The sequence below is a fragment of the Phyllobates terribilis genome, unplaced genomic scaffold, assembly GCF_046119375.1.
Source record: "Phyllobates terribilis strain yellow unplaced genomic scaffold, ASM4611937v1 Scaffold_2__4_contigs__length_985480577, whole genome shotgun sequence".
NCBI lineage: Eukaryota > Metazoa > Chordata > Amphibia > Anura > Dendrobatidae > Phyllobates > Phyllobates terribilis.
This window is the reverse complement of record NW_027362762.1, coordinates 975,062,660-975,351,017: the sequence shown is the minus strand read 5'-3', so window position 1 is coordinate 975,351,017 and position 288,358 is coordinate 975,062,660. Positions and strand designations below refer to the sequence as shown.

Sequence of the window (288,358 nt, the reverse complement as noted above, 5' to 3'; positions counted from 1 at the left end):
GGAGTAGGTGGTTGGGAAGGTGATATCCATGATGGCTTGTTTTCTTTCTTCAGTCAGATGTCTAGCACCTTGTGATATACAATGTCCGAGGAAAATGACCTTGGACATGATCCAGCTACACAGGCCGGCCATGATCTCCCAGCCGCCCCGCAACAAACATCCCCGAAACATCCAACCAACCAAAGACACCCGCGGCTGCAGCGCTCCCCACCGTCGCCCCCCAACACAACATCCACCAGATGTCTGACCACCAATCCTGGATGAACTGCTGGACTACGGACACAGACAATGCGTATTGAGTCCAATCCATGAGGGAGGGTCTCTATGCCTTCCTTGAGGGCCAGTACGTGTTCCTCCATGCACGGCCCGAGTGGGTAGCCGAAAATTCCAGAAGATATGAGTGGTATCGCTAAAGTGCGTCTGGGCATATCCTGATGACTCAATTTTCCTGCATGAAGGAGTACTGAACGGATGGTAGATGCAAGAGTGGAACGTGACTCTTCAGGGTTCCGGGAGTCATAAACAGGACCCACTGCATGTATGATGACATCAGCGGGCAGTTTACCCGCACGGGTGACTAAGGTCTGGCCTTGTGAAAGCTCTCCGTTTTCGGCTAAGTGAGCCTGGCATTCTGCAGCCAGAGTAGAACCAGCAGCAAGGGAAATTTTGCGAGCCAATCCTCCAGCATGGCTCATACGGGTGTTTGCATGGTTGACTATGGCCCCCACCCGATGTGTAAGGATGTCACCATAGCCTATTGACAGAGTGACAGGGCGTCCTGATGGGTCTACTAGATTACGGGAGCGGCAGGGGTCCCAAACTTCTGAGAGGCTGGGGGGTGGTGTTCTTTCAGCAGTTGCTTGGAGCAAGGGCCGGAGTACGGGTAATGGATGTGGGGTGGAGGATGCCATAGGAGACGTATGGGGTAAAGGAGGGGGGGCTGGAGTATCTTGAGCCCATCCCTCATCTGGCTCCGTATCGTCTTGAGTAACAGTATGTTGGCGGAGGGAGAGCAGTCTGGCCTGAAATTCTGGGGAGTTGAGGAGGATATCCCCAGGGTTGTGGGTGACTCCCATAGGAAACAGGGGAAGCGTCTCAGCATCGTGGACTGGAGCAGAGGGTGTCACATTAGCTTCAGATGGGTGCTCTGGGACTGCGGGCTTTTCCACCTGTGCTGGTGGCTGGTAATATGCACCGGATGGATCTAGTAGTGGATATAGGCCGGATTGGGGCTTTCCGGGCCTCCCACAACAAGTAAGAGGTGTAGCAAGATGGCCGTGGGAGGGAGGAGTTAGAGTGGAAGTGGGATTGTTTTTGGAGGCAGGAAAACGTTGGGCGCCATTTGTGGGGGTCGTGATGACATTCCACTCGTCCTCCAGTCACTCCAAATTAAGGCTATGAGCATGGGTCAACCATTCAAAGAATGAGTCAGACAACAAGCTGGTTCAAACTCAGAGCACGCTCAAAAGACTACTACAGACAACGTTCTCAGCAATGTTCTGTGTTTATTCCTACATACACAAACCTAAATACACTACATAATGGGGAGGGGAAAGGGGTTGTCCGGGGCGGGGTAAGCCATGAAAGTCCAGTGTCTAGCCACTCCTGATTGGTCCACATCTCCTTATCTCAGTCTCTGGGCAGATATTGCAGCCGTCAGCTTATAATCTTGTTTCGTTTCTCTGAAATAAGTCTTGGCAACACTGGAACTGTCTTAGTTTAAGTTTCGATTTGAGTAATACGTAGCAAGGAAAGCTTATTGTTATAAGACACAAAATGGTGGTTAGTACATTAGCAAAAAAGGGTATAAAAGTTACAAAAGTATAAAAGTTACAAAAATATATATATTCTCTTTTACCCCGACATTATGAACAGAGAGCAGAGAGTTCACGGGGCCTAGAGTGAAAAGAGACAGAGACGTGATGAACAGAGAGCAGAGAGTTCACGGGGCCGAGAGTGAAAAGAGACAGAGACGTGATGAACAGAGAGCAGAGAGTTCACGGGGCCGAGAGTGAAAAGAGACAGAGACGTGATGAACAGAGAGCAGAGAGTTCACGGGGCCGAGAGTGAAAAGAGACAGAGACGTGATGAACAGAGAGCAGAGAGTTCATGGGGCCGAGAGTGAAAAGAGACAGAGACGTGATGAACAGAGAGCAGAGAGTTCACGGGGCCGAGCGTGAAAAGAGACAGAGACGTGATGAACAGAGAGCAGAGAGTTCACGGGGCCTAGAGTGAAAAGAGACAGAGACGTGATGAACAGAGAGCAGAGAGTTCACGGGGCCGAGAGTGAAAAGAGACAGAGACGTGATGAACAGAGAGCAGAGAGTTCACGGGGCCGAGAGTGAAAAGAGACAGAGACGTGATGAACAGAGAGCAGAGAGTTCACGGGGCCGAGCGTGAAAAGAGACAGAGACGTGATGAACAGAGAGCAGAGAGTTCACGGGGCCTAGAGTGAAAAGAGACAGAGACGTGATGAACAGAGAGCAGAGAGTTCACGGGGCCGAGAGTGAAAAGAGACAGAGACGTGATGAACAGAGAGCAGAGAGTTCATGGGGCCGAGAGTGAAAAGAGACAGAGACGTGATGAACAGAGAGCAGAGAGTTCACGGGGCCGAGAGTGAAAAGAGACAGAGACGTGATGAACAGAGAGCAGAGAGTTCACGGGGCCGAGAGTGAAAAGAGACAGAGACGTGATGAACAGAGAGCAGAGAGTTCACGGGGCCTAGAGTGAAAAGAGACAGAGACGTGATGAACAGAGAACAGAGAGTTCACGGGGCCTAGAGTGAAAAGAGACAGAGACGTGATGAACAGAGAGCAGAGAGTTCACGGGGCCTAGAGTGAAAAGAGACAGACGTGATGAACACAGAGTAGAGAGTTCACGGGGCCGAGAGTGAAAAGAGACAGAGGCGTGATGAACAGAGAGCAGAGAGTTCATGGGGCCCAGAGAGAAAAGAGACACAAACGTGATGAACAGAGAGCAGAGAGTTCACGGGGCCTAGAGTGAAAAGAGACAGAGACGTGATGAACAGAGAGCAGAGAGTTCACGGGGCCGAGAGTGAAAAGAGACAGACGTGATGAACACAGAGCAGAGAGTTCACGGGGCCGAGAGTGAAAAGAGACAGAGGCGTGATGAACAGAGAGCAGAGAGTTCACGGGGCCGAGAGTGAAAAGAGACAGAGATGTGATGAACAGAGAGCAGAGAGTTCACGGGGCCTAGAGTGAAAAGAGACAGAGACGTGATGAACAGAGAGCAGAGAGTTCATGGGGCCGAGTGTGTAAAGAGACAGAGACGTGATGAACAGAGAGCAGAGAGTTCACGGGGCCTAGAGTGAAAAGAGACAGAGATGTGATGAACAGAGAACAGAGAGTTCACGGGGCCGAGAGTGAAAAGAGACAGAGATGTGATGAACAGAGAACAGAGAGTTCACGGGGCCGAGAGTGAAAAGAGACAGAGACGTGATGAACAGAAAGCAGAGAGTTCACGGGGCCGAGAGTGAAAAGAGACAGAGACGTGATGAACAGAGAGCAGAGAGTCCACGGGGCCGAGAGTGAAAAGAGACAGACGTGATGAACACAGAGCAGAGAGTTCACGGGGCCGAGAGTGAAAAGAGTCAGAGACGTGATGAACAGAGAGCAGAGAGTTCACGGGGCCGAGAGTGAAAAGAGACAGAGACGTGATGAACAGAGAGCAGAGAGTTCACTGGGCCGAGAGTGAAAAGAGACAGAGACGTGATGAACAGAGAGCAGAGAGTTCACGGGGCCTAGAGTGAAAAGAGACAGGGACGTGAATGACTAGCCCAGGGAGAGATGGGGATGACTCGGTACCCGGGCTTTTAGCCTGGCCTTTAGGGATGTCGCGGTGGTCGGCTCCCGGGCCCGTACCCTGGGCATCTCCTTTAAAAAGGGGTTGGTGATTTGTTGAGTTTATAAAAGAGTTTGTGACGCCACCTGTGGTATCTGGTGAGATTCACCAGCGCTGCGCAGTCCACTGAGGCCGGTGTTACGGCAGCTGGATGGTATGGCTCCCCACAGGTGGAGCTGGGCCTCAGGACAGGGTATGAATGGGGAAAGCAAGACGAAGAGACCCAGCCAGGTAAGAGCAAGAACAGGGACAGACGCAATAGTCACTTCAGTACCTTTTACTGGTGGGATTTCAGGCACTCCCCGGAGCACTGTAGGGTGAAGGGTGCATGTCCGGATCCTCCCCAATGAGCGGGTTTTGGGCCTCCTGCTTCTTGACTCTGCGTAGTAAGTTTCTGACCTGCCTGGAGCTAGGCCTAACTTTGTCTCTGTCCTGCGCTGGCTGACCTTGTGGTAGGGTCTTCTGTTGGATTACACGCTCCCGACTTACGGGGCCTATGTGTCTCCTGGCTCTGGTACGTATCAGCACTTTAGCGATCCTGGGACTTGTAGTTCTCCAGGGATTCCGGTTTATCTTACTGGGTCATGGAGATCCCGGTAAGCTTCGGACCCGGTGTCCGGTAACTGCTTCTTCGGGGTGAGCTAGTTAAGCTCCTCTGCCCTCTATGAACTAACTCTCTCTACTCGCCTTCAGCCTATTCGGACCCTCAGTAGGTGACTCACATTAACGGCAGCTTGCCGTGCTTCACCGATCTTATGGCGCCGGCACACCTGAAGCTCACCTCTCTGAGCTACAACTGAGTCTAGAACACGCTCCACTGCAGACTAACCTCTCTCTGTGTCTCCAGTCTAGACTTACTGAGCTCGACTCTGCATTCAGGTTTGTACTTGCTGAACTCTTCAGAGGAACTGAGCTGCCTGGCTCCACCTTCCCTATTTATCTATACCTAACGGGCTCCCTCTGGTGGTCTGAGGTGGAAGGTGGAGATGTGTGAATGGTTATGGGGGCCTCTTGTGGAGGAATCCTTCAATACACCCTCCTAGGATTTGTGATACCAAGCACAGCTGGGCTTCACATGATGAACAGAGAGTTGAGAGTTCACGGGGCCCAGAGAGAAAAGAGACAGAGACGTGATGAACAGAGAGCAGAGAGTTCACGGGGCCCAGAGAGAAAAGAGACAGAGACGTGATGAACAGAGAGTTCACGGGGCCTAGAGTGAAAAGAGACAGAGACGTGATGAACAGAGAGCAGAGAGTTCACAGAGCCCAGAGTGAAAAGAGACAGAGACGTGATGAACAGAGAGCAGAGAGTTCACGGGGCCTAGAGTGAAAAGAGACACGTGATGAACAGAGAGCAGAGAGTTCACGGGGCCTAGAGTGAAAAGAGACAGACGTGATGAACAGAGAGCAGAGAGTTCACAGGGCCCAGAGAGAAAAGAGACAGAGACGTGATGAACAGAGAGCAGAGAGTTCACGGGGCCCAGAGAGAAAAGAGACAGAGACGTGATGAACAGAGAGTTCACGGGGCCTAGAGTGAAAAGAGACAGAGACGTGATGAAAAGAGAGCAGAGAGTTCACAGGGCCCAGAGAGAAAAGAGACAGAGACGTGATGAACAGAGAGCAGAGAGTTCAAGAGGCCTAGAGTGAAAAGAGACAGAGATGTGATGAACAGAGAGCAGAGAGTTCACGGGGCCCAGAGAGAAAAGAGACAGAGACGTGATGAATAGAGAGTTCACGGGGCCTAGAGTGAAAAGAGACAGAGACGTGATGAACAGAGAGCAGAGAGTTCACGGGGCCTAGAGTGAAAAGAGACACGTGATGAACAGAGAGCAGAGAGTTCACGGGGCCTAGAGTGAAAAGAGACAGACGTGATGAACAGAGAGCAGAGAGTTCACAGGGCCCAGAGAGAAAAGAGACAGAGACGTGATGAACAGAGAGCAGAGAGTTCACGGGGCCCAGAGAGAAAAGAGACAGAGACGTGATGAACAGAGAGTTCACGGGGCCTAGAGTGAAAAGAGACAGAGACGTGATGAAAAGAGAGCAGAGAGTTCACAGGGCCCAGAGAGAAAAGAGACAGAGACGTGATGAACAGAGAGCAGAGAGTTCAAGAGGCCTAGAGTGAAAAGAGACAGAGACGTGATGAACAGAGAGCAGAGAGTTCATGGGGCCTAGAGTGAAAAGAGACACGTGATGAACAGAGAGCAGAGAGTTCACGGGGCCTAGAGTGAAAAGAGACAGACGTGATGAACACAGAGCAGAGAGTTCAAGGGGCCTAGAGAGAAAAGAGACAGAGACGTGATGAACAGAGAGCAGAGAGTTCACGGGGCGTAGAGTGAAAAGAGACAGAGACGTGATGAACAGAGAGCAGAGCGTTCACAGGGCCCAGAGAGAAAAGAGACAGAGACGTGATGAACAGAGAGCAGAGCGTTCATGGGGCCGAGAGTGAAAAGAGACAGACGTGATGAACAGAGAGCAGAGAGTTCATGGGGCCGAGAGTGAAAAGAGACAGACGTGATGAACAGAGAGCAGAGAGTTCACGGGGCCTAGAGTGAAAAGAGACAGAGACGTGATGAACAGAGAGCAGAGAGTTCACGGGGCCGAGCGTGAAAAGAGACAGAGACGTGATGAATAGAGAGCTGAGAGTTCACGGGCCGAGAGTGAAAAGATATAGACGTGATGAACAGAGCAGAAAGTTCACAGGGCCTAGAGTGAAAAGAGACAGAGACGTGACGAACAGAGAGCAGAGAGTTCACGGGGCCGACAGTGAAAAGAGACAGAGACGTGATGAACAGAGAGCAGAGAGTTCACGGGCCGAGAGTGAAAAGAGACAGAGACGTGATGAATAGAGAGCTGAGAGTTCACGGGGCCGAGAGTGAAAAGAGACAGAGACGAGATGAACAGAGAGCAGAGAGTTCACGGGGCCTAGAGTGAAAAGAGACAGAGACGTGATGAACAGACAGCTGAGAGTTCACGGGGCCGAGAGTGAAAAGAGACAGAGACGTGATGAACAGAGAGCAGAGCGTTCATGGGGCCGAGAGTGAAAAGAGACAGACGTGATGAACAGAGAGCAGAGAGTTCATGGGGCCGAGAGTGAAAAGAGACAGACGTGATGAACAGAGAGCAGAGAGTTCACAGGGCCCAGAGAGAAAAGAGACAGAGACGTGATGAACAGAGAGCAGAGAGTTCACGGGGCCCAGAGAGAAAAGAGACAGAGACGTGATGAACAGAGAGCAGAGAGTTCACGGGGCCCAGAGAGAAAAGAGACAGAGACGTGATGAACAGAGAGCAGAGAGTTCACGGGGCCTAGAGTGAAAAGAGACAGAGACGAGATGAACAGAGAGCAGAGAGTTCACGGGGCCTAGAGTGAAAAGAGACAGAGACGAGATGAACAGAGAGCAGAGAGTTCACGGGGCCTAGAGTGAAAAGAGACAGAGACGTGATGAACAGACAGCTGAGAGTTCACGGGGCCCAGAGAGAAAAGAGACAGAGACGTGATGAACAGAGAGCAGAGAGTTCACGGGGCCTAGAGTGAAAAGAGACAGAGACGAGATGAACAGAGAGCAGAGAGTTCACGGGGCCGAGAGTGAAAAGAGATAGAGACGAGATGAACAGAGAGCAGAGAGTTCACGGGGCCTAGAGTGAAAAGAGACAGAGACGTGATGAACAGAGAGCAGAGAGTTCACGGGGCCGAGAGAGAAAAGAGACAGAGACGTGATGAACAGAGAGCAGAGAGTTCACGGGGCCGAGCGTGAAAAGAGACAGAGACGTGATGAACAGACAGCAGAGAGTTCACGGGGCCTAGAGTAAAAAGAGACAGAGACGTGATAAACAGAGAGCAGAGAGTTCACGGGGCCGAGAGTGAAAAGAGACAGACGTGATGAACAGAGAGCAGAGAGTTCACGGGGCCGAGAGTGAAAAGAGACAGAGACGTGATGAACAGAGAGCAGAGAGTTCACGGGGCCTAGAGTGAAAAGAGACAGAGACGTGATGAACAGAGAGCAGAGAGTTCACGGGGCCTAGAGTGAAAAGAGACAGAGACGTGATAAACAGAGAGCAGAGAGTTCACGGGGCCGAGAGTGAAAAGAGACAGAGACGAGATGAACAGAGAGCAGAGAGTTCACGGGGCCTAGAGTGAAAAGAGACAGAGACGTGAATGACTAGCCCAGGGAGAGATGGGGATGACTCGGTACCCGGGCTTTTAGCCTGGCCTTTAGGGATGTCGCGGTGGTCGGCTCCCGGGCCCGTACCCTGGGCATCTCCTTTAAAAAGGGGTTGGTGATTTGTTGAGTTTATAAAAGAGTTTGTGACGCCACCTGTGGTATCTGGTGAGATTCACCAGCGCTGCGCAGTCCACTGAGGCCGGTGTTACGGCAGCTGGATGGTATGGCTCTCCACAGGTGGAGCTGGGCCTCAGGACAGGGTATGAATGGGGAAAGCAAGACGAAGAGACCCCGCCAGGTAAGAGCAAGAACAGGGACAGACGCGATAGTCACTTCAGTACCTTTTACTGGTGGGATTTCAGGCACTCCCCGGAGCACTGTAGGGTGAAGGGTGTATGTCCGGATCCTCCCCAATGAGCGGGTTTTGGGCCTCCTGCTTCTTGACTCTGCGTAGTAAGTTTCTGACCTGCCTAGAGCTAGGCCTAACTTTGTCTCTGTCCTGCGCTGGCTGACCTTGTGGTAGGGTCTTCTGTTGGATTACACGCTCCCGACTTACGGGGCCTATGTGTCTCCTGGCTCTGGTACGTATCAGCACTTTAGCGATCCTGGGACTTGTAGTTCTCCAGGGATTCCGGTTTATCTTACTGGGTCATGGAGATCCCGGTAAGCTTCGGACCCGGTGTCCGGTAACTGCTTCTTCGGGGTGAGCTAGTTAAGCTCCTCTGCCCTCTATGAACTAACTCTCTCTACTCGCCTTCAGCCTATTCGGACCCTCAGTAGGTGACTCACATTAACGGCAGCTTGCCGTGCTTCACCGATCTTATGGCGCCGGCACACCTGAAGCTCACCTCTCTGAGCTACAACTGAGTCTAGAACACGCTCCACTGCAGACTAACCTCTCTCTGTGTCTCCAGTCTAGACTTACTGAGCTCGACTCTGCATTCAGGTTTGTACTTGCTGAACTCTTCAGAGGAACTGAGCTGCCTGGCTCCACCTTCCCTATTTATCTATACCTAACGGGCTCCCTCTGGTGGTCTGAGGTGGAAGGTGGAGATGTGTGAATGGTTATGGGGGCCTCTTGTGGAGGAATCCTTCAATACACCCTCCTAGGATTTGTGATACCAAGCACAGCTGGGCTTCACATGATGAACAGAGAGTTGAGAGTTCACGGGGCCCAGAGAGAAAAGAGACAGAGACGTGATGAACAGAGAGCAGAGAGTTCACGGGGCCGAGAGTGAAAAGAGACAGAGACGTGATGAACAGAGAGCAGAGAGTTCACTGGGCCGAGAGTGAAAAGAGACAGAGACGTGATGAACAGAGAGCAGAGAGTCCACGGGGCCGAGAGTGAAAAGAGACAGACGTGATGAACACAGAGCAGAGAGTTCACGGGGCCGAGAGTGAAAAGAGTCAGAGACGTGATGAACAGAGAGCAGAGAGTTCACGGGGCCGAGAGTGAAAAGAGACAGAGACGTGATGAACAGAGAGCAGAGAGTTCACTGGGCCGAGAGTGAAAAGAGACAGAGACGTGATGAACAGAGAGCAGAGAGTTCACGGGGCCTAGAGTGAAAAGAGACAGGGACGTGAATGACTAGCCCAGGGAGAGATGGGGATGACTCGGTACCCGGGCTTTTAGCCTGGCCTTTAGGGATGTCGCGGTGGTCGGCTCCCGGGCCCGTACCCTGGGCATCTCCTTTAAAAAGGGGTTGGTGATTTGTTGAGTTTATAAAAGAGTTTGTGACGCCACCTGTGGTATCTGGTGAGATTCACCAGCGCTGTGCAGTCCACTGAGGCCGGTGTTACGGCAGCTGGATGGTATGGCTCCCCACAGGTGGAGCTGGGCCTCAGGACAGGGTATGAATGGGGAAAGCAAGACGAAGAGACCCAGCCAGGTAAGAGCAAGAACAGGGACAGACGCAATAGTCACTTCAGTACCTTTTACTGGTGGGATTTCAGGCACTCCCCGGAGCACTGTAGGGTGAAGGGTGCATGTCCGGATCCTCCCCAATGAGCGGGTTTTGGGCCTCCTGCTTCTTGACTCTGCGTAGTAAGTTTCTGACCTGCCTGGAGCTAGGCCTAACTTTGTCTCTGTCCTGCGCTGGCTGACCTTGTGGTAGGGTCTTCTGTTGGATTACACGCTCCCGACTTACGGGGCCTATGTGTCTCCTGGCTCTGGTACGTATCAGCACTTTAGCGATCCTGGGACTTGTAGTTCTCCAGGGATTCCGGTTTATCTTACTGGGTCATGGAGATCCCGGTAAGCTTCGGACCCGGTGTCCGGTAACTGCTTCTTCGGGGTGAGCTAGTTAAGCTCCTCTGCCCTCTATGAACTAACTCTCTCTACTCGCCTTCAGCCTATTCGGACCCTCAGTAGGTGACTCACATTAACGGCAGCTTGCCGTGCTTCACCGATCTTATGGCGCCGGCACACCTGAAGCTCACCTCTCTGAGCTACAACTGAGTCTAGAACACGCTCCACTGCAGACTAACCTCTCTCTGTGTCTCCAGTCTAGACTTACTGAGCTCGACTCTGCATTCAGGTTTGTACTTGCTGAACTCTTCAGAGGAACTGAGCTGCCTGGCTCCACCTTCCCTATTTATCTATACCTAACGGGCTCCCTCTGGTGGTCTGAGGTGGAAGGTGGAGATGTGTGAATGGTTATGGGGGCCTCTTGTGGAGGAATCCTTCAATACACCCTCCTAGGATTTGTGATACCAAGCACAGCTGGGCTTCACATGATGAACAGAGAGTTGAGAGTTCACGGGGCCCAGAGAGAAAAGAGACAGAGACGTGATGAACAGAGAGCAGAGAGTTCACGGGGCCCAGAGAGAAAAGAGACAGAGACGTGATGAACAGAGAGTTCACGGGGCCTAGAGTGAAAAGAGACAGAGACGTGATGAACAGAGAGCAGAGAGTTCACAGAGCCCAGAGTGAAAAGAGACAGAGACGTGATGAACAGAGAGCAGAGAGTTCACGGGGCCTAGAGTGAAAAGAGACACGTGATGAACAGAGAGCAGAGAGTTCACGGGGCCTAGAGTGAAAAGAGACAGACGTGATGAACAGAGAGCAGAGAGTTCACAGGGCCCAGAGAGAAAAGAGACAGAGACGTGATGAACAGAGAGCAGAGAGTTCACGGGGCCCAGAGAGAAAAGAGACAGAGACGTGATGAACAGAGAGTTCACGGGGCCTAGAGTGAAAAGAGACAGAGACGTGATGAAAAGAGAGCAGAGAGTTCACAGGGCCCAGAGAGAAAAGAGACAGAGACGTGATGAACAGAGAGCAGAGAGTTCAAGAGGCCTAGAGTGAAAAGAGACAGAGATGTGATGAACAGAGAGCAGAGAGTTCACGGGGCCCAGAGAGAAAAGAGACAGAGACGTGATGAATAGAGAGTTCACGGGGCCTAGAGTGAAAAGAGACAGAGACGTGATGAACAGAGAGCAGAGAGTTCACGGGGCCTAGAGTGAAAAGAGACACGTGATGAACAGAGAGCAGAGAGTTCACGGGGCCTAGAGTGAAAAGAGACAGACGTGATGAACAGAGAGCAGAGAGTTCACAGGGCCCAGAGAGAAAAGAGACAGAGACGTGATGAACAGAGAGCAGAGAGTTCACGGGGCCCAGAGAGAAAAGAGACAGAGACGTGATGAACAGAGAGTTCACGGGGCCTAGAGTGAAAAGAGACAGAGACGTGATGAAAAGAGAGCAGAGAGTTCACAGGGCCCAGAGAGAAAAGAGACAGAGACGTGATGAACAGAGAGCAGAGAGTTCAAGAGGCCTAGAGTGAAAAGAGACAGAGACGTGATGAACAGAGAGCAGAGAGTTCATGGGGCCTAGAGTGAAAAGAGACACGTGATGAACAGAGAGCAGAGAGTTCACGGGGCCTAGAGTGAAAAGAGACAGACGTGATGAACACAGAGCAGAGAGTTCAAGGGGCCTAGAGAGAAAAGAGACAGAGACGTGATGAACAGAGAGCAGAGAGTTCACGGGGCGTAGAGTGAAAAGAGACAGAGACGTGATGAACAGAGAGCAGAGCGTTCACAGGGCCCAGAGAGAAAAGAGACAGAGACGTGATGAACAGAGAGCAGAGCGTTCATGGGGCCGAGAGTGAAAAGAGACAGACGTGATGAACAGAGAGCAGAGAGTTCATGGGGCCGAGAGTGAAAAGAGACAGACGTGATGAACAGAGAGCAGAGAGTTCACGGGGCCTAGAGTGAAAAGAGACAGAGACGTGATGAACAGAGAGCAGAGAGTTCACGGGGCCGAGCGTGAAAAGAGACAGAGACGTGATGAATAGAGAGCTGAGAGTTCACGGGCCGAGAGTGAAAAGATATAGACGTGATGAACAGAGCAGAAAGTTCACAGGGCCTAGAGTGAAAAGAGACAGAGACGTGACGAACAGAGAGCAGAGAGTTCACGGGGCCGACAGTGAAAAGAGACAGAGACGTGATGAACAGAGAGCAGAGAGTTCACGGGCCGAGAGTGAAAAGAGACAGAGACGTGATGAATAGAGAGCTGAGAGTTCACGGGGCCGAGAGTGAAAAGAGACAGAGACGAGATGAACAGAGAGCAGAGAGTTCACGGGGCCTAGAGTGAAAAGAGACAGAGACGTGATGAACAGACAGCTGAGAGTTCACGGGGCCGAGAGTGAAAAGAGACAGAGACGTGATGAACAGAGAGCAGAGCGTTCATGGGGCCGAGAGTGAAAAGAGACAGACGTGATGAACAGAGAGCAGAGAGTTCATGGGGCCGAGAGTGAAAAGAGACAGACGTGATGAACAGAGAGCAGAGAGTTCACAGGGCCCAGAGAGAAAAGAGACAGAGACGTGATGAACAGAGAGCAGAGAGTTCACGGGGCCCAGAGAGAAAAGAGACAGAGACGTGATGAACAGAGAGCAGAGAGTTCACGGGGCCCAGAGAGAAAAGAGACAGAGACGTGATGAACAGAGAGCAGAGAGTTCACGGGGCCTAGAGTGAAAAGAGACAGAGACGAGATGAACAGAGAGCAGAGAGTTCACGGGGCCTAGAGTGAAAAGAGACAGAGACGAGATGAACAGAGAGCAGAGAGTTCACGGGGCCTAGAGTGAAAAGAGACAGAGACGTGATGAACAGACAGCTGAGAGTTCACGGGGCCCAGAGAGAAAAGAGACAGAGACGTGATGAACAGAGAGCAGAGAGTTCACGGGGCCTAGAGTGAAAAGAGACAGAGACGAGATGAACAGAGAGCAGAGAGTTCACGGGGCCGAGAGTGAAAAGAGATAGAGACGAGATGAACAGAGAGCAGAGAGTTCACGGGGCCTAGAGTGAAAAGAGACAGAGACGTGATGAACAGAGAGCAGAGAGTTCACGGGGCCGAGAGAGAAAAGAGACAGAGACGTGATGAACAGAGAGCAGAGAGTTCACGGGGCCGAGCGTGAAAAGAGACAGAGACGTGATGAACAGACAGCAGAGAGTTCACGGGGCCTAGAGTAAAAAGAGACAGAGACGTGATAAACAGAGAGCAGAGAGTTCACGGGGCCGAGAGTGAAAAGAGACAGACGTGATGAACAGAGAGCAGAGAGTTCACGGGGCCGAGAGTGAAAAGAGACAGAGATGTGATGAACAGAGAACAGAGAGTTCACGGGGCCGAGAGTGAAAAGAGACAGAGACGTGATGAACAGAAAGCAGAGAGTTCACGGGGCCGAGAGTGAAAAGAGACAGAGACGTGATGAACAGAGAGCAGAGAGTCCACGGGGCCGAGAGTGAAAAGAGACAGACGTGATGAACACAGAGCAGAGAGTTCACGGGGCCGAGAGTGAAAAGAGTCAGAGACGTGATGAACAGAGAGCAGAGAGTTCACGGGGCCGAGAGTGAAAAGAGACAGAGACGTGATGAACAGAGAGCAGAGAGTTCACTGGGCCGAGAGTGAAAAGAGACAGAGACGTGATGAACAGAGAGCAGAGAGTTCACGGGGCCTAGAGTGAAAAGAGACAGGGACGTGAATGACTAGCCCAGGGAGAGATGGGGATGACTCGGTACCCGGGCTTTTAGCCTGGCCTTTAGGGATGTCGCGGTGGTCGGCTCCCGGGCCCGTACCCTGGGCATCTCCTTTAAAAAGGGGTTGGTGATTTGTTGAGTTTATAAAAGAGTTTGTGACGCCACCTGTGGTATCTGGTGAGATTCACCAGCGCTGCGCAGTCCACTGAGGCCGGTGTTACGGCAGCTGGATGGTATGGCTCCCCACAGGTGGAGCTGGGCCTCAGGACAGGGTATGAATGGGGAAAGCAAGACGAAGAGACCCCGCCAGGTAAGAGCAAGAACAGGGACAGACGCGATAGTCACTTCAGTACCTTTTACTGGTGGGATTTCAGGCACTCCCCGGAGCACTGTAGGGTGAAGGGTGCATGTCCGGATCCTCCCCAATGAGCGGGTTTTGGGCCTCCTGCTTCTTGACTCTGCGTAGTAAGTTTCTGACCTGCCTGGAGCTAGGCCTAACTTTGTCTCTGTCCTGCGCTGGCTGACCTTGTGGTAGGGTCTTCTGTTGGATTACACGCTCCCGACTTACGGGGCCTATGTGTCTCCTGGCTCTGGTACGTATCAGCACTTTAGCGATCCTGGGACTTGTAGTTCTCCAGGGATTCCGGTTTATCTTACTGGGTCATGGAGATCCCGGTAAGCTTCGGACCCGGTGTCCGGTAACTGCTTCTTCGGGGTGAGCTAGTTAAGCTCCTCTGCCCTCTATGAACTAACTCTCTCTACTCGCCTTCAGCCTATTCGGACCCTCAGTAGGTGACTCACATTAACGGCAGCTTGCCGTGCTTCACCGATCTTATGGCGCCGGCACACCTGAAGCTCACCTCTCTGAGCTACAACTGAGTCTAGAACACGCTCCACTGCAGACTAACCTCTCTCTGTGTCTCCAGTCTAGACTTACTGAGCTCGACTCTGCATTCAGGTTTGTACTTGCTGAACTCTTCAGAGGAACTGAGCTGCCTGGCTCCACCTTCCCTATTTATCTATACCTAACGGGCTCCCTCTGGTGGTCTGAGGTGGAAGGTGGAGATGTGTGAATGGTTATGGGGGCCTCTTGTGGAGGAATCCTTCAATACACCCTCCTAGGATTTGTGATACCAAGCACAGCTGGGCTTCACATGATGAACAGAGAGTTGAGAGTTCACGGGGCCCAGAGAGAAAAGAGACAGAGACGTGATGAACAGAGAGCAGAGAGTTCACGGGGCCCAGAGAGAAAAGAGACAGAGACGTGATGAACAGAGAGTTCACGGGGCCTAGAGTGAAAAGAGACAGAGACGTGATGAACAGAGAGCAGAGAGTTCACAGAGCCCAGAGTGAAAAGAGACAGAGACGTGATGAACAGAGAGCAGAGAGTTCACGGGGCCTAGAGTGAAAAGAGACACGTGATGAACAGAGAGCAGAGAGTTCACGGGGCCTAGAGTGAAAAGAGACAGACGTGATGAACAGAGAGCAGAGAGTTCACAGGGCCCAGAGAGAAAAGAGACAGAGACGTGATGAACAGAGAGCAGAGAGTTCACGGGGCCCAGAGAGAAAAGAGACAGAGACGTGATGAACAGAGAGTTCACGGGGCCTAGAGTGAAAAGAGACAGAGACGTGATGAAAAGAGAGCAGAGAGTTCACAGGGCCCAGAGAGAAAAGAGACAGAGACGTGATGAACAGAGAGCAGAGAGTTCACGGGGCCTAGAGTGAAAAGAGACACGTGATGAACAGAGAGCAGAGAGTTCACGGGGCCTAGAGTGAAAAGAGACAGACGTGATGAACAGAGAGCAGAGAGTTCACAGGGCCCAGAGAGAAAAGAGACAGAGACGTGATGAACAGAGAGCAGAGAGTTCACGGGGCCCAGAGAGAAAAGAGACAGAGACGTGATGAACAGAGAGTTCACGGGGCCTAGAGTGAAAAGAGACAGAGACGTGATGAAAAGAGAGCAGAGAGTTCACAGGGCCCAGAGAGAAAAGAGACAGAGACGTGATGAACAGAGAGCAGAGAGTTCAAGAGGCCTAGAGTGAAAAGAGACAGAGACGTGATGAACAGAGAGCAGAGAGTTCATGGGGCCTAGAGTGAAAAGAGACACGTGATGAACAGAGAGCAGAGAGTTCACGGGGCCTAGAGTGAAAAGAGACAGACGTGATGAACACAGAGCAGAGAGTTCAAGGGGCCTAGAGAGAAAAGAGACAGAGACGTGATGAACAGAGAGCAGAGAGTTCACGGGGCGTAGAGTGAAAAGAGACAGAGACGTGATGAACAGAGAGCAGAGCGTTCACAGGGCCCAGAGAGAAAAGAGACAGAGACGTGATGAACAGAGAGCAGAGCGTTCATGGGGCCGAGAGTGAAAAGAGACAGACGTGATGAACAGAGAGCAGAGAGTTCATGGGGCCGAGAGTGAAAAGAGACAGACGTGATGAACAGAGAGCAGAGAGTTCACGGGGCCTAGAGTGAAAAGAGACAGAGACGTGATGAACAGAGAGCAGAGAGTTCACGGGGCCGAGCGTGAAAAGAGACAGAGACGTGATGAATAGAGAGCTGAGAGTTCACGGGCCGAGAGTGAAAAGATATAGACGTGATGAACAGAGCAGAAAGTTCACAGGGCCTAGAGTGAAAAGAGACAGAGACGTGACGAACAGAGAGCAGAGAGTTCACGGGGCCGACAGTGAAAAGAGACAGAGACGTGATGAACAGAGAGCAGAGAGTTCACGGGCCGAGAGTGAAAAGAGACAGAGACGTGATGAATAGAGAGCTGAGAGTTCACGGGGCCGAGAGTGAAAAGAGACAGAGACGAGATGAACAGAGAGCAGAGAGTTCACGGGGCCTAGAGTGAAAAGAGACAGAGACGTGATGAACAGACAGCTGAGAGTTCACGGGGCCGAGAGTGAAAAGAGACAGAGACGTGATGAACAGAGAGCAGAGCGTTCATGGGGCCGAGAGTGAAAAGAGACAGACGTGATGAACAGAGAGCAGAGAGTTCATGGGGCCGAGAGTGAAAAGAGACAGACGTGATGAACAGAGAGCAGAGAGTTCACAGGGCCCAGAGAGAAAAGAGACAGAGACGTGATGAACAGAGAGCAGAGAGTTCACGGGGCCCAGAGAGAAAAGAGACAGAGACGTGATGAACAGAGAGCAGAGAGTTCACGGGGCCCAGAGAGAAAAGAGACAGAGACGTGATGAACAGAGAGCAGAGAGTTCACGGGGCCTAGAGTGAAAAGAGACAGAGACGAGATGAACAGAGAGCAGAGAGTTCACGGGGCCTAGAGTGAAAAGAGACAGAGACGAGATGAACAGAGAGCAGAGAGTTCACGGGGCCTAGAGTGAAAAGAGACAGAGACGTGATGAACAGACAGCTGAGAGTTCACGGGGCCCAGAGAGAAAAGAGACAGAGACGTGATGAACAGAGAGCAGAGAGTTCACGGGGCCTAGAGTGAAAAGAGACAGAGACGAGATGAACAGAGAGCAGAGAGTTCACGGGGCCGAGAGTGAAAAGAGATAGAGACGAGATGAACAGAGAGCAGAGAGTTCACGGGGCCTAGAGTGAAAAGAGACAGAGACGTGATGAACAGAGAGCAGAGAGTTCACGGGGCCGAGAGAGAAAAGAGACAGAGACGTGATGAACAGAGAGCAGAGAGTTCACGGGGCCGAGCGTGAAAAGAGACAGAGACGTGATGAACAGACAGCAGAGAGTTCACGGGGCCTAGAGTAAAAAGAGACAGAGACGTGATAAACAGAGAGCAGAGAGTTCACGGGGCCGAGAGTGAAAAGAGACAGACGTGATGAACAGAGAGCAGAGAGTTCACGGGGCCGAGAGTGAAAAGAGACAGAGACGTGATGAACAGAGAGCAGAGAGTTCACGGGGCCTAGAGTGAAAAGAGACAGAGACGTGATAAACAGAGAGCAGAGAGTTCACGGGGCCGAGAGTGAAAAGAGACAGAGACGAGATGAACAGAGAGCAGAGAGTTCACGGGGCCTAGAGTGAAAAGAGACAGAGACGTGAATGACTAGCCCAGGGAGAGATGGGGATGACTCGGTACCCGGGCTTTTAGCCTGGCCTTTAGGGATGTCGCGGTGGTCGGCTCCCGGGCCCGTACCCTGGGCATCTCCTTTAAAAAGGGGTTGGTGATTTGTTGAGTTTATAAAAGAGTTTGTGACGCCACCTGTGGTATCTGGTGAGATTCACCAGCGCTGCGCAGTCCACTGAGGCCGGTGTTACGGCAGCTGGATGGTATGGCTCCCCACAGGTGGAGCTGGGCCTCAGGACAGGGTATGAATGGGGAAAGCAAGACGAAGAGACCCCGCCAGGTCAGAGCAAGAACAGGGACAGACGCGATAGTCACTTCAGTACCTTTTACTGGTGGGATTTCAGGCACTCCCCGGAGCACTGTAGGGTGAAGGGTGTATGTCCGGATCCTCCCCAATGAGCGGGTTTTGGGCCTCCTGCTTCTTGACTCTGCGTAGTAAGTTTCTGACCTGCCTAGAGCTAGTATAAGAAAAAAGCTGGCCAAATATATACTATAATACAAAACGTGGTGCTATGACATATTGTCCGGCACCAGGTTCAAATTGCCTACTCACATGCAATATTGAAAAACCGGAGAAAACAAGAGTAGTATAGCAAAAGGATAGAATCTTTATTTATAATTCATCATCACAGAGATAAAAGGTAATACAAAAAGTAATAGTAACGAGGCAAGGGGATCAGGAAAAGCAGTGCCAGAAACAAGGCAACTCCTGGCAATAAGACTGCTGGGCAATCCAAGATAAGAGGGTATAATCCGATATACAAACAGAGGGACACTCTATGAATGTATAACCACAACTGGTAGCAGTACATTAGTATAAAGATTCACCCATTATAAGACGCCAGTCATTTAAATAGACATAATAGACAATATCATGTGCAAAAATCGCAAAATGTTAAATAGTAACAAAGGGGGAAATGCAGAGCCGAAATAAGAGGTACTAACTACCCTGTGCCCATGATGTTAAATGGATAAATGTATAAAGAGTACCCAAGAAGTGGATAAAAGCACTCACCCAGTTACTGAAAACCCGGGTGACAGGAAGCCCACAGGATGCCAGGGGAGCCACAGAAGGTGCTACAAGTGAAAGCGCGCCCCGACGCGCGTCTCGCTCTTCTTTTTCAAGAGGCGCTGTAAAGTGTACCCGACAGGACCTGAATATATACGCCCACCGCTAGTCACATGGTGGGTAGGGACAAAGCCCATTGGTGTGAGGCGGCGCGTGTACTCGGAGCCGCGCCCACCGCCGCACGCGTCACAGCCGCCAAGTCCCGAGCGCGCGCCCGGGGGCGCGCCTAGGAAACGCCCCCACGAGCGCGCCAGGGACAGAAGGCAGCCGGACACGGGCGCGGGACGGCCAGGGACCAGAGGACTCGCGCACCACCAATATATGAAAGAAGGTAAATGATGGAGATACAAACAGAGGACAGAGAGCATATAACTAAATAATGTAATAAACATCCAATAAGGCAGAATGCTCTCAGTCACAAAAAAATAAATAAATAGGACAACTTAAAGGAGCATCAATATAGCAGGGATCCATATACAATCACATAAATAATTGAAAAAAATTCCCAAAAAAATAAATATATATAAATCAAACTATATATATGGATACAAGTCAACATAGGACCATTTCCCACAAAAACAGGAAAGGTGATAATCATCAAAGGGCTCTTGAGGGATGCTCCAAGTTATCAGCTGTAGGATATCTTGAACAGTAGGTTAAGAAAGGTCCATAAGGTGCACATAGATAATAAGTTAGTAGTCACGAATCTAGAAAAGTAAAGAACAAACGAGTTAAGAACAAAACTTTTAAAAAAGAGCTAGGCCTAACTTTGTCTCTGTCCTGCGCTGGCTGACCTTGTGGTAGGGCCTTCTGTTGGATTACACGCTCCCGACTTACGGGGCCTATGTGTCTCCTGGCTCTGGTACGTATCAGCACTTTAGCGATCCTGGGACTTGTAGTTCTCCAGGGATTCCGGTTTATCTTACTGGGTCATGGAGATCCCGGTAAGCTTCGGACCCGGTGTCCGGTAACTGCTTCTTCGGGGTGAGCTAGTTAAGCTCCTCTGCCCCCTATGAACTAACTCTCTCTACTCGCCTTCAGCCTATTCGGACCCTCAATAGGCAACTCACACTAACGGCAGCTTGCCGTGCTTCACCGATCTTATGGCGCCGGCACACCTAAAGCTCACCTCTCTGAGCTACAACTGAGTCTAGAACACGCTCCACTGCAGACTAACCTCTCTCTGTGTCTCCAGTCTAGACTTACTGAGCTCGACTCTGCATTCAGGTTTGTACTTGCTGAACTCTTCAGAGGAACTGAGCTGCCTGGCTCCACCTTCCCTATTTATCTATACCTAACGGGCTCCCTCTGGTGGTCTGAGGTGGAAGGTGGAGATGTGTGAATGGTTATGGGGGCCTCTTGTGGAGGAATCCTTCAATACACCCTCCTAGGATTTGTGATACCAAGCACAGCTGGGCTTCACATGATGAACAGAGAGCTGAGAGTTCACGGGGCCCAGAGAGAAAAGAGACAGAGACGTGATGAACAGAGAGCAGAGAGTTCACGGAGCCCAGAGAGAAAAGAGACAGAGACGTGATGAACAGAGAGTTCACGGGGCCTAGAGTGAAAAGAGACAGAGACGTGATGAACAGAGAGCAGAGAGTTCACAGGGCCCAGAGAGAAAAGAGACAGAGACGTGATGAACAGACAGCAGAGAGTTCACGGGGCCCAGAGAGAAAAGAGACAGAGACGTGATGAACAGAGAGCAGAGAGTTCACGGGGCCCAGAGAGAAAAGAGACAGAGACGTGATGAACAGAGAGCAGAGAGTTCACGGGGCCCAGAGAGAAAAGAGACAGAGACGTGATGAACAGAGAGTTCACGGGGCCTAGAGTGAAAAGAGACAGAGACGTGATGAACAGAGAGCAGAGAGTTCACAGGGCCCAGAGTGAAAAGAGACAGAGACGTGATGAACAGAGAGCAGAGAGTTCACGGGGCCTAGAGTGAAAAGAGACACGTGATGAACAGAGAGCAGAGAGTTCACGGGGCCTAGAGTGAAAAGAGACAGACGTGATGAACAGAGAGCAGAGAGTTCACAGGGCCCAGAGAGAAAAGAGACAGAGACGTGATGAACAGAGAGCAGAGAGTTCACGGGGCCCAGAGAGAAAAGAGACAGAGACGTTATGAACAGAGAGTTCACGGGGCCTAGAGTGAAAAGAGACAGAGACGTGATGAAAAGAGAGCAGAGAGTTCACAGGGCCCAGAGAGAAAAGAGACAGAGACGTGATGAACAGAGAGCAGAGAGTTCAAGGGGCCTAGAGTGAAAAGAGACAGAGATGTGATGAACAGAGAGCAGAGAGTTCATGGGGCCTAGAGTGAAAAGAGACACGTGATGAACAGAGAGCAGAGAGTTCACGGGGCCTAGAGTGAAAAGAGACAGACGTGATGAACAGGGAGCAGAGAGTTCACGGGGCCTAGAGTAAAAAGAGACAGAGACGTGATGAACAGAGAGCAGAGCGTTCACAGGGCCCAGAGAGAAAAGAGACAGAGACGTGATGAACAGAGAGCAGAGAGTTCACGGGGCCTAGAGTGAAAAGAGACAGACGTGATGAACACAGAGCAGAGAGTTCAAGGGGCCTAGAGAGAAAAGAGACAGAGACGTGATGAACAGAGAGCAGAGAGTTCACGGGGCCTAGAGTGAAAAGAGACAGAGACGTGATGAACAGAGAGCAGAGAGTTCACGGAACCTAGAGTGAAAAGAGACAGAGGCGTGATGAACAGAGAGCAGAGAGTTCACGGGGCCGAGAGTGAAAAGAGACAGACGTGATGAACAGAGAGCAGAGCGTTCACAGGGCCCAGAGAGAAAAGAGACAGAGACGTGATGAACAGAGAGCAGAGAGTTCACGGGCCTAGAGTGAAAAGAGACAGAGACGTGATGAACAGAGAGCTGAGAGTTCACGGGGCCGAGAGTGAAAAGAGACAGACGTGATGAACAGAGAGCAGAGAGTTCACGGGGCCTAGAGTGAAAAGAGACAGACGTGACGAACAGAGAGCAGAGAGTTCACGGGGCCGACAGTGAAAAGAGACAGAGACGTGATGAACAGAGAGCAGAGAGTTCACGGGCCGAGAGTGAAAAGAGACAGAGACGTGATGAATAGAGAGCTGAGAGTTCACGGGGCCGAGAGTGAAAAGAGACAGAGACGAGATGAACAGAGAGCAGAGAGTTCACGGGGCCTAGAGTGAAAAGAGACAGAGACGTGATGAACAGACAGCTGAGAGTTCACGGGGCCGAGAGTGAAAAGAGACAGAGACGTGATGAACAGAGAGCAGAGCGTTCATGGGGCCGAGAGTGAAAAGAGACAGACGTGATGAACAGAGAGCAGAGAGTTCATGGGGCCGAGAGTGAAAAGAGACAGACGTGATGAACAGAGAGCAGAGAGTTCACAGGGCCCAGAGAGAAAAGAGACAGAGACGTGATGAACAGAGAGCAGAGAGTTCACGGGGCCCAGAGAGAAAAGAGACAGAGACGTGATGAACAGAGAGCAGAGAGTTCACGGGGCCCAGAGAGAAAAGAGACAGAGACGTGATGAACAGAGAGCAGAGAGTTCACGGGGCCTAGAGTGAAAAGAGACAGAGACGAGATGAACAGAGAGCAGAGAGTTCACGGGGCCTAGAGTGAAAAGAGACAGAGACGAGATGAACAGAGAGCAGAGAGTTCACGGGGCCTAGAGTGAAAAGAGACAGAGACGTGATGAACAGAGAGCAGAGAGTTCACGGGGCCTAGAGTGAAAAGAGACAGAGACGTGATGAACAGACAGCTGAGAGTTCACGGGGCCGAGAGAGAAAAGAGACAGAGACGTGATGAACAGAGAGCAGAGAGTTCACGGGGCCTAGAGTGAAAAGAGACAGAGACGAGATGAACAGAGAGCAGAGAGTTCACGGGGCCGAGAGTGAAAAGAGACAGACGTGATGAACAGAGAGCAGAGAGTTCACGGGGCCGAGCGTGAAAAGAGACAGAGACGTGATGAACAGAGAGCAGAGAGTTCACGGGGCCTAGAGTGAAAAGAGACAGGGACGTGAATGACTAGCCCAGGGAGAGATGGGGATGACTCGGTACCCGGGCTTTTAGCCTGGCCTTTAGGGATGTCGCGGTGGTCGGCTCCCGGGCCCGTACCCTGGGCATCTCCTTTAAAAAGGGGTTGGTGATTTGTTGAGTTTATAAAAGAGTTTGTGACGCCACCTGTGGTATCTGGTGAGATTCACCAGCGCTGCGCAGTCCACTGAGGCCGGTGTTACGGCAGCTGGATGGTATGGCTCCCCACAGGTGGAGCTGGGCCTCAGGGCAGGGTATGAATGGGGAAAGCAAGACGAAGAGACCCCGCCAGGTAAGAGCAAGAACAGGGACAGACGCGATAGTCACTTCAGTACCTTTTACTGGTGGGATTTCAGGCACTCCCCGGAGCACTGTAGGGTGAAGGGTGTATGTCCGGATCCTCCCCAATGAGCGGGTTTTGGGCCTCCTGCTTCTTGACTCTGCGTAGTAAGTTTCTGACCTGCCTGGAGCTAGGCCTAACTTTGTCTCTGTCCTGCGCTGGCTGACCTTGTGGTAGGGTCTTCTGTTGGATTACACGCTCCCGACTTACGGGGCCTATGTGTCTCCTGGCTCTGGTACGTATCAGCACTTTAGCGATCCTGGGACTTGTAGTTCTCCAGGGATTCCGGTTTATCTTACTGGGTCATGGAGATCCCGGTAAGCTTCGGACCCGGTGTCCGGTAACTGCTTCTTCGGGGTGAGCTAGTTAAGCTCCTCTGCCCCCTATGAACTAACTCTCTCTACTCGCCTTCAGCCTATTCGGACCCTCAATAGGCAACTCACACTAACGGCAGCTTGCCGTGCTTCACCGATCTTATGGCGCCGGCACACCTAAAGCTCACCTCTCTGAGCTACAACTGAGTCTAGAACACGCTCCACTGCAGACTAACCTCTCTCTGTGTCTCCAGTCTAGACTTACTGAGCTCGACTCTGCATTCAGGTTTGTACTTGCTGAACTCTTCAGAGGAACTGAGCTGCCTGGCTCCACCTTCCCTATTTATCTATACCTAACGGGCTCCCTCTGGTGGTCTGAGGTGGAAGGTGGAGATGTGTGAATGGTTATGGGGGCCTCTTGTGGAGGAATCCTTCAATACACCCTTCTAGGATTTGTGATACCAAGCACAGCTGGGCTTCACATGATGAACAGAGAGCTGAGAGTTCACGGGGCCCAGAGAGAAAAGAGACAGAGACGTGATGAACAGAGAGCAGAGAGTTCACGGGGCCCAGAGAGAAAAGAGACAGAGACGTGATGAACAGAGAGTTCACGGGGCCTAGAGTGAAAAGAGACAGAGACGTGATGAACAGAGAGCAGAGAGTTCACGGGGCCCAGAGAGAAAAGAGACAGAGACGTGATGAACAGAGAGTTCACGGGGCCTAGAGTGAAAAGAGACAGAGACGTGATGATCACAGAGCAGAGAGTTCACGGGGCCCAGAGAGAAAAGAGACAGAGACGTGATGAACAGAGAGCAGAGAGTTCAAGGGGCCTAGAGTGAAAAGAGACAGAGACGTGATGAACAGAGAGCAGAGAGTTCATGGGGCCTAGAGTGAAAAGAGACACGTGATGAACAGAGAGCAGAGAGTTCACGGGGCCTAGAGAGAAAAGAGACAGAGACGTGATGAACAGAGAGTTCACGGGGCCTAGAGTGAAAAGAGACAGAGACGTGATGAACACAGAGCAGAGAGTTCACGGGGCCCAGAGAGAAAAGAGACAGAGACGTGATGAACAGAGAGCAGAGAGTTCATGGGGCCTAGAGTGAAAAGAGACAGAGACGTGATGAACAGAGAGCAGAGAGTTCATGGGGCCTAGAGTGAAAAGAGACACGTGATGAACAGAGAGCAGAGAGTTCACGGGGCCTAGAGTGAAAAGAGACAGACGTGATGAACAGAAAGCAGAGAGTTCAAGGGGCCTAGAGTGAAAAGAGACAGAGACGTGATGAACAGAGAGCAGAGAGTGCACGGGGCCTAGAGTGAAAAGAGACAGACGTGATGAACACAGAGCAGAGAGTTCAAGGGGTCTAGAGAGAAAAGAGACAGAGACGTGATGAACAGAGAGCAGAGAGTTCACGGGGCCTAGAGAGAAAAGAGACAGAGACGTGATGAACAGAGAGCAGAGAGTTCACGGGGCCGAGAGTGAAAAGAGACAGACGTGATGAACACAGAGCAGAGAGTTCAAGGGGCCTAGAGAGAAAAGAGACAGAGACGTGATGAACAGAGAGCAGAGAGTTCACGGGGCCTAGAGTGAAAAGAGACAGAGACGTGATGAACAGAGAGCAGAGAGTTCACGGGCCTAGAGTGAAAAGAGACAGAGACATGATGAACAGAGAGTTGAGAGTTCACGGGGCCGAGAGTGAAAAGAGACAGACGTGATGAACAGAGAGCAGAGAGTTCACGGGGCCTAGAGTGAAAAGAGACAGACGTGACGAACAGAGAGCAGAGAGTTCACGGGGCCGACAGTGAAAAGAGACAGAGACGTGATGAACAGAGAGCAGAGAGTTCACGGGGCCCAGAGAGAAAAGAGACAGAGACGTGATGAACAGAGAGTTCACGGGGCCTAGAGTGAAAAGAGACAGAGACATGATGAACAGAGAGCAGAGAGTTCACGGGGCCCAGAGAGAAAAGAGACAGAGACGTGATGAACAGAGAGTTCACGGGGCCTAGAGTGAAAAGAGACAGAGACGTGATGATCACAGAGCAGAGAGTTCACGGGGCCCAGAGAGAAAAGAGACAGAGACGTGATGAACAGAGAGCAGAGAGTTCAAGGGGCCTAGAGTGAAAAGAGACAGAGACGTGATGAACAGAGAGCAGAGAGTTCATGGGGCCTAGAGTGAAAAGAGACACGTGATGAACAGAGAGCAGAGAGTTCACGGGGCCTAGAGAGAAAAGAGACAGAGACGTGATGAACAGAGAGTTCACGGGGCCTAGAGTGAAAAGAGACAGAGACGTGATGAACACAGAGCAGAGAGTTCACGGGGCCCAGAGAGAAAAGAGACAGAGACGTGATGAACAGAGAGCAGAGAGTTCATGGGGCCTAGAGTGAAAAGAGACAGAGACGTGATGAACAGAGAGCAGAGAGTTCATGGGGCCTAGAGTGAAAAGAGACACGTGATGAACAGAGAGCAGAGAGTTCACGGGGCCTAGAGTGAAAAGAGACAGAGACGTGATGAACAGAGAGCAGAGAGTTCACGGGGCCTAGAGTGAAAAGAGACAGAGACGTGATGAACAGAGAGCAGAGAGTTCACGGGACCGAGAGTGAAAAGAGACAGACGTGATGAACAGAGAGCAGAGAGTTCACGGGGCCGAGAGTGAAAAGAGACAGAGACGTGATGAACAGAGAGTGACGCGCCCCCTGGGACATATTCCTTTTTGAGGGGAATACCCGGCACCGGATCAGATGGGGGGTTGTAGTCTCCGAGCGGCTGTGACCCGGCCCGTGCCCAGGGCGTCAAGCTCAGTGTTATGTGGCAGTCCTACAGATGTTATTAAGAGTTCTTTTGTGTCGACTACGCCACCCGTTGTGATGCGGTCACTGTGGCCGCCGCTGCAGCAGGGTCCGCTGAGGCTGATGGTGGGTGCGCAGCTTGGTGGGATAACCCCCAACGGGAGGGGTATAGCCTCAGGGAGGACAGGTGCAGAGGATGGGGGTTGTGGTGGTGCAGTGCAGACGGCAATGAAGACAGAGTCGGGTTGTGCAGTTAAGGGTGTTTACTTACTGCAGATGTTGTACTGGTCACTCCAGCTCCGAGTGACCACCCGAGCCGTGCTGCGTCCACCAGGTCCTGGATCCAGCCAACCCCCAAACAAGTCCGGAGCGTGGCCCTGAGCTCTCCTTCTGTCCCGTTCTCTGGCCGTCCCCACCAGTGATCCACCTAGGTCCAGCTCCCTCGGGCCTTCTGTTGGGACACCCTTGGCCTTGGGTTCCCTGACCCTTCATGTGGTGTGCCTTCGGGGTGGATGTGATGGGTGGCCGTGGCAGATGCTGCCCACGGCCTCCGGTCTCTGGCTAGGGTGTGTTTTCTGCCCCCACCAGCTTGGGTTCCGGTACCCTGTGCCGACTCCTCACCCGGTGCTTTAATTTGGGTTCTTGGGTCCTCTCTGTTCTCCCCTCTGGGTACTCCTTCTCTGCTCCTCTCTCACTCAGGGTCTCTCTCTTGCTGCAGGCTGACTTCCTCTCTGCTTGCTGTCTGCTCCTCTGCAGCTGTCTTGTTCTCTGCATCTGACCCTGTTCTTAGTTGGTGCCCACCTTATATACACCCTCTATGTGTGAGCTCAGGTGACCAGCACCCAATGAGCTCCTATCTTTACCCAGGCTGCTCCCCCTATCTGCCCCTACACTACTTGGGATGTACCACCCCCCTCCCACTCCAGCCAGGAACAGACTCGGTCGTACCTGCACATTTCTAAGTGGGAGTACCGTCGGCCTGTTCCTCGGAAATGGGATGTATGTAGTGCATGCAGCCTACCGAGCTCAGTTCCACACTCCTTCCTTATCCGGGAGTGGAATATCACACCTCTGGGTTGAGGTGCAATACCCCTGTAGCAGCCGAATCCTCAGGGTGCTACATTCCCCCCTGGTAAATCACAGCACGTCCTCGGGCTGTAAAGACAAAAACACCAAAACATACAAAATTTTCATATAAACATAATAAAACATATAAAACATTATATATATAAAACTTTTCATATAAACATTCTCGTCGTCTCTTGTTTCAGGTTCCTCCTCCTCCGGACACTGTGCAACGTGTGTCCGGGAAAAGTGCGACAGTCTCTTAGAAAAACTGGTTTTCTATAAAACCGGTAGGGGGCGCTTTAGGACGCGCAACTATATACAGGGGATATGGCCGCTCTCAGTCCTCGGCCAGGTAAGGAGGGAAAGGGAATGGCTGCTCACAGTCCTCAGCCTGTGGGATTAAGGGGTTAACGGGTAAACAGTTCACTCAGCTGGTCCCAACGGGGACTATATATATGTAGCAACAGTTTCAGTTTCTTTATACCCCGATTGGGTAACTTATTTACAGCACCTGCTCTGCCGCACTCAACGGCGTCTTCCTCCTGCTCTTTGCTTATAGCTGGTGGTAACTTCAGACCCGTCCGGCCATGTGAGCTGGCTGAAGAGGTCCTTTCCCAAACTCGGCACCCTTGGTTTTGCGGGTGCGGGCGCAGTGGTGGTGGCGCCCAGGTCGCCCAGGCCTTGCGGCCAGGCCTGGGGCACTTGGAACGTAAAGGGCACCGTTAATACGGCGGCGCCCTGTGCTACCTGGCCTCGCGACCAGGCCGGAGGTTCCGCGGAGGTAGGGGGCGCTGTTGGTGATGCGGGGCCCGGGAGTACCGGGCCTTGCGACCAGGCCGGAGGCTCTTCCTGCTTGGTCACGCTCCGGGTCGGTGCGTGTGACGTCACAGGGGTCGCGGCGGCGGCTTCTGGTCGGGGCCTAGTCATTAGCGGTGACATGGCGGTTACGGGCACGGACGGGGGACTTTCGGGCTCTGCGACGGGGAACCGGGGCAGGTGGGCGGTCTCTCGGTATGGGGTATAAGCGTCCCCTTTACCTGCCTTCATACGTTCGGCTCCCTTCTCAGCGCCGTCTCCGACCTTGGGTCCTCCCGCGTCATCCGTAGAGGCAGTTGGTGTCCTCTCCCAGGGGAGCATGCTCCGTGGACGGGTTCCAGCTTGCTGGGCCATCTCCCGGCTCCACTCCGCCAGTATCTCACGCTGTACCCGGGCCATCCTCCTTGCGAGGCCCTCCAAGGCAGTTTGTGCACACTCCCGGTCTCGGGGGAGCTGCGCTAAGATCTCCGCTAGACCTAGCGGGGTTGTGGACTCTAGCAGGCTCCTGACCATCGGGTCGGTGCTGCTCTGCTCTTCTTCCGGCAGGCTCCTGGCCAGCGGGCCGGTGCTGCTCTGCCCTCCTTCCTCAGTCTCTAGCAGACTCCTGGCCAGCGGGCCGGTGCTGTTCTGCTTTCTCTCCATCTCCGGGTGAGCTCCTCCGCTACTCCTCGTTAGACCTCTTGCCTCCGGGTGCGCTCGCTCCAGACTGCTCCAGGCGGCACCCATCTTTTCTCTTCTCTCTCGTCTCCTCCCACTTCGAGGGCGGTCCCCGGGCAACTCGGTGACTGTCAGCTCCAGGGGTAGTTCTTTCACGCTGACAGACACCTCCAGCATCACAGTCTCTGTTGGTGGGGGCGGTTTCCACTTTTGGCGCCATTTTCTGTCCTGGCCCACGATGGGAGGTGGCCTCTTGCCCTCCTTTGGCACGCCCATAATGGCGTCCGCTGCTCTTCCAAGGCGGGAAATCTGCGGTTTTGGCGGGAAGCGTCGCCCAGTGGCGGGAAACTCTGCAGATGGCGGGAACAAGCTGGAAATGGCGGACAATCGGCGGGAAACGACTGGTGATGGAGTCCGATGGCGTGGACCCTCCGGAACCGGCGGGAGACTTCTTTCTGAGGTAAACTTGCACTTTTCTTCAGGCACGCAGTACCCGGTTGTTGTGGGCACGTAATCCTGCCGACTACGCCAAAGTTGACGCGCCCCCTGGGACATATTCCTTTTTGAGGGGAATACCCGGCACCGGATCAGATGGGGGGTTGTAGTCTCCGAGCGGCTGTGACCCGGCCCCGTGCCCAGGGCGTCAAGCTCAGTGTTATGTGGCAGTCCTACAGATGTTATTAAGAGTTCTTTTGTGTCGACTACGCCACCCGTTGTGATGCGGTCACTGTGGCCGCCGCTGCAGCAGGGTCCGCTGAGGCTGATGGTGCAGGTGCAGCTTGAGATGGTATAACCCCCAACGGGTGGGGTATAGCCCCAGGGGGAACAGGTGCAGAGGATGGGGGTTGTGGTGGTGCAGTGCAGACGGCAGTGAAGACAGAGTCGGGTTGTGCAGTTAAGGGTGTTTACTTACTGCAGATGTTGTACTGGTCACTCCAGCTCCGAGTGACCACCCGAGCCGTGCTGCGTCCACCAGGTCCTGGATCCAGCCAACCCCCAAACAAGTCCGGAGCGTGGCCCTGAGCTCTCCTTCTGTCCCGTTCTCTGGCCGTCCCCACCAGTGATCCACCTAGGTCCAGCTCCCTCGGGCCTTCTGTTGGGACACCCTTGGCCTTGGGTTCCCTGACCCTTCATGTGGTGTGCCTTCGGGGTGGATGTGATGGGTGGCCGTGGCAGATGCTGCCCACGGCCTCCGGTCTCTGGCTAGGGTGTGTTTTCTGCCCCCACCAGCTTGGGTTCCGGTACCCTGTGCCGACTCCTCACCCGGTGCTTTAATTTGGGTTCTTGGGTCCTCTCTGTTCTCCCCTCTGGGTACTCCTTCTCTGCTCCTCTCTCACTCAGGGTCTCTCTCTTGCTGCAGGCTGACTTCCTCTCTGCTTGCTGTCTGCTCCTCTGCAGCTGTCTTGTTCTCTGCATCTGACCCTGTTCTTAGTTGGTGCCCACCTTATATACACCCTCTATGTGTGAGCTCAGGTGACCAGCACCCAATGAGCTCCTATCTTTACCCAGGCTGCTCCCTCTATCTGCCCCTACACTACTTGGGATGTACCACCCCCCCTCCCACTCCAGCCAGGAACAGACTCGGTCGTACCTGCACATTTCTAAGTGGGAGTACCGTTGGTCTGCTCCTCGGAAATGGGATGTGTGTAGTGCATGCAGCCTACCGAGCTCAGTTCCACACTCCTTCCTTACCCGGGAGTGGAATATCACACCTCTGGGTTGAGGTGCAATACCCCTGTAGCAGCCGAACCCTCAGGGTGCTACAAGAGCAGAGAGTGCACGGGGCCTAGAGTGAAAAGAGACAGACGTGATGAACACAGAGCAGAGAGTTCAAGGGGTCTAGAGAGAAAAGAGACAGAGACGTGATGAACAGAGAGCAGAGAGTTCACGGGGCCTAGAGAGAAAAGAGACAGAGACGTGATGAACAGAGAGCAGAGAGTTCACGGGGCCGAGAGTGAAAAGAGACAGACGTGATGAACACAGAGCAGAGAGTTCAAGGGGCCTAGAGAGAAAAGAGACAGAGACGTGATGAACAGAGAGCAGAGAGTTCACGGGGCCTAGAGTGAAAAGAGACAGAGACGTGATGAACAGAGAGCAGAGAGTTCACGGGCCTAGAGTGAAAAGAGACAGAGACATGATGAACAGAGAGTTGAGAGTTCACGGGGCCGAGAGTGAAAAGAGACAGACGTGATGAACAGAGAGCAGAGAGTTCACGGGGCCTAGAGTGAAAAGAGACAGACGTGACGAACAGAGAGCAGAGAGTTCACGGGGCCGACAGTGAAAAGAGACAGAGACGTGATGAACAGAGAGCAGAGAGTTCACGGGGCCTAGAGTGAAAAGAGACACAGACGTGATGAACAGAGAGCAGAGAGTTCACGGGGCCGAGAGTGAAAAGAGACAGACGTGATGAACAGAGAGCAGAGAGTTCACGGGGCCTAGAGTGAAAAGAGACAGAGACGTGATGAACAGAGAGCTGAGAGTTCACGGGGCCGAGAGTGAAAAGAGACAGAGACGAGATGAACAGAGAGCAGAGAGTTCACGGGGCCTAGAGTGAAAAGAGACAGAGACGTGATGAACAGAGAGCTGAGAGTTCACGGGGCCGAGAGTGAAAAGAGACAGACGTGATGAACAGAGAGCAGAGAGTTCACGGGGCCGAGAGTGAAAAGAGACAGAGACGAGATGAACAGAGAGCAGAGCGTTCATGGGGCCGAGAGTGAAAAGAGACAGACGTGATGAACAGAGATCAGAGAGTTCACAGGGCCCAGAGAGAAAAGAGACAGAGACGTGATGAACAGAGAGCAGAGAGTTTAGGGGCCGAGAGTGAAAAGAGACAGAGACGTGATGAACAGAGAGCAGAGCGTTCACGGGGCCGAGAGTGAAAAGAGACAGAGACGTGATGAACAGAGAGCAGAGAGTTCACAGGGCCCAGAGAGAAAAGAGACAGAGACGTGATGAACAGAGAGCAGAGAGTTCACTGAACCTAGAGTGAAAAGAGACAGAGGCGTGATGAACAGAGAGCTGAGAGTTCACGGGGCCGAGAGTGAAAAGAGACAGAGACGTGATGAACAGAGAGCAGAGAGTTCACGGGGCCGACAGTGAAAAGAGACTGAGACGTGATGAACAGAGAGCAGAGAGTTCACAGGGCCCAGAGAGAAAAGAGACAGACACATGATGAACAGAGAGCAGAGAGTTCACGGGGCCTAGAGTGAAAAGAGACAGAGACATGATGAACAGAGCGTTCACAGGCCTCAGAGAGAAAAGAGACAGAGACATGATGAACAGAGCGTTCACAGGCCTCAGAGATAAAAAGAGACAGAGACGTGATGAACAGAGCGTTCACAGGACTCAGAGAGAAAAGAAAAAGAGACAGAGACGTGATGAACAGAGCGTTCACGGGGCGCAGAGTGAAAAGAGACAGAGACGTGATGAACAGAGCATTCACGGGGCCTAGAGAGAAAAGAGACAGAGACATGATGAACAGAGCTTTCACGGGACCCACAGAGAAAAGAGACAGAGACGTAATGAACAGAGCGTTCAAGGGGCGCAGAGAGAAAAGAGACTGAGACGTGATGAACAGAGTGTTGCATATGCCAACACCCTTTCTCAACAGTAAGGACTTATTCAATCAAACCCAACTTTACGAAGATGCACTCTGCGACACAGAGTATCCAGAGTGAAAAGAGACAGAGACGTGATGAACAGAGCGTTCACGGGGCCCAGAGAGTAAAGAGACAGAGACGTGATGAACAGAGCGTTCACGGGGCCCAGAGAGAAAAGAGACAGAGACGTGATGAACAGAGCGTTCACGGGGCCCAGAGAGAAAAGAGACAGAGACATGATGAACAGAGTTTGACGCGCCCCCTGGGTCCGTGGGGTACTCGGTATCCGGGCCGGTCGGTTCTATTGGGGTAGTCACGGCGGCAGTGACCCGGTCCGTGGCCCCGGGTGGTCAATAAATGAAAAGTCAATTGGGAAAATAAAGTTTTGGGTATAAAGTTTGTCACGCCACCAATGGGATGCAGCCAACTCTCAGACAACTTGGGTGCACTTGAACGGGACCCCTTTCTGTGTACCTCCCCAGGTCGTCTCCCTGCGCTGGCTCTCGCCCTCCTGCCCTGCGCCTCACACACAGTGTCCCGAGCCAGTGACCCTGGGCCTTGTTGGGCGACTTCCGGTCTGTCCCCTTTGTCCTATATGGCCACCTTTTCAGCGGTTGTGTGTGGATTTTGGCTATGGCACATGAAGATACCGCAACCTCCGGTTTGCTAGCCGAGTCTTGTAGTCCTTCACTAGGCTGGGGCCGGTCCCCCTCTGCGGCCTGATCTCTTCACGGTCAGCGTGAACTCAGGCGCATGGTTGGCATCCCGCACTCGCTGTGCCCCTAGGATCCCTTCTCTCTCTGGAGCCCCTCTCACTGCTCTGGTCCTCTCTCCTCACTTTCCCCCTGGGCCTCTCTGACTGGGCGCTACTCCTCTCTCAACTCCTCTGGAACTCCTAATAACTCCTGCTCCAAGGACTGGAACCAGGAAAATGGCCCCTTCTAGATGTTTCTACCCTTCTTTTATATTCCTCTGTCAGTCCTCCCCTAAACTACTTCCTCCACCCACCTCCTTTAATTAGTTCCACCCTCCTGACAGGGACCAGGCTTGTGCTCTCCCTTAGGAGCTATCTGGACCTTCCCTTGCGAAGTGGTGTAGTGTCGGATGTGAGTGTGTGGGTCCCGTGTAGTGTCCCAGTGCAGCGTTCAGTTGTCCCTACCCCATTCCTTGGAATGCAAGCGCAAGTATGCAGCCAGCCACCCACCCACAGGCTGCAATACCATACTGCCAGCTGCTTGCACTTGAAATGTGGCCTTTTAGGCTCATGGAGACGGAAGCTATCCACAATCTTATAGCGGCAGTGGCCGGGTGTCCATACTCGGTCCCCAGCCCCACTATTTTTCCCGGTATCGTCTCTGCCTTCTACAAACTCGGGTCCCACAACATTACCCGTGCCCTCCCCAGTGCACTTACTGGGAAGGACAGCCTAACCACAAACACGTGGACAGGTGTAAGTGGCCAGGGACAGTACGGAGCCAGTCCACAACTTTTTTTGCTGAGAGATGTATTTAGCTCAGTTAAAGGACTGGCATAGAGGGAAACCGTATCTACTCTGGGTGTCATTTATCCCAGGAAGTCCTCTAATGCAGCTTATTGCATAAGCAATGGCAGCCCGTCCAACATCAACTCGCACTTGTCGGTGGTGCTTCGACACACAAACATCTTTCTTTGCGCATTTAATTTCATGACTACAGAGTTGGGCAATGGCCTGATCTGTAATGCGGTTTGAGAAATAACATGCATAAGCATGGCCGATCCACATTAAAAAAGCAGCCATAGAGTGTCCGGGAACCTTTCCACACACTTTTCTTAGCCAGGGCTGCTTCTCGGCAGGGTTGGACGGACCCACCAGAGAATCCTCTGGTGTGCCCTGGCTTCTACATCAGGAGAGTTCATGATAGCGCTAACTTTGCAGCTGCTGTGGGGCTCTTGAGCGGGTGAGAAAGGTGAGCCCTCAGAAACAAATCCTCTGGTGGGCACAATGTTTTTCAGTCTGAAACAGCTTCTCAGTGGGAGTTGTATTTCACCATAGCCATATTCTTTAGCTTGTTGAAAGGACTGGCATAAAGGGAAACCGTATCTACCCCGGGTGTCATTTCTCCGTCACCAGGTTCCGCCCATTGTCACACACGACCATGCCTGGCTGTATGTTCAGCGGTGAGAGCCACAGATCAGGCTGCTGTGTTACAGCTTTCAACAACTCTGCAGCGCTGGGTGGTTTGTCACCTAAGCATTAAGCATGTTACCTTCAGCACAGCCTGTTGCCACTTGGCCAAGGCAGTGCTGCAGTGCTGTCAGCTTGTGACTGATGTGGTCATTTCGGAGATGGAGGCCAAAGAGGAAGAGGAGCAGGAGCTGAACAATGTGATTACATTGAGGTTAAATTGCTGTTTTTTATACTAAAGAAAGATCCCATTGTTTTGTTTTTTTTACGTTATTTTTTAAGACAAATGCACTCACCGGGAAATGTCATTTTAACATTTTACAACCTTATCTGGCAATGTGGTGTGTGACACATCATCAGACACATCCTGTTTCATTTATGATGGAGGGACTCTGAAAGTCATAAAGCCTATTTTTATAGGGACATCAGACGGCCCTTACTATTCTTAAAAGGTCAGCAGTCGGCCCTAGCTATTGTTAGAGAGCCATCAGCCGGCTATGCTTTGTTGTTCCCATTATTAACAAGTGGGTCTCCTATACTGTTATTGCGTATGCAGTGACTGCAAGGGTTGCCAAAAATTTGGACGCAACCCAATACCCCTTTGAAGAGACATAGAGGAGGGTCTCAGTAAAAAAAATGTTCCCATTATAAAGGAGCGGGTCTCCTATAGTGGTAATGCCCATGCTGTGACTACAAGGGCTGCCAAAATTTGGGAAAAACCCCACTAAGAATTTAAAGACACACAGAGCAGGGCCACAGTAATGACAAATTCCCATTAGAAAGGAGAGGGTCTCCCATAGTGTTGGCCTATGAATTGAATGCAAGGGCTGCCAAATTGGGAGGCACTTCAATGCCCCTTGGAAGAGACTTAGAGGGCCTCATAAAAAAATGTTCCCAATAGAAAGGAGCGGGTCTCCTATACTTGGAATGCCTATGCACTAAGTGTATGGGCTGACAAACATTTACCCCTGGGGGGTATACATGAACATACTGTATAATTATTTTCTTTTACGGGCATCATAAACACCGTTTAAAAAAATTATGTGGGTGTTGCATCACGGACAACAGTCACCCTGGTGATATGGTGGTGGAGGATGAGGATGAGGAGAAGGAGGAGGACAAGAGCAAATAGCCAAAATCTGGAAGCGTATACCCATGTGTGGGTGTGAAGAGGTGCATGGGAATACACCTCCCAAAAAAAGACACTGGATTGGAGTTTATGTTACGCTGCTATCATTCGGTGGTGTTGAGAAGTCTGGCCCAATACAGCCCATGTTCATTTTTATAAGAGTCAGCCTGTCAGCATTTTCAGTTGACAGATGGATGCGCTTATCAGTTATAATTCCACCAGCGGCACTTAAAACCCTGTCTGATAAAACGTTGGCGGCAGGGCAGCCCAGAACCTCCAAGGCATAGAGAGCCAGTTCATTCCACGTTTCCAGCTTGGATACCCAATAATTATAAGGCACAGAGGAATTACGGAGGACGTTTTTTAATAGTTCCGCAACAAGGGCCTTCTGGTACTGCCCCATTTTTGTAGACCTGTCCGCCTCAGGAATAAGAGATATAAAATTCTCCTTGTAGCGTGAGTCTAGAAGTGTCACCAACCAGTAATGACTGTCACCCAAAATTTTGAGAACTCGAGGGTCATGGGAAAGGCAGAGTAACATAAACTTAGCCATGCGTGCCAGACTACTAACAGGCAAGACTTCCGTGTCCTCACCAAGAGGACGACTGACCATGCTCTCCTCCTCCTCCTCTCTCTCCTCAGGCCATCCACGCTGAACAGACGGTATGACAGTTATGCAGGTAGTACCGTCTATAGCGCATGAAACTAGCTCCTGTTCTTCCTTCTCCTCTTCCTCATTGTCAACCAATCCACGTTGGGATGAGATGAGGCTGGGCTGTGTGTAATCACCCTGTATGGTTCCTTGCTCCATCTCATCGTGCTCCGCCTGCCATGTATCTGCTTTGATTGTGAGCAGAGAGTGTTTCAGAAGACAGAGAAGCGGGATCATGACGCTAATTATGGCGTCATCGCCGCTCACCATCTTGGTGGAGTCCTCAAAGTTTTGGAGGATGGTACATATGTCTGACATCCATGTCCACTCCTGAGGTCTTATGTGTGGAGTCTGAACTGAATACCGCGCCTCAGGGCCTGTGCGATGGGAGGGTCTGAGAAAACTGTCCCAGAACTTTGACAGTGTTCCCCTGCCTCTGCTGGATTGAAGTTGTGTCTCTCTCGGCTGTACTCCTTGGTTGTCCAACGAACTGTGAACTCTGCCGCCAGCGTTTTCAGATGGGAATTTTTTTAATAGTTCCGCAACAAGGGCCTTCTGGTACAGCCCCATTATTGTTGATCTGTCTGCCTCAGGAATAAGAGATATAAAGTTCTCCTTGTAGCGGGGGTCTAGAAGTGTCACCAACCAGTAATGACTCTCACCCAAAATTTTGAGGGTCATGGGGAAAGGCAGCATAACATAAACTCAGTCATGCGTGCCAGACTGCTAACAGGCAAGACTTCCGTGTCCTCACCAAGAGGATGACTGACCATGTTCTCCTCCTCCTTCTCTTCTCTGTCCTCTGGCCATCCACGCTGAACAGACAGTATGACAGTTGTGCACGTAGTACCGTCTATAGCGCATGAAACTAGCTCTTGTTCTTCCTCCTCCTCCTCTTCCTCATTGTCACCCAATCCACGTTGGGATGAGATGAGGCTGGGCTGTGTGTAATCACCCTGTATGGTTCTTTGCTCCATCTCATCGTGCTCCGCCTGCAATGCATCTTTGATTGTGGGCAGAGAGCGTTTCAGAAACCATAGAAACGGGATGGTGACTCTAATTATGGCGTCATCGCCGCTCACCATCTTGGTGGAGTCCTCAAAGTTTTGGAGGATGGCACAGTTGTCTGACTTCCATGTCCACTCCTGAGGTCTTGTGTGGAGTCTTAACTCAATACCGACGGCCTTGTTGATGCTGGTACTCAACAACTGCCCTCTTCTGCTCACAAATCCTTCCCAACATGTGTAGTGTAGAGTTCCAACACGTGGGGAAATCACACACCAGTCTGTGAGCCAGAAGCTGCAAATGCTGCTGAAACACGGCAAGGGCGGCGGAAGCTGTAGGTAACTTTCTAAAATGGGCACACAGGCGGCATACTTTAACAAGCAGATCCGGCAGCTCCGGGTTGGATTTGAGAAACTGCTGAACCACGAGGTTAAGCACATGGGCCAGGCATGGTACGTATGTGAGCTCGCCTTTCCTCAGAGCCGCCATCAGGTTCCGGCCATTGTCACACACGACTATGCCTGGCTGTAGGTTCAGCGGTGTGAGCCACAGATCTGCCTGCTCTTTCAGAGCTTTCCACAACTCTTCAGAATTGTGCGGTGTTTCACCTAAGCATATTAGCTTCAGCACAGCCTGTTGCAGCGTGGCCAAGGCAGTGCTGCAGTGCTTCCAGCTTGTGACTGATGTGGTCATTTCGGAGATGGAGGCTGAAGAGGAGGAGAAGGCTGAGGAGGATGAGGTGCAGGAGCTGTAGACTGTGGGGGCAACCCTGATTGACCTAGGGCCCTCAATCCTTTGCGTCGGGAGGACGTGTTCCATCCCAAGGTCCGACTGGGTCCTGGCTTCCACTATGTTAACCTAGTGTGCCGTCAGCAAGATGTACCGTCCCTGCCCACAAGCACTTGTCCACATGTCCGTGGTTAGGTGGACTTTCCCGGTAACGGCGTTGTTGAGGGCACAGCTAATGTTTTGGGACACGTGCTTGTGTAATGCGGGGATGGCACACCGGGAGAAATAGTGGTGGCTGGGGACCGAGTACCAAGGGACGGCCGTTGCCATCAGGTTGCGGAATGCTTCCGTCTCCACGAGCCTAAAAGGCAACATTTTGAGCGCAAGCAGTCGTGAAATGTGAGAATTTAGTAGTGTGGCCTGTGGGGTGTTGGCTGCATATTTGCGTTTGCGTTCCAAGGACTGGGTATGGACAACTGAGACGTGGACGCTGGGACAAGAACATGGACGTGCTTCCTGATGCTGCTACTTGAGAGTGTGCAAAGACAGGTGCAGGACAGGAGGCATCTTCACATGCACCATGGACAGGGGATTGGCAACAGCGGAAGAAGCAATGGTGCCACCCACAGACACTGTTCCTGGACCCTGGGGTTCGGCCCACAAAGTCGGGTGCTTTGCTGCCATGTGCCTGATCATGCTGGTGGTGGTCAGGCTGCTAGTTTTGCCACCCCTGCTGATGCTGGCTTGGCAGGTGGTGCAAATGGCATTTTTGGGGTTATCGGCAGAGTCTTTAAAAACAACCAGACTCGGGAAGACCTAACAGTTGTACTGGCAACTTCCTTCATGTTGGTTTTACGGGGAACGGTTGCCTGCCTTCTGTCTGCGGCCACCACACTGCTTATTCCTGCCTGTTGGGGTGCTCTGCCTCCCTCCCCCTGTGTGCTGCTGTCCTCGCTCTGCATGTCCTCTTGCCAGGTTGGGTCAGTTACTATATCGTCCACCACCTCGTCTTCCAGTTCTGCACTCTGGTCCTCCTCCTGACTTTCTGGCAATTGTGTCTCATCATCGTTCACCTCTTGGGACACTTTCCCACTCTCGCCTTCGTGTGACCGTGGCTGCTCAAATATTTGGGCATTGCTACATGCGATCTCCTCTTGCCCCGCTTCAAGCGGACCGGGCGAGAGGCCCGAATCTATAAATGGAAAAGTGAACAGCTCTTCGGAGTGTCCAAGTGTGGGATCAGTTGTCTCCGGGCACTCGGCATGGTGGGATGGAAGGAGGATCAGGGTGAGGAATATGCGGTCCAGACTCACGGCTACTGAGACTTGACCGTGTAGAAGACAGGGTGGTGGTGGTGGTGGCAAAGTGACTGGAAGCATTATCCGCTATCCAACCAATAACCTTTTCACACTGCTCTGGGTTCAATAGTGGTGTTCTGTGGTCCCCTATTAATTGGGACAGGAAGGTCGAGCGAGAAGATGTGGGTGTTTGTTGTGGCACAATTTCAGCTTGCCCATGGCCTCGGCCTCTGCATGCACCATCATCACCATCACGTCCAGTTCCCCGTCCCTTGCCACGTGCCTTGCCCATTTTAAATGGAGGACAATATCTTCCACGCTCACGACAAATGGCTGAATTTGGAGCGAAGTTATATGTAATCCGTGTGATGGAGAAACCACAGTTTTAAATACCTGGCCTGTAGGTAACTATTTTGAACAGCAAACCGGTGTCAATTGCTTCACTGACACACTGAAAAAAAATTTCAATGGAGGCCAGAAATGGCAGTATTTTCTGACAATGTATATGTGATCCGTGTGACGGAGAAAACACAGTTTTAAATAGCTGGATTTCTATCGCTGTAATATGGAAAGGACCCGGCTGTATTCTGCACTGCCAACAAGCAAATGGCGCAGAAAAACGGTGTTCTCTGGATTGCTTTTTAATAATAATGAGGATTAAGATCCAAAAAAAATTATTCCTGGCCCCTGAGACCTGGGGCTATGTCTAGAAATATGTAACAGCAGCAGAAGGCAGAACTGGAATGGAGCCTCTTGTGCTTTGTGCACTGCAGTCTGCTACATACCCTGCCTGCCTGCCTATATACACTGCCTGCCTGCCTATATACCCTGCTTGCCTGATATCTCTGCAGATGGATTAGTCCTCAGAAGGACTGTTTGTTGAGATGGATATGTGTCTCTAATATAGTTTGGTACAGATACACTAACTAGAAACAAGCAAATCTCTCCCTAGCTCAGCAGCAACTCTCCCTACACTGTCTGATTCCGGAGTGACTGTGACGAGCATGGCGGCGCCAGGTCTGATATAGACCTGATGACGCTGTGCAGCCAGCCAATCACTGTAATGCCACAACCAACATGGCTGCGGCATTACAGTGAGTGGCAGGCAATCCCTGCATGTTCATTGGCTCTCTAAAGAGCACCAAACATGCAGGGAGGTGACCCGAGCTCCCGCCGAGCAACCCCGGAAATACTCGGCGAGCGCAGAGCATCTCGAGCAGTGAGATGCTCGGGCGAGCACCGAGCAGTAGCGAATATGCTCGCTCATCACTAGTTACATATAACTACCAGTATGTAAAACAATATAAGATCACTTTAAATAACATTCTTTCAGATATAAAACATTTTATCACTTTTTCAAGTAAGTTCAGCAGACTGTAGTGAGATCCTTCTCAGGGTGTCCATCTCACTGGTGTAAGTGTAAGATGCCCCAGCGAGGTAGTTGTGGGCGAGCTGTAGCCCATGCTCGCTCTGACACCCTACAGACAATACGTGTCCTCCCTCTGATGTGTGGCCGTGTATGTGGTGCTCTCCACTTACTTCAGACCATCCAATCGTGGCTGTCTCCAGGCATTTCTCTTCTGGGACCAGGGCAGCAATAAATTCAGAGGACACGAGGTTCTTAACCATAACTTGGACTTTACTTGGGGAAGAGGAATATGTACTATATTTACTGGCAGATACAATGGATAAGGCCCGACAGGTTATCATCTCCCTCACAGGCGCTGGCAACATCTTCAGCCCTGGTTCCCTCTTTAAGTGAAGCATCTCTGTGACTCTAATCTCTGTCTCAAGAGACTCTTCCTCTGCTCCGACAGTATATCCGGATCCTATATCTCCCCCACGTCTTAGCCTGGAGTCCTATCTTCCTCTGCTACCGGCAGACTAGAAGTGCCCCGGGTCCTCAATACCTCCGTTGAGTTTCTCCGGCCGGCTAACAGGACTCTTGAGTAGGGAGATCTCCACACTGGTGATCCCACTGTCTGAGGGTACGGAGCTCCCGTCTACCCTAGCAGCCACCATATAATCAGGCTGCCCGTACGGTTCACTGTCCCAACTCTTACTGACTTGTTCTGGGAAACTCACGACAGATTTCCTAGAGCACCCACCCTCTGTGGGCTGTCATCACAACCATTAACCCCATCACTGTCTGCAATACTGCTGGCAGACCCAACCTGACATCTGCACATGGGACAGTGGCATCTTGTGGGTGGTTACCAGTACTGCAGTTCACAAGGAATTATGTCAGGAACAAGCTCTATAAACACTCAAGGCTTGATCATGGCACTAAGCTCCCCCTCGACTTTACTGACTGGGCCACTGCAGCTAACCCCTTAGCTTGGCCTTCCGACAGTCCAGAGAGGTCTAACTCCGGGAACATTCTCTTTTAACTACATCAGTGCCAAAGGAAGGCTATGTCCTTCCCCACTATTACATAAGTGCAATATGAGGGACCAGTCCTAAAACCCCCAATGTAGGCCCTGGGCGTGGCTGCAGGGCATAGCTGATCCACTCGTTGGACCACGTGTTCGGCCACGCCAAACGGGTTTTTGTTCAGTGGTCTTATAAAACCAACAGGAAGCACCTTAAGAAGTGCTAACTTTGTAAATTATAAGTTTTTGGGTTAATCACTGTCTTTAACTACTAAGTCCTTTTTCTTTAACCGGGTACACATAAAACAAACAAAAACTTTTTCTTTAAACACCCAAGATCATTCCAGTAGCCTTCCAGGTAACTATATACAGTTTTATGATTTTTAATTAGTTCAGTTCAGTGGTGGTGCTCCCTCCGGGGGAACATTTGTCCACCACTGGATGGCCCTGCCGGGTCATCAGCCTCCGATGGCAGGGGTGCGTTCTCCTCCTCCACCACCCTGCGCACATGTAGGGCGTACCACCCCCGTTCTCCATGGTGATGGGTGTAGGTGACCCTGTCTCCAGGGTACAGATCCCATCCCAGGTGTCCCTGCTGTAGGTGGGACTCCACATCGCGCTGGTTTACGAAGAGGTCCATGGCCACTTGAGGCTCCCGAATGAAGCCCCAATACCCTTCAAGATCAAACTTGACTACGGTTCCCTCAGCGCGGGGACTGGGTTTGGTAGCCTTGGCTTTGCGGGCCCGGGTCTTAGCCTGCATGTTGCGGGCCTCCATCGCCTCCTACTGCTCTTGTCGTTCCCGCCGCTCCGCTGCCAGTTTTTGGAGTTCCTGCCGGCAATACTCCTCTCTCCGTAGGGCCTCCGTTTGGGTCTCCTGCAGGAATCCCATGAGGTCACCCTCCGGGTTGTCCCACCTGAACTCTTCTCCTCCTTTGCAGGCAACTAGGGGCACGGGCGTGGGTATTAAAGGGGCCCCCTGCTGGTCCTCGATTCTTGCGGACCAGTCCCAATTGGTGCTCCCGTACACCCAGCCGAGTGTAGGGGAAGATGGTTCCTCAAGGGGGCCTAGGAGGGTGTCGGGGTCGTCGGCGCCTAGGGCAGGAGTGCTGTGGTTACCTGCGCTCCCCGTCGCTCCGGTACTGCACGTCGCCTCCGGGATCAGGACAAGCCCCGCCGGGGCTGGAGTGCTGGTGGTAGGACTTAGCGCAGTCCGCTGCCGGGTTAACTTCTCCAGCAGCTTGTCCTTCCACTGCACAACGGCGGCCTTCTGAGCTTCCTCCATCCGCCGACCCAGCTCCTGTACCTCGGCACGCAAGAACCCCATATCCTCCAGGGGTAGCTTGCCCAGGATCCCCTCCAGGTTAAGGGAGGAATCTTTTGGCTGCAGGCCACGACGGGAGTCTGGCCTTCACCTCCTTCTTTGGCGCCTGCCGGGTGTATTCTGCCTCCACTGCCGGTGGCCCCGCCATGTCTCCAAGATTTTCCTTCTCCTCTCCCCTTTTGGGGGCGGTTCCACTGCAGCTTGCTGTTGGCCACACCAGGGAGCGGCTCACCCAGACTGATGGACAAGTCTATGTATATGGCCGCAGATGCTGCATGGGGCGAGCTCCGTTCCGTTTTTGGCGCCATTCTGGAACTCGGCACACGATGGGAGGCTTCTTTTCGTCCTTTATCACATACATAATGGCACCCGTTCTTCTGGGGCAGGCGCCACATTCAGTATTAAGCACAGTCTATAGGCGCACGAGACTCGGTGTAATGGGTTGGTTCATCCTGTTTGTGATGCCAAGTTGACACGCCCCCTGGGGTCGTGGGGTACTCGGTAGGCGGGCGGGCCGGTTCTATTGGGGTAGTCACGGCGGCAGTGATCCGGTCCGTGGCCCCGAGGCGGTCAATAAATAAAAAGCCAATTGGGGAAATAAAGTTTTGGGGATAAAGTTTGTGACGCCACCCGTGGTATGCGTCTATAGGAGGCCGCTGCTGCTGTTCAGATCCACTGGGGCTGTTGGTGACGCAGCAGAGATGATTCAGCTCTCCACGGGCAGAGCTAAGCCCCAAGGCAGTATATAGGGCTTGATGAGGTAGATGTTGTTGACAGGGACAGTGTAGTGCAGGGTCGGTGACGCAGCAATAAATCAAGGACACAGTGGGGTGCAGTCTTTGGGTTTTACTCACAGTTCTTAAGCAGTTCCAGGTTACCGCTGCAGCAGGTTATAACCGCCTACGTCGTCCTGTGTTCTCCAGGGAAGTGATCCAACCAACTCTCAGACAACTTGGGTGCACTTGAACGGGGCCCCTTTCTGTGTACTTCTCCAGGTCCTCTCCCTGCGCTGGCTCTCTCCCTCCTGCCCTGCGCCTCACACACAGTGTCCCGAGCCAGTGGCCACGGGCCTTGTTGGGCGACGTCCGGTCTGTCCCCTTGGTCCTATATGGCCACCTTTACAGCGATTGTGTGTGGATTTTGGCTAAGGCACTTGAAGATACTGCAACCTCCGGTTTGCTAGCCGAGTCTTGTAGTCCTCCACTAGTCTGGGGCCGGTCCCTGTCTGCGGCCTGATCCCTCCATGATCAGCGTGAACTCGGGCGCAGGGGTGGCATCCCACACTCGCCGTGCTCCTAGGATCCCTTCTCTCTCTGGAGCCCCTCTTACTGCTCCGGTCCTCTCTCCTTATTCTCCCCTTGGGCCTCTCTGACTGGGCACTACTCCTCTCTTAACTCCTCTGGAACTCCTAACAACTCCTGCTCCAAGGACTGGAACCAGGAAAATGGACTCTTCTAGATGTTTCTACCCTTCTTTTATACTGTTCTGTCTGTGCTTCCCTAAACTACTTCCTCCACCCACATCCTCTACGTAGTTCCACCTTCCTAACAGGGACCATGCCTGTGTTCTCCCTTAGGAGCTATCTGGACCTTCCCTTATGGAGTGGTGTAGTGTTGGATTTGAGTGTGTGGATCCCGGGTATTGCTCCGTCCTTACCTGAGAGTGGGGTACCACACCTCTGGATGAGTTGCAGTACCTCTGTGGCAACTGGACCCACAGGGGCGCCACAAGTGTTCACGGGGCCCAGAGAGAAAAGAGACAGAGATGTGATGAACAGTGTGTTCACAGGACTCGGAGAGAAAAGAGACAGAGACGTGATGAACAGAGCGTTCATGGGGCCCATAGAGAAAAGACACAGAGATGTGATGAACAGAGTGTTCATGGGGCCCAGAGAGAAAAGAGACAGGGACATGATGAACAGAACATTCACACGGGGGCCCAGAGAGAAAAGAGACAAAGACATGATGAACAGAACGTTCACAGGACTCAGAGAGAAAAGAGACAGAGACGTGATGAACAGAGTGTTCACAGGGCCCAGAGAGAAAAGAGACAGAGACGTGATGTGACGCGCCCCCTGGGGCCAAGGGGTACTCGGTAGCCGGGCCGGTCATTTTTGGGGTAGTCACGGTGGCAGTGACCCGGTCCATGGCCGCGGGCGGTCAATAAGAAAAGTCAATTGGGGAAATAAAGTTTTTGGGGATAAGGTTTCGTGGCCCCACCCGTGGTATGGGGCTATAGGTGGCCGCCGCTGGTGTTCAGATCCATTGGGGCCGTTGGTGACGCAGCAGAGATGGTTCAGCTCTCCACGGGCAGAGCTAAGCCCCAGGGCAGTATATAAGGCTTGATGAGGTAGATGTTGTTGGTGTTGTAGTGCAGGGCTGGTGGCACAGCAATTAAGTAAAGGACACAGCGGGATGCAGTCTTCAGGTTTTTACTCACAGTTCTTATGATGTTCCAGATTACAACTGCCAGCAAGTTATAACCCCCCACGTCGTCCTGTGTCCTCCGGGGTAGTTATCTAGTCAACTCTCAGACAACTTGGGTGCACTTGAACGGGACCCCTTTCTGTGTACCTCTCCAGGTCGTCTCACTGCGCTGGCTCTCGCCCTCCTGCCCTGCGCCTTACACACAGTGTCCCGAGCCAGTGTCCGCGGGCCTTGTCGGGCGACGTCCTTTCTGTCCCCTTTGTCCTATATGGCCACCTTTTCAGCGAATGTGTGTGGTTTTTGACACTTGAAGATACCGCAACCTCCGGTTTGCTAGCTGAGTCTTGTAGTCCTCCACGAGTCTGGGGCCGGTCCCCTACTGCGAAATGATTGCTTCACGGTCGGCGTGAACTCGGGCGCACGGGTGGACTCCGCACTTCCTGTGCCCCTAAGATCCTCTCTCCCTCTGGAGCCCTCCTCACTGCTCCGGTCTTCTCTCACTGGGTCTGGACCCAGGACTAGATCTTTCTACCCTTCCTTTTATACTCTTCTGTCAGTGCTCCCCTAAACTACTTCCTCCACCCACGTCCTCTACTTAGTTCCACCTTCCAAACAGGGACCAGGACTGTGCTCTCCCTTAGGAGCTATCTGGACCTTCCCTACTGGAGTGGTGTAGTGTTGGATGTGAGTGTGTGGGTCTCGGGTAGTGCTCCCTCCTTCCCTAAGAGTGGGGTACCACAACTCTGGCTGCAATGCAATACCTCTGTGGCAACTGGACCCGCAGGGGCACCACATTCCCCCCCGTTAAACACAGCACGTCTGCGGGCTGGAACAGAGTAGAAAACAAGAATTTAAGACATGCAAAATTTTAAAATGCTTTTCCGGATAAAACAGTAAATAAATAACTTTTTTTTCCTTTATGGGAGGCACTTTTTCTTAAACGTTACATATAACTACCGGGTATACAAAACAATATAAGATCACTTTAAATAACATTTTATCAAACAAGTTCAGTAGGCTGTAGTGAGTTCCTTATCAGGGTGTCCAGCTCACTGTTTCAAGTGCAATATGAGGGACCTGTTCTAAAACCCCCAATGTAGGCCCTGGGCGTGGCTGCAGGGCATAGCTGATCCACTCGTTGGACCAGTTGTTCGACCACGCCAAACAGGTTTTTGTTCAATGGTCTATAAAACCAACAAGAAGCACCTTAAGAAGTGCTAACTTTTTACAATAAAAGTTCAGGCTGTTCAACGTCCACAACCACAGTGTCCTTTGTTACTTAACCGGATACTACACAGTTATCAGTTTTTATAAATTTTCTATAATAACACCCAGCCGGGTACCTATTTAACATTAGTTCGCTCTGTGATGCATCAGCTTATGGCTCCTGCCGCTGCGGGGTCGAACTTGTGGCTGCTTCCACGGCAAAAGCTGAGAGAGAGCTCTTTCTCCCTGCCCGGGGAGTTCATCTGATCGTCTATCACTAGACGGCAGATCCAGGTACTTAGCTGTAGCCGGAGCAGAAGCTGCTTGTGGACGGCCACAATCTTCGACACCAGAAGTCAGGGGCATGTCCTCAGCGCTTGCCTTCCACACACCAAGCGCGTACCACACCTTTTCTCCTCGATGCCGGGTGTAAGTGACTCGGTCACAGGGATATAGGTCGCGGTCTGGATTACCTTGCTGGAGGTGCGGCTCCACATCCCTCCTGGTCACGAATACGTCCTGGGCTCTATTGGGCTCCCGAATGAAACCCCAGCCCTTGTCCAGGTTGAACTTGACAACCATGCCCAGCACTCTCTGACCCCGGTCAGCAGGTTTGGCCTTGCGAGCCTGGGAATTGGTTCTCATGTTCTGCTCCTCCATGGCCTTCCATTGGGTCAGCCGCTCCTTTTCCTCCGCCTTCCACTTCTGGATTTGTTGCCGGCAGAACTACTCTCTTTTTAGAGTTTCCTCCCGGGTTTCTCTTACTGGGGCCTCCCCAGGGAATCCCATCAAGTCCCCTCCCGGGTTCTCCCATCTGCATTCTACTCTGCCTGTGCAGATGGCCCGGGGCGTTGGCGCAGGAATCAAGGGAACTGCCCGTCTACCCTCTTCTTGCGACGATCATTCCCATTCCATATTACATTTCACCCAGCCGGGTGTAGGGACTGTTGGGGGATCCAGAGGCCCAATCAGTGTATCATCAGCCATCGGGGCAAGGGTGTTACATGCTGCAGCTGCCTCTCCGGTGCTGCTCGTCTCCCTCTGGGGCTGGAGTTGGAGAAGCAGGCCGCAACTTCGTCCACTGCCGGGAGATCTTCTCCAGCAGCGCGTTCTTCCATCTTTCGACGGTGTCCATCTGGGCCTGCCTCATCTGCTGACCCAGTTCCTGTATTTTGGCCTGCAGGAACTTCGGGACTCCTTGGGAAATCTGCTCCAAAGCTCCTTCCGGGTACCTGGGGAAGTTTTCCGTATCCACTCCTCGCATCGGAGCCTTTCCACCTTCTCTCGCCATCATGCGTACCGGGTTTATGGTGACTTCTTCTCAGCCGCCAGTGTATCTGTCCTTCTCCCAGGACTTCTTCTTCCCTCTCCCCTTTCATGGGCGGATATTTTTCATCTCGCTGTTGGCCACACCAGGAGGCGGGTTTCTTTGACTGATGGACAAGTCTATTGATATGGCCGCTGCTGCAACAGGCGGGCAAGGCTCTTCGCGTCATCTTCTAGCCCGGCCCACGATGGGAGGTTTCTTATCTTCCTTAGAAATACACATGGCGCCTGTTCTTTCTGGGCGGGCGCCACTTGTTAGTCGCAAACACAGTCTCGGGGCGCACAAGACCCGGTGTAACGGGTCGGTACATCCTGTTCGTGACGCCAAAGTTGACGCGCCCCCTGGGGCCGTGGGGTACTCGGTAGCCGGGCCGGTCGGTTCTACTGGGATAGTCACGGCGGCAGTGATCCGGTCCGTGGCCCCGAGGTGGTCAATAAATAAAAAGTTAATTGGGGAAATAAAGTTTTGGGGATAAAGTTTGTGACGCCACCCGTGGTATGCGTCTATAGGAGCCCGCTGCTGCTGTTCAGATCCACTGGGGCTGTTGGTGACGCAGCAGAGATGGTTCAGCTCTCCACGGGTAGAGCTAGGCCTCAGGGCAGTTAAATAGATGAATTTAGATGTTGTTGGTTGTAACGGGTCTGGGAGGCGGAACCTCAGAGCTACTATACAAGGAGGCAGTCCTTGTAAGGGAGCGGGTGGCGACCAGGGAAGACGGGCTGGAAGTCTCAGCACGTGAACGGGACAGTCTCTGAGTGAACGGGACAGTCTCTGAGTGAACGGGACAGTCTCTGAGTGAACGGGCTGGAGGTCACGGCAAGTGACCGGGGCAGTCTCTAGGTATAGGGTTGGTACGACCTGTGGCGGCTGAAGATAGACGTGAGCTCCCAGGTGAGCAGGCGAGAGTCTCTGGATGAACGGGTGGTCACAGCATGTGACGGCGGAGCCTCCAGGAAGACCAGCGGACAGGCGACAGATGAGCGCTCCCAGGTGAGCGGGCAGAAGTCTCTGGACAGGCGGGTGGTCACAGCACGTGACGGCAGAGCCTCTGGGTAGGCAAACAGACAGGTAGCAGAAGAGCGCTCCCAGGTGAGCGGGCAGGAGTCACTGGACAGGCAGGTGGTCACAGCACGTGACGGCGGAGCCTCCAGGTAGGCTAGCAGGCAGATAGCAGATGTGCGCTCCCAGGTGAGCGGGCAAGCTGGTCCATAGACAGACTGACAGGAGTTGGAAGGCAGACCGTCGGACCTCAGGCAGGCAGGCAGGTAGCTGATGTGCGCTCCCAGGTGAGCGGGCAGGCTGGTCCTTAGACAGACTGACAGGATTAGTAAGGCAGACCGTCGGACCTCAGACAAGCTGGCAGGTATCTGATGTGCGCTCCCAGGTGAGCGGGCAGGCTGGTCCTTAGACAGACTGACAGGATTAGTAAGGCAGACCGTCGGACCTCAGACTAGCAGGCAGGTAGCAAGTAATCAGGCAGGAATCTGGCAGGTAACTGGCAGGTAACTGGCAATGGGACCTGAGGGCTGAAGCACAGGTGAGACACAGGTGCAAACAACATTGCTCGGGCACCTCCATTTTGGAGGAGGTGCCTTATATACGGTAAAGTCCTCCGGCCATTGGCCGGGGACTCCTTAGGACGGCGCGCGCGGCCCCTTTAAGAGGGAGGGAGGACGCGCGCGCGCGCCCTAAGCACAGTGGCCGGGAAGGAGCGCGCGCTGCCAGCAGAGCGGGAGAGGGATGCCGGGCACGGAGCAGAGCGGTGAGGGGAACAGCGTCCCTGCCTAGCAGAGGGCAGGGACGCCGGCACTACAGTACCCCCCCCTTTAGGCCCCCCCTTTTTTAGGCCAGAGAGAAATTTAGCTAGGATGAGAGGGGCATGGATGTTCTCCCGGGGCTCCCACGTTCTCTCCTCAGGACCAAACCCCTTCCAATCTACCAGAAAAAAAGGTCTTTCCTCTTACCCTTTTGGTGGCAAGAATGTTCTCTACCTCAAACTCGTCCTCAGCAGAAACCGGAGCAGGAGGCGTACCTGTAGACTTGGAAAAAGAGTTAAGTACCACAGGTTTGAGGAGAGATACATGGAAGGAGTTGGGGATCCGTAAGTTGGCCGGGAGTTTCAATTTATAGGCCACCGGGTTGATCTGACTGATGACCTCCAGAGGGCCGATGAACCAAGGCCCTAACTTGTAAGAAGGTATCTTGAGTCGAACATATTTAGATGAGAGCCAGACTTTATCTCCTGGACGAAATTGTGGAGGATCCAGGCGTTTTTTGTCAGCGTGTCTTTTCATACGCTCGGATGACAGAAGGAGTGCGGATCGGGTACTCTCCCATATGGAGGAAAATTTGCTAACGAGAGACTCCGCAGCCGGGTTATCCACAGAGGTGGAGACAGGAAAAGGAATCCGAGGATGCTGACCAAAGACTACAAAAAACGGGGATTTGGAGGAGGATTCGCTCTCGTGATTATTATAAGAGAACTCAGCCCATGGTAGGAGATCCACCCAGTCAGAATGGTGGGCATTAACGAAGTGCCGGAGGTAACTGGTCAGGTTCTGATTGATCCGCTCGACTTGACCATTGGACTGTGGGTGGTAAGCGGAAGAGAAGTCCAGGGTGACGTCTAGTAGTTTACAAGTGGCTCTCCAGAAACGTGAGGTGAACTGTACCCCACGATCCGACACGATGTGGAGGGGCAGGCCATGAAGGCGGAAGATGTGGCGGATAAAGTCTTTAGCCAGCTCGGGTGCAGACGGAAGGCCTGGCAGGGGAATAAAGTGAGCCATCTTGGAAAAGCGGTCAGCGACCACCCAAATGACCGTACAACCGGCAGAGACGGGGAGATCAGTTATAAAGTCCATTGCTATATGCTGCCAGGGGGCAGCAGGTACAGGAAGCGGAAGGAGGCGTCCGGCTGGCAGATGTCTCGGGACTTTGTTGCGGGCGCAGGACACACAGGCAGAAACAAAGTCTATTATGTCCTTGTGCAGGGTAGGCCACCAATAGTGCCGGGCAATAAGCTGGAGGGTCTTTTTCTGACCGGCGTGGCCAGCTAGTTTAGACGAATGGCCGCAGTGTAGGATCTTCTCCCGATCAGGTACTGAAACAAACGTCTTACCGGGAGGGAGACGATTTAGACTCACGGGAGCCACCTGCATTACTCTGGCGGGATCGATGATATGTTTAGGTTCTTCCTCGAGATCGGACACCAGAAAGGATCGGGACAAGGCGTCTGCTTTGACGTTTTTGTCAGCCGGGCGAAAATGAAGAACAAAATCAAAACGAGCAAAAAACAAGGACCACCGGGCTTGGCGCGGGTTAAGTCTCTGGGCATGCTGGAGGTAAGCCAAGTTCTTGTGGTCAGTGTAAATTATTACCGGATGAAGAGCCCCCTCGAGTAGGTAACGCCACTCCTCCAACGCCAGTTTGATGGCCAATAACTCTCGGTCTCCTATGGAATAGTTGCGCTCAGAAGAGGAGAAGAGTTTGGAGAAGAAGCCACAAGTTACCATTCTCCCGGAAGATGATTTTTGAGTAAGTACCGCTCCGGCTCCAGAGGAGGAGGCGTCAACTTCCAGGAAGAACTGCTTGTTGCCGTCCGGGCGATGCAGCACCGGGGCGGAAGAGAAGGCCTGTTTTAGGGAAAGAAAGGCCTCCTCTGCTTCGGGCGGCCACTCTTTGGGATTAGTACCCTTACGGGTGAGTGCGGAAATTGGGGCAGTCCGGGAAGAGAAGTGTGGGATGAAGAGGCGGTAATAGTTGGCGAAGCCCAGGAACCGTTGAATAGCCTTCAACCCCTCTGGTCGGGGCCATTTCTCGATGGCAGACAGTTTCTCAGGATCCATTTGTAGGCCGGTCTGAGAGATAATGTAGCCCAGAAACGGAAGCGAGGTCTGCTCAAAGAGGCACTTCTCATATTTAGCGTAGAGATGGTTCTGCCTGAGCCTGAGCAGGACCTGACGAACGTCCCTCCGGTGAGTCTGGAGATCCGGAGAGAAGACCAAGATGTCGTCCAGGTACACTACTACGCAGGAGTAGAGAAGGTCCCGGAAGATGTCATTGACCAACTCTTGAAAGACGGCAGGAGCGTTACAGAGACCAAAGGGCATTACCAGATATTCATAGTGGCCGTCCCGGGTGTTGAATGCCGTCTTCCATTCATCCCCCTGACGGATACGAACCAGGTTGTACGCCCCACGGAGGTCCAGTTTGGTGAAGATTCTAGCCCCCCTCAGACGATCAAATAACTCCGGAATGAGCGGAAGGGGGTACTTATTCTTCACCGTGATCTGGTTAAGGCCTCTATAGTCTATACAGGGACGGAGAGAGCCGTCCTTCTTTTTGACGAAAAAGAAGCCTGCTCCCGCCGGGGAGGTGGATTTCCGAATGAATCCCCTGGCCAGATTTTCCTCAATATATTCGGACATCGACTGGGTCTCAGCAGCGGATAATGGATAAATACGCCCACGGGGAGGAGAAGTACCAGGTAACAGGTCGATAGGACAGTCGTATGGTCTATGAGGGGGTAGTGTCTCTGCCTCCTTTTTATTAAAGACATCAGCATAAGACCAATAAGGAATCGGAAGTCCAGGTAGATTAGCTGGGGTAGGAGAAGGACGGACGGGATGAACGGGAACCAGACAGGTCTTATGGCAGCCCTGTCCCCAGCGAAGGACTTCTCCGGTCTGCCAGTCAAGAACGGGTGCATGTTTCTGGAGCCAAGGTAGGCCTAGCAAGAGGGCGTGAGAAAGTCCAGGCAGAACATGGAAGGAGATACTTTCAGAATGCAGCATTCCCACCTGCAGAGTAATGGATTCGGTGATGAGTTGGATGGGGCGTGGTAAGAGCCCCCCATCCACGGCAGCAACAGACAAGGGTACAGCCAGAGGTTTGGTGGGGATGCGGTATTTCTCTACCAGGGACTGAGAAATAAGATTCCCGGCTGCTCCAGAGTCCAGTTGGGCTAGTTCGAAATAACGGTTCTCCCCGTAGACGATTGAAACTGACAACAGCAGGGATGGAGAGGATTTATTCTTGTCTAGGTGGACCTCTCTGAGCGAACCTAGACACAGGCGTTTCCCGATCTCTCCGGGCAGGCACGGATCCGGTGCTCCTTACTGCCACAGTAGAAGCAGGTCCCCTCGGCACGACGTAAGTCCTGACGGGTCTTGACCATCTTGGTCTGGTCGACCTGCATAGGCTCAGGAGGGTGTACCTGGTTAGAGACAGAAGGAGTGACGGGTTTCTGAAAAGTAGGAGCTAGACGTGGTAACCTCCTCTCACGTGTGACCTCTCTGGCACGCTCCTGGAACCGTAGGTCAATCCGGATGGCAAGAGTTATTAAGTCATCGAGAGTGGTAGGAATGTCCCGACCGGCAAGTTCATCTTTAATACGGCCGGACAGACCCTCCCAGAAGACGGAAACCAGAGCGTCGTTTTCCCAGGCCAGCTCCGAGGCAAGGGTACGGAACCGTATGGCATATTGGCCCACGGTGAGACTTTCCTGACGGAGGCGTAGCAACGATGATGCGGATGAGGTCTTCCGTCCGGGTTCGTCGAAGACTTTCCGGAAAGCCGTGAGAAAAGCAGGCAAGTTGGACACCAGGGGGTCTCCTCTCTCCCATAGAGGATTTAGCCAGGCCAGGGCCTCCCCGGTGAGATGGGACATGATGAATGCAATTTTGGCTCGGTCGGAGTTAAACTGGTGGGACAAAAGTTCAAAGTGCAGGGTGCACTGATTTATGAAGCCCCGAGCCTGGGCGGAGTCGCCTCCGAAGCGAGGAGGTGCAGAAAGCCGGGGTCCAGGGTAGGATACCATGGTATTAGTGGGCAGCGGAGCTGCCGGATTGCGAGACATGGCACTGGCGGAGGTTGCTGGTGGAGCAGTCAGAGTGTCCAGGCGAGTATTGACATTCCGCAGGTGACCCAGGATGGACTCCTGTTGGGACCTTTGACGGGACAGTTCATGACACAGGTCCGAGAGCGAGGAAGCTTGGGTGCCACCGGGTTCCATGGCCCGAGCAAACTGTAACGGGTCTGGGAGGCGGAACCTCAGAGCTACTATACAAGGAGGCGGTCCTTGTAAGGGAGCGGGTGGCGACCAGGGAAGACGGGCTGGAAGTCTCAGCAGGTGAACGGGACAGTCTCTGAGTGAACGGGACAGTCTCTGAGTGAACGGGACAGTCTCTGAGTGAACGGGCTGGAGGTCACGGCAAGTGACCGGGGCAGTCTCTAGGTATAGGGTTGGTACGACCTGTGGCGGCTGAAGATAGACGTGAGCTCCCAGGTGAGCAGGCTAGAGTCTCTGGATGAACGGGTGGTCACAGCATGTGACGGCGGAGCCTCCAGGAAGACCAGCGGACAGGCGACAGATGAGCGCTCCCAGGTGAGCGGGCAGAAGTCTCTGGACAGGCGGGTGGTCACAGCACGTGACGGCAGAGCCTCCGGGTAGGCAAACAGACAGGTAGCAGAAGAGCGCTCCCAGGTGAGCGGGCAGGAGTCACTGGACAGGCAGGTGGTCACAGCACGTGACGGCGGAGCCTCCAGGTAGGCTAGCAGGCAGATAGCAGATGTGCGCTCCCAGGTGAGCGGGCAAGCTGGTCCATAGACAGACTGACAGGAGTTGGAAGGCAGACCGTCGGACCTCAGGCAGGCAGGCAGGTAGCTGATGTGCGCTCCCAGGTGAGCGGGCAGGCTGGTCCTTAGACAGACTGACAGGATTAGTAAGGCAGACCGTCGGACCTCAGACTAGCAGGCAGGTAGCAAGTAATCAGGCAGGAATCTGGCAGGTAACTGGCAGGTAACTGGCAATGGGACCTGAGGGCTGAAGCACAGGTGAGACACAGGTGCAAACAACATTGCTCGGGCACCTCCATTTTGGAGGAGGTGCCTTATATACGGTAAAGTCCTCCGGCCATTGGCCGGGGACTCCTTAGGACGGCGCGCGCGGCCCCTTTAAGAGGGAGGGAGGACGCGCGCGCCCTAAGCACAGTGGCTGGGAAGGAGCGCGCGCTGCCAGCAGAGCGGGAGAGGGTCGCCGGGCACGGAGCAGAGCGGTGAGGGGAACAGCGTCCCTGCCTAGCAGAGGGCAGGGACGCCGGCACTACATTGGTGTTGTAGTGTAAGGCAAGTGACGCAGCAATTAAGTAAAAGACACAGCGGGGTGCAGTCTTCAGGTTTTTACTCACAGTTCTTATGATGTTCCAGGTTAAAACTGCCAGCCGGTTATAACAGCCCACCGAGTCCTGTGTCTTCCGGGGAAGTGATCCAGCCAAGTCTCAGATAACTTGGGTGCACTTGATCGGGACCCCCTTCTTGTGTACCTTCCCAGGTCGTCTCCCTGCGCTGGCTCTCGCCCTCCTGCCATGCGCCTCACACACAGTGTCCCGAGCCAATGGCCGCGGGCCTTGTTGGGCGACGTCCTTTCTGTCCCCTTTGTCCTTTATGGCCACCTTTTCAGCGAATGTGTGTGGTTTTTGGCTACGGCACATGAAGATACGGCAACCTCCAGTTTGCTAGCTGAGTCTTGTAGTCCTCCACTAGTCTGGGGCCAGTCCCCTACTGCGGCCTGATCCCTTCACGGTCAGAGTGAATTCGGGCGCATGAGTGGACTCCACACTTCCCGTGCCCCTAAGATCCTTTCTCTCTCTGGAGCCCTTCTCACTGCTCCGGTCCTCTCTCACTGGGTCTGGACCCAGGACTCGAACTCTCTAGATCTTTCTACCCTTCCTTTTATACTCTCTGTCATGTGACCCACGTCACTAACTGTCACTCTATGTGGTCCCCTCTAACTTCAGTCCTTCCTTAGTGCTCCCCTAAACTACTTCCTCCACCCACCTCCTCTACTTAGTTCCACCTTCCAAACAGAGACCGGGTCTGTGCTCTTGTGGCGCCACTGCGGGTGCAGTCGCCACAGAGGTACTGCATCTCACCCAGAGGTGTGATATCTCACGCTCAGGTAAGGAAGGAGTACTGCCCGGGACCCTAAAACCTGCATCCAACACTACACTACTCCAGACCGGCAGGAGGGGCAAGATGCGTCGCTTCCCTGCTGAGCCCTGTCCCTGGCTGGAGTGGGGGGGGGGAACCAAAGTGAGGGGGAACCATGTAGTGGGTGTGGGTGGAGGAAGAAAATCAGGGGACCATTGAAAGGAGTGATATAAAAAGGGATGGAACTGACTCGCCCCCTGGGCCGTGGGGCACTCGGATCCAGGCAATAGGGAGACGATGGGGGTAGTAGTGGCGACCCGGTTCCGTGGCTCAGGGTGGTCAGGCCAATGGTAGTCTGCTACGTTCTGCTGATAATGTCCGACTACGCCACCCGTGGATTGCGGTTATTAGGAACCGCCGCTGCATGCAGACCGCTGGGGCTGATGAGGTGTGCAGCTAGGGTAGTGTGACTCCCCACGGGAAGAGTGCGGCCCCAGGGCAGTATAATGGATGGTGGGAGTGATGGTAGTGAGAGTCCCAGTGTTAATAGTGCTGGAGGAGCAAGGAGCACACAGACAACAGGTTGCAGTCCAGGGTCTTTACTAGAACAGGTAAACTGACCCATAAACAGTCCCAGCTAGGAGGGGACCTGGATGTCTGAGAGCAATGGGGAAATTGGCCCTGGTCAGGGTGAGGGTGTAGGCCTACCGTGCTTTCTGTGCTCCTTCTGGCTATCTCCTCGTTATAGGGTAGCAGCCCACGTTTCCGAGCTTTCCGTGTATTCTCGCCTGTATGGCCTGCGACGTGGGTTCCTTTCTGCTCCCAGCCTTGTACGGCTCTGCTGGTCCCTTCTGTTGTGGCAGGGCCTCCAGGCTTCTTAGGCCAAGGAATATACAGTCCCTTGCGAACTGGTTATCTGCTGGAGAATGTGGAATCCTCCCAGCCTCAGACACAAAAGTCTGGTAGATTAAGTCTTTTATCTGCCAAGACAGGCTCTCTTCGCCTCTTGTCTCTGGCTTGTGGCTCTCCTCCTGCCACACTTCCTCTTAGGTGCAGTACAACTGTCTGTTCCTGCTCTGCTCCAGGACAAGTCTCAGTGCTGAGACAGGCCATCAAGTTCTCCCTAACCCTGCCCCCAGTACCAGCTTTTATAGGGGCAGCCTGCTCCCCCTACTGGCCTGAAACAGGAGGTACTGCATGCTAATGTTCCCCTGACTAGAGAACCTCCCCCTTGCTCTCAGACACAGCTTTAATATATTTTGTGGCATCCAGGCCAGGGTGACACATTCCCCCCTAGTAAAATTTAGTACTCCGGGACTAAACAGTAAATAAAGAATAACATGCATAACTATAAAACATTAATAGACAAACGACGCACAGCTTGAGTTCTTAAGGTCACAGTGTGGTCTGTGACCGGGTGTCCATATCACCAATACAACGGGGAGCCTTAACCAGGTGGGGGTCTGTCCTACCCCAAGTCCTTTACAGTCTTAGTTCATTCCTTGGTTAGGCTCCGAACGCAGTCCATACAAGGTCCCGGTTATACAAAGTCCATAACCTTTGAGTCCTTACGGTAGCTGCAAGAAACTGAAACACAGAATTACCAAACAAGCATGTAACTTGGCAAACAATTCAACATTTAGCAACATGGTTATTTACAATTAGTGCACTCTATATTTTCCAGCGAGCGGGTATCTGCCCCTTTGTGCTCCTGGTTGACCTACGTAGCCCACTGTCTGGTGGTGGACCAACCTGGCTTTCCCCACTAGCGTTAGGGGTACAGCTACCAGCTGGGTGTACAGGTAGGGCAGGCAGCTGTCTGCGGGTCCTTTGGCTTACCGCAGGCATGGCAGGCTCACTGTCAGCAGCGGGTTGACTCTCCTGGGCTGCTGGTACAGGCTCTTCTGCCTCTGGAACCGCTTGCTCCTCTTCACCTTCCGGCTCTGGTGTTGGTTGTTGCTGTGCCGGTTGCAGGAAATGCAGGACAGGTACCACTATGGCATCATTTATGCGAGTCCAGGACTGAGGGAACTCTCCGAGAACGGTGCTGATCATTTCTTCCTTGTCCTCTGCGGGTTCAAGGTCACTCTGATCCTCTTCTGCACTACGGAGATGCTCGGGGCATCTTTTGAGGTGGTCTCTGGAGACGACACTAGTGGTTTCCTCCGTCCTTGGTGATTACGCACACCTTTGGGTTGTCGTGGTCAGACTGCAGTACGGTGTAGGGTTCCCTTTCCCACTGGTCGTCCAACTTATGTAGCCTTCTTTTTCGCTTTAGGACTTGCTCACCAGGTTCTAGGGGACCAGCAGGGGCGTGTTGATTGAAGAGTTTTTCTTGCCTCTCTCTCACCTGGGCCAGGCTCTTCTCCACACTCTCCTGTACCTTCTTATACTGCAGTTGTCTTTCCGTATCCCAGTCCGCATCCGGGGAGGTGTCCTCAGGTATTAGGACTCCCATCTCCAGGTCTACGGGCAGCTTACCTGGTCTGGCTCGCATCAGGTAAGCCGGGGTGCAGTTTGTAGCATTCACCGGGATATTGTTGTATAGGTCTATCAGGTCCAGCAGTTTTTCTGGCCACAGGCTGCGTTCCTCCAGGGGCAACGTCTTCAGGAGATCAATGACTATATTGTTCATCTTCTCACACATCCCGTTGGTTTGGGGGTGGTAAGGCGTTGTACGAATCTTCTTACAGCCATAGAGGTTGCAGAACTCCTGGAAGATTTCAGCCTCGAACGCTGGACCCTGGTCTGTCAGGACCTGTTCCGGATACCCTTGTGGACGGCAGAAATATTGCTGGAAGGCTCTGGCCGCTGTTTGGGCTGTCAAGTCCTTTACCGGGACCACCACTAGAAAACGGGAATAGTGGTCCACGATTGTCAGGGCATAGATGTATCCAGACCGGCTTGGAGCCAATTTGACGTGGTCCAAAGCTACCAGCTCAAGAGGCTGCGTGGTGACGATGGGCCTCAAGGGTGTCTTCTGGCTGGTGCGGTCCTTCCTCCTCAGGTGACAAGGGCCACAGTCTCTGCACCACTTTTCTACAGCTCCTCTCATGCCGACCCAAAAGAACCTTCCTCTTAGCAGGAACACCAGTTTCTTCCAACCGAAGTGCCCCGCTCTGTCATGGTAAGCCCCCAGGACCATAGCTGCATCTCGCCTTGGGACCACGACTTGCCAGGTCAGCTCGTGCGTCTGGTGGTTGACAATCCTTCTGCACAACTTGCCTTCGTAGAGGAACAGCTTGCTCTTCTCTTTCCATAGCTGCTTGGCTTCCTCTGGGGCATCCGGATCCATGCGGGCGTCTTCCTGGGTCAGCAGATCTTTCACCAGGCGGATGGCAGGGTCACTATCTTGGGTCTCGGCCCAGCTGTGGTGAAGTAGGGGATTGATCATCACGGTTGTTAGATCCTCCTCCTTCACGCGGTGGGAGTATTGAGCGGCTCCATACCGGTGAAACGCGGGGAGTTCTACCTCCTCCAGCTCTTCTGGGTCTTCGTCACCTTCAGGTAAGTGAGGCATCCTCGATAGGGCGTCAGCGTTGGCATTGGTTTTGCCGGCCCGGTACTTGATCACGAAGTCATAGTTGGAGAGACGGGCCATCCACCGCTGTTCTAGGGCACCCAGTCTTGCATTGTCCAGGTGTGTCAACGGGTTGTTGTCCGTGTACACGGTGAACTTTGCGGAGGCCAGGTAATGCTTGAAGCGTTCCGTCACGGCCCACACCACCGCCAAGAATTCTAGCTTGAAGGAGCTGTAATTCTCCGGGTTCCTCTCGGTGGGCCTCAGCTTCCGGCTGGAGTACGCGATCACCCTTTCTCTGCCCTGTTGGTTTTGGGACAGTACGGCTCCCAGTTCCACATTACTGGCATATGTGTGGAGAATGAAAGGCTGGCCATAATCAGGGTAGGCCAGGATCTCGTCCCCTGTGAGGGCCATCTTTAGCTGGCGGAAGGACTCCTCTTCCGGTTTATCCCACTTGAAGGGCGGCTTTTGGCTCCTGGACTTAGACTGTCCGATCAGGAGGTCCTGCTTAGGAGCTGCCATCTTGGTGAACCCGGGGATGAATCTTCGGTAGTAGCCTACCAACCCGAGAAACTGTCTCACCTCTTTGATGTTCGAGGGGCTTGGCCAGCTCTTGATTGCCGTGACCTTGTCAGGGTCGGGGGCTACCCCTTCCGCACTTACCACGTGCCCTAGGTACTGGACCTTTGGTTTCAGCAGGTGACACTTCGATGGTTTCACCTTCAGGCCATAGCCTGCCAGGGCTTCGAACACCTCAGCCAGGTGTTTGAGATGGTCCTCGTAGGTCTTCGAATAGACGATCACGTCATCCAGGTAAAGGAGGACCGTCTCGAAGTTTCGGTGCCCTAGACAGCATTCCATCAGCCGCTGGAAGGTCCCTGGTGCGTTGCAGAGCCCGAAAGGCATACAGTTGAACTCGCTCAGTCCCATCGGGGTGGTGAAGGCGGTCTTCTCCTTGTCAGCTTCTGCCACAGGAACCTGCTAGTACCCACTAGTAAGGTCCAAAGTAGAAAAGAAGTTAGCTGATTTTAGTGCGGCTAAAGACTCCTCTATTCTAGGCAGTGGTTATGCGTCTTTGTGGGTGATACGGTTGATTTGTCTATAGTCCACGCACATTCTCATGGTGCCGTCTTTCTTTTTCACCAGAACCAAGGGGGCTGCCCAGGGGCTACAGCTATCTCTAATGACCCCAGCTTCTTTCATTTCTCTTAGCATGCCCTTGGCATTCTGATAATGTGCGGGGGGTACAGGCCTGTGTCTCTCTTTTATTGGTGGGTGGCTCCCCGTGGGGATATGGTGTTCTATTAATTTTACTCAGCCGAAGTCTAGCGGGTGCTTACTAAAGACTCTCTCGTACTCCTGTACCACCCGGTAGACTCCTTGTTTTTGGTGCAGGGGAGTGGAGTCAGCACCCACATGGAGTTTCTGGCACCAGTCCTCCTTTTGTTTCTGGGAGCCATTACCCTCCGCCTGTGGAGATGGAGGCAAGGGTTCCACGGCCCTGATAGCTTGGTGTTCGACAACAAACAGTTTTAGCCGCATACCACAGGTGGCGTCACAAACTGTATATAAAAACTATAAATCCCCTGTAAATAACCCCCCCCCCGGGTCACCGCCACTGTGACTTCTCCCCCTAGCAACGACCGGCCCGGCACTCTCCCTTCGGAGCAATCTAGAACTTCCTAATGGAGTGGTGTGGTGTTGGATGTGAGTGGGTGGGTCCCGGGTAGTGGGGTACCACACCTCTGGCTGACATGCAATACCTCTGTGGCAACTGGACCCGCAGGGGCGCCACAGATGAACAGAGCGTTCACGGGACCCAGAGAGAAAAGAGACAGAGACGTGATGAACAGAGCGTTCACAGGACTCAGAGAGAAAAGAGACAGAGACGTGATGAACAGAGTGTTCACGGGGCCCAGAAAGAAAAGAGACAGAGACGTGATGAGCAGAGCTTTCACTGGGCCCAGAGAGAAAAGAGACAGAGACGTGATGAGCAGAGCGTTCACGGGGCCCAGAGTGTCCACTATTGGGACAACCCCTTTTCAGTTTTAATGTATGGTGCTGATAAAATACAAACACCTATCCTCACCTCCTGTGTCGGCGCTATTCCAGCAGTGTCAGCACTCGCCGTCCCAAGGCTGTTCAAGCGGTGACATTATAGAGGTTATCGCCGGTCACTATAGCTGTGTTCCCAGGCTCACTTCACTGCGAGTCGGGATGATGAACTGCGGTGACCTCAGTGAGATCACCAATAGCACCGCAAGACAACTTCATGGTGCTGCTCGTGGTGATCTGATTGAGTTCAGCACAGTTCATCATCCCGGCTCGCAGTGAAGTGAGCCTGGGAACAGAGCTATAGTGACTGGCGGTAACCTCTATATCCTGTATGACATCACCGCCCGTCACTGGAGCGGCGCTCGCAGCAGCTCATTGTATCATGGTTTGCAGACTGGACGGTTACCTCATGCTGCTGTTCAGGTTGTAAACCAAATATCGCAGAGATGGATTACAGTGTGGGACAGTATGTCAGACAGGTGAGTACTATCATTGTTTTTTATTTTTGTTTTTTTACAGGGCACAAGGGCTTCAGGGGATTAGGTGTAAAGTGAGTTTAATGTGTTTTTTTATTTTATTCTTATTTTTACACTGAATACTACTCTCAACATTGTCCTCTGATGGTGCTGATCTCAGCGTGAGCAACGGACAATGATGAGACTTGCTTCCAGCAGCCGCACCGGGGATCAGCATGAACCGTACCGCTGATTCCCAGGCACCGATACGTCATCCCTGTGTCATCACTGTGCACGTGTGCGGCCCGTGCTGCGGGTAAAAAACGGATATGTTAGCGTGTTTTGCACATGGACACACGGTCCATGGAAACACACTGACACACTGACATGTGCGCAGACCCATTCATGTCTCCAGTACGTGTGGAAACTGTCACCACTTGTACCGGAAACCCTGACATGTGAATAAGGCTTAAGGAAGTGACACGTGCAATAGGACTGTGCTGTGACTGTGTAAATGGATGCTGCCATCTAGTGATCAGAAACATTGGAACCAAATATGACATAGGAACCGAAAGGAGGCGGACTGTTTGGACTGGAGGAAAGAAGAAGCTAGATGGACAGGGGGACATGTGATCTGCTGTGATGCAGGGGCAGGAGATCAGTCATTGCCCGGACTTATAACAAGTCACCGGTGAAGGTCTGCACTGACTGTCAGCCAAACCCCGGGGAAACGGCTCAAAAATGCACATTACCGACAGTGGATGAGCCACGTGGGGCAGGGAACAAAGGGACGGAACCTCAGCCGTGTGAGCGGAGGCCTGGATAAAGGGACGGAACCTCAGCCGTGTGAGCGGAGGCCTGGATAAAGGGACGGAACCTCAGCCGTGTGAGCGGAGGCCTGGATAAAGGGACGGAACCTCAGCCGTGTGAGCGGAGGCCTGGATAAAGGGACAGAACCTCAGCCGTGTGAGCGGAGGCCTGGATAAAGGGACGGAACCTCAGCCGTGTGAGCGGAGGCCTGGATAAAGGGACGGAACCTCAGCCGTGTGAGCGGAGGCCTGGATAAAGGGAGGGAACCTCAGCCGTGTGAGCGGAGGCCTGGATAAAGGGACGGAACCTCAGCCGTGTGAGCGGAGACCTGGATAAAGGGACGGAACCTCAGCCGTGTGAGCGGAGGCCTGGATAAAGGGACGGAACCTCAGCCGTGTGAGCGGAGGCCTGGATAAAGGGACGGAACCTCAGCCGTGTGAGCGGAGGCCTGGATAAAGGGACGGAACCTCAGCCGTGTGAGCGGAGGCCTGGATAAAGGGACGGAACCTCAGCCGTGTGAGCGGAGGCCTGGATAAAGGGACGGAACCTCAGCCGTGTGAGCGGAGACCTGGATAAAGGGACGGAACCTCAGCCGTGTGAGCGGAGACCTGGATAAAGGGACGGAACCTCAGCCGTGTGAGCAGAGGCCTGGATAAAGGGACGGAACCTCAGCCGTGTGAGCGGAGGCCTGGATAAAGGGACGGAACCTCAGCCGTGTGAGCGGAGGCCTGGATAAAGGGACAGAACCTCAGCCGTGTGAGCGGAGGCCTGGATAAAGGGAGGGAACCTCAGCCGTGTGAGCGGAGGCCTGGATAAAGGGACGGAACCTCAGCCGTGTGAGCGGAGGCCTGGATAAAGGGACGGAACCTCAGCCGTGTGAGCGGAGGCCTGGATAAAGGGACAGAACCTCAGCCGTGTGAGCGGAGGCCTGGATAAAGGGACGGAACCTCAGCCGTGTGAGCGGAGGCCTGGATAAAGGGACGGAACCTCAGCCGTGTGAGCGGAGGCCTGGATAAAGGGAGGGAACCTCAGCCGTGTGAGCGGAGGCCTGGATAAAGGGACGGAACCTCAGCCGTGTGAGCGGAGACCTGGATAAAGGGACGGAACCTCAGCCGTGTGAGCGGAGGCCTGGATAAAGGGACGGAACCTCAGCCGTGTGAGCGGAGGCCTGGATAAAGGGACGGAACCTCAGCCGTGTGAGCGGAGGCCTGGATAAAGGGACGGAACCTCAGCCGTGTGAGCGGAGGCCTGGATAAAGGGACGGAACCTCAGCCGTGTGAGCGGAGGCCTGGATAAAGGGACGGAACCTCAGCCGTGTGAGCGGAGACCTGGATAAAGGGACGGAACCTCAGCCGTGTGAGCGGAGACCTGGATAAAGGGACGGAACCTCAGCCGTGTGAGCAGAGGCCTGGATAAAGGGACGGAACCTCAGCCGTGTGAGCGGAGGCCTGGATAAAGGGACGGAACCTCAGCCGTGTGAGCGGAGGCCTGGATAAAGGGACGGAACCTCAGCCGTGTGAGCGGAGGCCTGGATAAAGGGACGGAACCTCAGCCGTGTGAGCGGAGGCCTGGATAAAGGGACGGAACCTCAGCTGTGTGAGCGGAGGCCTGGATAAAGGGACGGAACCTCAGCCGTGTGAGCGGAGGCCTGGATAAAGGGACGGAACCTCAGCCGTGTGAGCGGAGGCCTGGATAAAGGGACGGAACCTCAGCCGTGTGAGCGGAGGCCTGGATAAAGGGACGGAACCTCAGCCGTGTGAGCGGAGGCCTGGATAAAGGGACGGAACCTCAGCCGTGTGAGCGGAGGCCTGGATAAAGGGACGGAACCTCAGCCGTGTGAGCGGAGGCCTGGATAAAGGGACGGAACCTCAGCCGTGTGAGCGGAGGCCTGGATAAAGGGACGGAACCTCAGCCGTGTGAGCGGAGGCCTGGATAAAGGGAGGGAACCTCAGCCGTGTGAGCGGAGGCCTGGATAAAGGGACGGAACCTCAGCCGTGTGAGCGGAGACCTGGATAAAGGGACGGAACCTCAGCCGTGTGAGCGGAGGCCTGGATAAAGGGACGGAACCTCAGCCGTGTGAGCGGAGGCCTGGATAAAGGGACGGAACCTCAGCCGTGTGAGCGGAGGCCTGGATAAAGGGACGGAACCTCAGCCGTGTGAGCGGAGGCCTGGATAAAGGGATGGAACCTCAGCCGTGTGAGCGGAGGCCTGGATAAAGGGACGGAACCTCAGCTGTGTGAGCGGAGGCCTGGATAAAGGGACGGAACCTCAGCCGTGTGAGCGGAGGCCTGGATAAAGGGACGGAACCTCAGCCGTGTGAGCGGAGGCCTGGATAAAGGGACGGAACCTCAGCCGTGTGAGCGGAGGCCTGGATAAAGGGAGGGAACCTCACCCGTGTGAGCGGAGGCCTGGATAAAGGGAGGGAACCTCAGCCGTGTGAGCGGAGGCCTGGATAAAGGGAGGGAACCTCAGCCGTGTGAGCGGAGGCCTGGATAAAGGGACGGAACCTCAGCCGTGTGAGCGGAGGCCTGGATAAAGGGACGGAACCTCAGCCGTGTGAGCGGAGGCCTGGATAAAGGGACGGAACCTCAGCCGTGTGAGCGGAGACCTGGATAAAGGGAGGGAACCTCAGCCGTGTGAGCGGAGGCCTGGATAAAGGGAGGGAACCTCAGCCGTGTGAGCGGAGGCCTGGATAAAGGGACGGAACCTCACCTGTGTGAGTGGAGGCCTGGATAAAGGGACGGAACCTCAGCCGTGTGAGCGGAGGTCTGGATAAAGGGAGGGAACCTCGGCCGTGTGAGCGGAGGCCTGGATAAAGGGAGGGAACCTCAGCCGTGTGAGCGGAGGCCTGGATAAAGGGAGGGAACCTCAGCCGTGTGAGCGGAGGCCTGGATAAAGGGACGGAACCTCAGCCGTGTGAGCGGAGGCCTGGATAAAGGGACGGAACCTCAGCCGTGTGAGCGGAGGCCTGGATAAAGGGACGGAACCTCAGCCGTGTGAGCGGAGGCCTGGATAAAGGGAGGGAACCTCAGCCGTGTGAGCGGAGGCCTGGATAAAGGGACGGAACCTCAGCCGTGTGAGCGGAGGCCTGGATAAAGGGACGGAACCTCACCCGTGTGAGCGGAGGCCTGGATAAAGGGACGGGACCTCAGCCGTGTGAGCGGAGGCCTGGATAAAGGGACGGGACCTCAGCCGTGTGAGCGGAGGCCTGGATAAAGGGACGGAACCTCAGCCGTGTGAGCGGAGGCCTGGATAAAGGGACGGAACCTCAGCCGTGTGAGCGGAGGCCTGGATAAAGGGACGAAACCTCAGCCGTGTGAGCGGAGGCCTGGATAAAGGGACGGAACCTCAGGCGTGTGAGCGGAGGCCTGGATAAAGGGACGGAACCTCAGCCGTGTGAGCGGAGGCCTGGATAAAGGGACGGAACCTCAGCCGTGTGAGCGGAGGCCTGGATAAAGGGACGGAACCTCAGCCGTGTGAGCGGAGGCCTGGATAAAGGGACGGGACCTCAGCCATGTGAGCGGAGGCCTGGATAAAGGGACGGAACCTCAGCCGTGTGAGCGGAGGCCTGGATAAAGGGAGGGAATCTCGGCCGTGTGAGCGGAGGCCTGGATAAAGGGACGGAACCTCAGCCATGTGAGCGGAGGCCTGGATAAAGGGACGGGACTTCAGCAGTGTGAGCGGAGGCCTGGATAAAGGGACGGAACCTCAGCCGTGTGAGCAGAGGCCTGGATAAAGGGACGGAACTTCAGCCGTGTGAGCGGAGGCCTTTATAAAGGGACGGAACCTCAGCCGTGTGAGCGGAGGCCTGGATAAAGGGACGGAACCTCAGCCGTGTGAGCGGAGGCCTGGATAAAGGGACGGAACCTCAGCCATGTGAGCGGAGGCCTGGATAAAGGGACGGAACCTCAGCCATGTGAGCGGAGGCCTGGATAAAGGGACGGAACCTCAGCCGTGTGAGCGGAGGCCTGGATAAAGGGACGGAACCTCAGCCGTGTGAGCGGAGGCCTGGATAAAGGGACGGAACCTCAGCCGTGTGAGCGGAGGCCTTGATAAAGGGAGGGAACCTCAGCCGTGTGAGCGGAGGCCTGGATAAAGGGACGGAACCTCAGCCGTGTGAGCGGAGGCCTGGATAAAGGGACGGAACCTCAGCCGTGTGAGCGGAGGCCTGGATAAAGGGACGGAACCTCAGCCGTGTGAGCGGAGGCCTGGATAAAGGGACGGAACCTCAGCCGTGTGAGCGGAGGCCTGGATAAAGGGACGGAACCTCAGCCGTGTGAGCGGAGGCCTGGATAAAGGGACGGAACCTCAGCCGTGTGAGCGGAGGCCTGGATAAAGGGAGGGAACCTCGTCCGTGTGAGCGGAAGCCTGGATAAAGGGACGGAACCTCAGCCGTGTGAGCGGAGGCCTGGATAAAGGGACGGAACCTCAGCCGTGTGAGCGGAGGCCTGGATAAAGGGACGGAACCTCAGCCGTGTGAGCGGAGGCCTGGATAAAGGGAGGGAACCTCAGCCGTGTGAGCGGAGGCCTGGATAAAGGGACGGAACCTCAGCCGTGTGAGCTGAGCCCTGGATAAAGGGACGGAACCTCAGCCGTGTGAGCGGAGGCCTGGATAAAGGGACGGAACCTCAGCCGTGTGAGCGGAGGCCTGGATAAAGGGACAGAACCTCAGCCGTGTGAGCGGAGGCCTGGATAAAGGGACGGAACTTCAGCCGTGTGAGCGGAGGCCTTTATAAAGGGACGGAACCTCAGCCGTGTGAGCGGAGGCCTGGATAAAGGGACGGAACCTCAGCCGTGTGAGCGGAGGCCTGGATAAAGGGACGGAACCTCAGCCGTGTGAGCGGAGGCCTGGATAAAGGGAGGGAATCTCGGCCGTGTGAGCGGAGGCCTGGATAAAGGGACGGAACCTCAGCTGTGTGAGCGGAGGCCTGGATAAAGGGACGGAACCTCAGCCGTGTGAGCGGAGGTCTGGATAAAGGGACGGAACCTCAGCCGTGTGAGCGGAGGCCTGGATAAAGGGACGGAACCTCAGCCGTGTGAGCGGAGGCCTGGATAAAGGGACGGAACCTCAGCCGTGTGAGCGGAGGTCTGGATAAAGGGACGGAACCTCAGCCGTGTGAGCGGAGGCCTGGATAAAGGGACGGGACCTCAGCCGTGTGAGCGGAGGCCTGGATAAAGGGACGGAACCTCAGCCGTGTGAGCGGAGGCCTGGATAAAGGGACGGAACCTCAGCCGTGTGAGCGGAGGCCTGGATAAAGGGACGGAACCTCAGCCGTGTGAGCGGAGGCCTGGATAAAGGGACGGGACCTCAGCCGTGTGAGCGGAGGCCTGGATAAAGGGACGGAACCTCGGTCGTGTGAGCGGAGGCCTGGATAAAGGGAGGGATTCTCGGCTGTGTGAGCGGAGGCCTGGATAAAGGGACGGAACCTCAGCCGTGTGAGCGGAGGCCTGGATAAAGGGACGGAACCTCAGCCGTGTGAGCGGAGGCCTGGATAAAGGGACGGAACCTCAGCCGTATGAGCGGAGGTCTGGATAAAGGGACGGAACCTCAGCCGTGTGAGCGGAGGCCTGGATAAAGGGACGGGACCTCAGCCGTGTGAGCGGAGGCCTGGATAAAGGGACGGGACCTCAGCCGTGTGAGCGGAGGCCTGGATAAAGGGACGGAACCTCAGCCGTGTGAGCGGAGGCCTGGATAAAGGGACGGAACCTCAGCCGTGTGAGCGGAGGTCTGGATAAAGGGACGGAACCTCAGCCGTGTGAGCGGAGGCCTGGATAAAGGGACGGGACCTCAGCCGTGTGAGCGGAGGCCTGGATAAAGGGACGGAACCTCAGCCGTGTGAGCGGAGGCCTGGATAAAGGGACGGAACCTCAGCCGTGTGAGCGGAGGCCTGGATAAAGGGAGGGAATCTCGGCCGTGTGAGCGGAGGCCTGGATAAAGGGACGGAACCTCAGCCATGTGAGCGGAGGCCTGGATAAAGGGACGGGACTTCAGCCGTGTGAGCGGAGGCCTGGATAAAGGGACGGAACCTCAGCCGTGTGAGCAGAGGCCTGGATAAAGGGACGGAACTTCAGCCGTGTGAGCGGAGGCCTTTATAAAGGGACGGAACCTCAGCCGTGTGAGCGGAGGCCTGGATAAAGGGACGGAACCTCAGCCGTGTGAGCGGAGGCCTGGATAAAGGGACGGAACCTCAGCCATGTGAGCGGAGGCCTGGATAAAGGGACGGAACCTCAGCCATGTGAGCGGAGGCCTGGATAAAGGGACGGAACCTCAGCCGTGTGAGCGGAGGCCTGGATAAAGGGACGGAACCTCAGCCGTGTGAGCGGAGGCCTGGATAAAGGGACGGAACCTCAGCCGTGTGAGCGGAGGCCTTGATAAAGGGAGGGAACCTCAGCCGTGTGAGCGGAGGCCTGGATAAAGGGACGGAACCTCAGCCGTGTGAGCGGAGGCCTGGATAAAGGGACGGAACCTCAGCCGTGTGAGCGGAGGCCTGGATAAAGGGACGGAACCTCAGCCGTGTGAGCGGAGGCCTGGATAAAGGGACGGAACCTCAGCCGTGTGAGCGGAGGCCTGGATAAAGGGAGGGAACCTCAGCCGTGTGAGCGGAGGCCTGGATAAAGGGACGGAACCTCAGCCGTGTGAGCGGAGGCCTGGATAAAGGGACGGAACCTCAGCCGTGTGAGCGGAGGCCTGGATAAAGGGACGGAACCTCAGCCGTGTGAGCGGAGGCCTGGATAAAGGGAGGGAACCTCAGCCGTGTGAGCGGAGGCCTGGATAAAGGGACGGAACCTCAGCCGTGTGAGCTGAGCCCTGGATAAAGGGACGGAACCTCAGCCGTGTGAGCGGAGGCCTGGATAAAGGGACGGAACCTCAGCCGTGTGAGCGGAGGCCTGGATAAAGGGACAGAACCTCAGCCGTGTGAGCGGAGGCCTGGATAAAGGGACGGAACTTCAGCCGTGTGAGCGGAGGCCTTTATAAAGGGACGGAACCTCAGCCGTGTGAGCGGAGGCCTGGATAAAGGGACGGAACCTCAGCCGTGTGAGCGGAGGCCTGGATAAAGGGACGGAACCTCAGCCGTGTGAGCGGAGGCCTGGATAAAGGGAGGGAATCTCGGCCGTGTGAGCGGAGGCCTGGATAAAGGGACGGAACCTCAGCTGTGTGAGCGGAGGCCTGGATAAAGGGACGGAACCTCAGCCGTGTGAGCGGAGGTCTGGATAAAGGGACGGAACCTCAGCCGTGTGAGCGGAGGCCTGGATAAAGGGACGGAACCTCAGCCGTGTGAGCGGAGGCCTGGATAAAGGGACGGAACCTCAGCCGTGTGAGCGGAGGTCTGGATAAAGGGACGGAACCTCAGCCGTGTGAGCGGAGGCCTGGATAAAGGGACGGGACCTCAGCCGTGTGAGCGGAGGCCTGGATAAAGGGACGGAACCTCAGCCGTGTGAGCGGAGGCCTGGATAAAGGGACGGAACCTCAGCCGTGTGAGCGGAGGCCTGGATAAAGGGACGGAACCTCAGCCGTGTGAGCGGAGGCCTGGATAAAGGGACGGGACCTCAGCCGTGTGAGCGGAGGCCTGGATAAAGGGACGGAACCTCGGCCGTGTGAGCGGAGGCCTGGATAAAGGGAGGGATTCTCGGCTGTGTGAGCGGAGGCCTGGATAAAGGGACGGAACCTCAGCCGTGTGAGCGGAGGCCTGGATAAAGGGACGGAACCTCAGCCGTGTGAGCGGAGGCCTGGATAAAGGGACGGAACCTCAGCCGTGTGAGCGGAGGTCTGGATAAAGGGACGGAACCTCAGCCGTGTGAGCGGAGGCCTGGATAAAGGGACGGGACCTCAGCCGTGTGAGCGGAGGCCTGGATAAAGGGACGGGACCTCAGCCGTGTGAGCGGAGGCCTGGATAAAGGGACGGAACCTCAGCCGTGTGAGCGGAGGCCTGGATAAAGGGACGGAACCTCAGCCGTGTGAGCGGAGGTCTGGATAAAGGGACGGAACCTCAGCCGTGTGAGCGGAGGCCTGGATAAAGGGACGGGACCTCAGCCGTGTGAGCGGAGGCCTGGATAAAGGGACGGAACCTCAGCCGTGTGAGCGGAGGCCTGGATAAAGGGACGGAACCTCAGCCGTGTGAGCGGAGGCCTGTAAAAGGGACGGAACCTCAGCCGTGTGAGCGGAGGTCTGGATAAAGGCACGGGACCTCAGCCGTGTGAGCGGAGGCCTGGATAAAGGGACGGAACCTCAGCCGTGTGAGCGGAGGCCTGGATAAAGGGAGGGAATCTCGGCCGTGTGAGCGGAGGCCTGGATAAAGGGACGGAACCTCAGCCGTGTGAGCGGAGGCCTGGATAAAGGGACGGAACCTCAGCCGTGTGAGCGGAGGCCTGGATAAAGGGACGGAACTTCAGCCGTGTGAGCAGAGGCCTTTATAAAGGGACGGAACCTCAGCCGTGTGAGCGGAGGCCTGGATAAAGGGACGGAACCTCAGCCGTGTGAGCGGAGGCCTGGATAAAGGGACGGAACCTCAGCCGTGTGAGCGGAGGCCTGGATAAAGGGACGGAACCTCAGCCGTGTGAGCGACGGCCTGGATAAAGGGATGGAACCTCAGCCGTGTGAGCGGAGGCCTGGATAAAGGGACGGAACCTCAGCCGTGTGAGCGGAGGCCTTGATAAAGGGAGGGAACCTCAGCCGTGTGAGCGGAGGCCTGGATAAAGGGACGGAACCTCGTCCATGTGAGCGAAAGCCTGGTTAAAGGGAGGGAACCTCGGCCGTGTGAGCGGAGGCCTGGATAAAGGGACGGAACCTCAGCGGTGTGAGCGGAGGCCTGGTTAAAGGGAAGGAACCTCGTCTGTGTGAGCGGAGGCCTGGTTAAAGGGAGGGAACCTCAGCCGTGTGAGCGGAGGCCTGGTTAAAGGGAGAGAATCTGAACCGTGTGAGCGGAGGCCTGGTTAAAGGGAGGGAACCTCAGCCGTGTGAGCTGAGGCCTGGATAAAGGGACGGAACCTCAGCCGTGTGAGCGGAGGCCTGGATAAAGGGACGGAACCTCAGCCGTGTGAGCGGAGGCCTGGTTAAAGGGAGGGAACCTCGTCCGTGTGAGCGGAGGCCTGGTTAAAGGGAGAGAATCTCAACCGTGTGAGCGGAGGCCTGGTTAAAGGGAGGGAACCTCGGCCGTGTGAGCGGAGGCCTGGTTAAAGGGAGGGAACCTCGGCCGTGTGAGCGGATGCCTGGTTAAAGGGAGGGAACCTCGACCGTGTGAGCGGATGCCTGGTTAAAGGGAGGGAATCTCGGCCGTGTGAGCGGAGGCCTGGTTAAAGGGAGGGAACCTTGACCGTGTGAGTGGATGCCTGGTTAAAGGGAGGGAACCTCGGCCGTGTGAGCGGAGACCTGGTTAAAGGGAGGGAACCTCGGCCGTGTGAGCGGAGGCCTGGTTAAAGGGAGGGAACCTCGACCGTGTGAGCAGAGGCCTGGTTAAAGGGAGGGAACCTCGACTTCAGCCATGTGAGCGGAGGACTGGATAAAGGGACGGAATCTCAGTCGTATGAGTAAAGGCCTGGTTAAAGGGACGGAATCTCAGCCGTGTGAGTGGGGGCCTGGTTAAAGGGATTGAATATCACTCCTGTGAGCAGAGGTCTGGATAAAGGGATGGAATATCACTCGTGTGAGCGGAGGCCTGGTTAAAGGGAGGGAACCTCAGCCGTGTGAGCGGAGGCCTGGTTAAAGGGTGGATCCATGGCCGTGTGAGTGGAGGCCTGGTTAAATGGATGGAATCTCAACCGTGTGCGCTGAGGCCTGGTTAAAGGGAGGGAACCTCAGCCTTGTGAGTGGAGGACTGGATAAAGGGTGGATCCATGGCCGTGTGAGCGGAGGCCTGGTTAAAGGGAGGAAACCTCGACCGTGTGAGCGGATGCCTGGTTAAAGGGAGGGAACCTCGGCTTTGTGAGTGGAGGACTGGATAAAGGGACGGAACATCGGCCGTGTGAGCGGAGGCCTGGATAAAGGGAGGGAATCTCGGCCGTGTGAGCGGAGGCCTGGTTAAAGGGAGCAAGCCTTGGCCGTGTGATCGGAGGCCTGGTTAAAGGGAGGGAACCTCGGCCATGTAAGCGGAGGCCTGGTTAAAGGGCGGGAACCTCGGCCGTGTGAGCGGAGGCCTGGTTAAAGGGAGCAAGCCTCGGCCGTGTGAGCGGAGGCCTGGTTAAAGGGAGGGAACCTCGGCCGTGTGAGAGGAGGCCTGGTTAAAGGGAGCGAACCTCGGCCGTGTGAGCGGAGGCCTGGTTAAAGGGAGGGAACCTCGGCCGTGTGAGCGGAGGCCTGGTTAAAGGGAGGGAACCTCGGCCGTGTGAGCGGAGGCCTGGTTAAAGGGAGCGAACCTCGGCCGTGTGAGCGGAGGCCTGGTTAAAGGGAGGGAACCTCGGCCGTGTGAGCGGAGGCCTGGTTAAAGGGAGGGAACCTCGGCCGTGTGAGCGGAGGCCTGGTTAAAGGGAGGGAACCTCGGCCGTGTGAGCGGAGGCCTGGTTAAAGGGAGGGAACCTCAGCCGTGTGAGTGGAGGCCTGGTTAAAGGGAGGGAACCTCGGCCGTGTGAGCGGAGGCCTGGATAAAGGGACGGAGCCTCGGCCGTGTGAGTGGAGGCCTGGATAAAGGGACGGAACCTCGGCCGTGTGAGCGGAGGCCTGGATAAAGGGAGGGAACCTCAGCCGTGTGAGCGGAGGCCTGGATAAAGGGACGGAACCTCAGCCATGTGAGCGGAGGCCTGGATAAAGGGACGGAACCTCAGCCGTGTGAGCGGAGGCCTGGATAAAGGGACGGAACCTCAGCCGTGTGAGCGGAGGCCTGGATAAAGGGACGGAACCTCAGCCGTGTGAGCGGAGGCCTTGATAAAGGGAGGGAACCTCAGCCGTGTGAGCGGAGGCCTGGATAAAGGGACGGAACCTCAGCCGTGTGAGCGGAGGCCTGGATAAAGGGACGGAACCTCAGCCGTGTGAGCGGAGGCCTGGATAAAGGGACGGAACCTCAGCCGTGTGAGCGGAGGCCTGGATAAAGGGACGGAACCTCAGCCGTGTGAGCGGAGGCCTGGATAAAGGGAGGGAACCTCAGCCGTGTGAGCGGAGGCCTGGATAAAGGGACGGAACCTCAGCCGTGTGAGCGGAGGCCTGGATAAAGGGACGGAACCTCAGCCGTGTGAGCGGAGGCCTGGATAAAGGGACGGAACCTCAGCCGTGTGAGCGGAGGCCTGGATAAAGGGAGGGAACCTCATCCGTGTGAGCGGAGGCCTGGATAAAGGGACGGAACCTCAGCCGTGTGAGCTGAGCCCTGGATAAAGGGACGGAACCTCAGCCGTGTGAGCGGAGGCCTGGATAAAGGGACGGAACCTCAGCCGTGTGAGCGGAGGCCTGGATAAAGGGACAGAACCTCAGCCGTGTGAGCGGAGGCCTGGATAAAGGGACGGAACTTCAGCCGTGTGAGCGGAGGCCTTTATAAAGGGACGGAACCTCAGCCGTGTGAGCGGAGGCCTGGATAAAGGGACGGAACCTCAGCCGTGTGAGCGGAGGCCTGGATAAAGGGACGGAACCTCAGCCGTGTGAGCGGAGGCCTGGATAAAGGGAGGGAATCTCGGCCGTGTGAGCGGAGGCCTGGATAAAGGGACGGAACCTCAGCCGTGTGAGCGGAGGTCTGGATAAAGGGACGGAACCTCAGCCGTGTGAGCGGAGGCCTGGATAAAGGGACGGGACCTCAGCCGTGTGAGCGGAGGCCTGGATAAAGGGACGGGACCTCAGCCGTGTGAGCGGAGGCCTGGATAAAGGGACGGAACCTCAGCCGTGTGAGCGGAGGCCTGGATAAAGGGACGGAACCTCAGCCGTGTGAGCGGAGGTCTGGATAAAGGGACGGAACCTCAGCCGTGTGAGCGGAGGCCTGGATAAAGGGACGGGACCTCAGCCGTGTGAGCGGAGGCCTGGATAAAGGGACGGAACCTCAGCCGTGTGAGCGGAGGCCTGGATAAAGGGACGGAACCTCAGCCGTGTGAGCGGAGGCCTGTAAAAGGGACGGAACCTCAGCCGTGTGAGCGGAGGTCTGGATAAAGGCACGGGACCTCAGCCGTGTGAGCGGAGGCCTGGATAAAGGGACGGAACCTCAGCCGTGTGAGCGGAGGCCTGGATAAAGGGAGGGAATCTCGGCCGTGTGAGCGGAGGCCTGGATAAAGGGACGGAACCTCAGCCGTGTGAGCGGAGGCCTGGATAAAGGGACGGAACCTCAGCCGTGTGAGCGGAGGCCTGGATAAAGGGACGGAACTTCAGCCGTGTGAGCAGAGGCCTTTATAAAGGGACGGAACCTCAGCCGTGTGAGCGGAGGCCTGGATAAAGGGACGGAACCTCAGCCGTGTGAGCGGAGGCCTGGATAAAGGGACGGAACCTCAGCCGTGTGAGCGACGGCCTGGATAAAGGGATGGAACCTCAGCCGTGTGAGCGGAGGCCTGGATAAAGGGACGGAACCTCAGCCGTGTGAGCGGAGGCCTTGATAAAGGGAGGGAACCTCAGCCGTGTGAGCGGAGGCCTGGATAAAGGGACGGAACCTCGTCCATGTGAGCGAAAGCCTGGTTAAAGGGAGGGAACCTCGGCCGTGTGAGCGGAGGCCTGGATAAAGGGACGGAACCTCAGCGGTGTGAGCGGAGGCCTGGTTAAAGGGAAGGAACCTCGTCTGTGTGAGCGGAGGCCTGGTTAAAGGGAGGGAACCTCAGCCGTGTGAGCGGAGGCCTGGTTAAAGGGAGAGAATCTGAACCGTGTGAGCGGAGGCCTGGTTAAAGGGAGGGAACCTCAGCCGTGTGAGCTGAGGCCTGGATAAAGGGACGGAACCTCAGCCGTGTGAGCGGAGGCCTGGATAAAGGGACGGAACCTCAGCCGTGTGAGCGGAGGCCTGGTTAAAGGGAGGGAACCTCGTCCGTGTGAGCGGAGGCCTGGTTAAAGGGAGAGAATCTCAACCGTGTGAGCGGAGGCCTGGTTAAAGGGAGGGAACCTCGGCCGTGTGAGCGGAGGCCTGGTTAAAGGGAGGGAACCTCGGCCGTGTGAGCGGATGCCTGGTTAAAGGGAGGGAACCTCGACCGTGTGAGCGGATGCCTGGTTAAAGGGAGGGAATCTCGGCCGTGTGAGCGGAGGCCTGGTTAAAGGGAGGGAACCTTGACCGTGTGAGTGGATGCCTGGTTAAAGGGAGGGAACCTCGGCCGTGTGAGCGGAGACCTGGTTAAAGGGAGGGAACCTCGGCCGTGTGAGCGGAGGCCTGGTTAAAGGGAGGGAACCTCGACCGTGTGAGCAGAGGCCTGGTTAAAGGGAGGGAACCTCGACTTCAGCCATGTGAGCGGAGGACTGGATAAAGGGACGGAATCTCAGTCGTATGAGTAAAGGCCTGGTTAAAGGGACGGAATCTCAGCCGTGTGAGTGGGGGCCTGGTTAAAGGGATTGAATATCACTCCTGTGAGCAGAGGTCTGGATAAAGGGATGGAATATCACTCGTGTGAGCGGAGGCCTGGTTAAAGGGAGGGAACCTCAGCCGTGTGAGCGGAGGCCTGGTTAAAGGGTGGATCCATGGCCGTGTGAGTGGAGGCCTGGTTAAATGGATGGAATCTCAACCGTGTGCGCTGAGGCCTGGTTAAAGGGAGGGAACCTCAGCCTTGTGAGTGGAGGACTGGATAAAGGGTGGATCCATGGCCGTGTGAGCGGAGGCCTGGTTAAAGGGAGGAAACCTCGACCGTGTGAGCGGATGCCTGGTTAAAGGGAGGGAACCTCGGCTTTGTGAGTGGAGGACTGGATAAAGGGACGGAACATCGGCCGTGTGAGCGGAGGCCTGGATAAAGGGAGGGAATCTCGGCCGTGTGAGCGGAGGCCTGGTTAAAGGGAGCAAGCCTTGGCCGTGTGATCGGAGGCCTGGTTAAAGGGAGGGAACCTCGGCCATGTAAGCGGAGGCCTGGTTAAAGGGCGGGAACCTCGGCCGTGTGAGCGGAGGCCTGGTTAAAGGGAGCAAGCCTCGGCCGTGTGAGCGGAGGCCTGGTTAAAGGGAGGGAACCTCGGCCGTGTGAGAGGAGGCCTGGTTAAAGGGAGCGAACCTCGGCCGTGTGAGCGGAGGCCTGGTTAAAGGGAGGGAACCTCGGCCGTGTGAGCGGAGGCCTGGTTAAAGGGAGGGAACCTCGGCCGTGTGAGCGGAGGCCTGGTTAAAGGGAGCGAACCTCGGCCGTGTGAGCGGAGGCCTGGTTAAAGGGAGGGAACCTCGGCCGTGTGAGCGGAGGCCTGGTTAAAGGGAGGGAACCTCGGCCGTGTGAGCGGAGGCCTGGTTAAAGGGAGGGAACCTCGGCCGTGTGAGCGGAGGCCTGGTTAAAGGGAGGGAACCTCAGCCGTGTGAGTGGAGGCCTGGTTAAAGGGAGGGAACCTCGGCCGTGTGAGCGGAGGCCTGGATAAAGGGACGGAGCCTCGGCCGTGTGAGTGGAGGCCTGGATAAAGGGACGGAACCTCGGCCGTGTGAGCGGAGGCCTGGATAAAGGCAGGGAATCTCGGCCGTGTGAACGGAGGCCTGGTTAAAGGGAGGGAACCTCGACCGTGTGCGCGGAGGCCTGGTTAAAGGGAGGGAACCTCGGCCATGTGAGCGGAGGCCTGGTTAAAGGGAGGGAACCTCGGCCGTGTGAGCGGAGGCCTGGTTAAAGGGAGCGAACCTTGGCCGTGTGAGCGGAGGCCTGGTTAAAGGGAGGGAACCTCCGTGTGAGCGGAGGCCTGGTTAAAGGGAGGGAACCTCGGCCGTGTGAGCGGAGGCCTGGTTAAAGGGAGGGAACCTCGGCCGTGTGAGCGGAGGCCCGGTTAAAGGGAGGGAACCTTGGCCATATGAGCGGAGGACTGGCTAAAGGGAGAGAATCTCAACCGTGTGAACGGAGGCCTAGTTAAAGGGAGGGAACCTCGGCTGTGTGAGCGGAGGCCTGGTTAAAGGGAAGGTATTTCATGTGAGCGGAGGCCTGGTTAAAGGGAGAGAACCTCGGCCATGTAAGCGGAGGCCTGGTTAAAGGGAGGGAGCAAGCCTCGGCCGTGTGAGCGGAGGCCTGGTTAAAGGGAGGGAACCTCGGCCGTGTGAGAGGAGGCCTGGTTAAAGGGAGCGAACCTCGGCCGTGTGAGCGGAGGCCTGGTTAAAGGGAGGGAACCTCGGCCGTGTGAGCGGAGGCCTGGTTAAAGGGAGGGAACCTCGGCCGTGTGAGCGGAGGCCTGGTTAAAGGGAGGGAACCTCGGCCGTGTGAGCGGAGGCCTGGTTAAAGGGAGGGAACCTCAGCCGTGTGAGTGGAGGCCTGGTTAAAGGGAGGGAACCTCGGCCGTGTGAGCGGAGGCCTGGATAAAGGGACGGAACCTCGGCCGTGTGAGTGGAGGCCTGGATAAAGGGACGGAACCTCGGCCGTGTGAGCGGAGTCCTGGATAAAGGCAGGGAATCTCGGCCGTGTGAACGGAGGCCTGGTTAAAGGGAGGGAACCTCGACCGTGTGCGTGGAGGCCTGGTTAAAGGGAGGGAACCTCGGCCGTGTGAGCGGAGGCCTGGTTAAAGGGAGGGAACCTCGGCCGTGTGAGCGGAGGCCTGGTTAAAGGGAGCGAACCTCGGCCGTGTGAGCGGAGGCCTGGTTAAAGGGAGGGAACCTCGGCCGTGTGAGCGGAGGCCTGGTTAAAGGGAGGGAACCTCGGCCGTGTGAGCGGAGGCCCGGTTAAAGGGAGGGAACCTTGGCCATATGAGCGGAGGACTGGCTAAAGGGAGAGAATCTCAACCGTGTGAACGGAGGCCTAGTTAAAGGGAGGGAACCTCGGCTGTGTGAGCGGAGGCCTGGTTAAAGGGAAGGTATCTCATGTGAGCGGAGGCCTGGTTAAAGGGAGAGAACCTCGGCCATGTAAGCGGAGGCCTGGTTAAAGGGAGGGAGCAAGCCTCGGCCGTGTGAGCGGAGGCCTGGTTAAAGGGAGGGAACCTCGGCCGTGTGAGAGGAGGCCTGGTTAAAGGGAGCGAACCTCGGCCGTGTGAGCGGAGGCCTGGTTAAAGGGAGGGAACCTCGGCCGTGTGAGCGGAGGCCTGGTTAAAGGGAGGGAACCTCGGCCGTGTGAGCGGAGGCCTGGTTAAAGGGAGGGAACCTCGGCCGTGTGAGCGGAGGCCTGGTTAAAGGGAGGGAACCTCAGCCGTGTGAGTGGAGGCCTGGTTAAAGGGAGGGAACCTCGGCCGTGTGAGCGGAGGCCTGGATAAAGGGACGGAACCTCGGCCGTGTGAGTGGAGGCCTGGATAAAGGGACGGAACCTCGGCCGTGTGAGCGGAGTCCTGGATAAAGGCAGGGAATCTCGGCCGTGTGAACGGAGGCCTGGTTAAAGGGAGGGAACCTCGACCGTGTGCGTGGAGGCCTGGTTAAAGGGAGGGAACCTCGGCCGTGTGAGCGGAGGCCTGGTTAAAGGGAGGGAACCTCGGCCGTGTGAGCGGAGGCCTGGTTAAAGGGAGCGAACCTTGGCCGTGTGAGCGGAGGCCTGGTTAAAGGGAGGGAACCTCCGTGTGAGCGGAGGCCTGGTTAAAGGGAGGGAACCTCGGCCGTGTGAGCGGAGGCCTGGTTAAAGGGAGGGAACCTCGGCCGTGTGAGCGGAGGCCCGGTTAAAGGGAGGGAACCTTGGCCATATGAGCGGAGGACTGGCTAAAGGGAGAGAATCTCAACCGTGTGAACGGAGGCCTAGTTAAAGGGAGGGAACCTCGGTTGTGTGAGCGGAGGCCTGGTTAAAGGGAAGGAATCTCATGTGAGCGGAGGCCTGGTTAAAGGGACGGAATCTCAGCTGTGTGAGTGGAGGCCTGGTTAAAGGGATGGAATATCACTCCTGTGAGCAGAGGTCTGGATAAAGCGATGGAATATCACTCGTGTGAGCGGAGGCCTGGATAAAGGGATGGAATATCACTCGTGTGAGCGGAGGCCTGGTTAAAGGGAGGGAACCTCAGCCGTGTAAGCGGAGGCCTGGTTAAAGGGTGGATCCATGGCCGGGTGAGCGGAGGCCTGGTAAAAGGGAGGGAACCTCGGCTGTGTGAGCGGAGGCCTGGTTAAATGGATGGAATCTCAACCGTGTGCGCGGAGGCCTGGTTAAAGGGTGGATCCATGGCCGGGTGAGCGGAGGCCTGGATAAAGGGAGGGAACCTAGGCCGTGTGAGCGGAGGCCTGGATAAAGGGATGGAATATCACTCGTGTGAGCTGGAGGCCTGGTTAAAGGGATGAAATCTCAGCCGTTTGAGTAGAGGCCTGGATAAAGGGATGGAACTTTGGCCATGTGAGCGGAGTGTGAGAGGCCTCTCTGGTCTGAAGAGACTGAATCTCGGACTTGTAGTGGAGGCCTGGTAAAAAGGACTGAATCTTGGTCGTGTGAGTGGAAGTCTGGTTAAATGGAAGTTTAGCGAGCAGCCTGGCTTCCTGTTGATGTTCAACACGTCCGAAGGCGGGGGTTAGTGACGCCGGAGCTGATTGAGCTCCAGGCTCTCGTATCATAACAACCAGACGAGAGCCACTGGAACATGTTTTTATTTAGAAGGGGTCATCCTAGTAGTAGACAACCCCTTTAAGTCTTGACGGTTCCTGCTTTATACTGATGCTGAAGTTGCACCGGCAGTGCCAGCGATGACCACCTGGTGGTGTGAAGAGTTGTATGTGTGTCACAATGATAATCAGTAGGGTGGTCCGGAGTATGTCATATATACCGTATACACCCTGGCCATTAATAGTAGGTCTGCGCCATGGTCTCCCCCACACAACGAAATGACCACAGTTAAAGGAGTCAATAATAAGATTTTATTTCAATCCTGCAGTAAGTGATACAAGAAGCAGAGGGGATCCTGGGTAATAAATAACTGCGGTTTCTTTAATAGAAAAATAAAAGCTTTTTACATATCCAGGGACAAGCATTAATATGGAGAAATTGGGGTCTGCAAAAGAGGAGGAAGAGATGACATTCATCCTGTTGAAATACTCTGTGCTGCTGGGGACCCTGTTCCTTCCACTATGTAACGTCCGGGCTAAGACCTCACACGGGAGACACAACGTAGTCCTCTCCTTAAAAACCTGTTCCTTCATATCTCTGAGTCATGTACCTCTGCTTATGATCTTTAGGAAGCCATAATGGTGAACGCATCTCGTACAATGTCCCGGAGTTTCGCCGGCGTGGACCCCGTCTTCAGGTTTGGCTTCTCTCCAGGTACCGTTTCTTCTTGTGTCCTATGTAGCTCTTCACGCCTGCACTGAGGACTTATCCTTCCCTTCCAAGGAGACATATGTCCTTGAGACATGATCTCCAGGTCTTGGGATAGTTCTCAGGACTTGGGAGCTCTCGTACTGCCAGATGTCTCCTGACAAACTCATGGTGATGCCAATGAAATTACATCAATGGAGAAGATCTGCAGCCAATGTGCCCATAAGAGACTCCCAGAGTCAGGAGGAAGGTGAACAATGGTGGGAAGAGAAGTCTCTGAAATGTCTGTGAGAAGATGAGGACCATCTAGAGCACAATCATCCATGGACTGTACGAGAGCTGGGAGAGAAAACTGGGATTAGGTACTGTGGTATAGATCATCAGCTATCTCACACATATGTATGGGGCACACTGGCCAAGGTACAGACACCACCGCCCCCAAACATCAGTGACAACAACACATCTCTCGCATGATCTTGAAAATTCTTAGTAGCATCACGACAAGAGAGACAGAGACTACAGATTGCTGAAACAAACTTTTCTTTAGTGTATATCACGGTATGTACAGAGAACAGCAGACAGATCTTAGCGGGTACTGGCGGAAGCCCGACTCTTGAGAACAGCTTCATAACTGCATTTATAGTGCCAAATTCTTCCTGTATCTCCATCTTCCTGTACCAGCTGTAGGGCAGCACCTTGGCGCTCCTGTGCTGCTAGCTCAGGATTTCTTCACTTCTGGGATCATGGCTACACTTGCCCCAGTCTGGCTACCTCGCTGTCTCAGGGTCCTCTTCCTATGGACTCTTTGGTTCAGTACTCTGCTGTACCGATCTCCTTCTCTGTGGACCTATTCTGGAGCCCCAGTGTCCTCCTCACCATTTACACTGATCTTCTTGTCCGTTCTGTCACTGTCGATACCATGGTTTCTTCTTGCTATAACTACTGTTGCTCTCTTCCTATCATACGCTTTACAGCATTCTCCTACTGAACTCTCACTTGCCTCTCCCTTTTATTAACCAGACTCTCACTGGTCCAGGACCTTCTAACTAACCCTTATTGGGGTTCACCAGTGAATCCCCAGCATAGGGGACAACTCATTAATCGGTTTGGGTCTGACCACTGGGAAATACACCAATTAGCACAATGGGTAATTTTTATTCCCGATGGGGCATTTTGTTCCATGTTACAGAATGGAGTGGCAGGTCAGATACCCAAAAGCTGCTCCATTCATTTTCTTTGGACTTCCAGAAAAAGCTGAGCACCGCGCTCGTGTCCCATATGGAATGACTGGAGCGGCGGTCGAGAATGCCCACTGATCGGTACTGGTTCCAATGGTCAGACCCTCAACAATCAATAAGGTATCACCTTTCCTATGCATAAGGTATAACTTTTTTTCACCAGAGACCCCCTTTATCTCTCCTACGTAGTGTGCCTCCAGTTATACATATGACAGAAGCGTCCTATAGCGATTACACTGCATTTAGTACAATTCTATAAACCTCTGTCACATTGGGAGCCAAACAATCCCATACATACAAGACATGGTGTCCAGTCTTCAGCAGACATATGTGGACACTTCCAGGTGCAGAAGAACCTGAAGACCTCATCCAGTGTAGACAACCCAGCTGTCCGCCAGTCCCTGCCCTGATGTAATGGGTTACCTGGCGTATCTCTGGCTCCAGACACCCGGGGGCAGAGACCTAGGACACAGCCGCCGCACATTCATTTTCTATTCACCTGATAGTAATGGATGACGTCTACATGTTCTCAGCTCCAAGATGGAAGATCAGGATGAGAAGGCACAAGAGAAGACGGGAAGGAGATGTCGCCTGGCCCGAGCTCAGGATCAGCAGACGGGTTTCTGTTTTCAGGCCAGAATCTGTGAAATAAAATCCAAACATAAGAGGGAGGAGGACACACCATGATGGGGCCATTCATCAAGACCCTGCAGAGCACAAGGTCCGCTACGCCAGTCTGACCAGAGAACACCGCGCCGAATATTAAGAGACACTCAGGTCCCGATTCATCAAGGCAATTTTGACAGGATTACGGTGTAAATGGCTTTGAAAAGTCGCAAAATTTTGTCCTAAGTCGGAGTTGCATAAAAATGTTGCGACTCGGCCAGTTTCTCCCATCTACGTCAAAATGGGCAGAAGTGAGAGGAGCTTGGTTGTGGCGGGTTGTGGCGGGGGGCACAATGGCTCATCTAACTCATGACGAGCTGTGGCATTCCTTATGCCAGAAATCTTACTCCGGTCACGGACTGTTGTAGGATTTTGTGGTGCACAGAGATACACACCACTTGTCAGACGCTCCAGGTTCATTAGGAGACGAGAACCACAAACCAGGAGCCTCTGACTTCATCACATGAAGCTCCAAAAGATGAAAACATTTCACAGCAGTCCATATTGTTTATGTGTATGTCACCATTCATATACTATACATCTGTGATGTCATCAGTCACATATTACACTCCTATGATGTCACCATTCATATACTATACAGCTGTGATGTCATCAGTCACATATTACACTCCTATGATGTCACCATTCATATACTATACAGCTGTGATGTCATCAGTCACATATTACTTTCCTATGATGTCACCATTCATATACTATACAGCTGTGATGTCATCAGTCACATATTACTTTCCTATGATGTCACCATTCATATACTATACAGCTGTGATGTCATCAGTCACATATTACACTCCTATGATGTCACCATTCATATACTATACAGCTGTGATGTCACCAGTCACATATTACTTTCCTATGATGTCACCATTCATATACTATACAGCTGTGATGTCATCAGTCACATATTACACTCCTATGATGTCACCATTCATATACTATACACCTGTGATGTCATCAGCCACATTTTACACTCCTATGATGTCACCATTCATATACTATACATCTGTGATGTCATCAGCCACATATTACACTCCTATGATGTCACCATTCATATACTATACAGCTGTGATGTCATCAGTCCCATATTACACTCCTATGATGTCACTATTCATATACTATACAGCTGTGATGTCATCAGTCACATATTACTTTCCTATGATGTCACCATTCATATACTATACAGCTGTGATGTCATCAGTCACATATTACACTCCTATGATGTCACCATTCATATACTATACAGCTGTGATGTCACCAGTCACATATTACTTTCCTATGATGTCACCATTCATATACTATACAGCTGTGATGTCATCAGTCACATATTACACTCCTATGATGTCACCATTCATATACTATACACCTGTGATGTCATCAGCCACATTTTACACTCCTATGATGTCACCATTCATATACTATACATCTGTGATGTCATCAGCCACATATTACACTCCTATGATGTCACCATTCATATACTATACAGCTGTGATGTCATCAGTCCCATATTACACTCCTATGATGTCACTATTCATATACTATACAGCTGTGATGTCATCAGTCACATATTACTTTCCTATGATGTCACCATTCATATACTATACAGCTGTGATGTCATCAGTCACATATTACACTCCTATGATGTCACCATTCATATACTATACAGCTGTAATGTCATCAGTCACATATTACTTTCCTATGATGTCACCATTCATATACTATACAGCTGTGATGTCATCAGTCACATATTACTTTCCTATGATGTCACCATTCATATACTATACACCTGTGATGTCATCAGCCACATATTACACCCCTATGATGTCACCATTCATATACTATACAGCTGTAATGTCATCAGTCCCATATTACACTCCTATGATGTCACCATTCATATACTATACAGCTGTGATGTCACCAGTCAGATATTACACTCCTATGATGTCACCATTCATATACTATACACCTGTGATGTCATCAGTCACATATTACTTTCCTATGATGTCACCATTCATATACTATACAGCTATGATGTCATCAGCCACATATTACACTCCTATGATGTCACTATTCATATACTATACAGCTGTGATGTCATCAGTCACATATTACTTTCCTATGATGTCACCATTCATATACTATACAGCTGTGATGTCACCAGTCACATATTACTTTCCTATGATGTCACCATTCATATACTATACAGCTGTGATGTCATCAGTCACATATTACACCCCTATGATGTCACCATTCATATACTATACAGCTGTGATGTCATCAGTCAGATATTACACTCCTATGATGTCACCATTCATATACTATACACCTGTGATGTCATCAGCCACATATTACACTCCTATGATGTCACCATTCATATACTATACATCTGTGATGTCATCAGCCACATATTACACTCCTATGATGTCACCATTCATATACTATACAGCTGTGATGTCATCAGTCCCATATTACACTCCTATGATGTCACTATTCATATACTATACAGCTGTGATGTCATCAGTCACATATTACTTTCCTATGATGTCACCATTCATATACTATACAGCTGTGATGTCATCAGTCACATATTACACTCCTATGATGTCACCATTCATATACTATACAGCTGTAATGTCATCAGTCACATATTACTTTCCTATGATGTCACCATTCATATACTATACAGCTGTGATGTCATCAGTCACATATTACTTTCCTATGATGTCACCATTCATATACTATACAGCTGTGATGTCATCAGTCAGATATTACACTCCTATGATGTCACCATTCATATACTATACACCTGTGATGTCATCAGCCACATATTACACCCCTATGATGTCACCATTCATATACTATACATCTGTGATGTCATCAGCCACATATTACACTCCTATGATGTCACCATTCATATACTATACAGCTGTGATGTCATCAGCCACATATTACACTCCTATGATGTCACTATTCATATACTATACAGCTGTGATGTCATCAGTCACATATTACTTTCCTATGATGTCACCATTCATATACTATACAGCTATGATGTCATCAGTCACATATTACACTCCTATGATGTCACCATTCATATACTATACACCTGTAATGTCACCAGTCACATATTACTTTCCTATGATGTCACCATTCATATACTATACAGCTATGATGTCATCAGTCACATATTACACTCCTATGATGTCACCATTCATATACTATACACCTGTGATGTCACCAGTCACATATTACACTCCTATGTCATCATTCATATATTATAGACCTGTGATGTCATCAGTCACATATTACACTCCTATGATGTCACCATGCACATACTATACAGCTGTGATGTCACCAGTCACATATTACACTCCTATGTCATCATTCATATATTATAGAGCTGTGATGTCATCAGTCACATATTACACTCCTATGATGTCACCATGCACATACTATACAGCTGTGATGTCATCAGTCACATATTACACTCCTATGATGTCACCATTCATATACTATACAGCTGTGATGTCATCAGTCACATATTACACCCCTATGATGTCACCATGCACATACTATACAGCTGTGATGTCATCAGTCACATATTACACTCATATGATGTCACCATTCATATACTATACACCTGTGATGTCATCAGTCACATATTACACCACTATGATGTCACCATTCATATACTATACACCTGTGATGTCATCAGTCACATATTACACCCCTATGATGTCACCATTCATATACTATACACCGGTGATGTCACCAGTCACATATTACACTCCTATGATGTCACCATTCATATACTATACACCTGTTATCTCATCAGTCACATATTACACTCATATGATGTCACCATTCATATACTATACACCTGTGATGTCATCAGTCACATATTACACTCCTATGATGTCACCATTCATATACTATACACATGTGATGTCACCAGTCACATATTACTTTCCTATGATGTCACCATTCATATACTATACAGCTATGATGTCATCAGTCACATATTACACTCCTATGATGTCACCATTCATATACTATACACCTGTAATGTCACCAGTCACATATTACTTTCCTATGATGTCACCATTCATATACTATACAGCTATGATGTCATCAGTCACATATTACACTCCTATGATGTCACCATTCATATACTATACACCTGTGATGTCACCAGTCACATATTACACTCCTATGTCATCATTCATATATTATAGACCTGTGATGTCATCAGTCACATATTACACTCCTATGATGTCACCATGCACATACTATACAGCTGTGATGTCACCAGTCACATATTACACTCCTATGTCATCATTCATATATTATAGAGCTGTGATGTCATCAGTCACATATTACACTCCTATGATGTCACCATGCACATACTATACAGCTGTGATGTCATCAGTCACATATTACACTCCTATGATGTCACCATTCATATACTATACAGCTGTGATGTCATCAGTCACATATTACACCCCTATGATGTCACCATGCACATACTATACAGCTGTGATGTCATCAGTCACATATTACACTCATATGATGTCACCATTCATATACTATACACCTGTGATGTCATCAGTCACATATTACACCACTATGATGTCACCATTCATATACTATACACCTGTGATGTCATCAGTCACATATTACACCCCTATGATGTCACCATTCATATACTATACACCGGTGATGTCACCAGTCACATATTACACTCCTATGATGTCACCATTCATATACTATACACCTGTGATGTCATCAGTCACATATTACACTCATATGATGTCACCATTCATATACTATACACCTGTTATGTCATCAGTCACATATTACACTCATATGATGTCACCATTCATATACTATACACCTGTGATGTCATCAGTCACATATTACACTCCTATGATGTCACCATTCATATACTATACAGCTGTGATGTCATCAGTCACATATTACAATCCTATGATGTCACCATTCATATACTATACATCTGTGATGTCATCAGTCACATATTACACCCCTATGATGTCACCATTCATATACTATACAGCTGTAATGTCATCAGTCACATATTACTTTCCTATGATGTCACCATTCATATACTATACACCTGTGATGTCATCAGTGACATATTACACCCCTATGATGTCACCATTCATATACTATACACCGGTGATGTCACCAGTCACATATTACACTCCTATGATGTCACCATTCATATACTATACACCTGTGATGTCATCAGTCACATATTACACTCATATGATGTCACCATTCATATACTATACACCTGTTATGTCATCAGTCACATATTACACTCATATGATGTCACCATTCATATACTATACAGCTGTGATGTCATCAGTCACATATTACTTTCCTATGATGTCACCATTCATATACTATACACCTGTGATGTCATCAGTCACATATTACACTCATATGATGTCACCATTCATATACTATACACCGGTGATATCATCAGTCACATATTACAATCCTATGATGTCACCATTCATATACTATATAGCTGTGATGTCATCAGTCACATATTACAATCCTATGATGTCACCATTCATATACTATACACCTGTGATGTCATCAGTCACATATTACTTTCCTACGATGTCACCATTCATATACTATACACCTGTGATATCATCAGTCACATATTACAATCCTATGATGTCACCATTCATATACTATACACCTGTGATGTCATCAGTCACATATTACTTTCCTATGATGTCACCATTCATATACTATACACCTGTGATATCATCAGTCACATATTACAATCCTATGATGTCACCATTCATATACTATACAGCTGTGATGTCATCAGTCACATATTACACTCATATGATGTCACCATTCATATACTATACACCTGTTATGTCATCAGTCACATATTACACTCCTATGATGTCACCATGCACATACTATACATCTGTGATGTCATCAGTCACATATTACACTCATATGATGTCACCATTCATATACTATACAGCTGTGATGTAATCAGTCACATATTACACTCCTATGATGTCACCATTCATATACTATACAGCTGTGATGTCACCAGTCACATATTACTTTCCTATGATGTCACCATTCATATACTATACAGCTGTGATGTCATCAGCCACATATTACACCCCTATGATGTCACCATTCATATACTATACAGCTGTGATGTCATCAGTCAGATATTACACTCCTATGATGTCACCATTCATATACTATACACCTGTGATGTCATCAGCCACATATTACACTCCTATGATGTCACCATTCATATACTATACATCTGTGATGTCATCAGCCACATATTACACTCCTATGATGTCACCATTCATATACTATACAGCTGTGATGTCATCAGTCCCATATTACACTCCTATGATGTCACTATTCATATACTATACAGCTGTGATGTCATCAGTCACATATTACTTTCCTATGATGTCACCATTCATATACTATACAGCTGTGATGTCATCAGTCACATATTACACTCCTATGATGTCACCATTCATATACTATACAGCTGTAATGTCATCAGTCACATATTACTTTCCTATGATGTCACCATTCATATACTATACACCTGTGATGTCATCAGTCACATATTACTTTCCTATGATGTCACCATTCATATACTTTACAGCTGTGATGTCATCAGTCACATATTACTTTCCTATGATGTCACCATTCATATACTATACACCTGTGATGTCACCAGTCACATATTACTTTCCTATGATGTCACCATTCATATACTATACAGCTGTGATGTCATCAGTCACATATTACTTTCCTATGATGTCACCATTCATATACTATACAGCTGTAATGTCATCAGTCACATATTACTTTCCTATGATGTCACCATTCATATACTATACAGCTGTGATGTCATCAGTCAGATATTACACTCCTATGATGTCACCATTCATATACTATACAGCTGTGATGTCATCAGTCACATATTACACTCCTATGATGTCACCATTCATATACTATACAGCTGTAATGTCATCAGTCACATATTACTTTCCTATGATGTCACCATTCATATACTATACAGCTGTGATGTCATCAGTCACATATTACTTTCCTATGATGTCACCATTCATATACTATACAGCTGTAATGTCATCAGTCACATATTACTTTCCTATGATGTCACCATTCATATACTATACAGCTGTGATGTCATCAGTCACATATTACTTTCCTATGATGTCACCATTCATATACTATACAGCTGTGATGTCATCAGTCAGATATTACACTCCTATGATGTCACCATTCATATACTATACACCTGTGATGTCATCAGCCACATATTACACCCCTATGATGTCACCATTCATATACTATACATCTGTGATGTCATCAGCCACATATTACACTCCTATGATGTCACCATTCATATACTATACAGCTGTGATGTCATCAGTCACATATTACAATCCTATGATGTCACCATTCATATACTATACATCTGTGATGTCATCAGTCACATATTACACCCCTATGATGTCACCATTCATATACTATACAGCTGTAATGTCATCAGTCACATATTACTTTCCTATGATGTCACCATTCATATACTATACAGCTGTGATGTCATCAGTCACATATTACACTCATATGATGTCACCATTCATATACTATACACCTGTGATGTCATCAGTCACATATTACTTTCCTATGATGTCACCATTCATATACTATACACCTGTGATGTCATCAGTCACATATTACACCCCTATGATGTCACCATTCATATACTATACACCGGTGATGTCACCAGTCACATATTACACTCCTATGATGTCACCATTCATATACTATACACCTGTGATGTCATCAGTCACATATTACACTCATATGATGTCACCATTCATATACTATACACCTGTTATGTCATCAGTCACATATTACACTCATATGATGTCACCATTCATATACTATACACCTGTGATGTCATCAGTCACATATTACTTTCCTATGATGTCACCATTCATATACTATACAACTGTGATGTCATCAGTCACATATTACACTCATATGATGTCACCATTCATATACTATACACCGGTGATGTCATCAGTCACATATTACAATCCTATGATGTCACCATTCATATACTATACAGCTGTGATGTCATCAGTCAGATATTACAATCCTATGATGTCACCATTCATATACTATACACCTGTGATGTCATCAGTCACATATTACTTTCCTATGATGTCACCATTCATATACTATACACCTGTGATATCATCAGTCACATATTACAATCCTATGATGTCACCATTCATATACTATACACCTGTGATGTCATCAGTCACATATTACTTTCCTATGATGTCACCATTCATATACTATACACCTGTGATATCATCAGTCACATATTACAATCCTATGATGTCACCATTCATATACTATACAGCTGTGATGTCATCAGTCACATATTACACTCATATGATGTCACCATTCATATACTATACACCTGTTATGTCATCTGTCACATATTACACTCCTATGATGTCACCATGCACATACTATACATCTGTGATGTCATCAGTCACATATTACACTCATATGATGTCACCATTCATATACTATACAGCTGTGATGTAATCAGTCACATATTACACTCATATGATGTCACCATTCATATACTATACAGCTGTGATGTCATCAGTCACATATTACACTCATATGATGTCACCATTCATATACTATACACCTGTGATGTAATCAGTCACATATTACTTTCCTATGATGTCACCATTCATATACTATATACCTGTGATGTCACCAGTCAGATATTACACTCATATGATGTCACCATTCATATACTATACACCTGTGATGTCATCAGTCAGATATTACACCCCTATGATGTCACCATTCATATACTATACAGCTGTGATGTCATCAGTCAGATATTACACTCCTATGATGTCACCATTCATATACTATATACCTGTGATGTCACCAGTCAGATATTACACTCATATGATGTCACCATTCATATACTATACACCTGTGATGTCATCAGTCACATATTACTTTCCTATGATGTCACCATTCATATACTATACAGCTTTGATGTCATCAGTCACATATTACTCTCCTATGATGTCACCATTCATATACTATACAGCTGTGATGTCATCAGTCACATATTACTCTCCTATGATGTCACCATTCATATACTATACACCTGTGATGTCATCATTACCCACCTGTGAGTATGGCGTCCCCCTCGGCACGAGCCAGGTTGTTACTTATCACACATCTGTACTGAACGTATCTTTCTAATCCGGTGTAGTCAGAGATCACCTCCACCACGCCGTTCAGGCCGCCATCATATCTGGTACTGGTCGAGTTGGTGATGTCACTTGCGGAGGTGACGTTCAGCCATGTGACGGTGGGCTTCGGGTACCACCTGGGGGAGTCACAGTGCAGGCCGGTGTCCGAGGTGCTCGTCACTGTCAGATCAGAAAAAGCTGGAGAAGACGTGGACACCTGAGTTATTTCTGTGTATAAAGTATATGTGAGAAGGTGACCTGTGAGGGTCTGACTGCTGGGACCCGCGCTAATCAGTAGAACTGGACACGTTTATTCTGAATGTAGCGGCCGTGCGCACGCCTGACCACCACTTCATTCATTACTATGGGGCGGCCAGAAATCAACGAGTGATGATTGTTTACTGGAGAACTCATCCAAGGTGAAAAGAAGACGCAAGAAGACTCAGCGTGTTCATCAGGAGGACGGCACAGACCCCATCAGCCCGATGATAATCAGGAACATAACTCTTTCTCCACTCCACATACGGCACTGAGGTTAGTCCCCTGGATTAACCTCCCATTGCAGAAACCACTTCTCATGACCTGTAATATTCTATTTGACAAGAAAGGTCCCGGGAACTTGTTAGAGAATTGACCATTATTACATTATGTTGTAGCAGAGGGGTTTAAAGCTTCACTGCTACAATAGTAAAGAATCCATAGTCTCACTGCTCTAACAGTAAATAATCCATAGTCTCACTGCTCTTACTGTAAAGAATCCATAGACTTACTGCTCTAACAGTAAAGAATCCATAGACTCACTGCTCTTACTGTAAAGAATCCATAGTCTCACTGCTCTTACAGTAAAGAATCCATAGACTCACTGCTCTTACTGTAAAGAATCCATAGTCTCACTGCTCTTACAGTAAAGAATCCATAGTCTCACTGCTCTTACAGTAAAGAATCCATAGACTCACTGCTCTTACTGTAAAGAATCCATAGTCTCACTGCTCTTACAGTAAAGAATCCATAGTCTCACTGCTCTAACAGTAAAGAATCCATAGACTCACTGCTCTTACTGTAAAGAATCCATAGTCTCACTGCTCTTACAGTAAAGAATCCATAGACTCACTGCTCTTACTGTAAAGAATCCATAGTCTCACTGCTCTTACAGTAAAGAATCCATAGTCTCACTGCTCTAACAGTAAAGAATCCATAGACTCACTGCTCTTACAGTAAAGAATCCATAGTCTCACTGCTCTTACAGTAAAGAATCCATAGTCTCACTGTTCTAACAGTAAAGAATCCATAGACTCACTGCTCTTACAGTAAAGAATCCATAGACTCACTGCTCTAACAGTAAAGAATCCATAGACTCACTGCTCTTACTGTAAAGAATCCATAGTGTCACTGCTCTTACTGTAAAGAATCCATAGACTCACTGCTCTTACTGTAAAGAATCCATAGACTCACTGCTCTTACAGTAAAGAATCCATAGTCTCACTGCTCTTACAGTAAAGAATCCATAGACTCACTGCTCTTACAGTAAAGAATCCATAGACTCACTGCTCTTACAGTAAAGGATCCATAGTCTCACTGCTCTTACAGTAAAGGATCCATAGTCTCACTGCTCTTACAGTAAAGAATCCATAGACTCACTGCTCTTACAGTAAAGGATCCATAGTCTCACTGCTCTTACAGTAAAGAATCCATAGACTCACTGCTCTTACTGTAAAGAATCCATAGACTCACTGCTCTTACTGTAAAGAATCCATAGACTTACTGCTCTTACTGTAAAGAATCCATAGACTTACTGCTCTTACTGTAAAGAATCCATAGACTCACTGCTCTTACTGTAAAGAATCCATAGTCTCACTGCTCTTACAGTAAAGAATCCATAGACTCACTGCTCTTACTGTAAAGAATCCATAGTCTCACTGCTCTTACAGTAAAGAATCCATAGTCTCACTGCTCTTACAGTAAAGAATCCATAGACTCACTGCTCTTACTGTAAAGAATCCATAGTCTCACTGCTCTTACAGTAAAGAATCCATAGTCTCACTGCTCTAACAGTAAAGAATCCATAGACTCACTGCTCTTACTGTAAAGAATCCATAGTCTCACTGCTCTTACAGTAAAGAATCCATAGACTCACTGCTCTTACTGTAAAGAATCCATAGTCTCACTGCTCTTACAGTAAAGAATCCATAGTCTCACTGCTCTAACAGTAAAGAATCCATAGACTCACTGCTCTTACAGTAAAGAATCCATAGTCTCACTGCTCTTACAGTAAAGAATCCATAGTCTCACTGTTCTAACAGTAAAGAATCCATAGACTCACTGCTCTTACAGTAAAGAATCCATAGACTCACTGCTCTAACAGTAAAGAATCCATAGACTCACTGCTCTTACTGTAAAGAATCCATAGTGTCACTGCTCTTACTGTAAAGAATCCATAGACTCACTGCTCTTACTGTAAAGAATCCATAGACTCACTGCTCTTACAGTAAAGAATCCATAGTCTCACTGCTCTTACAGTAAAGAATCCATAGACTCACTGCTCTTACAGTAAAGAATCCATAGACTCACTGCTCTTACAGTAAAGGATCCATAGTCTCACTGCTCTTACAGTAAAGGATCCATAGTCTCACTGCTCTTACAGTAAAGAATCCATAGACTCACTGCTCTTACAGTAAAGGATCCATAGTCTCACTGCTCTTACAGTAAAGAATCCATAGACTCACTGCTCTTACTGTAAAGAATCCATAGACTCACTGCTCTTACTGTAAAGAATCCATAGACTTACTGCTCTTACTGTAAAGAATCCATAGACTTACTGCTCTTACTGTAAAGAATCCATAGACTCACTGCTCTTACTGTAAAGAATCCATAGACTTACTGCTCTTACTGTAAAGAATCCATAGACTCACTGCTCTTACAGTAAAGAATCCATAGACTCACTGCTCTTACTGTAAAGAATCCATAGACTCACTGCTCTTACTGTAAAGAATCCATAGACTCACTGCTCTTACTGTAAAGAATCCATAGACTCACTGCTCTTACTGTAAAGAATCCATAGACTCACTGCTCTTACTGTAAAGAATCCATAGACTCACTGCTCTTACTGTAAAGAATCCATAGTCTCACTGCTCTTACAGTAAAGAATCCATAGACTCACTGCTCTTACTGTAAAGAATCCATAGCCTCACTGCTCTTACTGTAAAGAATCCATAGCCTCACTGCTCTTACTGTAAAGAATCCATAGCCTCACTGCTCTTACTGTAAAGAATCCATAGCCTCACTGCTCTTACTGTAAGGAATCCATAGACTCACTGCTCTTATACTGTCTATAATCATCATCCAACCATGTCTATAATCATCATCCAGCCATGTCTATAACCATCATCCAGCCATGTCTATAACCATCATCCAGCCATGGCTATAACCATCATCCAGCCATGTTTATAACCATCATCCAGCCATGTCTATAACCATCATCCAGCCATGTCTATAACCATCATCCAGCCATGGCTATAACCATCATCCAGCCATGTCTATAACCATCATCCAGCCATGTCTATAATCATCATCCTGCCATGTCTATAATCATCATCCAGCCATGTCTATAACCATCATCCAGCCATGTCTATAACCATCATCCAGCCATGTCTATAATCATCATCCAGCCATGTCTATAACCATCATCCAGCCATGTCTATAACCATCATCCAGCCATGTCTATAACCATCATCCAGCCATGTTTATAACCATCATCCAGCCATGTCTATAACCATCATCCAGCCATGTCTATAACCATCATCCAGCCATGTCTATAACCATCATCCAGCCATGTTTATAACCATCATCCAGCCATGTCTATAACCATCATCCAGCCATGTCTATAATCATCATCCAGCCATGTTTATAACCATCATCCAGCCATGTTTATAACCATCATCCAGCCATGTCTATAACCATCATCCAGCCATGTCTATAACCATCATCCAGCCATGTCTATAACCATCATCCAGCCATGTCTATAGTCATCATCCAGCCATGTCTATAGTCATCATCCAGCCATGTCTATAACCATCATCCAGCCATGTCTATAACCATCATCCAGCCATGTCTATAACCATCATCCAGCCATGTCTATAACCATCATCCAGCCATGTCTATAACCATCATCCAGCCATGTTTATAACCATCATCCAGCCATGTTTATAACCATCATCCAGCCATGTCTATAACCATCATCCAGCCATGTCTATAACCATCATCCAGCCATGTCTATAATCATCATCCAGCCATGTCTATAACCATCATCCAGCCATGTCTATAACCATCATCCAGCCATGTCTATAACCATCATCCAGCCATGTCTATAACCATCTTCCAGCCATGTCTATAACCATCATCCAGCCATGTCTATAATCATCATCCAGCCATGTCTATAACCATCATCCAGCCATGTCTATAACCATCATCCAGCCATGTCTATAACCATCTTCCAGCCATGTCTATAACCATCATCCAGCCATGTCTATAATCATCATCCAGCCATGTCTATAACCATCATCCAGCCATGTCTATAACCATCATCCAGCCATGTCTATAACCATCATCCAGCCATGTCTATAACCATCATCCAGCCATGTCTATAACCATCATCCAGCCATGTCTATAACCATCATCCAGCCATGTCTATAACCATCATCCAGCCATGTGTATAACCATCATCCAGCCATGTCTATAATCATCATCCAGCCATGTCTATAATCATCATCCAGCCATGTCTATAATCATCATCCAGCCATGTCTATAACCATCATCCAGCCATGTCTATAACCATCATCCAGCCATGTCTATAACCATCATCCAGCCATGTCTATAACCATCATCCAGCCATGTCTATAGCCATCATCCAGCCATGTCTATAACCATCATCCAGCCATGTCTATAACCATCATCCAGCCATGTTTATAACCATCATCCAGCCATGTCTATAACCATCATCCAGCCATGTTTATAACCATCATCCAGCCATGTCTATAACCATCATCCAGCCATGTCTATAACCATCATCCAGCCATGTCTATAATCATCATCCAGCCATGTCTATAACCATCATCCAGCCATGTCTATAACCATCATCCAGCCATGTTTATAACCATCATCCAGCCATGTCTATAACCATCATCCAGCCATGTCTATAACCATCATCCAGCCATGTCTATAACCATCATCCAGCCATGTCTATAACCATCATCCAGCCATGTCTATAATCATCATCCAGCCATGTCTATAACCATCATCCAGCCATGTCTATAACCATCATCCAGCCATGTCTATAACCATCATCCAGCCATGTCTATAATCATCATCCAGCCATGTCTATAACCATCATCCAGCCATGTCTATAACCATCATCCAGCCATGTCTATAACCATCATCCAGCCATGTCTATAACCATCATCCAGCCATGTCTATAACCATCATCCAGCCATGTTTATAATCATCATCCAGCCATGTCTATAACCATCATCCAGCCATGTCTATAACCATCATCCAGCCATGTCTATAACCATCATCCAGCCATGTCTATAATCATCATCCAGCCATGTCTATAACCATCATCCAGCCATGTCTATAACCATCATCCAGCCATGTCTATAACCATCATCCAGCCATGTCTATAACCATCATCCAGCCATGTCTATAACCATCATCCAGCCATGTCTATAATCATCATCCAGCCATGTCTATAATCATCATCCAGCCATGTCTATAACCATCATCCAGCCATACTCCTGAAGACGTCACTATTCTCATAAAGAAAAAGCAATTTCCCTGAAATCACAGTCAGTGTACAATAGTGACCACAAATACCAGCAGTCCAATATGACTGACCAGATTAATCAGTGTTTCTGGTATAGATTCTATCACCACATGTCAGACAATTTACCAGTTGGTGCAGTAGATTGTAAGAAACCCCCAGACTCCGCATTCATGATCTGCAGGTTTCTGACTCTGTGTATGTGAATAATTAATTGTACGGGGAGTGTTCAATATAATAGCAGTGTGGAGGTCAATCAGTGCGGTCAATCATTCAGTGAGGAAACAGGTGTGAGTCTGGTGGCCCTTATATAAGAGTGAAGCAGCACATGTTGTACCTGCATTTCTCTTTGAAAGCCTGAGAAATATGGGTCGTTCCAGACATTGGCCGGAAGAACAGCGGACTTTGATTAAAAAGTTGATTGGAGAGGGTAAAACTTATAAAGAAGTGCAGACAATGATCGGCTGTTCAGCTAAAATGATCTCCAATGCTTTATAATGGAAAGCAAAACCAGAGATACGCGGAAGAAAACAGAAGATTACCATCCGAATGGATGGAAGAATATCCAGAATGGCAAAGGCTCAGCCGATGATCAGCTCCAGGATGATCACAGACAGTCTCCAGTTACCTGTGAGGACTGTGACAGTTAGAAGACGCCTGTGTGAAGCTAATCTCTTACCAAGAAGTCCCCGCAAAGTCCCACTGTTAAAAAGACATGTACTGAAGTGGATACAATTTGCCAAAGAACAAATCAACTGGCCTAAAGAGAAAGGAGAAACATTTTGTGGACTGATGAAAGTAAAATTGTTCTTTTTGGGTCCAAGAGCTGCAGATAGTTTGTCAGACGACCCCCAAACTCTGCATTCAAGCCACAGTACACCCTGCAGGCAGTGAAGCATGGTGGAAGCATCATGATATAGCCATGTTTCTCTTACTATGGTGCCGGACCTATTTACCGCATACCAGGGATCATGGATCAGTTTGCATATATTAAAATACTTGAAAAGGTCATGTTGCCTTACGCTGAAGAGGATATGCCCTTGACATGGGTGTTTCACCAAGACAACGACCCTAAACACACCAGTAATAGCAAAATCTTGGTTACGGTCCAACAAAATTGAGGTCCTGGAGTGGCCAGCACAATCCCCAGACCTTAATCCAATAGGACACTTGTGAGGTGACATAAAAAATGCCGTTTCTGAGACAAAGCCAACAAATGCCAAAAAATTGTTGAATGTAGTCAAAGCCTCCTGGGCTGGAGTAACAGTGACAGGGGCCAGAAGTTGGTTGACTCTATGCAACATAGATGTGAAGCAGTTCTAAAAAACTGTGGGAATACAACTAAATATTAGGTTAGTGATTCACAGGAAAGCTCAATCCTAAAAAAAGAAGAGAAGAGCGAGAGGACATATTGTGAGTTTGTAAAGACAAATGCAGACACTGATATTTTTTAGAACAGAACAATGTTCATTTTTTGTTATTTTCTGTAAAGTAGTTAAAAATTATCTACATTTCTCTTCATGTTGTGAATTAGAAAACAGCGAGCGACGTCCCCAATGCTGGAAATAACAACTAGGAGAAAGATTCTGTGATAACTCGTGTGTGTGAACGCACTGCTATTATTTTGAACATTACTGTACCTAAGGCAAATACATACACCTGAAAACACCGCTATGCACTGGAAGGCACAGCCATATGTGACATGCAGAAGTAGTGCTGTTGCAGAGTGTGACATGCCGAAGTAGTGCTGTTGCTTCCAAAGCATCCAGCAACTGTTACAAATAACACAAGCACAGGAGAAAGGAACTGTTGTGCTTCAGAAGCATCCAGCAACTAGAGGGGTTAACACAGTCATAGGAGACAGGGAGTGTTTTAGCAGAGCCCCAGGGGGATTGTGGGGAAGTTGTTATTGTAGTCTGGCTGGAGCCGAAGAGAAAGGTGGTGTGTTATCTGGATCTGATAGAAGGCAACTGGACAGGATTCAGATCAGGAGAGAAAGTAAACACAGGTCAGATAAACTCCGTGAACTAACAGTGCAGAGTATTATCGGGCAGGAAGATAAGGACTGGAAGGAATTGTGTCACAGGGATCATCTCCCTCATCAAACCCCACCCCCCCCCTCCATCTCCATGCAGGATAAAGAATGCTGTGTACTATTGTGTCCTTGTGAAGGAAAAGCCTGTGGTTGTATATGCATAAAAGTGTGCTGCTAAGAGATCTAATCTGTGCTGAATTATGCTACTGAAGAGACTGTAATACTGTGTCTTGTGAAGAAACTACTGTATTGTTACTGGAGCCGGTTGCTGAAGAAACTCAGACTGTACTGTAATGAAGATTGTTGCTGTAATATCCCTGAATTGCACTGCCCGTGCTTCAGATTAAATTCCACTGTTAAACTGTTGAAAAAGACTCTTGTCAGATGTGTCTGGTCAGCAATTGAATCTATCGTGTGCCTGAGAGAAGGTGCAGCCTATGGTCGCCCTGAGTAACGGTTCCCCCAGGATTCCAAATAAATTAATGAAACTCGTCTCGCCCTATCTGAACCTAGCGGCGTGTGTGTAACACATACTCCTGAAGAAACAGCCATACCCCTGAAGTCTAAAAAAAGATAATTAGCTCATATCACCTGATACTCAAAGGAATCCCAGGCTCACGGGTTAGTGTCCAGCATACACTTGCAAGGATATATAAAGAAGGTAAAATCCGGTGCCACATGCGATAAATCCTTTTATTCCAAAAATAAAAATCACAACATGTCCCAAGGAGGGGAACAGCTGCACGCGTTTCGAGGAAACATACTGACGAATAAGAGGCTGTGTCCTCGAAACGCGTCCAGCTGTTCCCCTCCTTGGGACATGTTGTGATTTTTATTTTTGGAATAAAAGGATTTATTGCATGTGGCACCAGATTTTACCTTCTTTATACACCCCTGAAGACACAGCCATACCCCTGAAGACACAGCCATACCCCTGAAGACACAGCCATACCCCTGAAGACACAGCCATACCCCTGAAGACACAGCCATACCCCTGAAGACACAGCCATACTCCTGAAGACACAGCCATACCCCTGAAGACACAGCCATACCCCTGAAGACACAGCCATACTCCCGAAGACACAGCCATACTCCCGAAGACAAAGCCATACTCCTAAAGGCACAGCCATACTCCTAAAGGCACAGCCATACCCCTTAAGACACAGCCATATCCCTGAAGACAAAGTCATACCCCTGAAGACAAAGTCATACCCCTGAAGACAAAGTGATACGCCTGAAGACACGGCCATACCCCTGAAGACAAAGTCATACCCCTGAAGACACAGCCATACCCCTGAAGACACAGCCATACCCCTGAAGACACAGCCATACTCCTGAAGACACAGCCATACCCCTGAAGACAAAGTCATACCCCTGAAGACAAAGTGATACCCCTGAAGACACGGCCATACCCCTGAAGACAAAGTCATACCCCTGAAGACACAGCCATACCCCTGAAGACCCAGCCATACCCCTGAAGACACAGCCATACTCCTGAAGACACAGCCATACCCCTGAAGACAAAGTCATACCCCTGAAGACAAAGTGATACCCCTGAAGACACGGCCATACCCCTGAAGACAAAGTCATACCCCTGAAGACACAGCCATACCCCTGAAGACACAGCCATACCCCTGAAGACACAGCCATACCCCTGAAGACAAAGTCATACCCCTGAAGACACAGCCATACCCCTGAAAACAAAGTCATACCCCTGAAGACACAGCCATACCTCTGAAGACACAGCCATACCCCTGAAGACACAGCCAGACCCCTGAAGACAAAGTCATACCCCTGAAGACACAGCCATACCCCTGAAGACACAGCCATACTCCTGAAGACACAGCCATACCCCTGAAGACACAGCCATACCCCTGAAGACACAGCCATACCCCTGAATACCCAGCCATACTCCTGAAGACACAGCCATACCCCTGAAGACACAGCCATACTCCTGAAGACACAGCCATACCCCTGAAGACACAGCCATACCCCCGAAGACACAGCCATACTCCCGAAGACAAAGCCATACTCCTAAAGGCACAGCCATACTCCTAAAGGCACAGCCATACCCCTTAAGACACAGCCATATCCCTGAAGACAAAGTCATACCCCTGAAGACAAAGTCATACCCCTGAAGACAAAGTGATACCCCTGAAGACACGGCCATACCCCTGAAGACAAAGTCATACCCCTGAAGACACAGCCATACCCCTGAAGACACAGCCATACTCCTGAAGTCACAGCCATACCCCTGAAGACAAAGTCATACCCTGAAGACAAAGTGATACCCCTGAAGACACGGCCATACCCCTGAAGACAAAGTCATACCCCTGAAGACACAGCCATACCCCTGAAGACACAGCCATACCCCTGAAGACAAAGTCATACCCCTGAAGACACAGCCATACCCCTGAAGACAAAGTCATACCCCTGAAGACACAGCCATACCCCTGAAGACACAGCCATACCCCTGAAGGCAAAGTCATACCCCTGAAGACACAGCCATACCCCTGAAGACACAGCCATACCCCTGAAGACACGGCCATACCCCTGAAGACAAAGTCATACCCCTGAAGACCCAGCCATACCCCTGAAGACACAGCCATACCCCTGAAGACACAGCCATACCCCTGAAGACAAAGTCATACCCCTGAAGACACAGCCATACCCCTGAAGACAAAGTCATACCCCTGAAGACACAGCCATACCCCTGAAGACACAGCCATACCCCTGAAGACACAGCCAGACCCCAGAAGACAAAGTCATACCCCTGAAGACACAGCCATACCCCTGAAGACACAGCCATACTCCTGAAGACACAGCCATACCCCTGAAGACACAGCCATACCCCTGAAGACACAGCCATACCCCTGAAGACACAGCCATACCCCTGAAGACACAGCCATACTCCTGAAGACACAGCCATACCCCTGAAGACACAGCCATACCCCTGAAGACACAGCCATACTCCTGAAGTCACAGCCATACCCCTGAAGACAAAGTCATACCCCTGAAGACAAAGTCATACCCCTGAAGACACGGCCATACCCCTGAAGACAAAGTCATACCCCTGAAGACACAGCCATACTCCTGAAGACACAGCCATACCCCTGAAGACACAGCCATACCCCTGAAGACACAGCCATACCCCTGAAGACACAGCCATACCCCTGAAGACACAGCCATACCCCTGAAGACACAGCCATACTCCTGAAGTCACAGCCATACCCCTGAAGACAAAGTCATACCCCTGAAGACAAAGTCATACCCCTGAAGACACAGCCATACCCCTGAAGACACAGCCATACCCCTGAAGACAAAGTCATACCCCTGAAGACACAGCCATACCCCTGAAGACAAAGTCATACCCCTGAAGACACAGCCATACCCCTGAAGACACAGCCATACCCCTGAAGGCAAAGTCATACCCCTGAAGACACAGCCATACCCCTGAAGACACAGCCATACCCCTGAAGACACGGCCATACCCCTGAAGACAAAGTCATACCCCTGAAGACACAGCCATACCCCTGAAGACACAGCCATACCCCTGAAGACACAGCCATACCCCTGAAGACAAAGTCATACCCCTGAAGACACAGCCATACCCCTGAAGACAAAGTCATACCCCTGAAGACACAGCCATACCCCTGAAGACACAGCCATACCCCTGAAGACACAGCCAGACCCCTGAAGACAAAGTCATACCCCTGAAGACACAGCCATACCCCTGAAGACACAGCCATACTCCTGAAGACACAGCCATACCCCTGAAGACACAGCCATACCCCTGAAGACACAGCCATACCCCTGAAGACACAGCCATACTCCTGAAGACACAGCCATACCCCTGAAGACACAGCCATACCCCTGAAGACACAGCCATACCCCTGAAGACACAGCCATACTCCTGAAGACACAGCCATACCCCTGAAGACAAAGTCATACCCCTGAAGACACAGCCATACTCCTGAAGACACAGCCATACCCCTGAATACACAGCCATACCCCTGAAGACACAGCCATACCCCTGAAGACACAGCCATACTCCTGAAGACACAGCCATACCCCTGAAGACAAAGTCATACCCCTGAAGACACAGCCATACCCCTGAAGACAAAGTCATACCCCTGAAGACACAGCCATACCCCTGAAGACACAGCCATACCCCTGAAGACACAGCCAGACCCCTGAAGACAAAGTCATACCCCTGAAGACACAGCCATACCCCTGAAGACACAGCCATACTCCTGAAGACACAGCCATACCCCTGAAGACACAGCCATACCCCTGAAGACACAGCCATACCCCTGAAGACACAGCCATACTCCTGAAGACACAGCCATACCCCTGAAGACACAGCCATACCCCTGAAGACACAGCCATACCCCTGAAGACACAGCCATACCCCTGAAGACACAGCCATACTCCTGAAGACACAGCCATACCCCTGAAGACACAGCCATACCCCTGAAGACACAGCCATACTCCTGAAGACACAGCCATACCCCTGAAGACACAGCCATACCCCTGAAGACACAGCCATACCCCTGAAGACACAGCCATACTCCTGAAGTCAAATCCGTTCTCTTGAAGAAAAAAAGATATTCTGCTGAAGACCACCCCTATACTTTTATGTAACTCACCTCCTACATTGAGACTCAGCGTGTTTGCCCCCTTCCCCTTAGAATTGGTGATTGTACACTTGTAGACTCCAGAATCCGCCACCGTCAAGCTGTTCATTATCAGAGAGGCATTTCCCACCGATAGCTCATTAAGGAAGAGGGAGGTCCGACTTTTGTATTTTGGGTTCTGGTCCGACAATGATATTTTACCATTCTCATATTTGTACACAACTCCAGAGTCTCCCACCTTCTCCCACAGGATATTACTAGATTGTTTCACATCTGGGGTGAAAGTGCAACTGAGAATCACGTTCCCACCGATCTGTCCAACGGCGCTGACAGTGGTCACATCGTTAGTGGTGCTGTTACCTAGGAGTGAACGGAGGATGGGATCGACATCAGACTGTCTTATACCATGAGTGAGGAAACATCAGGATTATTTCACATCTGTGTCTAATAAACCTTACCAGCGACGCTGAGGCCGATAATCAGTGCAATGGCCGCAACCAGGAGGATTATTATCACAATCATGCTGCAAGGAAGAAAAGCAGAGTCAGTGCAAATGGGCAAAGATCCGACACATATCACCATCCCACCACCGCATACACAGTCAACTCTACAAGACCTGATGTATATACAATACTGCTCGTCGTGCATCTACAGAGCAGGATTATACTATGTATATTATTATACAGTGAGTACGGAAAGTATTCAGACCCCTTTACATTTTTCACTCTTTGTTTCTTTGCAGCCATTTGGTAAATTCTATAAAGTTCATTTTTTTCTCAGTAAAGTCCACTCTGTTCCCATCTTCACTGAAAAAAACAGAAATGTAGAAATTTTTGCAAATGTCTTAAAAAAAAAAAACTGAAATATCCCATAGTCATAAGTATTCAGACCCTTTGCTCAGACACTCATATTTAAGTTACTTGCTGTCCATTTCCTTGTGATCCTCCTTGAGATGGTTCTACTCCTTCATTGGAGTCCAGCTGTGTTTAATTAAACTGATAGGACTTGATTTGGAAAGGCACACACCTATATAAGACCTCACAGCTCACAGTGCATGTCAGACCAAATGAGAATCATCAGCTCAAAGGAACTGCCCAAGGAGCTCAGAGACAGAACTGTGGCAAGGCACAGATCTGGCCAAGGTTACAAAAGAATTTCTGCATTACTCAAGGTTCCTAAGAGCAGAGTCGCCTCAATAATCCTTAAATGGAAGAAGTTTGGGACCACCAGAAGTCTTCCTAGACCTGGCCGTCCAGCCAAACTGAGCAATCGTGGGAGAAGAGCCTTGGTGAGAGAGGTAAAGAAGAACCCCAAGATCACTGTGGCTGAGCTCCAGAGGTGCAGTAGGGAGATGGGAGAAAGTTCCACAAAGTCAACTATCACTGCAGCCCTCCACCAGTCGGGCCTTTATGGCAGAGTGGCCCGACAGAAGCCTCTCCTCAGTACAAGACATATGAAAGCCCGCATAGAGTTCGCTCAAAAACACATGAAGGACTCCCAGACTATGAGAAATAAGATTCTCTGGTCTGATGAGATAAAGATAGAACTTTCTGGTGATAATTCTAAGCGGTATGTGTGGAGAAAACCAGGCACTGCTCATCACCTGCCCAATACAATCCCAACAGTGAAACATGGTGGTGGCAGCATCATGCTATGGGGGTGTTTTTCAGCTGCAGGGACAGGACGACTGGTTGCAATTGAAGGAAACATGAATGCGGCCAAGTACAGAGATATCCTGGATGAAAACCTCTTCCAGAGTGCTCTGGACCTCAGACTTGGCCGAAGGTTCACCTTCCAACAAGACAATGACCCTAAGCACACAGCTAAAATAACAAAGGAGTGGCTTCAGAACAACTCTGTGACCATTCTTGACTGGCCCAGCCAGAGCCCTGACCTAAACCCAATGGAGCATCTCTGGAGAGACCTGAAAATGGCCGTCCACCAACGTTCACCATCCAACCTGACGGAACTGGAGAGGATCTGCAAGGAAGAATGGCCGAGGACCCCCAAATCCAGGGGTGAAAAACTTGTTGCATCATTCCCAAGAAGACTTATGGCTGTACTAACTCAAAAGGGGGCTTCTCCTCAATACTGAGCAAAGGGTCTGAAGACTTATGACCATGTGATATCTCAGTTTTTCTTTTTTATTAAATTTGCAAAAATTTATACATTTCTATAAAGAGGGCAGTAAGTCACACCAAGATAAGGCAAAAAAACAAACACATAGCCCAAATTAGAATTTGCCAAAACTTTAATAAAGACATATAGAGGTAAATACACACAATACTAAAATCAAAGACACACCACAGAAGAAAAAGGATGGAGAGTCTGGACCCCAAATATATGTAAGGTAATGAATCCTACTTGTAGTCCCCCAGGTAGATATGTAACAGCTAGTATAAATTTTAAGGGCATTAAATACAAACCAGCAAAACTTATATAATGTAAAAAAATGACTAAAAATTACCAAAATGGTTATTTATCAAAATATATAAATATATATCAATGGCAAGTGAAGTATAGCTAAATAAAGTGCATAAATTTATATTGTATATAATAACACAACCCAATTATACATATATAAAAAAGCTGCATACATAAATGACCAGTGTCAATAAAAACAACCCCTAATAGTATTTTAGAAAGTAACCATAATTACCCAAGGGCACAAGTCAATGGTCCAGGCACCCACCACACACCCGACGTGCGTTTCGCATAGGAAATGCTTCGACGAACATAGGAGCAGTATTATAGTAGTTATATTCTTGTACATAGGGGTAGTATTATAGTAGTTATATTCTTGTACATAGGGGCAGTATTATAGTAGTTATATTCTTGTACATAGGGGGCAGTATTATAGTAGTTATATTCTTGTACATAGGGGGCAGTATTATAGTAGTTATATTCTTGTACATAGGGGGCAGTATTATAGTAGTTATATTCTTGTACATAGGGGCAGTATTATAGTAGTTATATTCCTGTACATAGGAGCAGTATTATAGTAGTTATATTCTTGTACATAGGAGCAGTATTATAGTAGTTATATTCTTGTACATAGGGGCAGTATTATAGTAGTTATATTCCTGTACATAGGGGCAGTATTATAGTAGTTATATTCTTGTACATAGGGGCAGTATTATAGTAGTTATATTCTTGTACATGGGGGGAGTATTATAGTAGTTATATTCTTGTACATAGGGGCAGTATTATAGTAGTTATATTCTTGTACATGGGGGGAGTATTATAGTAGTTATATTCTTGTACATAGCAGCAGTATTATAGTAGTTATATTCTTGTACATAGGGGGCAGTATTATAGTAGTTATATTCTTGTACATAGGGGGCAGTATTATAGTAGTTATATTCTTGTACATAGGGGCAGTATTATAGTAGTTATATTCCTGTACATAGGAGCAGTATTATAGTAGTTATATTCTTGTACATAGGAGCAGTATTATAGTAGTTATATTCTTGTACATAGGGGCAGTATTATAGTAGTTATATTCCTGTACATAGGGGCAGTATTATAGTAGTTATATTCTTGTACATAGGGGCAGTATTATAGTAGTTATATTCTTGTACATGGGGGGAGTATTATAGTAGTTATATTCTTGTACATAGCAGCAGTATTATAGTAGTTATATTCTTGTACATAGGGGCAGTATTATAGTAGTTATATTCTTGTACATAGGGGCAGTATTATAGTAGTTATATTCTTGTACATAGGGGCAGTATTATAGTAGTTATATTCCTGTACATAGGGGCAGTATTATAGTAGTTATATTCTTGTACATAGGGGCAGTATTATAGTAGTTATATTCTTGTACATGGGGGGAGTATTATAGTAGTTATATTCTTGTACATAGGGGCAGTATTATAGTAGTTATATTCTTGTACATGGGGGGAGTATTATAGTAGTTATATTCTTGTACATAGGGGCAGTATTATAGTAGTTATATTCTTGTACATAGGGGGCAGTATTATAGTAGTTATATTCTTGTACATAGGGGCAGTATTATAGTAGTTATATTCTTGTACATAGGAGCAGTATTATAGTAGTTATATTCTTGTACATAGGGGCAGTATTATAGTAGTTATATTCTTGTACATGGGGGGAGTATTATAGTAGTTATATTCTTGTACATAGGAGCAGTATTATAGTAGTTATATTCTTGTACATAGGGGCAGTATTATAGTAGTTATATTCTTATACATAGGAGCAGTATTATAGTAGTTATATTCTTGTACATAGGGTCAGTATTATAGTAGTAATATTCTTGTACATAGGAGCAGTATTATAGTAGTTATATTCTTGTACATAGGAGCAGTATTATAGTAGTTATATTCTTGTACATAGGGAGCAGTATTATAGTAGTTATATTCTTGTACATAGGAGCAGTATTATAGTAGTTATATTCTTGTACATAGGGAGCAGTATTATAGTAGTTATATTCTTGTACATAGGGGGCAGTATTATAGTAGTTATATTCTTGTACATAGGGAGCAGTATTATAGTAGTTATATTCTTGTACATAGGGGGCAGTATTATAGTAGTTATATTCTTGTACATAGGGGGCAGTATTATAGTAGTTATATTCTTGTACATAGGGAGCAGTATTATAGTAGTTATATTCTTGTACATAGGGGGCAGTATTATAGTAGTTATATTCTTGTACATAGGGGGCAGTATTATAGTAGTTATATTCTTGTACATAGGGGGCAGTATTATAGTAGTTATATTCTTGTACATAGGGGGCAGTATTATAGTAGTTATATTCTTGTACATAGGGGGCAGTATTATAGTAGTTATATTCTTGTACATAGGGGGCAGTATTATAGTAGTTATATTCTTGTACATAGGGGGCAGTATTATAGTAGTTATATTCTTGTACATAGGAGCAGTATTATAGTAGTTATATTCTTGTACATAGGGAGCAGTATTATAGTAGTTATATTCTTGTACATAGGGGGCAGTATTATAGTAGTTATATTCTTGTACATAGGGGGCAGTATTATAGTAGTTATATTCTTGTACATAGGAGCAGTATTATAGTAGTTATATTCTTGTACATAGGGAGCAGTATTATAGTAGTTATATTCTTGTACATAGGAGCAGTATTATAGTAGTTATATTCTTGTACATAGGGGGCAGTATTATAGTACTTATATTCTTGTACATAGGGGGCAGTATTATAGTAGTTATATTCTTGTACATAGGGAGCAGTATTATAGTAGTTATATTCTTGTACATAGGGAGCAGTATTATAGTAGTTATATTCTTGTACATAGGGGGCAGTATTATAGTACTTATATTCTTGTACATAGGGGGCAGTATTATAGTAGTTATATTCTTGTACATAGGGGCAGTATTATAGTAGTTATATTCCTGTACATAGGAGCAGTATTATAGTAGTTATATTCTTGTACATAGGGGGCAGTATTATAGTAGTTATATTCTTGTACATAGGGGGCAGTATTATAGTAGTTATATTCTTGTACATAGGGGACAGTATTATAGTAGTTATATTCTTGTACATAGGGGCAGTATTATAGTAGTTATATTCTTGTACATAAGGGGCAGTATTATAGTAGTTATATTCTTGTACATAGGGGGCAGTATTATAGTAGTTATATTCTTGTACATAGGGGGCAGTATTATAGTAGTTATATTCTTGTACATAGGAGCAGTATTATAGTAGTTATATTCTTGTACATAGGGGCAGTATTATAGTAGTTATATTCTTGTACATAGGAGCAGTATTATAGTAGTTATATTCTTGTACATAGGGGCAGTATTATAGTAGTTATATTCTTGCACATAGGGGGCAGTATTATAGTAGTTATATTCTTGTACATAGGAGCAGTATTATAGTAGTTATATTCTTGTACATAGGGGGCAGTATTATAGTAGTTATATTCTTGTACATAGGAGCAGTATTATAGTAGTTATATTCTTGTACATAGGGGCAGTATTATAGTAGTTATATTCTTGTACATAGGAGCAGTATTATAGTAGTTATATTCTTGTACATAGGGTCAGTATTATAGTAGTTATATTCTTATACATAGGAGCAGTATTATAGTAGTTATATTCTTGTACATAGGGGGCAGTATTATAGTAGTTATATTCTTGTACATAGGGAGCAGTATTATAGTAGTTATATTCTTGTACATAGGGGGCAGTATTATAGTAGTTATATTCTTGTACATAGGAGCAGTATTATAGTAGTTATATTCTTGTACATAGGGAGCAGTATTATAGTAGTTATATTCTTGTACATAGGGAGCAGTATTATAGTAGTTATATTCTTGTACATAGGGGCAGTATTATAGTAGTTATATTCCTGTACATAGGAGCAGTATTATAGTAGTTATAGTCTTGTATATAGGATCAGTATTATAGTAGTTATATTCTTGTACATAGGGGGCAGTATTATAGTAGTTATATTCTTGTACATAGGGGGCAGTATTATAGTAGTTATATTCTTGTACATAGGGAGCAGTATTATAGTAGTTATATTCTTGTACATAGGGGGCAGTATTATAGTAGTTATATTCTTGTACATAGGGGGCAGTATTATAGTAGTTATATTCTTGTACATAGGGGCAGTATTATAGTAGTTATATTCCTGTACATAGGAGCAGTATTATAGTAGTTATATTCTTGTACATAGGGGGCAGTATTATAGTAGTTATATTCTTGTACATAAGGGGCAGTATTATAGTAGTTATATTCTTGTACATAGCGGCAGTATTATAGTAGTTATATTCTTATACATAGGAGCAGTATTATAGTAGTTATATTCTTGTACATAGGGTCAGTATTATAGTAGTTATATTCTTGTACATAGGAGCAGTATTATAGTAGTTATATTCTTGTACATAGGGGGCAGTATTATAGTAGTTATATTATTGTACATAGGGGGCAGTATTATAGTAGTTATATTCTTGTACATAGGAGCAGTATTATAGTAGTTATATTCTTGTACATAGGGAGCAGTATTATAGTAGTTATATTCTTGTGCATAGGAGCAGTATTATAGTAGTTATATTCTTGTACATAGGGAGCAGTATTATAGTAGTTATATTCTTGTACATAGGAGCAGTATTATAGTAGTTATATTCTTGTACATAGGGGGCAGTATTATAGTACTTATATTCTTGTACATAGGGGGCAGTATTATAGTAGTTATATTCTTGTACATAGGGAGCAGTATTATAGTAGTTATATTCTTGTACATAGGGAGCAGTATTATAGTAGTTATATTCTTGTACATAGGGGGCAGTATTATAGTACTTATATTCTTGTACATAGGGGGCAGTATTATAGTAGTTATATTCTTGTACATAGGGGCAGTATTATAGTAGTTATATTCCTGTACATAGGAGCAGTATTATAGTAGTTATATTCTTGTACATAGGGGGCAGTATTATAGTAGTTATATTCTTGTACATAGGGGGCAGTATTATAGTAGTTATATTCTTGTACATAGGGGACAGTATTATAGTAGTTATATTCTTGTACATAGGGGCAGTATTATAGTAGTTATATTCTTGTACATAGGGGGCAGTATTATAGTAGTTATATTCTTGTACATAGGGGGCAGTATTATAGTAGTTATATTCTTGTACATAGGGGGCAGTATTATAGTAGTTATATTCTTGTACATAGGAGCAGTATTATAGTAGTTATATTCTTGTACATAGGGGCAGTATTATAGTAGTTATATTCTTGTACATAGGAGCAGTATTATAGTAGTTATATTCTTGTACATAGGGGCAGTATTATAGTAGTTATATTCTTGCACATAGGGGGCAGTATTATAGTAGTTATATTCTTGTACATAGGAGCAGTATTATAGTAGTTATATTCTTGTACATAGGGGGCAGTATTATAGTAGTTATATTCTTGTACATAGGAGCAGTATTATAGTAGTTATATTCTTGTACATAGGGGCAGTATTATAGTAGTTATATTCTTGTACATAGGAGCAGTATTATAGTAGTTATATTCTTGTACATAGGGTCAGTATTATAGTAGTTATATTCTTATACATAGGAGCAGTATTATAGTAGTTATATTCTTGTACATAGGGGGCAGTATTATAGTAGTTATATTCTTGTACATAGGGAGCAGTATTATAGTAGTTATATTCTTGTACATAGGGGGCAGTATTATAGTAGTTATATTCTTGTACATAGGAGCAGTATTATAGTAGTTATATTCTTGTACATAGGGAGCAGTATTATAGTAGTTATATTCTTGTACATAGGGAGCAGTATTATAGTAGTTATATTCTTGTACATAGGGGCAGTATTATAGTAGTTATATTCCTGTACATAGGAGCAGTATTATAGTAGTTATAGTCTTGTATATGGGGCAGTATTATAGTAGTTATATTCTTGTACATAGGGGGCAGTATTATAGTAGTTATATTCTTGTACATAGGGGGCAGTATTATAGTAGTTATATTCTTGTACATAGGGAGGCAGTATTATAGTAGTTATATTCTTGTACATAGGGAGCAGTATTATAGTAGTTATATTCTTGTACATAGGGGGCAGTATTATAGTAGTTATATTCTTGTACATAGGGGGCAGTATTATAGTAGTTATATTCTTGTACATAGGGGCAGTATTATAGTAGTTATATTCTTGTACATAGGGGCAGTATTATAGTAGTTATATTCTTGTACATAGGGTCAGTATTATAGGAGTATTATAGTTATATTCTTGTACATAGGGTCAGTATTATAGTAGTTATATTCTTGTACATAGGAGCAGTATTATAGTAGTTATATTCTTGTACATAGGGGGCAGTATTATAGTAGTTATATTATTGTACATAGGGGGCAGTATTATAGTAGTTATATTCTTGTACATAGGAGCAGTATTATAGTAGTTATATTCTTGTACATAGGGAGCAGTATTATAGTAGTTATATTCTTGTGCATAGGAGCAGTATTATAGTAGTTATATTCTTGTACATAGGAGCAGTATTATAGTAGTTATGTTCTTGTACATAGGGGGCAGTATTATAGTAGTTATATTATTGTACATAGGGGGCAGTATTATAGTAGTTATATTCTTGTACATAGGGGCAGTATTATAGTACTTATATTCCTGTACATAGGAGCAGTATTATAGTAGTTATATTCTTGTACATAGGTGGCAGTATTATAGTAGTTATATTCCTGTACATAGGAGCAGTATTATAGTAGTTATATTCTTGTATATAGGAGCAGTATTATAGTAGTTATATTCTTGTACATAGGGGGCAGTATTATAGTAGTTATATTCTTGTACATAGAGGGCAGTATTATAGTAGTTATATTCTTGTACATAGGAGCAGTATTATAGCAGTTATATTCTTGTACATAGGGGCAGTATTATAGTAGTTATATTCTTGTACATAGGAGCAGTATTATAGTAGTTATATTCTTGTACATAGGGGGCAGTATTATAGTAGTTATATTGTTGTACATAGGGAGCAGTATTATAGTAGTTATATTCTTGTACATAGGGGCAGTATTATAGTAGTTATATTCCTGTACATAGGAGCAGTATTATAGTAGTTATATTCTTGTATATAGGAGCAGTATTATAGTAGTTATATTCTTGTACATAGGGGGCAGTATTATAGTAGTTATATTCTTGTACATAGGGGGCAGTATTATAGTAGTTATATTCTTGTACATAGGGAGCAGTATTATAGTAGTTATATTCTTGTACATAGGAGCAGTATTATAGTAGTTATATTCTTGTACATAGGGGGCAGTATTATAGTAGTTATATTCTTGTACATAGGGGGCACTATTATAGTAGCTATATTCCTGTACATAGGAGCAGTATTATAGTAGTTATATTCTTGTACATAGGGGCAGTATTTTAGTAGTTCTATTCTTGTACATAGGGGGCAGTATTATAGTAGTTATATTCTTGTACATAGGGGGCAGTATTATAGTAGTTATATTCTTGTACATAGGGGGCAGTATTATAGTAGTTATATTCTTGTATATAGGCGGCAGTATTATATTAGTTATATTCTTGTACATAGGGGACAGTATTATAGTAGTTATATTCTTGTACATAGGGGGTAGTATTATAGTAGTTATATTCTTGTACATAGGAGCAGTATTATAGTAGTTATATTCTTGTACATAGGGGCAGTATTATAGTAGTTATATTCTTGTATATAGGGGGCAGTATTATAGTAGTTATATTCTTGTATATAGGCGGCAGTATTATAGTAGTTATATTCTTGTACATAGGGGGCAGTATTATAGTAGTTATATTCTTGTACATAGGGGGTAGTATTATAGTAGTTATATTCTTGTACATAGGAGCAGTATTATAGTAGTTATATTCTTGTACATAGGGGCAGTATTATAGTAGTTATATTCTTGTATATAGGGGCAGTATTATAGTAGTTCTATTCTTGTATATAGGGAGCAGTATTATAGTAGTTATATTCTTGTACATAGGGGGTAGTATTATAGTAGTTATATTCTTGTACATAGGGGCAGTATTATAGTAGTTATATTCTTGTATATAGGGGCAGTATTATAGTAGTTATATTCTTGTACATAGGAGCAGTATTATAGTAGTTATATTCTTGTCCATGGGAGCAGTATTATAGTAGTTCTATTCTTGTCCATAGGAGAGGATAGACGTGTGCTTGAGAGCTCTCAGCAGGGCGGAGGCTTCTGACCCAGGTGGAGGGGAGCTGGGCTGATGATCCAGGGAAAGCCCCTGGTCTGGAGTCCGGCCTGCAGCCTGCACCTGATGGTAATGGAAAGCTGGAGATGGTGGCTGGTGAGTCTTCTAAACCTGCTTGTTATGTTGGAGGATTAAATGCTAAAGTTACAAGGCAAAGTATATTTAAGCTGGAATTGCAAATCAGCAAACTAAAAGAAGAAATTAAGAAATAGACTGATCCTAAGGTAAAGCTGATGAAGTGCGAGTGTCTGGATGATTGCAGCCGAGAGCTGCTGATCAGGAAAGAAAAATTGGAGAAAGGTTTAATCTCTGCGCCCAGAAAGGAGACTTGGGCTAAAGAGAAAAAAAAAGAATCCAGAGCCCAGACTGTGAGCAGAAAACGCTTCATAGGGAATAAGGACATTAAATATAAAACTGTGTACAGCATTGTGGAGCAGGGAAGCCCAGTGAGAAGTGCAGCGCTGATATCAGGGGCACAATGTGAGGGGTCCGAGACACCAGAAAGTGCTGCAGAGGAAAGTGTGCCAGCAAATGAGGGGTTAACTGCAGTGACCTCTCTATGCAGCAATGAAGTGAGCTCAGCTGCTGAAAGTGAGAAAGAAAGTGCACCCTGTACTGATACTGTGAGTGAGACCCCCCTCAGCGCTGTGAGTGAGACCCCGCTCACTGGTGCTAGTGAATGTCTGTCTGCAACAGATAATACAAATATTATAATGGACTCTGAACCATCCATGTCAGTGACTGGAGACAATACTGTGCAGCAATCAGTGGTGATGGACTCTATGTCATGTGTGTCAGTGGATGGAGACCACACTGCAGGGGTAATGGACTCTGAGCCCCCCATGTCAGTGACTGGAGACAATACTGTGCAGCAATCAGTGGTGATGGACTCTATGTCATGTATGTCAGTGGATGGAGACCACACTGCAGGGGTAATGGACTCTGAGCCCTCCATGTCAGTGACTGGAGATAATACTGTGCAGCAATCAGTGGTGATGGACTCTATGTCATGTATGTCAGTGGATGGAGACCACACTGCAGGGGTAATGGACTCTGAGCCCTCCATGTCAGTGACTGGAGACAATACTGTGCAGCAATCAGTGGTAATGGACTCTATGTCATGTATGTCAGTGGATGGAGACCACACTGCAGGGGTAATGGACTCTGAGCCCTCCATGTCAGTGACTGGAGATAATACTGTGCAGCAATCAGTGGTGATGGACTCTATGTCATGTATGTCAGTGGATGGAGACCACACTGCAGGGGTAATGGACTCTGAGCCCTCCATGTCAGTGACTGGAGACAATACTGTGCAGCAATCAGTGGTGATGGACTCTATGTCATGTGTGTCAGTGGATGGAGACCACACTGCAGGGGTAATGGACTCTGAACCCTCCATGTCAGTGACTGGAGATAATACTGTGCAGCAATCAGTGGTGATGGACTCTATGTCATGTATGTCAGCGGATGGAGACCACACTGCAGGGGTAATGGACTCTGAACCCTCCATGTCAGTGACTGGAGATAATACTGTGCAGCAATCAGTGGTGATGGACTCTATGTCATGTGTGTCAGTGGATGGAGACCACACTGCAGGGGTAATGGACACTGAGCCCTCCATGTCAGTGACTGGAGATAATACTGTGCAGCAATCAGTGGTGATGGACTCTATGTCATGTGTGTCAGTGGATGGAGACCACACTGCAGGGGTAATGGACTCTGAACCCTCCATGTCAGTGACTGGAGATAATACTGTGCATCAATCAGTGGTGATGGACTCTATGTCATGTATGTCAGCGGATGGAGACCACACTGCAGGGGTAATGGACTCTGACCCCTCCATGTCAGTGACTGGAGATAATACTGTGCAGCAATCAGTGGTGATGGACTCTATGTCATGTGTGTCAGTGGATGGAGACCACACTGCAGGGGTAATGGACTCTGAACCCTCCATGTCAGTGACTGGAGATAATACTGTGCAGCAATCAGTGGTGATGGACTCTATGTCATGTGTGTCAGCGGATGGAGACCACACTGCAGGGGTAATGGACTCTGAACCCTCCATGTCAGTGACTGGAGACAATACTGTGCAGCAATCAGTGGTGATGGACTCTATGTCATGTGTGTCAGCGGATGGAGACCACACTGCAGTGGTAATGGACTCTGAGCCCTCCATGTCAGTGACTGGAGATAATACTGTGCAGCAATCAGTGGTGATGGACTCTATGTCATGTGTGTCAGCGGATGGAGACCACACTGCAGGGGTAATGGACTCTCAACCATCCATGTCAGTGAATAGAGACAATACTGTGCGGCAATCAGTGGTGATGGACTCTATGTCATGTGTGTCAGCGGATGGAGACCACACTGCAGGGGTAATGGACTCTGACCCCTCCATGTCAGTGACTGGAGATAATACTGTGCAGCAATCAGTGGTGATGGACTCTATGTCATGTGTGTCAGTGGATGGAGACCACACTGCAGTGGTAATGGACTCTGAACCCTCCATGTCAGTGACTGGAGATAATACTGTGCAGCAATCAGTGGTGATGGACTCTATGTCATGTGTGTCAGTGGATGGAGACCACACTGCAGGGGTAATGGACTCTGAGCCCCCCATGTCAGTGACTGGAGACAATACTGTGCAGCAATCAGTGGTGATGGACTCTATGTCATGTGTGTCAGTGGATGGAGACCACACTGCAGGGGTAATGGACTCTGAGCCCTCCATGTCAGTGACTGGAGACAATACTGTGCAGCAATCAGTGGTGATGGACTCTATGTCATGTGTGTCAGCGGATGGAGACCACACTACAGGGGTAATGGACTCTGAACCCTCCATGTCAGTGACTGGAGATAATACTGTGCAGCAATCAGTGGTGATGGACTCTATGTCATGTGTGTCAGTGGATGGAGACCACACTGCAGGGGTAATGGACTCTGAGCCCTCCATGTCAGTGAATGGAGATAATACTGTGCAGCAATCAGTGGTGATGGACTCTATGTCATGTATGTCAGTGGATGGAGACCACACTGCAGGGGTAATGGACTCTGAGCCCTCCATGTCAGTGACTGGAGACAATACTGTGCAGCAATCAGTGGTGATGGACTCTATGTCATGTGTGTCAGTGGATGGAGACCACACTGCAGGGGTAATGGACTCTGAGCCCTCCATGTCAGTGACTGGAGACAATACTGTGCAGCAATCAGTGGTGATGGACTCTATGTCATGTATGTCAGTGGATGGAGACCACACTGCAGGGGTAATGGACTCTGAGCCTCCATGTCAGTGACTGGAGACAATACTGTGCAGCAATCAGTGGTGATGGACTCTATGTCATGTGTGTCAGTGGATGGAGACCACACTGCGGGGGTAATGGACTCTGAGCCCTCCATGTCAGTGACTGGAGATAATACTGTGCAGCAATCAGTGGTGATGGACTCTATGTCATGTGTGTCAGTGGATGGAGACCACACTGCAGTGGTAATGGACTCTGAGCCCTCCATGTCAGTGACTGGAGATAATACTGTGCAGCAATCAGTGGTGATGGACTCTATGTCATGTGTGTCAGTGGATGGAGACCACACTGCAGGGGTAATGGACTCTGAACCCTCCATGTCAGTGACTGGAGATAATACTGTGCAGCAATCAGTGGTGATGGACTCTATGTCATGTGTGTCAGCGGATGGAGACCACACTACAGGGGTAATGGACTCTGAGCCCTCCATGTCAGTGACTGGAGATAATACTGTGCAGCAATCAGTGGTGATGGACTCTATGTCATGTGTGTCAGTGGATGGAGACCACACTGCAGGGGTAATGGACTCTGAACCCTCCATGTCAGTGACTGGAGACAATACTGTGCAGCAATCAGTGGTGATGGACTCTATGTCATGTATGTCAGTGGATGGAGACCACACTGCAGGGGTAATGGACTCTGAACCCTCCATGTCAGTGACTGGAGATAATACTGTGCAGCAATCAGTGGTGATGGACTCTATGTCATGTGTGTCAGCGGATGGAGACCACACTGCAGGGGTAATGGACTCTGAGCCCTCCATGTCAGTGACTGGAGACAATACTGTGCAGCAATCAGTGGTGATGGACTCTATGTCATGTATGTCAGTGGATGGAGACCACACTGCAGGGGTAATGGACTCTGAGCCCTCCATGTCAGTGACTGGAGATAATACTGTGCAGCAATCAGTGGTGATGGACTCTATGTCATGTGTGTCAGTGGATGGAGACCACACTGCAGGGGTAATGGACTCTGAGCCCTCCATGTCAGTGACTGGAGATAATACTGTGCAGCAATCAGTGGTGATGGACTCTATGTCATGTATGTCAGTGGATGGAGACCACACTGCAGGGGTAATGGACTCTGAGCCCTCCATGTCAGTGACTGGAGATAATACTGTGCAGCAATCAGTGGTGATGGACTCTATGTCATGTGTGTCAGCGGATGGAGACCACACTGCAGGGGTAATGGACTCTGAGCCCTCCATGTCAGTGACTGGAGATAATACTGTGCAGCAATCAGTGGTGATGGACTCTATGTCATGTATGTCAGTGGATGGAGACCACACTGCAGGGGTAATGGACTCTCAACCATCCATGTCAGTGAATAGAGACAATACTGTGCGGCAATCAGTGGTGATGGACTCTATGTCATGTATGTCAGTGGATGGAGACCACACTGCAGGGGTAATGGACTCTGAGCCCTCCATGTCAGTGACTGGAGATAATACTGTGCAGCAATCAGTGGTGATGGACTCTATGTCATGTGTGTCAGTGGATGGAGACCACACTGCAGGGGTAATGGACTCTGAGCCCCCCATGTCAGTGACTGGAGACAATACTGTGCAGCAATCAGTGGTGATGGACTCTATGTCATGTGTGTCAGTGGATGGAGACCACACTGCAGGGGTAATGGACTCTGAACCCTCCATGTCAGTGACTGGAGACAATACTGTGCAGCAATCAGTGGTGATGGACTCTATGTCATGTGTGTCAGTGGATGGAGACCACACTGCAGGGGTAATGGACTCTGAACCCTCCATGTCAGTGACTGGAGACAATACTGTGCAGCAATCAGTGGTGATGGACTCTATGTCATGTGTGTCAGTGGATGGAGACCACACTGCAGTGGTAATGGACTCTGAGCCCCCCATGTCAGTGACTGGAGATAATACTGTGCAGCAATCAGTGGTGATGGACTCTATGTCATGTGTGTCAGTGGATGGAGACCACACTGCAGTGTAATGGACTCTGAGCCCTCCATGTCAGTGACTGGAGACAATACTGTGCAGCAATCAGTGGTGATGGACTCTATGTCATGTGTGTCAGTGGATGGAGACCACACTGCAGGGGTAATGGACTCTGAGCCCTCCATGTCAGTGACTGGAGATAATACTGTGCAGCAATCAGTGGTGATGGACTCTATGTCATGTATGTCAGTGGATGGAGACCACACTGCAGGGGTAATGGACTCTGAACCCTCCATGTCAGTGACTGGAGATAATACTGTGCAGCAATCAGTGGTGATGGACTCTATGTCATGTATGTCAGTGGATGGAGACCACACTGCAGGGGTAATGGACTCTGAACCCTCCATGTCAGTGACTGGAGATAATACTGTGCAGCAATCAGTGGTGATGGACTCTATGTCATGTGTGTCAGTGGATGGAGACCACACTGCAGTGGTAATGGACTCTGAACCCTCCATGTCAGTGACTGGAGATAATACTGTGCAGCAATCAGTGGTGATGGACTCTATGTCATGTATGTCAGTGGATGGAGACCACACTGCAGTGGTAATGGACTCTCAACACTCCATGTCAGTGACTGGAGATAATACTGTGCAGCAATCAGTGGTAATGGACTCTGTCATGTATGTCAGCGGATGGAGACCACACTGCAGGGGTAATGGACTCTGAACCCTCCATGTCAGTGACTGGAGACAATACTGTGCAGCAATCAGTGGTGATGGACTCTATGTCATGTGTGTCAGTGGATGGAGACCACACTGCAGGGGTAATGGACTCTGAGCCCTCCATGTCAGTGACTGGAGATAATACTGTGCAGCAATCAGTGGTAATGGACTCTATGTCATGTATGTCAGTGGATGGAGACCACACTGCAGGGGTAATGGACTCTGAGCCCTCCATGTCAGTGACTGGAGACAATACTGTGCAGCAATCAGTGGTGATGGACTCTATGTCATGTATGTCAGTGGATGGAGACCACCCTGCAGGGGTAATGGACTCTGAACCCTCCATGTCAGTGACTGGAGATAATACTGTGCAGCAATCAGTGGTGATGGACTCTATGTCATGTGTGTCAGCGGATGGAGACCACACTGCAGGGGTAATGGACTCTCAACCATCCATGTCAGTGAATAGAGACAATACTGTGCGGCAATCAGTGGTGATGGACTCTATGTCATGTGTGTCAGTGGATGGAGACCACACTGCAGGGGTAATGGACTCTGAGCCCTCCATGTCAGTGACTGGAGACAATACTGTGCAGCAATCAGTGGTGATGGACTCTATGTCATGTATGTCAGCGGATGGAGACCACACTGCAGGGGTAATGGACTCTGAGCCCTCCATGTCAGTGACTGGAGATAATACTGTGCAGCAATCAGTGGTGATGGACTCTATGTCATGTGTGTCAGCGGATGGAGACCACACTGCAGGGGTAATGGACTCTGAGCCTCCATGTCAGTGACTGGAGACAATACTGTGCAGCAATCAGTGGTGATGGACTCTATGTCATGTGTGTCAGTGGATGGAGACCACACTGCAGGGGTAATGGACTCTGAACCCTCCATGTCAGTGACTGGAGACAATACTGTGCAGCAATCAGTGGTGATGGACTCTATGTCATGTGTGTCAGTGGATGGAGACCACACTGCAGGGGTAATGGACTCTGAGCCCTCCATGTCAGTGACTGGAGATAATACTGTGCAGCAATCAGTGGTGATGGACTCTATGTCATGTGTGTCAGTGGATGGAGACCACACTGCAGGGGTAATGGACTCTGAGCCCTCCATGTCAGTGACTGGAGACAATACTGTGCAGCAATCAGTGGTGATGGACTCTATGTCATGTGTGTCAGCGGATGGAGACCACACTGCAGGGGTAATGGACTCTGAGCCTCCATGTCAGTGACTGGAGATAATACTGTGCAGCAATCAGTGGTGATGGACTCTATGTCATGTGTGTCAGTGGATGGAGACCACACTGCAGGGGTAATGGACTCTGAACCCTCCATGTCAGTGACTGGAGACAATACTGTGCAGCAATCAGTGGTGATGGACTCTATGTCATGTGTGTCAGTGGATGGAGACCACACTGCAGGGGTAATGGACTCTGAACCCTCCATGTCAGTGACTGGAGACAATACTGTGCAGCAATCAGTGGTGATGGACTCTATGTCATGTATGTCAGCGGATGGAGACCACACTGCAGGGGTAATGGACTCTGAACCCTCCATGTCAGTGACTGGAGACAATACTGTGCAGCAATCAGTGGTGATGGACTCTATGTCATGTGTGTCAGCGGATGGAGACCACACTACAGGGGTAATGGACTCTGAACCCTCCATGTCAGTGACTGGAGATAATACTGTGCAGCAATCAGTGGTGATGGACTCTATGTCATGTGTGTCAGTGGATGGAGACCACACTGCAGGGGTAATGGACTCTGAACCCTCCATGTCAGTGACTGGAGATAATACTGTGCAGCAATCAGTGGTGATGGACTCTATGTCATGTATGTCAGTGGATGGAGACCACACTGCAGGGGTAATGGACTCTGAACCCTCCATGTCAGTGACTGGAGATAATACTGTGCAGCAATCAGTGGTGATGGACTCTATGTCATGTGTGTCAGTGGATGGAGACCACACTGCAGGGGTAATGGACTCTGAACCCTCCATGTCAGTGACTGGAGATAATACTGTGCAGCAATCAGTGGTGATGGACTCTATGTCATGTGTGTCAGTGGATGGAGACCACACTGCAGTGGTAATGGACTCTGAACCCTCCATGTCAGTGACTGGAGACAATACTGTGCAACAATCAGTGGTAGATCTGGGCGTTGTTGCAGCACAGTCAGGTGTCAGTAATCATGGGACTGGGGAGAGCTCCAGCACTAATCCTCCAGCAGCGGTGGAGATCTCCGGCACTGACCCATCTGCGGTTGGTGAAAGCTCCAGCACTGACCCATCTGCTGACCATCAGTTCAGGAGACTGTTTTCTAACGTCACCAGACCAGTGAACCCCCCGCCTCAGAGGAGAAATGCAGTAAGGATAAAATATACAGGACCAGAGGAGAACATCCCATCCAGAATTTACATTGGGAAAGTTCTCCTGAAAGACTTCATGAAGTTCAATGCGTCTGAGGTCTACGCTCTGATCCATATCCCATCCAGCAGGATCTATGACATCAGCTTTAAGCTCCAGTGTGATCTGGATCTGTTCTGGAACATCTATAATGACACCAGAGAAGATGAGATCTGGGATCACCTCCATTGTATCCAGCTGTCTAAGCCGCAGGAGATAACGGCCACTGTCCTGTTCCAGTCTGAGGTGGTGGCGGTGGCGGATCTGCAGCACTGGCTGAACCGGCAGTGCATAGTGAGAAGTCATCCCGACAAGATCTATGATGAGGAGCAGATATGGAATGGAGGATATACACTGAAAATCCAGCTGATACAAGAGAGTGGTGTGACCAGACATCTGCCGCACTCCTTCTACCTGGGCTCAGAGAGAGGGATCTGCTACTACCCTGGTCAGCCACGTCTGTGCCATAGATGTGGGGGCCGGCATCTCGCCATAAACTGCTCTCATATCACGTGCTCATTATGTGGACAGTCAGGTCATACAAAGGACAAATGCACAGGAGCCGTCATCTGTAATCTGTGCTCAGAACCAGGGCATACGTTCCGGGATTGCCGGCATGCAGAACACAATAAATATAATGGCCAGACCTCCTCAGAAGTTATTCAGGAAGATGTCACCAGAGGTTCTGATGTCCCAGAAGCTGGTATGGATGAGGACAGAAGTCACAGTATCAGTGAACCTGCTCCAGAGTCTGAGGTACTAACGGATGCTGCACTACTAGGACCACCAGCCACTGAAGAACCACCTAAAGGCCCACCAGCCACTAAAGAAAGACCTAAACCACCATCAGCCAATATAATAAGACCTAAGCTTCGATCAGCCACTAAAGTAGGGCCTAAAATGCCAGTTGTTAAAGAGAGGCCTAAGGTGTCCAGAAAGCCTGCCACCAAACCATCCAAACATCAGCCCAGTACATCTGTGGAAGCAGTTAGTCCGCCTGTACTGTCCAGTGTGGATGAGGAAGGCTTTGTGACCGTAAAAAGAAAAAATGCATCTGTGGATCCCACCAGAAAAGTCACAACAGTACAGAAAACCTCTGAGCCTCCAGTGCTGGCGATAAGTCCTGGACGTTACAATGTGCTGGGAGAAGACCTAGAAGAAGAGTCACAAATGGAGCAAAGTCCTTCATGTGTCCTCGAAAACGTCTCTGATGAGGGGGATCCTGACCCTCCCGTGTCCACAAAGAGATGGGGCACTACATGTGACAGCAGTGGAAGGAGGAAGAAGACTAAAAAGTCTAAGTGATCAGGATGCGGCTGAGAATAAACTCCATTAATGTGAACAGTGTGAGGACTGCGAGCCGGCGGCAGGCGATTTACCAGCGTTTGTCTGACGAGAGATCTGACGTCTTCTTCTTCCAGGAGACGTATTTGAAGAGCAATGCTCATGTGTATGCAGCCAAGAGAGACTGGAGACTTGGGCCGTCATACTGGTCCTTCGGTCTGGAGAGAAATGACGGTGTGGGGGTCCTCTTTAATACCATGAATGTCCAGGTGGACAGAGTCCTGGAGATCTGTCCGGGTCGCTGTCTGATGCTGGACTTTACATTGGACTCCATCCATTATAGAGCGATAAACATTTATGCTCCGCAGACCAGGAAAGAGCGGAGGGAACTATTTGACCACATGAAACCATATTGCTTTACATCTAAAGTATTTATATTGTGTGGGGACTTTAATAATGTGTCCTGTAATGTGGACAGATCCAGCAGTCATAAGCAACTAAGATATGATGAGACGTTCCTTAATAATATAGTCCAGCAGGCCCACCTAGTACACCCCTATGGGTCTCATCATACCAGTAAGACGTACACTTACCATAAGGGTGGTAATGCCAGTAGGATAGACCGGGTGTATATAAAGAGGGAGGTGAGATGCTCTCAGTACAGGATCAGCCCCCTGGAGTATTTGGACCATTGTATGGTGAGTGTGACGCTGGATTTGGCCCAAGCTGTGGTCTGTGGAAAGGGGTACTGGAAGGTGAACAGCTCTGTGGTCCAAGATCCTCGGTTCAGAGAGGCCTCCACCACATTCTATAATGAGCGTAGGACCACCCAATGTATGTGTGATGACACAGCCGAGTGGTGGGAGATCATGAAGAGTGACATCAAGCAGTTTATTATGCGAGCAGCCAGGAGACGTAGTAATATGGATTATATGAGATACACAGCCCTGAGACTGCACCTCAGCCGGCTATACAGCAGGATGAATGGTGGTGAGGAGGTGGACGGACGGAGCGTCAGCCATATAAAGCAGCGGATGAGGGAGCTGCAGTACGATCGCCTCAAGTCTCTCAAGGCAGAGGGACAGTTTGATAGTTGGGGCGTCCATAATCCAGATCCCTTTATTGCCTGTAAGAACAGGGTCAGTAAGAAGCTGATCATTGGCTTGTTAGATGAGAATGGGGTGGAGCAGTCAGAGCCGGAGAAAGTCCACAGGATCATTGGTGATTATTATAGAGATCTGTATAAAGGGGCTCATATTGATAAGGATGACATTAAAGCCTATCTGAAGGGGGTGTCCCTACCAACGTTAGACCTGGTGCAGGCAGATAGTATGGCCGATCCCATAACTGAGGATGAGGTGAAGAGGAGCATTGACTCCTTAAAGGCCAACAAGAGCCCAGGACTGGACGGCCTGACCAGCGAGTTTTACAAAGAGTTCAGGGACTTGTTGGCTCCGGACCTGGTGCAGGTTTATAATGATTGCCTCTCTGCAGGGAAGCTCCTACAGTCCCAGTATAGATCTGTTCTGGTTCTCTTAGCAAAGAAGGGAAATCTAAAAGATGTAAAGAACTGGCGTCCACTGTCTTTGCTAAACACTGACTATAAAATCCTGGCCAAGATCTTGTATTATCGGCTGAGCGAGGTGGCGGGTGAGCTGATCATCGCCAACCAGACGTGTGGTGTGAAGGGTCGGACGATAGAGGACTCATTGCTGCTGGTGAGAGAAGCAGTGACGTACATTAAGCAGCACAATGTGGGGGCGTATATTGTGGGCTTAGACCAGAGTAAAGCCTTTGATAGAGTCCATCATGACTACCTGTACCAGGTGTTGTTACACTATGGCCTCCCGGTGCGGTTTGTGCAGTGGCTGCAGGTTGTGTATAAGGAGGCTGTAAGCCTGCCGCTGATTAATGGTCACTTGGCCGAGCCCTTCAGGATCTTGTCAGGGGTGAGGCAGGGCTGTCCTCTCAGCCCATTGTTGTATGTCTTTAGTCTGGATCCTTTCCTCAGAAAAGTGCAGGATCATAGAGGTTTCACAGGGCTGAGGTGTTGCCTGCAGAGTATAGTGGAGGATGTAAAGTTCTGCGCCTATGCGGATGACGTGTCGGTGGTGGTGTCGTCTAGAGATGACTGTGTGGCTCTACAGCCGGAGATCACAGCCTTCTCCAATGTGTCTAACTCCTCTGTGAACATGGAGAAGAGCGAGGCGTTGTGGTTGGGGGGTGACAGTGATGTCTTCTCTGTGCCCTTCAGAACAGTTCAGGGTCAGATAAAGATTTTGGGAGTAGTGTTTGGAGCTGTAGATGATGGGAAGGTGAACTGGGAGGAGAAGCTGGTGGTGTGTGAGCAGAAGGTGCAGAGCTGGAGACACTGGAAGCTGACGTATCTGGAGAAGGTCCGCCTGCTGAAGACCTTCCTGCTCCCGCTCTTCCTCTATATCAGTGTGGTGTTCCCTGTGCCCGATGCGTTACTCCCCAGACTTACCAATGTCGTCTTTCACTTCTTGTGGGGTAACAGAGTGAATGTGGTCAGGAGAAACATTGTCTATCTCCCCCATAAGGAGGGTGGTCTCTCCATGCCCTGTCCTGAGCTCTTCTTTAATCTCATGTTTCTTATGAAGAATTTCTTTTTTTGTAAGAATTCAGAGAAGACGCCATGGTCTTGTTTGTTTAAGAGCCAGATCCAGCAGTTTGTGACCGTGTGGTCGGTAGGGGACCCCATCAAGAGAATCTCAGGACGACTAAAGAATAATGTTTCTTGGTATGGTGTCCATGTAATAAGTAAGGTTATTAGATGGAGGATCCTGTATGAGGACGTCAGGCAGCTCAGTAGGAAGGAGTTGTATAAGAACGTGCTGTCATCTCACTTTAGTGTCCATGTTCAATTGAGGGGCGCCCCAAGTCTAGATGTAAAACAGGCTGCAAAAAACGTACTAGATCCCAGAATTCCCCCTCATATGAGAGATGTGGCGTGGCTGGGGCTCCATGGTAAGATGTACGTCAGAGACAACCTAAAGTGCAGGAATGTATCAGACAGATCCTGTCCTAGAGAAGAGTGTCCCCATATACAGGAGACCATGGAGCATCTGCTGCTAGAGTGTCCCCATATACAGGAGACCATGGAGCATCTGCTGCTAGAGTGTCCCCATATACAGGAGACCATGGAGCATCTGCTGCTAGAGTGTCCCCATATACAGGAGACCATGGAGCATCTGCTTCTAGAGTGTCCCCATATACAGGAGACCATGGAGCATCTGCTGCTAGAGTGTCCCCATATACAGGAGACCATGGAGCATCTGCTGCTAGAGTGTCCATATATACAGGAGACCATGGAGCATCTGCTTCTAGAGTGTCCCCATATACAGGAGACTATGGAGCATCTGCTTCTAGAGTGTCCCCATATACAGGAGACTATGGAGCATCTGCTTCTAGAGTGTCCCCGTATACAGGAGACTATGGAACATCTGCTTCTAGAGTGTCCCCATATACAGGAGACTATGGAGCATTTGCTTCTAGAGTGTCCCCATATACAGGAGACTATGGAGCATCTGCTTCTAGAGTGTCCCCATATACAGGAGACTATGGAGCATCTGCTTCTAGAGTGTCCCCATATACAGGAGACTATGGAGCATCTGCTGCTAGAGTGTCCCCATATACAGGAGACTATGGAGCATCTGCTGCTAGAGTGTCCCCGTATACAGGAGACTATGGAGCATCTGCTTCTAGAGTGTCCCCATATACAGGAGACTATGGAGCATCTGCTTCTAGAGTGTCCCCATATACAGGAGACTATGGAGCATCTGCTTCTAGAGTGTCCCCATATACAGGAGACTATGGAACATCTGCTTCTAGAGTGTCCCCATATACAGGAGACTATGGAGCATCTGCTGCTAGAGTGTCCCCATATACAGGAGACTATGGAGCATCTGCTGCTAGAGTGTCCCCATATACAGGAGACTATGGAGCATCTGCTTCTAGAGTGTCCCCATATACAGGAGACCATGGAGCATCTGCTGCTAGAGTGTCCCTTCAGTATGCAGGTATGGGAGTGTGTGTCCTTGTCCCTAAAGTTACCGCACCTGGTGGGACAGTCGTATGGTCAGCTGCTGTACGGAGACTTCCAGCCTGAGCTCAGGGCGTATAACCGAAGCTCACTATATGTAATAAATGTGGTGACCATCTATCATCTGTGGTGTGCACGGTGCTGCCTGCTCATCAATAAGGAGGTCCTGTCCTGTGATAGTGTCAGGTATAAGATCCTGGAAAGTCTTAAGTCAGTGTATAAGAAGGACATAAAGATTAACTCAGGTAATGTGAACTGGAGGAACATTCATGTGGCGGGATTTATCAATGTTATCTAATGTCATTGTGTAAGTGATGTAACAACACAGGATTTATTTTCTTTAATATTTATTATTTTGTGATTTTAATGTAATTATTCTGTAATATTTGGTTGTCAGTTTTAAATAAAAAGATCATTATAGTAGTTATATTCTTGTACATAGGGGCAGTATTATAGTAGTTATATTCTTGTACATAGGGGGCAGTATTATAGTAGTTATATTCTTGTACATAGGAGCAGTATTATAGTAGCTATATTCTTGTACATAGGGGGCAGTATTATAGTAGTTATATTCTTGTACATAGGGGGCAGTATTATAGTAGTTATATTCTTGTACATAAAGAGATGTATTATAGTAGTTATATTCTTGTACATAGGAGCAGTATTATAGTCGTTATATTCTTGTACATAGGGGGCAGTATTATAGTAGTTATATTCTTGTACATAAAGAGATGTATTATAGTAGTTATATTCTTGTACATAGGAGCAGTATTATAGTCGTTATATTCTTGTACATAGGAGCAGTATTATAGTAGTTATATTCTTGTACATAGGAGCAGTATTATAGTAGTTATATTCTTGTACATAGGGGGCAGTATTATAGTAGTTATATTCTTGTACATAAAGAGATGTATTATAGTAGTTATATTCTTGTACATAGGAGCAGTATTATAGTCGTTATATTCTTGTACATAGGGGGCAGTATTATAGTAGTTATATTCTTGTACATAGGAGCAGTATTATAGTAGTTATATTCTTGTACATAGGAGCAGTATTATAGTAGTTATATTCTTGTACATAGGAGCAGTATTATAGTAGTTATATTCTTGTACATAGGAGCATTATTATAGTAGTTATATTCTTATACATAGGAGCAGTATTATAGTAGTTATATTCTTGTACATAGGGGACAGTATTATAGTAGTTATATTCTTGTACATAGGGGGCAGTATTATAGTAGTTATATTCTTGTACATAGGAGCAGTATTATAGTAGTTATATTCTTGTACATAGGAGCAGTATTATAGTAGTTATATTCTTGTACATAGGAGCAGTATTATAGTAGCTATATTCTTGTACATAAAGAGATGTATTATAGTAGTTATATTCTTGTACATAGGGTGCAGTATTATAGTAGTTATATTCTTGTACATAAGGGGCAGTATTATAGTAGTTATATTCTTGTACATAGGGGCAGTATTATAGTAGTTATATTCTTGTACATAGGTAGCAGTATTATAGTAGTTATATTCTTGTATATAGGAGCAGTACTATAGTAGTTATATTCTTGTACATAGGAGCAGTATTATAGTAGTTATATTCTTCTACGTAAGGGACAGTATTATAGTAGTTATATTCATGCACATAGGGGCAGTATAATAGTAGTCATATTCTTGTACATAGGGGCAGTATTATAGTAGTTATATTCTTGAACATAGGGGCAGTATAATAGTAGTTATATTCTTGTACATAAAGAGATATATTATAGTAGTTATATTCTTGTACATAAGGGGCAGTATTATAGTAGTTATATTCTTGTACATAGGAGCAGTATTATAGTAGCTATATTCTTGTACATAGGGGGCAGTATTATAGTAGTTATATTCTTGTACATAGGGGGCAGTATTATAGTAGTTATATTCTTGTACATAGGGGGCAGTATTATAGTAGTTATATTCTTGTACATAGGAGCAGTATTATAGTAGCTATATTCTTGTACATAGGGGGCAGTATTATAGTAGTTATATTCTTGTACATAGGGGGCAGTATTATAGTAGTTATATTCTTGTACATAAAGAGATGTATTATAGTAGTTATATTCTTGTACATAGGAGCAGTATTATAGTAGTTATATTCTTGTACATAGGGGGCAGTATTATAGTAGTTATATTCTTGTACATAAAGAGATATATTATAGTAGTTATATTCTTGTACATAGGAGCAGTATTATAGTCGTTATATTCTTGTACATAGGGGGCAGTATTATAGTAGTTATATTCTTGTACATAGGAGCAGTATTATAGTAGTTATATTCTTGTACATAGGAGCAGTATTATAGTAGTTATATTCTTGTACATAGGGGCAGTATTATAGTAGTTATATTCTTGTACATAGGGGCAGTATTATAGTAGTTATATTCTTGTACATAGGGGCAGTATTATAGTAGTTATATTCTTGTACATAGGTAGCAGTATTATAGTAGTTATATTCTTGTATATAGGAGCAGTATTATAGTAGTTATATTCTTGTACATAGGAGCAGTATTATAGTAGTTATATTCTTCCACGTAAGGGACAGTATTATAGTAGTTATATTCATGCACATAGGGGCAGTATAATAGTAGTCATATTCTTGTACATAGGGGCAGTATTATAGTAGTTATATTCTTGTACATAGGAGCAGTATTATAGTAGTTATATTCTTGTACATAGGAGCAGTATTATAGTAGTTATATTCTTGTACATAGGGGCAGTATAATAGTAGTTATATTCTTGTACATAAAGAGATATATTATAGTAGTTATATTCTTGTACATAAGGGGCAGTATTATAGTAGTTATATTCTTGTACATAGGGGTAGTATTATAGTAGTTATATTCTTGTACATAGGTAGCAGTATTATAGTAGTTATATTCTTGTATATAGGAGCAGTATTATAGTAGTTATATTCTTGTCCATAGGAGCAGTATTATAGTAGTTATATTCTTGTATATAGGGGCAGTATTATAGTAGTTATATTCTTGTACATAGGGGACAGTATTATAGTAGTTATATTCATGCACATAGGGGCAGTATAATAGTAGTTATATTCTTGTACATAGGGGCAGTATTATAGTAGTTATATTCTTGTACATAGGAGCAGTATTATAGTAGTTATATTCTTGTACATAGGGGCAGGATAATAGTAGTTATATTCTTGTACATAGGGGCAGTATTATAGTAGTTATATTCTTGTATATAGGGAGCAGTATTATAGTAGTTATATTCTTGTACATAGGAGCAGTATTATAGTAGTTATATTCTTGTACATAGGAGCAGTATTATAGTAGTTATATTCTTGTACATAGGGGGCAGTATTATAGTAGTTATATTGTTGCATATAGGGGGCAGTATTATAGTAGTTATATTCTTGTACATAGGGGCAGTATTATAGTAGTTATATTCTTGTACATAGGGGCAGTATTATAGTAGTTATACTCTTGTACATAGGATCAGTATTATAGTAGTTATATTCTTGTACATAAGAGCAGTATTATAGTAGTTATATTCTTGTACATAGGGGGGCAGTATTATAGTAGTTATATTCTTGTACATAGGGGGGCAGTATTATAGTAGTTATATTCTTGTACATAGGGGCAGTATTATAGTAGTTATATTCTTGTACATAGGGGCAGTATTATAGTAGTTATGTTCTTGTACATAGGGGCAGTATTATAGTAGTTATATTCTTGTACATAGGGGCAGTATTATAGTAGTTATATTCTTGTACATAGGGGGCAGTTTTATAGTAGTTATATTCTTGTACATAGGGGGCAGTATTATAGTAGTTATATTCTTATACATAGGGAGCAGTATTATAGTAGTTATATTCTTGTACATAGGGAGCAGTATTATAGTAGTTATATTCCTGAACACAGGGAGCAGTATTATAGTAGTTATATTCTTGTACATAGGGAGCAGTATTATAGTAGTTATATTCCTGTACACAGGGAGCAGTATTATAGTAGTTATATTCTTGTACATAGGAACAGTATTATAGTAGTTATACTCTTGTACATAGGATCAGTATTATAGTAGTTATATTCTTGTACATAAGAGCAGTATTATAGTAGTTATATTCTTGTACATAGGGGCAGTATTATAGTAGTTATATTCTTGTACATAGGGGCAGTATTATAGTAGTTATATTCTTGTACATAGGGGCAGTATTATAGTAGTTATATTCTTGTACATAGGGGCAGTATTATAGTAGTTATATTCTTGTACATAGGGGCAGTATTATAGTAGTTATATTCTTGTACATAGGGGCAGTATTATACTAGTTATATTCTTGTACATAGGGGCAGTATTATAGTAGTTATATTCTTGTATATAAGGGCAGTATTATAGTAGTTATATTCTTGTACATAGGAGCAGTATTATAGTAGTTATATTCTTGTATATAGGGGGCAGTATTATAGTAGTTATATTCTTGTACATAGGAGCAGTATTATAGTAGTTATATTCTTGTACATAGGAGCAGTATTATAGTAGTTATATTCTTGTACATAGGAGCAGTAGTATAGTAGTTATATTCATGTACATGGGGCAGTATTATAGGAGTTATATTCTTGTACATAGGAGCAGTAGTATAGTAGTTATATTCTTGTACATAAGGGCAGTATTATAGTAGTTATATTCTTGTACATAGGGGCAGTATTATAGTAGTTATATTCTTGTACATAGGAGCAGTATTATAGTAGTTATATTCTTGTACATAGGAGCAGTATTATAGTAGTTATATTCTTGTACATAGGAGTAGTATTATAGTAGTTATATTCTTGTACATAGGAGCAGTATTATAGCAGTTATATTCTTGTACATGGGGCAGTATTATAGTAGTTATATTCTTGTACATAGGAGCAGTATTATAGTAGTTATATTCTTGTACATAAGGGCAGTATTATAGTAGTTATATTCTTGTACATAGGGGGCAGTATTATAGTAGTTATATTCTTGTACATAGGAGCAGTATTATAGTAGTTATATTCTTGTACATAGGAGCAGTATTATAGTAGTTATATTCTTGTACATAGGAGCAGTATTATAGTAGTTATATTCTTGTACATAGGAGCAGTATTATAGTAGTTATATTCTTGTACATGGGGCAGTATTATAGTAGTTATATTCTTGTACATAGGAGCAGTATTATAGTAGTTATATTCTTGTACATAGGGGCAGTATTATAGTAGTTATATTCTAGTACATAGGGGCAGTATTATAGTAGTTATATTCTTGTACATGGGGCAGTATTATAGTAGTTATATTCTTGTACATAGGAGCAGTATTATAGTAGTTATATTCTAGTACATGGGGCAGTATTATAGTAGTTATATTCTTGTACATAGGAGCAGTATTATAGTAGTCATATTCTTGTACATAGGGGCAGTATTATAGTAGCTATATTCTTGTACATGGGGCAGTATTATAGTAGTTATATTCTTGCACATAGGAGCAGTATTATAGTAGTTATATTCTTGTACATAGGGGTAGTATTATAGTAGTTATATTCTTGTACATAGGATCAGTATTATAGTAGTTATATTCTTGTACATAAGAGCAGTATTATAGTAGTTATATTCTTATACATAGGAGCAGTATTATAGTAATTATATTCTTGTATATAGGGGCAGTATTATAGTAGTTATATTCCTCTACATAAAGGCAGTATTATAGTAGTTATATTATTGTACATAGGGGGCAATATTATAGTAGTTAACTACTATAATACTGCCTCTATGTACAAGAAGATAACTACTATAATACTGCCTCTATGTACAAGAAGATATCTTCTTGTACATAGAGGCAGTATTATAGTAGTTATCTTCTTGTACATAGGGGCAGTATTATAGTAGTTATACTCTTGTACATAGGAGTAGTATTATAGTAGTTATATTCTTGTGCATAGGAGCAGTATTATAGTAGTTATATTCTTGTACATAGGAGCAGTATTATAGTAGTTATATTCTTGTACATGGGGCAGTATTATAGTAGTTATATTCTTGTACATAGGAGCAGTATTATAGTAGTTATATTCTTGTATATAAGGGCAGTATTATAGTAGTTATATTCTTGTACATAGGAGCAGTATTATAGTAGTTATATTCTTGTATATAGGGGGCAGTATTATAGTAGTTATATTCTTGTACATAGGAGCAGTATTATAGTAGTTATATTCTTGTACATAGGAGCAGTATTATAGTAGTTATATTCATGTACATGGGGCAGTATTATAGGAGTTATATTCTTGTACATAGGAGCAGTATTATAGTAGTTATATTCTTGTACATAGGAGCAGTAGTATAGTAGTTATATTCATGTACATGGGGCAGTATTATAGGAGTTATATTCTTGTACATAGGAGCAGTAGTATAGTAGTTATATTCTTGTACATAAGGGCAGTATTATAGTAGTTATATTCTTGTACATAGGGGGCAGTATTATAGTAGTTATATTCTTGTACATAGGAGCAGTATTATAGTAGTTATATTCTTGTACATAGGAGCAGTATTATAGTAGTTATATTCTTGTACATAGGAGTAGTATTATAGTAGTTATATTCTTGTACATAGGAGCAGTATTATAGTAGTTATATTCTTTTACATGGGGCAGTATTATAGTAGTTATATTCTTGTACATAGGGGCAGTATTATAGTAGTTATATTCTTGTACATAAGGGCAGTATTATAGTAGTTATATTCTTGTACATAGGGGGCAGTATTATAGTAGTTATATTCTTGTACATAGGGGGCAGTATTATAGTAGTTATATTCTTGTACATAGGAGCAGTATTATAGTAGTTATATTCTTGTACATAGGGGCAGTATTATAGTAGTTATATTCTAGTACATAGGGGCAGTATTATAGTAGTTATATTCTTGTACATGGGGCAGTATTATAGTAGTTATATTCTTGTACATAGGAGCAGTATTATAGTAGTTATATTCTAGTACATGGGGCAGTATTATAGTAGTTATATTCTTGTACATAGGAGCAGTATTATAGTAGTCATATTCTTGTACATAGGGGCAGTATTATAGTAGCTATATTCTTGTACATGGGGCAGTATTATAGTAGTTATATTCTTCCACATAGGAGCAGTATTATAGTAGTTATATTCTTGTACATAGGGGCAGTATTATAGTAGTTATATTCTTGTACATAGGATCAGTATTATAGTAGTTATATTCTTGTACATAGGAGCAGTATTATAGTAGTTATATTCTTGTACATAGGGGGCAGTATTATAGTAGTTATATTCTTGTACATAGGGAGAAGTATTATAGTAGTTATATTCTTGTACATAGGGAGAAGTATTATAGTAGTTATATTCCTGTACATAGGAGCAGTATTATAGTAGTTATATTCTTGTACATGGGGCAGTATTATAGGAGTTATATTCTTGTACATAGGAGCAGTATTATAGTAGTCATATTCTTGTACATAGGGGCAGTATTATAGTAGCTATATTCTTGTACATGGGGCAGTATTATAGTAGTTATATTCTTGCACATAGGAGCAGTATTATAGTAGTTATATTCTTGTACATAGGGGCAGTATTATAGTAGTTATATTCTTGTACATAGGATCAGTATTATAGTAGTTATATTCTTGTACATAAGAGCAGTATTATAGTAGTTATATTCTTGTACATAGGGGGCAGTATTATTGTAGTTATATTCTTGTACATAGGGAGAAGTATTATAGTAGTTATATTCCTGTACATAGGAGCAGTATTATAGTAGTTATATTCTTGTACATAGGAGCAGTATTATACTAGTTATATTCTTGTACATAGGGGGCAGTATTATAGTAGTTATATTCTTGTATATCGGGGTAGTATTATAGTAGTTATATTCTTGTACATAGGAGCAGTATTATAGTAGTTATATTCTTGTACATAGGAGCAGTATTATAGTAGTTATATTCATGTACATGGGGCAGTATTATAGGAGTTATATTCTTGTACATAGGAGCAGTGTTATAGTAGTTATATTCTTGTACATAGGAGCAGTAGTATAGTAGTTATATTCATGTACATGGGGCAGTATTATAGGAGTTATATTCTTGTACATAGGAGCAGTAGTATAGTAGTTATATTCTTGTACATAAGGGCAGTATTATAGTAGTTATATTCTTGCACATAGGGGGCAGTATTATAGTAGTTATATTCTTGTACATAGGAGCAGTATTATAGTAGTTATATTCTTGTACATAGGAGCAGTATTATAGTAGTTATATTCTTGTACATAGGAGTAGTATTATAGTAGTTATATTCTTGTACATAGGAGCAGTATTATAGTAGTTATATTCTTGTACATGGGGCAGTATTATAGTAGTTATATTCTTGTACATAGGAGCAGTATTATAGTAGTTATATTCTTGTACATAAGGGCAGTATTATAGTAGTTATATTCTTGTACATAGGAGGCAGTATTATAGTAGTTATATTCTTGTACATAGGGGGCAGTATTATAGTAGTTATATTCTTGTACATAGGAGCAGTATTATAGTAGTTATATTCTTGTACATAGGGGCAGTATTATAGTAGTTATATTCTAGTACATAGGGGCAGTATTATAGTAGTTATATTCTTGTACATGGGGCAGTATTATAGTAGTTATATTCTTGTACATAGGAGCAGTATTATAGTAGTTATATTCTAGTACATGGGGCAGTATTATAGTAGTTATATTCTTGTACATAGGAGCAGTATTATAGTAGTCATATTCTTGTACATAGGGGCAGTATTATAGTAGCTATATTCTTGTACATGGGGCAGTATTATAGTAGTTATATTCTTGCACATAGGAGCAGTATTATAGTAGTTATATTCTTGTACATAGGGGCAGTATTATAGTAGTTATATTCTTGTACATAGGATCAGTATTATAGTAGTTATATTCTTGTACATAAGAGCAGTATTATAGTAGTTATATTCTTGTACATAGGGGGCAGTATTATAGTAGTTATATTCTTGTACATAGGGAGAAGTATTATAGTAGTTATATTCCTGTACATAGGAGCAGTATTATAGTAGTTATATTCTTGTACATAGGAGCAGTATTATACTAGTTATATTCTTGTACATAGGGGGCAGTATTATAGTAGTTATATTCTGGTACATAGGGGCATTATTATAGAAGTTATATTCTTGTACATAGGGGCAGTATTATAGTAGTTATATTCTTGTACATAGGGGCAGTATTATAGTAGTTATATTCTTTTACATAGGGAGCAGTATTATAGTAGTTATATTGTTGTACATAGGGAGCAGTATTATAGTAGTTATATTCCTGTACACAGGGAGCAGTATTATAGTAGTTATATTCTTTTACATAGGAGCAGTATTATAGTAGTTATATTCCTGTACATAGGGAGCAGTATTATAGTAGCTATATTCCTGTACATAGGAGCAGTATTATAGTAGTTATATTCCTGTACATAGGAGCAGTATTATAGTAGTTATATTCTTGTACATAGGAGCAGTATTATAGTAGTTATATTCTTGTACATAGGGGCAGTATTATAGTAGTTATATTCTTGTACATAGGAGCAGTATTATAGTAGTTATATTCTTGTACATAGGAGCAGTATTATAGTAGTTATATTCATGTACATAGGAGCAGTATTATAGTAGTTATATTCTTGTATATAGGGAGCAGTATTATAGTAGTTATATTCTTGTACATAGAGGCAGTATTATAGTAGTTATATTCTTGTACATAGGAGCAGTATTAAAGCAGTTATATTCTTGTACATAGAGGCAGTATTATAGTAGTAATAATATTGTACATAGGGGGCAGTATTATAGTAGTTATCTTCTTGTACATAGGGGCAGTATTATAGTAGTTATATTCTTGTACATAGGAGCAGTATTATAGTAGTTATATTTTTGTACATGGGGCAGTATTATAGTAGTTATATTCTTGTACATAGGAGCAGTATTATAGTAGTTATATTATTGTACATAAGGGCAGTATTATAGTAGTTATATTCTTGTACATGGGGCAGTATTATAGTAGTTATATTCTTGTGCATAGGGGGCAGTATTATAGTAGTTATATTCTTGTACATAGGAGCAGTATTATAGTAGTTATATTCTTGTACATAGGAGCAGTATTATAGTAGTTATATTCTTGTACATAGGAGCAGTATTATAGTAGTTATATTCTTGTACATAGGAGCAGTATTATAGTAGTTATATTCTTGTACATGGGGCAGTATTATAGTAGTTATATTCTTGTACATGGGGCAGTATTATAGTAGTTATATTCTTGTACAAAGGAGCAGTATTATAGTAGTTATATTCTTGTACATAGGGGCAGTATTATAGTAGTTATATTCTAGTACATAGGGGCAGTATTATAGTAGTTATATTCTTGTACATGGGGCAGTATTATAGTAGTTATATTCTTCTACATAGGAGCAGTATTATAGTAGTTATATTCTAGTACATGGGGCAGTATTATAGTAGTTATATTCTTGTACATAGGAGCAGTATTATAGTAGTCATATTCTTGTACATAGGGGCAGTATTATAGTAGCTATATTCTTGTACATGGGGCAATATTATAGTAGTTATATTCTTGCACATAGGAGCAGTATTATAGTAGTTATATTCTTGTACATAGGGGCAGTATTATAGTAGTTATATTCTCGTACATAGGATCAGTATTATAGTAGTTATATTCTTGTACATAAGAGCAGTATTATATTAGTTATATTCTTGTACATAGGGGGCAGTATTATAGTAGTTATATTCTTGTACATAGGGAGAAGTATTATAGTAGTCATATTCCTGTACATAGGAGCAGTATTATAGTAGTTATATTCTTGTACATAGGGGGCAGTATTATAGTAGTTATATTTTGGTACATAGGGGCATTATTATAGAAGTTATATTCTTGTACATAGGGGCAGTATTATAGTAGTTATATTCTTGTACATAGGGGCAGTATTATAGTAGTTATATTCTTTTACATAGGGAGCAGTATTATAGTAGTTATATTGTTGTACATAGGGAGCAGTATTATAGTAGTTATATTCCTGTACACAGGGAGCAGTATTATAGTAGTTATATTCTTTTACATAGGAGCAGTATTATAGTTGTTGTATTCCTGTACATAGGGAGCAGTATTATAGTAGCTATATTCCTGTACATAGGAGCAGTATTATAGTAGTTATATTCCTGTACATAGGAGCAGTATTATAGTAGTTATATTCTTGTACATAGGAGCAGTATTATAGTAGTTATATTCTTGTACATAGGGGCAGTATTATAGTAGTTATATTCTTGTACATAGGAGCAGTATTATAGTAGTTATATTCTTGTACATAGGAGCAGTATTATAGTAGTTATATTCATGTACATAGGAGCAGTATTATAGTAGTTATATTCTTGTATATAGGGAGCAGTATTATAGTAGTTATATTCTTGTACATAGAGGCAGTATTATAGTAGTTATATTCTTGTACATAGGAGCAGTATTAAAGTAGTTATATTCTTGTACATAGAGGCAGTATTATAGTAGTAATATTATTGTACATAGGGGGCAGTATTATAGTAGTTATCTTCTTTTACATAGAGGCAGTATTATAGTAGTTATCTTCTTGTACATAGGGGCAGTATTATAGTAGTTATATTCTTGTACATGGGGCAGTATTATAGTAGTTATATTCTTGTACATAGGAGCAGTATTATAGTAGTTATATTATTGTACATAAGGGCAGTATTATAGTAGTTATATTCTTGTACATAGGGGGCAGTTTTATATTAGATATATTCTTGTACATAGGGGCAGTATTATAGTAGTTATATTCCTGTACATAGGAGCAGTATTATAGTAGTTATATTCTTGTACATAGGGGCAGTATTATAGTAGTTATATTCTTGTACATAGGATCAGTATTATAGCAGTTATATTCTTGTACATAAGAGCAGTATTATAGTAGTTATATTCTTGTACATATGGGCAGTATTATAGTAGTTATATTCTTGTACATAGGGGCAGTATTATAGTAGTTATATTCTTGTACATAGGGGCAGTATTATAGTAGTTATATTCTTGTATATATGGGGCAGTATTATAGTAGTTATATTCTTGTACATAGGGGGCAGTATTATAGTAGTTATATTTCTGTACACAGGGAGCAGTATTATAGTAGTTATATTCTTGTACATAGGAGCAGTATTATAGTAGTTATATTCCTGTACATAGGGGGCAGTATTATAGTAGTTATATTCCTGTACATAGGGAGCAGTATTATGGTAGCTATATTCTTGTACATAGGAGCAGTATTATAGTAATTATATTCTTGTACATAGGGGCAGTATTATAGTAGTTATATTCTTGCACATAGGAGCAGTATTATAATAATTATATTCTTGTATATAGGGGCAGTATTATAGTAGTTATATTCTTCTACATAGAGGCAGCATTATAGTAGTTATATTATTGTACATAGGGGGCAGTATTATAGTAGTTATCTTCTTGTACTTAGGGGCAGTATTATAGTAGTTATACTCTTGTACATAGGAGCAGTATTATAGTAGTTATATTCTTGTACATAGGAGCAGTATTATAGTAGTTATATTCTTGTACATGGGGCAGTATTATAGTAGTTATATTCTTGTACATAGGAGCAGTATTATAGTAGTTATATTCTTGTACATAGGAGCAGTATTATAGTAGTTATATTCTTGTACATAGGAGCAATATTATAGTAGTTATATTCTTGTACATAGGGGGCAGTAGTATAGTAGTTATATTCTTGCACATAGGAGCATTATTATAGTAGTTATATTCTTGTACATAGGATCAGTATTATAGTAGTTATATTCTTGTACATAGGATCAGTATTATAGTAGTTATATTCTTGTACATACGAGCAGTATTATAGTAGTTATATTCTTGTACATAGGGGCACTATTATAGTAGTTATATTCTTGTACATAGGAGCAGTATTATAGTAGTTATATTCTTGTACATAGAGGCAGTATTATAGTAGTTATATTCATGTACATAGGAGCAGTATTATAGTAGTTATATTCTTGTACATAGGGGCAGTATTATAGTAGTTATATTCTTGTACATAGGGGCAGTATTATAGTAGTTATATTCTTGTACATAGGGGCAGTATTATAGTAGTTATATTCTTGTACATAGGAGCAATATTATAGTAGTTATATTCTTGTACATAGGGAGCAGTATTATAGTAGTTATACACTTGTACATAGGGGCAGTATTATAGTAGTTATATTCTTGTACACTGGGAGCAGTATTATAGTAGTTATATTCTTGTACATAGGAGCAATATTATAGTAGTTATATTCTTGTACATAGGGGCAGTATTATAGTAGTTATATTCTTGTACATAGGGGCAGTATTATAGTAGTTATATTCTTGTACATACGAGCAGTATTATAGTAGTTATATTCTTGTACATAGGGGCAGTATTATAGTAGTTATATTCTTGTACATACGAGCAGTATTATAGTAGTTATATTCTTGTACATAGGGGCAGTATTATAGTAGTTATATTCTTGTACATAGGGGCAGTATTATAGTAGTTATATTCTTGTACATAGGGGCAGTATTATAGTAGTTATATTCTTGTACATAGGAGCAATATTATAGTAGTTATATTCTTGTACATAGGGGGCAGTATTATAGTAGTTATATTCTTGTACACAGGGAGCAGTATTATAGTAGTTATATTCTTGTACATAGGAGCAGTAATATAGTAGTTATATTCTTGTACATAGGAGCAATAATATAGTAGTTATATTCTTGTACATAGGGAGCAGTATTATTGTAGTTATATTCTTGTACATAGGAGCAATATTATAGTAGTTATATTCTTGTACATAGGGGCAGTTTTATAGTAGTTTTATTCTTGTACATATGAGCAGTATTATAGTAGTTATATTCTTATACATAGGAGCAGTATTATAGTAGTTCTATTCTTGTACATAGGGAGCAGTATTATAGTAGTTTTACACTTGTACATAGGGGCAGTATTATTGTAGTTATATTCTTGTACATAGGGAGCAGTATTATAGTAGATATATTCTTGTACATAGGGGGCAGTATTATAGTAGTTATACACTTGTACATAGGGGCAGTATTATAATAGTTATATTCTTGTTCATAGGAGGCAGTATTATAGTAGTTATATTCTTATACATAGGAGCAGTATTATAGTAGTTATATTCTTGTATATAGGGGGCAGTATTATAGTAGTTATACACTTGTACATAGGGGCAGTATTATAGTAGATATATTCTTGTACATAGGGGGCAGTATTATAGTAGTTATATTCTTGTACATAGGAGCAGTATTATAGTAGTTATATTCTTGTACATAGGAGCAGTATTATAGTAGTTATATTCTTGTACATAGGAGCAGTATTATAGCAGTTATATTCTTATACATAGGAGCAGTATTATAGTAGTTCTATTCTTGTACATAGGGAGCAGTATTATAGTAGTTTTACACTTGTACATAGGGGCAGTATTATAGTAGTTATATTCTTGTACATAGGGAGCAGTATTATAGTAGATATATTCTTGTACATAGGGGGCAGTATTATAGTAGTTATATTCTTGTATGTAAGGGGCAGTATTATAGTAGTTATACACTTGTACATAGGGGCAGTATTATAATAGTTATATTCTTGTTCATAGGAGGCAGTATTATAGTAGTTATATTCTTATACATAGGAGCAGTATTATAGTAGTTATATTCTTGTATATAGGGGGCAGTATTATAGTAGTTATACACTTGTACATAGGGGCAGTATTATAGTAGATATATTCTTGTACATAGGGGGCAGTATTATAGTAGTTATATTCTTGTACATAGGAGCAGTATTATAGTAGTTATATTCTTGTACATAGGAGCAGTATTATAGTAGTTATATTCTTGTACATAGGAGTAGTATTATAGTAGTTATATTCTTGTACATAGGAGCAGTATTATAGCAGTTATATTCTTGTACATGGGGCAGTATTATAGAAGTTATATTCTTGTACATAGGAGCAGTATTATAGTAGTTATATTCTTGTACATAAGGGCAGTATTATAGTAGTTATATTCTTGTACATAGGGGGCAGTATTATAGTAGTTATATTCTTGTACATAGGAGCAGTATTATAGTAGTTATATTCTTGTACATAGGAGCAGTATTATAGTAGTTATATTCTTGTACATAGGAGCAGTATTATAGTAGTTATATTCTTGTACATAGGAGCAGTATTATAGTAGTTATATTCTTGTACATGGGGCAGTATTATAGTAGTTATATTCTTGTACATGGGGCAGTATTATAGTAGTTATATTCTTGTACATAGGAGCAGTATTATAGTAGTTATATTCTTGTACATAGGGGCAGTATTATAGTAGTTATATTCTAGTACATAGGGGCAGTATTATAGTAGTTATATTCTTGTACATGGGGCAGTATTATAGTAGTTATATTCTTGTACATAGGAGCAGTATTATAGTAGTTATATTCTAGTACATGGGGCAGTATTATAGTAGTTATATTCTTGTACATAGGAGCAGTATTATAGTAGTCATATTCTTGTACATAGGGGCAGTATTATAGTAGCTATATTCTTGTACATGGGGCAGTATTATAGTAGTTATATTCTTGCACATAGGAGCAGTATTATAGTAGTTATATTCTTGTACATAGGGGTAGTATTATAGTAGTTATATTCTTGTACATAGGATCAGTATTATAGTAGTTATATTCTTGTACATAAGAGCAGTATTATAGTAGTTATATTCTTATACATAGGAGCAGTATTATAGTAATTATATTCTTGTATATAGGGGCAGTATTATAGTAGTTATATTCCTCTACATAGAGGCAGTATTATAGTAGTTATATTATTGTACATAGGGGGCAATATTATAGTAGTTAACTACTATAATACTGCCTCTATGTACAAGAAGATAACTACTATAATACTGCCTCTATGTAGAAGAAGATATCTTCTTGTACATAGAGGCAGTATTATAGTAGTTATCTTCTTGTACATAGGGGCAGTATTATAGTAGTTATACTCTTGTACATAGGAGTAGTATTATAGTAGTTATATTCTTGTGCATAGGAGCAGTATTATAGTAGTTATATTCTTGTACATAGGAGCAGTATTATAGTAGTTATATTCTTGTACATGGGGCAGTATTATAGTAGTTATATTCTTGTACATAGGAGCAGTATTATAGTAGTTATATTCTTGTATATAAGGGCAGTATTATAGTAGTTGTATTCTTGTAAATAGGAGCAGTATTATAGTAGTTATATTCTTGTATATAGGGGGCAGTATTATAGTAGTTATATTCTTGTACATAGGAGCAGTATTATAGTAGTTATATTCTTGTACATAGGAGCAGTATTATAGTAGTTATATTCTTGTACATGGGGCAGTATTATAGTAGTTATATTCTTGTACATAGGAGCAGTATTATAGTAGTTATATTATTGTACATAAGGGCAGTATTATAGTAGTTATATTCTTGTACATGGGGCAGTATTATAGTAGTTATATTCTTGTACATAGGGGGCAGTTTTATAGTAGATATATTCTTGTACATAGGGGCAGTATTATAGTAGTTATATTCCTGTACATAGGATCAGTATTATAGTAGTTATATTCTTGTACATAGAAGCAGTATTATAGTAGTTATATTCTTGTACATAGGGGCAGTATTATAGTAGTTATATTCTTGTACATAGGAGCAGTATTATAGTAGTTATATTCTTGTACATAGGGGGCAGTATTATAGTAGTTATTTTCTAGTACATAGGGGCAGTATTATAGTAGTTATATTCTTGTACATGGGGCAGTATTATAGTAGTTATATTCTTGTACATAGGAGCAGTATTATAGTAGTTATATTCTAGTACATGGGGCAGTATTATAGTAGTTATATTCTTGTACATAGGAGCAGTATTATAGTAGTCATATTCTTGTACATAGGGGCAGTATTATAGTAGCTATATTCTTGTACATGGGGCAGTATTATAGTAGTTATATTCTTTCACATAGGAGCAGTATTATAGTAGTTATATTCTTGTACATAGGGGCAGTATTATAGTAGTTATATTCTTGTACATAGGATCAGTATTATAGTAGTTATATTCTTGTACATAAGAGCAGTATTATAGTAGTTATATTCTTGTACATAGGGGGCAGTATTATAGTAGTTATATTCTTGTACATAGGGAGAAGTATTATAGTAGTCATATTCCTGTACATAGGAGCAGTATTATAGTAGTTATATTCTTGTACATAGGAGCAGTATTATACTAGTTATATTCTTGTACATAGGGGGCAGTATTATAGTAGTTATATTCTGGTACATAGGGGCATTATTATAGAAGTTATATTCTTGTACATAGGGGCATTATTATAGTAGTTATATTCTTGTACATAGGGAGCAGTATTATAGTTGTTATATTGTTGTACATAGGAGCAGTATTATAGTAGTTATATTCCTGTACACAGGGAGCAGTATTATAGTAGTTATATTCTTTTACATAGGAGCAGTATTATAGTTGTTATATTCCTGTACATAGGGAGCAGTATTATAGTAGCTATATTCCTGTACATAGGAGCAGTATTATAGTAGTTATATTCCTGTACATAGGAGCAGTATTATAGTAGTTATATTCTTGTACATAGGAGCAGTATTATAGTAGTTATATTCTTGTACATAGGGGCAGTATTATAGTAGTTATATTCTTGTACATAGGAGCAGTATTATAGTAGTTATATTCTTGTACATAGGAGCAGTATTATAGTAGTTATATTCATGTACATAGGAGCAGTATTATAGTAGTTAAATTCTTGTATATAGGGAGCAGTATTATAGTAGTTATATTCTTGTACATAGAGGCAGTATTATAGTAGTTATATTCTTGTACATAGGAGCAGTATTAAAGTAGTTATATTCTTGTACATAGAGGCAGTATTATAGTAGTAATATTATTGTACATAGGGGGCAGTATTATAGTAGTTATCTTCTTTTACATAGAGGCAGTATTATAGTAGTTATCTTCTTGTACATAGGGGCAGTATTATAGTAGTTATATTCTTGTACATAGGAGCAGTATTATAGTAGTTATATTCTTGTACATGGGGCAGTATTATAGTAGTTATATTCTTGTACATAGGAGCAGTATTATAGTAGTTATATTATTGTACATAAGGGCAGTATTATAGTAGTTATATTCTTGTACATGGGGCAGTATTATAGTAGTTATATTCTTGTACATAGGGGGCAGTTTTATAGTAGATATATTCTTGTACATAGGGGCAGTATTATAGTAGTTATATTCCTGTACATAGGATCAGTATTATAGCAGTTATATTCTTGTACATAAGAGCAGTATTATAGTAGTTATATTCTTGTACATATGGGCAGTATTATAGTAGTTATATTCTTGTACATAGGGGCAGTATTATAGTAGTTATATTCTTGTACATAGGGGCAGTATTATAGTAGTTATATTCTTGTATATATGGGGCAGTATTATAGTAGTTATATTCTTGTACATAGGGGGCAGTATTATAGTAGTTATATTTCTGTACACAGGGAGCAGTATTATAGTAGTTATATTCTTGTACATAGGAGCAGTATTATAGTAGTTATATTCCTGTACATAGGGGGCAGTATTATAGTAGGTATATTCCTGTACATAGGGAGCAGTATTATGGTAGCTATATTCTTGTACATAGGAGCAGTATTATAGTAATTATATTCTTGTACATAGGGGCAGTATTATAGTAGTTATATTCTTGCACATAGGAGCAGTATTATAGTAATTATATTCTTGTATATAGGGGCAGTATTATAGTAGTTATATTCTTCTACATAGAGGCAGCATTATAGTAGTTATATTATTGTACATAGGGGGCAGTATTATAGTAGTTATCTTCTTTTACATAGAGGCAGTATTATAGTAGTTATCTTCTTGTACTTAGGGGCAGTATTATAGTAGTTATACTCTTGTACATAGGAGCAGTATTATAGTAGTTATATTCTTGTACATAGGAGCAGTATTATAGTAGTTATATTCTTGTACATGGGGCAGTATTATAGTAGTTATATTTTTGTACATAGGAGCAGTATTATAGTAGTTATATTCTTGTACATAGGAGCAGTATTATAGTAGTTATATTCTTGTACATGGGGCAGTATTATAGTAGTTATATTCTTGTACATAGGAGCAGTATTATAGTAGTTATATTCTTGTACATAGGGGGCAGTATTATAGTAGTTATACACTTGTACATGGGGCAGTATTATAGTAGATATATTCTTGTACACAAGAGCAGTATTATAGTAGTTATATTCTTGTACATAGGGGGCAGTATTATAGTAGTTATATTCCTGTACACAGGGAGCAGTATTATAGTAGTTATATTCTTGTACATAGGAGCAGTATTATAGTAGTTATATTCCTGTACATAGGGAGCAGTATTATAGTAGCTATATTCCTGTACATAGGATCAGTATTATAGTAGTTATATTCCTGTATATAGGAGCAGTATTATAGTAGTTATATTCTTGCACATAGGAGCATTATTATAGTAGTTATATTCTTGTACATAGGATCAGTATTATAGTAGTTATATTCTTGTACATACGAGCAGTATTATAGTAGTTATATTCTTGTACATAGGGGCAGTATTATAGTAGTTATATTCTTGTACATAGGAGCAGTATTATAGTAGTTATATTCTTGTACATAGAGGCAGTATTATAGTAGTTATATTCATGTACATAGGAGCAGTATTATAGTAGTTATATTCTTGTACATAGGGGCAGTATTATAGTAGTTATATTCTTGTACATAGGGGCAGTATTATAGTAGTTATATTCTTGTACATAGGGGCAGTATTATAGTAGTTATATTCTTGTACATAGGGGCAGTATTATAGTAGTTATATTCTTGTACATAGGAGCAATATTATAGTAGTTATATTCTTGTACATAGGGGGCAGTATTATAGTAGTTATACACTTGTACATAGGGGCAGTATTATAGTAGTTATATTCTTGTACACTGGGAGCAGTATTATAGTAGTTATATTCTTGTACATAGGAGCAATATTATAGTAGTTATATTCTTGTACATAGGGAGCAGTATTATTGTAGTTATATTCTTGTACATACGAGCAGTATTATAGTAGTTATATTCTTGTACATAGGGGCAGTATTATAGTAGTTATATTCTTGTACATAGGGGCAGTATTATAGTAGTTATATTCTTGTACATAGGGGCAGTATTATAGTAGTTATATTCTTGTACATAGGGGCAGTATTATAGTAGTTATATTCTTGTACATAGGAGCAATATTATAGTAGTTATATTCTTGTACATAGGGGCAGTATTATAGTAGTTATATTCTTGTACATAGGAGCAATATTATAGTAGTTATATTCTTGTACATAGGGGGCAGTATTATAGTAGTTATACACTTGTACATAGGGGCAGTATTATAGTAGTTATATTCTTGTACACTGGGAGCAGTATTATAGTAGTTATATTCTTGTACATAGGAGCAATATTATAGTAGTTATATTCTTGTACACAGGGAGCAGTATTATAGTAGTTATATTCTTGTACATAGGAGCAGTATTATAGTAGTTATATTCCTGTACATAGGGGGCAGTATTATAGTAGGTATATTCCTGTACATAGGGAGCAGTATTATGGTAGCTATATTCTTGTACATAGGAGCAGTATTATAGTAATTATATTCTTGTACATAGGGGCAGTATTATAGTAGTTATATTCTTGCACATAGGAGCAGTATTATAGTAATTATATTCTTGTATATAGGGGCAGTATTATAGTAGTTATATTCTTCTACATAGAGGCAGCATTATAGTAGTTATATTATTGTACATAGGGGGCAGTATTATAGTAGTTATCTTCTTTTACATAGAGGCAGTATTCTAGTAGTTATCTTCTTGTACTTAGGGGCAGTATTATAGTAGTTATACTCTTGTACATAGGAGCAGTATTATAGTAGTTATATTCTTGTACATAGGAGCAGTATTATAGTAGTTATATTCTTGTACATGGGGCAGTATTATAGTAGTTATATTTTTGTACATAGGAGCAGTATTATAGTAGTTATATTCTTGTACATAGGAGCAGTATTATAGTAGTTATATTCTTGTACATGGGGCAGTATTATAGTAGTTATATTCTTGTACATAGGAGCAGTATTATAGTAGTTATATTCTTGTACATAGGGGGCAGTATTATAGTAGTTATACACTTGTACATGGGGCAGTATTATAGTAGATATATTCTTGTACACAAGAGCAGTATTATAGTAGTTATATTCTTGTACATAGGGGGCAGTATTATAGTAGTTATATTCCTGTACACAGGGAGCAGTATTATAGTAGTTATATTCTTGTACATAGGAGCAGTATTATAGTAGTTATATTCCTGTACATAGGGAGCAGTATTATAGTAGCTATATTCCTGTACATAGGATCAGTATTATAGTAGTTATATTCCTGTATATAGGAGCAGTATTATAGTAGTTATATTCTTGCACATAGGAGCATTATTATAGTAGTTATATTCTTGTACATAGGATCAGTATTATAGTAGTTATATTCTTGTACATACGAGCAGTATTATAGTAGTTATATTCTTGTACATAGGGGCAGTATTATAGTAGTTATATTCTTGTACATAGGAGCAGTATTATAGTAGTTATATTCTTGTACATAGAGGCAGTATTATAGTAGTTATATTCATGTACATAGGAGCAGTATTATAGTAGTTATATTCTTGTACATAGGGGCAGTATTATAGTAGTTATATTCTTGTACATAGGGGCAGTATTATAGTAGTTATATTCTTGTACATAGGGGCAGTATTATAGTAGTTATATTCTTGTACATAGGGGCAGTATTATAGTAGTTATATTCTTGTACATAGGAGCAATATTATAGTAGTTATATTCTTGTACATAGGGGGCAGTATTATAGTAGTTATACACTTGTACATAGGGGCAGTATTATAGTAGTTATATTCTTGTACACTGGGAGCAGTATTATAGTAGTTATATTCTTGTACATAGGAGCAATATTATAGTAGTTATATTCTTGTACATAGGGAGCAGTATTATTGTAGTTATATTCTTGTACATACGAGCAGTATTATAGTAGTTATATTCTTGTACATAGGGGCAGTATTATAGTAGTTATATTCTTGTACATAGGGGCAGTATTATAGTAGTTATATTCTTGTACATAGGGGCAGTATTATAGTAGTTATATTCTTGTACATAGGGGCAGTATTATAGTAGTTATATTCTTGTACATAGGAGCAATATTATAGTAGTTATATTCTTGTACATAGGGGGCAGTATTATAGTAGTTATACACTTGTACATAGGGGCAGTATTATAGTAGTTATATTCTTGTACACAGGGAGCAGTATTATAGTAGTTATATTCTTGTACATAGGGAGCAGTATTATTGTAGTTATATTCTTGTACATAGGGGCAGTTTTATAGTAGTTTTATTCTTGTACATATGAGCAGTATTATAGTAGTTATATTCTTATACATAGGAGCAATATTATAGTAGTTCTATTCTTGTACATAGGGAGCAGTATTATAGTAGTTTTACACTTGTACATAGGGGCAGTATTATAGTAGTTATATTCTTGTACATAGGGAGCAGTATTATAGTAGATATATTCTTGTACACAAGAGCAGTATTATAGTAGTTATATTCTTGTACATAGGGGGCAGTATTATAGTAGTTATATTCTTGTATGTAAGGGGCAGTATTATAGTAGTTATACACTTGTACATAGGGGCAGTATTATAATAGTTATATTCTTGTTCATAGGAGGCAGTATTATAGTAGTTATATTCTTATACATAGGAGCAGTATTATAGTAGTTATATTCTTGTATATAGGGGGCAGTATTATAGTAGTTATACACTTGTACATAGGGGCAGTATTATAGTAGATATATTCTTGTACATAGGGGGCAGTATTATAGTAGTTATATTCTTGTACATAGGGGCAGTATTATAGTAGTTAGGGGCAGTATTATAGTAGTTATATTTTTGTACATAGGAGCAGTATTATAGTAGTTATATTCTTGTACATAGGGTGCAGTATTATAGTAGTTATATTCTTGTACATAAGGGGCAGTATTATAGTAGTTATATTCTTGTATATAGGGGCAGTTTTATAGTAGTTATATTCTTGTACATAGATAGCAGTATTATAGTAGTTATATTCTTGTATATAGGAGCAGTATTATAGTAGTTATATTCTTGTACATAGGAGCAGTATTATAGTAGTTATATTCTTGTACACAAAGAGATGTATTATAGTAGTTATATTCTTGTACATAGGGTGCAGTATTATAGTAGTTATATTCTTGTACATAAGGGGCAGTATTATAGTAGTTATATTTTTGTACATAGGGGCAGTATTATAGTAGTTATATTCTTGTACATAGGTAGCAGTATTATAGTAGTTATATTCTTGTATATAGGAGCAGTATTATAGTAGTTATATTCTTGTACATAGGAGCAGTATTGTAGTAGTTATATTCTTGTACATAGGAGCAGTATTATAGTAGTTATATTCTTGTACATAGGAGCAGTATTATAGTAGTTATATTCTTGTACATAGGAGCAGTATTATAGTAGTTATATTCTTGTACATAGGAGCAGTATTATAGTAGCTATATTCTTGTACATAGGAGCAGTATTATAGTAGTTATATTCTTGTACATAGGAGCAGTATTATAGTAGTTATATTCATGCACATAGGGGCAGTATAATAGTAGTCATATTCTTGTACATAGGGGCAGTATTATAGTAGTTATATTCTTGTACATAGGAGCAGTATTATAGTAGTTATATTCTTGTCCATAGGAGCAGTATTATAGTAGTTATATTCTTGTACATAGGGGCAGTATAATAGTAGTTATATTCTTGTACATAAAGAGATGTATTATAGTAGTTATATTCTTGTACATAGGGTGCAGTATTATAGTAGTTATCTTCTTGTACATAAGGGGCAGTATTATAGTAGTTATATTCTTGTACATAGGGGCAGTATTATAGTAGTTATATTCTTGTACATAGGTAGCAGTATTATAGTAGTTATATTCTTGTATATAGGAGCAGTATTATAGTAGTTATATTCTTCGACGTAAGGGACAGTATTATAGTAGTTATATTCATGCACATAGGGGCAGTATAATAGTAGTTATATTCTTGTACATAGGGGCAGTATTATAGTAGTTATATTCTTGTACATAGGAGCAGTATTATAGTAGTTATATTCTTGTACATAGGGGCAGGATAATAGTAGTTATATTCTTGTACATAGGGGCAGTATTATAGTAGTTATATTCTTGTATATAGGGAGCAGTATTATAGTAGTTATATTCTTGTACATAGGAGCAGTATTATAGTAGTTATATTCTTGTACATAGGAGCAGTATAACAGTAGTTATATTCTTGTACATAGGAGCAGTATTATAGTAGTTATATTCTTGTACATAGGAGCAGTATTATAGTAGTTATATTCTTGTACATAGGGGGCAGTATTATAGTAGTTATATTCTTGTACATAGGAGCAGTATTATAGTAGTTATATTCTTCGACGTAAGGGACAGTATTATAGTAGTTATATTCATGCACATAGGGGCAGTATAATAGTAGTTATATTCTTGTACATAGGGGCAGTATTATAGTAGTTATATTCTTGTACATAGGAGCAGTATTATAGTAGTTATATTCTTGTACATAGGGGCAGGATAATAGTAGTTATATTCTTGTACATAGGGGCAGTATTATAGTAGTTATATTCTTGTATATAGGGAGCAGTATTATAGTAGTTATATTCTTGTACATAGGAGCAGTATTATAGTAGTTATATTCTTGTACATAGGAGCAGTATTATAGTAGTTATATTCTTGTACATAGGGGGCCGTATTATAGTAGTTATATTCTTGCATATAGGGGGCAGTATTATAGTAGTTATATTCTTGCATATAGGGGGCAGTATTATAGTAGTTATATTCTTGTACATAGGGGCAGTATTATAGTAGTTATATTCTTGTACATAGGGGCAGTATTATAGTAGTTATACTCTTGTACATAGGATCAGTATTATAGTAGTTATATTCTTGTACATAAGAGCAGTATTATAGTAGTTATATTCTTGTACATAGGGGCAGTATTATAGTAGTTATATTCTTGTACATAGGGGCAGTATTATAGTAGTTATATTCTTGTACATAGGGGCAGTATTATAGTAGTTATATTCTTGTACATAGGGGCAGTATTATAGTAGTTATATTCTTGTACATAGGGGCAGTATTATAGTAGTTATATTCTTGTACATAGGGGCAGTATTATAGTAGTTATATTCTTGTACATAGGGGGCAGTTTTATAGTAGTTATATTCTTGTACATAGGGGGCAGTATTATAGTAGTTATATTCTTATACATAGGGAGCAGTATTATAGTAGTTATATTCTTGTACATAGGGAGCACTATTATAGTAGTTATATTCCTGAACACAGGGAGCAGTATTATAGTAGTTATATTCTTGTACATAGGGAGCAGTATTATAGTAGTTATATTCCTGTACACAGGGAGCAGTATTATAGTAGTTATATTCCTGTACATAGGAACAGTATTATAGTAGTTATATTCTTGTACAAAGGGAGCAGTATTATAGCAGTTATATTCCTGTACATAGGAGCAGTATTATAGTAGTTATATTCTTTTACATAGGGGCAGTATTATAGTAGTTATACTCTTGTACATAGGATCAGTATTATAGTAGTTATATTCTTGTACATGAGAGCAGTATTATAGTAGTTGTATTCTTGTACATAGGGGCAGTATTATAGTAGTTATATTCTTGTACATAGGGGCAGTATTATAGTAGTTATATTCTTGTACATAGGGGCAGTATTATAGTAGTTATATTCTTGTACATAGGGGCAGTATTATAGTAGTTATATTCTTGTACATAGGGAGCAGTATTATAGTAGTTATATTCCTGAACACAGGGAGCAGTATTATAGTAGTTATATTCTTGTACATAGGGAGCAGTATTATAGTAGTTATATTCCTGTACACAGGGAGCAGTATTATAGTAGTTATATTCTTGTACATAGGAGCAGTATTATAGTAGTTATATTCCTGTACATAGGAACAGTATTATAGTAGTTATATTCTTGTATATAGGGGGCAGTATTATAGTAGTTATATTCCTCTACATAGAGGCAGTATTATAGTAGTTATATTATTGTACATAGGGGGCAATATTATAGTAGTTATCTTCTTGTACATAGAGGCAGTATTATAGTAGTTATCTTCTTATACATAGAGGCAGTATTATAGTAGTTATACTCTTGTAGATAGGAGCAGTATTATAGTAGTTATATTCTTGTACATAGGGGTAGTATTATAGTAGTTATCTTCTTGTACATAGGGGCAGTATTATAGTAGTTATACTCTTGTAGATAGGAGCAGTATTATAGTAGTTATATTCTTGTACATAGGAGCAGTATTATAGTAGTTATATTCTTGTATATAAGGGCAGTATTATAGTAGTTATATTCTTGTACATAGGAGCAGTATTATAGTAGTTATATTCTTGTATATAGGGGGCAGTATTATAGTAGTTATATTCTTGTACATAGGAGCAGTATTATAGTAGTTATATTCTTGTACATAGGAGCAGTATTATAGTAGTTATATTCTTGTACATAGGAGCAGTAGTATAGTAGTTATATTCTTGTACATAGGAGCAGTATTATAGTAGTTATATTCTTATACATAGGAGCAGTATTATAGTAATTATATTCTTGTATATAGGGGCAGTATTATAGTAGTTATATTCCTCTACATAGAGGCAGTATTATAGTAGTTATATTATTGTACATAGGGGGCAATATTATAGTAGTTAACTACTATAATACTGCCTCTATGTACAAGAAGATAACTACTATAATACTGCCTCTATGTACAAGAAGATATCTTCTTGTACATAGAGGCAGTATTATAGTAGTTATCTTCTTGTACATAGGGGCAGTATTATAGTAGTTATACTCTTGTACATAGGAGTAGTATTATAGTAGTGATATTCTTGTACATAGGAGCAGTATTATAGTAGTTATCTTCTTGTACATAGGGGCAGTATTATAGTAGTTATACTCTTGTACATAGGAGCAGTATTATAGTAGTTATATTCTTGTACATAGGAGCAGTATTATAGTAGTTATATTCTTGTACGTAGGAGCAGTATTATAGTAGTTATATTCTTGTATATAGGGGGCAGTATTATAGTAGTTATATTCCTCTACATAGAGGCAGTATTATAGTAGTTATATTATTGTACATAGGGGGCAATATTATAGTAGTTATCTTCTTGTACATAGAGGCAGTATTATAGTAGTTATCTTCTTGTACATAGAGGCAGTATTATAGTAGTTATACTCTTGTAGATAGGAGCAGTATTATAGTAGTTATATTCTTGTACATAGGGGCAGTATTATAGTAGTTATCTTCTTGTACATAGGGGCAGTATTATAGTAGTTATACTCTTGTAGATAGGAGCAGTATTATAGTAGTTATATTCTTGTACATAGGAGCAGTATTATAGTAGTTATATTCTTGTACGTAGGAGCAGTATTATAGTAGTTATATTCTTGTACATGGGGCAGTATTATAGTAGTTATATTCTTGTACATAGGAGCAGTATTATAGTAGTTATATTCTTGTATATAAGGGCAGTATTATAGTAGTTATATTCTTGTACATAGGAGCAGTATTATAGTAGTTATATTCTTGTATATAGGGGGCAGTATTATAGTAGTTATATTCTTGTACATAGGAGCAGTATTATAGTAGTTATATTCTTGTACATAGGAGCAGTATTATAGTAGTTATATTCTTGTACATAGGAGCAGTAGTATAGTAGTTATATTCTTGTACATAGGAGCAGTATTATAGTAGTTATATTCTTATACATAGGAGCAGTATTATAGTAATTATATTCTTGTATATAGGGGCAGTATTATAGTAGTTATATTCCTCTACATAGAGGCAGTATTATAGTAGTTATATTATTGTACATAGGGGGCAATATTATAGTAGTTAACTACTATAATACTGCCTCTATGTACAAGAAGATAACTACTATAATACTGCCTCTATGTACAAGAAGATATCTTCTTGTACATAGAGGCAGTATTATAGTAGTTATCTTCTTGTACATAGGGGCAGTATTATAGTAGTTATACTCTTGTACATAGGAGTAGTATTATAGTAGTGATATTCTTGTACATAGGAGCAGTATTATAGTAGTTATATTCTTGTACATAGGAGCAGTATTATAGTAGTTATATTCTTGTACATGGGGCAGTATTATAGTAGTTATATTCTTGTACATAGGAGCAGTATTATAGTAGTTATATTCTTGTATATAAGGGCAGTATTATAGTAGTTATATTCTTGTACATAGGAGCAGTATTATAATAGTTATATTCTTGTATATAGGGGGCAGTATTATAGTAGTTATATTCTTGTACATAGGAGCAGTATTATAGTAGTTATATTCTTGTACATAGGAGCAGTATTATAGTAGTTATATTCTTGTACATAGGAGCAGTAATATAGTAGTTATATACATGTACATGGGGCAGTATTATAGGAGTTATATTCTTGTACATAGGAACAGTAGTATAGGAGTTATATTCTTGTACATAAGGGCAGTATTATAGTAGTTATATTCTTGTACATAGGGGGCAGTATTATAGTAGTTATATTCTTGTACATAGGAGCAGTATTATAATAGTTATATTCTTGTACATAGGAGCAGTATTATAGTAGATATATTCTTGTACATAGGAACAGTATTATAGTAGTTATATTCTTGTACATAGGAGCAGTATTATAGTAGTTATATTCTTGTACATGGGGCAGTATTATAGTAGTTATATTCTTGTACATAGGAGCAGTATTATAGTAGTTATATTCTTGTACATAAGGGCAGTATTATAGTAGTTATATTCTTGTACATAGGGGGCAGTATTATAGTAGTTATATTCTTGTACATAGGAGCAGTATTATAGTAGTTATATTCTTGTACATAGGAGCAGTATTATAGTAGTTATATTCTTGTACATAGGAGCAGTATTATAGTAGTTATATTCTTGTACATATTAGCAGTATTATAGTAGTTATATTCTTGTACATGGGACAGTATTATAGTAGTTATATTCTTGTACATAGGAGCAGTATTATAGTAGTTATATTCTTGTACATAGGGGCAGTATTATAGTAGTTATATTCTAGTACATAGGGGCAGTATTATAGTAGTTATATTCTTGTACATGGGGCAGTATTATAGTAGTTATATTCTTGTACATAGGAGCAGTATTATAGTAGTTATATTCTAGTACATGGGGCAGTATTATAGTAGTTATATTCTTGTACATAGGAGCAGTATTATAGTAGTCATATTCTTGTACATAGGGGCAGTATTATAGTAGCTATATTCTTGTACATGGGGCAGTATTATAGTAGTTATATTCTTGCACATAGGAGCAGTATTATAGTAGTTATATTCTTGTACATAGGGGCAGTATTATAGTAGTTATATTCTTGTACATAGGATCAGTATTATAGTAGTTATATTCTTGTACATAAGAGCAGTATTATAGTAGTTATATTCTTGTACATAGGGGGCAGTATTATAGTAGTTATATTCTTGTACATAGGGGGAAGTATTATAGTAGTTATATTCCTGTACATAGGAGCAGTATTATAGTAGTTATATTCTTGTACATAGGAGCAGTATTATACTAGTTATATTCTTGTACATAGGGGGCAGTATTATAGTAGTTATATTCTGGTACATAGGGGCATTATTATAGAAGTTATATTCTTGTACATAGGGGCAGTATTATAGTAGTTATATTCTTGTACATAGGGGCAGTTTTATAGTAGTTATATTCTTTTACATAGGAGCAGTATTATAGTAGTTATATTCCTGTACATAGGGAGCAGTATTATAGTAGCTATATTCCTGTACATAGGAGCAGTATTATAGTAGTTATATTCTTGTACATAGGGGCAGTATTATAGTAGTTATATTCCTGTACATAGGAGCAGTATTATAGTAGCTATATTCCTGTACATAGGAGCAGTATTATAGTAGTTATATTCTTGTACATAGGGGGAAGTATTATAGTAGTTATATTCCTGTACATAGGAGCAGTATTATAGTAGTTATATTCTTGCACATAGGAGCAGTATTATAGTAGTTATATTCCTGTACATAGCAGCAGTATTATAGTAGTTATATTCTTGTACATAGGAGCAGTATTATAGTAGTTATATTCTTGTACATAGGGGCAGTATTATAGTAGTTATATTCTTGTACATAGGGGCAGTATTATAGTAGTTATATTCTTGTACATAGAGGCAGTATTATAGTAGTTATATTCATGTACATAGGAGCAGTATTATAGTAGTTATATTCTTGTATATAGGGAGCAGTGTTATAGTAGTTATATTCTTGTACATAGCAGTATTATAGTAGTTATATTCTTGTACATAGGAGCAGTATTAAAGTAGTTAAATTCTTGTACATAGAGGCAGTATTATAGTAGTAATATTATTGTACATAGGGGGCAGTATTATAGTAGTTATCTTCTTTTACATAGAGGCAGTATTATAGTAGTTATCTTCTTGTACATAGGGGCAGTATTATAGTAGTTATATTCTTGTACATAGGAGCAGTATTATAGTAGTTATATTCTTGTACATGGGGCAGTATTATAGTAGTTATATTCTTGTACATAGGGGGCAGTTTTATAGTAGTTATATTCTTGTACATAGGGGCAGTATTATAGTAGTTATATTCCTGTACATAGGAGCAGTATTACAGTAGTTATATTCTTGTACATGGGGCAGTATTATAGTAGTTATATTCTTGTACATAGGGGGCAGTTTTATAGTAGTTATATTCTTGTACATAGGGGCAGTATTATAGTAGTTATATTCTTGTACATAGGGGCAGTATTATAGTAGTTATATTCTTGTATATATGGGGCAGTATTATAGTAGTTATATTCTTGTACATAGGGGGCAGTATTATAGTAGTTATATTTCTGTACACAGGGAGCAGTATTATAGTAGTTATATTCTTGTACATAGGAGCAGTATTATAGTAGTTATATTCCTGTACATAGGGGGCAGTATTATAGTAGTTATATTCCTGTACATAGGGAGCAGTATTATGGTAGCTATATTCTTGTACATAGGAGCAGTATTATAGTAATTATATTCTTGTACATAGGGGCAGTATTATAGTAGTTATATTCTTGCACATAGGAGCAGTATTATAGTAATTATATTCTTGTATATAGGGGCAGTATTATAGTAGTTATATTCTTCTACATAGAGGCAGCATTATAGTAGTTATATTATTGTACATAGGGGGCAGTATTATAGTAGTTATCTTCTTTTACATAGAGGCAGTATTATAGTAGTTATCTTCTTGTACTTAGGGGCAGTATTATAGTAGTTATACTCTTGTACATAGGAGCAGTATTATAGTAGTTATATTCTTGTACATAGGAGCAGTATTATAGTAGTTATATTCTTGTACATGGGGCAGTATTATAGTAGTTATATTTTTGTACATAGGAGCAGTATTATAGTAGTTATATTCTTGTACATAGGAGCAGTATTATAGTAGTTATATTCTTGTACATGGGGCAGTATTATAGTAGTTATATTCTTGTACATAGGAGCAGTATTATAGTAGTTATATTCTTGTACATAGGGGGCAGTATTATAGTAGTTATACACTTGTACATAGGGGCAGTATTATAGTAGTTATATTCTTGTACATAGGGGGCAGTATTATAGTAGTTATATTCCTGTACACAGGGAGCAGTATTATAGTAGTTATATTCTTGTACATAGGAGCAGTATTATAGTAGTTATATTCCTGTACATAGGGAGCAGTATTATAGTAGCTATATTCCTGTACATAGGATCAGTATTATAGTAGTTATATTCCTGTACATAGGAGCAGTATTATAGTAGTTATATTCTTGCACATAGGAGCATTATTATAGTAGTTATATTCTTGTACATAGGATCAGTATTATAGTAGTTATATTCTTGTACATACGAGCAGTATTATAGTAGTTATATTCTTGTACATAGGGGCAGTATTATAGTAGTTATATTCTTGTACATAGGAGCAGTATTATAGTAGTTATATTCTTGTACATAGAGGCAGTATTATAGTAGTTATATTCATGTACATAGGAGCAGTATTATAGTAGTTATATTCTTATACATAGGAGCAGTATTATAGTAGTTCTATTCTTGTACATAGGGAGCAGTATTATAGTAGTTTTACACTTGTACATAGGGGCAGTATTATAGTAGTTATATTCTTGTACATAGGGAGCAGTATTATAGTAGATATTTTCTTGTACATAGGGGGCAGTATTATAGTAGTTATATTCTTGTATATAGGGGGCAGTATTATAGTAGTTATACACTTGTACATAGGGTCAGTATTATAATAGTTATATTCTTGCTCATAGGGGGCAGTATTATAGTAGTTATATTCTTATACATAGGAGCAGTATTATAGTAGTTATATTCTTGTATATAGGGGGCAGTATTATAGTAGTTATACACTTGTACATAGGGGCAGTATTATAGTAGTTATATTCTTGTACATTGGGGGCAGTATTATAGTAGTTATATTCTTGTACATAGGAGCAGTATTATAGTAGTTATATTCTTGTACACAGGAGCAGTATTATAGTAGTTATATTCTTGTACATAGGGGCAGTATTATAGTAGTTATATTCTTGTACATAGGGGCAGTATTATAGTAGTTATATTTTTGTACATAGGAGCAGTATTATAGTAGTTATATTCTTGTACATAGGAGCAGTATTATAGTAGTTATATTCTTGTACATAGGAGCAGTATTATAGTAGTTATATTCTTTTACATAGGAGCAGTATTATAGTAGTTATATTCTTGTACATAGGAGCAGTATTATAGTAGTTTTATTCTTGTACATAGGGAGCAGTATTATAGTAGTTATATTCTTGTACATAGGAGCAGTATTATAGTAGTTATATTCTTGTACATAGGGGCAGTATTATAGTAGTTATATTCTTGTACATAGGGGACAGTATTATAGTAGTTATATACTTGTACATAGGGAGCAGTATTATAGTAGTTATATTCTTGTACATAGGAGCAGTATTATAGTAGTTATATTCTTGTACATGGGGCAGTATTATAGTAGTTATATTCTTGTACATAGGAGCAGTATTATAGTAGTTATATTCTTGTACATAGGGGGCAGTATTATAGTAGTTATACACTTGTACATAGGGGCAGTATTATAGTAGTTATATTCTTGTACATAGGGGGCAGTATTATAGTAGTTATATTCCTGTACACAGGGAGCAGTATTATAGTAGTTATATTCTTGTACATAGGAGCAGTATTATAGTAGTTATATTCCTGTACATAGGGAGCAGTATTATAGTAGCTATATTCCTGTACATAGGATCAGTATTATAGTAGTTATATTCCTGTACATAGGAGCAGTATTATAGTAGTTATATTCTTGCACATAGGAGCATTATTATAGTAGTTATATTCTTGTACATAGGATCAGTATTATAGTAGTTATATTCTTGTACATACGAGCAGTATTATATTAGTTATATTCTTGTACATAGGGGCAGTATTATAGTAGTTATATTCTTGTACATAGGAGCAGTATTATAGTAGTTATATTCTTGTACATAGAGGCAGTATTATAGTAGTTATATTCATGTACATAGGAGCAGTATTATAGTATTTATATTCTTATAAATAGGAGCAGTATTATAGTAGTTCTATTCTTGTACATAGGGAGCAGTATTATAGTAGTTTTACACTTGTACATAGGGGCAGTATTATAGTAGTTATATTCTTGTACATAGGGAGCAGTATTATAGTAGATATTTTCTTGTACATAGGGGGCAGTATTATAGTAGTTATATTCTTGTATATAGGGGGCAGTATTATAGTAGTTATACACTTGTACATAGGGTCAGTATTATAATAGTTATATTCTTGTTCATAGGGGGCAGTATTATAGTAGTTATATTCTTATACATAGGAGCAGTATTATAGTAGTTATATTCTTGTATATAGGGGGCAGTATTATAGTAGTTATACACTTGTACATAGGGGCAGTATTATAGTAGTTATATTCTTGTACATAGGGGGCAGTATTATAGTAGTTATATTCTTGTACATAGGAGCAGTATTATAGTAGTTATATTCTTGTACACAGGAGCAGTATTATAGTAGTTATATTCTTGTACATAGGGGCAGTATTATAGTAGTTATATTCTTGTACATAGGGGCAGTATTATAGTAGTTATATTTTTGTACATAGGAGCAGTATTATAGTAGTTATATTCTTGTACATAGGAGCAGTATTATAGTAGTTATATTCTTGTACATAGGAGCAGTATTATAGTAGTTATATTCTTTTACATAGGAGCAGTATTATAGTAGTTATATTCTTGTACATAGGAGCAGTATTATAGTAGTTTTATTCTTGTACATAGGGAGCAGTATTATAGTAGTTATATTCTTGTACATAGGAGCAGTATTATAGTAGTTATATTCTTTTACATAGGGGCAGTATTATAGTAGTTATATTCTTGTACATAGGGGACAGTATTATAGTAGTTATATACTTGTACATAGGGAGCAGTATTATAGTAGTTATATTCTTGTACATAGGAGCAGTATTATAGTAGTTATATTCTTGTACATAGGAGGCAGTATTATAGTAGTTATATTCTTGAACATAGGAGCAGTATTATAGTAGTTATATTCTTGTACATAGGAGCAGTATTATAGTAGTTATATTCTTGTACATAGGAGGCAGTATTATAGTAGTTATATTCCTGTACATAGGGGCAGTATTATAGTAGTTATATTCTTGTACATAGGGGCAGTATTATAGTACATATATTCTTGTACTTAGGGACAGTATTATAGTAGTTATATTCTTGCACACGGGGCAGTATTATAGTAGTTATATTCTTGTACATAGGGAGCAGTATTATAGTAGTTATACTCTTGTACATAGGAGCAGTATTATAGTAGCTATATTCTTGTATATAGGGGGCAGTATTATAGTAGTTATATTCTTGTACATAGGAGCAGTATTATAGTAGTTATATTCTTGTACATAGGAGCAGTATTATAGTAGTTATATTCTTGTACATAGGAGCAGTATTATAGTAGTTATATTCTTGTACATAGGAGCAGTATTATAGTAGTTATATTCTTGTACATGGGGCAGTATTATAGTAGTTATACTCTTGTACATAGGAGCAGTATTATAGTAGTTATATTCTTGTACATAGGAGCAGTATTATAGTAGTTATATTCTTGTACATGGGGCAGTATTATAGTAGTTATATTTTTGTACATAGGAGCAGTATTATAGTAGTTATATTCTTGTACATAGGAGCAGTATTATAGTAGTTATATTCTTGTACATGGGGCAGTATTATAGTAGTTATATTCTTGTACATAGGAGCAGTATTATAGTAGTTATATTCTTGTACATAGGGGGCAGTATTATAGTAGTTATACACTTGTACATAGGGGCAGTATTATAGTAGTTATATTCTTGTACATAGGGGGCAGTATTATAGTAGTTATATTCCTGTACACAGGGAGCAGTATTATAGTAGTTATATTCTTGTACATAGGAGCAGTATTATAGTAGTTATATTCCTGTACATAGGGAGCAGTATTATAGTAGCTATATTCCTGTACATAGGATCAGTATTATAGTAGTTATATTCCTGTACATAGGAGCAGTATTATAGTAGTTATATTCTTGCACATAGGAGCATTATTATAGTAGTTATATTCTTGTACATAGGATCAGTATTATAGTAGTTATATTCTTGTACATACGAGCAGTATTATAGTAGTTATATTCTTGTACATAGGGGCAGTATTATAGTAGTTATATTCTTGTACATAGGAGCAGTATTATAGTAGTTATATTCTTGTACATAGAGGCAGTATTATAGTAGTTATATTCATGTACATAGGAGCAGTATTATAGTAGTTATATTCTTATACATAGGAGCAGTATTATAGTAGTTCTATTCTTGTACATAGGGAGCAGTATTATAGTAGTTTTACACTTGTACATAGGGGCAGTATTATAGTAGTTATATTCTTGTACATAGGGAGCAGTATTATAGTAGATATTTTCTTGTACATAGGGGGCAGTATTATAGTAGTTATATTCTTGTATATAGGGGGCAGTATTATAGTAGTTATACACTTGTACATAGGGTCAGTATTATAATAGTTATATTCTTGTTCATAGGGGGCAGTATTATAGTAGTTATATTCTTATACATAGGAGCAGTATTATAGTAGTTATATTCTTGTATATAGGGGGCAGTATTATAGTAGTTATACACTTGTACATAGGGGCAGTATTATAGTAGTTATATTCTTGTACATAGGGGGCAGTATTATAGTAGTTATATTCTTGTACATAGGAGCAGTATTATAGTAGTTATATTCTTGTACACAGGAGCAGTATTATAGTAGTTATATTCTTGTACATAGGGGCAGTATTATAGTAGTTATATTCTTGTACATAGGGGCAGTATTATAGTAGTTATATTTTTGTACATAGGAGCAGTATTATAGTAGTTATATTCTTGTACATAGGAGCAGTATTATAGTAGTTATATTCTTGTACATAGGAGCAGTATTATAGTAGTTATATTCTTTTACATAGGAGCAGTATTATAGTAGTTATATTCTTGTACATAGGAGCAGTATTATAGTAGTTTTATTCTTGTACATAGGGAGCAGTATTATAGTAGTTATATTCTTGTACATAGGAGCAGTATTATAGTAGTTATATTCTTGTACATAGGGGCAGTATTATAGTAGTTATATTCTTGTACATAGGGGACAGTATTATAGTAGTTATATACTTGTACATAGGGAGCAGTATTATAGTAGTTATATTCTTGTACATAGGAGCAGTATTATAGTAGTTATATTCTTGTACATGGGGCAGTATTATAGTAGTTATATTCTTGTACATAGGAGCAGTATTATAGTAGTTATATTCTTGTACATAGGGGGCAGTATTATAGTAGTTATACACTTGTACATAGGGGCAGTATTATAGTAGTTATATTCTTGTACATAGGGGGCAGTATTATAGTAGTTATATTCCTGTACACAGGGAGCAGTATTATAGTAGTTATATTCTTGTACATAGGAGCAGTATTATAGTAGTTATATTCCTGTACATAGGGAGCAGTATTATAGTAGCTATATTCCTGTACATAGGATCAGTATTATAGTAGTTATATTCCTGTACATAGGAGCAGTATTATAGTAGTTATATTCTTGCACATAGGAGCATTATTATAGTAGTTATATTCTTGTACATAGGATCAGTATTATAGTAGTTATATTCTTGTACATACGAGCAGTATTATATTAGTTATATTCTTGTACATAGGGGCAGTATTATAGTAGTTATATTCTTGTACATAGGAGCAGTATTATAGTAGTTATATTCTTGTACATAGAGGCAGTATTATAGTAGTTATATTCATGTACATAGGAGCAGTATTATAGTATTTATATTCTTATACATAGGAGCAGTATTATAGTAGTTCTATTCTTGTACATAGGGAGCAGTATTATAGTAGTTTTACACTTGTACATAGGGGCAGTATTATAGTAGTTATATTCTTGTACATAGGGAGCAGTATTATAGTAGATATTTTCTTGTACATAGGGGGCAGTATTATAGTAGTTATATTCTTGTATATAGGGGGCAGTATTATAGTAGTTATACACTTGTACATAGGGTCAGTATTATAATAGTTATATTCTTGTTCATAGGGGGCAGTATTATAGTAGTTATATTCTTATACATAGGAGCAGTATTATAGTAGTTATATTCTTGTACATAGGGGGCAGTATTATAGTAGTTATATTCTTGTACATAGGAGCAGTATTATAGTAGTTATATTCTTGTACACAGGAGCAGTATTATAGTAGTTATATTCTTGTACATAGGGGCAGTATTATAGTAGTTATATTCTTGTACATAGGGGCAGTATTATAGTAGTTATATTTTTGTACATAGGAGCAGTATTATAGTAGTTATATTCTTGTACATAGGAGCAGTATTATAGTAGTTATATTCTTGTACATAGGAGCAGTATTATAGTAGTTATATTCTTTTACATAGGAGCAGTATTATAGTAGTTATATTCTTGTACATAGGAGCAGTATTATAGTAGTTTTATTCTTGTACATAGGGAGCAGTATTATAGTAGTTATATTCTTGTACATAGGAGCAGTATTATAGTAGTTATATTCTTGTACATAGGGGCAGTATTATAGTAGTTATATTCTTGTACATAGGGGACAGTATTATAGTAGTTATATACTTGTACATAGGGAGCAGTATTATAGTAGTTATATTCTTGTACATAGGAGCAGTATTATAGTAGTTATATTCTTGTACATAGGAGGCAGTATTATAGTAGTTATATTCTTGAACATAGGAGCAGTATTATAGTAGTTATATTCTTGTACATAGGAGCAGTATTATAGTAGTTATATTCTTGTACATAGGAGGCAGTATTATAGTAGTTATATTCCTGTACATAGGGGCAGTATTATAGTAGTTATATTCTTGTACATAGGGGCAGTATTATAGTACATATATTCTTGTACTTAGGGACAGTATTATAGTAGTTATATTCTTGCACACGGGGCAGTATTATAGTAGTTATATTCTTGTACATAGGGAGCAGTATTATAGTAGTTATACTCTTGTACATAGGAGCAGTATTATAGTAGCTATATTCTTGTATATAGGGGGCAGTATTATAGTAGTTATATTCTTGTACATAGGAGCAGTATTATAGTAGTTATATTCTTGTACATAGGAGCAGTATTATAGTAGTTATATTCTTGTACATAGGAGCAGTATTATAGTAGTTATATTCTTGTACATAGGAGCAGTAGTATAGTAGTTATATTCATGTACATGGGGCGGTATTATAGTAGTTATATTCTTCTACATGGGGCAGTATTATAGTAGTTCTATTCTTGTACATAGGAGCAGTATTATAGTAGTTATATTCTTGTACATAAGGGCAGTATTATAGTAGTTATATTCTTGTACATAGGGGGCAGTATTCTAGTAGTTATATTCTTGTACATAGGAGCAGTATTATAGTAGTTCTATTCTTCTACGTAGGAGCAGTATTCTAGTAGTTATATTTTTGTACATAGGAGCAGTATTATAGTAGTTATATTCTTGTACATAGGGGCAGTATTATAGTAGTTATATTCTAGTATATAGGGGCAGTATTATAGTAGTTATATTCTTGTACATGGGGCAGTATTATAGTAGTTATATTCTAGTACATAGGAGCAGTATTATAGTAGTTATATTCTTGTACATGGGGCAGTATTATAGTAGTTATATTCTTGTACATAGGAGCAGTATTATAGTAGTTATATTCTAGTACATAGGGGCAGTATTATAGTAGTTATATTCTAGTACATAGGGGCAGTATTATAGTAGTTATATTCTTGTACATAGGAGCAGTATTATAGTAGTCATATTCTTGTCCATAGGGGTAGTATTATAGTAGCTATATTCTTGTACATAGGGGCAGTATTATAGTAGTTATATTCTTGTACATAGGAGCAGTATTATAGTAGTTATATTCTTGTACATAGGGGCAGTATTATAGTAGTTATATTCTTGTACATAGGGGGCAGTATTATAGTAGTTATACACTTGTAGATAGGGGCAGTATTATAGTAGTTATATTCTTGTACACTGGGAGCAGTATTATACTAGTTATATTCTTGTACATAGGAGCAATATTATAGTAGTTATATTCTTGTACATAGGGAGCAGTATTATTGTAGTTATATTCTTGTACATACGAGCAGTATTATAGTAGTTATATTCTTGTACATAGGGGCAGTATTATAGTAGTTATATTCTTGTACATAGGGGCAGTATTATAGTAGTTATATTCTTGGACATAGGGGCAGTATTATAGTAGTTATATTCTTGTACATAGGGGCAGTATTATAGTAGTTATATTCTTGTATATAGGGGCAGTATTATAGTAGTTATATTCTTGTACATAGGAGCAATATTATAGTAGTTATATTCTTGTACATAGGGGGCAGTATTATAGTAGTTATACACTTGTACATAGGGGCAGTATTATAGTAGTTATATTCTTGTACATAGGGAGCAGTATTATTGTAGTTATATTCTTGTACATAGGAGCAATATTATAGTAGTTATATTCTTGTACATAGGGGCAGTTTTATTGTAGTTTTATTCTTGTACATATGAGCAGTATTATAGTAGTTATATTCTTATACATAGGAGCAGTATTATAGTAGTTCTATTCTTGTACATAGGGAGCAGTATTATAGTAGTTTTACACTTGTACATAGGGGCAGTATTATAGTAGTTATATTCTTGTACATAGGGAGCAGTATTATAGTAGATATTTTCTTGTACATAGGGGGCAGTATTATAGTAGTTATATTCTTGTATATAGGGGGCAGTATTATAGTAGTTATACACTTGTACATAGGGTCAGTATTATAATAGTTATATTCTTGTTCATAGGGGGCAGTATTATAGTAGTTATATTCTTATACATAGGAGCAGTATTATAGTAGTTATATTCTTGTATATAGGGGGCAGTATTATAGTAGTTATACACTTGTACATAGGGGCAGTATTATAGTAGTTATATTCTTGTACATATGGGGCAGTATTATAGTAGTTATATTCTTGTACATAGGAGCAGTATTATAGTAGTTATATTTTTGTACATAGGAGCAGTATTATAGTAGTTATATTCTTGTACATAGGAGCAGTATTATAGTAGTTATATTCTTGTACATAGGAGCAGTATTATAGTAGTTATATTCTTTTACATAGGAGCAGTATTATAGTAGTTATATTCTTGTACATAGGAGCAGTATTATAGTAGTTTTATTCTTGTACATAGGGAGCAGTATTATAGTAGTTATATTCTTGTACATAGGAGCAGTATTATAGTAGTTATATTCTTGTACATAGGGGCAGTATTATAGTAGTTATATTCTTGTACATAGGGGACAGTATTATAGTAGTTATATACTTGTACATAGGGAGCAGTATTATAGTAGTTATATTCTTGTACATAGGAGCAGTATTATAGTAGTTATATTCTTGTACATAGGAGGCAGTATTATAGTAGTTATATTCTTGAACATAGGAGCAGTATTATAGTAGTTATATTCTTGTACATAGGAGCAGTATTATAGTAGTTATATTCTTGTACATAGAAGGCAGTATTATAGTAGTTATATTCCTGTACATAGGGGCAGTATTATAGTAGTTATATTCTTGTACATAGGGGCAGTATTATAGTACATATATTCTTGTACTTAGGGACAGTATTATAGTAGTTATATTCTTGCACACGGGGCAGTATTATAGTAGTTATATTCTTGTACATAGGGAGCAGTATTATAGTAGTTATACTCTTGTACATAGGAGCAGTATTATAGTAGCTATATTCTTGTATATAGGGGGCAGTATTATAGTAGTTATATTCTTGTACATAGGAGCAGTATTATAGTAGTTATATTCTTGTACATAGGAGCAGTATTATAGTAGTTATATTCTTGTACATAGGAGCAGTAGTATAGTAGTTATATTCTTGTACATAGGAGCAGTATTATAGTAGTTATATTCATGTACATGGGGCAGTATTATAGTAGTTATATTCTTCTACATGGGGCAGTATTATAGTAGTTCTATTCTTGTACATAGGAGCAGTATTATAGTAGTTATATTCTTGTACATAAGGGCAGTATTATAGTAGTTATATTCTTGTACATAGGGGGCAGTATTCTAGTAGTTATATTCTTGTACATAGGAGCAGTATTATAGTAGTTATATTCTTCTACGTAGGAGCAGTATTCTAGTAGTTATATTTTTGTACATAGGAGCAGTATTATAGTAGTTATATTGTACATAGGAGCAGTATTATAGTAGTTATATTCTTGTACATGGGGCAGTATTATAGTAGTTATATTCTTGTACATGGGGCAGTATTATAGTAGTTATATTCTTGTACATAGGTGCAGTATTATAGTAGTTATATTCTTGTACATAGGGGCAGTATTATAGTAGTTATATTCTAGTATATAGGGGCAGTACTATAGTAGTTATATTCTTGTACATGGGGCAGTATTATAGTAGTTATATTCTAGTACATAGGAGCAGTATTATAGTAGTTATATTCTTGTACATGGGGCAGTATTATAGTAGTTATATTCTTGTACATAGGAGCAGTATTATAGTAGTTATATTCTAGTACATAGGGGCAGTATTATAGTAGTTATATTCTAGTACATAGGGGCAGTATTATAGTAGTTATATTCTTGTACATAGGAGCAGTATTATAGTAGTCATATTCTTGTACATAGGGGCAGTATTATAGTAGCTATATTCTTGTACATAGGGGCAGTATTATAGTAGTTATATTCTTGTACATAGGAGCAGTATTATAGTAGTTATATTCTTGTACATAAGAGCAGTATTATAGTAGTTTTATTCTTGTACATAGGGGGCAGTATTATAGTAGTTATATTCTTGTACATAGGGGGCAGTATTATAGTAGTTATATTCCTGTACATAGGAGCAGTATTATAGTAGTTATATTCTTGTACATAGGAGCAGTATTATACTAGTTATATTCTTGTACATAGGGGGCAGTATTATAGTAGTTATATTCTGGTACATAGCGGCATTATTATAGTAGTTATATTCTTGTACATAGGGGCAGTACTATAGTAGTTATATTCTTGTACATAGGGGCAGTATTATAGTAGTTATATTCTTTTACATAGGGAGCAGTATTATAGTAGTTATATTGTTGTACATAGGGAGCAGTATTATAGTCGCTATATTCCTGTACATAGGAGCAGTATTATAGTAGTTATATTCTTGTACATAGGGGCAGTATTATAGTAGTAATATTATTGTACATAGGGGCAGTATTATAGTAGTTATATTCTTGTATATAGGGAGCAGTATTATAGTAGTTATATTCTTGTACATAGAGGCAGTATTATAGTAGTTATATTCTTGTACATAGGAGCAGTATTATAGTAGTAATATTATTGTACATAGGGGGCAGTATTATAGTAGTTATCTTCTTTTACATAGAGGCAGTATTATATTAGTTATCTTCTTGTACATAGGGGCAGTATTATAGCAGTTAAATTCTTGTACATAGGAGCAGTATTATAGTAGTTATATTCTTGTACATGGGGCAGTATTATAGTAGTTATATTCTTGTACATAGGAGCAGTATTATAGTAGTTATATTATTGTACATAAGGGCAGTATTATAGTAGTTATATTCTTGTACATGGGGCAGTATTATAGTAGTTATATTCTTGTACATAGGAGCAGTATTATAGTAGTTATATTCCTGTACATAGGAGCAGTATTATAGTAGTTATATTCTTGTACATACGGGTAGTATTATAGTAGTTATATTCTTGTACATATGAGCAGTATTAAAGTAGTTATATTCTTGTACATAGAGGCAGTATTATTGTAGTAATATTATTGTACATAGCGGGCAGTATTATAGTAGTTATCTTCTTTTACATAGAGGCAGTATTATAGTAGTTATCTTCTTGTACATAGGGGCAGTATTATAGTAGTTATATTCTTGTACATAGGAGCAGTATTATAGTAGTTATATTCTTGTACATGGGGCAGTATTATAGTAGTTATATTCTTGTACATAGGAGCAGTATTATAGTAGTTATATTATTGTACATAAGGGCAGTATTATAGTAGTTATATTCTTGTACATGGGGCAGTATTATAGTAGTTATATTCTTGTACATAGGGGGCAGTTTTATAGTAGTGTTATTCTTGTACATAGGAGCAGTATTATAGTAGTTATATTCCTGTACATAGGAGCAGTATTATAGTAGTTATATTCTTGTACATAGGGGCAGTATTATAGTAGTTATATTCTTGTACATAGGAGCAGTATTATAGTAGTTATATTCTTGTACATAGGAGCAGTATTATAGTCGTTATATTCTTGTACATAGGAGTAGTATTATAGTAGTTATATTCTTGTACATAGGAGTAGTATTATAGTAGTTATATTCTTGTACATGGGGCAGTATTATAGTAATATTCTTGTACATCGGAGCAGTATTATAGTAATTATATTCTTGTACATAAGGGCAGTATTATAGTAGTTATATTCTTGTACATAGGGGGCAGTATTATAGTAGTTATATTCTTGTACATAGGAGCAGTATTATAGTAGTTATATTCTTGTACATAGGAGCAGTATTATAGTAGTTATATTCTTGTACATAGGAGTAGTATTATAGTAGTTATATTCTTGTACATAGGAGCAGTATTATAGTAGTTATATTCTTGTACATGGGGCAGTATTATAGTAGTTATATTCTTGTACATAGGAGCAGTATTATAGTAGTTATATTCTTGTACATAAGGGCAGTATTATAGTAGTTATATTCTTGTACATAGGGGGCAGTATTATAGTAGTTATATTCCTGTACACAGGGAGCAGTATTATAGTAGTTATATTCTTGTACATAGGAGCAGTATTATAGTAGTTGTATTCCTGTACATAGGATCAGTATTATAGTAGTTATATTCCTGTACATAGGATCAGTATTATAGTAGTTATATTCCTGTACATAGGAGCAGTATTATAGTAGTTATATTCTTGCACATAGGAGCAGTATTATAGTAGTTATATTCTTGTACATAGGATCAGTATTATAGTAGTTATATTCTTGTACATAGGAGCAGTATTATAGTAGTTATATTCTTGTACATAGGGGCAGTATTATAGTAGTTATATTCTTGTACATAGGGGCAGTATTATAGTAGTTATATTCTTGTACATAGGGGCAGTATTATAGTAGTTATATTCTTGTACATAGGAGCAATATTATAGTAGTTATGTTCTTGTACATAGGGGGCAGTATTATAGTAGTTATACACTTGTACATAGTGGCAGTATTATAGTAGTTATATTCTTGTACATAGGAGCAATATTATAGTAGTTATATTCTTGTACATAGGGAGCAGTATTATTGTAGTTATATTCTTGTACATAGGAGCAATATTATAGTAGTTATATTCTTGTACATAGGCGGCAGTATTATAGTAGTTATACACTTGTACATAGGGGCAGTATTATAGTAGTTATATTCTTGTACATATGAGCAGTATTATAGTAGTTATATTCTTATACATAGGAGCAGTATTATAGTAGTTATATTCTTGTACATAGGGAGCAGTATTATAGTAGTTATACACTTGTACATAGGGGCAGTATTATAGTAGTTATATTCTTGTACATAGGGAGCAGTATTATAGTAGACATATTCTTGTACATAGGGGGCAGTATTATAGTAGTTATATTCTTGTATATAGGGGCAGTATTATAGTAGTTATACACTTTTACATAGGGGCAGTATTATAATAGTTATATTCTTGTTCATAGGGGGCAGTATTATAGTAGTTATATTCTTATACATAGGAGCAGTATTATAGTCGTTATATTCTTGTATATAGGGGGCAGTATTATAGTAGTTATACACTTGTACATAGGGGCAGTATTATAGTAGTTATATTCTTGTCATAGGGGGCAGTATTATAGTAGTTATATTCTTGTACATAGGAGCAGTATTATAGTAGTTATATTCTTGTACACAGGAGCAGTATTATAGTAGTTATATTCTTGTACATAGGGGCAGTATTATAGTAGTTATATTCTTGTACATAGGGGCAGTATTATAGTAGTTATATTTTTGTACATAGGAGCAGTATTATAGTAGTTATATTCTTGTACATAGGGAGCAGTATTATAGTAGTTATATTCTTTTACATAGGAGCAGTATTATAGTAGTTATATTCTTGAACATAGGAGCAGTATTATAGTAGTTATATTCTTGTACATAGGGAGCACTATTATAGTAGTTATATTCTTGTACATAGGAGCAGTATTATAGTAGTTATATTCTTGTACATAGGGGGCAGTATTATAGTAGTTATATTCTTGTACATAGGGGACAGTATTATAGTAGTTATATACTTGTACATAGGGAGCAGTATTATAGTAGTTATATTCTTGTACATAGGAGCAGTATTATAGTAGTTATATTCTTGTACATAGGAGGCAGTATTATAGTAGTTATATTCTTGAACATAGGAGCAGTATTATAGTAGTTATATTCTTGAACATAGGAGCAGTAGTATTATAGTAGTTATATTCTTGTATACAGGAGCAGTATTATAGTAGTTATATTCTTGTACATAGGGGGCAGTATTATAGTAGTTATATTCCTGTACACAGGGAGCAGTATTATAGTAGTTATATTCTTGTACATGGGGCAGTATTATAGTAGTTATATTCTTGTACATAGGAGCAGTATTATAGTAGTTATATTCCTGTACATAGGAGCAGTATTATAGTAGTTATATTCTTGTACATAGGAGCAGTATTATAGTAGTTATATTCCTGTACATAGGAGCAGTATTATAGTAGTTATATTCTTGTACATAGGGGCAGTATTATAGTAGTTATATTCTTGTACATAAGATCAGTATTATAGCAGTTATATTCTTGTACATAAGAGCAGTATTATAGTAGTTATATTCTTGTACATATGGGCAGTATTATAGTAGTTATATTCTTGTACATAGGGGCAGTATTATAGTAGTTATATTCTTGTACATAGGGGCAGTATTATAGTAGTTATATTCTTGTACATATGGGGCAGTATTATAGTAGTTATATTCTTGTACATAGGGGGCAGTATTATAGTAGTTATATTCCTGTACACAGGGAGCAGTATTATGGTAGCTATATTCCTGTACATAGGAGCAGTATTATAGTAGTTATATTCTTGTACATAGGAGCAGTATTATAGTAATTATATTCTTGTACATAGGGGCAGTATTATAGTAGTTATATTCTTGTACATAGGAGCAGTATTATAGTAATTATATTCTTGTATATAGGGGCAGTATTATAGTAGTTATATTCTTGTACATAGGGGCAGTATTATAGTAGTTATATTCTTGTACATAGGAGCAGTATTATAGTAGTTATATTCCTGTACATAGGGGACAGTATTATAGTAGTTATATTCCTGTACATAGGGAGCAGTATTATGGTAGCTATATTCCTGTACATAGGAGCAGTATTATAGTAGTTATATTCTTGTACATAGGAGCAGTATTATAGTAATTATATTCTTGTACATAGGGGCAGTATTATAGTAGTTATATTCTTGTACATAGGAGCAGTATTATAGTAATTATATTCTTGTATATAGGGGCAGTATTATAGTAGTTATATTCTTCTACATAGAGGCAGTATTATAGTAGTTATATTATTGTACATAGGGGGCAGTATTATAGTAGTTATCTTCTTTTACATAGAGGCAGTATTATAGTAGTTATCTTCTTGTACATAGGGGCAGTATTATAGTAGTTATACTCTTGTACATAGGAGCAGTATTATAGTAGTTATATTCTTGTACATAGGAACAGTATTATAGTAGTTATATTCTTGTACATAAGGGCAGTATTATAGTAGTTATATTCTTGTACATAGGAGCAGTATTATAGTAGTTATATTCTTGTACATAAGGGCAGTATTATAGTAGTTATATTCTTGTACATAGGGGGCAGTATTATAGTAGTTATATTCTTGTACATAGGAGCAGTATTATAGTAGTTATATTCTTGTACATAGGAGCAGTATTATAGTAGTTATATTCTTGTACATAGGAGTAGTATTATAGTAGTTATATTCTTGTACATAGGAGCAGTATTATAGTAGTTATATTCTTGTACATGAGTGCAGTATTACAGTAGTTATATTCTTGTACATAGGGGGCAGTATTATAGTGGTTATATTCCTGTACATAGGGAGCAGTATTATAGTAGTTATATTCTTGTACATAGGAGCAGTATTATAGTAGTTATATTCCTGTACATAGGGAGCAGTATTATAGTAGCTATATTCATGTACATAGGATCAGTATTATAGTAGTTATATTCCTGTACATAGGAGCAGTATTATAGTAGTTATATTCTTGCACATAGGAGCAGTATTATAGTAGTTATATTCTTGTACATAGGGTCAGTATTATAGTAGTTATATTCTTGTACATACGAGCAGTATTATAGTAGTTATTTTCTTGTACATAGGGGCAGTATTATAGTAGTTATATTCTTGTACATAGGGGCAGTATTATAGTAGTTATATTCTTGTACATAGGGGCAGTATTATAGTAGTTATATTCTTGTACATAGGGGCAGTATTATAGTAGTTATATTCTTGTACATAGGAGCAATATTATAGTAGTTATATTCTTGTACATTGGGGCAGTATTATAGTAGTTATACACTTGTACATAGGGGCAGTATTATAGTAGTTATATTCTTGTACATAGGAGCAATATTATAGTAGTTATATTCTTGTACATAGGGGGCAGTATTATAGTAGTTATATACTTGTACATATGAGCAATATTATAGTAGTTATATGCTTGTACATAGGGAGCAGTATTATAGTAGATATATTCTTGTACATAGGGGGCAGTATTATAGTAGTTATATTCTTGTATATAGGGGGCAGTATTATAGTAGTTATACACTTGTACATAGGGGCAGTATTATAATAGTTATATTCTTGTTCATAGGGGGCAGTATTATAGTAGTTATATTCTTATACATAGGAGCAGTATTATAGTAGTTATATTCTTGTATATAGGGGGCAGTATTATAGTAGTTATACACTTGTACATAGGGGCAGTATTATAGTAGTTATATTCTTGTACATAGGGGGCAGTATTATAGTAGTTATATTCCTGTACATAGGAGCAGTATTATAGTAGTTATATTCTTGTACACAGGAGCAGTATTATAGTAGTTATATTCTTGTACATAGGGGCAGTATTATAGTAGTTATATTCTTGTACATAGGGGCAGTATTATAGTAGTTATATTTTTGTACATAGGAGCAGTATTATAGTAGTTATATTCTTGTACATAGGGAGCAGTATTATAGTAGTTATATTCTTTTACATAGGAGCAGTATTATAGTAGTTATATTCTTGTACATAGGAGCAGTATTATAGTAGTTATATTCTTGTACATAGGGAGCAGTATTATAGTAGTTATATTCTTGTACATAGGAGCAGTATTATAGTAGTTATATTCTTGTACATAGGAGCAGTATTATAGTAGTTATATTCTTGTACATAGGGGGCAGTATTATAGTAGTTATATTCTTGTACATAGGGGGCAGTATTATAGTAGCTATATTCTTGTACATAGGGGACAGTATTATAGTAGTTATATACTTGTACATAGGGAGCAGTATTATAGTAGTTATATTCTTGTACATAGGAGCAGTATTATAGTAGTTATATTCTTTTACATAGGAGCAGTATTATAGTAGTTATATTCTTGAACATAGGAGCAGTATTATAGTAGTTATATTCTTGTACATAGGTAGCACTATTATAGTAGTTATATTCTTGTACATAGGAGCAGTATTATAGTAGTTATATTCTTGTCCATAGGGGGCAGTATTATAGTAGTTATATTCTTGTACATAGGGGACAGTATTATAGTAGTTCTATACTTGTACATAGGGAGCAGTATTATAGTAGTTATATTCTTGTACATAGGAGCAGTATTATAGTAGTTATATTCTTGTACATAGGAGGCAGTATTATAGTAGTTATATTCTTGAACATAGGAGCAGTGTTATAGTAGTTATATTCTTGAACATAGGAGCAGTAGTATTATAGTAGTTATATTTTTGTATACAGGAGCAGTATTATAGTAGTTATATTCTTGTACATAGGGGGCAGTATTATAGTAGTTATATTCCTGTACACAGGGAGCAGTATTATAGTAGTTATATTCTTGTACATGGGGCAGTATTATAGTAGTTATATTCTTGTACATAGGAGCAGTATTATAGTAGTTATATTCCTGTACATAGGAGCAGTATTATAGTAGTTATATTCTTGTACATAGGGGCAGTATTATAGTAGTTATATTCTTGTACATAGGATCAGTATTATAGCAGTTATATTCTTGTACATAAGAGCAGTATTATAGTAGTTATATTCTTGTACATATGGGCAGTATTATAGTAGTTATATTCTTGTACATAGGGGCAGTATTATAGTAGTTATATTCTTGTACATAGGGGCAGTATTATAGTAGTTATATTCTTGTACATAGGGGCAGTATTATAGTAGTTATATTCTTGTACATATGGGGCAGTATTATAGTAGTTATATTCTTGTACATAGGGGGCAGTATTATAGTAGTTATATTCCTGTACACAGGGAGCAGTATTATAGTAGTTATATTCTTGTACATAGGAGCAGTATTAGAGTAGTTATATTCCTGTACATAGGGGACAGTATTATAGTAGTTATATTCCTGTACATAGGGAGCAGTATTATGGTAGCTATATTCCTGTACATAGGAGCAGTATTATAGTAGTTATATTCTTGTACATAGGAGCAGTATTATAGTAATTATATTCTTGTACATAGGGGCAGTATTATAGTAGTTATATTCTTGTACATAGGAGCAGTATTATAGTAATTATATTCTTGTATATAGGGGCAGTATTATAGTAGTTATACTCTTCTACATAGAGGCAGCATTATAGTAGTTATATTATTGTACATAGGGGGCAGTATTATAGTAGTTATCTTCTTTTACATAGAGGCAGTATTATAGTAGTTATCTTCTTGTACATAGGGGCAGTATTATAGTAGTTATACTCTTGTACATAGGAGCAGTATTATAGTAGTTATATTCTTGTACATAAGGGCAGTATTATAGTAGTTATATTCTTGTACATAGGAGCAGTATTATAGTAGTTATGTTCTTGTACATGGGGCAGTATTATAGTAATTATATTCTTGTACATAGGGGCAGTATTATAGTAGTTATATTCTTGTACATAGGAGCAGTATTATAGTAATTATATTCTTGTATATAGGGGCAGTATTATAGTAGTTATACTCTTCTACATAGAGGCAGCATTATAGTAGTTATATTATTGTACATAGGGGGCAGTATTATAGTAGTTATCTTCTTTTACATAGAGGCAGTATTATAGTAGTTATCTTCTTGTACATAGGGGCAGTATTATAGTAGTTATACTCTTGTACATAGGAGCAGTATTATAGTAGTTATATTCTTGTACATAGGGGCAGTATTATAGTAGTTATATTCTTGTACATAGGAGCAGTATTATAGTAGTTATGTTCTTGTACATGGGGCAGTATTATAGTAGTTATATTCTTGTACATAGGAGCAGTATTATAGTAGTTATATTCTTGTACATAAGGGCAGTATTATAGTAGTTATATTCTTGTACATAGGAGCAGTATTATAGTAGTTATAGTCTTGTACATAAGGGCAGTATTATAATAGTTATATTCTTGTACATAGGGGGCAGTATTATAGTAGTTATATTCTTGTACATAGGAGCAGTATTATAGTAGTTATATTCTTGTACATAGGAGCAGTATTATAGTAGTTATATTCTTGTACATAGGAGTAGTATTATAGTAGTTATATTCTTGTACATAGGAGCAGTATTATAGTAGTTATATTCTTGTACATGGGGCAGTATTATAGTAGTTATATTCTTGTACATAGGAGCAGTATTATAGTAGTTATATTCTTGTACATAAGGGCAGTATTATAGTAGTTATATTCTTGTACATAGGGGGCAGTATTATAGTGGTTATATTCCTGTACATAGGGAGCAGTATTATAGTAGTTATATTCTTGTACATAGGAGCAGTATTATAGTAGTTATATTCCTGTACATAGGGAGCAGTATTATAGTAGCTATATTCCTGTACATAGGATCAGTATTATAGTAGTTATATTCCTGTACATAGGAGCAGTATTATAGTAGTTATATTCTTGCACATAGGAGCAGTATTATAGTAGTTATATTCTTGTACATAGGGTCAGTATTATAGTAGTTATATTCTTGTACATACGAGCAGTATTATAGTAGTTATTTTCTTTTACATAGGGGCAGTATTATAGTAGTTATATTCTTGTACATAGGGGCAGTATTATAGTAGTTATATTCTTGTACATAGGGGCAGTATTATAGTAGTTATATTCTTGTACATGGGGCAGTATTATAGTAGTTATATTCTTGTACATAGGGGCAGTATTATAGTAGTTATATTCTTGTACATAGGAGCAATATTATAGTAGTTATATTCTTGTACATAGGGGGCAGTATTATAGTAGTTATACACTTGTACATAGGGGCAGTATTATAGTAGTTATATTCTTGTACATAGGAGCAATATTATAGTAGTTATATTCTTGTACATAGGGAGCAGTATTATTGTAGTTATATTCTTGTACATAGGAGCAATATTATAGTAGTTATATTCTTGTACATAGGGGGCAGTATTATAGTAGTTATATACTTGTACATATGAGCAATATTATAGTAGTTATATTCTTGTACATAGGGAGCAGTATTATAGTAGATATATTCTTGTACATAGGGGGCAGTATTATAGGAGTTATATTCTTGTATATAGGGGGCAGTATTATAGTAGTTATACACTTGTACATAGGGGCAGTATTATAGTAGTTATATTCTTGTACATAGGGGGCAGTATTATAGTAGTAATATTCTTGTACATATGAGCAGTATTATAGTAGTTATATTCTTGTACACAGGAGCAGTATTATAGTAGTTATATTCTTGTACATAGGGGCAGTATTATAGTAGTTATATTCTTGTACATAGGGGCAGTATTATAGTAGTTATATTTTTGTACATAGGAGCAGTATTATAGTAGTTATATTCTTGTACATAGGGAGCAGTATTATAGTAGTTATATTCTTGTACATAGGAGCAGTATTATAGTAGTTATATTCTTGTACATAGGGGGCAGTATTATAGTAGCTATATTCTTGTACATAGGGGACAGTATTATAGTAGTTATATACTTGTACATAGGGAGCAGTATTATAGTAGTTATATTCTTGTACATAGGAGCAGTATTATAGTAGTTATATTCTTGAACATAGGAGCAGTATTATAGTAGTTATATTCTTGTACATAGGGGCAGTATGATAGTAGTTATATTCTTGAACACAGGAGCAGTATTATAGTCGTTATATTCTTGTACATAGGAGCAGTATTATAGTAGTTATATTCTTGTACATAGGAGCAGTATTATAGTAGTTATATTCTTGTACATAGGAGGCAGTATTATAGTAGTTATATTCTTGTACATAGGGGCAGTATTATAGTAGTTATATTCTTGTACATAGGAGCAGTAGTATTATAGTAGTTATATTCTTGTATACAGGAGCAGTATTATAGTAGTTATATTCTTTTACATAGGGGACAGTATTATAAAAGTTATATTCTTGTACATAGGGGCAGTATTATAGTAGATATATTCTTGTACTTAGGGACAGTATTATAGTAGTTATATTCTTGTACTTAGGGACAGTATTATAGTAGTTATATTCTTGTACATAGGGGCAGTATTATAGTAGTTATATTCTTGTACATAGGTGGCAGTATTATAGTACTTATATTCTTGTACATAGGGGGCAGTAGTATAGTAGTTATATTCTTGTACATAGGGGGCAGTATTATAGTATTTATATTCTTGTACATAGGGGCAGTAGTATAGTAGTTATATTCTTGTACATAGGGGCAGTATTATAGTAGTTATATTCTTGTACATAGGGGCAGTATTATAGTAGTTATATTCTTGTACATAGGTGCAGTATTATAGTAGTTATATTCTTATACATAGGAGCAGTATTATAGTAGTTATATTCTTGTACATAGGAGCAGTATTATAGTAGTTATATTCTTGTACATAGGGGCAGTATTATAGCAGTTATATTCTTGTACATAGGGGCAGTATTATAGTAGTTATATTCTTGTACATAGGGTCAATATTATAGTAGTTATATTCTTGTATATAGGGGGCAGTATTATAGTAGTTATATTCTTGTATATAGGTGCAGTTTTATAGTAGTTATATTCTTGTATATAGGGGGCAGTGTTATAGTAGTTATATTCTTGTACATAGGGGCAGTATTATAGTAGTTATATTCTTGTACATAGGAGCAGTATTATAGTAGTTATATTCTTGTACATAGGGGGCAGTATTATAGTAGTTATATTCTTGTACATAGGGGGCAGTATTATAGTAGTTATATTCTTGTAAATAGGGAGCAGTATTATAGTAGTTATATTCTTGTACATAGGGGGCAGTGTTATAGTAGTTATATTCTTGTACATAGGGTGCAGTATTATAGTAGTTATATTCTTGTACATATTGGGCATTATTATAGTAGTTATATTCTTGTACATAGGGGGCAGTATTATAGTAGTTATATTCTTGTACATAGGGGCAGTATTATAGTAGTTATATTCTTGTACATATTGGGCAGTATTATAGTAGTTATATTCTTGTACATATTGGGCAGTATTATAGTAGTTATATTCTTGTACATAGGGGCAGTATTATAGTAGTTATATTCTTGTACATAGGGGGCAGTATTATAGTAGTTATATTCTTGTACATAGGAGCAGTATTATAGTAGTTATATTCTTGTACATAGGAGCAGTATTATAGTAGTTATATTCTTGTACATAGGAGCAGTATTATAGTAGTTATATTCTTGTACATAGGGGCAGTATTATAGCAGTTATATTCTTGTATATAGGGGGCAGTATTATAGTAGTTATGTTCTTGTATATAGGGGGCAGTATTATAGTAGTTATATTCTTGTATATAGGTGCAGTTTTATAGTAGTTATATTCTTGTATATAGGGGGCAGTGTTATAGTAGATATATTCTTTTACATAGGGTGAAGTATTATAGTAGTTATATTCTTGTACATAGGGGCAGTATTATAGTAGTTATATTCTTGTACATAGGAGCAGTATTATAGTAGTTATATTCTTGTACATAGGGGGCAGTATTATAGTAGTTATATTCTTGTACATAGGGGGCAGTATTATAGTAGTTATATTCTTGTACATATTGGGCAGTATTATAGTAGTTATATTCTTGTACATAGGGGCAGTATTATAGTAGTTATATTCTTGTACATAGGGGCAGTATTATAGTAGTTATATTCTTGTACATAGGGGCAGTATTATAGTTGCTATATTCTTGTACATAGCGGCAGTATTATAGTAGTTATATTCTTGTACATAGGAGCAGTATTATAGTAGTTATATTCTTGTACATATTGGGCAGTATTATAGTAGTTATATTCTTGTACATAGGGGCAGTATTATAGTAGTTATATTCTTGTACATAGGGGGCAGTATTATAGTAGTTATATTCTTGTACATAGGAGCAGTATTATAGTAGTTATATTCTTGTACATAGGAGCAGTATTATAGTAGTTATATTCTTGTACATAGGGGGCAGTATTATAGTAGTTATATTCTTGTACATAGGGGGCAGTATTATAGTAGTTATATTCTTGTACATAGGGGGCAGTATTATAGTAGTTATATTCTTTAACATAGGGGGCAGTATTATAGTAGTTATATTCTTGTACATAGGGGGCAGTATTATAGTAGTTATATTCTTGTACATAGGGGGCAGTATTATGGTAGTTATATTCTTGTACATAGGGGCAGTATTATAGTAGTTATATTCTTGTACATAGGGACAGTATTGTAGTAGTTATATTCTTGTACATAGGAGTAGTATTATAGTAGTTATATTCTTGTACATAGGAGCAGTATTATAGTAATTATATTCTTGTACATAGGGGGCAGTATTATAGTAGTTATATTCTTGTACATAGGGAGCAGTATTATAGTAGTTATATTCTTGTACATAGGGAGCAGTATTATAGTAGTTATATTCTTGTACATAGGGGACAGTATTATAGTAGTTATATTCTTGTACATAGGGGGCAGTATTATAGTAGTTATATTCTTGTACATAGGGAGCAGTATTATAGTAGTTATATTCTTGTACATAGGGGCAGTATTATAGTAGTTATATTCTTGTACATAGGGGCAGTATTATAGTAGTTATATTCTTGTACATAGGGTGCATTATTATAGTAGTAATATTCTTGTACATAGGAGCAGTATTATAGTAGTTATATTCTTGTACATAGGAGCAGTGTTACAGTAGTTATATTCTTGTACATAGGGGGCAGCGTTATAGTAGTTATATTCTTGTACATAGGGGCAGTATTATAGTAGTTATATTCTTGTACATAGGAGCAGTATTATAGTAGTTATATTCTTGTATATAGGGAGCAGTATTATAGTAGTTATATTCTTGTACATAGGAGCAGTATTATAGTAGTTATATTCTTGTACATAGGGGCAGTATTATAGTAGTTATATTCTTGTACATAGGGGCAGTATTATAGTAGTTATATTCTTGTACATAGGGGCAGTATTATAGTAGTTATATTCTTGTACATAGGGGGCAGTATTATAGTAGTTATATTCTTGTACATAGGGGCAGTATTATAGTAGTTATATTCTTGTACATAGGGGCAGTATTATAGTAGTTATATTCTTGTACATAGGGGCAGTATTATAGTAGTTATATTCTTGTACATAGGGGCAGTATTATAGTAGTTATATTCTTGTACATAGGGGGCAGTATTATAGTAGTTATATTCTTGTACATAGGAGCAGTATTATAGTAGTTATATTCTTGTACATAGGGGCAGTATTATAGTAGTTATATTCTTGTACATAGGAGCAGTATTATAGTAGTTATATTCTTGTACATAGGGAGCAGTATTATAGTAGTTATATTCTTGTACATAGGAGCAGTATTATAGTAGTTATTTTGTTATACACAGAGGGCTTATTTTATTAGTTTTAGCTGATTTATTTTCGGGTAATGAGTGTAGTAAGTATATTTAACATGTTTCTTGGGATGGGGTGTCACTCTCCACAATTAGAATCGTTAACCTTTGGATCCCAATTCATGCTAACAGCTATATTTTTCTGTAAATTTCTTGACAGCCAGTAGGGGGTGATACTGAGCTTTACTAACAGGAAATAAGTCTGTGAAGTCTTTGGCCCCCTCTGGCTCATGATGGGAGGTCTTCTGCAGTCTCCCCGTTTGCGCTCCATTGTATCGTCCTTTGGACGCTCTTTTCTCTTGTATCAGTGACGTTGGTTCGTGTGGTTTTCTTCTGACCACCGGAGAAGTCTCTGTGGTCTGTAACTTTTCTCATGGTGATTTTGGATCATGTAGAAAGTGACCGCGGGCGGCAGAAGTGACTATTTCAGGTGCTGTCGGATCTCGGCCTCGGTTCACAAGTACAGAAGGTTGATCAGGCCACAGACTGAAGTAAACCTACAAATAAGTGCTTAGGACCACACCCACTTGGATAAAAATTACTAGATTTACATAGTGGGTAGAGGGGGTCTTATATCAGGAACAGATCGGACGATCACAGGTTCAACTCCCCCAACAGCAAAATAAAGCAAAACAACAACTCTAAAAACACCCAGAAAACTCCTGATCGCGGCCTGTTCCGTCATTGGAAACAATGAAATAAAATCACACATTTGTGGAATCGCAGCGTTCGTATCAGTCCAATCTGCTAAAATATAAAATGAATCAACCCGATTGGTAAATGCCATAAAGAGAAATAAAACTAAAATGCCGGAATTGGACGGGGGGTTTTATTGCTTTATTGCCGCAACACCGCAAAGAACTGCAATAAGAAGTGATTGAAATGTCGCCGCACCCCACAATGGTGCCAACAAAAGCCATGAGCCGACACATAAAGCATGAGCTGGAAACATTGCAGATGGCACGGAACAATCACGCACGGAACAACCACACACTTTATCTAATGTTTTTCTGATAGATGATAGAAATCTCGGCAGTTTGACCTGTAGATTATTATTATCACGATCAAAGAAGTTAAAATAAAAAGCCCCAATAATCGATGTAATTGCATTTTGTTTTTTGTGATTTTACCGCACTTGGAGGTTTATTCCCGATTTCCAGAACATTGAATAATAAACTAATTGGTGACGTTCAAAACTCAACCCGGAAAATCTCGCTGATACATCGGTGTCAATGCAGGAATAAAAGTGACGGCTCTTAGAGGAAAAAATAACAATAACCGGACATTGTCAGGAAGGGGTTAAGGGCAATCCCCCGCTACAATGCAGATGCGCAATATACCTAGAAACATTCAGCTCTTATCATCGCACCCTAAGTAATACCGCCATACCGCTGTCATATAACCCTCTGACCAAAGCAATATACACAGAGATAACAAGCACATTACCATGTACAGAGGTATAGACAAGACAACAGTGTCCCTCGGCTCCAAAGTGATACAGGCGAGCAGTGCCACATAATGATGTCTACTGACCGAACATAGGAAGGATGTGATAGCCATACACCAAAATCCCTGCACCCAGAGTCACAATCCCTGCACCCAGAGTCACAATCCCTGCACCCAGAGTCACAATCCCTGCACCCAGAGTCACAATCCCTGCACCCACAGTCACAATCCCTGCACCCAGAGTCACAATCCCCACATGGCGACCTTGTTATGCGTCTGGCGGGATCATGTTTTATTTGAAGGCTTCTCCTCTTCCTCCCCTGGCCGTCTGCAGCAGTGACAGGCCACAGGCGGCGTCCATTGTGTTACTCCATTCACTAATAGTGTATACGGTTTATTACTGGGGCGGGGGGTGCAGACGGTGACCGGGAGGACCGTCCGTGTGTCCGTGGCTGATCTGTCACATTACCCCACACACACTGTCGGCTGTCAGTGACTGCGGGGGGTTTAACCACATTGGGATAAGGGCGAAGTTACCATAAATATGTGTTTGCCTGTGTGTGTAAACATGGTGGACCCTGCGGTCGTGTTCCTACCCCTGAAGACACCAATCGCGTCAGTGTGATGTAAAGTGTTATGTGAACCGTGTCTTATGTAAATATAGTGTAATGTGAATTGTATGGTATTGTGGTATTTGTCTGTGTAATGCTTAGTGAGTTTAGAGTTAAGGTTTGGGACTAGCCCACAGTGGGAGGGGTTGGTCTTAGGGAAAGTGACTCCTTCCAGCTAGGTAGACAAATAGGGTCTGGAGTGCTAAGTGAGCACTGCCACTTACAAGAGTGACCATAAGTGAGAGGAGACCGAGCAAGAGGGATAGCAAGATCCTGAAGGTAAGTGACTAAGAGAGACAGGAGAGGGCGACTAGCCACGAGAGCTTGGGCTTGTAACGCTGAGAGGTAACGGGCCTAAACAGGACTGAGTACGGGGGACTAGTGAAGGGTCCCGAGCGGATGTCTCAGGACGCCAGTAGTGGAAGAAATAGGACGATGAAATGCTGAACAAGTAAAGGAGATATATTGATCAGGACTGTAGCATTAGAGCTGAGTTGTGGTGAAGCAGAGAGAAACTGCAGACCTAGAGATCCCTGGAGTAACCTGCAGAGGCAGGAGACTGTGTGGAAAATGCTACGAGTTGTAAAGGAAACGTCCATACGACTGCGTTCCCGCTTTCCCTTGTATACATTCCCCATCAAGATACCTACTGTTCAGTACAGTTCATTAGTGAATGGTGTTTTCTCTCATTGAGCTATGAAACATCTGGTCCTGGCCAACCTGCAACATCGGTGACATGAGGCCTACATGGGCTCCCACAGCACAAGATCACACACCCAGCCTGGACCCCCACCTCCATGTAACATGCCAGGGCTCCACAGAGAAGTGCCCAGCTACCACCCCACGCCACGTTACATGCACGCCGCTATTATATAGGGAGCCGGACTTCCCATCACTGAGGAAGGAGACGATTGACTCAGTCACTTCTACACTGCTGAGGTAAAATGAAAGCCGAGCGCTGTTTGGGTAAAAGAAAACTAAGCTCTTTACTGGATAAAATGAATGCTGAGTGCTGATTGGGTAAAACAAAGCCGGGCTCTGGTTGGGTACAATGAAGGCCGAGCTCTGGTTGGGTACAATGAAGGCCGAGCTCTGGTTGGGTACAATGAAGGCTGAGGTCTGGTTGGGTACAATGAAGGCTGAGGTCTGGTTTCTTACAATGAAGGCTGAGGTCTGGTTGGGTACAATGAAGGCTGAGCTTTGGTTGGGTACAATGAAGGCCGAGCTCTGGTTGGGTACAATGAAGGCCAAGCTCTGGTTGGGTACAATGAAGGCCGAGCTCTGGTTGGGTACGATGAAGCCCAAGCTCTGGTTGGGTACATTGAAGCCCAAGCTCTGGTTGGGTACATTGAAGGCCGAGCTCTGGTTTGGTACAATGAAGGCCGAGCTCTGGTTGGGTACAATGAAGGCCGAGGTCTGGTTGGGTACGATGAAGCCCAAGCTCTGGTTGGGTACATTGAAGGCCGAGCTCTGGTTGGGTACAATGAAGGCCGAGGTCTGGTTTGGTACAATGAAGGCCGAGGTCCGGTTGGGTACAATGAAGGCCGAGCTCTGGTTGGGTACAATGAAGGCCGAGCTCTGGTTGGGTACAATGAAGGCTGAGGTCTGGTTTCTTACAATGAAGGCTGAGGTCTGGTTTCTTACAATGAAGGCTGAGGTCTGGTTGGGTACAATGAAGGCCGAGCTCTGGTTGGGTACATTGAAGGCCGAGGTCTGGTTGGGTACAATGAAGGCCGAGCTCTGGTTGGGTACAATGAAGGCCGAGGTCTGGTTGGGTACAATGAAGGCCGAGGTCTGGTTGGGTACAATGAAGGCCGAGGTCTGGTTGGGTACAATGAAGGCCGAGCTCTGGTTGGGTACAATGAAGGCCGAGGTCTGGTTTCTTACAATGAAGGCTGAGGTCTGGTTTCTTACAATGAAGGCTGAGGTCTGGTTTCTTACAATGAAGGCTGAGGTCTGGTTGGGTACAATGAAGGCCGAGCTCTGGTTGGGTACAATGAAGGCCGAGCTCTGGTTGGGTACAATGAAGGCCGAGCTCTGGTTGGGTACAATGAAGGCCGAGCTCTGGTTGGGTGCATTGAAGGCCGAGCTCTGGTTGGGTGCATTGAAGGCCGAGCTGTGGTTGGGTGCAATGAAGGCCGAGGTCTGGTTTGGTACAATGAAGGCCAAGCTCTGGTTGGGTACAATGAAGGCCAAGCTCTGGTTGGGTACATTGAAGGCAGAGCTCTGGTTGGGTACAATGAAGGCTGAGCTCTGGTTGGGTACAATGAAGGCTGAGCTCTGGTTGGGTACAATGAAGGCAAAGCTATGGTTGGGTACATTGAAGGCCGAGCTCTGGTTGGGTACAATGAAGGCTGAGCTCTGGTTGGGTACAATGAAGGCAAAGCTATGGTTGGGTACAATGAAGGCTGAGCTCTGGTTGGGTACAATGAAGGCTGAGCTCTGGTTGGGTACAATGAAGGCCAAGGTGTGGTTGGGCATAGCTCCCAACCGTCCCTCATATTGCAGGACCATCCCGATTTTGAGTCTTCATCCCACAGTCCCGGCTGGGACCCTACTTCTTCCGCACAGCAGTGCGAAGCAGCCGACATGCCCACCTTGTATCAGACCATGCCTCCTCTGTCTCTTCTTCTCATCATTCACTGAGAGCAGCTCACCATGCTTATCATTCCGGCGTTCTCCTGGACTGTGAGGTAATTTCAGAAGCAAAAAAAACAATCTCATCCAGCAGCAGTAGCAGCAGTGAAGAAGCAGGCGCACACACGGAGTGAGAGCAGCCACAGCAGTGAAGAAACAGGCACACATAGGGAGTGAGAGCAGCCACAGCAGTGAAGAAACAGGCACACATAGGGAGTGAGAGCAGCCACAGCAGTGGAGAAGCAGGCACACACACAGAGTGAGAGCAGCCACAGCAGTGAAGAAACAGGCACACACACGGAGTGAGAGCAGCCACAGCAGTGAAGAAGCAGGCACACACACGGAGTGAGAGCAGCCACAGCAGTGAAGAAGCAGGCACACACACGGAGTGAGAGCAGCCACAGCAGTGAAGAAACAGGCACACACAGGGACTGAGAGCAGCCACAGCAGTGAAGAAACAGGCACACAGACGGAGTGAGAGCAGCCACAGCAGTGAAGAAGCAGGCACACACACGGAGTGAGAGCAGCCACAGCAGTGAAGAAACAGGCACACACACGGATTGAGAGCAGCCACAGCAGTGAAGAAACAGGCACACACACGGAGTGAGAGCAGCCACAGCAGTGAAGAAACAGGCACACACAGGGACTGAGAGCAGCCACAGCAGTGAAGAAGCAGGCACACACACGGAATGAGAGCAGCCACAGCAGTGAAGAAACAGGCACACACAGGGACTGAGAGCAGCCACAATGAAGCACACAGGAGCTGCTGCTGCTGGGGGGACCCTGAGGAGACATGATGGATTGTCTCCTTCCTTTTTTGCAGGCAGTATTAGTACATCAGAAATAGTTCTTATCTGATCTGTGGTGTAGAAAGGATCACAGAGAAGCAGCCATCAGACCATGGATGTCCGGCTGACCTGGAGCTTACAGGAGGTCTGCACAATGCAGGAAGAGCAGGTTCTAGTGCAGCCTCCAGGTCCGAATAGAAAGTGGAACTTCCCTGAGAGAAATGATCTGTGGTGTTATTTATAGTATGTATACCTCGTAGTATCAGGGCACCACAGATCACAGCAGACGCTGGTCGCTATAAATCACCGCTGGACAGAGATCATTGTTGTAAGGTTGTAAGAACTAAGTTCCTGTTATCGTTACCTTACAACAATGATCTCTGTCCAGCGGTGATTTATAGCGACCAGCATCTGCTGGGATCTGTGGTGCCCTGATACTATGGGGTGTACATACTATGGGACCCGTACTGAATGGACACACAGATGACGTTTTGCTGCCCTGGGTAATCAAAATCCGCGCCGGGGACGCCAGAGGGTTAGAGATTCACGGCCTCCTGTCCAGCCACCAGATACCACTGACCTGGACGCTGGACTGGAGTCCCGTGAATCGATCCATTCATCTCTAGTCCCATATTTGGGTCTGCGCCCTGCAGTCTTGGGCGTCTGCTGAATGTCCCTCATTACCAGCACCCCTCTGACAACTCCTCCTGCCGGGGGAGAAAGATAATGGTAAATGGGTGTGGCCAGGGGCGTGGCCAAAAATTGACGCCGCATCATATGTCCCTCTTTTTGTTCTTCAAAAGTTGGGAGGCATGTGGTTGGGTACTGTAGAGAGATGGGCAAGAGAGACTAAGTAACTGTAAGCCAATACCACCCTCTGCTAGAACAAACTGAAAGTGAAAGTAAAATAAAAAATTGTGTTAGCAGGAACCAAATGGTGCTAGGAGATTTGCAGGGGGAGTGACATTGTTTGCTGGACCTGATCAGGTGACCCAGAGGATTTCCTTGATATAAAAGCCCTGTGTGTCAGATCTCAGGGGGCTTTTGGCGCCAAGAGAGTGCAAGGTGCGGATGTGTCCTGGAGAAGACGCTGCAGCCAGAGATTTTTCACCAAGCTGCAATGAAGGCCGAGCTCTGGTTGGGTACAATGAAGGCTGAGGGCTGGTTGGGTACAATGAAGGCCGAGGTCTGGTTGGGTACAATGAAGGCCGAGCTCTGGTTGGGTACAATGAAGGCCGAGCTCTGGTTGGGTACAATGAAGGCCGAGCTCTGGTTGGGTACAATGAAGGCCGAGCTCTGGTTGGGTACAATGAAGGCCGAGCTCTGGTTGGGTACAATGAAGGCTGAGCGCTGGTTGGGTACAATGAAGGCTGAGGGCTGGTTGGGTACAATGAAGGCCGAGCTCTGGTTGGGTACAATGAAGGCTGAGCTCTGGTTGGGTACAATGAAGGCTGAGGGCTGGTTGGGTACAATGAAGGCTGAGCTCTGGTTTGGTACAATGAAGGGCGAGTTCTGGCTGGGTACAATGAAGGCCGAGCTCTGGTTGGGTACAATGAAGGCCGAGCTCTGGTTGGGTATAATGAAGGCTGAGGGCTGGTTGGGTACAATGAAGGCCGAGGTCTGGCTTGGTACAATGAAGGCCGAGGTCTGGTTTGGTACAATGAAGGCCGAGGTCTGGTTTGGTACAATGAAGGCCGAGCCCTGGTTGGGTACAATGAAGGCCGAGCCCTGGTTGGGTACAATGAAGGCCGAGCTCTGGTTCGGTACAATGAAGACCGAGCTCTGGTTGGGTACAATGAAGGCTGAGGTCTGGTTGGGTACAATGAAGGCCGAGCTCTGGTTGGGTACAATAAAGGCCGAGCTCTGATTGGGTACAATGAAGACCGAGCTCTGGTTGGGTACAATGAAGGCCGAGGTCTGGTTGGGTACAATGAAGGCCGAGGTCTGGTTGGGTACAATGAAGGCCGAGCTCTGATTGGGTACAATGAAGACCGAGCTCTGGTTGGGTACAATGAAGGCTGAGGTCTGGTTGGGTACAATGAAGGCCGAGCTCTGGTTGGGTACAATGAAGGCCGAGCTCTGATTGGGTACAATGAAGACCGAGCTCTGGTTGGGTACAATGAAGGCTGAGGTCTGGTTGGGTACAATGAAGGCCGAGCTGTGTTTGGGTACAATGAAGGCCGAGCTCTGGTTGGGTACAATGAAGGCCGAGCCCTGGTTGCTATGACAGTGTTACTGTTGTGATGGATGAGGCCTAGTCTGCGCTATCCTGTAGCCCGGTGAAGGTCCAGTAATGCCGGCGCTGTGTCTGCCTATGGTCATGTGACATTGTTTTGTCATGTGACCACAACTCCTTTAAGTCCACCCTCAGTGCCCTGCAATCAGCGCCCGGCTCAGACTGTCACCAGACTGTGCCATCCAGTTATGTTGTGTGCCATAGCCACCTGGCAGCCATGTTACCACAATACAGTGCTCCGCGGCCATTGTACCCCCACTGCCAGTGCCGGCAACAGTGGCCACGTTACACGAGAAGAGCATGGCCAGGCGGAGGCCACTCTGAAGTCCCTAAATAGTATTTGTATTGTCCTCTGTAACCAGTGGTCCTGACTCCAGGACTGGGAAGACGTCTATTATGATACCCCCATGAGCACTGATGGCGGCTCCGGTATCAGTCTGTGCTGGGATACAGGAATGGCAAGAAAATAGCAAACTCTTCACAGAGAAGCAGCACTACGCCCTCCGGTGACAATAGCCGGAGCTGCCGTTCCACAGGACCCGTCATATGTGACACCCGGTCACCAGGGGAACATAACAAACAAGAGGAGAAACAGAATCCAGAAATAGCCGGCAGCAGCTATAAAGAAAGGATCCCACACCGGGCAAACACACCATGCAGTGGTGCAGCGTGGGTAACCAGTGCCGGGGGCAATCACACAATGCAGTGGTGCAGTGTGAGTAACCAGTGCCCGGGGCAATCACATCACGCAGTGGTGCAGAGTGGGTAACCAGTGCCCGGGGCAATCACACCATGCAGTGGTGCAGCGTGGTTAACCAGTGCCCGGGGGAATCACACCATGCAGTGGTGCAGTGTGGGTAACCAGTGCCCGGGGCAATCACACCATGCAGTGGTGCAGTGTGGGTAACCAGTGCCCGGGGCAATCACATCACGCAGTGGTGCAGTGTGGGTAACCAGTGCCCGGGGCAATCACAACATGCAGTGGTGCAGTGTGGGTAACCAGTGCCCGGGGCAATCACACCATGCAGTGGTGCAGTGTGGGTAACCAGTGCCCGGGGCAATCACATCACGCAGTGGTGCAGCGTGGGTAACCAGTGCCCGGGGCAATCACACCACGCAGTGGTGCAGGTGTGGGTTATCAGTGTCCATAGCAAACACACCACGCAGTGATGCAGTGTGGGTAACCAGTGCCCGGGGCAATCACACCACGCAGTGGTGCAGCGTGGGTAATCAACACCCGGGGCAATCACACCACACAGTGGTGCAGTGTGGGTAACCAGTGCCCGGGGCAATCACACCACGCAGTGGTGCAGGTGTGGGTAATCAGCACCCGGGGCAATCACACCACGCAGTGGTGCAGTGTGGGTAACCAGTGCCCGGGGCAATCACACCATGCAGTGGTGCAGCGTGGGTAACCAGTGCCGGGGGCAATCACACCACGCAGTGGTGCAGTGTGGGTAATCAGCACCCGGGGCAATCACACCACGCAGTGGTGCAGTGTGGGTAACCAGTGCCCGGGGCAATCACACCACGCAGTGGTGCAGGTGTGGGTAATCAGTGTCCAGGGCAAACACACCACACAGTGGTGCAGCGTAGGTAACCAGTGCCCGGGGCAATCACACCACACAGTGGTGCAGTGTGGGTAATCAGCACCCGGGGCAATCACACCACGCAGTGGTGCAGCGTGGGTAACCAGTGCCCCGGGCAATCACACCACGCAGTGGTGCAGTGTGGTTTATCAGTGTCCAGGGCAAACACACCACGCAGTGGAGCAGCGTGGGGAACCAGCGCCCGGGGCAATCACACGACGCAGTGGTGCAGTGTGGGTAATCAGCACCCGGGGCAATCACACCACGCAGTGGTGCAGTGTGGGTAACCAGTGCCCGGTGCAATCACACCATGCAGTGGTGCAGTGTGGGTAACCAGTGCCCGGGGCAATCACACCACGCAGTGGTGCAGGTGTGGGTTATCAGTGTCCATAGCAAACACACCACGCAGTGATGCAGTGTGGGTAACCAGTGCCCGGGGCAATCACACCACGCAGTGGTGCAGCGTGGGTAATCAACACCCGGGGCAATCACACCACACAATGGTGCAGCGTGGGAAACCAGTGCCCGGGGCAATTACACCACGCAGTGGTGCACGTGTGGGTAATCAGTGTCCAGGGCAAATACACCACGCAGTGGTGCAGCGTGGGTAACCAGTGCCCGGGGCAAATACACCACGCAGTGGTGCAGCGTGGGTAACCAGTGCCCGGGGCAATCACACCACGCAGTGGTGCAGTGTGGGTAACCAGTCCCCGGGGCAATCACACCATGCAGTGGTGCAGTGTGGGTAAACAGTGCCCGGGGCAATCACATCACGCTGTGGTGCAGCGTGGGTAATCAGTGCCCGGGGCAATCACACCACACAGTGGTGCAGATGTGGGTAATCAGTGTCCAGGGCAAACACACCACGCAGTGATGCAGTGTGGGTAACCAGTGCCCGGGGCAATCAGACCACGCAGTGGTGCAGTGTGGGTAATCAGCACCCGGGGCAATCACACCATTCAGTGGTGCAGTGTGGGTAACCAGTGCCCGGGGAAATCACACCATGCAGTGGTGCAGGTGTGGGTAATCAGTGTCCAGGGCAATCACACCATGCAGTGGTGCAGCGTGGGTAACCAGTGCCCGGGGCAATCACACCACGCAGTGGTGCAGTGTGGGTAATCAGCACCCGGGGCAATCACACCACGCAGTGGTGCAGTGTGGGTAACCAGTACCCAGGGCAATCACACCATGCAGTGGTGCAGGTGTGGGTAATCAGTGTCCAGGGCAAACACACCACGCAGTGGTGCAGCGTGAGTAACCAGTGCCCGGGGCAATTACACCATGCAGTGGTGCAGTGTGGGTAACCAGTGCCCAGGGCAATCACACCATGCAGTGGTGCAGGTGTGGGTAATCAGTGTCCAGGGCAAACACAACACGCAGTGGTGCAGTGTGAGTAACCAGTGCCCGGGGCAATTACACCATGCAGTGGTGCAGTGTGGGTAATCAGCACCCGGGGCAATCACACCAAGCAGTGGTGCAGTGTGCGTAACCAGTGCCCGGGGCAATCACACAATGCAGTGGTGCAGTGTGGGTAACAAGTGTCCGGGGCAATCACACCACACAATGGTGCAGCGTGGGTAACCAGTGCCCGGGGCAATCACACCACGCAGTGGTGCACGTGTGGGTAATCAGTGTCCAGGGCAAACACACCACGCAGTGGTGCAGCGTGGGTAACCAGTGCCCGGGGCAATCACACTACGCAGTGGTGCAGCGTGGGTAACCAGTGCCCGGGGCAATCACACCACGCAGTGGTGCAGTGTGGGTAACCAGTCCCCGGGGCAATCACACCATGCAGTGGTGCAGTGTGGGTAAACAGTGCCAGGGGGCAATCACATCACGCAGTGTTGCAGTGTGGGTAACCACTGTCCAGGGCAATCACACCATGCAGTGATGCAGGTGTGGGTAACCAGTGTCCAGGGCAATCACACTATGCAGTGCTGCAGTGTGGGTAATCAGCACCCAGAGCAATCACACCATGCAGTGGTGTGTGAGTATCCAGTGCCTGGGCAATAACACCATGCAGTGGTGCAGTGTGGGTAACCATTGCCCAGGGAAATCACACCATGCAGTGGTGCAGTGTGGGTAACCACTGTCCAGGGCAATCACACCATGCAGTGGTGCAGGTGTGGGTAACCCGTGTCCAGGGCAATCACACCATGCAGTGGTGCAGTGTGGGTAATCTGCACCCAGAGCAATCACACCACGCTGTGGTGTGTGGGTATCCAGTGCCCGGGGCAACAACACCATGCAGTGGTGCAGCATGGGTAACCAGTGCCCAGGGCAATCACACCATGCAGTGGTGCAGTGTGGGTAACCAGTGCCCAGGGCAATCACACGATGCAGTGGTGCAGGTGTGGGTAACCCGTGTCCAGGGCAATCACACCATGCAGTGGTGCAGTGTGGGTAATCTGCACCCAGAGCAATCACACCACGCTGTGGTGTGTGGGTATCCAGTGCCCGGGGCAACAACACCATGCAGTGGTGCAGCATGGGTAACCAGTGCCCAGGGCAATCACACCATGCAGTGGTGCAGTGTGGGTAACCAGTGCCCAGGGCAATCACACCATGCAGTGGTGCAGTGTCGGTAACCAGTGTCCAGGGCAATCATACCATGCAGTTGTGCAGTGTGGGTAACCAGTATCCAGGGCCATCACACCATGCAGTGGTGCAGTGTGGGTAACCAGTGTCCAGGGCAATCACACCATGCAGTGGTGCAGGTGTGGGTAACCAGTGTCCAGGGCAATCACACTATGCAGTGATGCAGTGTGGGTAACCAGTGTCCAGGGCAATCACACCATGCAGTGGTGCAGTGTGGGTAACCAGTGTCCAGGGCAATCACACCATGCAGTAGTGCAGTGTGGGCAACCAGTGTCCAGGGCAATCACACCATGCAGTGGTGCAGTGTGGGTTACAGGTGTCCAGGTCAATCACACCACGCAGTGGTGCAGTGTGGGTATCCAGTGTCCAGGACAACCACACCATGCCGTAGTGCAATGTGGGTAACCAGTGTCCAGGGCAATGACACCATGCAGTAGTTCAGTGTGGGTAACAGGTGTCCAGGGCAATCACACCATGCAGTGGTGCAGTGTGGGTATCCAGTGCCCGGGGCAATCACACCACGTAGTGGTGCAGTGTGGGTAACCAGTGTCCAGGGCAATCACACCATGCAGTGGTGCAGTGTGGGTAACCAGTGTCCAGGGCAATCACACCATGCTGTGATGCAGGTGTGGGTAACCAGTGTCCAGGGCAATCACACTATGCAGTGGTGCAGTGTGGGTAACCAGTGTCCAGGGCAATCACACCATGCAGTGGTGCAGTGTGGGTAACCAGTGTCCAGGGCAATCACACCATGCAGTGGTGCAGTGTGGGTAACCAGTGTCCAGGGCAATCACACCATGCAGTGGTGCAGTGTGGGTAACCAGTGTCCAGGGCAATCACACCATGCAGTAGTGCAGTGTGGGCAACCAGTGTCCAGGGCAATCACACCATGCAGTGGTGCAGTGTGGGTTACAGGTGTCCAGGGCAATCACACCACGCAGTGGTGCAGTGTGGGTATCCAGTGTCCAGGGTAATCACACCATGCAGTAGTGCAATGTGGGTAACCAGTGTCCAGGGCAATGACACCATGCAGTGGTGCAGTGTGGGTAACAGGTGTCCAGGGCAATCACACCATGCAGTGGTGCAGTGTGGGTATCAAGTGCCCGGGGCAATCACACCACGTAGTGGTGCAGTATGGGTAACCAGTGCCCGGGGCAATCACACCACGCAGTGGTGCAGTGTGGGTAACCAGTGTCCAGGGCAATCACACCATGCAGTGGTGCAGTGTGGGTAACCAGTTTCCAGGGCAATCACACCATGCAGTGGTGCAGTGTGGGTAACCAGTGTCCAGGGCAATCACACCAAGCAGTGATGCAGGTGTGAGTAACCAGTGTCCAGGGCAATCACACCATACAGTGGTGCAGTGTGGGTAACCAGTGTCCAGGGCAATCACACCAAGCAGTGATGCAGGTGTGAGTAACCAGTGTCCAGGGCAATCACACCATACAGTGGTGCAGTGTGGGTATCCAGTGCCCGGGGCAACAACACCACGCAGTGGTGCAGTGTGGGTATCCAGTGTCCAGGGCAATCACACCATGCAGTAGTGCAATATGGGTAACCAGTGTCCAGAGCAATGACACCATGCAGTGGTGCAGTTTGGGTAACAGGTGTCCAGGGCAATCACACCATGCAGTGGTGCAGTGTGGGTATCCAGTGCCCGGGGCAATCACACCACGTAGTGGTGCAGTATGGGTAACCAGTGCCCGGGGCAATCACACCACGCAGTGGTGCAGTGTGGGTATCCAGTGCCGGGGAAATCACACCATGCAGTGGTGCAGTGTGGGTAACCAGTTTCCAGGGCAATCACACCATGCAGTGGTGCAGTGTGGGTAACCAGTGTCCAGGGCAATCACACCATACAGTGGTGCAGTGTGGGTAATTAGCACCCAGAGCAATCACACCATGCAGTGGTGTGTGAGTATCCAGTGCCCTGGGCAATAACACCATGCAGTGGTGCAGTGTGGGTAACCAGTGTCCAGGGCAATCACACCACGCAGTGGTGCAGTGTGGGTAACCAGTGTCCAGGGCAATCACACCATGCAGTGGTGCAGTGTGGTTATCCAGTGCCTGGGGCAATCAAACCACATAGTGATGCAGTGTGGGTAACAGGTGCCCAGGGCAATCACACCATGCAGTGGTGCAGTGTGGGTAGCCAGTGTCCAGGGCAATCACACCATGCAATGGTGCAGTGTGGGTAACCAGTGTCCAGGGCAATCACACCATGCAGTGGTGCAGTGTGAGTAACCAGTGTCCAGAGCAATCACACCATGCAGTGGTGCAGTGTGGGTAACCAGTGTCCAGGGCAATCACACCATGCAGTGGTGCAGTGTGGGTAACCATTGTCCAGGGCAATCACACCATGCAGTGATGCAGGTGTGGGTAACCAGTGTCCAGGGCAATCACACCATGCAGTGGTGCAGTGTGGGTAACCAGTGCCCGGGGCAATCACACCACGCAGTGGTGCAGTGTGGGTGGGCCGCACCCCGGACAATCACACCATGCAGTGGTGCAGTGTGGGTAAGCCGCACCCAGAGCAATCACACCATTCAGTGGTGCAGTGTGGGTAAGCAGCACCCGGGGCAATCACACCATGCAGTGGTGCAGTGTGGGTAACCAATGCCCGGGGCAATCACACCACGCAGTGGTGCAGATGTGGGTAATCAGTGTCCAGGGCAAACACACCACGCAGTGATGCACTGTGGGTAGTCAGCACTCAGGGCAATCACACCACTCAGTGGTGCAGTGTGGGGTAACCAGTGCCCGGGGCAATCACATCACGCAGTGGTGCAGTGTGAGGTAACCAGTGTCCAGGGCAATCACACCACGCAGTGGTGCAGTGTGGGTAACCAGTGCCCGGGGCAATCACACCACGCAGTGGTGCAGTGTGGGTAACAAGTGCCAGGGGCAATGACACCATGCAGTGGTGCAGTGTGGGTAATCAGCACCTGGGGCAATCACACCACGCAGTGGTGCAGTGTGGGTAATCAGCACCCGGGGCAATCACACCACGCAGTGGTACAGTGTGGGCAATCAGCACCCGGGGCAATCACACCATGCAGTGCTGCAGTGTGGGGTAACCAGTGTCCAGGGCAATCACACCACGCAGTGGTGCCGCGTGGGTAACCAGTGCCCAGGGCAATCATACCACGCAGTGGTGCAGCGTGGGTAACCAGCACCCGGGGCAATCACACCACGCTGTGGTGCAGCGTGGGTAACTAGTGCCCGAAGCAATCACACCACGCAGTGGTGCAGTGTGGGTAATCAGCACCCGGGGCAATCACACCACACATTGGTGGAGTGTGGGTAACCAGTGCCCAGGGCAATCACCCCATGCAGTTGTGCAGTGTGGGTAATCAGCACCCACAGCAATCACACCACGCAGTGGTGTGTGTGTATCCAGTGCTCGGGGCAATAACACCAAGCAGTGGTGCAGCGTGGGTAACCAGTGCCCAGGGCAATCACACCATGCAGTGGTACAGTGTGGGTAACCAGTGCCCAGGGCAATCACACCATGCAGTGTTGCAGTGTGGGTAACCAGTGTCCAGGGCAATCACACCATGCAGTGATGCAGGTGTGGGTAACCAGTGTCCAGGGCAATCACACTATGCAGTGCTGCAGTGTGGGTAATCAGCACCCAGAGCAATCACACCATGCAGTGGTGTGTGAGTATCCAGTGCCTGGGCAATAACACCATGCAGTGGTGCAGTGTGGGTAACCAGTGCCCAGGGAAATCACACCATGCAGTGGTGCAGGTGTGGGTAACCTGTGTCCAGGGCAATCACACCATACAGTGGTGCAGTGTGGGTAATCTGCACCCAGAGCAATCACACCATGCTGTGGTGTGTGGGTATCCAGTGCCCGGGACAACAACACCATGCAGTGGTGCAGCATGGGTAACCAGTGCCCAGGGCAATCACACCATGCAGTGGTGCAGTGTGGGTAACCAGTGCCCAGGGCAATCACACCATGCAGTGGTGCAGTGTGGGTAACCAGTGTCCAGGGCAATCACACCATGCAGTGGTGCAGTGTGGGTAACCAGAATCCAGGGCCATCACACCATGCAGTGGTGCAGTGTGGGTAACCAGTGTCCAGGGCAATCACACTATGCAGTGGTGCAGTGTGGGTAACCAGTGTCCAGGGCAATCACACCACGCAGTGGTGCAGTGTGGGTATCCAGTGTCCAGGACAACCACACCATGCCGTAGTGCAATGTGGGTAACCAGTGTCCAGGGCAATGACACCATGCAGTAGTGCAGTGTGGGTAACAGGTGTCCAGGGCAATCACACCATGCAGTGGTGCAGTGTGGGTATTCAGTGCCCGGGGCAATCACACCACGTAGTGGTGCAGTGTGGGTAACCAGTGTCCAGGGCAATCACACCATGCAGTGGTGCAGTGTGGGTAACCAGTGTCCAGGGCAATCACAACGTGCTGTGATGCAGGTGTGGGTAACCAGTGTCCAGGGCAATCACACTATGCAGTGATGCAGGTGTGGGTAACCAGTGTCCAGGGCAATCACACTATGCAGTGGTGCAGTGTGGGTAACCAGTGTCCAGGGCAATCACACCATGCAGTGGTGCAGTGTGGGTAACCAGTGTCCAGGGCAATCACACTATGCAGTGCTGCAGTGTGGGTAATCAGCACCCAGAGCAATCACACCATGCAGTGGTGTGTGAGTATCCAGTGCCTGGGCAATAACACCATGCAGTGGTGCAGTGTGGGTAACCATTGCCCAGGGAAATCACACCATGCAGTGGTGCAGTGTGGGTAACCACTGTCCAGGGCAATCACACCATGCAGTGGTGCAGGTGTGGGTAACCCATGTCCAGGGCAATCACACCATGCAGTGGTGCAGTGTGGGTAATCTGCACCCAGAGCAATCACACCACGCTGTGGTGTGTGGGTATCCAGTGCCCGGGGCAACAACACCATGCAGTGGTGCAGCATGGGTAACCAGTGCCCAGGGCAATCACACCATGCAGTGGTGCAGTGTGGGTAACCAGTGCCCAGGGCAATCACACCATGCAGTGGTGCAGGTGTGGGTAACCCGTGTCCAGGGCAATCACACCATGCAGTGGTGCAGTGTGGGTAATCTGCACCCAGAGCAATCACACCACGCTGTGGTGTGTGGGTATCCAGTGCCCGGGGCAACAACACCATGCAGTGGTGCAGCATGGGTAACCAGTGCCCAGGGCAATCACACCATGCAGTGGTGCAGTGTGGGTAACCAGTGCCCAGGGCAATCACACCATGCAGTGGTGCAGTGTCGGTAACCAGTGTCCAGGGCAATCATACCATGCAGTTGTGCAGTGTGGGTAACCAGTATCCAGGGCCATCACACCATGCAGTGGTGCAGTGTGGGTAACCAGTGTCCAGGGCAATCACACCATGCAGTGGTGCAGGTGTGGGTAACCAGTGTCCAGGGCAATCACACTATGCAGTGATGCAGTGTGGGTAACCAGTGTCCAGGGCAATCACACCATGCAGTGGTGCAGTGTGGGTAACCAGTGTCCAGGGCAATCACACCATGCAGTAGTGCAGTGTGGGCAACCAGTGTCCAGGGCAATCACACCATGCAGTGGTGCAGTGTGGGTTACAGGTGTCCAGGTCAATCACACCACGCAGTGGTGCAGTGTGGGTATCCAGTGTCCAGGACAACCACACCATGCCGTAGTGCAATGTGGGTAACCAGTGTCCAGGGCAATGACACCATGCAGTAGTGCAGTGTGGGTAACAGGTGTCCAGGGCAATCACACCATGCAGTGGTGCAGTGTGGGTATCCAGTGCCCGGGGCAATCACACCACGTAGTGGTGCAGTGTGGGTAACCAGTGTCCAGGGCAATCACACCATGCAGTGGTGCAGTGTGGGTAACCAGTGTCCAGGGCAATCACACCATGCTGTGATGCAGGTGTGGGTAACCAGTGTCCAGGGCAATCACACTATGCAGTGGTGCAGTGTGGGTAACCAGTGTCCAGGGCAATCACACCATGCAGTGATGCAGTGTGGGTAACCAGTGTCCAGGGCAATCACACCATGCAGTGGTGCAGTGTGGGTAACCAGTGTCCAGGGCAATCACACCATGCAGTAGTGCAGTGTGGGCAACCAGTGTCCAGGACAATGACACCATGCAGTGGTGCAGTGTGGGTAACAGGTGTCCAGGGCAATCACACCATGCAGTGGTGCAGTGTGGGTATCAAGTGCCCGGGGCAATCACACCACGTAGTGGTGCAGTATGGGTAACCAGTGCCCGGGGCAATCACACCACGCAGTGGTGCAGTGTGGGTAACCAGTGTCCAGGGCAATCACACCATGCAGTGGTGCAGTGTGGGTAACCAGTTTCCAGGGCAATCACACCATGCAGTGGTGCAGTGTGGGTAACCAGTGTCCAGGGCAATCACACCAAGCAGTGATGCAGGTGTGAGTAACCAGTGTCCAGGGCAATCACACCATACAGTGGTGCAGTGTGGGTAACCAGTGTCCAGGGCAATCACACCAAGCAGTGATGCAGGTGTGAGTAACCAGTTTCCAGGGCAATCACACCATACAGTGGTGCAGTGTGGGTATCCAGTGCCCGGGGCAACAACACCACGCAGTGGTGCAGTGTGGGTATCCAGTGTCCAGGGCAATCACACCATGCAGTAGTGCAATATGGGTAACCAGTGTCCAGAGCAATGACACCATGCAGTGGTGCAGTTTGGGTAACAGGTGTCCAGGGCAATCACACCATGCAGTGGTGCAGTGTGGGTATCCAGTGCCCGGGGCAATCACACCATGCAGTGGTGCAGTATGGGTAACCAGTGCCCGGGGCAATCACACCACGCAGTGGTGCAGTGTGGGTATCCAGTGCCGGGGAAATCACACCATGCAGTGGTGCAGTGTGGGTAACCAGTTTCCAGGGCAATCACACCATGCAGTGGTGCAGTGTGGGTAACCAGTGTCCAGGGCAATCACACCATACAGTGGTGCAGTGTGGGTAATTAGCACCCAGAGCAATCACACCATGCAGTGGTGTGTGAGTATCCAGTGCCCTGGGCAATAACACCATGCAGTGGTGCAGTGTGGGTAACCAGTGTCCAGGGCAATCACACCACGCAGTGGTGCAGTGTGGGTAACCAGTGTCCAGGGCAATCACACCATGCAGTGGTGCAGTGTGGTTATCCAGTGCCTGGGGCAATCAAACCACATAGTGATGCAGTGTGGGTAACAGGTGCCCAGGGCAATCACACCATGCAGTGGTGCAGTGTGGGTAGCCAGTGTCCAGGGCAATCACACCATGCAATGGTGCAGTGTGGGTAACCAGTGTCCAGGGCAATCACACCATGCAGTGGTGCAGTGTGAGTAACCAGTGTCCAGAGCAATCACACCATGCAGTGGTGCAGTGTGGGTAACCAGTGTCCAGGGCAATCACACCATGCAGTGGTGCAGTGTGGGTAACCATTGTCCAGGGCAATCACACCATGCAGTGATGCAGGTGTGGGTAACCAGTGTCCAGGGCAATCACACCATGCAGTGGTGCAGTGTGGGTAACCAGTGCCCGGGGCAATCACACCACGCAGTGGTGCAGTGTGGGTGGGCCGCACCCCGGACAATCACACCATGCAGTGGTGCAGTGTGGGTAAGCCGCACCCAGAGCAATCACACCATGCAGTGGTGCAGTGTGGGTAAGCAGCACCCGGGGCAATCACACCATGCAGTGGTGCAGTGTGGGTAACCAATGCCCGGGGCAATCACACCACGCAGTGGTGCAGGTGTGGGTAATCAGTGTCCAGGGCAAACACACCACGCAGTGATGCAGTGTGGGTAATCAGCACTCAGGGCAATCACACCACTCAGTGGTGCAGTGTGGGGTAACCAGTGCCCGGGGCAATCACCTCACGCAGTGGTGCAGTGTGAGGTAACCAGTGTCCAGGGCAATCACACCACGCAGTGGTGCAGTGTTGGTAACCAGTGCCCGGGGCAATCACACCACGCAGTGGTGCAGTGTGGGTAACAAGTGCCAGGGGCAATGACACCATGCAGTGGTGCAGTGTGGGTAATCAGCACCTGGGGCAATCACACCACGCAGTGGTGCAGTGTGGGTAATCAGCACCCGGGGCAATCACACCACGCAGTGGTACAGTGTGGGCAATCAGCACCCGGGGCAATCACACCATGCAGTGCTGCAGTGTGGGGTAACCAGTGTCCAGGGCAATCACACCACGCAGTGGTGCCGCGTGGGTAACCAGTGCCCAGGGCAATCATACCACGCAGTGGTGCAGCGTGGGTAACCAGCACCCGGGGCAATCACACCACGCTGTGGTGCAGCGTGGGTAACTAGTGCCCGAAGCAATCACACCACGCAGTGGTGCAGTGTGGGTAATCAGCACCCGGGGCAATCACACCACGCATTGGTGGAGTGTGGGTAACCAGTGCCCAGGGCAATCACCCCATGCAGTTGTGCAGTGTGGGTAATCAGCACCCACAGCAATCACACCACGCAGTGGTGTGTGTGTATCCAGTGCTCGGGGCAATAACACCAAGCAGTGGTGCAGCGTGGGTAACCAGTGCCCAGGGCAATCACACCATGCAGTGGTACAGTGTGGGTAACCAGTGCCCAGGGCAATCACACCATGCAGTGTTGCAGTGTGGGTAACCAGTGTCCAGGGCAATCACACCATGCAGTGATGCAGGTGTGGGTAACCAGTGTCCAGGGCAATCACACTATGCAGTGCTGCAGTGTGGGTAATCAGCACCCAGAGCAATCACACCATGCAGTGGTGTGTGAGTATCCAGTGCCTGGGCAATAACACCATGCAGTGGTGCAGTGTGGGTAACCAGTGCCCAGGGAAATCACACCATGCAGTGGTGCAGGTGTGGGTAACCTGTGTCCAGGGCAATCACACCATGCAGTGGTGCAGTGTGGGTAATCTGCACCCAGAGCAATCACACCATGCTGTGGTGTGTGGGTATCCAGTGCCCGGGACAACAACACCATGCAGTGGTGCAGCATGGGTAACCAGTGCCCAGGGCAATCACACCATGCAGTGGTGCAGTGTGGGTAACCAGTGCCCAGGGCAATCACACCATGCAGTGGTGCAGTGTGGGTAACCAGTGTCCAGGGCAATCACACCATGCAGTGGTGCAGTGTGGGTAACCAGTATCCAGGGCAATCACACCATGCAGTGGTGCAGTGTGGGTAACCAGTGTCCAGGGCAATCACACCATGCAGTGGTGCAGTGTGGGTAACCAGTGTCCAGGGCAATCACACCATGCAGTGGTGCAGGTGTGGGTAACCAGTGTCCAGGGCAATCACACTATGCAGTGGTGCAGTGTGGGTAACCAGTGTCCAGGGCAATCACACCATGCAGTGGTGCAGTGTGGGTAACCAATGTCCAGGGCAATCACACCATGCAGTGGTGCAGTGTGGGTAACCAGTGTCCAGGGCAATCACACCATGCAGTGGTGCAGTGTGGGTAACCAGTGTCCAGGGCAATCACACCATGCAGTAGTGCAGTGTGGGCAACCAGTGTCCAGGGCAATCACACCATGCAGTGGTGCAGTGTGGGTTACAGGTGTCCAGGGCAATCACACCACGCAGTGGTGCAGTGTGGGTATCCAGTGTCCAGGGTAATCACACCATGCAGTAGTGCAATGTGGGTAACCAGTGTCCAGGGCAATGACACCATGCAGTGGTACAGTGTGGGTAACAGGTGTCCAGGGCAATCACACCATGCAGTGGTGCAGTGTGGGTATCAAGTGCCCGGGGCAATCACACCACGTAGTGGTGCAGTATGGGTAACCAGTGCCCGGGGCAATCACACCACGCAGTGGTGCAGTGTGGGTAACCAGTGTCCAGGGCAATCACACCATGCAGTGGTGCAGTGTGGGTAACCAGTTTCCAGGGCAATCAAACCATGCAGTGGTGCAGTGTGGGTAACCAGTGTCCAGGGCAATCACACCAAGCAGTGATGCAGGTGTGAGTAACCAGTGTCCAGGGCAATCACACCATACAGTGGTGCAGTGTGGGTAACCAGTGTCCAGGGCAATCACACCAAGCAGTGATGCAGGTGTGAGTAACCAGTGTCCAGGGCAATCACACCATACAGTGTTGCAGTGTGGGTATCCAGTGCCCGGGGCAACAACACCACGCAGTGGTGCAGTGTGGGTATCCAGTGTCCAGGGCAATCACACCATGCAGTAGTGCAATATGGGTAACCAGTGTCCAGAGCAATGACACCATGCAGTGGTGCAGTTTGGGTAACAGGTGTCCAGGGCAATCACACCATGCAGTGGTGCAGTGTGGGTATCCAGTGCCTGGGGCAATCACACCACGTAGTGGTGCAGTATGGGTAACCAGTGCCCGGGGCAATCACACCACGCAGTGGTGCAGTGTGGGTATCCAGTGCCGGGGAAATCACACCATGCAGTGGTGCAGTGTGGGTAACCAGTTTCCAGGGCAATCACACCATGCAGTGGTGCAGTGTGGGTAACCAGTGTCCAGGGCAATCACACCATACAGTGGTGCAGTGTGGGTAATTAGCACCCAGAGCAATCACACCATGCAGTGGTGTGTGAGTATCCAGTGCCCTGGGCAATAACACCATGCAGTGGTGCAGTGTGGGTAACCAGTGTCCAGGGCAATCACACCACGCAGTGGTGCAGTGTGGGTAACCAGTGTCCAGGGCAATCACACCATGCAGTGGTGCAGTGTGGTTATCCAGTGCCTGGGGCAATCAAACCACATAGTGATGCAGTGTGGGTAACAGGTGCCCAGGGCAATCACACCATGCAGTGGTGCAGTGTGGGTAGCCAGTGTCCAGGGCAATCACACCATGCAATGGTGCAGTGTGGGTAACCAGTGTCCAGGGCAATCACACCATGCAGTGGTGCAGTGTGAGTAACCAGTGTCCAGAGCAATCACACCATGCAGTGGTGCAGTGTGGGTAACCAGTGTCCAGGGCAATCACACCATGCAGTGGTGCAGTGTGGGTAACCATTGTCCAGGGCAATCACACCATGCAGTGATGCAGGTGTGGGTAACCAGTGTCCAGGGCAATCACACCATGCAGTGGTGCAGTGTGGGTAACCAGTGCCCGGGGCAATCACACCACGCAGTGGTGCAGTGTGGGTGGGCCGCACCCCGGACAATCACACCATGCAGTGGTGCAGTGTGGGTAAGCCGCACCCAGAGCAATCACACCATGCAGTGGTGCAGTGTGGGTAAGCAGCACCCGGGGCAATCACACCATGCAGTGGTGCAGTGTGGGTAACCAATGTCCAGGGCAAACACACCACGCAGTGATGCACTGTGGGTAGTCAGCACTCAGGGCAATCACACCACTCAGTGGTGCAGTGTGGGGTAACCAGTGCCCGGGGCAATCACATCACGCAGTGGTGCAGTGTGAGGTAACCAGTGTCCAGGGCAATCACACCACGCAGTGGTGCAGTGTGGGTAACCAGTGCCCGGGGCAATCACACCACGCAGTGGTGCAGTGTGGGTAACAAGTGCCAGGGGCAATGACACCATGCAGTGGTGCAGTGTGGGTAATCAGCACCTGGGGCAATCACACCACGCAGTGGTGCAGTGTGGGTAATCAGCACCCGGGGCAATCACACCACGCAGTGGTACAGTGTGGGCAATCAGCACCCGGGGCAATCACACCATGCAGTGCTGCAGTGTGGGGTAACCAGTGTCCAGGGCAATCACACCACGCAGTGGTGCCGCGTGGGTAACCAGTGCCCAGGGCAATCATACCACGCAGTGGTGCAGCGTGGGTAACCAGCACCCGGGGCAATCACACCACGCTGTGGTGCAGCGTGGGTAACTAGTGCCCGAAGCAATCACACCACGCAGTGGTGCAGTGTGGGTAATCAGCACCCGGGGCAATCACACCACACATTGGTGGAGTGTGGGTAACCAGTGCCCAGGGCAATCACCCCATGCAGTTGTGCAGTGTGGGTAATCAGCACCCACAGCAATCACACCACGCAGTGGTGTGTGTGTATCCAGTGCTCGGGGCAATAACACCAAGCAGTGGTGCAGCGTGGGTAACCAGTGCCCAGGGCAATCACACCATGCAGTGGTACAGTGTGGGTAACCAGTGCCCAGGGCAATCACACCATGCAGTGTTGCAGTGTGGGTAACCAGTGTCCAGGGCAATCACACCATGCAGTGATGCAGGTGTGGGTAACCAGTGTCCAGGGCAATCACACTATGCAGTGCTGCAGTGTGGGTAATCAGCACCCAGAGCAATCACACCATGCAGTGGTGTGTGAGTATCCAGTGCCTGGGCAATAACACCATGCAGTGGTGCAGTGTGGGTAACCAGTGCCCAGGGAAATCACACCATGCAGTGGTGCAGGTGTGGGTAACCTGTGTCCAGGGCAATCACACCATGCAGTGGTGCAGTGTGGGTAATCTGCACCCAGAGCAATCACACCATGCTGTGGTGTGTGGGTATCCAGTGCCCGGGACAACAACACCATGCAGTGGTGCAGCATGGGTAACCAGTGCCCAGGGCAATCACACCATGCAGTGGTGCAGTGTGGGTAACCAGTGCCCAGGGCAATCACACCATGCAGTGGTGCAGTGTGGGTAACCAGTGTCCAGGGCAATCACACCATGCAGTGGTGCAGTGTGAGTAACCAGTATCCAGGGCCATCACACCATGCAGTGGTGCAGTGTGGGTAACCAGTGTCCAGGGCAATCACACCATGCAGTGGTGCAGTGTGGGTAACCAGTGTCCAGGGCAATCACACTATGCAGTGGTGCAGTGTGGGTAACCAGTGTCCAGGGCAATCACACCACGCAGTGGTGCAGTGTGGGTATCCAGTGTCCAGGACAACCACACCATGCCGTAGTGCAATGTGGGTAACCAGTGTCCAGGGCAATGACACCATGCAGTAGTGCAGTGTGGGTAACAGGTGTCCAGGGCAATCACACCATGCAGTGGTGCAGTGTGGGTATCCAGTGCCCGGGGCAATCACACCACGTAGTGGTGCAGTGTGGGTAACCAGTGTCCAGGGCAATCACACCATGCAGTGGTGCAGTGTGGGTAACCAGTGTCCAGGGCAATCACACCATGCTGTGATGCAGGTGTGGGTAACCAGTGTCCAGGGCAATCACACTATGCAGTGATGCAGGTGTGGGTAACCAGTGTCCAGGGCAATCACACTATGCAGTGGTGTAGTGTGGGTAACCAGTGTCCAGGGCAATCACACCATGCAGTGGTGCAGTGTGGGTAACCAGTGTCCAGGGCAATCACACTATGCAGTGCTGCAGTGTGGGTAATCAGCACCCAGAGCAATCACACCATGCAGTGGTGTGTGAGTATCCAGTGCCTGGGCAATAACACCATGCAGTGGTGCAGTGTGGGTAACCATTGCCCAGGGAAATCACACCATGCAGTGGTGCAGTGTGGGTAACCAATGTCCAGGGCAATCACACCATGCAGTGGTGCAGGTGTGGGTAACCCATGTCCAGGGCAATCACACCATGCAGTGGTGCAGTGTGGGTAATCTGCACCCAGAGCAATCACACCACGCTGTGGTGTGTGGGTATCCAGTGCCCGGGGCAACAACACCATGCAGTGGTGCAGCATGGGTAACCAGTGCCCAGGGCAATCACACCATGCAGTGGTGCAGTGTGGGTAACCAGTGCCCAGGGCAATCACACCATGCAGTGGTGCAGGTGTGGGTAACCCGTGTCCAGGGCAATCACACCATGCAGTGGTGCAGTGTGGGTAATCTGCACCCAGAGCAATCACACCACGCTGTGGTGTGTGGGTATCCAGTGCCCGGGGCAACAACACCATGCAGTGGTGCAGCATGGGTAACCAGTGCCCAGGGCAATCACACCATGCAGTGGTGCAGTGTGGGTAACCAGTGCCCAGGGCAATCACACCATGCAGTGGTGCAGTGTCGGTAACCAGTGTCCAGGGCAATCATACCATGCAGTTGTGCAGTGTGGGTAACCAGTATCCAGGGCCATCACACCATGCAGTGGTGCAGTGTGGGTAACCAGTGTCCAGGGCAATCACACCATGCAGTGGTGCAGGTGTGGGTAACCAGTGTCCAGGGCAATCACACTATGCAGTGATGCAGTGTGGGTAACCAGTGTCCAGGGCAATCACACCATGCAGTGGTGCAGTGTGGGTAACCAGTGTCCAGGGCAATCACACCATGCAGTGGTGCAGTGTGGGTAACCAGTGTCCAGGGCAATCACACCATGCAGTAGTGCAGTGTGGGCAACCAGTGTCCAGGGCAATCACACCATGCAGTGGTGCAGTGTGGGTTACAGGTGTCCAGGTCAATCACACCACGCAGTGGTGCAGTGTGGGTATCCAGTGTCCAGGACAACCACACCATGCCGTAGTGCAATGTGGGTAACCAGTGTCCAGGGCAATGACACCATGCAGTAGTGCAGTGTGGGTAACAGGTGTCCAGGGCAATCACACCATGCAGTGGTGCAGTGTGGGTATCCAGTGCCCGGGGCAATCACACCACGTAGTGGTGCAGTGTGGGTAACCAGTGTCCAGGGCAATCACACCATGCAGTGGTGCAGTGTGGGTAACCAGTGTCCAGGGCAATCACACCATGCTGTGATGCAGGTGTGGGTAACCAGTGTCCAGGGCAATCACACTATGCAGTGGTGCAGTGTGGGTAACCAGTGTCCAGGGCAATCACACCATGCAGTGGTGCAGTGTGGGTAACCAGTGTCCAGGGCAATCACACCATGCAGTGGTGCAGTGTGGGTAACCAGTGTCCAGGGCAATCACACCATGCAGTGGTGCAGTGTGGGTAACCAGTGTCCAGGGCAATCACACCATGCAGTGGTGCAGTGTGGGTAACCAGTGTCCAGGGCAATCACACCATGCAGTAGTGCAGTGTGGGCAACCAGTGTCCAGGGCAATGACACCATGCAGTGGTGCAGTGTGGGTAACAGGTGTCCAGGGCAATCACACCATGCAGTGGTGCAGTGTGGGTATCAAGTGCCCGGGGCAATCACACCACGTAGTGGTGCAGTATGGGTAACCAGTGCCCGGGGCAATCACACCACGCAGTGGTGCAGTGTGGGTAACCAGTGTCCAGGGCAATCACACCATGCAGTGGTGCAGTGTGGGTAACCAGTTTCCAGGGCAATCACACCATGCAGTGGTGCAGTGTGGGTAACCAGTGTCCAGGGCAATCACACCAAGCAGTGATGCAGGTGTGAGTAACCAGTGTCCAGGGCAATCACACCATACAGTGGTGCAGTGTGGGTAACCAGTGTCCAGGGCAATCACACCAAGCAGTGATGCAGGTGTGAGTAACCAGTGTCCAGGGCAATCACACCATACAGTGGTGCAGTGTGGGTATCCAGTGCCCGGGGCAACAACACCACGCAGTGGTGCAGTGTGGGTATCCAGTGTCCAGGGCAATCACACCATGCAGTAGTGCAATATGGGTAACCAGTGTCCAGAGCAATGACACCATGCAGTGGTGCAGTTTGGGTAACAGGTGTCCAGGGCAATCACACCATGCAGTGGTGCAGTGTGGGTATCCAGTGCCCGGGGCAATCACACCACGTAGTGGTGCAGTATGGGTAACCAGTGCCCGGGGCAATCACACCACGCAGTGGTGCAGTGTGGGTATCCAGTGCCGGGGAAATCACACCATGCAGTGGTGCAGTGTGGGTAACCAGTTTCCAGGGCAATCACACCATGCAGTGGTGCAGTGTGGGTAACCAGTGTCCAGGGCAATCACACCATACAGTGGTGCAGTGTGGGTAATTAGCACCCAGAGCAATCACACCATGCAGTGGTGTGTGAGTATCCAGTGCCCTGGGCAATAACACCATGCAGTGGTGCAGTGTGGGTAACCAGTGTCCAGGGCAATCACACCACGCAGTGGTGCAGTGTGGGTAACCAGTGTCCAGGGCAATCACACCATGCAGTGGTGCAGTGTGGTTATCCAGTGCCTGGGGCAATCAAACCACATAGTGATGCAGTGTGGGTAACAGGTGCCCAGGGCAATCACACCATGCAGTGGTGCAGTGTGGGTAGCCAGTGTCCAGGGCAATCACACCATGCAATGGTGCAGTGTGGGTAACCAGTGTCCAGGGCAATCACACCATGCAGTGGTGCAGTGTGAGTAACCAGTGTCCAGAGCAATCACACCATGCAGTGGTGCAGTGTGGGTAACCAGTGTCCAGGGCAATCACACCATGCAGTGGTGCAGTGTGGGTAACCATTGTCCAGGGCAATCACACCATGCAGTGATGCAGGTGTGGGTAACCAGTGTCCAGGGCAATCACACCATGCAGTGGTGCAGTGTGGGTAACCAGTGTCCAGGGCAATCACACCACGCAGTGGTGCAGTGTGGGTAACCAGTGTCCAGGGCAATCACACCATGCAGTGGTGCAGTGTGGGTAACCAATGTCCAGGGCAATCACACCATGCAGTGGTGCAGTGTGGGTAACCAGTGTCCAGGGCAATCACACCATGCAGTAGTGCAGTGTGGGCAACCAGTGTCCAGGGCAATCACACCATGCAGTGGTGCAGTGTGAGTAACCAGTGTCCAGGGCAATCACACCATGCAGTGGTGCAGTGTGGGTAACCAGTGTCCAGGACAACCACACCATGCCGTAGTGCAATGTGGGTAACCAGTGTCCAGGGCAATGACACCATGCAGTAGTGCAGTGTGGGTAACAGGTGTCCAGGGCAATCACACCATGCAGTGGTGCAGTGTGGGTATCCAGTGCCCGGGGCAATCACACCACGTAGTGGTGCAGTGTGGGTAACCAGTGTCCAGGGCAATCACACCATGCAGTGGTGCAGTGTGGGTAACCAGTGTCCAGGGCAATCACACCATGCTGTGATGCAGGTGTGGGTAACCAGTGTCCAGGGCAATCACACTATGCAGTGATGCAGGTGTGGGTAACCAGTGTCCAGGGCAATCACACTATGCAGTGGTGCAGTGTGGGTAACCAGTGTCCAGGGCAATCACACCATGCAGTGGTGCAGTGTGGGTAACCAGTGTCCAGGGCAATCACACCATGCAGTAGTGCAGTGTGGGCAACCAGTGTCCAGGGCAATCACACCATGCAGTGGTGCAGTGTGGGTTACAGGTGTCCAGGGCAATCACACCACGCAGTGGTGCAGTGTGGGTATCCAGTGTCCAGGACAATCACACCATGCAGTAGTGCAATGTGGGTAACCAGTGTCCAGGGCAATGACACCATGCAGTGGTGCAGTGTGGGTAACAGGTGTCCAGGGCAATCACACCATGCAGTGGTGCAGTGTGGGTATCAAGTGCCCGGGGCAATCACACCACATAGTGGTGCAGTATGGGTAACCAGTGCCCGGGGCAATCACACCACGCAGTGGTGCAGTGTGGGTATCCAGTGCCGGGGCAATCACACCACTTAGTGGTGCAATGTGGGTAACCAGTGTCCAGGACAATCACACCATGCAGTGGTGCAGTGTGGGTAACCAGTTTCCAGGGCAATCACACCATGCAGTGGTGCAGTGTGGGTAACCAGTGTCCAGGGCAATCACACCAAGCAGTGATGCAGGTGTGAGTAACCAGTGTCCAGGGCAATCACACCATACAGTGGTGCAGTGTGGGTAATCAGCACCCAGAGCAATCACACCACGCTGTGGTGTGTGGGTATCCAGTGCCCGGGGCAACAACACCATGCAGTGGTGCAGCGTGGGTAACCAGTGCCCAGGGCAATCACACCATGCAGTGGTGCAGTGTGGGTAACCAGTGCCCAGGGCAATCACACCATGCAGTGGTGCAGTGTGGGTAACCAGTGTCCAGGGCAATCACACCATGCAGTGGTGCAGTGTGGGTAACCAGTGTCCAGGGCCATCACACCATGCAGTGGTGCAGTGTGGGTAACCAGTGTCCAGGGCAATCACACTATGCAGTGGTGCAGTGTGGGTAACCAGTGTCCAGGGCAATCACACCATGCAGTGGTGCAGTGTGGGTAACCAGTGTCCAGGGCAATCACACCATGCAGTGGTGCAGTGTGGGTAACCAGTGTCCAGGGCAATCACACCATGCAGTAGTGCAGTGTGGGCAACCAGTGTCCAGGGCAATCACACCATGCAGTGGTGCAGTGTGGGTTACAGGTGTCCAGGGCAATCACACCACGCAGTGGTGCAGTGTGGGTATCCAGTGTCCAGGACAACCACATCATGCCGTAGTGCAATGTGGGTAACCAGTGTCCAGGGCAATGACACCATGCAGTAGTGCAGTGTGGGTAACAGGTGTCCAGCGCAATCACACCATGCAGTGGTGCAGTGTGGGTATCCAGTGCCCGGGGCAATTACACCACGTAGTGGTGCAGTGTGGGTAACCAGTGTCCAGGGCAATCACACCATGCAGTGATGCAGGTGTGGGTAACCAGTGTCCAGGGCAATCACACCATGCAGTGATGCAGGTGTGGGTAACCAGTGTCCAGGGCAATCACACCATGCAGTGATGCAGGTGTGGGTAACCAGTGTCCAGGGCAATCACACTATGCAGTGGTGCAGTGTGGGTAACCAGTGTCCAGGGCAATCACACCATGCAGTGGTGCAGTGTGGGTAACCAGTGTCCTGGGCAATCACACCATGCAGTGGTGCAGTGTGGGTAACCAGTGTCCAGGGCAATCACACCATGCAGTAGTGCAGTGTGGGCAACCAGTGTCCAGGGCAATCACACCATGCAGTGGTGCAGTGTGGGTTACAGGTGTCCAGGGCAATCACACCACGCAGTGGTGCAGTGTGGGTATCCAGTGTCCAGGGCAATCACACCATGCAGTAGTGCAATGTGGGTAACCAGTGTCCAGGGCAATGACACAATGCAGTGGTGCAGTGTGGGTAACAGGAGTCCAGGGCAATCACACCATGCAGTGGTGCAGTGTGGGTATCCAGTGCCCGGGGCAATCACACCACGTAGTGGTGCAGTATGGCTAACCAGTGCCCGGGGCAATCACACCACGCAGTGGTGCAGTGTGGGTATCCAGTGCCTGGGAAATCACACCATGCAGTGGTGCAGTGTGGGTAACCAGTTTCCAGGGCAATCACACCATGCAGTGGTGCAGTGTGGGTAACCAGTGTCCAGGGCAATCACACCAAGCAGTGATGCAGGTGTGAGTAACCAGTGTCCAGGGCAATCACACCATACAGTGGTGCAGTGTGGGTAATTAGCACCCAGAGCAATCACACCATGCAGTGGTGTGTGAGTATCCAGTGCCCTGGGCAATAACACCATGCAGTGGTGCAGTGTGGGTAACCAGTGTCCAGGGCAATCACACCACGCAGTGGTGCAGTGTGGGTAACCAGTGCCCGGGGCAATCAAACCACGTAGTGATGCAGTGTGGGTAACAGGTGCCCAGGGCAATCACACCATGCAGTGGTGCAGTGTGGGTAACCAGTGTCCAGGGCAATCACACCATGCAATGGTGCAGTGTGGGTAACCAGTGTCCTGGGCAATCACACCATGCAGTGGTGCAGTGTGGGTAACCAGTGTCCAGAGCAATCACACCATGCAGTGGTGCAGTGTGGGTAACCAGTGTCCAGGGCAATCACACCATGCAGTGGTGCAGTGTGGGTAACCATTGTCCAGGGCAATCACACCATGTAGTGATGCAGGTGTGGGTAACCAGTGTCCAGGGCAATCACACCATGCAGTGGTGCAGTGTGGGTAACCAGTGCCCGGGGCAATCACACCACGCAGTGGTGCAGTGTGGGTGGGCCGCACCCCGGACAATCACACCATGCAGTGGTGCAGTGTGGGTAAGCCGCACCCAGGGCAATCACACCATGCAGTGGTGCAGTGTGGGTAAGCAGCACCCGGGGCAATTACACCATGCAGTGGTGCAGTGTGGGTAACCAGTGTCCAGGGCAATCACACCATGCAGTGGTGCAGTGTGGGTAAGCAGCACCCGGCACAATTACACCATGCAGTGGTGCAGTGTGGGTAACCAGTGTCCGGGGCAATCACACCATTCAGTGGTGCAGTGTGGGTAGGCCACACCCGGGACAATCACACCATGCAGTGGTGCAGTGTGGGTAAGCCGCACCCAGGGCAATCACACCATGCGGTGGTGCAGTGTGGGTAAGTCGCGGCTGAGGCAATCACACCATGCCAGTGGTGCATTGTGGGTAAGCAGTGGGTAAGACATCTCATGACTTTGGAGGGGATCCTCATGTAAAGGGCGTCTGACCGGCTCAGTCTTCTGTGAAGAAAGCAATCATCCAAAAGTTCTGTGTCCTCCTTGCCTCAGATAGTTAGCTGTGCTCCCGCTCCTGACTAAATTGCGTCAATCATAACTCCGCAACCAATTTATTCCCTAAAATCCTTCCACGGGATTTTCTTGCAGCAGGCAGGAGGGGATGGAGGAGTCTTTCCACTTTACCCATAACCCAGTAACACAATTTGACATCTATGTGTCCATCAGGAGCACAGCACATGTCACTCATTGCTCCTCACCATGTATGTTGTGCCGAGTGCGTGCTACACCCCTGTATGATCTGCTGCAGGAGCCCAAGTGATATATACAGTGATATATGCAGTTGTCAGGGAAATATTGAGAAATATTGAAAATATTCTTTCTCCCTCTGAAGCCCCTCTCACCCCTCCCTTATCCATCTTTTGTCACAAGAGGAGAGCTGAGAGCTCTGTCTGTATGCAAATAAAACACACGCCTGAGAAGTGCCCTGTAAACAAATGCCAGCCAAGAAGTGCTACAACCTAATTAAAATGCGAGGGTCTTTCTCCCTGGCAGAAGCAGGGGCTGATTAGACACAGGCTTGAGATCAATTTATAAAAAAGGATAGTTAATAGAGATCCCCAGGACACCCGGCACCGATACGAAATATGGAATAGCTCAAGTTCCATAGTTCTGATAATAATGGGACCCATATTTTTAGTGGCTGGGTCAGCCGAAGAACAAGATGCTTATTTTTTCGTAGCCGTACGCCCCTCCGGGGAGCTGTAGTGCAAGAGCACCAGAATAACGGATTGCAGATACGCCATGTGTGGTCGGTAAAATCATAATAGAAAATATGGTATCACTTTTAGGCTTCTGGGATCAACCAGTGATGTTTTCCCAAAAAACAGATCTCTTAATAAAAATGTGCAGGCTGGAGACCAGCCCCGTGATGTCAGCACAGGGGGTGTGTGGGCAGATCTCCCCTTAGGCATAAAAGAGTCTACGGAGGATAGATGAGCATTCTTTGCCAGATGGGTATAGATACTATAAGCAATGGATCGCGTTCGATAACGCTCAAATCAAATCGGGGAGCCCCTCCCCCAGCTATACTGATTCGTCCCTGCAAACTCTATAGAAAGTTTTCTACTGTAATCCTGTTTATTTTATGTAACTGTTTATTCTGTATTGTAAATTTCCATTTGTAAAATCTTGGATATTTTTCATAACACTGCCTCCCTTTTGGATTAAATATAAAATTTAATAGTTCTGTTTCTTTTGTCCTGTAATCGTTCCCTCCCCTGAAGCCATATACGCTACCAGAACGCAGGCGTCCGACCAGGCCTGTATTATATTTCAAATCTGGACGGTGGGGGCAGCGAATAATAATAATTGGTCTAGCTGACAGTGACCGTATGGGGGGCATATACACATATTCCATGTGTTGGAATCTGGAGGTGGGACGCCATACGCTCACTGGTCGCTTGCCGATACCTAAGTAGTGAGTAGTCTGGATTGTGTGCTCATGAATCCCTGACAAAATCCTGACAGAGTGACGGCAATGGCGAGATATTGTGTGATGTCCCAGGTGTCGTCTCAGTGGAACCCTGACAGCATTACTCTGCACAGCTGCATTCCTGAAGTAGCAGCTATTAGCCAGGGATTAATCCCTCATGTACCATAGAGTTTGTTGCATGTGAGAGGTTTGTCAGAGGAAAAGTGGCCCCTCTGTCAGCCCTCTGGCACCACGCAGCACAATTGGCATGGCTTTTTATGGTGATTTGAGGCCAACAAAGGCTTTTGTGTCTGCCATATGCTGATATTGTGCCATATGTGCATGTTACACTCCACCTTCTACATTACTCTGTGTTCCTCATTCTAGACCTGTCCTCTGCCTTCTATATTACTTTGTGCTCTTCCTCCTAGACCTGTCCTCTTACCTCTACATTACTCTGTGCTCCTTCTTCTAGACCTGTCCTCTACCTTCTACATTACTGTGTGCTCCTCCTCCTAGACCCGTCCTCTGCCTTCTACATTACTCTGTGCTCCTTCTTCTAGACCTGTCCTCTGCCTTCTACATTACTGTGTGCTCCTTCTTCTAGACCCATCCTTTACCTTCTACATTACTCTGTTCTCTTCCTCCTAGACCTGTCCTCTGCCTTCTACATTACTCTGTGCTCCTCCTCCTAGATCCGTCCTCTACCTTCTACATTACTCTGTGCTCCTCCCCCAAGACCCGTCCTCTGCCCTCTACATTACTCTGTGCTCCTCCTCCTAGATCCGTCCTCTACCTTCTACATTACTCTGTGCTCCTCCCCCAAGACCCGTCCTCTGCCCTCTACATTACTCTGTGCTCCTCCTCCTCCTAGACCCGTCCTCTACCTTCTACATTACTCTGTGCTCCTCCCCCAAGACCAGTCCTCTGCCCTCTACATTACTCTGAGCTCCTCCCCCAAGACCAGTCCTCTGCCCTCTACATTACTCTGTGCTCCTCCTCCTCCTAGATGTGTCCTCTGCCTTCTACATTACTCTGTGCTCCTCCTCCTAGACCTGTCCTCTGCCTTCTACATTACTCTGTGCTCCTCCTCCTAGACCTGACCTCTCCCTTGTACATTACTCTGTGCTCCTCTCCTAGACCTGTCCTCTGCTTTCCACATTACTCTGTGCTCCTCCTCCTAGACCTCTCCTCTGCCCTATAGATTACTCTGTTTTCCTCCTAGATCTGTACTCTTACCTCTACATTACTGTGTGCTGCTTCAAGACCTGTCTTCTGCCTTCTACATTACTGTGTGCGCCTCCTTCTAGACCTGTCCTCTGCCTTCTACATTACTCTGTGCTCCTCCTCCTAGACCTGTTCTCTGCCTTCTACATTACTCTGTGCTACTCCTCCTAGACCTGTCCTCTGCCTTCTACATTACTCTGTTCTCTTCCTCCTAGACTTGCCCTCTACCTTCTACATTACTCTGTATTCCTCCTCCTAGACCTGTCCTCTGCCTTCTACATTACTCTGTGTTCCTCCTCCTAGACCTGTCTTCTGCCTTCCACATTACTCTGTGCTCCACCTCCTAGACCTCTCCTCTGCCTTCTATGTTAATCTGTGCTCCTCCTCCTAGACTTGTCCTCTGCCTTCAACATTACTGTGTGCTCCTTCTTTTAGACCTGTCCTCTGCCTTCTACATTACTGTGTGCACCTCCTTCTAGACCTGTCCTCTGCCTTCTACATTACTGTGTGCTCCTTCTTTTAGACCTGTCCTCTGCCTTCTACATTACTGTGTGCTCCTTCTTTTAGACCTGTCCTCTGCCTTCTACATTACTGTGTGCACCTCCTTCTAGACCTGTCCTCTGCCTTCTAGATTACTCTGTTCTCTTCCTCCTAGACCTGTCCTCTACCTTCTACATTACTCTGTACTCCTCCTAGACCTGTGCTCTGCCTTCTACATAACTCTGTGCTCCTCCTAGACCTGTCCTCTGCCTTCTACATTACTCTGTGCTCCTACTCCTCCTAGATCCGTCCTCTACCTTCTACATTACTCTGTGGTCCTCTCCTAGACCAGTCCTCTGCCTTCTACATTACTCTGTGCTCCTCCTCCTAGACCTGTCCTCTGCCTTCTACATTACTCTGTGCTCCTCCTCCTAGACTTGTCCTCTGCCTTCAACATTACTGTGTGCTCCTTCTTTTAGACCTGTCCTCTGCCTTCTACATTACTGTGTGCTCCTTCTTTTAGACCTGTCCTCTGCCTTCTACATTACTGTGTGCACCTCCTTCTAGACCTGTCCTCTGCCTTCTAGATTACTCTGTTTTTCCTCCTAGATCTGTCCTCTTACCTCTACATTACTGTGTGCTCCTTCTTCAAGACCTGTCCTCTGCCTTCTACATTACTCTGTGCTCCTCCTCCTAGACCTGTCCTCTGCCTTCTACATTACTCTGTGCTCCTCCTCCTAGATCTGTTCTCTGCCTTCTACATTACTCTGTGTTCCTCCTCCTAGACCCGTCCTCTACCTTCTACATTACTCTGTTCTCTTCCTCCTAGACCTGTCCTCTACCTTCTACATTACTCTGTACTCCTCCTCCTAGACCTGTCCTCTGCCTTCTACATTACTCTGTGCTCCTACTCCTCCTAGATCCGTCCTCTACCTTCTACATTACTCTGTGGTCCTCTTCTAGACCTGTCCTCTGCCTTATACATTACTCTGTGCTCCTCCTCCTAAACCTGTCCTCTGCCTTCTACATTACTCTGTGCTCCTCCTCCTAAACCTGTCCTCTGCCTTCTACATTACTCTGTGCTCCTCCTCCTAAACCTGTCCTCTGCCTTCTATATTACTCTGTGCACCTCATTCTAGATCTATCCTCTGTCTTCTACATTACTCTGTTCTCCTCTTCCTAGACCTGTCCTCTGCCTTCTACATTACTCTGTGCTCCTCCTCCTCCTAGACCCGTCCTCTACCTTCTACATTACTCTGTGCTCTTACTCCTAGATGTGTCCTCTGCCTTCTACATTACTGTGTGCTCCTCCTCCTAGACCCGTCCTCTGCCTTCTACATTACTCTGTGCTCCTCCTCCTAGACCTGTCCACTGCCTTCTACATTACTCTGTGCTCCTCCTCCTAGACCTGACCTCTCCCTTGTACATTACTCTGTGCTCCTCTCCTAGACCTGTCCTCTGCCTTCTACATTACTCTGTGCTCCTCCTCCTAGACCTCTCCTCTGCCCTATAGATTACTCTGTTTTTCCTCCTAGATCTGTACTCTTACCTCTACATTACTGTGTGCTCCTTCAAGACCTGTCTTCTACCTTCTACATTACTCTGTGCTCCTCCTTCTAGACCTATCCTCTGCCTTCTACATTACTGTGTGCTCCTCCTCCTAGACCCGTCCTCTACCTTCTACATTACTCTGTGCTCCTCCTCCTAGACCTGTCCTCTGCCTTCTACATTACTCTGTGCTCCTCCTCCTATACCTGTCTTCTACCTTCTACATTACTGTGTGCGCCTCCTTCTAGACCTGTCCTCTGCCTTCTACATTACTCTGTGCTCCTCCTCCTAGACCTGTTCTCTGCCTTCTACATTACTCTGTGTTCCTCCTCCTAGACCTGTCCTCTGCCTTCTACATTACTCTGTTCTCTTCCTCCTAGACCTGTCCTCTACCTTCTACATTACTCTGTTCCCTTCCTCCTAGACCCGTCCTCTGCCTTCTACATTACTCTGTGCTCCTCTTCCTAGACCCATCCTCTGCCTTCTACATTACTCTGTGCTCCTCCTCCTAGACCTGTCTTCTACCTTCTACATTACTGTGTGCGCCTCCTTCTAGACCTGTCCTCTGCCTTCTACATTACTCTGTGCTCTTCATCCTAGACCTGTCCTCTGCCTTCTACATTACTCTGTGTTCCTCCTCCTAGACCTGTCTTCTGCCTTCCACATTACTCTGTGCTCCACCTCCTAATCCTCTCCTCTGCCTTCTATATTACTGTGTGCTCCTCCTCCTAGACTTGTCCTCTGCCGTCAACATTACTGTGTGCTCCTTCTTTTAGACATGTCCTCTGCCTTCTACATTACTGTGTACACCTCCTTCTAGACCTGTCCTCTGCCTTCTACATTACTCTGTGCTCCTCCTCCTAGATCTGTTCTCTGCCTTCTACATTACTCTTTGCTCCTCCTCCTAGACCTGTCCTCTGCCTTCTACATTACTCTGTTCTCTTCCTCCTAGACCTGTCCTCTGCCTTCTACATTACTCTTTGCTCCTCCTCCTAGACCTGTCCTCTGCCTTCTACATTACTCTGTTCTCTTCCTCCTAGACCTGTCCTCTGCCTTCTACATTACTCTGTGCTCCTCCTCCTAATTCTGTTCTCTGCCTTCTACATTACTCTGTGCTCCTCCTCCTCCTAGACCCGTCCTCTACCTTCTACATTACTCTGTTCTCTTCCTCCTAGACCTGTCCTCTACCTTCTACATTACTCTGTGCTCCTCCTAGACCTGTCCTCTCCCTTCTACATTACTCTGTGCTCCTACTCCTCCTAGATCCGTCCTCTGCCTTCTACATTACTCTGTGGTCCTCTCCTAGACCTGTCCTCTGCCTTATACATTACTCTGTGCTCCTCCTCCTAAACCTGTCCTCTGCCTTGTATATTACACTGTGCACCTCATTCTAGATCTGTCCTCTGCCTTCTACATTACTCTGTTCTCCTCCTCCTAGACCTGTCCTCTGCCTTCTACATTACTCTGTGCTCCTCCTCCTAGACCTGTCTTCCGCCTTCTACATTATTATGTGCTCCACCTCTTAGACCTGTCCTCTCCCTTCTACATTACTATGTGCTCCTCTTCCTAGATCTGTCCTCTGCCTTCTACATTACCCTGTGCTCCTCCTCCTAGACCTGTCCTCTGCCTTCTACATTACTCTGTGCTCCTCCTCCTAGATCTGTTCTCTGTCTTCTACCTTACTCTGTGCTCCTCCTCCTCTTAGACTCGTCCTCTACCTTCTACATTACTCTGTTCTCTTCCTCCTAGACCTGTCCTCTACCTTCTACATTACTCTGTACTCCTCCTAGACCTGTGCTCTGCCCTCTACATTACTCTGTGCTCCTCCTCCTAGACCTGTCCTCTGCCTTCTACATTACTCTGTGCTCCTACTCCTCCTAGATCCGTCCTCTACCTTCTACATTACTCTGTGGTCCTCTCCTAGACCAGTCCTCTGCCTTCTACATTACTCTGTGCTCCTCCTCCTAGACCTGTCCTCTGCCTTCTACATTACTCTGTGCTCCTCCTCCTAGACCTGTCCTCTGCCTTCTACATTACTCTGTGCTCCTCCTCCTAGACCTGTCATCCGCTCGGAGGACTGAAGAAGAGCAGATCTAGTGTCTTCCCAAATCACCGAAAAGTCACTGACGAGAGACTATCCGTCAGGATTGTCCACTGAAGAAGAGACGGGAAACGAAATTCGGGGGTGTTGACCTTAAACCACAAAAAACGGAGACTTAGCAGAGGACTCACTCACATGGTTTTTACAAGAAAACTCGGCCCAAGGCAGAAGTTCTACCCAATCGCTATGGTGAGCGTTGACAATGTGCCGAAGAAAACTGGTGAGGATCTGATTAATACGGTCCACCTGACCATTGGACTGAGGATGATAGGCTGAAGAAAAGTCCAAAGTGACATCCAGCAACTTGCACATGGCTCTCCAGAAGCGAGAAGTGAACTGAACGCCTCTATCCGAGATAAAGTGGAGGGGTAAGCCGTAGAGACGAAAGATGTGACGGATGAAGTCCTTAGCCAGCACAGGTGCGGACTGAAGACCAGGCAAAGGAATGAAGTGAGCCATCCTGGAGAAGCGGTCAGCGACCACCCATATGACGATAGAACCGGCAGATACCGGAAGATCAGTGATGAAGTCCATAGCAATGTGTTGCCAAGGAGCAGAAGGCACGGGGAGAGGAAGAAGACGACCAGCTGGAAGGTGCCTTGATATCTTGTTACGGACACAGGTGGAACAAGCCGCGACAAAATCCGCAACATCCTTGGGCAGTGTGGGCCACCAATAATGTCGGGCAATAAGCAGAAGCGTCTTCCTCTGGCCAGCATGACCAGCCAGTTTGGACGAATGACCCCAGAGTAAGACCCTCTTCCGATCCTGAGCCACCACAAAGGTCTTACCAGGAAGAAGATGAGACAGATCAAACGGAGCAACAGACATTATTCTGGAGGGGTCAATGATGTGTAGAGGCTCCTCCTCTTGGTCAGTAGACAGGAAAGAGCGGGATAGAGAGTCAGCTTTAATATTCTTGTCTGCCGGGCGGTAATGGAGAGTAAAGCTGAAACGAGCAAAGAACAGAGACCATCTGATCTGACGTGGATTTAGTCTTTGGGCGGTCTGCAAGTAAGCGAGGTTTTTATGGTCAGTGTAGATGACCACCGAATGCAGGGTCCCTTCAAGCAAGTAGCGCCACTCCTCCAGCGCTAATTTGATGGCCATCAGTTCTCGATCACCTATGGAGTAGTTGCGCTCGGACGGAGAAAAGAGTTTGGAGAAGAAGCCGCAGGTTACCATTCGCCCGGATGAGGATTTCTGGGTGAGCACTGCTCCGGCCCCGGAGGAAGAGGCATCAACCTCCAAGAAGAACTGTTTATTGCAATCTGGACGATGTAGCACTGGAGCGGAGGAGAAGGCTTTCTTAAGAGAGACAAAGGCACTTTCCGCCTCAGAAGTCCATTCCCTGGGATTTGTCCCTTTATGAGTGAGAGCAGAGATGGGAGCTGTCTGGGAGGAGAAATGAGGAATGAAGAGGCGGTAATAGTTAGCGAATCCCAGAAACCGCTGAATAGCCTTCAACCCCTCAGGTCAGGGCCACTTTAAGACGGCAGACACCTTCACAGGATCCATCCGCAGTCCGGTCTCAGAGATGAAATACCCCAAAAATGGTAGGGAGGTCTGCTCAAAGAGGCATTTCTTGTACTTAGCATACAGGCGATTCTTCCGGAGCCTCAGCAGTACCTGATGAACATACCTCCGATGAGAGGGCAGATCAGGAGAGAACACCAAGAGAACGCCCATGAACCCGCTGCCCCCTCATCACAGTCCGCAATGTGTCACAGAGTGCATCTTCTTATAGTCACCGCTGTACTTACGAGAGCTTCAATCAGCAAGATATCTTGAGTAAACAGTATTTACTTCATACTGGTTAAACATGAGATACAATTCAGTGTCACACAGTCCGTGTGCTGCTGACATAACACATTCAGGAAAGAAAGGAAACACACAGGAAGTAAAAACAACCAACAATTGAGAGCTTTCCTCCCACACATTACAGCAAGCATATAACTTTACACACTATCGCCATCTGCTGTCTGGTTAATATAAAGTCCTCCTTTCACTTATAATAAGTCCTAATCTGTTGTATATGCCAACACAATGACCCCGCTGGCCCCTCATCACACTCCACAATGACCCCGCTGGCCCCTCATCACAGCCTGTAATGACCGCGCTGTCACCTCACTAACAGAGCTGCTGCACTGCGACCTGCTGTCTCCTTCCCTATTACCCTGTAGATTGTAAGCCGATTGGACTTTTAGATTTTTATTGTATATAAACCTGTACAATTGTACGACACCCTGGAATTAACCCCTTAGAGACAAAGCCCCATTTTGCAATCCTGACATGTGTCACTCTATGTGGCAATAACTCTAGAATGTTTGTTCCAATCCCACAGATTCTACAATTTCTGTTTCATGACACATTGCACTTTATGTTACTGCCAAATTTAGGTCGATATGATTTGTGGTTTATATTTATGAAGTTTGACAAACAATTAAACAAATTAGTAATTTTCAAACTTTGCTTACACCAGATAATATCACACAAACTAGTTAATAAAAATGTACGCCGAATGTCGTGATGTCATGACGTCGCATTTCAGCCCAAGCGGCGGCGATCAGAAGAAGTGGCGAGGGCCGGACGGGATCTTTACATCTTACAGTTATTATTCTGTGGGGTCTAGAGAGACCCTAGAACATGATAAGAATGTGATAAGGGGACTCACACTACTGGAAAACACAACTCATCCTGCCACGTCCTCATACAGCTTCAATGGCCAAAACAATCAGAATATTTTGGCTCAAGTAATGCAACAAAAAAAAGTGCTTTGTCCTAAAATACCAAAATGGGCCAGTCCTGAAGGGGTTAATGCAATAATATAAGAAAAATGCAGAAGAAAATTTACCCTTTACCCAGACGTTGCCTCCGCCGCTGTCACCCGCAGGAATCCGAGCATATCCTGCAGGTCTTTTTTTGGACATTTTTCTTTGTACAGTTATCGCACATTTCTTGTATTGTTGATTTAACCCTCTCAGGACTCGCCTATTTTGGGCATTTCTGACAAAACAGGTTTTTCTATTTCTCATCCCAATCTAGGAGACATAATGCAGGTATTTTTATTTTTTTTGTCCATGCAGCCATATGAAGGCTTACATAGGAAAACTATACAGAAAAAAAAAGAATGATGAGACACCTATAGATACAGTGCTGTGCAAAAGTCTTAGGCCATGTGCGCACGATCCGTACTAGCAGCGTTTTGGACGCAGCTCACCTGCGCTGTACAGTAGAAGCACAGTGATGGATGGATAGAAATCTCCTGCCCCTGCACTTCTATTGGCCGCTGTACAGACTCAGCGGCGGCGCGGGTTTACGAGCTGCAGCATGTCAGTTATCTGCAGCGGAGACTCCGGACTGCGCAACAGTATACATGGCAAAGAAGTATGGGGAAAAGAGTATTGGCAAGATATCTGGGCAATTGTACAAATAATTAAAGTGACTGTGTTTCATGTTGATGCTACTTGTGCTCCAGATACCCTGGAAAGACTCTTCAACTCAGTGGCAGACGAACAGTCCAAAATATCAGTCACTGAATCCAGTAAAAAGACTGACACCACCCGAGGAGCTGCTCGGGCTGACACCACTGAGGAGCTGCTCGGGCTGACACCACTGAGGAGCTGCTCGGACTGACACCACTGAGGAGCTGCTCGGGCTGACACCACTGAGGAGCTGCTCGGACTGACACCACCCGAGGAGCTGCTCGGACTGACACCACTGAGGAGCTGCTCGGACTGACACCACTGAGGAGCTGCTCGGCCTGACACCACTGAGGAGCTGCTCGGCCTGACACCACTGAGGAGCTGCTCAGCCTTACACCACTGAGGAGCTGCTCGGACTGACACCACTGAGGAGATGCTCAGACTGACACCACTGAGGAGATGCTCGGACTGACACCACTGAGGAGATGCTCGGACTGACACCACTGAGGAGCTGCTCGGCCTGACACCACTGAGGAGCTGCTCGGCCTTACACCACTGAGGAGCTGCTCGGCCTGACACCACTGAGGAGCTGCTCGGCCTGACACCACTGAGGAGCTGCTCGGCCTGACACCACTGAGGAGCTGCTCGGCCTGACACCACTGAGGAGCTGCTCAGCCTTACACCACTGAGGAGCTGCTCGGACTGACACCACTGAGGAGATGCTCAGACTGACACCACTGAGGAGATGCTCGGACTGACACCACTGAGGAGATGCTCGGACTGACACCACTGAGGAGCTGCTCAGCCTTACACCACTGAGGAGCTGCTCGGACTGACACCACTGAGGAGATGCTCGGGCTGACACCACTGAGGAGCTGCTCGGACTGACACCACTGAGGAGCTGCTCAGCCTTACACCACTGAGGAGCTGCTCGGACTGACACCGCTGAGGAGCTGCTCGGACTGACACCGCTGAGAAGCTGCTCGGACTGACACCACTGAGGAGCTGATCGGGCTTACACCACTGAGGAGCTGCTCGGACTGACACCACTGAGGAGCTGCTCGGCCTGACACCACTGAGGAGCTGTCGGACTGACACCACTGAGGAGCTGCTCGGACTGACACCACTGAGGAGCTGCTTGGGCTTACACCACTGAGGAGCTGCTCGGACTGACACCACTGAGGAGCTGCTTGGGCCGACACCACTGAGGAGCTGCTCGGGCCGACACCACTGAGGAGCTGCTCGGACTGACACCGCTGAGGAGCTGCTCGGACTGACACCGCTGAGGAGCTGCTCGGACTGACACCGCTGAGGAGCTGCTCGGACTGACACCGCTGAGAAGCTGCTCGGACTGACACCACTGAGGAGCTGCTCGGGCTTACACCACTGAGGAGCTGCTCGGACTGACACCACTGAGGAGCTGCTCGGCCTGACACCACTGAGGAGCTGCTCGGACTGACACCACTGAGGAGCTGCTCGGACTGACACCACTGAGGAGCTGCTTGGGCTTACACCACTGAGGAGCTGCTCGGACTGACACCACTGAGGAGCTGCTTGGGCTTACACCGCTGAGAAGCTGCTCGGACTGACACCGCTGAGGAGCTGCTCGGGCTTACACCACTGAGGAGCTGCTCGGACTGACACCACTGAGGAGCTGCTCGGCCTGACACCACTGAGGAGCTGCTCGGACTGACACCACTGAGGAGCTGCTCGGACTGACACCACTGAGGAGCTGCTTGGGCTTACACCACTGAGGAGCTGCTCGGACTGACACCACTGAGGAGCTGCTCGGACTGACACCACTGAGGAGCTGCTCGGACTGACACCACTGAGGAGCTGCTCGGACTGACACCACAGAGGAGCTGCTCGAACTGACACCACTGAGGAGCTGCTCGGACCGACACCACTGAGGAGCTGCTCGGACCGACACCACTGAGGAGCTGCTCGGACCGACACCACTGAGGAGCTGCTCGGACCGACACCACTGAGGAGCTGCTCGGACTGACACCACTGAGGAGCTGCTCGGACCGACACCACTGAGGAGCTGCTCGGACCGACACCACTGAGGAGCTGCTCGGGCCGACACCACTGAGGAGCTGCCCGGGCCGACACCACTGAGGAGCTGCTCGGACCGACACCACTGAGGAGCTGCTCGGACCGACACCACTGAGGAGCTGCTCGGACCGACACCACTGAGGAGCTGCTCGGACCGACACCACTGAGGAGCTGCTCGGACCGACACCACTGAGGAGATGCTCGGACCGACACCACTGAGGAGATGCTCGGACTGACACCACTGAGGAGCTGCTCGGGCTGACACCACTGAGGAGCTGCTCGGACCGACACCACTGAGGAGATGCTCGGACCGACACCACTGAGGAGCTGCTCGGACCGACACCACTGAGGAGATGCTCGGACCGACACCACTGAGGAGATGCTCGGACCGACACCACTGAGGAGATGCTCGGACCGACACCACAGAGGAGCTGCTCGAACTGACACCACTGAGGAGCTGCTCGGACCGACACCACTGAGGAGCTGCTCGGACCGACACCACTGAGGAGCTGCTCGGACCGACACCACTGAGGAGCTGCTCGGACCGACACCACTGAGGAGCTGCTCGGACCGACACCACTGAGGAGCTGCTCGGACCGACACCACTGAGGAGCTGCTCGGACCGACACCACTGAGGAGCTGCTCGGACCGACACCACTGAGGAGCTGCTCGGGCCGACACCACTGAGGAGCTGCCCGGGCCGACACCACTGAGGAGCTGCTCGGACCGACACCACTGAGGAGCTGCTCGGACCGACACCACTGAGGAGCTGCTCGGACCGACACCACTGAGGAGCTGCTCGGACCGACACCACTGAGGAGCTGCTCGGACCGACACCACTGAGGAGATGCTCGGACCGACACCACTGAGGAGATGCTCGGACCGACACCACTGAGGAGATGCTCGGACTGACACCACTGAGGAGCTGCTCGGACTGACTCAATGGGCACAGACCAGAGGGGTGCCCATCAGGTTAGATGTAATCAAGGAAACAATTATGAAATGTCCAGTATGCCAACATTCACAGCAAACGCCTGTCTCCCATGTTGTTAGGGGTCAAATCGCCCGAGGTAAACTACCTGGACAAATTTGGCAGGTAGATTACATCGGCTCCCTTCCACAAGATGGAGGATGTGTGTATGTATGCACGGCCGTGGATACATACTCAGGGTATATGGTGGCTTGTCCGTGTAAAATGGCCAATGCTAACAGTACCATTAAAACCATGGAAACCATAATATTGTATTACGGTATTCCATTGCAAATTCAGAGTGACAATGGTCGTCACTCCAATAGCAGGAAGGTCGCAGAGTTCTGCTCAGAACATAATATTGAGTGGATCTTTCATATCCCATATTATCCTCAAGCCCCAGGATTGGTGGAGCGGATGAAGGGGCTATTGAAAGAACAGTTGAAGAAATTGGGAAATGGAAACTACAAAGGGTGGAGAAAACATTTGGGTGAAGCCCTTAACATTCTCAATAACAGACCAGTTGGAGAACAGGAAACACCGTTAATGAGGATGATTACCCCCAATTTACAGATCATGCCTTTAAAAGCTTCTACCACAGGACAGACAGTTCTCTATTGGGAACTAGAGCCAGGGGCTCGGGGATCTTATAGGGCCACCCCACAGGCAGCAGGACTAGATTTACACTCTCATGAGGAAACTAGATTAGAAATAGGGGTGGTAAAGGCAATCAGAGCTGCTATAGGATTACAAATGCCTCCTGAGCATTTTGGTTTTATAGCTCCAAGATCAGGTTTGGCCCTGAGAGGACTTCAAGTGATGGGAGGAGTGATAGATCAGGATGATCAAGGGGAAATCAAGGTATTCCTGTTGAATAGTGGGGATAGGGACTTGCTGATCCAAAAAGGAGACAGGATAGCTCAATTATTAATTTTGTCCAGTGGCGTATCCCCAATGGCGGCAGACCACGCCACTTCTATGGGGCCCGTGGCCGTAGGGGGCCCGTGAGCCGGGAGGGCCCCAAGCAGCGTGGGAGCGAGGAGCATACGTGAGTAGGAGGTTGTGGCGGCAGAGGAGTGGGTTGCTGCAGTGGAGGAGCAGGGCACACGTAGTACCCCTGCCGCAGCTACTACGTGTGCCCGCTGCTAAAGGGACATGAATATTCCCTCTTCTCCACTCCCATGGACGTGGAGAAGAGGGAATATTCATTCTCTTCAGCAGTGGGCACGGAGGAGCGCTGAGCCCCGGCTCCTGCTGTCAGTGCCCTCTGCTAAAGAGAAAGCATATTCACGCTTCTTCACGCCCATAGTCCTGGCGTGGAGAGGAGTGAATGTGCCGGCAGCAGCTCACCTCTGTGTCTGAGAGCGCGCACTGCTCAGATGCCGACATGAGCTGCTGCAGACAGGACGCAGCGCTGGAGCAGAGGTGAGGAAGGAAGGTGAGTATAAGTGTTTATTGTTTTATGTGCAGTGATTGGGGGGATGAGGAAGCCACACATACCAGGATTGGGGGATTGAGGAGGTCACACATACCAGGATTGGGGGATTGAGGAGGTCACACATACCAGGATTTGGGGATTGAGGAGGCCACACATACCAGGATTTGGGGATTGAGGAGGCCACACATACCAGGATTTGGGGATTGAGGAGGCCACACTTACCAGGATTGGGGGATTGAGGAGGCCACACTTACCAGGATTGGGGGATTGAGGAGGCCACACTTACCAGGATTGGGGGATTGAGGAGGCCACACTTACCAGGATTGGGGGATTGAGGAGGCCACACATACCAGGATTTGGGGATTGAGGAGGCCACACATACCAGGATTTGGGGATTGAGGAGGCCACACATACCAGAATTTGAGGATTGAGGAGGCCACACTTACCAGGATTGGGGAATTCAGGAGGCCACACTTACCAGGATTGGGGGATTGAGGAGGCCACACATACCAGGATTTGGGGATTGAGGAGGCCACACATACTAGGATTGGGGGATTGAGGAGGCCACACATACCAAGATTGAGGGGTTGAGGAAGCCACACTTACCAGGATTGGGGGATTGAGGAGGCCACACATATCAGGATTGGGGGATTGAGGAGGCCACACATACCAGGGATTGGGGGATTGAGGAGGCTACACATACCAGGGATTGAGGGATTGAGGAGGCTACACATACCAGGGATTGTGGGATTGAGGGGGCCACACATACCAGGATGGGGAAATTTACCAGTAGCTGCTGCATTTACCACCCTAGGCTTATACTCAAGTCAATAGGTTTTCCCATTTTTATGTGGTAAAATTAGGGGCCTCGTCTTATATTCGGGTAAGCTTATTTAAAATATACGGTATTTTAAAATCAGTGAGTACGTGGTGCCCATAATACTGCAGGACTGTGGCGTGCATTATACTATATGGGGGCTGCATTTTACCCTATGGGGTGTGTAATATACTGTATGGAGGACTATGGGGAGTGCATTATATTCCATGGAGGACCATGGGAAGTTTATTATACTATATGGAGGATTATGGGGGGCGCATTTTACTATATGGAGGTTTATGGGGGGGAGCATTATACTATATGGAGGATTATGGGGGCGCATTATACTATATGGAGGATTATGGGGGGAGCATTATACTATATGGAAGATTATCGGTGGTGTACTATACTAAATGGAAGATTATCGGTGGTGTATTATACTATATGGAAGGCTATGTTGGGCCATTATAATATTTTGAGGGCTATGTGGGGGGCCATTATACTGTATGAAAGCAATTATACAATGTGAAGGTTTGTGTGGGGGCCATTATACTGTTTGGAGGGCTGTGTGGGGGCCATGAGAGTGTATGGAGGGCTCTGTGGGGTTCACAGTTGGGGGATTATATTGTGTTAGGGTCACCATACTTTGCCGTGGGAGTTGAAGTGGGGTACAATAAGGTCATTATATTGTGCATGTGGAGGAATTCACCATGGGGGTATCATACTGTGTTTGGGGGGCCGTTTTGTTGGCATCACACTTTATGGGGAAATGAAAGAGAGATCTAGGACTTCAGAAGGAGGAAAATTACTATGTAAAGGCTGGAAAGTTATGAGATCTGCTCTTCTGTGACACAGACAAATATTTATTTTTTTGGGGGGGCCCAATTAGAACTTCTGCTATGGGGCCCCATGACTTCTATGTACGCCCCTGATTTTGTCTATTCAGAAAATGAAAATAATCAAGGGAACAGCTCCTTCAATAATAATAGTTGGAGGAGACAGAGGTTTTGGCTCCTCTCATTTTCTGAATGATGGTGCAAAAATCTGGGTGAAGCAACCTGGAGATAAAGGTCCTCCAGAACCTGCAGAGGTGATCGCCCAAGGGGCGGACAATGTGTTACTAGTGATGAAGCCAGGACAAGAGAAGTGGGAACATGTTCCTGCAGACAGGTCTTATCTCAGAGACTAATGTATAGATTTCCATTTTAGATTCAAAATTGGAGATGGTGGATGATCGGTGTTACAGGCATGGTCCTTTTGGTCTCTGTCACTACCCAATCGTTATACAGAAGGGAAAGAGAAACGCCGGACAAGGAGAATGAGGCTTTATGGAAAAATAAGCAGAATTTATGGAGTTACTTGGCGCAACTGACAAACATGAGCCATTTTTGTATGGCAAAGACTGCAACGGCTACAAATGTGTTGGAAACTTGTATGGTAGCTATACCAACCCCCTTACGACTGTGGACCAAATTGATAGGGGGATTTATCCAAAATGAGGAGGTGGAAGAAGGAGATGTGCTTCAGAATTATACATACAACCCGTATTACGCTTGTATAAACTGTACTGGAGATATGATCACTATAAAAACTCAAAACATTGCATCTGTTGAAGTTATTTTTTGGGGGGATATGGCGTTGGATATAAACAATATATGGTTTCAGATAACCAAGGGTGGATTGTAGTATGAACATGAAAAATGGCTATTTTTTTTAAATAAAATAGGAACCAGACATGTCAGCATTTGTAGGTATCCTACCTCAGTAGACTAGGGGTCATTAGTCCAGACATGTTAAAACATAGCTTTAGTTTAAGTTTGCTAACAGTCTGAGGTTTAATCTTTATTACTGAAGGGAATTAGACTTTGTAAACACTGTGTTTGCTAGGACCAGAGACAGACGATTGCACAAAATTGTAAATAAGACTACAGGCATATGGCTTAAGATGGAGACGCTTATTGTAGTACCAAAAATATAAGTGGCTATCTGAAACCCATTATGATGTATCCAACCTTTAATTAAATATTCTTATTATATATTCTTTATTAAGGTATTGCTTATCTGTGATAGCTGGCCACTGTCACAGGATTGGAATGTTGGACAACAACCTATGAATTTTCATGCTTATGTAATATTAGGTTGGGTAAGCCTTTTTTTTTTTTAAATATAAAAGCTGTTGAAGAATTCAGTTATGGCAGAAGCATTGTGGACCTGTGAAGAGGACGCTCTTTACAGTGTAGGACTTAGGACGCATTCTCTGCCCATCGCTGAACGCTTCTCCAGCTGAAGTTTCTGGACAGATGATGTACATGCTACTAGAGATATCTTTTTCTTCTTCTATTTAATGGTAAGTATGTAACCTTTATAAGTATTTAACCTTAGTAACCTTTAATCTACAAAAGTGTACACAATATCATAATATCATACTATTCCTTTGATTCTGTATTTTATCTTTCAAATTAACGGTTATAAATAAAATTGCGTTATATTACAAGTGGTTGCCTTCTTTAAAGCCATATCCGAACCTTATTGCTAAAAACTTGGCAATACACCCATCGCCTCCATCATCAGTCTCTGGTGACCTCCCGTCTCCTCCATCATCATTCTATGGTGACCGCCCGTCACCTCCATCATCAGTATCCGTGTCGATTATAGTGGGGTGTATGAGGAACTAATTATACCAAACAGGTTGTAACGATACAGTTTATAATCTTAATCAGCCAGAGGTTTAGATTTGTTAATCCAAGAGAAATACACTATTATCTTTGTGTTGACTTGTAAATGCATGTGTATTTCTGTGGCTGGTCAAAAAGGACATACTATTATGTGTATAAAATTGAATGTTGACTTCTCTTTGTTTGGAAACAATAATGTTTGTTAATATGCTAATGACATATTGTACTAAAGCCAGCTAGATGTTGATTTAAAGAGCCCCCTCCTATACCAACTATGTTAATTGCTTAAATGCACAAACAATGACACCTGAGACCTGTGTGAATGATATCATCACTAATCCTTGACCTCTGGATGTGTATTTAAAAAGCAGATATGCTTCTGTAGCAGTCAGATTTGAAACAGAGAATTGAAAGAGACTTTACAAGGAGAATCAAAGATCAGACTCTCTCAGACCGTCAGCTTGGTAGCATGGCTTTAACCAAAGAGACACAAATTTGGATTCTACATGATACCGGCCTAAGGGTATATGACCCTGACTGGAAAGATACGGATCTGCTCCATTGACCATCAGAGAGGCCATTGATACATTTGGCGAGACCAGTTTGGGACAATGAAGTCACCTGGCCACATGGATATGTTGTTTCGGGTTGTCAGGTGGGACCCTCCGGTCGCCTGGAACTCATGAAGACATTCGGAGAAGCTAGATTTAAACCAGCCGGTCATCTGGCCCCATGAAAACTCTCGGAGAGGCCAGGTTGGGACTCTCGGGTCTCCTGGCCTTGCACCTCGATTGACTGCTAGGTTCCTAAGCTTGCCGCTACCTTCTTTCTGTTGGGGCCCGCCAGAAGCGGGGGGCCACTGGTTGAGGTAGTTGACCCCGGAAGTCCCAAAGTTGCAGCTGTTCTATCCCAGGTGGGCGAGCGGAAGAGTGAGGACTGTGTAATGTTGCACCATCTTGGGTATTAGCTGGGACTGTTCTATCTGTTTATTGTCTGCGTTGTGGTTCAATAAAGTATTGCCACACTGTTTTAACCTCACCCTGTGTTGTCTGACTAGTATTACGCCCACGGAAGACCCCCGTGTCTTCACACAGGTGATAAAGATCATTATTTTAATATGTAGCATGAAACACATCCTACACTCCCTGCGGGTGCATGTTTTGCGGCGGTAGACAGATGCAACACATGCGGAGATTGCCTGACAAACTGACAATCTCTGCATATGTTGCGTTCGTCTCCTGCTGCAAAACATGCAGCCGCAGGGAGTCAAACATTTTAGCAGAGCACGCCGAGATACTCGGATAACAGCCGAGCATGATTGGATAGCACGTTATCTAAGCACGTTCGCTCATCACTAACTACAATCTATTACTCCCTGTTATCAGCCATTACGGGGGGAGGTGACTGTAGGACAGGAGACTACAATCTATTACTCCCTGTTATCAGCCATTACTTGGGGAGGAGACTGTAGGAGAGGAGACTACAATCTATTACTCCCTGTTATCAGCTATTACTGGGGGAGGTTTTCCTTCAGGGAGTAGACTAACAAAAAGAGAAAGAAGACCAGAGGAGCTGCACAGGAGGTGGTGAGTTACAAGTATGTACCAATGTCTGATGTTGCGCCTACCGCCTCCTATGTAAACCCCACCAAACCTAAAGGCACGGGCTCTCAAGAGGGTCCGAGGCAGAGGCAAGGTGGGGAGAGGAGGAGGACGTTTGACAATGCTGCCATCTGTGCGGGGAACAGTGCAGGGGGCGAGGCTGTGGAGGACATAGGAGATCCTGTGGAGTTTCCCTCCCTGCCCTCTGCGGCTAATCCGGTTATCACCGGGGCCGAGGAGGCCGGGATGAATGTGCATGCCGTTGCGAGAGGGGGACGGTGTGAGGAGTCTCCATCCCTGCTCACTGCGGCTGAGCCATGGCTGCGGGGGGCAGGATGAAGGAGCGTGTCACTGCGAAAGGAGGTCGGTATGCTCCAGCAGTGGTAAAGGCGGCTCCTGGAGTCGGTGAAGTGAGGCGCACTGTTGTGACAGGTTCGCAGTATGCCCCAACAGAAGAGAAAAGGCACACGGCTGGGACAGGGGAGCCGCGTGCCAAGAATGTTGCTGCAGACAAGCAGCAGAAAAAAACATCTGCGAGGAACACTGGGCGCACTGCTACAAAAGGGGACAGTGTGCCCCGGCGCCCACAAGTGACACAAAGGTCTTGAAGTCTGTGGGTACAGAGCAGGCGGCGGTGCCTCATAAACATGACCAGGATAATATGGAGGAAACTTCTGCAGTAAGGGGTCAGAGCGCTCCAAGAGCACAACAGAGAGCCAGCACCAATCCAAGGAAAACAGGTGTGGTGCTGTCAGGAAAAAGAGCCTCTGAAAATGCTCCCCTCCCCCGGCCCAGCAGATGTGAGAGCAGAGACATTAGATACAAAGGAAGAAGGAATGGATGTGACTGTGGAAGGTGCAGAGAACAGCGGAGTAAATGGTGGTGAGAAGAGTGGTAATGAGGTGACAGAAGGTGGCAGTAATGGTATGAGAACTAAGGGGAATGAAAGAAGCAGTGCAGCAAATGACAGGAGTAGTAGTGCAGTGAATGATGGGAGTAATGGTGCAGTGAATGATGGGAGTAGTGGTGCAGTGAATGGTGGGAGTAGTAGTGGAGTGAATGATGGGAGCAGTGATGCAGTGAATGGTGGGAGTAGTAGTGGAGTGAATGATGGGAGCAGCACTGGTGTTGGTGGGGGGGAAGTAGGCGCTGGTCCCGCTGCCCCCCTAGCATTGGCGGGGGCTTCAGCCCAAAGCTATTCTGGAGCTGTCAGTGCTGGTGGTAGTAGTGCGCCCTCGTCTGGTGGCCCTGGGGATGGTGACTTGCAACAGCAGCTCCTGGACGTCCTGAGGAGAGGGGAGAGCTCCATCACTGTAGAGGGGAGGGAGGTTGATCTGTCTTTCTGGATAGAGAGACATGGTCTTTCAGCCTTCCGAGATAGAGGGGCAGAGACTGTCTGGTCTCTGCCAACAACAGGGCAGAGGAGTAACCGTAGGAACGTGGTCCGTCTCCAGTGGGTGAGCAAGGATGCCTGTCCTGATAGGTCGAAGGTGGTTGAGTTCCTGCTGGGGATGGGCTTTGAGGCATATGACATCTTTGCCTTGATCCATCCCTACGGGACCTCCTACTTTGACATTATCTTCATGAGGCAGAGAGTCTTGAGCTTTTCGAGCTGGCTCGGAGTCGCCCCGAATGGCATGGTTTCTTTGCTCTGGCAATAACCCGCCAAAAGTCAGTCAGGAAACTGACCGTTTTGACTAGTAACGACTAACTTTCCTATATGGACATTACAACCTGCGTGGGTCGATATGGAGATATCGTTGATTTTCTTCAAAAGAACCTTAAAAGCGGCGAGTGCGGGACAGGCGAAAGTCGGGACTAATCTTTCCGATGAAGAGATCAATAGGGGCGAAGGAGGCAGGGAACCGGTGAGGAGCAAGCTGCCGCCATCCAAAAGCAGGCGGGAGGAGCAGCGCCGTGGGGACAGGGGGCAGGAAGTAATGTCCCTAAACTCTGACCCAGGTACTTCACTTGCAGCTGAGGATCCTGAGGACATCGAATTGAGCGAGGAAGTCAATAGACTTGAAAGGGAGAAGCAAGAGGATGCCATGTCTTCCCAGGAACCTTCATTGGGTGACAGTCTTGATGCTGGAGAAGGGGAGTGGTTAAAGGAAAAGGGTAACAGGAAAACAACCAGGAGTAGGAGGGGGACCAGGTCTCAAGCTGCCTCTTTAGAGTATGACCCCTCTGACTCTAGCACTGATCCAGGGGCCATTGGGAGGTCCAGCCCCCCCCCCTCTGGTGGACCTCCCCAACTGGTTTTGGGCCCCAGGGCTCACCTCCGGAGGGGGAGGGGAGGACCCAGGGCCAGAGGTTGCATGTAGTTGGGGCTCAGGAGGTGGCTGGGTCTTCCAAAATAAAGGAAAGGAGACTAATTCAGGACCATCAGACAAGGGCCAGAATGTATGTAAAGAGAGAATGGATGAGTCTGTTTGTCTTAAGCGCACTAAAAACTCATCATTATCAGAGGAAGAGGTTGGGACTGTCAGTGGTGGGAAGAAAAAGGCTACCTAATTCAATCAATCATGATGGCTTCACCCACCCCATTGACCCTGGCAACCATTAATGTTTCCAGCATAAAGTCAGATGCGGCAAGGTACACAGCCTTTCATTTTCTCGGCCAACTTGATGCCAGCATTTTGTTTTTGCAGGAGACCAGGTTGACCGATATATCAACCTTGCATAAAGCAAGGCGGGAGTGGAGGCATGGGCCCTCCTACTGGTCTCTTGCGGCCGAGCCGTATAGCGGGGTGGCGGTCCTTTTTAAGACCGCAGTGGTTGAATGCAGATGAGTGATCGAATTAGAAATGGGGAGATGCTTGACCCTAGATGTCTTCATGAAGGGATAGGAGCTTCGGCTCATTAATATCTATGGTCCCAAGTCCAAGTGGGGCCGCAACTGTCTCTTCCTGAAGATCAAACCCTTTTTATCTTCGAGTTGGCAGGTGGTCTTTAGAGGGGATTTCAACAATGTCACGAGATCCTGTGATAGAGGAGGTTCCGGAGACCGGCTGGCTTATGACTGCGTCGCTTTAAACAGGATAGTAAGTGAGGCTCGCCTGGTGGATGTCCATATCCGGCACAACCCGGGCGACACGGGATTCACTTTTTTTAGAGGTAGTCAGTGCAGGTCTAGGATAGACAGGTTTTATTTGAAGGAGGAGGCCGTCTCTTCACCGTTGTCGGTTGTGGAGGTGGAGTTCTCCGATCACTGTTTGATTATGTTTTCTCTGAACGTTACAGAGACTCCTCGGATGGGAAGAGGTTATTGGAAGCTGAATTCGTCACTCCTTGAGGAAGAAGCTGTAAGACGGTCCTTTGAGGAAGTCCTTCAGAGCCAGGTACCATTGCTGGGCCTAAGTAACACTAAGTCAGAGTGGTGGGAGATGTTCAAACATCGGGTGGCGAGATTCTTCCGGCAGCTCTCGAACCTCAGAAGCCTGAACAGGGATCGCCTGTATCAGAGCCTGAGGAGGAAACTCGAGCATCTTGTCTCGACTGGAGGTAGCCGCGAGGAGATCTCCAGAGTGAAGTCCTTGCTCAAGAGGTGTCAGTACGATAGACACGCATCTTTGGTTTTCGAGAGGGACTACGGGAAGTACTGCTCACCCGACCCTTACAGAAACTGTAAGATGTCAGTGAATAGTAAGATAGTGACGGGGCTGGTGGACAGTACGGGGTCCCTGAGAAGGTCCAGATCAGGGATCTTGGAGGTCATCAGTTCCTACTACTCGTACCTCTTGGGAAGAAGTGAGTTGGATCATGATAGCATGATGGCTTTCCTGGCTGAATCTGTTCCTGAGCCAGGGGCTGACCTCTCGCTGGTAGAAGCGATCAAAAAACAGAAAGTGAGACTGGCGGTCGACGGGCTTAGGCTCAGAAAATCGTCAGGTCCAGATGGCTTAACATCTAAGTTGTTTAGGACCTTTAGGGACTCTTTGGTCCCCCTCTTGACTCAGGTGTTTAACGAGTGTCTCTCCTTGGGCACTCTGCCGAGATCATTAAGGATGTCAGCTTTGATCATTTTTTCAAAGGGTAAGGATCCGTAACGCATTGAGAACTGGCGTCCCATAGCACTTCTCAATGTGGACAGGAAGGTTCTGGCTAAGATACTTTTCAACAGGCTGGTGAAGTTTGCACCCCGGCTCCTTTCGGAGGTTCAGCACTGTTGCGTTCCTGGCTGTAGCACTTTTAGTGCTGTTCTTGGTGTCCAAAAGGCCCTGGAGCGGGGCAGGGCGGGCCTTTGGAAGGGGTTCTTGCTGACCCTGGATCAGGCAAAAGCCTTTGATTAGGTCAACCACGAGTACCTCTGGTCCACTCTTTTGAGGTATGGTCTGCCTAGAGGCTTTGTGGACTGGCTTAAGACCTTGTAGGCACGGGCTGAGACTTTCTCTCTGGTAAATGAGTGGATTGGACGACCTTTCGGGGTAGGGTCCGGTGTCCATAAGGGCTGACCTCTTAGCCCTTTGCTTTATGTGTTTGCGATTGCTCCCTTCCTCAAAAGGGTTGATTGTGGACCATTGGCGGGGGTGCAGATGGTCACTTACTGCATAAGGAGACTAGGGGGGTTGAATATGGTGAACCCCGTGGTGTTTCTAGTGAACACCTTTTGAAAGATAACATTGCAAAACTTTTGGAAAGAGAGGGCTCCTCCGTGGGTATTTTCCTGCAAGGGATGGTTTCAGCCTTTCTTCCAGGAATGGGAGACAGGGGGCAGATTGAAGGATATTCGCACTCCACATGGGCTTATGTTACCCCGGTTCTGAAAATGATCCGCCGGTGGGGTCTAGGAATGTGGGAGATGAGGTCCCTCCCGAGGAAACTCCTTGATATGAGGATCTTGCTTTCGCATTTTCAGAGACCATTGGTCCTCAAGGACTGCCCAAGTCGGGATCTGGAGGTTGGGTTGAGTTTGTTAAATTCTAGCAGGATCCCCAAGATGTACTGGGACTTGACTTGGCGCTGCTTCCATGGTAAGCTGTATGTGAGGTACAATTTGAAGTTCAGGAGCTCCGAGGACAGGAATTGCCCCCGTGAGGCTTGTGCTAACGTGCTGGAAAGCATGGAGCACTTCCTGCTTCATTGTCCCTTTAATACAGAGGTGTACAACAGGTTGGGGGCTTCCATTGGTTGGCCGCGGCTGGCTACTCTGTCCTATGCCGGGTGGGCCTATGGAGCGTTCGGAGACCTTGGGAGAAGGGACCGAGACACTTTATTCATAGTCAGCGCAGTGGTGAGGTATTTCACGTGGAACGCACGAGTTTTAGTCTCGACGCAGAGTAAAATCCTCCATGTAGATGAAGTCTGTAGGAACATCCTAGGTGACCTGGTGAAGGTACGTTCTCTGGAGTATGAAGGACTGGGTGCCCGGAGGGCGGCCCGTCTCTGGAGGGGCTTTTCCTTCAGGGTGCCTTAGTCCGGTAGTACTCCTATATCCTGGTGGTGGGCTGATGTCTTTCCATCCTAGATTTTTGTTTTGTATTTGTCTCCTGAATAGAAGGTTTGCCGGCATCGAACTTGAGCCTTGGATGGTGAGTGTGTAGGTTGTGTTCTGTATATATTGTATATAATGTATAATAGGGGGTTTTAGTTAGGTTGGGTGGGGGATTTGGGGGGGTTTTCATCGGTGGTGATAAGAGGACTGATCTGGCCTGGTCCAGGCCCCGCCTGGGGAAAAACTTTGGGGCCTGATCCTAGCTCGGAGTAATCCTGAACTTTGTGGCCAGAGCTGGATCAGGGGTGGCGGGATAGTTAGTGTAGGTCTGTGTTTATATGTAGAGAAGAAAAAAAACAAAAACAAATTTTTATATATATATATATATATATATATATATATATATATATATATATATATATATATATATATATATATATATATATATATATATATATACTGTGTTCCAAATTATTATGCAAATAATATTTTCTCAGATTTTCCCAAATTACCCATATGAATTGCAGTCATTGTAATTTTCCAGTCAAATAACTATTCGAGTACAATTGAAAGATTTTTGTATAAACTGCCGATGATAACAGGATATTTTTAAAAAAAAATAAAACACTCAAACTGCACTCAAAATGCATGTTCCAAATTATTCTGCACAGCAGAGTTTTCAACCTTTTCATTTTAATAAAGAACAAAAAAATGGTCATTTGTGAAATTATAAGCATTAGCCGGTTATTACACACTGAAATCAAACAGTTTTCAACTCAAAACTTTATTCTAGGTGATGTTACATTTGCACATAGGACCCCTTGTTCGAAAGGAGCTTCTGAACTCTCTCGTCCATTGAATTTGTCAGGTTTTGGATGGTTTCTGCTTCAATTGTTTTGCATGAGGACAGAATACCCTCCCAGAGCTGTTGCTTAGATGTGAACTGCCTCCCGCCATCATAGACACTCCTTTTAATGATGCTCCAAAGGTTCTGAATGGGGTAGAGGTCAGGGGAGCATGGGGGTCACACCATAAGTTTGTCCCCTTTTATGCCCATATCAGCCAGAGATGCAGATGTTTTATGTGCAGCATGAGATGGTGCATTATCATGCAGAAAAATGATCTTGCTGTGAAATACACAGTTCTTCTTCTTGAACCATGGCAGGAAGTGCTGTTTGAGAAAATCCACATACATTATGGAGTTCATCTTTAGCGCCTTCAGGGATCCTAAAGGGGCCGACAATCTCTCTCCCCATGATTCCAGCCCAAAACATTACTCCACCTCCTCCTTGTTGGCGCTGTAGCCGTGTTTGCATGGGGTGTCCATCAACCAGCCATCCTCCACTCAATCCATCTGGACCATCGAGCGCTGCACGGCACTCATCCGTGAACAAAACAGTTTTGAAGTCAGTCTTCATGTATTGTTTGTCCCACTGGAGCTGTTTCTGCTTGTGTACAGTGGATAGAGGAGGTCGATAGGATGGCTTACTCACAGCTGCAAACCTCTGAAGGACCCTGCATCTTGTTGTTCGGGGGACGTTGGAGGCACAAGCAGCTTCAAAAACTTGTCTGCTGCTATGACAAGGCTTTTTTGCCGCTGCTCTTTTAACCTGACGTAATTGCCTGTAGGAAAGAGTCCTCAATTTGCCCTTATCAGCACGCACACGTGTGTACTGTGAATCAGCTACATACTTCTTGATTGCCAAGACACTTCATCCTGATCATCGCACAATGTTGATTGTAGTCATGCCTTGACCTAAACACTCCACAATTTGTTGCTTCTCAGCAGCCGACACATCCTTTTTCTTTCCCATTTTGGCAGAAAATGTAGGCTGCTTAATAATGTGAGACAGCCTTCTTAAGTAGTCTTGCCTTTCATTGGACACACCTGCCAAACTAATTAGCACAGGTGTCTGCAATTGCTTACAGTGATATAAAGAGCCCTGACACACATCACCATCAATGAGTTTAACTGACAAACAAACAAATTCTTCCCTTATCACTCCGAAACACTTTCTGCATAATAATTTGGAACACAGTGTATATACAGTATATGTATGTAAAAAAAATTTCTATGTTATTTTTGGTTTTCTGTGGTGTGAATGAGGTGCGGTAAGGAGGTGACTAAGGTCAGGCAGTGGGACCAGTAGGTTAGTGTTAGTGTCCGGTTGTATATACGGTATATTAGGTTTAGTGTTTTATTGTATATAATCTTGTATATAGGACGGTGTTTTATGTGTATATAGGACGGTGTGAGCGTTGTTTGGGTTTGTATATAGTAGTATGAATGAAGCTGGGCTGGAGGCTTTACAGGATTTTATACTATTTATTATTTATTTCTAATGAAAAAAAAGTGTATATGTGTATATGTGTGTGTATATACAGTCATATGAAAAAGTTTGGGCACCCCTATTAATCTTAAGCTTAATGTTTTATAAAAATTGGTGTTTTTGCAACAGCTATTTCAGTTTGATATATGTAATAACTGTTGGACACAGTAATGTTTATGCCTTGAAATGAGGTTTCTTGTACTAACAGAAAATGTGCAATCTGCATTTAAACAAAATTTGACAGGTGCATAAGTATGGGCACCCTTATCATTTTCTTGTTTTAAATACTCCTTCCTACTTTTTACTGACTTACTAAAGCACTTTTTTTGGTTTTGTAACCTCATTGAGCTTTGAACTTCATAGCCAGGTGTATGCAATCATGAGAAAAGCTACTTAAAGTGGCCACTTGCAAGTTGTTCTCCTGTTTGAATCTCCTCTGAAGAGTGGCATGATGGGCTCCTCAAAACAACTGTCAAATGATCTGAAAACAAATATTATTCAACATAGTTGTTCAGGGGAAGGATACAAAAAGCTGTCTCAGAGATTTAACCTGTCAGTTTCCACTGTGAGGAACATAGTAAGGAAATGGAAGAACACAGGGACTGTTCTTGTTAAGGCCAGAAGTGGCAGGCCAAGAAAAACCTCAGAAAGGCAGAGAAGAAAAATGGTGAGATCAGTCAAGGACAATCCTCAGACCACCTCCAGAGAGTTGCAGCATCAACTTGCTGCAGATGGTGTCACTGTGCATCGGTCAACTAAACAACGCACTTTGCACAAGGAGAAGCTGTATGGGAGAGTGATGCGAAAGAAGCCATTTCTGCAAGCACGCCACAAACAGAGTCGGCTGAGGTAAAAGCACATTTGGAGAAGCCAATTTCTTTTTGGAAGAAGGTCCTGTGGACTGATGAAACCAAGATTGAGTTATTTGGTCATACAAAAAGGCGTTATGCATGGTGGCAAAAAAACACAGCATTCCAAGAAAAACACTTGCTACCCACAGTAAAATTTGGTGGAGGTTCCATCATGCTTTGGGGCTGTGTGGTCAATGCCGGCACCGGGAATCTTGTTAAAGTTGAGGGACGCATGGATTCCACTCAGTATCAGCAGATTCTTGACAATAGTGTGAAAGAATCAGTGACAAAGTTGAAGTTACGCAGGGGATGGATCTTTCAGCAAGACAATGATCCAAAACACCGCTCCAAATCTACTCAGGCATTCATGCAGAGGACCAATTACAATGTTCTGGAATGGCCATCCCAGTCCCCTGACCTGAATATCATTGAACATCTGTGGGATCATTTGAAGAGGGCTGTCCATGCTCGGCGACCATCAAACTTAACTGAACTGGAATTGTTTTGTAAAGAGGAATGGTCAAAAATACCTTCATCCAGGATCCAGGAACTCATTAAAAGCTACAGGAAGCGACTAGAGGCAAAAGGAGGATCTACTAAATATTAATGTCACTTTTCTGGTGAGGTGCCCATACTTATGCACCTGTCAAATTTTGTTTGAATGCAGATTGCACATTTTCTGTTAGTACAATAAACCTCATTTCAAGGCAGAAACATTACTGTGTCCAACAGTTATTACATATATCAAACTGAAATAGCTGTTGCAAAAACACCAATTGTTATAAAACATTAAGCTTAAGATTAATAGGGGTGCCCAAACTTTTTCATATGACTGTATATATATATATATATACACAGTATATTCCTGTGGTGATGATTATTTTGTTTCTTCATTTTAGTTTTATTTTATTCATTATTTTGTTTCTTTAATTTCATTCTAATTTTTTTTCCTTTTTAGTAGGTGAAGAATCTTCTTCCACTTCTGGGTCATTTGTCTGGATTTGTTTCTCTTCTCTTTCTGTGATGTGTCGGGTTTTGTCGCTTTGTTCTGTGATGTGTCGGGTTTTGTCGCTTTGTTCTGTGATATGTCGGGTTTTGTCGCCTTGTTCTGTGATGTGTCGGGTTTTGTCGCTTTGTTCTGTGATGTGTCGGGTTTTGTCGCCTTGTTCTGTGATGTGTCGGGTTTTGTCGCTTTGTTCTGTGATGTGTCGGGTTTTGTCGCTTTGTTCTGTGATGTGTCGGGTTTTGTCGCCTTGTTCTGTGATGTGTGGGGTTTTGTCGCCTTGTTCTGTGATGTGTGGGGTTTTGTCGCCTTGTTCTGTGATGTGTGGGGTTTTGTCGCCTTGTTCTGTGATGTGTCGAGTTTTGTCGCTTTGTTCTGGGATGTGTGGGGTTTTGTCGCCTTGTTCTGGGATGTGTCGGGTTTTGTCGCTTTGTTCTGTGATGTGTCGGGTTTTGTCACCTTGTTCTGGGATGTGTCGGGTTTTGTCGCTTTGTTCTGTGATGTGTCGGGTTTTGTCGCCTTGTTCTGTGATGTGTCGGGTTTTGTCGCTTTGTTCTGTGATGTGTCGGGTTTTGTCGCCTTGTTCTGTGATGTGTCGGGCTTTGTCGCCTTGTTCTGTGATGTGTCGGGTTTTGTCGCCTTGTTCTGTGATGTGTCGGGTTTTGTCGCCTTGTTCTGTGATGTGTCGGGTTTTGTCGCCTTGTTCTGTGATGTGTCGGGTTTTGTCGCCTTGTTCTGTGATGTGTCGGGTTTTGTCGCCTTGTTCTGTGATGTGTCAAGTTTTGTCGCTTTGTTCTGTGATGTGTCGGGTTTTGTCGCCTTGTTCTGTGATGTGTCGGGTTTTGTCGCCTTGTTCTGTGATGTGTCGGGTTTTGTCGCTTTGTTCTGTGATGTGTCGGGTTTTGTCGCCTTGTTCTGTGATGTGTCGGGTCTTGTCGCTTTGTTCTGTGATGTGTCGGGTTTTGTCGCTTTGTTCTGTGATGTGTCGGGTTTTGTCGCTTTGTTCTGTGATGTGTCGGGTTTTGTCGCTTTGTTCTGTGATATATCGGGTTTTGTCACCTTGTTCTGTGATGTGTCGGGTTTTGTCGCTTTGTTCTGTGATGTGTCGGGTTTTGTCGCCTTGTTCTGGGATGTGTCGGGTTTTGTCACCTTGTTCTGGGATGTGTCGGGTTTTGTCGCTTTGTTCTGTGATGTGTCAGGTTTTGTCGCTTTGTTCTGTGATGTGTCGGGTTTTGTCGCTTTGTTCTGTGATGTGTCGGGTTTTGTCGCTTTGTTCTGTGATGTGTGGGGTTTTGTCGCTTTGTTCTGTGATGTGTGGGGTTTTGTCGCCTTGTTCTGTGATGTGTCGGGTTTTGTCGCTTTGTTCTGTGATGTGTCGGGTTTTGTCGCCTTGTTCTGTGATGTGTCGGGTTTTGTCGCCTTGTTCTGTGATGTGTCGGGTTTTGTCGCCTTGTTCTGTGATGTGTCGGGTTTTGTCGCCTTGTTCTGTGATGTGTCGGGTTTTGTCGCCTTGTTCTGTGATGTGTCGGGTTTTGTCGCTTTGTTCTGTGATGTGTCGGGTTTTGTCGCTTTGTTCTGTGATGTGTCGGGTTTTGTCGCCTTGTTCTGTGATGTGTGGGGTTTTGTCGCCTTGTTCTGTGATGTGTCGGGTTTTGTCGCCTTGTTCTGTGATGTGTCGGGTTTTGTCGCCTTGTTCTGTGATGTGTCGGGTTTTGTCGCCTTGTTCTGTGATGTGTCGGGTTTTGTCGCTTTGTTCTGTGATGTGTCGGGTTTTGTCGCCTTGTTCTGTGATGTGTGGGGTTTTGTCGCCTTGTTCTGTGATGTGTCGGGTTTTGTCGCCTTGTTCTGTGATGTGTGGGGTTTTGTCGCCTTGTTCTGTGATGTGTCGGGTTTTGTCGCCTTGTTCTGTGATGTGTCGGGTTTTGTCGCCTTGTTCTGTGATGTGTGGGGTTTTGTCGCCTTGTTCTGTGATGTGTGGGGTTTTGTCGCCTTGTTCTGTGATGTGTGGGGTTTTGTCGCCTTGTTCTGTGATGTGTCGGGTTTTGTCGCCTTGTTCTGTGATGTGTGGGGTTTTGTCGCCTTGTTCTGTGATGTGTCGGGTTTTGTCGCCTTGTTCTGTGATGTGTCGGGTTTTGTCGCCTTGTTCTGTGATGTGTCGGGTTTTGTCGCCTTGTTCTGTGATGTATCGGGTCTTGTCGCTTTGTTCTGTGATGTGTCGGGCTTTGTCGCTTTGTTCTGTGATGTGTCGGGTTTTGTCGCTTTGTTCTGTGATGTGTCGGGTTTTGTCGCCTTGTTCTGTGATGTGTCGGGTTTTGTCGCCTTGTTCTGTGATGTGTCGGGTTTTGTCGCCTTGTTCTGTGATGTGTCGGGTTTTGTCGCTTTGTTCTGTGATGTGTCGGGTTTTGTCGCTTTGTTCTGTGATGTGTCGGGTTTTGTCGCCTTGTTCTGTGATGTGTCGGGTTTTGTCGCCTTGTTCTGTGATGTGTCGGGTTTTGTCGCCTTGTTCTGTGATGTGTCGGGTTTTGTCGCTTTGTTCTGTGATGTGTCGGGTTTTGTCGCCTTGTTCTGTGATGTGTCGGGTTTTGTCGCTTTGTTCTGTGATGTGTCGGGTTTTGTCGCTTTGTTCTGTGATGTGTCGGGTTTTGTCGCTTTGTTCTGGGATGTGTCGGGTTTTGTCGCTTTGTTCTGTGATGTGTCGGGTTTTGTCGCCTTGTTCTGTGATGTGTGGGGTTTTGTCGCCTTGTTCTGTGATGTGTCGGGTTTTGTCGCCTTGTTCTGTGATGTGTGGGGTTTTGTCGCCTTGTTCTGTGATGTGTCGGGTTTTGTCGCCTTGTTCTGTGATGTGTCGGGTTTTGTCGCCTTGTTCTGTGATGTGTCGGGTTTTGTCGCCTTGTCCTGGATGTGTCGGGTTTTGTCGCCTTGTTCTGTGATGTGTGGGGTTTTGTCGCCTTGTTCTGTGATGTGTGGGGTTTTGTCGCCTTGTTCTGTGATGTGTCGGGTTTTGTCGCCTTGTTCTGTGATGTGTCTGGTTTTGTCGCCTTGTTCTGTGATGTGTCGGGTTTTGTCGCCTTGTTCTGTGATGTGTCGGGTTTTGTCGCTTTGTTCTGTGATGTGTCGGGTTTTGTCGCCTTGTTCTGTGATGTGTCGGGTTTTGTCGCCTTGTTCTGTGATGTGTCGGGTTTTGTCGCCTTGTCCTGGATGTGTCGGGTTTTGTCGCTTTGTCTGATGTTTTGTTCTGTTCTATCTTCTCCTTTGTGATGTATCGGAGTTGTGTTATGTGTCGTATTGTCTGGTGTTCCGCAATGTGCGTCTTCTATAAAATGAATAAAAGACCTACAATCTATTGATGTAAAGATGGGGGCTTCGTGGTTGTTATTGGGGGGTTTTGGGATTTTTAGGTAGTTATTGGGGGTCTTATGGTTGTTATTCGGGGTCTCATTGTTATTGGTGGTTTTATGGTTGTTATTCAGCGTCTCATTATTAGGGGATTGGTGGTTGTTATTGGGGGGTTTCGTGGTTGTTATTGGGGGCTTTGTGTTTGTTATTCAAGGTCTCGTTGTTATTGGGGGCTTGGTGGTTGTTATTGGGGGTCTCGTGGTTGTTATTCGGGGTCTCGTTGTTATTGGGGGCTTGGTGGTTGTTATTGGGGGTCTCGTGGTTGTTATTCGGGGTCTCGTTGTTATTGGGGGCTTGGTGGTTGTTATTGGGGGGGTTTCGTGGTTGTTATTCGGGGTCTTGTTGTTATTGGGGGCTTGGTGGTTGTTATTGGGGGGTTTTGTGGTTGTTATTGGGGGTCTCGCGGTTCTTATTCGGTGTCTTGTTATTGGGGGCTTTGTATTTGTTATTTGGGGTCTCGTTATTGGGGGCTTGGTGGCTGTTATTGGGGGGTCTCGTGGTTGTTAATCGGGGTCTCGTTGTTATTGGGGGGTTTCGTGGTTGTTATTGGGGGTCTCGGAGTTGTTATTGGGGGCTTTGTGTTTGGCATTCGGAATCTTGTGTTTGGCATTATTAGGGTCACTGTCTGGCGTTTTCGGTTCCTGGCGCCGGGGTTTTGTGGGTAGCAGGGCTCGGACGCTGTTTTGGTTGTGCTGCCTATTAAAGACCTTGAAATATATCTTATAATTCAGATACATATTCCCAACCTTGAAGACACCACACACAGAGCCCTCCTCACCCATCTACAATTCTGTACTTACATCCTGAATATCACCTGCCCGATGGTGGCCATGACGGATCCGGGACCGGAGTCAGGAGATGGAGGTCTCTGTTCAGCACTGGGGTCTTCAGGATCCCCCTTCTCTCTATATATGTTCTACAGTGCAATGTCCTGAGCACGGCTGGAGATAACAGCAGATATGTCCGCAGTGTAGAGAAATCTCACGTCTCCCGGCGTCACACAAGAAGTGAGATCTCCAGGTATGAGGAAGAGACAGAGAAGGTGCCAAACCCATCTGTGGTCATGTGGAGGAATGTACCTGCCCTCCGGTCACTGTCACCTCTTATATGTCAGCACCTGCATATACTGAATCACTGGAGCAGAGTGTCGTAAAAAAGACAGAGCCTTCATCCCTTTAAGGTATCTGCTCATTCTCATAAATATTTTACTTAATATATTGTTATGTCTTATATTTTCCCGAGTTACAGAAATGTAATGTGGGCGTTAAGCCATTAAGATATTCGTCATATATTCCAGGAGAACTGTTCCCCAGGATCAGTATCTGGTGACCGCCCGCCACCTCCATCATCAGTATCTGGTGACTGCCCGTCGCCTCCATCATCAGTATCTGGTAACCGTCCGTCACCTCCATCATCAGTATCTGGTGACCGCCCGTCGTCTCCATCATCAGTATCTGGTGACCGCCCATCGCCTCCATCATCAGTATCTGGTAACCGTCCGTCACCTCCATCATCAGTATCTGGTGACCGCCCATCACCTCCATCATCAGTATCTGATAACCGTCCGTCGCCTCCATCATCAGTATCTGGTGACCGCCCATCGCTTCCATCATCAGTATCTGGTGACCGCCCGTCCCGTCCATCATCAGTATCTGGTGACCGTCCATCACCTCCATCATCAGTATCTGGTGACCGCCCGTCGCCTCCATCATCAGTATCTGGTAACCGTTCGTCGCCTTCATCATCAGTATATGGGGCCCATTATACTGTATGGAGGACTATGTGGAGTCATTATACTGTATGGAGGATTATGTTGGGCCAATTATACTGTATGGAGGACTATGTGGAGCCAATTATACCGTATGGAGGACTATGCGGGCCCATTATACTGTATGAAGGGCTATGTGAGGCCATTATACTGTATGGGGGACTATACGGGCCCATTATACTGTATGAAGGGCTATGTGAGGCCATTATACTGTATGGAGGACTATGTGAGGCCATTATACTGTATGGAGGACTATGTGAGGCCATTATACTGTATAGAGGACTATGTGGGGCCCATTATACTGTATGGGGGACTATTTGGGGCCATTATACTGTATGGAGGACTATGTTGGGCCATTATACTGTATGGAGGACTATGTGGGGCCATTATACTGTATGGAGGACTACGTGGGCCCATTATACTGTATGGAGGACTATGTGGTGCCCATTATACTGTATGGAGGACTATGTGGGGCCATTATACTGTATGGAGGATTATATGGGGCCCATTTTAATGTATGGAGGACTATGTGGGGCCATTATACTGTATGGAGGGCTATGTGGGGTCATTATACTGTATGGAGGACTATGTGGGGTCATTATACTGTATGGAGGACTATGTGGGGCCATTATACTGTATGGTGGATTATGTGGGGTCATAATACTGTATGGAGGACTATGTGGGGCTCATAATACTGTATGGAGGACTATGTGGGGCCATTATACTGTATGGAGGACTATGTAGGGCCATTATACTGTATGGAGGACTATATGGGGCCATTATACTGTTGGAGGACTATGTGGGGCTCATAATACTGTGTGGAGGACTATGTGGGGCCATTATACTGTATAGAGGACTATGTGGGGCCATTATACTGTATGGAGGACTATGTGGGGCCATTATACTGTATGGAGGACTATGTGGGGTCCATTATACTGTATGGAGGACTATGTGGGGCCCATAATGCTGTATGGAGGTGACTCGCCCCCTGGGCCGTGGGGCACTCGGGACCGGTGTTCATGGCAATGCTGGGAGTAGTAGTGGCGACCCGGTCCTGTGGCTCAGGGTGGTCAGACCAGTGGTAGTCTATGATGTGCTGTAGGTAATGTCCGACTACGCCACCCGTGGATTGAGGTCAGGGCTAACCGCCGCTGCAGTGCAGACCGCTGGGGCTGACATAAATGTGCAGCACTGAATAGTTCAACTCCCCACGGAAGGAGTATGGCCCCAGGGCAGTGTATATAATGGATGATGGAGGGGATGATTCCGACGGCGTTAGCCAGGAAACGGAGGCCTCTTAAACAGTTCAGGGTCTTTATTAGAACAGGTAATATGACCCAGAAACAGGCCCGGCTAGGAGGGGGCCTGGATGTCTGAGAACAAGTGGGAGGCTGGCCCTGATCAGGGTCAGGGTGTAGGCCTACCGTGCTCTCTGCGCTCTCTCTGGCTATTTCCCTTCTGGTAATGTAACAGCCCACGTTTCCGAGCTTTCCGTGTACTCTCGCCCGTATGGCTTGCAACTTGGTTCCCTTTCTACTCCCGCCCTGGTACGGCTTTACTGGTCCCTTCTGCTGTGGCGGAGCCTCCGGGCTTCTTAGGCCAAGGAACATACAGTCCCCTGCGGACTGGTTATCTGCTGTAGGATGTGGAATCCTCACAGCCTCAGACACCAAAGTCTGGTAGATTAGTTGCTTTCTCTAACCCTGCCCCCAGCTCCAGCTTTTATAGGGGCAGCCTGCTCCCCCTACTGGCCTGGGACAGGAGGTGCTGCATGCTAATGGTCCTTGACTAGAGGACCTCCCCCTTGCTCTCAGACACAGCTTTATTATATTTGTGGCATCCAGGCCAGGGTGACACATTCCCCCCTAGTAAAATATAGTACTCCGGGACTAAACAAGAAACAAGAATAACATGCATGACCATAAAACATTAGTAGACAAACGACGCCCAAGTTGAGTTCTTAAGGTCACAGTGTGGTCTGTGACCGGGTGTCCATATCACCAACACAACGGGGAGCCTTAACCAGGTGGGGGTCTGTCCTAGCCCCAAGTCCTTTACAGTCTTAGTTCATTCCTTGGTTAAGCTCCGAACGCAGTCCATACAAAGTCCCGGTTATTAAAAGTCCATAACCTTTGAGTCCGTACGGTAACTGCAAGAAACTGAAATACACAATTACTAACCATGCATGTAACTTTGCAAACATTTCAACACTTGGCAACACGGTTATTTACAGTTTTAGTGCACCCTATATTCTCCAGCGAGCGGGTATCTGCCCCTTTGTGCTCCTGGTTGACCTCCTTAATCCACTGTCTGGTGGTGGACCGACCTGGCTTTCCCCACTACCGTTAGGGATACAACTACCAGCTTGGTGTACAGGTAGGGCAGGCAGCTGTCTGCGGGTCCTTTGGCTTACCGCAGGCATGGCAGGCTCACTGTCAGCAGAGGGTTGACTCTCCTGGGCTGCTGGTACAGGCTCTTCTGCCTCTGGAGCTGCTTGCTCTTCTTCACCTTCCGGCTCTGGTGTAGGTTGTTCCTGAGCCGGTTTCAGGAAATGCAGGACGGGTACCACTATGGCATCGTTTATTCGAGTCTAGGACTGAGGAAACTCTCAGAGAACGGTGCTGATCATTTCTTCCTGGTCCTCTGCGGGTTCAAGGTCACTTTGATCCTCTTCTGCACTACGGAGTTGCTCGGGGCACCTTTTTAGGTGGTCTCTGGAGACGGTACTAGTGGTTTCTCCTCCATCCTTGGTGATTACGCACACCTTTGGGTTGTCGTGGTCAGACTGCAGTACGGTGTAGGGTTCCCTTTCCCACTGGTCGTCCAGCTTGTGTAGCCTTCTCTTGCGCTTCAGGACCTGCTCACCAGGTTCTAGGGGACCAGCAGGGGCGTGTTGGTTGAAGAGTCTTTCTTGCCTTTCTCTCACCTGGGCCAGGCTCTTCTCCACACTCTCCTGTACCTTCTTGTACTGCAGTCGCCTTTCCGTATCCCAGTCCGCATCCGGGGAGGTGTCCTCAGGTGTTAGGACTCCCATCTTCAAGTCCATGGGCAGCTTACCTGGTCTGGCTCGCATCAGGTAAGCCGGGGTGCAGTTTGTAGCATTCACCGGGATATGGTTGTACAAGTCTATTACGTCCGGCAGTTTTTCTGGCCACAGGTTGCGTTCCTCCAGGGCCAACATCTTCAGGAGATCGATGACTATATTGTTCATTTTCTCCTACATCTCGTTGGTTGGTGGGTGGTAAGGCGTTGTCCGAATATTCTTACAGCCATAGAAGTTGCAGAATTCTTGGAAGATTTCAGCTTCGAACGCTGGACCCTGGTCTGTCAGGACTTGTTCCGGATACCCGTGTGGGCAGCAGAAGTATTGCTGGAAGGCTCTGGCCGCCGTTTGGGCTGTCAAGTCTTTTACCGGGACCACCACTAGTAAAGGGGAATAGTGGCCCACGATTGTCAGGGCGTAGATGCATCCTGACCGGCTTGGAGCCAGTTTTACGTGGTCCAGAGCTACCAGCTCAAGAGGCTGCTGGGTGATGATGGGCTTCAAGGGTGTCTTCTGGCTCGTGCGGTCTTTTCTCCTTAAGTTACAAGGGCCACAGTCCCTGCACCACTTCTCTACAGCACCTCTCATGCCGACCCAAAAGAACCGTCCTCTTAGCAGGAACTCCAGTTCCTTCCAACCGAAGTGCCCCGCTCTGTCATGGTAAGCCCCCAGGACCATAGCTGCATCCCGCCTTGGGACCACGACTTGCCAGGTCAGCTCGTGTCCGGTGGTTGACAAGTCTTCTGCACAGCTTGCCTTCATAGAGGAACAGCTTGCTCTTCTCTTTCCATAGCTGCTTGGCTTCCTCTGGAGCATCCGGATCTAAGCGGGCATCTTCCTGGGTCAGCAGATTTTTCACCAGGCGGATTGCAGCATCACTATCTTGGGTCTCGGCCCAGCTGTGGTGAGGTAGGGGATTGATCATAACAGTTGTTAAATCTTCCTCCTTCACGCGGTGGGAGTTCTACCTCCTCCAGCTCTTCTGGGTCTTCGTCACCTTCAGGTAAGTGAGCCATTCTCGACAGGGCGTCAGCGTTGGCATTGGTTTTGCCTGCCCGGTACTTGATCACGAAGTCATAATTGGAGAGACGGGCCATCCACCGCTGTTCCAGGGCACCAAGTCTTGCACTGTCTAGGTGTGTTAACGGGTTGTTGTCCGTGTACACAGTGAACTTTGCAGAGGCCAGGTAATGCTTGAAGCGTTCCGTTACGGCCCACACCACCGCCAAGAATTCTAGCTTGAAGGAGCTGTAATTCTCCGGGTTCCTCTCAGTGGGCCTCAGCTTCCGGCTGGCATACGCGATCACCCTTTCTCTGCCCTGTTGGCTTTGTGACAGTACGGCTCCCAGTCCCACATTACTGGCGTCTGTGTGGAGAATAAAAGGCTGGCCATAATCAGGGTAGGCCAGGATCTCATCCCCTGTGAGGGCCATCTTCAACTGACGGAAGGACTCCTCTTCCGGTTTATCCCACTTAAAGGGTGGCTTTTGGCTTCTGGACTTAGACTGTCCTATCAGGAGGTCCTGCATAGGAGCTGCCATCTTAGTGAACCCGGGGATGAACCTTCGGTAGTAGCCTACCAACCCGAGGAATTGCCTCACTTCCTTGATGTTCGAGGGGCTTGGCCAGCTCTTGATTGCTGTGACCTTGTCAGGGTCGGGGGCTACTCCTTCCGCACTTACCACGTGCCCTAGGTACTGGACCTTTGGTTTCAACAGGTGGCACTTCGATGGTTTCACCTTCAGGCCATAGCCTGCCAGGGCTTCGAACACCTCTGCCAGGTGTTTTAGATGGTCCTCGTAGGTCTTCGAATAGACGATCACGTCGTCCAGGTAAAGGAGGACCGTCTCGAAGTTTCGGTGCCCTAGACAGCATTCCATCAGCCTCTGGAAGGTCCCTGGTGCGTTGCAGAGCCCGAAGGGCATACAGTTGAACTCGCTCAGTCACATCGGGGTGGTGAAGGCGGTCTTCTCCTTGTCAGCCTCTGCCACAGGAACCTGCCAGTACCCGCTAGTAAGTTCCAAAGTAGAAAAGAAGTTAGCTGATTTTAGTGCGGTGATACGGGTGATACGGTTGATTTGTCTATAGTCCACGCACATTCTCATGGTGCCGTCTTTCTTTTTTTACCAGAACCAGGGGGGGCTGCCCAGGGGCTACAGCTATCTCTAATGACCCCAGCTTCTTTCATTTCCCGCAGCATACCCTTGGCGTTCTGATAATGTGCAGGGGGTACAGGCCTGTGTCTCTCTTTTATTGGTGGGTGGCTCCCCGTCGGGATATGATGTTCTATCCCTTTTACTCTGCCGAAGACTAGCGGTTGCTTGCTAAAAATTCTCTCGTACTCCTGGACCACCCGGTAGACTCCTTGTTTTTGGTGCAGGGGAGTGGAGTCAGCACTCACATGGAGTTTCTGGCACCAGTCCTCCTTTTGTTTCTGGGAGCCATTACCCTCCACCTGTGGAGATGGAGGCAAAGGCTCCACGGCCCTGATAGCTTTGTGTTCGACAGCAAACAGTTTGGCAAGTGTAGCGTACCTGGGTAAGTGTACCTCCCTCTCCCCAATGTTGAGGATGCGGACGGGCACCCTCCCATGATGGACATCAACCACCCCCCGGGCTGTCAAAATGGTGGGCCTGCTGTCTGAGTACACGGGTTCTACCATGGCTTGGTAGTCTCTACCTCTCAACCCGATTGCAGTCCGACACCAGATCATCATTTCACTTTTGGGAGGCATGGAAATGGGGAATGGGTCACTCAGTCTTACGCTACCGATCTCACCACCAGACAGTTCTACCTGCTGCCGTCTCATCAGGGCTTTTATCTCCTTGTTGAGGACTCTCTGTTGGCTGGAACTAGCATTCACCGCCACCTGTTGTAGAATTACAATTACCTCTGAAAGACAATTTTCAATTACGTTAGTACCCACAGTTATTTTAGGGTGACTTTCACGACGGTCAATGTCCACAATAATCACTCCCTGTGCCGGCAGTTCAACTTTACCAATTTTAATGGTCATCTCCTTGAACCCTATCTGCGGCACGGGTAAGCCATTACTGGCGATGATGCTCAAGTCACTGTCTGGATACCGTGTTATATCAGCATCAGTCCAATACTGCTTAAAAAGTACATAAGGGATAGTGGTTACTTGCGACCCGGTATCCAGCAAGGCGCTCATGGGGATACCGTCCAGCACCACGGGTAAAACCGGGCGCCCCCCAACGTACTTATTACGCCAATTGTAAGGGCCTGGTGATCTTATGCCTGGGGGTTGGCCCTCTGCCCCAGGTTGGACCCGTTTAAATTACAGTACCTGGAAATGTGTCCGGGCTGGTTGCGTCGACGGCAAATGGGCTGTCCATCCTCTGCGTAGCGGTCTGTGGGCCTCCCTCGGAACGACGGGGTCCTCCTCTGTCGATGCCACGGGACATCCTCCGGACTTGAAGCCAACTCGATGGGTCTTGACGGGTCCACTCGTAACGCCTGGACGGTCCTGGTCAACGCCGCGACACTCCTGGTCAGCTCCTGGACTTGGTGATGCAAATCTTTTGACGGGGCTTGGTTCAGGGCCTGTGCATCAGCCCCCACGGAGTCCATAGAGGAGGCGCCGCCTCCTGGTGGTAGGTGAGAACAGGGCGCCGGGGGTTTATAGCGCCACTTGTTGCGGGTCCACGGAGCACCCTTATGGCCCTGTCCTTGAATTGGGCAAAGGTCAGGTCAGGGTTCTGGAAGAACATGAGGCGCAGCTGGGTCCTGTGGGCGCTAGACAGCAGACCTTCTATAAACTGTTCTGTTAGTAGCTTATCCGTATCTTGCACGCTGCCAGGGTCAGTTTGTTTGATGGCTCTCAAGGCTTCCTGCAAATTTAGGGCATAGTCTCTGATGCGGTCCTGTGCCCGCTGCTTACATCCATAGAACCGCATTTTAATTTCAGCGGAGGTACGTGTGTCAAAGGTGCCTCGCAGCCGGGCCAGAATACCCTTCACAGTCCTTTTCTCCTCAGTGGGCCATGATTTTACCTCCCGCTGGGCTGCGCCAGTTAACTGCCCTGTTGGTATGCTGACCTTCTGTTCCTCTGTCAGGGGGTAGACTTGGAACAAACTGTACAGCCTTTCCTTAAAGTCAGTTAGGGCATGGGGCTCCCCTGAGTACTTAGGCAGCCAGGCCGCTCCAGGGATGTAGGGCAGGGAAAAGGGCATCACCGCTGCTGCAGCTGCGCTGGTGGTAGTGGGCGCCTCTGTGTCCGACATCCTCCTCCCCCCTAGTTAAGCGTGGCCTACCTTCCGACGATCCTCTTCTGTAGGCCGCGGCTCCGCTGCTGCTGCTCTGGACGAGGACCTTGCGTCGCGTCCTGATGACGTCAGCGTCGCTCTCTCTGCCTTCCAGGACCTTGCGCAGCGTCGGTGCGTGGGGCGGAGCTTCAGGTCTCGCGCGGTTTGGACGTCCACGCCCCTCTTCTTCCCGTGCGGTGTCCTGAAGATGGCGTCCGATGGCGGGAAAACGGCTGAAGATGGCGGGAACCGACGGAAGATGGCGGGAGCCGGCTGGAAATGGCTCCAGATAGCGGGAAACCTCTTTTCAGGTGCGTGTACAGTCTTTTTCAGGCACGCAATACCCGTTTGTGGAGGGTTGGTTACTATCCTTCCGACTACGCCAAAGCTGACTCGTCCCCTGGGCCGTGGGGCACTCGGGACCGGTCTTCAGGGCAATGCTGGGAGTAGTAGTGGCGACCCGGTCCCGTGGCTCAGGGTGGTCAGACCAGTGGTAGTCTATGATGTGCTGTAGGTAATGGCCGACTACGCCACCCGTGGATTGCGGTCAGGGCTAACCGCCGCTGCAGTGCAGACCGCTGGGGCTGATATAAATGTGCAGCACTGAATAGTTCAACTCCCCACGGGAGGAGTATTGTCACGGGTGTGTTGCCACGAAGATCGTCACGAGTACACAGCCTGACTTCTCGCAGCTGACTTGTTGGTGCTTTGTGTTTCTCGGCAGTGAGGGAGTTAATTCTCTCTCTCTCTCTGGGCTAGATGAGGTCCAGCCTCGCCCAGCTGCAATCAATACTTCTGTAGTGAGACTCCTTCATATACCTGCTGGTCTGTTTGGGAGGTGTCGGTGAAAGCATTTCATTCAGACTGACAGAGCGGATCGTGGTGTTTGGAGTTGCTGAGATAAGTGTATTTGGAAGTGTTTTTTCCCTTTCCTCGCTTTATCATTTATCTCCTTTCCCGTTGGTTTTCCCTCTGTTGTAGTTGAGAAGTTGTTTGTATGCAAGGTGGTTTTGGTTTTTCCCTTGTACTGTCTCGTTCGTCTAAATACTGTGTTTGGGCATATTATTTCTTGTTCCCTTTGGTTGTGATCGGGGTCCTTCTCAGGACTAGATTACTGAGGTGCAGGGATCTTCAGGAGGTAGGGGTTACGCTGGCGGCCTGGACCTCTGTACCTTTAACAGTACCTCCAGGTTGAGGGATTAGTCAGGGCCCCAGCTTAGGGTCAGCTTAGGCCCCCTACCTCCAGTATACAGAGACAGCGTGACATTTTCACCGAACCCACTTAGTTTTTCTCCAGCTACTATGGATCCAGTAGCCGGTCTAGCTTGGCAATTGCAGAGTTTGTCCATGGAGCTGGCGGACGTTAGGTCCAAGGTTTGGCATCCTCAGGAGCAAGCCGGACCAGAACCTAAAGTAGCTCTCCCTGATAGGTTCACTGGGGGGCGGGACAAGTTTTTTGTTTTCCGGGAGGCATGTAAATTGTACTTTCGGCTGCGGCCTCGGTCATCGGGGAGTGAAGAACAAAGGGTGGGAATTGTCATCTCGCTCCTACAAGGGGACCCACAATCTTGGGCGTTCTCTCTTCCCCCGGGCTCCCCGGCTCTCCAGTCAGTGGATAGGTTTTTCGCTGCCCTGGGACTCGTATATGATGACCCAGATCGGATCTCCCTTGCTGAGTCTAAGTTACGTAGGATCCAGCAGGGAGATCGTCCGGCGGAGGAATTCTGTTCGGAGTTCCGTAGGTGGGCCACGGACACCCAGTGGAATGACCCGGCTCTTAGGAGCCAGTTTTGTCATGGTTTATCCGACAAATTACAGGATGTGTTGGCACAGTATGACTCTCCCGTGTCTCTGGAAGCCGCTATGGCCCTCGCTATTCGCGTGGACAGACGGCTTCGGGAGAGGTGCGGGATAACTCTACCCCCTGTGATGACTCCACCTCCTACAAGGTCCCCTCATATGGTGGTTCCCCTGGTCAGTCCAGAGGAGCCTATGCAATTAGGAGGGACATCATTTCGGGGGAGGGGACCGGTGGTGCGCCATAAGGCAGGAAGGTGTTTCTTCTGCGGGAGAAAGGGACATTTTATTGGGGGGTGTCCATCCCGTCCCTTGCAGAGTGAAGAGTCGTCGGAAAACTGTTGATCCCAGGTTGTGTGGTGGACGGCAATCTGGGAGTAGGTATTTCGTCCCTAGGTTCGTCTCAGTTTCTCGTACCGGCGGAGGTGGTGGTGGGTACGAGAACTGAGAGGATATCTGTTCTTCTGGATAGTGGGGCCGGGGCTAATCTGGTTGATGCTCGGTTTGCCCGGGTTCAAGGTATGCAGTTGAGTGAGTTGGCTAAACCCATCCCCATATTCTCGATCGATGCCAGGCCTCTCGGGCAGGGAAGTTTTTTGCAAGTTGTGCATGACGTAAAACTTCAAGTGGGGGCAATACATAAAGAACTGTTGTCTTGCTACGTGTTGGAGGGTCTTCCCACTCCTATTGTGTTGGGCCTTCCTTGGTTAGCTAAGCATAACCCGGTTATTAATTGGCAAACCAGGGAGATAAGCCAATGGAGTAAATTCTGTAATAAAAACTGCATGAACACGGTCATCGGTGCGGTTACTCCTTGGGTCTTACCTCCATTTCTGGCGGACTTTGAGGATGTATTCTCGGAGAAAGGGTGTCAGGAACTACCTCCTCATCGCGTGTATGACTGTTCTGTAAAACTGCTCCCTGAGGCCAAGTTACCTAAAGCTAGGTTGTATAACCTTTCTGGTCCTGAGAGGCAGGCCATGAAGGATTATATCTCAGAAAGTCTGGCTAAGGGGCATATTAGACCTTCATCTTCACCGGTGGCTGCGGGGTTCTTCTTTGTTAAGAAGAAAGATGGAGGCCTACGCCCTTGCCTGGATTTCCGTGAACTTAATCGGATTACGGTCCGAGATCCGTATCCGCTCCCACTTATTCCCGATCTCTTTAATCAGATCGTGGGCGCCAAATGGTTTTCTAAGTTGGATCTCAGGGGGGCGTACAATCTGATTAGGATGAAGGAGGGGGATGAGTGGAAGACGGCGTTTAACACTCCGGAGGGGCATTATGAGAACCTTGTCATGCCATTCGGTCTGACTAATGCCCCGGCGGTGTTCCAACACTTTGTTAATGACATTTTTCGCCGCTTGGTGGGACAGTTTGTTGTCATATATCTGGATGATATCCTAATTTACTCGCCGGATCTGGTGTCTCATCAGGAGCACGTTAGGCAGGTGTTACAGATCTTGCGGGATAATAAACTGTATGCAAAGTGGGAAAAGTGTGTGTTCGCCGTACAGGAACTCCAGTTTTTAGGCTTCCTGGTTTCAGCGTCCGGTTTTCGTATGGACCCTGGGAAAGTGCGGGCAGTTCTTGAGTGGGATCGGCCAGAGAATCTTAAGGCACTACAACGTTTCCTGGGGTTTGCTAATTATTACCGGAAGTTCATTCGTAATTTCTCGTCCATGGTTAAGCCTCTCACTGACATGACTAAAAAGGGGACGGATTTTTCTAGGTGGTCTGACAAGGCTTGTCAAGCTTTCTCCTCCTTGAAAAAATGTTTTGCCTCGGCACCCATACTCATTCAACCTGATGCGTCACAGCCATTCATTGTAGAGGTAGACGCTTCCGAGGTAGGGGTGGGAGCAGTATTGTCACAGGGTTCGTCCCCTGGTAAGTGGCATCCTTGCGCCTTTTTCTCTAAAAAATTGTCGTCCGCTGAGAGGAATTACGATGTCGGCAATAGGGAACTCTTGGCCATTAAGTTAGCTTTTGAGGAGTGGCGCCATTTTCTGGAGGGGGCTGTTCATCCGGTCGCCGTCATCACCGATCACAAGAACCTGCTATATCTGGAGTCCGCGAAACGTCTGAATCCCAGACAAGCTAGGTGGTCATTGTTTTTTACCAGGTTTAATTTTGTCGTTACATATCGTCCTGGGTCAAAAAATGTAAAGGCGGATGCCTTATCTCGTAGTTTCCCGGGGGCCGGGAATACGGACGACCCGATTCCTATCCTTCAGGAGGGGGTGGTGGTTTCGGCAGTATGCTCTGAGCTGGAGGAGGAGGTATTGGAGGCTCAGGGGGACGCCCCTGTTGGACCTCCAGGGAGATTGTTTGTTCCAGATCAGTTGCGACAAAAGGTGATCGAGGCACACCATAACTCAGTTTTTGCAGGACACCCGGGGAGTAAAGCTACTGTGGATCTCCTCTCGCGTCGGTTTTGGTGGCCTAATTTACATAAGGAGGTGGTAACTTTTGTCGCGTCCTGTGGGGTTTGTGCGCGCTCTAAGACCTCACATACCCGTCCGTCTGGGGCCCTCTTACCTTTGAAGATCCCGGAGCGTCCTTGGACTCATCTGTCTATGGACTTTATTACGGACCTCCCTCCGTCTTCGGGTAAAACGGTCATACTCGTTGTAGTGGACAGGTTCAGCAAGATGGCACATTTTATCGCTCTTCCGGCTCTCCCTAATGCTAAAACTCTTGCGCAGGTGTTCATTGGGGAGATTGTGAGGCTTCACGGGGTACCCTCCGAGGTGGTGTCTGATCGGGGGTCTCAGTTTGTGTCTAAGTTCTGGAAGGCGTTTTGTGCTCGGCGGGGGATGCAGTTGTCATTCTCATCGGCTTTTCATCCTCAGACCAATGGTCAGACGGAACGTATGAACCAGAGCTTGGAGACATATCTCCGGTGTTTTGTGTCAGAGAACCAGGAGGACTGGGCTTCTTTCTTACCTCTGGCAGAGTTTGCTCTTAATAATAGGCGGAGCGAGTCCACTGGTAAGTCCCCGTTTTTTGGGGCATATGGTTTTCACCCCCAGTTTTGTACTTTCAGTGGGGGGGGCTCTTCGGGGGTTCCTGAGGAGGAACGATTTTCCTCATCACTCGCTTCAGTATGGAGAGGGGTGCTGAAGAATCTGAATACTATGGGGAACCGATACAAACGTATGGCTGATAGGAGGAGAGTGTCTGGTCCGGACCTAAGTGTGAACGATCGGGTATGGTTGTCTACCAGGAATATAAAACTTAAGGTTCCCTCCTGGAAACTGGGTCCCAGGTTCATCGGGCCGTACAGAATCAGTTCTATTATTAATCCGGTGGCATTCCGTCTTGACCTCCCCCCTACGTTTAAAATTCACAACGTGTTTCACAGATCATTGCTTAAGAGGTATGTGGCGCCGGTGGTACCGTCACTTTTACCTCCCCCTCCAGTGGTTGTCAATGGTAACTTGGAGTTCCAGGTATCGAGGGTCGTTGATTCACGCTTTAATCGCCGGTCCCTTCAGTACCTGGTTCATTGGAAGGGGTATGGTCCTGAGGAGAGGATGTGGGTTCCGGCGTCGGATATTAACGCAGACCGATTAGTTCGGGCCTTCCACACGACTCACCCGGATAAACCTGGCCCTGAGGGTCCGGAGGCCCCTCGTAGAAGGGGGGGTACTGTCACGGGTGTGTTGCCACGAAGATCGTCACGAGTACACAGCCTGACTTCTCGCAGCTGACTTGTTGGTGCTTTGTGTTTCTCGGCAGTGAGGGAGTTAATTCTCTCTCTCTCTCTGGGCTAGATGAGGTCCAGCCTCGCCCAGCTGCAATCAATACTTCTGTAGTGAGACTCCTTCATATACCTGCTGGTCTGTTTGGGAGGTGTCGGTGAAAGCATTTCATTCAGACTGACAGAGCGGATCGTGGTGTTTGGAGTTGCTGAGATAAGTGTATTTGGAAGTGTTTTTTCCCTTTCCTCGCTTTATCATTTATCTCCTTTCCCGTTGGTTTTCCCTCTGTTGTAGTTGAGAAGTTGTTTGTATGCAAGGTGGTTTTGGTTTTTCCCTTGTACTGTCTCGTTCGTCTAAATACTGTGTTTGGGCATATTATTTCTTGTTCCCTTTGGTTGTGATCGGGGTCCTTCTCAGGACTAGATTACTGAGGTGCAGGGATCTTCAGGAGGTAGGGGTTACGCTGGCGGCCTGGACCTCTGTACCTTTAACAGTACCTCCAGGTTGAGGGATTAGTCAGGGCCCCAGCTTAGGGTCAGCTTAGGCCCCCTACCTCCAGTATACAGAGACAGCGTGACAAGTATGGCCCCAGGGCAGTGTATATAATGGATGATGGAGGGGATGATTCCGACGGCGTTAGCCAGGAAACGGAGGCCTCTTAAACAGTTCAGGGTCTTTATTAGAACAGGTAATATGACCCAGAAACAGGCCCGGCTAGGAGGGGCCCTGGATGTCTGAGAACAAGTGGGAAGCTGGCCCTGATCAGGGCGAGGGTGTAGGCCTACCGTGCTCTCTGCGCTCCTTCTGGCTATTTCCCTTCTGGTAATGTAACAGCCCACGTTTCCGAGCTTTCCATGTCCTCTCGCCCGTATGGCTTGCAACTTGGTTCCCTTTCTACTCCCGCCCTGGTACGGCTTTACTGGTCCCTTCTGCTGTGGCGGAACCTCCGGGCTTCTTAGGCCAAAGGACATACAGTCCCCTGCAGACTGGTTATCTGCTGTAGGACCTGGAATCCTCCCAGCCTCAGACACCAAAGTCTGGTAGATTAGTTGCTTTCTCTGCCAAGACAGGCTCTCTTCGCCTTTGTCCCTGGCTCGTGGCTCTCCTCCTGCCACACTTCCTCTTAGGCTGCAACACAACTGTCTGTCCCTGCTCTGGGACACCTCTTTCTTCAGACACCGGTTGTCCAGTTCTCTCTAACCCTGCCCCCAGTTCCAGCTTTTATAGGGGCAGCCAGCTCCCCCTACTGGCCTGAGACAGGAGGCATTGCATGCTAATGTTCCCCTGACTAGAGGACCTCCCCCTTGCTCTCAGACACAGCTTTATTATATTTGTGGCATCCAGGCCAGAGTGACACAGAGAACTATGTGGTGCCCATTATTCTGTATGGAGGACTATGTGGTGCCCATTATACTGTATGGAGGACTATGTGGGGCTATTATACTGTATGGAGGACTATGTGGGGCCATTATACTGTATGGAGGACTATGTGGGGCCCATTATACTGTATGGAGGACTATGTGGTGCCCATTATACTGTATGAAGGACTATGTGGGGCCATTATACTGTATGGAGGGCTATGTAGTGCCCATTATACTGTATGGAGGACTAATTGGGCCCATTATACTGTATGGAGGACTATGTGGGGCCCATAACACTGTATGGAGGGCTATGTGGGGCCATTATACTGTATGGAGGATTATGTGGGGCCCATTATACTGTATGGAGGACTATGTGGGCCCATTATACTGTATGGAGGACTATGTGGGGCCATTACACTGTATGGAGGACTATATGGGGTCATTATACTGTATGGAGGACTATGTGGGGCCATTACACTGTATGGAGGACTATGTGGGGCCATTACACTGTATGGAGGACTATATGGGGTCATTATACTGTATGGAGGACTATGTGGGGCCATTATACTGTATGGAGGACTATGTGGGGCCATCATACTGTATGGAGGACTATATGGGGTCATTATACTGTATGGAGGACTATGTGGGGTCATTATACTGTATGGAGGACTATGTGGGGTCCATTATACTGTATGGAGGACTATGTGGGGTCCATTATACTGTATGGAGGACTATGTGGAGCCCATTATTCTGTATGGAGGACTATGTGGGGCCATTATACTGTATGGAGGACTATGTGGGGCCATTATACTGTATGGAGGACTATGTGAGGCCATTATACTGTATTGAGGGCTATGTGGACCCATTATACTGTATGGAGGACTATGTGGGGCCATTATACTGTATGGAGGACTATGTGGACCCATTATACTGTATGGAGGACTATGTGGTGCCCATTATACTGTATGGAGGACTATGTGGGGCCATTATACTGTATGGAGGACTATGTGGGGCCATTATACTGTATGGAGGACTATGTGGAGCCCATTATTCTGTATGGAGGACTATGTGGGGCCATTATACTGTATGGAGGACTATGTGGGGCCATTATACTGTATGGAGGACTATGTGAGGTCATTATACTGTATTGAGGGCTATGTGGACCCATTATACTGTATGGAGGACTATGTGGACCCATTATACTGTATGGAGGACTATGTGGACCCATTATACTGTATGGAGGACTATGTGGGGCCCATTATTCTCTATGGAGGACTATGTGGACCCATTATACTGTATGGAGGACTATGTGGGGCCATTATTCTGTATGGAGGACTATGTGGGGCCATTATACTGTATGGAGGACTATGTGGGGCCATTATACTGTATGGAGGACTATGTGGGGCCCATTATACTGTATGGAGGACTATGTGGTGTCCATTATACTGTATGGAGGACTATGTGGTGCCCATTATACTGTATGGAGGACTATGTGGGGCCATTATACTGTATGAAGGACTATGTGAGGCCATTATACTGTATGGAGGACTATGTGGGCCCATTACACTGTATGGAGGACTATGTGGGGCTATTATACTGTATGGAGGACTATGTGGGCCCATTATACTGTATGGAAGACTATGTGTGGGCCCATTATACTGTATGGAGGACTATGTGGGGTCCATTATACTGTATAGAGGACTATGTGGTGCCCATTATACTGTATGGAGGACTATGTGGGGCCATTATACTGTATGGAGGACTATGTGGGGCCATTATACTGTATGGAGGACTATGTGGGGTCCATTATTCTGTATGGAGGACTATGTGGGGCCATTATACTGTATGGAGGACTATGTGGGGCCATTATACTGTATTGAGGGCTATGTGGACCCATTATACTGTATGGAGGACTATGTGGACCCATTATACTGTATGGAGGACTATGTGGGGCCCATTATTCTCTATGGAGGACTATGTGGACCCATTATACTGTATGGAGGACTATGTGGGGACATTATTCTGTATGGAGGACTATGTGGGGCCATTATACTGTATGGAAGACTATGTGGGGCCATTATACTGTATGGAGGACTATGTGAGGCCATTATACTGTATTGAGGGCTAGGTGGACTCATTATACTGTATGGAGGACTATGTGGGGCCATTATACTGTATTGAGGGCTATGTGGACCCATAATGCTGTATGGAGGACTATGTGGTGCCCATTATTCTGTATGGAGGACTATGCGGTGCCCATTATACTGTATGGAGGACTATGTGGGGCCATTATACTGTATGGAGGACTATGTGGGCCCATTATACTGTATGGAGGACTATGTGGTGCCCATTATACTGTATGGAGGACTATGTGGGGCCATTATACTGTATGGAGGATTATGTGGGGCCCATTATACTGTATGGAGGACTATGTGGTGTCCATTATACTGTATGGAGGACTATGTGGTGCCTATTATACTGTATGGAGGACTATGTGGGGCCATTATACTGTATGAAGGACTATGTGAGGCCATTATACTGTATGGAGGACTATGTGGGCCCATTACACTGTATGGAGGACTATGTGGGGCTATTATACTGTATGGAGGACTATGTGGGCCCATTATACTGTATGGAAGACTATGTGTGGGCCCATTATACTGTATGGAGGACTATGTGGGGTCCATTATACTGTATGGAGGACTATGTGGGGTCATTATACTGTATGGAGGACTATGTGGGGCCATTATACTGTATGGAGGACTATGTGGGGCCATTATACTGTATGGAGGACTATGTGGGGTCCATTATACTGTATGAAGGACTATGTGGGGCCATTATACTGTATGAAGGACTATGTGGGGCCCATTGTACTGTATGGAGGACTATGTGGGGCCATTATACTGTATGGAGGACTATGTGGTGCCCATTATTCTGTATGGAGGACTATGTGGGCCCATTATACTGTATGGAAGACTATGTGTGGGCCCATTATACTGTATGGAGGACTATGTGGGGTCCATTATACTGTATGGAGGACTATGTGGGGTCATTATACTGTATGGAGGACTATGTGGGCCCATTACACTGTATGGAAGACTATGTGTGGGCCCATTATACTGTATGGAGGACTATGTGGGGTCCATTATACTGTATGGAGGACTATGTGGGGCCATTATACTGTATGGAGGACTATGTGGTGCCTATTATTCTGTATGGAGGGCTATGTGGGGCCATTATACTGTATGGAGGACTATGTGGGGCCGTTATACTGTATGGAGGACTATGTGGGGTCCATTATACTGTATGAAGGACTATGTGGGGCCATTATACTGTATGGAGAACTATGTGGGGCCATTATACTGTATGGAGGACTATGTGGGGCCATTATACTGTATGGAGGACTATGTGGGGCCAATATACTGTATGGAGGACTATGTGGGGCCCATTATACTGTATGGAGGTAATGAAAGAGCAATCTAGGGGCTTTAATAGGAGGAAAATTACTTTGCAATGGCTACAAAATTTTGATATGCTCTTCTGTGACACCACCGAATAGTAAGGTTTTCTGGGGCCTAATTAGAATATTTGCTATGGGGCCCCATGATTTCTATGTATGCCCCGGCCCGCAAGGAAATACCCAATGCTCCGGTCATGTGATCTGACTCTGAAGGTCTATTAGTTACAATGTACTTTGTTTGGGGGACGACCCCTTGTAAGTTTGTTTCCATATGAAAAGGTTCATTATATTTGATGATTAGGAAAAACTTCCTCAATTGTAGACATTTTGAACAAATATCTCAGTCGGCAGCGACTTTGTCCAAGTTTTTAATTTTGTCCCCTGTGTATTTGAGTTTGACCTCCTTGCTCCACCGGGTGAGTCGCATGACTGCAAGTGATCGCAAGTGACTGCAATTGTCAATGCTGATTTTACCTGTCACCCCATAGTGTCATTACTACACATCAGTTACAGTCTGATGAAGATCCCTGTCCGAGGTCACTGTATCCCATCATATTCACTATGTGCTATTCCGGCTGTTTAACTCTTCACATGCTGTGACCTGATCACTCATGTACCGACTTTGATAGCCCATTAACACCCCGCATCACGATCACGGGGAGCCGATGGGCTGCAATGGTTGCCAGAGTCCTAACAATGCCTCAGTGTCTGACATTTTCCTCAGACAATCAGATCCCACTGGGTCTAAAAGGTGATGTCAGGCAAAATGTATTTTTGTCCTAGTTTTAAAAATGAGAGATGTCTTAAAATCTCCACCCCCTGCTCATTTGTAAGAGTGCTACATAGAACTTCTCTGCTCCCCCATCCCTAACAGGAATTTTTATGAGCACCATAAAGCCTCAGCCCAGAGCAAGCCTTCTGGTAAACTGGAAATTCCCTCCAAAATACTATTGTCTATCTGTACAAACGTTTAATGTCGATTTTAATAATGCACATGACGGTCACAAACACAGGGACCACATTTTTGGAATTCTCACCTTTTTCCAATTATAATAGTATATTTTGCATAACTGAGAAACCACCGGAAGCCCGGGAAATGGGTTCTGAGCTTCTGAGCGTCATAGAGATATCATATTTAATATCCATCTTCATGAATATTGGTGACGGCAAACATGATGTCTCCATCTTGGATGTGGGACCCCCCCACACCAAGATATGAAATCTGAAGGATTTCTATGTCTTATGCAGCTGGGTGGGTTCACAAAACCGAGCCCCCGTGTGAGGTAAACACCATGGGTGTCTCCTAAGGTTTTGGCCCCTTACTAAAAACCAGAAAGGCCATTTTTTAAGTCATTCTTGCCCCAGGACGTCAGACGCATGCTCCTCGCTGCGTGGAAGAATCACGTCTAATTTCCGGGGAGCCGTCCCCCCCACAGAATCTGAGACCATCACCATGTGAAGCAGGTTTTGCTATTACTTATCTCTTTTATTTGACTAACTGTTTATGCATATATGTACATTGTCTCTTTTATAATATCTTGTATATCTTTTGTAAACACTGCCCACTTTTGAGAGTAAATCATTATTATTTACCAGCTTCGTTCTTCTTGTCCTATGTCGAGCAAACACGTTCCTCACCCGCAAATTCATGTTACCTAACGGGTACCCGATCCACCTGTTAAGCGATCGGTGGTGGCAGTATACCAGTATTTATGTGATATTGTGGTTTGAGGGTGGCTGGATGAAGGTATATATACTTTCCTGGAAGGAACTGGTGGTATATATACGTCCTGTCACATCACGTGCCGCAATAGTCGACATAAATTAGAGCAGCTGCGCCTGTGCTTATCCTCGGTCAATACCTTGTTTGACCAGCAGGATAAGGGGGCGCCGGAGAGCTGCAAGGTCTGACCAAGTGTGTTTAGCAGCTCTCTGGTACAGGAGTGACAGTAGTTCACCACATCCGTCCTCATTTTGGGCCAATAAAGTGGTGAGACAGCCGGGCCTTGGTTTTGGTGACCCCCAAGTATCCAGCGAGTGGAATTTCATGGGCGATCCGCAGCAACTCATCCCTGAATTGGTAGGGGACGACCAGCTGTCTTTCCCTCAGCCACTCCTGTTGGGGTGTACAGGGAACTGTCTCCCGGTACAACCTCCCTTGGTCCCAGAATACCCTCTCCTTATCAGACTCGGAGGTGGGTTTCTCAGCGAGGCTCCTTAACGTCCCTAGGCTAGCATCTGAGTGCAGAGCTGCCTGAAACTCCTGGCTGGAGGAAGCCAGAAGTGAGGTTAAGGCCACGTCCTCACTGGGACCCTCTGGGACCGGCTCTGGGTCCATTCCTGATCCTGTTATTCCTCTGTCCGAGGAGGGTCCAGAAGGCAGGGTGTTACTTGCGTTCTGGGCACTCTGACTGCGGGTAACAGCGGCTATATAGGCCGTCTCCCCGGGGAATAACCCCGTCTCATTAGCCTGCGAGGCCATGAGAACTACTTCTCCATCATCCTCCATTACCTCAGGCACCGTGCTACGTATGGGGCAGCTACCATCAGCCAGGTCACCATCTCTTGTGACACTGGTCACTGGCACAGCACCACCTGCTTCATGGTCCCCGTGCCTCTTCCCATTACCCTTGGCACTGACACTTGTTCCTGCTAGGGGATCCTCAGCAATATCACCCCGCAGCGTGATATGGCTGAGTTCTCCCGTACCTTCTAATACAACATCAACATCATCATCAGCAGGTAAAGCATTGACATTCACAGTATCAGCATTAACCTTACCAACCGTATCAGATCGGGGAGGGGTGTCAGGGACATAATAAGCAAACATCCTCCCCAAATCAGTTCCCAACAAAACATTTGCAGGTAGATTTGCAGATACTCCCACTTCCTTCACCCCACTCCCCGCACCCCAATCAATAAAAACCCGGGCCATGGGCAAGGGGCATCGGACGCCCCCAATCCCGGTGACAGTCAGGGTCTTTCCCGGAATAAGCTCTTCAGCGGACACCAGTTCGGGTCGGATGAGGGTTCGTTCAGCCCCAGTGTCCTTGAGGCCTACAGTGACAGTGTTCCCCACCGTGACAGACTGCAAGTTTTCACAGGCCCTCCCAACCGGCCCACCCACCAAAAGAACTGATGCATTAGGCCCTGGGGCCTTGGATGGGGGGTTCTTCCTCTGCTTCTCTGGGCAAGTGGTGCTGAGATGAACAGTCTGGTTGCAGGAATAACACCTGCGGGCATCAGATGAAGGCCGGGCATTGGTAAAGGGAAAAAGGCCTCCGGAAGGTCGGCTGGCAGGGGCAGGGATGGTGGTTGATGGCTTACCCCCTTTCCAGCTGGTGACGACCGGCTTCCGCACCTCTGGTCTCCGGTTGGCCTCGTAGGTGTCTGCGATCTGCGCTGCTTTATTGGCATCTGGTGGCTCCCGATCCATCACGAACTGCCGTACCTCAGTCGGACACAGATGCAGGAACTGGTCTTTCACCATCAGATCCTTTAGCTGCTCAAAGGTGGTCGCTGACAGTCCTTGGATCCACTGCTCAAAGTTGGTTCGGAGCCCATGCACCACATCGCTGTAACTGTCGTGCGGTCCATGTTGGAGGTTCCGGAACTTTTTACGGTACACCTCAGGGGTCAGTTGGAACCTCTGGATTAGGGCCTGCTTAATGGCATCATAGTTCCCATCGAGGCTCGGAGGAAGAGCCACAAACACATCCAGAGCTTTGCCTCGCAGCCCTGCAGTTAAGTACCGGGCCCACTGTTCCTCAGGCAGCTGGTACTGTCTGCAAGTCTTTTCAAAACCCCTCAGAAAGGTGTCGAGGTCGCCGTCCTTTTCCATCACAGGAAAATGCTCTGGACGGGGCTTAAACAGGGTCGCATTGTTGGTCTCACCGTTCCGTGAGGTGGAAGCTGGGATCCCGAGTTGGGCCATCTGCAGTTCATGGGCCCTCTGAGCTTGGGCCTCTCGCTGGGCTCTCTCGGCCTCTCGCTCAGCTCGCTCGGCCTCTCGCTGGGCTCTCTCGGCTCGCTCGGCTCTTTCGGCTTTCTCGGCCTCCGCTCGCTCGGCTCTCTCGGCCTCTCGCTGGGCTCTCTCGGCCTCCTGGTGCTGCTGAATGACTTTCAGCCGTCCTTCATGATCCTCTGCAGGCAGTTGCTGTAGAGTCATCTGCAGATAGGGGTCCATGCTGCCCTGGTCGCGGACGCGGCGTGCGTCTACAGGTGGGACCCCTGCATTAGTACTGTCCATATCTCGGCTGACCCCTGGCCCTGCTGAGGTCTGGAGAAGGGCTTGCTCAGTCTCCAGCTGCGCCAATGCAGCAGCCATTTGTTCTTTGTTTTTGCCGAGGGGGTCAATGCCTTTGGTTATACATATTCCAGTAAGAGTGTCCTTTTTCTGCTGGCTGTACCAGGACTCCCCAACTACGACCATGATCACCAAAATACAGATAGAAAAGAAAAACCGAAGAAGGGTAGGGGTAACTGCTACACATACAGTATTGTCTCAGATCGAATAAACACTGAGTTTGATCTTCAAAACTTTTGTGCAGGGTCCAGGTAAGAGCCGTGCAAGTTTTTACTGAGAGGAATGATTGCTCAAACCAGATCACTAATGTCCTATGATCCCACCGCTGCCACCAATTGTCAGGAAAACACACTTGGTCAGACCTTGCAGCCCTCTGGCGCCCCCTTATCCTGCTGGTCACACACGGTATTGACCGAGGATAAGCAACAGGGCGCAGCTGCTCTAATTTATGTCGACTATTGTGGCACGTGATGTGACAGGACGTATATATACCACCAGTTCCTTCCAGGAACTTATAAATACCTCCGTCCAGACACCCTCAAACCACAATATCACATAAATACTGGTATACTGCCACCACCGATCGCTTAACAGGTGGATCGTGTACCCTTTAGGTAACATGAATTAGCGGGTGAGGAACGTGTTTGCTCGACATAGGACAAGAAGAACGAAGCTGGTAAATAATAATGATTTACTCCCGAAAGTGGGCAGTGTCTGCAAAAGATATACAAGATATTATAAAAGAGACAATTTACATGTATGCATAAACAGTTATTAAAATAAAAGGGTTAAGTAATAGCAAAACCTGCTTCACAAGGTGATGGTCTCAGATTCTGTGGGGGGGAAATTAGATGTGATTCTTCCACGCAGCGAGGAGCATGCGTCTGACGTCCCGGGGCAAGAATGTCTTAAAAAATGGCCGTTCTGGTTTTTAGTAAGGGGCCAAAACCTTAGGAGACACCCATGCTCACCTTATAATTGGAAAAAGGTGAGCATTCCATAAATGTGGTCCCTGTGTTTGTGACCGTCATGTGCATTATTAAGATCGACATTAAACGTTTGTACAGATAGACAATAGAATTTTGGAGGGAATTTCCAGTTTACCAGAAGGCTTGCTCTGGGCTGAGGCTTTATGGAGCTCATAAAAATTCCTATTAGGGATGGGGGAGCAGAGAAGTTCTATGTAGCACTCTTACAAATGAGCAGGGGGTGGAGATTTTAAGACATCTTTCATTTTTAAAACTAGGACAAAAATACATTTTGCCTGACAGGCGACCTGTTACTCAAACACTGACAAGTTAGAGAATGCACTGTACTACATAAGTAGTGCAATGTATTATCAATGAGACAAGAGGAACACGTGCCCCCGTGTGGAGCAAGTAAGAATTGTAGAAACAGAAATATAAACTGGGTATCACCCGAATCGTATCCAACTGCAGAACAAAGACAACATAATAATAATAATCTTTTTATTTATATAGCACCATCATATTCCACAGCGCTTTACAATTCAGACATTATGGGCACTGTCCCATTGGGGCTCGCAATCTAGATTCCCTATCAGTCTTTGGAGTGTGTGAGGAAATCGGAGAACCTGGAGGAAACCCACACAAACACGGGGAGAACATACAAACTCCTTGCAGATATTTCCTTGGTGGGATTTGAACCCAGGATCCCAGTGCTGTAAAGCTGCAGTGCTAACCCCTGAGCCACCATACAGTGCTAACCAGTGAGCCACCATACAGTGCTAACCACTGAGCCACCATACAGTGCTAACCACTGAGCCACCATACAGTGCTAACCACTGAGCCACCATACAGTGCTAACCACTGAGCCACCATACAGTGCTAACTACTGAGCCACCATACAGTGCTAACCACTGAGCCACCATACAGTGCTAACCACTGAGCCACCATACAGTGCTAACCACTGAGCCACCATACAGTGCTAACCACTGAGCCACCATACAATGCTAACCACTGAGCCACCATACAATGCTAACCACTGAGCCACCATACAGTGCTAACCACTGAGCCACCATACAATGCTAACCACTGAGCCACCATACAGTGCTAACCACTGAGCCACCATACAGTGCTAACCACTGAGCTACCATACAGTGCTAACCACTGAGCCACCATACAGTGCTAACCACTGAGCCACCATACAGTGCTAACCACTGAGCCACCATACAATGCTAACTACTGAGCCACCATACAGTGCTAACCACTGAGCCACCATACAGTGCTAACCACTGAGCCACCATACAGTGCTAACTACTGAGCCACCATACAGTGCTAACCACTGAGCCACCATACAGTGCTAACCACTGAGCCACCATACAATGCTAACCACTGAGCCACCATACAGTGCTAACCACTGAGCCACCATACAGTGCTAACCACTGAGCCACCATACAGTGCTAACCACTGAGCCACCATACAGTGCTAACCACTGAGCCACCATACAGTGCTAACCACTGAGCCACCATACAGTGCTAACCACTGAGCCACCATACAGTGCTAACTACTGAGCCACCATACAGTGCTAACTACTGAGCCACCACACAGTGCTAACCACTGAGCCACCATACAGTGCTAACCACTGAGCCACCATACAGTGCTAACCACTGAGCCACCATACAGTACTAACTACTGAGCCACCATACAGTGCTAACCACTGAGCCACCATACAGTGCTAACCACTGAGCCACCATACAGTGCTAACCACTGAGCTACCATACAGTGCTAACCACTGAGCCACCATACAGTGCTAACCACTGAGCCACCGTGCTGCATGATTATACTGCACGGTGAATGCTGTAACATATATAATATTACTTATTTATCATTCATCCTTGGAACAATAATGGAATGAAAGGTATCAATAAGTCGTATGTACCCAAAAATTATCCCAGTGAAAACTACGTCTTGTTCCACAATAAATAAATCATTAAAAAGTTCTGTCTACAGAAAAGTAAAAAAGTTCTGGTTCCAAGAATGTGGCGACCAACAAAAGACATTTTTTTTTATTTTTTAAAAAGTTTGTTTCTGTGCAAAAGATGTAAAGTTTAAAACCAAAAAAAAAACTAATTTGGTGCAATTGTAAATGTATAAATGAAAAAAGATTTACATCAATTATTCCAAATAATTGAAGGTTTTTTTTGTTCATTTCATCTCCCAAAAAGTGTAATGAAATAATTATCAAAAAGCCGTATCTGCTGCACAATGGTATCGGTGAAAACGACATCTTGCCCTTAAAAAGTCAGTACACAGATCTGCTGACGGAAGGAGCTTAAACTTGAAATGACACAAAAAGAAATGATTTTTGTTTTCAAACAGTGAATTTATTCGGCAAAAGTAATAAAACAGAGATAAAATGCTATCAGTATGGAACTGCCATAATGGTCCAGACTGCGCCTTCTGTGAACGGTGGAACATTTACAACGGAGAAAACCCATGGAAGAATTGATCTTTTTCTCTGCTATATCCCAGTAATAGTTAATAATAGTTGGTTAATAAGGGATGTAGGAAGCGGTCAGTTCAGTGTCAGTGCGCAGAGGGTGGAGCAGGCTGTGCGCCGGAGAGGAGGTGATGGACAGGGGGCAGGTTGATCAGTTGTAGAACTACAAGGCTCAGCATGATTACAAAGGCAGCAGGACATCTCAGGCAAGTGGGGACCCCTGCAGGAAAGTAAAGCTTACAAGTCTGGGAAAAATATGGTCCAGCGGAAAAGGGGGTCCTTAGGAAAAGATAGCGCCCCGCTGTGAGTACTAGGGAGCTTAGTGTCCATGAGCGGCCCCTGGGACTGAAATAGCCAAAGCCTCAGGATCATAGCGTTACACGAGGACCCGTCTGACCCTGCCCTTAAGAAAACGCAGGCAATGCCAGCATCTCCCCGTGCCCCTGCGCTACCTACTGCCAGGAGCAAAGTGCCCCGTGCCCCCTGCGCTACCTACTGCCAGGAGCAAAGTGCCCCGTGCCCCCTGCGCTACCTACTGCCAGGAACAAAGTGCCCCGTGCCCTCTGCGCTACTTACTGCCAGGAACAAAGTGCCCCGTGCCCCCTGCACTACCTACTGCCAGGAACAAAGTGTCCCGTTCCCCCTGCTCTACCTACTGCCAGGAACAAAGTGCCCCGTGCCCACTGCGCTACCTACTGCCAGGAGCAAAGTGCCCCGTGCCCCCTGCGCTACCTACTGCCAGGAACAAAGTGCCCCGTGCCCCCTGCGCTACCTACTGCCAGGAGCAAAGTGCCCCGTGCCCCCTGCTCTACCTACTGCCAGGAACAAAGTGCCCCGTGCCCTCTGCGCTACCTACTGCCAGGAGCAAAGTGCCCCGTGCCCCTGCTCTACCTACTGCCAGGAGCAAAGTGTCCCGTGCCCCCTGCGCTACCTACTGCCAGGAGCAAAGTGCCCCGTGCTCCCTGCTCTACCTACTGCCAGGAACAAAGTGCCCCGTGCCCTCTGCGCTACCTACTGCCAGGAGCAAAGTGTCCCGTGCCCCCTGCGCTACCTACTGTCAGGAACAAAGTGCCCCGTGCCCCTGCTCTACCTACTGCCAAGAACAAAGTGCCCCGTGCCCTCTGCGCTACCTACTGCCAGGAGCAAAGTGCCCCGTGCCCCCTGCTCTACCTACTGCCAGGAGCAAAGTGCCCCGTGCCCCCTGCGCTACCTACTGCCAGGAGCAAAGTGTCCCGTGCCCCCTGCGCTACCTACTGCCAGGAGCAAAGTGCCCCGTGCCCCTTGCTCTACCTACTGCCAGGAACAAAGTGCCCCGTGCCCTCTGCGCTACCTACTGCCAGGAACAAAGTGCCCCGTGCCCTCTGCGCTACCTACTGCCAGGAACAAAGGGCCCCGTGCCCCCTGCGCTACCTACTGCCAGGAGCAAAGTGCCCCGTGCCCCTGCTCTACCTACTGCCAGGAACAAAGTGCCCCGTGCCCCTGCTCTACCTACTGCCAGGAACAAAGTGCCCCGTGCCCCTGCTCTACCTACTGCCAGGAGCAAAGTGTCCCGTGCCCCCTGCGCTACCTACTGCCAGGAGCAAAGTGCCCCGTGCCCCTTGCTTTACCTACTGCCAGGAACAAAGTGCCCCGTGCCCTCTGCACTACCTACTGCCAGGAACAAAGTGCCCGGTGCCCTCTGCACTACCTACTGCCAGGAGCAAAGTGCCCCGTGCCCCCTGCGCTACCTACTGTCAGGAACAAAGTGCCCCGTGCCCCTGCTCTACCTACTGCCAAGAACAAAGTGCCCCGTGCCCTCTGCGCTACCTACTGCCAGGAGCAAAGTGCCCCGTGCCCCCTGCTCTACCTACTGCCAGGAGCAAAGTGCCCCGTGCCCCCTGCGCTACCTACTGCCAGGAGCAAAGTGTCCCGTGCCCCCTGCGCTACCTACTGCCAGGAGCAAAGTGCCCCGTGCCCCTTGCTCTACCTACTGCCAGGAACAAAGTGCCCCGTGCCCTCTGCGCTACCTACTGCCAGGAACAAAGTGCCCCGTGCCCTCTGCGCTACCTACTGCCAGGAACAAAGGGCCCCGTGCCCCCTGCGCTACCTACTGCCAGGAGCAAAGTGCCCCGTGCCCCTGCTCTACCTACTGCCAGGAACAAAGTGCCCCGTGCCCCTGCTCTACCTACTGCCAGGAACAAAGTGCCCCGTGCCCCTGCTCTACCTACTGCCAGGAGCAAAGTGTCCCGTGCCCCCTGCGCTACCTACTGCCAGGAGCAAAGTGCCCCGTGCCCCTTGCTTTACCTACTGCCAGGAACAAAGTGCCCCGTGCCCTCTGCACTACCTACTGCCAGGAACAAAGTGCCCGGTGCCCTCTGCACTACCTACTGCCAGGAGCAAAGTGCCCCGTGCCCCCTGCGCTACCTACTGCCAGGAACAAAGTGCCCCGTGCCCCCTGCACTACCTACTGCCAGGAGCAAAGTGCCCCGTGCCCCCTGCGCTACCTACTGCCAGGAGCAAAGTGTCCCGTGCCCCCTGCTCTACCTACTGCCAGGAGCAAAGTGCCCCGTGCCCCCTGCACAACCTACTGCCAGGAACAAAGTGTCTCGTGCCCCCTGCTCTACCTACTGCCAGGAACAAAGTGCCCCGTGCCCCCTGCGCTACCTACTGCCAGGAACAAAGTGCCCCGTGCCCCCTGCGCTACCTACTGCCAGGAGCAAAGTGCCCCGTGCCCTCTGCGCTACCTACTGCCAGGAACAAAGTGCCCCGTGCCCCCTGCGCTACCTACTGCCAGGAACAAAGTGCCCCGTGCCCCCTGCGCTACCTACTGCCAGGAACAAAGTGCCCCGTGCCCCCTGCTCTACCTACTGCCAGGAACAAAGTGCCCCGTGCCCCCTGCTCTACCTACTGCCAGGAACAAAGTGCCCCGTGCCCCCTGCTCTACCTACTGCCAGGAACAAAGTGCCCCGTGCCCTCTGCGCTACCTACTGCCAGGAGCAAAGTGTCCCGTGCCCCCTGCGCTACCTACTGTCAGGAACAAAGTGCCCCGTGCCCCTGCTCTACCTACTGCCAAGAACAAAGTGCCCCGTGCCCTCTGCGCTACCTACTGCCAGGAGCAAAGTGCCCCGTGCCCCCTGCTCTACCTACTGCCAGGAGCAAAGTGCCCCGTGCCCCCTGCGCTACCTACTGCCAGGAGCAAAGTGTCCCGTGCCCCCTGCGCTACCTACTGCCAGGAGCAAAGTGCCCCGTGCCCCTTGTTCTACCTACTGCCAGGAACAAAGTGCCCCGTGCCCTCTGCGCTACCTACTGCCAGGAACAAAGTGCCCCGTGCCCTCTGCGCTACCTACTGCCAGGAACAAAGGGCCCCGTGCCCCCTGCGCTACCTACTGCCAGGAGCAAAGGGCCCCGTGCCCCCTGCGCTACCTACTGCCAGGAGCAAAGTGCCCCGTGCCCCCTGCTCTACCTACTGCCAGAAACAAAGTGCCCCGTGAACCTGCTCTACCTACTGCCAGGAACAAAGTGCCCGGTGCCCCCTGCGCTACCTACTGCCAGGAGCAAAGTGCCCCGTGCCCCTGCTCTACCTACTGCCAGGAGCAAAGTGTCCCGTGCCCCCTGCGCTACCTACTGCCAGGAGCAAAGTGCCGCGTGCCCCCTGCGCTACCTACTGCCAGGAGAAAAGTGCCCCGTGCCCCCTGCGCTACCTACTGCCAGGAGCAAAGTGCCCCGTGCCCCCTGCTCTACCTACTGCGAGGAGCAAAGTGCCCCGTGCCCCCTGCTCTACCTACTGCCAGGAACAAAGTGCCCCGTGCCCCCTGCTCTACCTACTGCCAGGAGCAAAGTGCCCCGTGCCCCCTGCTCTACCTACTGCCAGGAGCAAAGTGCCCCGTGTCCCCTGCGCTACCTACTGCCAGGAGCAAAGTGCCCCGTGCCCCCTGCGCTACCTACTGCCAGGAGCAAAGTGCCCTGTGCCCCCTGCTCTACCTTCTGCCAGGAACAAAGTGCCCCGTGCCCCTTGCTCTACCTTCTGCCAGGAACAAAGTGCCCCGTGCCCCCTGCGCTACCTACTGCCAGGAGCAAAGTGCCCCGTGCCCCCTGCTCTACCTACTGCCAGGAACAAAGCGCCCCGTGCCCCCTACGCTACCTACTGCCAGGAGCAAAGTGCCCCGTTCCCCCTACGCTACCTACTGCCAGGAGCAAAGTGCCCCGTTCCCCCTGCACTACCTACTGCCAGGAACAAAGTGTCCCGTGCCCCCTACGCTACCTACTGCCAGGAGCAAAGTGCCCCCTGCGCTACCTACTGCCAGGAACAAAGTGCCCCGTGCCCCCTGCGCTACCTACTGCCAGGAACAAAGTTCCCCGTGCCCCCTGCGCTACCTACTGCCAGGAACAAAGTGCCCCGTGCCCCCTGCGCTACCTACTGCCAGGAACAAAGTGCCCCGTGCCCCCTGCGCTACCTACTGCCAGGAACAAAGTGCCCCGTGCCCCCTGTACTACCTACTGCCATTAGCAAAGTGCCCCGTGCCCCCTGCGCTACCTACTGCCAGGAGCAAAGTGCCCCGTGCCCTCTGCACTACCTACTGCCAGGAGCAAAGTGCCCCGTGCCTCCTGCGCTACCTACTGCCAGGAACAAAGTGCCCCGTGCCCCCTGCTCTACCTACTGCCAGGAACAAAGTGTCCCGTGCCCCCTGCGCTACCTACTGCCAGGAACAAAGTGTCCCGTGCCCCCTACGCTACCTACTGCCAGGAGCAAAGTGCCCCGTGCCCCCTGCGTTACCTACTGCCAGGAACAAAGTGTCCCATGCCCCCTGCGCTACCTACTGCCAGGAACAAAGTGCCCCGTGCCCCCTGCACTACCTACTGCCAGGAACAAAGTGTCCCGTGCCCCTGCTCTACCTACTGCCAGGAGCAAAGTGCCCCGTGCCCCCTGCGCTACCTACTGCCAGGAACAAAGTGCCCCGTGCCCCTGCTCTACCTACTGCCAGGAACAAAGTGCCCCGTGCCCCCTGCGCTACCTACTGCCAGGAACAAAGTGCCCCGTGCCCCCTGCGCTACCTACTGCCATTAGCAAAGTGCCCCGTGCCCCCTGCGCTACCTACTGCCAGGAGCAAAGTGCCCCGTGCCCCCTGCTCTACCTACTGCCAGGATCAAAGTGTCCCGTGCCCCCTGCGCTACCTACTGCCAGGAACAAAGTGCCCCGTGCCCCCTGCTCTACCTACTGCCAGGAACAAAGTGCCCCGTGCCCCCTGCTCTACCTACTGCCAGGAACAAAGTGCCCCGTGCCCCCTGCTCTACCTACTGCCAGGAACAAAGTGCCCCGTGCCCCCTGCTCTACCTACTGCCAGGAGCAAAGTGCCCCGTGCTCTACCTACTGCCAGGAGCAAAGTGCACCGTGCCCCCTGCTCTACCTACTGCCATGAGCAAAGTGTCCCGTGCCTCCTGCTCTACCTACTGCCAGGAGCAAAGTGTCCCGTGCTCTACCTACTGCCAGGAGCAAAGTGCCCCGTGCCCCCTGCACTACCTACTGCCATGAGCAAAGTGTCCCGTGCCCCCTGCTCTACCTACTGCCAGGAACAAAGTGCCCCGTGCCCCCTGCTCTACCTACTGCCATCAGCAAAGTGTCCCGTGCCCCCTGCTCTACCTACTGCCAGGAACAAAGTGCCCCGTGCCCCCTGCTCTACCTACTGCCAGGAGCAAAGTGCCCCGTGCTCTACCTACTGCCAGGAGCAAAGTGCACCGTGCCCCCTGCTCTACCTACTGCCATGAGCAAAGTGCCCCGTGCCCCCTGCGCTACCTACTGCCAGGAGCAAAGTGTCCCGTGCCCCCTGCGCTACCTACTGCCAGGAGCAAAGTGCCCCGTGCCCCTTGCTCTACCTACTGCCAGGAACAAAGTGCCCCGTGCCCTCTGCGCTACCTACTGCCAGGAACAAAGTGCCCCGTGACCTCTGCGCTACCTACTGCCAGGAACAAAGGGCCCCGTGCCCCCTGCGCTACCTACTGCCAGGAGCAAAGTGCCCCGTGCCCCTGCTCTACCTACTGCCAGGAACAAAGTGCCCCGTGCCCCTGCTCTACCTACTGCCAGGAGCAAAGTGCCCCGTGCCCCTGCTCTACCTACTGCCAGGAGCAAAGTGTCCCGTGCCCCCTGCGCTACCTACTGCCAGGAGCAAAGTGCCCCGTGCCCCTTGCTTTACCTACTGCCAGGAACAAAGTGCCCCGTGCCCTCTGCACTACCTACTGCCAGAAACAAAGTGCCCCGTGCCCCCTGCTCTACCTACTGCCAGGAGCAAAGTGCCCTGTGCCCCCTGCACTACCTACTGCCAGGAGCAAAGTGCCCCGTGCCCCCTGCGCTACCTACTGCCAGGAGCAAAGTACCCCGTGCTCCCTGCTCTACCTACTGCCAGGAACAAAGTGCCCGGTGCCCTCTGCACTACCTACTGCCAGGAGCAAAGTGCCCCGTGCCCCCTGCGCTACCTACTGCCAGGAACAAAGTGCCCCGTGCCCCCTGCACTACCTACTGCCAGGAGCAAAGTGCCCCGTGCCCCCTGCGCTACCTACTGCCAGGAGCAAAGTGTCCCGTGCCCCCTGCGCTACCTACTGCCAGGAGCAAAGTGCCCCGTGCCCCCTGCACTACCTACTGCCAGGAGCAAAGTGCCCCGTGACCCTGCTCTACCTACTGCCAGGAGCAAAGTGCCCCGTGCCCCCTGCGCTACCTACTGCCAGGAGCAAAGTGCCCCGTGCCCCCTGCTCTACCTACTGCCAGGAGCAAAGTGCCCCGTGCCCCATGCACTACCTACTGCCAGGAGCAAAGCGCCCCGTGCCCCCTGCACTACCTACTGCCAGGAGCAAAGTGCCCCGTGCCCCCTGCGCTACCTACTGCCAGGAGCAAAGTGCCCCGTGCCCCCTGCTCTACCTACTGCCAGGAACAAAGTGCCCCGTGCCCCCTGCGCTACCTACTGCCAGGAGCAAAGTGCCCCGTGCCCCCTGCTCTATCTACTGCCAGGAACAAAGTGCCCCGTGACCCTGCTCTACCTACTGCCAGGAGCAAAGTGCCCCGTGCCCCCTGCGCTACCTACTGCCAGGAGCAAAGTGCCCCGTGCCCCCTGCTCTACCTACTGCCAGGAGCAAAGTGCCCCGTGCCCCCTGCACTACCTACTGCCAGGAACAAAGTGCCTCGTGCCCCCTGCTCTACCTACTGCCAGGAACAAAGTGCCCCGTGCCCCCTGCGCTACCTACTGCCAGGAACAAAGTGCCCCGTGCCCCCTGCGCTACCTACTGCCAGGAGCAAAGTGCCCCGTGCCCTCTGCGCTACCTACTGCCAGGAACAAAGTGCCCCGTGCCCCCTGCGCTACCTACTGCCAGGAACAAAGTGCCCCGTGCCCCCTGCGCTACCTACTGCCAGGAACAAAGTGCCCCGTGCCCCCTGCTCTACCTACTGCCAGGAACAAAGTGCCCCGTGCCCCCTGCTCTACCTACTGCCAGGAACAAAGTGCCCCGTGCCCCCTGCGCTACCTATTGCCAGGAACAAAGTGCCCCGTGCCCCCTGCTCTACCTACTGCCAGGAGCAAAGTGTCCCGTGCCCCCTGCGCTACCTACTGCCAGGAGCAAAGTGCCCCGTGCCCCCTGCTCTACCTACTGCCAGGAGCAAAGTGCCCCGTGCCCCATGCGCTACCTACTGCCAGGAACAAAGTGCCCCGTGCCCCCTGCGCTACCTACTGCCATTAGCAAAGTGCCCCGTGCCCCCTGCGCTACCTACTGCCAGGAGCAAAGTGCCCCGTGCCCCCTGCTCTACCTACTGCCAGGATCAAAGTGTCCCGTGCCCCCTGCGCTACCTACTGCCAGGAACAAAGTGCCCCGTGCCCCCTGCTCTACCTACTGCCAGGAACAAAGTGCCCCGTGCCCCCTGCTCTACCTACTGCCAGGAGCAAAGTGCCCCGTGCTCTACCTACTGCCAGGAGCAAAGTGCACCGTGCCCCCTGCTCTACCTACTGCCAGGAACAAAGTGCCCCGTGACCCCTGCTCTACCTACTGCCAGGAGCGAAGTGCCCCGTGACCCTGCACTACCTACTGCCAGGAGCAAAGTGCCCCGTGCCCCCTGCGCTACCTACTGCCAGGAACAAAGTGCCCCGTGCCCCCTGCGCTACCTACTGCCAGGAACAAAGTGCCCCTTGACCCTGCTCTACCTACTGCCAGGAACAAAGTGCCCCGTGACCCTGCTCTACCTACTGCCAGGAGCAAAGTGCCCCGTGCCCCCTGCGCTACCTACTGCCAGGAGCAAAGTGCCCCGTGCCCCCTGCTCTACCTACTGCCAGGAACAAAGTGTCCCGTGCCCCCTGCTCTACCTACTGCCAGGAACAAAGTGCCCCGTGACCCTGCTCTACCTACTGCCAGGAGCAAAGTGCCCCGTGCCCCCTGCGCTACCTACTGCCAGGAACAAAGTGCCCCGTGCCCCCTGCGCTACCTACTGCCAGGAACAAAGTGCCCCTTGACCCTGCTCTACCTACTGCCAGGAGCAAAGTGCCCCGTGCCCCCTGCGCTACCTACTGCCAGGAGCAAAGTGCCCCGTGCCCCCTGCTCTACCTACTGCCAGGAACAAAGTGTCCCGTGCCCCCTACGCTACCTACTGCCAGGAGCAAAGTGCCCCGTGCCCCCTGCGCTACCTACTGCCAGGAACAAAGTGCCCCGTGCCCTCTGCACTACCTACTGCCAGAAACAAAGTGCCCCGTGAACCTGCTCTACCTACTGCCAGAAACAAAGTGCCCCGTGCCCTCTGCACTACCTACTGCCAGAAACAAAGTGCCCCTTGACCCTGCTCTACCTACTGCCAGGAGCAAAGTGCCCCGTGCCCCCTGCGCTACCTACTGCCAGGAGCAAAGTGCCCCGTGCCCCCTGCGCTACCTACTGCCAGGAACAAAGTGCCCCGTGCCCTCTGCACTACCTACTGCCAGGAACAAAGTGCCCCGTGCCCTCTGCACTACCTACTGCCAGAAACAAAGTGCCCCTTGACCCTGCTCTACCTACTGCCAGGAGCAAAGTGCCCCGTGCCCCCTGCGCTACCTACTGCCAGGAGCAAAGTGCCCCGTGCCCCCTGCTCTACCTACTGCCAGGAACAAAGTGTCCCGTGCCCCCTACGCTACCTACTGCCAGGAACAAAGTGCCCGGTGCCCCCTGCGCTACCTACTGCCAGGAGCAAAGTGCCCCGTGCCCCTGCTCTACCTACTGCCAGGAGCAAAGTGTCCCGTGCCCCCTGCGCTACCTACTGCCAGGAGCAAAGTGCCCCGTGCCCCCTGCGCTACCTACTGCCAGGAGCAAAGTGCCCCGTGCCCCCTGCGCTACCTACTGCCAGGAGCAAAGTGCCCCGTGCCCCCTGCTCTACCTACTGCGAGGAGCAAAGTGCCCCGTGCCCCCTGCTCTACCTACTGCCAGGAACAAAGTGCCCCGTGCCCCCTGCTCTACCTACTGCCAGGAGCAAAGTGCCCCGTGCCCCCTGCTCTACCTACTGCCAGGAGCAAAGTGCCCCGTGTCCCCTGCTCTACCTACTGCCAGGAGCAAAGTGCCCCGTGCCC

General features: G+C 46.9%; 1 protein-coding gene across 4 annotated transcripts; it reads right to left on the bottom strand.

Moving 5' to 3' along the window:
- Positions 1-57,053: 57,053 nt before the first annotated feature.
- VTCN1 (V-set domain containing T cell activation inhibitor 1) lies at positions 57,054-252,718 on the bottom strand. Of its 4 annotated transcripts, none has more exons than XM_073670879.1 (6): positions 252,448-252,718; positions 105,527-105,591; positions 105,081-105,428; positions 92,516-92,809; positions 83,038-83,179; positions 57,054-57,861 (listed from the first exon to the last, which is right to left on the bottom strand). In XM_073670879.1, exons 1-5 carry the CDS (start codon positions 252,477-252,479, stop codon positions 83,058-83,060), a joined length of 861 nt encoding a protein of 286 aa, XP_073526980.1. In that variant the 5' UTR covers positions 252,480-252,718; the 3' UTR covers positions 57,054-57,861; positions 83,038-83,057. The 4 variants fall into 4 exon arrangements, with proteins under 4 accessions (XP_073526980.1, XP_073526978.1, XP_073526981.1 ...); XM_073670877.1 differs by lacking the exon at positions 57,054-57,861 and adding an exon at positions 80,881-81,639; XM_073670880.1 differs by lacking the exon at positions 57,054-57,861 and adding an exon at positions 80,881-81,639 and having other exon boundaries at positions 92,516-92,779.
- Between the last annotated feature and the right edge of the window lie 35,640 nt (positions 252,719-288,358).

Bases quoted from the DNA above. Each gene is read 5' to 3' on its own strand.
- VTCN1 (XM_073670879.1), bottom strand. From the start codon at position 252,479: ATGGCCACCATCGGGCAGGTGATATTCAGGAT. The intron at 92,810-105,080 runs GTGAGTTACATA...CTTTATACACAG, and splicing joins GCTGAGTCTCAATGTAGGAG to AAATAACTCAGGTGTCCACG. The intron at 83,180-92,515 runs GTGGGTAATGAT...TTTATTTCACAG, and splicing joins GGGGGACGCCATACTCACAG to ATTCTGGCCTGAAAACAGAA.